The 288,358-nt window shown below is 43.8% G+C and overlaps 2 protein-coding genes, 2 long non-coding RNA genes and 1 other non-coding gene across 7 annotated transcripts; 1 reads left to right on the top strand and 4 right to left on the bottom strand.

Moving 5' to 3' along the window:
- Positions 1-29,515: 29,515 nt before the first annotated feature.
- LOC107975023 (uncharacterized) lies at positions 29,516-31,820 on the bottom strand. The gene is made up of 3 exons (XR_001718185.2): positions 31,305-31,820; positions 31,095-31,192; positions 29,516-29,712 (listed from the first exon to the last, which is right to left on the bottom strand). It is a non-coding gene; the product is annotated as an uncharacterized LOC107975023 (long non-coding RNA).
- Positions 31,821-50,886: 19,066 nt separating this feature from the next.
- On the bottom strand, positions 50,887-53,456 carry FOXQ1 (forkhead box Q1). Its single transcript, XM_016954802.3, has one exon. It carries the CDS (start codon positions 52,926-52,928, stop codon positions 51,717-51,719), a length of 1,212 nt encoding a protein of 403 aa, XP_016810291.1. The 5' UTR covers positions 52,929-53,456; the 3' UTR covers positions 50,887-51,716.
- Positions 53,287-271,950, top strand: LOC104006679 (uncharacterized). Its single transcript, XM_054685881.1, has 3 exons — positions 53,287-53,866; positions 59,619-59,712; positions 269,031-271,950. The coding sequence occupies exons 1-3, from the start codon at positions 53,287-53,289 to the stop codon at positions 269,137-269,139; spliced, it is 783 nt and encodes a 260-aa protein (XP_054541856.1). The 3' UTR covers positions 269,140-271,950.
- Positions 183,187-183,288, bottom strand: LOC112209690 (small nucleolar RNA U13). Its single transcript, XR_002944512.1, has one exon. It is a non-coding gene; the product is annotated as a small nucleolar RNA U13 (small nucleolar RNA).
- Positions 194,522-203,138, bottom strand: LOC107975022 (uncharacterized). Of its 3 annotated transcripts, XR_008548395.1 has the most exons (6): positions 202,865-203,138; positions 201,677-201,847; positions 200,418-201,121; positions 199,352-199,580; positions 199,143-199,240; positions 194,522-195,238 (listed from the first exon to the last, which is right to left on the bottom strand). It is a non-coding gene; the product is annotated as an uncharacterized LOC107975022 (long non-coding RNA). The 3 variants fall into 3 exon arrangements; XR_008548394.1 differs by having other exon boundaries at positions 200,418-201,847; XR_010157871.1 differs by having other exon boundaries at positions 199,352-201,121.
- Positions 271,951-288,358: the final 16,408 nt, after the last annotated feature.

The raw sequence follows: 288,358 nt of genomic DNA, 5'->3' as shown, positions 1-288,358 counted from the left end.
TAAATGAATAAAAGAGAAATAAAATGGAAGATATCTGCCCTAGGGTCCATCCTTTAAGGAGACTGCTGTGAGTGGAGGATCACCCTTTAAGGAGACCTCGGTGAGGTGTGGATGGGTGGTAGGTTACTCAGGACACACTTTCATCAGAAGTGGAAGGGATGGGGATGGGCATTGGAACCTTGGGATGCTCTCTCCCTGCAGTGGATTTGAGCATCTGTGGGTTGGCCTGGGCTGGGCCCTGTCTTGTGCGCCTGGTTTTCCGCCTGGGCTGGGCCCTGTCTTGTGCGCCTGGTCTTCTCAGAGATGAACCTTCTAGGGTGAGGGGTCACTGGTGTTGGGCTGCCACCACCCACGGGACAGCCTGGAGGGGTCTGCTCCCTCTTTTGGTCTTTAGTATTTGGCAACTGATGACACAGCCAATGCTTTTTCATCTAGAGTCATCTCTGTTCTCTGGACACTGTCACTTTTGCTTCAGATCTCTCTCGTGTAAAAAGCTTCTTTAAAAAACTCTTAGGTTTTCCTGTTTTGATTTTGAGAGAACACTGCTTCTTCAGGCTTGTTATTCCAAGGCCTAGATCTGGCTTCCTTACTTTGGTATAGATATTAATACCTTGATGAAAGTTTGCTAATTTCCTTATTTAATTTTATTTATTTTTAGGGACGGTGTCCCTCTATCACCCAGGCTGGAGTGCAGTGGCACGATCCTAGCTCACCTCAGCCTCAACCTCCTAGGCTCAAGTGATTCTCCTGCCTCGGCCTCATGAGTAGCTGGGGACTCCCAGTGTGCACAACCCTGCCCAGATAATCTTTAATTTTTTTTTTGTAGAGATGGGGGCCTTACTATGCTGCCCAGGCTGGTCTTGAATTCCTGGCCTCAAGTGATCCCTCTGTCTTGGCCTCTGAAAGTACTAGGGTTACAGGCGTAAGCCACCATGCTTTGCTATTTTCCTTATTTTAAAAAAATTCCTCTGTCCCTGGGACAAAGAGAGAAGTAAAACAAACAAACAAGTCAAAGTTTTTGTGCTTTTCTAGGTCATCACAATTTGAATGTGGAAACAAAATTCTGAAACACTTTTTGTTTTGAATGAAATTCAGAATGGAGGGGCATCTTGCATCTGCCTTTTCATACAGCCGAAGGAGGGTTCTAGGAAAAGTCCACACATGTTTGATTTTTGCCCCCGTTTTTATCTGGATCTTTGCCTTCTGTGGTCTGCACTATGAGATATGACAGTCTTCTTTCTCTGAGGTGTCTCCTTACTTGGGAAGGGCCTGCAAGCTCCATAATAGTTTTCTTTGCATGATTTCCTACAGTGGTTGAGCATGTAGCAAACAATCTCAATGCTCCCCTATGCTTTTGAGGTGAAATTTAACTCGAGGTTCGTCTGTGTCCTGGAGACCGGTTGCTCTGCGTTAGCTGTGTGTGTGGCATTCCCTGCACTTCAGAGCCACGGTGCTGAGCTGTCTTCCATAGTGACTTACATAGCACAGGTAAATTACCCAACAGGACTTCAGAACCAGAGCAGACCCATGAAGGCAGGGATTTGAAATATCTGGGCTTTTGACTTAGTTCCTGAGATAGGAAAGCCTTCTTTTTCCTTTGCGAGTTTCTTTTCCCTTTTACTTTTTCCAAGTTTCATTGTTGCCGAATAGGTTATCTGTAGGTCAGTGGGTTTACGGGTTGTTTGGATTTCCTAAAATTGTGTTTTTCCCTAAATGTGGCACGAGAGGTTGTTTGCAGGCTGCTGTGTGAATGGGACGGCCCACTGTGGCCGACACAATGCTGCTATTTCTGTTTTTCTCTGTTGCCCCCAGTGAAGGTATTTTAAGGCTCCCGGTATTTAAGAAGACTAAAACCAGCAGAGAAAAATCCTGGACTTCTTCAGTTTCCTGCCAATTCTGCAGAGTTCAGAACAACTTTTATTTATTTATTTTTTAAAGGAATTTTTTCCATGACATTCAAGAAGCCAGCTACATTTTGCAATACTTTTCTTTCTGATGAATAATTTTCCAGATACAGCGTGCGGATGAATTTCGGTTTAGATACGGAGGGCGTATAACTCCAGATGCAAATGCAGATGTTTATGAGTTCATGGAATGGAAGATATAAATGTCCTGACTTTGCTGTATGCCTTGAGAAGCATCCCTTTTTCTATTTAGGGAGGGAGAGAAAAAAAACCAACAACCCAGATTTGCTTAGTTTCCTGCTTTAAACATTTACGCTTTAAAGGAGCTTATTTACATAATAAATGATATTGCTCGAGAGCATATGTGGGGAAATTTTGACCAAAAACTCATTTCCTTTAATCTGCACATGCCGTGGTGTGTGAAAGTGTGTGTTCCCATGCAGAATTACTTCTCAGTATGGAAGGCTTGAGGCCACGGACAGCACAGTTTAAGATAAACTTGACTCAGCAACATGGTAAATTATTATTCATTCTGAAAATCATACTTCAAAAGTTTATTTAGTTCTCTTACCTTAACAGAGGTAAAGACATTAAGTAAATTCGTAGAATTATTTTGAGTTACCACTCAGAAAATAATTTAAAACTTAATAACTGCATCGTGTAACAGTCTTTTTGGATCCAATTATTTGGGATACTTTGTATGAGAATAAATGACTGTTTCTTGCTATAAAATATAGAATGGAGTCACTTGAATAGGATTCTTAGGTTTTAATATTTTTATGTTTGTGATGCTGATGGATCTACAAGTGAACATTCATAAAACTTTCATCTTTTCAACAAATATTTATGGAACCATTGCTACATGCCAGAAATATTTGCCAAGGGCTGTTGATTCATGGGTGAACAAGGCTGACAATGTTTGCTGCCCAGCCTTCCCTGAGAAAATGTAAGAGAACACTGAAGGATACAGGAAAGATGATGTTAGGAGTTGGATTTGGCCTCCCCAGAGCTCATATGTTGAAGCCCTAACCTTCAGGACCTCAGGATGTGACGGTATTTAGAGATAGAGTCTTAAAAGGGGCAATTAAGTTAAAATGAGGCCTTTGGGTGAGCCCTAATCCAATTTAGATGCTGTCCTTATAAGGAGAAGAAATGAGGACACAGACACACTAAGAGGGAAGGTCATTTGAAGACACAGAGAGAAGACGCCATCTGCAAGCCAAGGAGACGAGCACCAGGAGAAACCAACCCTGTCCACCTCTTGGTATCAGACTTCCAGCCTCCAGGACTGTGAGAGGATAAATGCTTGTTGTCTAAGCCCCCAGTGTCTGATATTTGTTACGGAAGCCGGAGCACACGAATCCAGATAGAAAGCTGGCTAATAAGATAGAAAGAGGAATACTGCTTAAGGAGACTGGGTGGAATGACTGCTCACTGTCCTATGCCAATAAATTGCGGAATTTTAAAAAAGTATGTGTAGAGTAAATGCTAATGCTTGATGACTGTGCCTATAATAAGTGACGCAGACATGTTATTACTGCTTTTCTGCTATGCCTGTTAATATTATTATTTGCAGAACTCCCGAAGCATGGGGATGACGCCATCTGCTGGACCGTATCCTGCTCCCACGCGTGAGGGCAGAGGGTAGAGGAGGTGCTTGATATTGATTCTACACTAAATCATTCTTAAAACTGCAGGAGTCTGTCGTGAGCCATGGGAAGTTGTTTTCAAGTAAGGGGAAAGGGAAGTTTTGTATTATGAACACCGTCCACATCATCTCTTTTATCTGGGAAGAAGCTGAGGTTCTGCTTTGCAGTCACATTTTTGTCCATGGTAAGTGGATAAATGTGGTTTGCATCATCCAGTGCCTTGGGAATGTCTTACGGGATATTTCTGGAATGGGCAAAGTTCAGCACAGTCTGGAGCCAAAATGTCCCCATTATTGAGCCAATATAGTTCAAATGTTTATGACCCATCTCCAGAATGGCGTGCACATGTGAAGGGTTGTCAGTGAGGTGGAACATGTCCCCAGGAACGGCGAGAAAGCTGCGGAGAAGCAAGCGTGCCACGTGGCTGCCTCGAATGTCCTTTCTGGTTTGGAAGCCTGCAGCTGCAGAAGGCCTGTGAGTGTGGAGGAGGCTCTTCCTGGTAAAAACGCACCTCCCAACCCTGGTTGGAAGCCCCAGGGCTGTGGGAAAGCCCAGGCTCCCTGGGCCTTGATTTTTTTTTTTTTTTCTCTTCCTGGATTCTGCCTTCAAGATCAAAGGAAGTCATCTAGGGTAGTGTTCTCATGATGTGGTCTGTGGATCCCTGGGGTCTCCATGACCCTCTCAGGGGTCTGTGAGGTTGAAACTATTTCATAATAATACTAAGACAGTATTTCCTCTTTTCACCATCACTCTCACAAGAGAGTGCCCTAGGGTTTTCCAGAGGCTACGATACGTGGCGTGTGAAGATATTGCACAATGGCTGGTGAAACATGGGCTTGTGTGTTCTTATGTCCTCCAGAACCTTCTAAGTTAGTAGGGTTGATGTGTTCGAGGCACATTTTCAGAGATGAACTGAGCTTGTTCTTAGTACCTCCACTGCGTTCTTGCTGTCTGTCTTCCCTGTGTCTACTATCATGTTTATAAATTGTTATATTGAAGTCCCAACAGTTTCTCTGCAACTGTGCAGAAATATGACAAAAAGTAAGTACGGTTTTTGTCTTGTTTCAATAGCATTCTCCTATTTTTTCTGAACCCTTTTATAAATTTTATAATTCTGTCTAAAACTGTTACAATTCTAGAATCTAATATCTTATTCTAAAATAAAATGAAATTTATTTGTAACACATGTTCTGTTATATTTAAGGATGGGTCATGGACTTTCCAAAGGGACATTAGAAGATTTGCTTTCTCAGCGTGCAGCATCTCATGTGTAAAGGCGCCGAAAAGGACAGAATTGCTGTATCAGAGCATTCTCTCAGTCATGAAAGGAGAAGTCTAATCCCAAGAAACTGTGTGAAATCGTAAATAGGCAATGAAAATGTGATGGACATCAGCTCTATAGACGTTAAGAATTTACCTTATGGTGTCTTACGCAACAGAAAAAATTCCAAATTGTATTATGGTGCTAGTTAAGTTTTGACATTATTTTTGGACAAAACATTCAGAGTTTAAGGAAAAAGGGAGTTGAGTATTTTAAACATAGACTTGATGAGCTCCTTAAAAACCCCAAAATTGTTACAGCTTTCCAAACTAGACATGAAAGAACCGCGGAAGCATCTTACGGAGTGTTATCATGTTCATAGGCTGGGTAAGAACACAACAGCTGAGCGAAGAGTGAAGCCCTGTAGAGCTGGCTTTGCTGAATGTCTACTGGCTGCAAAGTCAGCAAAGAAGTCATGGCACTGCCACTGTCCGTCAATACTGTGGCCTGTTGAATGAAAGCCTCAGCTGCAAACATGAAGACTGTATTCCTATCTTGTCTGCACAATTGTACTTTTGGCTTATAAATGGAGGCTGGACTTACTGCTTATCTTTTTTTTTTAGATGGGGTTTCACCATATTGGTCAAGCTGGTCTTGAACTCCTGACCTCAGGTGATCCACCGACTTCGGCATCCCAAAGTGTTGAGATTACAGGTGTGAGTCGCTGCGTCCAGCCAAATTTCCTTCTGTTTTTTTTTTTATTATACTTTTAAGTTCTAGGGTACATGTGCACAACATGCAGGTTTGTTACATATGTATACATGTGCCATGTTGGTGTGCTGCACCCATTAACTCGTCATTGACATTAGGTAGATCTTCTAATGCTATCCCTCCCCCCTCCCCCCACCCCACGACAGGCCCCGGTGTGTGATGTTCCCCACTCTGTGTCCAAGTGTTCTCGTTATTCAATTCCCACCTATGAGTGAGAACATGCGGTGTTTGGTTTTCTGTCCTTGCGGTAGTTTGCTCAGAATAATGGTTTCCAGCTTCATCCATGTCCCTGCAATGGACATGAACTCATCCTTTTTTATGGCTGCATAGTATTCCATAATGTATATGTGCCACATTTTCTTAATCCAGTCTATCATTGATGGACATTTGGGTTGGTCCCAAGTCTTTGCTATTGTGAATAGTGCTGCAATGAACATATGTGTGTGTTTTCTTGTATTCATCTCGTATCAGATAAATGATTCATCAAAGGAGGCTCTTTGATGGGAACGACACACGGTGCTGAAATAGTCCAAGTGATGAATAACTTTTCAGATGTCTTTTATTCTGTGTTGACATTTACACCGCTGTGCACGTGCGGTGGTGGGTCAAACAGCTGTTGTCTCACTGCACATTGAGGCAGTGATACCTAACTGTACTGTACCTGTCACCACTGTGTTCTTTGCTTCTTTGCTGTCACACACTCCCAGTCAAAAAAAGTCGGCTTTCCTGAAGAATGTCTTGGTGAAGAGGTAGAAACCATTAATTTTGTAAAATGTTGGCCCTTGGTTACGTGTCTTTTGAGTACTCTGCGTGATAAGGTGGGAAGTATATATCAATCCCTTCTGCTGCATATTCAATTACAGTGGTTGCTTTGAACAAAGTATGCATATGGTTATTTAAATTGCCAGCTGAATTTATTGCTTGTTTCATAGAACACCATTTTGACTTGAAAGGAGGACTGAAAAACTGGTTGTTCTGACTGAGGTGTTTGGTGGCTTTTTCTTTAAAATAAATGAAGTGAGCTTGTTGCTTCAAGGGAAACAATAGCTGACAGTATTTGTTGCCAAGGTAAAATATGAGCTTTCTAGTAAAAGTTAGAATTTTGGAAAACCTGGACCAGGAGTGGCGGCTCACGCCTGTAACCCCAGTACTTTTGGGAGGCTGAGGTGGAGGATTACTTGAGGCCAGGAATTCAAGACCAGATTGGGCAACATAAGGAGACTTCATTTCTACAAAAAAGAAGAAAGAAATGAGTCAGGAGTGGTCGTTCATACCTTTAGGCTTAGCTACTCCAGAGGCTGAGGCGGGAGGATGCCTTGAGCCCTGGAATTCAAGGTTGCAGTGAGCTATGATGGTGCCTGGGCAACAGAAGGAGACTGCCTCTAAAAGAAAAAAGGAAAAAGAGAACTTGTATCTCCCACTGTGAGCTTGACAGATTCCTAAAATCTTAAAGAATTTTCAGCCAAAATCAGTGCTGATATTAACAAATATTACTGAAAAAAATTTTGTGTTAAATAAAATGTGTTAAATTTAGATAATCTGTATGCTTCAGTGAACCAATTTTTCCAAGACATGCATGTTACAAAATCATGCAAGATTGACAAGTAAATTTTTATGTAACAGAGTTAAAAACTTCATGATATGGTTTCAGATTCCACATGGTAACTAATCTTTAAGAAATTTCCACTTGTCAAGTTTTGATGTAGTATCAAAGAATATCCACAAGTATCTGAAAAGGCAATAGAAACACCCCACTCCACCACCTTTCCAAATACATATCTGTGTGAAGTTGGGTTTTTTTTTAATATACCTGAAGCAAAACAACACATTGCGGCAGGTTAAATGCAATACAGTTATGACAATGTATCTTCCATCAAGCCAGACAGTAAAAAGATTTGCAAAAATATCAAACAATGCCACCTTTCTCACAAATTTGTCTTTAGAAAATGTATTTTCCATAAAATATTGTATTTATGTTAATATGTAATGAATTTATTTTTGTTATTTTAACATAGGCTTATTAATAAATGCTTAAAAACAGTTTTAATTTCAAATACAGTAAAAATGGGTAGGTATAAACCACCTACATAAAAGGTCTCTGAGGTCCTCAGTTTTTCTTTTTTTTTTGAGATGGAGTCTCACTCTATCACCCAGGCTGGAGTCTAGTGGTGTGATCTGCAAACTCTGCCTTTGGGTTCAAGCGATTCTCCTGCCTCAGCCTCCCAAGTAGCTGGGATTACAAGCACACACTACCGTGCCTGGCTAATTTTTGTATTTTTAGTAGAGACAGGGTTTCACCATGTTGGCCAGGCTGGTCTCGAACTCCTGACCTCAAGTGATCCACCCGCCTCAGCCTTGGATTACAGACGTGAGCCACCGCACCTGGTGGCATCCTCAGTTTTTAAGGGTGCAGAGAGGTCTTGAGATTTAAAAAAAAAAATTGTGAGAAACACTGCTCTAGAATTTTGACTAGACCAGACCAAGTCTAGCCATGATAATTTCAGGAAATTGATTTATCTTTGAGCAATCTCTAACTTGTCTTGACCCAAACCGGTCAATTCAATTCAATGAGTGTATGTGATATCTACTAAGTTCCCATCATGGTAACTGATGGTACAAAGCCAGAAGTTTGAATTTAAATTTTAAGGAGCTATGAAAAAGGGAGAGTGGCCCTTGGATCTCAAGAGAGAACAGCTGACCACTTTAAGAATTTCAGGTACAGCACACGTGGGCACACATTCAGGCAGGTCCACGTACTGGTAGTGGTGACAGGAGGACTTCCTTTTTGGAAGGCTTCTATTTTACAATGAGAGTGAAGAGCTGGGTATGGAGGTTTAAGAAAAGAATAGGTATGAAGTGGTCTCATTTCTTGTTTTTTCAAATTACTCAACCCATATTGTGTTGATCTAAATGGACATTTCAAGATACAGATACTGTAAACAAAAAGGGCACAAAATCTGTAATGCATTAGCTAGATAAAGGGTTAATACATCCAGTGTATGAAGAGCTCTCACACATCATTAAGAAAAAGACAAAAACCTAATAGAAAAATAGGCAAAGAATACAATTTGGGAATTCATAGTTGGAGAAATCCAGATTATACATAAATACGAAAAGAAGTGCAATGAAAGAGGGAAATGCAGTTTAAGTAATAATGATATTGTTTTCACCCATATGCTTGGCAAAAATTAAACACTGTGGGACAGACAGAATTCAGAGAAATAAAATTTTCAATAGACTTTTGTTGTGAGTGTGAATTGGAATATCACTTTTGGAAAATAACCTGGCAATATCTAAAATTCAGGGAAAAAAACGCCTTAGAACTTTGACACAGCCATCTCACGTTTGGGAATATATCCTTGAGAAAGAAAATCTCCAATTTATAACAATACATGTACAAAAGCGTTTATTTCTGCATTTTTCCTTTTATTGAGATACAGTTCACATTCCATAGAATTCACCCATTTAGAATATACATTTATATATTATATAAACGTATTTAGAATATACATTTATATATTATATAAACGTATTTAGAATATACATTTATATATTATATAAACGTATTTAGAATATACATTTATATATTATATAAACGTATTTAGAATATACATTTATATAATATATAAACGTATTTAGAATATACATTTATATATTATATAAACGTATTTAGAATATACATTTATATATTATATAAACGTATTTAGAATATACATTTATATATTATATAAACGTATTTAGAATATACATTTATATAATATATAAACGTATTTAGAATATACATTTATATATTATATAAACGTATTTAGAATATACATTTATATATTATAGTCTTACAATAAAGTAAGCTACAGAAAAGAAAGTGTTATTAAGAAAATCATAAGGAAGAGAATGTTTCCTATTCATTACCTGAAAGTGTATCATTATAAAGGTTGTCACTCTCATCATCTTCATGTTGAGTAGGTTGAAAAGGAGGAAGAGGAGGGATTGGTCTTGCTGTCCTGGGGTGACAGAGCTGGAAGTAAGTGAACCTGCTCAGTTCAAACCCGTATTGTTCATGGGCCAACTGTATTCACAAAGGTGTGCAACCACCATTACTATGTAATTCCAGAACATTTTCTTTTTTATTTTATTTTATTTTTATTTTTTGAGACAGATTTTTGCTATTGTTGCCCAGGATGGAGTGCAATGGCTCGATCTTGGCTGACGGCAACCTCCACCTCCCAGGTTCAAGCAATTCTCCTGTCTCAGCCTCCCAAGTAGCTGAGATTACAGGCATGTGCCACCATGCCCAGCTAATTTCTGTATTTTTAGTAGAGATGGGATTTCTCCATGTTAGTCAGGCTGGTCTCAAACTCCCGACCTCAGGTGATCCACCCGCCTTGGCCTCCCAAAGTGCTGGGATTACAGGCATGAGCCACCGCGCCCAGCCCAGAACATTTTCATAACCCCAGAAAGAAACTCTGTACCCATTAGCAATAATTTCTCATTTCCCCCTGCCTCCGGCCTCTGGAAGCCACTAACTGACTTTCTGTCTCTATGGATTTGCCTATACCAGACATTTCATTTAAATGGAATTAAACAATATTTGGCACTTTATGTCTGGCTTCCTTCATGTGGTATAATGTTTTCAGGGTTCATTCATGTTGCAGTGTGTGTTGGTACTTAATTCCTTTTTTTTTTTTTTGAGATGGAGTCTCGCTCTGTCACCCAGGCTGGAGTGCTGTGGCATGACCTTGGCTCACTGCAACCTCTGCCTCCTGGGTTCAAGGGATTCTCCTGCCTTAGCCTCCCACGTAGGTGGGATTACAGGCACACGTCACCACGCCTGGCTAGTTTTTATATTTTTAGTAGAGACAAGGTTTCACCATATTGGCCAGCTGACCTCAGATGATCTGTCTGCCTCGGCCTCCCAAAGTGTTGGGATTACAGGCCTGAGCCACCATGCCTGGCCTTAAACTTCATTCTTTTTTTTTTTTTTGGCGGCGGGGGGATGGAGTCTCGCTCTGTCACCCAGGCTGGAGTGCAGTGGTGCGCTCTCGGCTCACTGCTACCTCTGCCTCCCTGGTTCAAGCAATTCCCATACCTCAGCCTCCTGAGTAGCTGGGATTACAGGCACGCACCACCATGCCTGGCTAATTTTTGTATTTTTAGTAGAGATGGGTTTTCACCATGTTGGCCAGGCTGGTCTCGAACTCTTTACCTCAGGTGATCCGCCCACCTCGGCCTCCCAAAGTACTGGGATTACAGGCATGAGCCACCATGCCTGGCCCTACTTCCTTCTTTTTAATGGCCAAATACTATTCCATTTTATAGAAGTATCACATTTTGTTTGTTGATCAGTTGATGGATATTTGAGTTGTTTCTACCTTTTAGCTATAATAAATAACGCTGCTATGAATACTTGTGTGCAAGCATTTGTGTGGACACGTTTCCAACTCCCTTGGGTATATACTTAGAAGTGGAATTGTTCAGTCACCTGGTAACTCCATGTGTAACATTCTGAGGAACTGTGAAAACTGTTTTCCAAAGTGGCTGTCTCCCCAGCAACGTATGAGTGTTCCATTTCTCCATATCTTATCAACACTTGTTATTGTCTGTCTTTTTTATTCTAGCCTTCCTAGTGGGTATAAAGTGTGGTTTTGATTTGCATCTCTCTAATGACTAGTAATATGGAACATCCTTTTATGTACTTATTTACTATTGTATATATTTGGATAAATGTCTATCCAAATACCTTGCCTATTTTAAAAATGGTTTTTTAAAATTATTGAGTTGTAAGACTTCATTATATATTCTGGGTAGAAGTTCTTTATCAGGTATATCATTTCTGGATATTTTCTTCCATTTTGTGGGCTATCTCCCTTCCCTTCCCTTCCCTTCCCTTCCCTTCCCTTCCCTCCCCTCCCCTCCCCTCCCCTCTCCTCCCCTCTCCTCCCCTCCCCTCCCCTCCCGTTCCCTCCCCCTCCCTTGCCTTCCCTTCCTTTCCCTTCCCTCCTCTCCCCTCCCCTCCCTTCCCCTTCCCTCCCCTCCCTTCCCCTCCCCTCCCCTCCCCTTTCCTACCCTCGCCTCCCCTCCCCTCCCTTCCCTCTCTTCCTTTCCTTTTTCCTTCCTTCCTTCCTTCCCTCCCTCCCTCCCTCCCTCCCTCCCTCCTTCCTTCCTTCCTTCTAATGTGGATTTTGTCAAATGCTTTTTCTGCATCTATTGAGATGATCATATGATTTTTGTTTTTAATTCTGCTTATGTGATGTACTACATTTATTTACCTGTGTATGTTAAACCATACCTGCATCCCTGGTATGAAACCCACTTGATCATGGTGTATTATATTTTTGATATGCTGTTGGATTTGGTTAACTAGTATTTTGTTGAGGATTTTTGCATCCTGGTATGAAACCCACTTCATCATGGTGTATTATCTTTTTGATATGCTGTTGGATTTGGTTAGCTAGTATTTTATTGAGGATTTTTGCATTCTGGTATGAAACCCACTTGATCATGGTGTATTATCTTTTTGATATGCTGTTGGATTTGGTTAGCTAGTATTTTGTTGAGGATTTTTGCATCTATATTCATCAGGGATATTGGTCTGTAGTTTTCTTTTTTGTTTGTTACGTCATTTCATAGTTTTGGTATTAGGGATACCAGCTTCATAGAAGGACTTAGGTAGTATTCCATCTTTCTCTATCTTTTGGGATAGTTTCTGTAAGATGGGTACCAATTTTTCTTTGAATGCCTGATAGAATTCAGCTGTGAATCCATCTGGTCCTGGACTTTTTTTTTGTTGATAATTTTTTTTATTACTGTTTCACTCTTGCTGCTTGTTATTGGTCTGTTCAGAGTTTCTATTTCTTCCCAGTTTTATCTAGGAAGGTTGCATGTTTCCAGAAATTTATCCATCTCCTCTAGATTTTCTAGTTTGTGCACATAAGGGTGTTCATGGTAGCCTGGAATGATCTTTTGTATTTCTATGGTATCGGTTGTAATATCTCCCATTTCATTTCTAATTGAGCTTATTTGGGTCTTCTCTTTTCTTTGCTTGGTTAATCTCACTAATGGTCTATCAATTTAGTTTTTTCAAATAACTAGCTTTTTGTTTCATTTGTCTTTTGTATTTTTGTTGGTTTCAATTTCATTTAGTTCTGCTCTGATCTTTGTTCTTTCTTTTCATCTGCTGGGTTTTGGTTTGGTTTGTTCTTGTTTCTCTAGCTCCTTGAGGTGTGAGCTTAGATTGTCTATTTGTCTTTCAGACTTTTTGATGTAGGCATTTAATGCTGTGAACTTTCCTTTTAGCACGACTTTTGCTGTATCCCAGAGGTTTCGATAAGTTGTTTAACTATTATCATTCAGCTCAAATAATTTTCAACTTTTAATTTTGATTTCATTGTTGACCCAAAGATCATTCAAGAGCAGTTTATTTAACTTTCATGTATTCATATAGTTTTGAGGATTCCTTTTGGAGTTAACTTCCAGTTTTATTCCATTGTGGCCTGAGAGGATACTTGATATAATTTTGATTTTCTTAAATTTGTTGAGACTTGTTTTGTGACCGACTATATAGTCTGTCTTGGAGAATGTTCTGTGTGCTGATGAAAGGAATGTGTATTCTGCAATTGTTGGGTAGAATGTTCTGTAAATATCTGTTAAGTCCATTTGTTCTAGGGTATAGTTTAAGTCCATTTTTTCTTTGTTGACTTTCTCTCTTGATGACCTGTCTAGTGCTGTCAGTGGAGTATTGAAGTCTCCCACTATTATTGTGTTGCCATTTATTTCATTTCTTAGTTCTAGTAGTAATTGTTTTATGAACTTGGGAGCTCCACTGTTAGATGCATATATATTTAGAATTGTGATATTTTCCTGTTGGACTAATCCTTTTATCATTATGTAATATCCCTCTTTGTCTTTTTTAACTGTTGTTGCTTTACTGTCTATTTTGTCTGATACAAGAATAGCTACTTCTGCTCGCTTTTGGTTTCCATTTGCATGGAATATCTTTTTCACCCCTTTACCTTAAGTTTATGTGAGTCCTTATGTGTTAGGAGAGTCTCTTGAAGACAGCAGATACTTGGTGTGTGGATTTTTATCCATTCTACCATTTTGTATCTTTTAAGTGGTGCATTTAGGCCATTTACATTCAACGTTAGTACTGAGATGTGAGGTACTGTTCTATTAATTATGCTAGTTGTTGCCTTTTTCCCATTGTGTGATTATTTTATAGGCCCCGTGAAATTTATGTTTTAAGGAGGTTCTGTTTTGGTGTATTTCAAGGTTTTGATTCAAGATTTAGAACTTCTTTTAGCACTTCTCATAGTGCTGGCTTAATAGTGGTGAATTCTCTCAGCATTTGTTTTTCTGAAAAAGACTTTATGTCTCCTTCATTTATGAAGCTTAGTTTTGCTGGATACAAAATTCTTGGGTGACAATTATTTTGTTTCAGGAGGCTAAAGATGGGACCCCAATCTGCTGAAAAATCTGCTGTTATTCTGATAGATTTCCCTTTATAGGTTATTTGATGCTTTTGTCTTGCAGCTCTTAAGATTTTTTCCTTCATCGTAACTTTAGATAACCTGATGACTATGTGCCTAGGTGATGATCTTTTTGCAATGAATTTCCCAGATGTTCTTTGAGCTTCTTGTATTTGGATGTCTATGGAGTTAATTTTTTTTAATATGGTGTAAGGAAGGGGTCCAGCAGTAATGTCCCCTCTTGCATTCCTAATTTTAATAATTTGAATCTTCTCTCTTTTATATTGGTCAGTCTAGCTAAAGGTTTGTTAATTTTGTTGATCTTTTGAAGAAACAACTTTTTTATTTTGTGAATTTCAGCTATTGTTTTTCTACTTCTTATTTTATTAATTTCCACTGTAGTCTTTGTTATTTCCTTCCTTCTGCTTTGTTTTTAGTTTGTTTTCCTTTTTTATAGTTCTTTAAGATGGAAGTTTAGATGATTAATTTGAGTGAGGGGCTGCCTAGTGGAGCTGTGAGAAGAGGGTCACTGTCCTCTAGACCCAAGAATGGTAGATCCACCAACAGCTTGCACCATGCACCTGGAAAAGCCACAGACACTCAACGCCAGCCCATGAAAGCAGCTGGAGGGAGGCTGTACCCTGCAAAGCCACAGGGGCAGAGCTGCCCAAGATCATGGGAACCCACCTCTTACATCAGTGTGACCTGGATGTGAGATCTGAAGTCAAAGGAGATCATTTTGGAGCTTTAAAATTTGACTGCTCTGCTGGATTTCAGACTTGCATGGGCCCTGTAACCCCTTTGTTTTGGCAAATTTCTCCCACTTGGAATGGCTGTATTTACCCCATACCCGTACCCACATTGCATCTAGGAAGTAACTAGCTTGCTTTTGACTTTACAGGCCCATAGGCAGAAGGGACTTACTTGCCTGCTCTCAGATGAGACTTTGGACTGTGGACTTTTGGGTTAATGCTGAAATGAGTTAAGACTTTGGGGGACTATTGGGAAGGCATGATTGGTTTTGAAATATGAGAACCTGAAATTTGGAAGGGCCAGAGGTGGAATGATATGGTTTGGCTGTGTTCCCATCCAAATCTCAACTTAAATCGTATCTCCAAGAATTCCCACATGTTGTGGGAGGGTCCCAGGGGGAGGTAATTGAATCATGGGGTCCATGATTCCCGTGCTATTCTTGTGATAGTCAATAAGTCTCACGAGACCTGATGGTTTATCAAGGGTTTCTGCTTTTGCTTCTTCCTCATTTTCTCTTGCTGCTGCCATGTAAGCAGTGCCTTTTGCCTCCCATCATGATTCTGAGGCCTCCCCAGCCATGTGTAACTGTAAGTCTAATTAAACCTCTTTTTTCCCCCAGTCTTGGGCATGTCTTTATCAGCAGTGTGAAAACGGACTAATACAGTAATATATAAAAAGTTTGCTGCTATATTGCTCCATTTACTCTCCTCTCCTTTGTCCTGTTATTGTTATACAAATGACATCTTTGTATGTTGTATGCCCGTCAGCACAGATTTATGGCTATTGCTTTATGGAGTGCATTTAAAATTAGGTAGGCAAAAAAAGAGAGTTACAAACAAAATATGCAATTATACTCTCTTTTATAATTTCCTGTGTATTGAGCTTTACTAGTACTTTTATTTTTTCTTGTGGATTTGAGTTACTATCTAGTGTCCTTTTATTTTAGCCCAAAGGGCTTCTTGTAATTTTTATTGTAGGGCAGGTCTGCTAGCTATAGATTCTTGCAGTTTTTGTTTATCTTAATGCCTGCTTCGTTTTTGAATAATAGTTTTGCTGGATGTAGAATTCTTGGTTGACAGTCTTTTCCATTCAGCATTTCAAATGTGTCATTCCATTACCTTATGGCCTCCATTATTTTTGATGAGAAATCAGCTGTTAATGTTATTTATGAGTTCATGTATATGATGAGTTGCTTCTTTCTTGCTGTTTTTAAGATGCTGTCTTGGTCTTTGTCTTTTGACAGTTTGTTTGCAATGTATCTTGGTCTCAGTTTCTTTGTGTTGATCCTCCTTGGAGTTCGCTGAGTTTTCTTGGATGTGTAGATTAATGTTTTGCATCAAATTTTTAGCTATTTGGTCATTATTTCATCAAATATGCTTTTTATATTTTTCTCTACTGTACATTTTAGACTCCCATTATGCATGTAGTTTATATGCCTCATTATGTCCTAGAAGTTTCTGAGAATCTGTTCATTTTTTTGGTCATTCTTTTTCTTTTCTGTTCCTCATACTGGATCACCTCTATTAATGTGTATTTTAGAATCTTGATTTTTAATTTGGCCTGCTCAAATCTGCTGTTGAGTTCCTCCAGTGAATCTTCATTTCAGTTTTTATAATTTTTGTATTCTAGAATTGCTATTTGCTGTTTTTTTTAAAAAAAATTCTATCTTTTTATTGATATTCTGTATTTGGTAAGAAATCATTTTCAGACTTTACTTTTTAAGATATAGTTGCCTTTAGTTTTCTGGAGATATTTAAAATTGCTGATTTAAGTCTTTCTCTGGTAAATATAAAGTCTAGGCTTCCTCAAGTATAGTTTCTTTTGATTGCTTTTTTCCCTGTGTTTAGGCCATAACTTATTGTTTCTTTACATGTATTATAGTTTTTTCTTAAGAACTGGACATTTAAAATTATGTAATGTGGCAGCTCTATAAATCAACTTTTCTCTCCCTCTTCACCCAGGGTTTGTTGTTGTTTGTTTGTTTGTTTAGTGGCTTTTCAGAATTAATTGTGTCAAGTCCAGATTCTTTGTCATGTGTGGCTGCTGAAATCTCTGCTCAGTTAGTTTGGAGATCAGCTAATGATTGGATAGCAAATCCCTTAACTATCTGGAACCAATAAGTTTTCTAGTTTCTGCCAAGGGGCTCTGTGTGTTTTGGGGCATGCCTTTATTAGTCAGTTGTGTGGTTTTCGTGTCCACCTTAGCCATCACTTGCTGCTTGCACAGAGCCTCAAGGTCAGCCAGAGACAAGAATTTGGGAACTTCTCAGGTCTTTTCTGAGAATGCTCACAGCCCTGGACATGCACATAGCCTTACACATGCATGTAGCCTCCTAGAGTCCCAAGAATATGTCAGCCTTCTGTGGACATTTCATTACTCAGCTTTTACTTTTTATTTTTTTAGTTAGCCTGTTTTTCGTTCCACCTGTTGTCACTGCTTCAGGCAGTCACGATGTGAAACAATTGCTACTGATCTGTTTTCTACAAGTGCCTCCCCCTTCATCCCAGAAAAGGTCATTTGCACTGTTTGTATCTTATTTGAATCAGGTCAAATAAGGACAAGCTTTGGGAGTGGGATATTTCAAAGACCCACCTGACAAGTTGCATAATGACAATTCTCTGGGAACAGGGCTTTCAAGGAAGTTTAATCCCTTTCTTCCTTCTTCAGTGGTTCTGGTTTTTACTGTGATTGCTGGCTATTGGTTTTTAAGGCTACTAAAGAGCAAGGGAGGAGGAGATGGAAATAAGCAATTAAAAATGTCACAGAACTCTCTGTTCTTGCCTAGATTCAGCTGTTTACATGAGTAAAGGATCCTTGGATTAATGCAAGGCTTGGTTAATTTCCAGAGGTCAGGAAAAGTTGATTGTGACAGTTTTACCGATGTATTTATTGCTTATATGAAGGGGAGAATTTTTGGAGGTCATTACTGCCATTCACAGTGCTATCTGCATTGTTTTTAACAGTGAAAACCTGATAACAAGAAGAACATTTGTACCATGGAATGTTGTGAAACTACTCAGAAGAAAGAGTTTTAGTTGTCTCTTGACATGGAGGAATGTGGCAATGTTTTAAATGAGAAAAATTATAGAGAGAGAGAGAGAGTGAGCACATAAATGTGGGTATCTATGTCTCTATCTATCCATCTATCTTCAATTTTCCTAAAATTATAACAACTGAAAGCTCCTATGTGTCTATATTTTCCTTTGAGTATGGGGACAGGTGTATAAGGCAAATCCTGGGGTGTCAAGTTGGTTGTAGTGAGATTTTGGGAATAAATGGGGAGAGGATGTGTGGAAAAGCATATTAGCTTTTTCTATATTATCTTTGCATAGTTTCAGAGATTGTGGTGAACATGTGTTACATTTGTTATTTTTGAAGGTGACATCTTAAGAAATATTTATGGGGGACAAAACCATCCATTATTCTACAATTCTCAAGAATTTTACATTTAAAGTTTTCTCTTTCTTCTTTGCTTTCTACAGCCATATAAATATACTTTCATAGTCACAGCAGAGATACATTAGTATTCTTTTTCATGTGAACCAAACTATTTCATAGTTTAAAAAATTAAATGTTGCACTGGCTCTCCATGTTTCCTAGGACTATTTTTTAGACTCAAGAGAGAAGAGTTGTTCAGTGGATGCCAAAACATGCAGCTGTGCTTATGATAAAGCGGTGATGGCTGAAACAATTGGCAGGGCCTCCTACAGCCATTGCTTCCTGCCAAGCACAAGCCTTCAGGATGTGATGAAAGGGCAGGGAGAGCTTTGCAGGCAGGCTCACTGCTGTGTTGTGGAAGTCCTTTTGGATTCTTAAGAGACATTCTATTGTCCTGTGTATTCAGCCTCAAGTGGCCACTCTAAAATGTTTAGTCACCCAAGACTTTGAAGAGCTCTTTACTCTTGAGTGGAGGCATAAGGAGAAGCCCAAAGCCCTATACTATCTGACTCATGCCTTGCTGTTGCTATTTCAGTGTCCTTCCTGTGCTGAATGACCTGCAAATTCAGGGGGAGATCCTAGAGGGCCCTATAGCAGTCTTAGCACGGACACAGCAGGTTTCTGCTGCACCTGGCTGGTGGTCTTTGGTCAACTTCTTGAACTCTCTCTCTGCTTCCCCCTGATTCCCTAGACAGTTAATATGAGTAGTAACACTTCCCGATCATATGGCTGTCTCTAAACCTTCATCCTTAGCAGGTGTGTGTGGGAGCGTGATACACACAGGGGTACCCACTGTCTCCCAAGCTCCAGGACAGGTGTGTGGCCTGGCACTTTTGTTTGGGGATTCTGGGCTATTACTCTTGCATGTTGCTTTTCTTGCCACTCTTTCTTATCTCTTTTTCATCCAAGCTCACCTACCCTCTTCCTTTTGATTACAGCAAATGGTGCTATATTCAGGACAATGATGTTTTTATCATGTTGCCTGGAGCTCATCCCTCATCTCTGATACTGTTGTGATGTTGTGAGAAGGCACGGAGGCACTGTGGGCTGTGGGGCATGGTGGGCACCATACTATCACTGAGAAGACATGAGTGAAGACCACTCACGTCCACAGGCCCACATGAGTGAAGATCCAGCCCTGCTTGGAAGAATGCATGGGCAGCATCACCTATGTGTGTGTGTGTGTGTGTGTGTGTGTGTGTGTGTATGTGTGCAGAATTGAGAAAAGATAAGGATGTCTTGCATTATGCAGTGGAAGTATAGCAGTGCTGGTCTTTCATAAGTTAATGGGCATGATGAGTTAACCTATATTCCTAGAAAAATCAGAACAGAACTCCATGAACATGAATGAATACGTGTGTTTAGGAAAGTCAGAGTTTCAGTATTGATCCGTCAGAGAAAAGACCTAAGCAAAACCGGATAATTATGCAGAGTAATCTGCCATCAGTAATAATAATATATATTTTTTGAGAAGGAGTCTTGCTGTATCGCCCAGGCTGGAGTGCAGTGGCGCAATCTCGGCTCACTGCAACCTCTGCCTCCTGGGTTCCAGCGATTCTCCTGCCTCAGCCTCCTGAGTAACTGGGACGACAGGCACACGCCACCACTCCTGGCTAATTTTTGTATTTTTTAAGAGAGACGAGGTTTCACCATATTGGCCAGGCTGGTCTTGAACTCCTGACCTGGTGATCCACCCACCTTGGCCTCCTAGAGTGCTGGGATTACAGGCTTGAGCCACCATGCCTGGCCAGTAATAATACTTTTTAAAAACACCTTGATTATAAGCTGCGGCTTTAGCAAATGCTTGGCTCCACATGGTGCTGATGATGTGTCTGGCATGTTTCACTTCCTGCTTTGAGCATTTTATGTTAAGAGTCCCTGAAGACATTAGGGGACTGGGTGAGTGGAGGGACAGAAGCGGGAAGTGGTTAGATGAGAAGCTGAGTGTGTGTACAAGTGTGTGTGTTCATCCTTGCCTCAGAACACTAGGTAGGTGTGCTGTGTTATTTACAAGCTAGGGGTGGGGGGCATTGGTTGCAGCCTTTATATTCAAGAGAGGTTTCCACTTTGGACCCTTCTGTGGGTCAAGGGAAGAAGGCAGTGATAAGTGTGTCCTTCCACTTACATTACTTTTGTCAAACATGCTAAGTTGACAGCATTTGCTAAAATACTTAGCTACTCCCTTAAGGGGCATCTTGGCTTCATGTGATGATTGGCGATTAGTAATGACTCATCACTGGTGAGAAGTTAAGAGCACACCCTACAAAGACACAGTTGGATTATACAAGTCTTGCCCTAGTTAGAATGTCCCGCTAATGAGTGCAAGGAGCTGGGGTGAAAGAGTGGCAGATGTGCCACGGATGGTTTCCAGCAGTCCTTTCTTAGTTACTTAGGATGTCAGAGGGGTTTGTACACTCAGTTCCTCCAGAGCCATCCACTTACTTGCACTCTTAGGTAAATAGCTCTTGGTTATGGCAAGCCTGGCTAATTCACTAAGTCTTTCAGTTACTTAGTGACAGATGCTGTGTGATTTGTGGGACACCACAGGGAGCAAGCTGGAAGGCTTGTGGTCCAGCGGTCCTTGCAGGTTTCACAGCAATAGGCTTCATGCCATCCCTGCCCTGAAAAGCTGCTGGAGGCAGCACAGTGTGATGGTTTAACACACAGGCATCGGATTCATAGCAGAGTGGCTGCAAAATTGTATCTGAATGCAGCAAAGCCTCAGCAAAGTTATTTACCTTCCTATGTACCAGCTTCCTTATGTGTAAAAGACCATAGTAGCACTAGGACCCTAGGATTATCCAATTATTACTGGAGAGCTATCTATCTATCTATCTATCTATGTATGTATCTAAAAGGAGATATATTAAAGGAGATATGTGAAAGAACTAAACACTGTGCTTAAGAAATAGCCCTCAATAAACATCAGTTGTTATTATTGGACACAAGTCTGGTGGACAGGGCGGAGATGAATATGCAAAACTCTATCACTACTATTAAAAACAACAGGAACAATACCATGGATAGACAAGCTTTATTATTTTCATGTGCCAAAGACTGAGCCTTTGGGTTCCTATGAATAACTGGCTTTCCTAAATTTTGAGAAAGTTTCACTTACAGTGATGTAAATAAGAGAATTAAGCCCTAAATACAGGATCTCCATTTAAAGATTAACACATGTGTATGAAAACAAAAACCCCTATCTGGCTCTTAACTACCCCTTCTGTTTGAAAGGGATGTGGGGGTCGTTGGCAATCCCCTTCCACTCTTTTAAACTGAAAAGTTGAGAAAGGCATATGGTTAAAAAATGCTGAGTTAAAAATGTGTGAAAAATCTTTCTGGTTCTGGACCTCAGTCCTTCTCCCCAGAAGTAACTATATTGTCAGTTTTTGTCAAATATCTACTTATCCTCCTACTAATTTTTGAAATTTTATTTGTGGTAAGATATACATAACATAAAAGTTGCCATATTAACTTTTTTTTAAAATTTGTTTTTTATTTTTAAGAAACAGGGTCTTGCTCTGTCACCCAGGCTGGAGTGGAGTGGAGTGATCATGGTCCACTGCAGCCTTGACCTCCTGGACTTAAGTGATCCTCCTACCTCAGCCTTCCTTGTAGCTGGAACTGCAGGCATGTACCACCACACGCAGCTATTTTTTATTTTTATTTTGTGGTAGAGATGGGGTCCTTACTATGTTGTTCAGGCTGGTCTTGAACTCCTGGCTTCCAGCGATCCTCCCCTTTCAGCTTCCCAAAGCACTGAGATTACAGGCATATGCCATGACTCCCAGCTCCATATTAACCATTTTTTTTAATGATACAGTTCAGTAGTGTGGGTACATTCACAGTGTTTTGCAACCATGATGACCATCTATCTCCAGAACATTTTCATCTTGCAAAAGCGAAACTCTGTACCCATTAAACAATTTCTAATTTCCTCCTCTCCCAATCCCTGGCAATACTCATTCTACTTTCTGTTGTTATCAATTTGCCTATTCTAGGTACCTCATGTAAGTGGAATTATACAGTATTTGTGCTTTTGTGACTGGCTAATTTCAGTTAGCATAATGTTTTCAAGGTTATCCATGTTGTAGCATATGCCAGAATTTCCTTCCTTTTTCAGGCTGAATAATATTCCATTGTGTGCATAGACCACATTTTGTTTGTCTATCCATCTCTCAGTGGAAGTTACATAAGTGTCCACCAAAAGATGAATAGACAAATTTGTGTGAATGGGTCAATCTTAAAATTTTAGAATCAATTTGTCTATATCCACAAAAAACTTGCAATAATATTGTTTGGGATTATGTTGCACCTAGAGATCAAGTTTGGAAGAACTAACACCTTAACAATATTGAGTCTACCCATCCATGTACATGGAATATCTCTCCATTTATTTAGATCTGTTTTGATTTCTTTTATCAGAGTTTTATAGCTTTCCGCATGTGGATCTTGTACATATTTTGCTGGATTTATACCTAAGTATTTCATGTTTTTTGGGTGCTAATGTAAATGGCATGGTGTTTTCAATTTCAAATTCCAATAGTTTCTTATTGGTATATAGGAAAGCAATTGATTTTTGTGTATTAACCTTGCATCCTGAAACCTTGCTGTAATTGTTTATTAGTTGCAGGAGTGTTGTGTCAGTTCTTCGGGACTTTCTGCATAGACAGTTATGCCATCTGCGAACAAAGACAGTTTTATTTCCTCTCTCTCAATCTGCATACTTTTTATTTCCTTTTCTTGTCTTATTGCATTAGCTAGGACTTCCACTATGATGCTGAATAGGGATGGTAAGAGTGGACATTCTCACCTTTTTCCTGATCTTAGTGGGAAAACCACTAGTTTTTCACTATTAAGCATGGCTTTAGCTATAGATTTTTCTGTGTGTGTGAATTTTTTGATCAATTTGAGGAATTTTTCCTCTATTTCTAGTTTGCTAAGAGTTTAAATCATGAATGGTTGTTGGATTTTGTTAAATGCTTTTTCTTCATTTATTGATTTAATCATATGATTTTGGGCTTTCATTTCTGTTACTCATTTCTAGTTTAATTCCATTGTGGTCCGAGAGCAGATTTTGTATGATTTCTATTCTTTTTAATTTGTTACGGTGTGTTTTATAGCCAAGAACATGGTCCATCTTGGTGAACTCTTTGTGTGAAATTGAGAGAATATGTTCTCTGTTGTTGTTGGATGAAGTATTCTATAAATGTCGGTTCTATCTAGTTGATTCATGGTGCTATTCAGTTCAACTATACCCTTGCTGATTTTCTGCCTGCTGGATCTTCCAACTCCTGATAGAGGGGTGTTGACATCTGCAACTATAATAGTGGATTTACCTATTTATTCTTGCAGATCTATCACCTTTGGTCTCATGTATTTTGACACTATGTAGTTAGTGCATACACATTAAGGATTGTTATGTCTTCATAGAGAATTGACCCATTTATCATTATGGAATGCCCCACTTTATCCCTGATAATTTTCCTTGTCCTGAAGTCTGCTTTTACTGAAATTAACATAGCTATGCCAGTTTTCTTTTGCTTAGTGTTAGTGTGGTATATCTTTCTCCATCCCCTCACTTTTAATCCATCTGTGTCTTTTTATTTAAAGTGGGTTTCTTATAGATGATATATAGTTGGGTCCTGACAGTCTCTCTCTTTTAATTGGTTCATTTAGACCATTCACATTTAAAATGATTACCGACATAGCTGGATGAATACCCACCATATTTGTTACTGTTTTATATTTGTTGCCCTTGTTTATTCTTTCTTTTTTCTTTTCTTTTTTGTCTTTCACTCTTTTTCAGTCTTCTCTGGTTTTAACTGATCATTTTATATGATTCTATTTTCTCCTATTCTCTTAGCATGTCACTTACACTTTTAAAGAACAACTTTTTTTAGTGGTTGCCCTGGGTTTACAAAATATAGGTACTTATTCCAAGGCATTCTTGAGTAACACTATACCACTTCATGGGTAGTGCAAGTACCTTAGAGTATTCCCAATTCTCTTCTCCCATTTTGTATAACATTTCTGTCATTCATTTCACTTTTCCATAAGCTACAATCACAGAATGGCTTTTTGCTATTATTTTTCAAGCAAACTGTTATCTTTTAAATCAATTAAGAATAATAAAAATTAACCCGGGTGCAGTGACTCACACCTGTAATCCCAGCACTTTGAGAGGCTGAGGCAGGAGAATCACTTGAGCTCAGGAGTTTGAGATCAGACTGGGCAACACAGTAAGACCCCATGTTTACAAAAAGTAAACCAAATTAGGTACTTATGGTGGTATGCACCTGTAGTCTTAGCTACCAAGGAGTCTGAGGTGGGAGGATTGCTTGAGCCTGGGAGGTTGCAGTGAGCCTTGAGATTGTGTCACTGCAGTCCAGCATGGGCAACAAAGTGAGACCTAAGAAAAGTTTAAAAAACTAACCTTCACTTAATTGTTCTCTAATGTTCTTCCTTTCTTAATGACTTTCTTCCCTGTATCATTTTCCTTTTCTCTGAAGAACTTCTTTTTAACATTTCTTGCAAGGCAAGCCTACTGGAGATAAATTAATCTTTATTTTTCTGAGAAAGTCTTTATGTTCTTTTACTTTTGAAGAACAATTTTGCAGCGTACAGAATTCTAGTGTGTTGTTATTGTTATTTTTCTGTCAACACTTTAAATATTTCACTACACCTTCCTTGCTTGCAAAGTTTCTGAAGAGAAGTCCTGTGTAATACTTACCCTTGCTCCTCTATTGATAAAGTGTTTCTTTCTCCTTTCAATATTTTTCTCTTTGTTTATGATTTTCTTCTGCTTAAACAGGATATACCTAATTGTACAGTTTTTGGTATTTACTCTGCATGGTATTCTCTGAGCTTCTTGGCTGTAAAGTTTTGTGTCTTTCATTAAATTTGAAGCATTACCAGTCATTCTTGTTTCAAATGTTTCTTCTGTTGCTTTCTCTCTTTTGTCTCTTTCTCGTATTCCCATTATGTGTATGTTACAGCTCTTGTAATTGTCCTACAGTTGTTGGGTATTCTGTTCTATCTTTTAATTGTCTTTTTGATCTTTACATTTCAGTTTTAGAAGTTTCTACTGACATATCTTCAAGTTCACTGATTCTTTCCTTGGCCATGGAGTTTATTGATGGGCTCGTCAAAGGCATTCATTTCAGTTGTAGCATCTTTGATTTCCAGCATTTTCTTTGGAATCTTTCTTAGAGTTTCCATCTCTATGCTTACATTACCCATTTTTTCTTGAATATTGCCTACTTTTTTCATTAGAACCCTTGGCATATTAATTACAGTATTTTTTTAATTCCTTGTCTGATAATTCCAATATATTTGCAATATCCAAGTCTGGTTCTGATGCTCGCTCTGTTTCTTCTGTGTTTTTAGAGTTTTCATATACATCCTAATCTCTTGTTAAAAGCCAGGCATGATGTGCTGGGTAAGAGACACTGGTACTGGTTCCTGAAGCTGTTTTCTTTCTTGGGCCTCTGCTCCAGTACAATGTGAATCTCTGTATTTGCCTATCTGTCTCTCCATTTTGGGGGCAGCAGTTTTCCCTGGGACTGCAATTCTTTGATGGATCTAAGAAGAGTTGTTGATTTTCAGTTTGCTTAACTCTTTTCTTGTTGTGAGGATGGAAGTGATCGCTTCCAAGTTCCCTACATAGTGGGGTGGAAACTGGAAATCACCTACCTATTTCTACTATTGAAACATGAATAAACAAAATTTGTGGCTAACATATGCTTTTACTATCTGAATGTATACTTAGAACATTCTCTTGAATTTGTGTGTCATTTGCTGGTACAGGATCTTATGAGAATAGAGGATGTGACATTGTGAAGCAATGCACAGAAATGAATGGCTTACAAAGAATGACTTGAAGACATGCTAACAGATTGCAAAGAAATAATTTAAACCTAGAGATGAGATCTCCCTTGGCATGCTTCTTGTTCTGAGGAAGAAGGAAAGACAAGAAAGTACCTTTATTATATAAATATCAAATATACTTTTTTGGAAGTATGATGCTCAAATTTGAACATTCTACACATGAGAAAGTCTTGACTAATACATGGTAAAAAATAGGGCAGTCACTTTTTTAGTACTGGCACTGCATGTTGGTTAAATAAAGTAAAACATTATATTTGGTAAGGTAGAAAACCAGTTTTAAATTTATTCATAATTCAGATTTAATTTTTTGACTAGGTAATACTTGCACATGCTGCCAATTCAAAAGGGACAGAGGCAGTGATGGCATGTCCTCTTGGCACTGCTGTCTCCATCACCACACCCCTGGAGTCAGCCAGGCCACCGGCATGTGTGTGCTCAGGGCTGCCCTCCGGGTATGAAAACACACACACCTGAGTGCCTGTAACAGAGTGGGTGCCCTTCCCCCTGTGCAAAGGTACTATGCTGAAATGCCATTCTACATCTCACTTTTTAAATTTTTTTACTTAAAAATACATCTTGAAGTATTAAGGGAGGCAAAGTGATGAAGAGCAGGTACTGTGTGTGGCTGCCGCAAGTGTGGGCAGAATGCAGACTTTCAGTCACTCATCTGCGGGCCGTGTAGAATGGTGCCGTACTGTGTGTGGCTGCAGCAAGTGTGGGCAGAATGCGGACTTTCAATCACTCATCTGCAGACCATGTAGAATGGTGCCAAATGAGTGTGACCTCTAAGGCCCCCAGCAACCTCATGCAAAATGTGAACCTCATCCTTCTGGCCAGTGACTACAGAACATGAACAAAATACCACACCAAGTCCACACTGCACCATCCAAGGGCAAGATCTTACCCATGTCACACCGTGATGCAGCAACAGTAACCTTGAATTTGGAAAGAATTCCTGGGCTGGTTTTGATATCACCCTTGGCCTTGGAGGAAAATACGCAGCTGAGGCTAGGATTGTGCCAGCTGGGCGGAACACTTAGGTGGTAGCTACTGAAAATTACCCTCAGATAGAAGGGACTGCCTGCATCCTGACCTAAGCACGGTGACCAAAGAAGAGTGAATGACTCACAGCTGCAGAAATCCCTTCAGTCGGCAGAGTCTGTTGGGGCAAAATCAGCTGACGTTGGTGTCAGCTCAGCCACGGACTCTTCTGAATGAATCACGGAGGAGGATCCTGCCAAATCCAGTATTCCCTGAGATCCTGGAGAGCCTTTTGGGCATGGACTCAGAACTGTTGGGAATGTTACAAGTTCCCTGGCCTCCAGAACATGAGGGAGGGCTACAAGAAGTGAGGTTGGAGGGAAGGGTCCAGACGGCATGAGGCAGGCTGGGTTAAATTCATTCCCCACAGCAGCATTTCAATATTAAGGTGTATAGCATGATGACTTGACGTACATATACGCTGTAAAATGATTACCACGATCAAATTAGTTAACCCATGCATCACCTCATATAGTTATCATTTTTGTCTCTTTTGTGGTGAGAACAGTTAAGATTGACTCTCTTATCAGCTTTCAAGTGTACAGTTCATTATTATTAACTATAGTCACCATGCTGTACAATAGATCTGCAGAACTTATAAATTGCAAGTTTGTCCCCTCTAACTAACATCTCCCTAGTCTCTCCACCTCACTGTCCCTGGTAACCACCATTCTACTCTCTGCTTCTATGAGTTAGACCTTTAATATAAGTGAGATCATGCGGTACTTGTCTTTCTCTGTCTGAATGATTTCCCTAAGCATCATGTCTTCCAGGTTCATCCATGTTGTCACAAATGACAGGATTTTCTTCTTCTTAAAGGCTGAATAGTGTTACATTGTGTGTGTGTGTGTGTATATGTGTGTGTATATATATGTGTATATATATATGTCACATTATCTTTATCCATTAATTTGTTGATGGACACTTAGGTTGATTTCATATCTTGGCTATTGTGAATAGTGCTGCAATAAACATGGAAGCGAGCTGTCTCTTCAACATACTGATTTCAATTCTTTTGGTTGCGGATTGCTGGATCATGTGACACTTCTATTTTTAATTTTTGGAGAAACCTCTATACTCTTTTTCATAATGGTCATACCAGTTTTATTTGTCATTATACCTACCTCAATGAAGATGGAATAAAAGACAAATAAATCACTTCAGCCAACTCACTAGGCTGTAAACTTCATGTCTTTCTGCTTATCACTGTAGCCCTCTGTGTCCAGAATGATATCTGGATTAGCACAAACACTCAATGGGTATACATTAAATGAATGAATGAATCAACAGATGAGAGATGTACCTTTAAGAACAAACAAGTTTTAAAAGTGTTACAAATTTGTTCTTCCAAGTAGTTCAAAACTACCAATAAAATCTGTGTAAGTTCTGGAGATGGATGGTGTGGTGATAGCTGTGCTACGTTGTGAATGGACTTCATGCCACTGAATTGCATAAATAGTTAAAGTGGCAAATTTTATGTAATGCATAGTTTACCACGATAAAGTAAATTTACTTTTTAAATGGTAAAGTGCATAGGCATCATTTAGGAATCTTATTAACATGCAAATTTTGTTTCAGCAGGTCTGATATGGGTCCTGCCACTTTGCACTTCTAAAAAGCCTTCAGCCTGCCCACGCTAATGGCCAAGGATCAGCCCGAGTAGCAAGGCTCCAGATGAAATCTAAATAAAGCTGGAGATTTGTTTTCTTTTTTGTTAAATCTCTGTCTCCCCTACCTGTTTACCTTAGAGACTGCTCTGAACCAATGCATTAAGAATTTCCTCCTTCTTGTTCTTATTTTTTTGAGCTGGGGTTTTACTCTGTTGCTCAGTCTGGAGTACAGTAGTGCAATCATGGTTCACTGCAGCCTCGACCTCCCTGGGCTCAAGTGATCCTACCACTTCAGCTTCTTGAGTAGCTGGGACTACAGGTGTGCGTCACCATACAAATATTTTGTATTTCATGTTTTTTGTAGAGATGGGGTTCACCATGTTCCCCAGGCTGGTCTTGAACTCCTGGGCTCAAGAGATCCTCCCACCTCGGCCTCCCACAGTGTTGAGATTACAGGCCTGAGCCACCACGCCTGGCTCCTCCTTCTTATTTGAAGGCTGTATTCGCTTTCCCTCATTTATTTCACCAGTTCCCTGTTTACTGATGGACAGTTAGGGGGACTCTCATCTTTGCTCTTACAAACCAGGCTGGAATGAATAAACTTGATCACAGGCATATTGCATGTATCTATGAAAAGATGTGAGTTCAAGTGCAGGAATGCATATGAGCACACTTTTGTGCTGAAAACTATGATTATTTTAATTAGTGATGACAGCAAAGATCACACTTTTTTGAAAGGAGGGTTTTATTTTTGACTCAGACTGAGCTGGCAGTCATCCAAGACCCTGTCATTTCTGCATGTGCTATTATTTAGCCACATTATCTTTCCCATCTTGTTCTTGTGCAATTGTTTTTCTGAAATCTAACTGTGGGATTGATTTACATAGCCTGTTAAATTCCATCTTGCTGGCTTCGGACTGTCGTTCTCACCTGTCAAGATAATTTTGGTTGTTGACTTTGCCATCTAATATTTTCCCCCACCCGCCTGGGTTTATGCTATCTTCACATTCAGCAAGCACGTTATTGCCATCCATTGGTTCATTTGGTGACTATTTATTGAGTGCACTTTGACGTGCCAGACATCTTTTTTTGTTGTTTTTGTTTTTTGAGACGGAGGCTTGCTCTGTCGCCCAGGCTGGAGTGCAGTGGTGCGATCCCGGCTCACTGCAATCTCCGTCTCCCAGGTTCAAGAGATTCTCCTGCCTCAGCCTCTCAAGTAGCTGGGATTACAGGCAAGTGCCACCATGCCTGGCTAATTTTTGTATTTTTAGTAGAGATGAGGTTTCACCATGTTGGCCAGGCTGGTCTTGAACTCCTGACCTCAGGTGATCCACCTGCCTCGGCCTCCCAAAGTGATGGGATTACAGGTGTGAGCCATGGTGCCCAGCCGCCAGGCACCATTCTAAGATCTGGGCATACAGCGGTGAACAAAACAGGAAGAAATCCCTATTTTCCTGGAGCTTTCATTCAAGTGTGAAAGACACATGAAACAAAGATAGGTACATATGGTAAACTCAGTAATGCCAAGTGCTGAGGAGAAAGATAAAGCAGAAGAGAGAGATAAAAGAGGAGAGGACTTTTTTTTTTCTCCAATTTTAGATAGGGTGGCTAGAGAAAACCTCAAAGGAAGTGGTAACATTTGAGCTGAGATCTGAAGATGTTTATCCAGTTCATTGGAAAATATAGTGGAAAAGAATTCTTTGATGTGTCCCTATAGGTCGATGTTAATCCATTAACTGGCACCTTTGGGTTACAACTGATTAATCCACGGAATTTCTCTGTAACTTAATTATCTAACCTACATTTCTCTATACCATCCTTGAAGATATTTTCAGATGTATTAGAACTGGATAGTCAGCATCTGTGGTGTTTCCCTGATGTAGTCTAGTGAAACTCTCACACAGGGAAATGAGATTAATGTGAAAAGACTGTTTTTCTCTTGTCAACTTGGAGTCGCTATTAGTGGTTACTGAGGGCCACAGCTGAGCAGGGCAGGCCGCTGTGGGCAGAGTCAGGAAAGATGACCCATGGGCCATTTTCCATCTTTCTTGACCTCTTCTATAAAGTCCAGGCAAAAAGACCCAATCCTCTTACCAATGCTGTGGGAAAGTAATTCTTTTCCCTAGTACACTTTGGCAAATGTAATTCTGAATAACAAACCACTCCTTTAGCTCACTCATTTCAGCCCAAACTGAAGGTGTGACTCTTCATTGACATCCCTCCTGTCTTGGGCGCAGCTGTCTCTTAGGGGTTGAGACTGTGTGCTGGCAGGTAGCACTCTCCAGCTGTCTTGCTGTTATCTTCACACTTACCTGCAGGCTGCAGTGTTGCCATGATTATCACCCAGCCCATGCACCAGGTTGGGTTTTCCAAGTGTACAAACAGGTTGGGTGGAGGTTTCAGGTAGACACTGAATTCATAGAGCAGACAAAGAAAGCATGGGAGGTTAGCTCTGAGTTCCAAGAATAAAGTAAAGCCAAGTGCCTTCATGAAGCCCCCGTAATATTTGTAATAAAGCTCACCACTGGGCTTTCTGGCCTCAGTTTCTTCATCTGCAGAATCCATGGGCTAGCCGTGATTATACTTAAGGCTAATACTTTTACCCTGAATATTCAGGTTCTAGGTATATGCTTCATTAAAACTATCTAGGGCCTCAGAAGTTTAGAATTCTGATTTCGCAAAATTCTGATAAAAAATAAAATGTGTGAACATGAGGGCAGCAATCTTGGTAATAAGGAAAAGCCTGGGATAGGGCTGGAAACCTCGTAGGCACAGAGGCCCTTCAAGTGGTCCCTTCCCATTGATCAGCCCGGGCTAGGGCAGTCACAGCGTGCTGGTCTGGTGGAGTTTATGCAGCAACACAAACAAGAAACGCAGCAGCAGGGACAGAAAATCCCCATGAAGTCTGCCTTCTGCAACTAACTCTCGGTCCACCCCTCTCCACATCTTGGTCTTCCCTTCCCAACCCCATTCACATCCTTCCAGGGGAGAACGTGCAAGAAATTTCTCTTTTCCTGCAAGCAAAGGAATCCAGTAGTGCCACCTTGGTCAGAATGGCCCTTTGTTCTGCTGTTTAATGACTAATTATGATGCTATGAGAGGCATACACAACTCTGGCAGAGCCAGGCCCTCCTGCTCCAGCCGAGCTGAGCGGCTGGAAGTGTGTAATCTTCGGAAAGCTGTGACTGCGACCTGGAGTTGCGTAAGAAATAATTACAGAATCCAGCCAGGGCTTGCTTCTTGCCACAGGCTCCAGGATTTTACCCCCAGTAGCTTTACATGCTTGTTAATTTTTAAACTGTCGAGTAGTAGCAGAATATTTTGTAAGCTTCAGTAATGGTTGCGGAGTTCAGTTTGGGGCAAGGAGAGGAAAGGGAGGGCGGGGGAGGGAGGTGAAGGAGTGGGTCCCATTTGCTTCCAGAACAGTTTTGTCTTTCTGCAAGCCTTGGCCCTGTGGTAGGCCTAAACTTTCCTCCTCTACCATAGAAAAGGAGTTTAAAAACAAACATACAAGCCTTGTTAAAGTCTCTCAATTTTTAAAAACCAGTTCTTTAAAAAAAAAATCCTTCGCAATACTCATTATCTTATAAAAGAGACCTCATGTATGATTTTAATCTTAAAAAGTAAGTAAAAAAAAATTCATGTAGCTTCTGGTTAGCTACCAGAATCTTAAGGAGAAGAAAGAGAGATTTTTATCTGTGAAAACTCCTGCATGCACTCGCGACAAAGCCTGATGCTCTAATCTGCTCAGACGGCCGAAGCTTCCAGTCTGAATCCGTGGCAGGCAGCCTCTTGACCTCCAAGCATCTGTCTCTTCTGCAAAATCAGGGCGCGTCCTCTGTTGGTCTGTGTACTTTTGTGGCGCCTATCACTGTGGGATCTGGGCTCAGAGACAAAAACATCAGGCAAAATACAAATTTGTGTATTATGGAAGGAAATGCCGTCTGGCTCCCTGGAGTCACCCTTGGCTTACGTGCAGTGAGGACTTTATCCCAGGGTGGTTTGCATAGCCTAAGAAAAAGTGTGGACGAAACCAACCCTAGAGACTTCCTTGTTTTCATTTATAAAAGAAGCAACAAGTTAGTGTCTGTGAAGTTGGGTAAAACTGCTTAAGTTTTAAAATGTGCTGCTAACTGTCTCCATTGAAACATTCTACTCAAAAGAATGAGGAGGTTTCTTCTCTCTTCCTTTCCTTTCCTTTCTCCTTCCCTCCTCCCTCCTTCAAACCTTTATGCTTTCCTTCCCTCCTTTGTTTTCTCCTCCTTTTTCCCTTTTGTATTCTTCCCCAAATAGTAAACTATGTTTGTCTTAATAGTAAAGTAATGCACATTAATGATAAAAATGACTTCTGCCAAGTAGAATACAAGAGTGTAAGGTAAAAGATAAAATGTTTTTCCAAAGATAAAAGACCTCTCCAGCTTTACCAGATACACAGAGGTAACTGCAATTTAAGTCTTTCTTAAAATCTTTCTGAAAATTTCCTCTGCATGTGCAAACTTTCACACAGACGGATATATATCTATTTAACCTTCACTGTAAACGGGGTCACACTCGATGTATTGTCCACAGCACACTTCTCCTCACTCAACCATGTATCTCAGAACCTTTCCACAAGAGCATAAGAATCCACCCATGCTTAATAGTCCATTGTGTGGTTTGTATCATAATGAATTTAACCAGTTTCTTAAATTGATATTAGCGAGTTTTCTCCCCCCATTTGGGGAGATTACAAACAATACAGCAAGACGTGTCCTGGTACCCTTGCACTCTTTGCACAGATGAGAGAACAAACCCTTAGGCTGAATTCCTAGCAATGAAATTGCTGGGTCAAAGGGTATGTAAATTTTACATTTTAATAGATATTGCCAAATTGCCCTGCGAAAAAGTTATATCAATTTACAACCCTATCAACATTATATGAACTGCCTATTTCCTCAAAACCTCACCAACTCCATGTGCTATGAAACTCTTAAATCTTTGCCAATAGGCAATAAATGGCAAATGATTATTGCTGTAATTCATGTTTCAAGTAAGGAAGACAACATTTTTTTTGCATTTTTATGGACTATTTGCATTATTTTCTGGAATCTGGCCTTGACTACTGTTTATTTTTATTGTATTTTTTTTTTTTTAGTTTTAAAAATTGACTTTAAAAGCTTCATCATTACCTTTATTTGTCAGATAGGCCACAAATATGTTTCTCATTTGTCTATTGCTTAAACAAATAGAAGTTTACATTATTTAAAGACTCACACTTACCCACCTTTTCTTAGAAAGCATTTGGGGTTTGTGCCATGCACAGATGAGCCCTGCTTCTACAAAAAAGACTTAGGACTCTTGCATGCTTTCTCCCAGAGTTCTTATGGGCTCGCTTTACACATAGAAATCTTTGCTGTTTTAGACATGTGTTCTGGTGAATGGAGTGAGATGGGGACTGGGTTTGAGAAGATTTTGTTGGCTCCACATGGTTTTGCAAATCAACCTGCTGCTCCAGTGACGACATGCTGCTGAGGGAAGGTTTGGTGGTTCCTGGGAAGTTGAAAGGATCCGGGCAAGCTTTTTGTAAGATCCGGCAGAAGCTTACTCTCTTCTTGGATAGAATAATCTGCTATTGGGCTAGGCATGGTGGTTCACGCCTGTAATCCCATCACTTTGGGAGTCAGAGGCAGGCAGATCATGAGGTCAGGAGTTCAAGACCAGCCTGGCCAACATGGTGAAACCCCGTCTCTATTAAAAATACAAAAATTAGCTGGGCACAGTGACGCACACCTGTAGTCCCAGGTACTCAGGAGGCTGAGACAGGAGAATCACTTGAACCCAGGAGACAGAGGTTGCAGTGAGCCAAGATTGCGCCACTGCACTCCAGCCTGGGCAACAGAGCAAGACTCTGTCTCAAAAAAAAAAAAAATTCTGCTCTTATTCTGGCTGACCTTTGAAGGAGATCTCGCAGAGTACAGGGAAAGATAGCGAGAAGATGGTGAGAGAAAAATGGAGAACTGAGGGCTCGTGGAGGAAAGGGAGAAACACAAACTTAAAATGGGATTAATCACTCATGTGCATAAACCTTAGAGCTAATAGGACCTATTTCTATTTTGACAATGTAAACATAGAAGACAGAGAATCACTGAGCTGAAAAAAACAAATGAGCAGATGAATTATCTTCATCTTTTTCCATCTAGTTATGCTTGAAAAGAAAATAAGGAGATTAAAAACTTTTTTGTTAGTCTCATTTCAATAACATTTTTGCATTGTATTTTTTTGGTTTAACAGATGATTTTTTTTTTTTTTTTTTTTTTGAGATGGAGTTTTGCTCTTGTTGTCCAGACTGGAGTGCAATGGTGTGATCTCAGCTCACTGAAACCTCTGCCTCCCAGATTCAAGCGATTCTCCTGTCTCAGCCTCCCGAGTAGCTGGGACCATAGGCGCATGCCACCACGCTTGGCTAATTTTTGTATTTTTAGTAGAGACAGTGTTTCATCATATTGGTCAGCCTGGTTTTGAACTCCTGACCTCAGGCAATCTGCCCGCCTTGGCCTCCCATAGTGCTGGGATTACAGGTGTGGGCCACCATACCTGGCCAACAGATGAAAATTCTTATGGGAGAGTCAAGGCATCTCATTCGGTATACACCCTAGGTTTTTAGTGTTCCTCCTATAGTTTCTAAATGTGTGGGGTGTTTTCACTTTAAAGACCAAGTAAGTTAATTGCACTAATCAGTAATATCAGAGGTTTATATTTCTTGGCGTGAATGGTATGATATGCATGTTGGCAAAGACCTATATGACTTTGATTTGCAACATAAATAATCCTGTAGATCAAATTCCAGGTAATTTAGTTAAAAGTTACTGAAGGTATTTTCCCCCAAGTGTCTACCTCATGGTAAACTGTGTAATTTGTATAACAATTATAGGTTGATTGATGAGGATTTGACTTCCTCATTAAAGGTTAAGGTGCACTTTTACTATTATTAATGCTGATTACCATTTGTTGAGTATCCACTCTGTACCATATACTAAATATTTACCATACTCAACAAATAGGTTTGGGTGTGCAGTATATATCTATATCTATATATAGATATAGATATATATAAATTAGAATTTCATCCTAGTGTCCTACAAGGCCTGCAAGCCCAGGTCCATTGGATTTACCAGACCATTATATACACTAATTAAGGAAACTCAGAAAGCCAATACCCATTAGTAAGATGGACACCTGAAGCAGAAGCAGCTTTCCAGGCCCTAAAGAAGGCCCTAACCCAAGCCCCAGTGTTAAGCTTGCCAACAGGGCAAGACTCTTCTTTATATATCACAGAAAAAACAGGAATAGTTCTAGGAGTCCTTACACAGGTCCAAGAGACAAGCTTGCAACCCGTGGCATACCTGAGTAAGGAAATTGATGTAGTGGCAAAGGGTTGGCCTCCTTGTTTATGGGTAGTGGCGTCCGTAGCAGTCTTAGTATCTGAAGCAGTTAAAATGATACAGGGAAGAGATCTTACTGTGTGGACATCTCATGATGTGAACAGCGTATTCTCTGCTAAAGGAGACTTGTGGCTACCAGACAATCATTTACTTAAATATCAGTAAAATATTACTTGAAGGGCCAGTGTTGTGACTGTGCACTTGTGCAACTCTTAACCCAGCCACATTTCTTCCAGACAATGAAGAAAAGATAGAACATAACTATCAACAAATAATTGCTCAAACCTACGCCACTTGAGGGGCCTTTTAGAGGTTCCCTTGACTGATCCCGACCTCAACTTGTACACTGATGGAATTTCCTTTGTAGAAAAAGGACTTCAAAAGGTGGGGTATGCAGTAGTCCTTCAAAATTGAAGAGCTTTAGACTTGCTAACCGCCAAAAGAGGGGGAACCTTTTTATTTTTAGGGGAAGAATGCCGTTATTATGTTAATTAATCTGGAATTGTCACTGAGAAAGTTAAAGAAATTCGAGATCGAATACAACGTAGAGCAAAGGAGCTTAAAAAACACTGGACCCTGGGGCCTTCTCAGCCAATGGGTGCCCTGGATTCTCCCCTTCTTAGGACCTCCAGCAGCTATAATATTGCTACTCTTCTTTGGACCCTGTATCTTTAACCTCCTTGTTAAGTTTGTCTCTTCCAGAATCGAAGCTGTAAAACTACTAATCGTTCTTCAAAAGGAGCCCCAGATGCAGTCCATGACTAAGATCTACCACAGACCCCTGGACCGGCCTGCTAGCCCATGCACTGATGTTAATGATATCGAAAGCACCCCCCAAGGAAATTTCAACTGCACAACCCCTACTATGCCCCAGTTCAGCAGGAAGCAGTTAGAGCGGTCGTCGGCCAACCTCCCCAACAGCACTTGGGTTTTCCTGTTGAGAGGAGGGATTGAGAGACAGGACTAGCTGGATTTCCTAGGCTGACTAAGAATCCCTAAGCCTAGCTGGGAAGGTGACTGCTTCCACCTTTAAACATGGGGCTTGCACCTTAGCTCACACCCAACCAATCGGATAGTAAAGAGAGCTCACTAAAATGCTAATTAGGCAAAAACAGGAGGTAAAGAAATAGCCAATCATCTATTGCCTGAGAGCACAGGGGGAGGGACAATGATTGGGATATAAACCCAGGCATTTGAGCCGGCAACAGCAACCCCCTTTGGGTCCCCTCCCTTTGTATGGGAGCTCTGTCTTCACTCTATTAAATCTTGCAACTGCAAAAAAAAAAGAAAAGAAAAGTATGACATCCATTATTGAAATACATAAGGAACTCAAGCAACTCAATAACAAGAAAACAAATAACCCAATTTAAAAATGGGCAAAAGACATGAATAGACATTTCTAAGGAGACTTACAAATGGCCAAGAAATGGCCAACAAGTATATGAAAAAATGCTCAACATCACTAATCATCAGGGAAATGCAAATTAAAACCACAAGGAGATATCATCTCATACCTGTTAGAATGGCTATTATCAAAACCACAAAAGATAAATGCTGATGAGGATATGGAGAAAAAAGAACCCTTGTACACTGTTGATGGGAATGCAAATTAGTACAACCATTATGGAAAACAGTGTAGAAACTCCTCAAAAAATTAGAAATAGAACTATCATAGGATCCAGCAATGCCATCACTGGGTGTATATCCAAAGAAAATGAAATCAGTATGTTGAAGAGATCTCTGCACCCCCATGTTCATTGCAGTACCATTCACAATAGCCCAGACATGGAATCAACCTAACTGTTCATCAGTGGATGAATGGAGAAAGAAAAGGTGGTATAAATACACAACAGAATACTATTCAGCCATAAAGAGAAGGGAATCCTGTCATTTGCAACAGTGTGGGTGAACTTGGAGAACATTTGGCTGAGTGAAATAAGCCAGGCACAGAGACAAATACTGCCTGATTTCACTTATATGTGGAAGGAATCTAAAAAAGTTGAACTCATAGAAACAGAGACTAGATGGTGGTTAACAAAAAACGTGTGTGGGGATGTTGGAGAGATCTTGGTCAAAGGGTGCAAAATTTCAGTTAGGAGAAATACATGCTGGAGATCTGTTATACAGCATGATGACTATAGTAAATTATAATGCATTGTATGCTGGAAAATTGCCAAGAGAGGAGATCTTAAATGTTCTCACCAAAAACAAACAATAAGTATGTGTTGATGGGTATGCTGATTAGCTTGATTTAATCACTCCATAATGCATGCATATCAAATCATCACTTTGTATACAATCATATATAAAATAAAGAACAAATCAATCTTTAACCTGAGCCTGGTGCTGTACAAAACCTCAAATATGGGAGACCTGCCCTTCTATGATCCCTGCTTCATTTATTGTGGCATTAAAAAGTTCCTCTCATAAAGGAGACTATTAATCTCTCTCTATCTCACTCTGTCTACCTCTATCTCCCAGAATTAATTCTAGGTGTAACTTTAGGTGATAGAAATGCAGAGTCTTCAGGATGAACCAGACAACTTTATTATGCTCTTAGAGTTCAGGTTTATCAACTGTTCATTTCCATCCCTAAATAATAACAGCTAAATTTAAGTAGTGCTTACTATGTGTCAGGCACTGTTCCAAGAACTCTGCATATAATCACTCATTTAACCTTTACAAGAATGCTGTGAGGTCATTACTATTATTATCCCCATTTTATGGGAGAGGAAACTGAGGCACAGAGAGGTTACCTGCTCAAGGTTACAACAGATGACACATGGTAGAGCTGGGATCCAAATGTGGGCAGGCTGGCCTCAGAGTCCATGCTCTTAATCACTGAACTACATAGCCTCTTCACTCTCGAATCTTTAACTTTAGAAGTCAACTCTAGGCACGAGAGCTATTACTGGATTGAAGATCCCATGGTAGGATCCCTGGGACCAAAGGCCCCTGTCCCCAGGCAAAGCCAGTGACTCAACACCTGAGCCTCAAGGCAAGGGGATCCCCATCTCAGCCTCTGTGGTGTGCTGGAGCAGGCTCCTACTAGCTCACGGCACAGCAGCCAGGGGTTGCATGTGCAGGAATGTCCCATCCAGTGTTTGGCTGCTGATGGTTTGAGATGGGCCATTGTGAGTACATTTTCACCATGGAATTTAGCAAATGCTACAAGTCAGAGGCCATCTCCTAGATCACTGTCCCTACTGCAGGATCCCAGTCTTGACTGAAAGGGCCTGGTGTGGATGCAGAGAGCCTGCAGGGCTGAACTGTGGTGGGGGTGAGTATTAAATGCTTTCAGCTGCCCTATCTGCTAGAAGGTTCTCTCTGAAGGCACGGGAAGTGCTCAGCTCCAATGCATGGCAGCTGAGACATGCCCCCACCAACCCGGGGACCTCTCAACCAATCACGCCCTTGTCTCTCTGGTCTCTGCTGGGATCATTCCCAGGCAAGTGTATCATACCATTCCCAGAGTTTTCTCATGGCCTTCAGCACTAGTCACTCTCAGCAGTAGCTGGCTGGACAGCTCACCCTGTATCCACTGCTTTCTGTTCACCGGCTCACCTCCCTCCTCCCCTACTTATTTCTGGCACCTACCAAATTAATTTGTGCTCCAACTCTTTTACTGAGAGAGGGGCTGAGCGGACGGGTCCCCCTGCAAGCCACGGCAGGGAGTCCTTTGGCAGCCGAGGGTGCAGCCCGGCTTGATCTCTACTTCAGGGCCAGGAAGCTCTGCTGCCATGAAATCACGTTTGCTGTATGAATTTCATTTGCTTGTGGTGACAGCATTCAAGATCTCCTCTCTTAGCAATTTTGTTATGGCACTGCTTGCTATCACAAGGGTCACAGATTGTTTCATTCATACCTGACACCTCTGCTAGTGAGGTGGGAGGCTGAGGCAGGGGAATTGCTTGAACCAGGGAAGTGGAGGTTGCAGTGAGCCGAGATCGTGCCACTGCACTCCAGCCTGGGCAACAGAGTAGGACTCTGTCTCAAAAAAAAAAAAAAAAAAAAAGATAAAATGCTAAGATCGGCAGCAGGGTTATCTTTTTGCAGACTGTCGTTTGTCTTCTCCCCATGCCGGGGCTGCCCCTGCGCCTCTTGCTCCTTATTTTGAAGACTTGATACTGTGGCTTTGCTGCCCCACTGCTGGGTTTCATGGTACGTGACCCTGCCCGCCCACCATGCCTTCCTTGCCTCTCTGGAGATAACTGCATGACAGGCCAGGGGAGAACCCTTTTCTCCAGGGGAGATGTGGTAAAGTCTAAAAGAGTTCCTAAGGAAAGGAGTGACCTGCACCCATTATCATCATCCTGACACAGCTGAGAGGGCTTGGGCTTTCGGCTCCTAAGCAGGCATCCCCTGAGCCTCCTCCAGGAGGGCAGCGTGAACGTTGCTGGAGATCCAACAGTCAAGGCTTCTCTAGTAGGATGCGTCAGGGAAGCTGTCTGTTTGAACCAGTCTGCTCCCTGGGCCTGGCAGGGAACAGAGAATGGAGCTGATATGTTTGAGGACATGGATCCTGTTTATCCTTTAGATTCCTTCTGACTTAGAGCTAAAGCCTGGCCTTGGCTACTGGGCATGCTTAGCACTAACAAAGTGTTTCCTTCTCCAGTAGGGCAGAGAGAGGAAGTGAGGGGAGGGAGTGAGGAAGCCGACCGGAGGGTTGTGCAGGGGTGCGGGGGGTGGGGGGGTCTCTTCTCCGACTCACTGCAATCCTACCTGTTTGCTCTGCATCGCTCCCGTTCCCCTGGAGCCTGAGTTCTAAACATAGATTGCATATTTTATTAAGCCTGTGTTTGCTTTATAACTTTGGTGAAAAGCTGTAGGCAGCAGCAAAATGATCTGTCAAAGGAATTTAAAAGCACATTTATTTAAGCACAGATGGTCCCCGACTTATGATGATCCAACTTACAATTTTTCAACTTTGCAATGGGTTTATTGGGTGGTGACCCCACTGTAAGTTGTGGAGTGTCTACACACTGGCATTGATTCACATCCTGGGACAAAGGAAGAGGGACCCCCAGAAGGGAAAACTGATTGTGACCTATGGGTGGCAGAACTTAACATCACATTTGCTGTATGAATTGAAGGTACTGCTGGTCACCACAAGTGTCATGGATTGTTTCATTCACACCCAACACCTCTGCTAGTGAGGTGCAGAAAACAATGCTAAGATTGACAGCAGGGTTTTCTTTTTGCAGACTGCCATTTGTTTTTGTCTGTGGACAGCTCTGTTCAGTACACACACTGAGTCCTTCCAAGGCTTACAAGCTGGTCCACTTGGACCTTGCAATTAACAGAGGTGTGAGGAAGGGAACATTGTGTTTGTCATGGATCAATGATTCCCTGTGTCTCTCCGCCCAGTCCCCCTTCCTCCATTTTTTTCCTTTTTGTAGAACTTATGCCCCATTTTTATTATGTAACTCAACAGAATGACTCAAAGGGTGATATTTCAGGCAGCAGAATGAGCTGGGGTGGGGGTTTGGGATCGGTGAGGCAAACAGAAAAGTGTGTGGAGAAAGATCTTATCGGGCAGAGAATTTGGGCTCCCTTCATGAATCACTCTGTGCAAACAGCCAGCCATTGGGCCTGCATGTGGGCTGGGTCTTGATTCTATTGAATCAACTGTGACTAAAAGATACGGTAGTTCTAATTTCCTGTGACTCACGAAAGAGCCTTATTGGGCAGGATTTGTTCTAGGCCCCAATCTTTTAGCTGAAACACTTCAACTTTGCTCATGGAAGAGGGGACTTGGGCCGCCAGACAGCTCTTCTCAGTCACACGTCATCGTGAGGTTGCATTTTAGAAAACATGGGCTCAGATTCATCTTTGCTGGATCCAAATTGGCTGACTTAGCCTACTGATTTCAACCCCCTGAATGAGCTCAACAAATATTTCTGAAGTAGATGCTGAAGTCACACAAGAGTGGAGAAGTTGCTTGTCAAAGTCTTTGCCTTTCTCAACTCCAGGGAGAGGAACTACCTGGGCTTGAGGGTTTGTTTCAGCAAAAATCTAGAATGGGCCACATCATTTTGCACTTAACCATGATGAGGACTTTTATTGCATGTATAAATGTCCCCAGAGGCTATTACTCAAAAGGGCTCAGCTAATAAATAGGAGAACTAATAATTATCTTTTTTCAGATTGCTGACTGTGTGTAACTGCCGCAAGGGGTCAAAAGTGCTTGGTTTGCACAACATCTCCCCGGCATTCTTACACGTGTGGTTATGGAATCAGGGTGCAGGGAAGGGTCATGGAGCAGAGGGAATTGCATGTGCTCGATCTTTTTCACATTGGAGCTGCTTTCTGAAACCCGGCACAGGGAAGGTGAGGGTGCTGGATAGTTTGGGGGGGGCCACAGAGTCCTGTGGGTGTTAAACCTCGGTCCCCCTCTGGGGACTTGTCCTTGCAGGGTGCTCATCCAGGCCTTAAAAGTTGGCAGCGTCCCCCAGGAACTACCCTGTGAACAAATCCAGGCTTCCGGAATCACGTGATTCTGCAGAAATGCCACATTCTCTTCCACATGGGCTGCGGGCTCTGAGTCCCCCTTTGCTTCCTCGGCCCGTGTACCTGCTGAAGAAGACAGTGTGACTGAATGTGGGGAGGGTGGAGGCAGCTTCATGCTGGCGTGGTTCCCCTTTTAGATGTTGGTGCTTGACACATGCCCATATTGAAGTGCAGCAGGCACCAGGGCCATAGATGGCTTTGCCCAGAGTGGGAAGGGGCTGCTACATACTGTGCATGATTTAAGAGGTACTGGGAAGTTTAGCTTTGCCCTGAAAACATGCTCCCCTAACTAGCCCCAGTTAGCTGAAATGCTGCAAATAAAGCTGTATCTCCTTTAACTTAAACTGTTATTGGGAAGGTGCCCTGGTTTGGGCAATTCAGCAAGTGTTACCCTTCACTCTATGAGAATGGGTTTGTGGCGTCAGGGCTGTCGAGGTATAATTCACATGCAGCAAAAACTTCCACTTTCTAGGCACTGAGTTTGGCCAGTGTGTGCAGTCCTGAAGCCACGTCAGGATGTAGAGTATTTGCCTCACCCCAAGGCTCCCTGTGCCCCTTAGAGCTGTGCCCACCATAGCCCTCAGCAACCACGGATCTGATTTCTGTTCCTTCTGCCTTTCTCAGTGTGTCGTGTACATGCAACCTAAGGAGGTAACCTTTTACCCAGCCTGAGACTTCAGAGGGTATTCGTATTGGGGACCAGCAGCCCGTGATGTTTGTCCCCCAGAGACGGGGAGAGAGCTGCTGCCTGCAGAGTGGCTGCTCCTGCTTTGCACGGCCCCTGGCTTCTGCATCCCTCCATCCTCCAGCTGGGCACAGAGGTTGCCAAAAGGGCCAGTAGGAGGAGAAGCCTTCATGGAGGACGGGGGCAAGAGCGGGCCGACCATGCTGGCTTCCTTGCCTTGTGTCTGGCTGACTGCACAGGCCTGAGGAGGTAACCAACAGCAGAAACAGATCTGGACGAATGAGCAAAGGAAGACTCGACTGAGTTTCCCCAGAATGGAGAGGAGCTGAGGAAGCTCCAGGGCCCACAGCGGAAGCTGGTGGACCATTTCACTAGGACCCTGGGAGCAAATCAGTCTGACTTGTGTTTGGCCCCTGAATCCCCCTGCTCAAGGCTCAGAGTCCTGGAGAATTGAGGGCAACCCCCACACTGCATGCCATGGATGGTGGCTTCCCCAGGGGAGTCGGGGTGCTAGGACTAGAGCATGCCTCCTACAAATGTTGACTTCCCCAGAAAAATACCAGCTCTCTTAAGTAAGGGTGGGTCTATCTGCGGGGATGATAGTGTCACCCTTATTATTCATATGTTCCCTGGGCCTGAGAACTTACCTGGAATACAGTTTGTTAAATAGTAATATTTATTCTTATTTGAGTTATTTTTTTCAGGGCTTTTCTCTAGTTGCCGTATTTATCTTCTTTCAGTGTTTCCACATTTAGCATTAGTATTCTCATGTTATATTTGTATGAACACATATACATTTGTTCCCATGCCTTGAGGCCCTTGGTGCTAATTACATTGATATTTTTATGCTTTATTTTTCTTTATATTTTTAGAGGCAGGAGTTTTTTCTCTGTCACCCAGGCTGGAGTGCAGTGGTACCACCATAGCTCACTGCACCTTGAACTCCTAGGCTCAAATGATCCTCCCACCTCAGCCTCTCAAGTAGCTAGGACTGCAAGCACAAGCCGCCATGCCTGGCTAATTTTTTGTTGTTCTTGTTACTTTTTTGTAGAGAAGACATCTCACTATGTTGCCCAGGCTGGTCTCGAACTGCTAGTCTCAAATGATCTTCCTACCTTGGACTCCCAAAGTGCTGGGAGCACCCAGGCTATTGCATTTTTAGGTTATATCAACTCTGCTACCCTGAGAATTGCCTTTAGACTTTGTTCTTAAATAAACAAAGGACTGAGCTGATCCTGTCAGCCCAGAGCAGCGGCCTGGGAGCCACCATGGGACCCAGCCCTAAATGCCTTGCTTATGATGAAATCTCTTGAAAATAGCCCAACTTCTGTCTCCTGCCTGTGAAGTAAGCATGCTCCTCTAATTCTCAAAGCTGGGATTTTGTGAGAAACTTAAGTTGTCAGGAGCACACTGGGGGAAATATAATTGGAAATACATGTTATGACCCATTAGAATGACAAGTTGTATATATCCATTGTACCCTAAGGCATCCAATATATTCTGCTGTGTTTGTAAGTACTTTAATCATGTTGAAGAATGACATACTGAAACTTGTCCCTGAGATTCACACTTGATCTCAAGTTGATTGAGTTTAGGGAAAAGGAAAAAAAAAACACATTAGCATGTTATTTTTGACATTATATGAGGGTTTTCATGGGTGTGAACTGTGAGGGAGGTGTGCAAGACATGTTCCAGCCCAACCCTTGTCCTTATGAGGCTTGCAGGGATGACCCGTTTCCCTAAGGTCACCCAGCTGTGTGAGACACAGCTGGAATTTAGACTAGGGTCTCTTTAGTGTCTTCATTCTGAGTTCTTTTTTTGAATGGGCAACTTCTGTGATTTTGAGCATGACCAGACATTTAACTACAGTGGGTAGAGCCAGCCAAAGGTTGCAAAACTTTTCTACTTCTTTCTTAATGGCTAGAAATTGGTGATCAGAAATAACAAATACATGTCAAAGATGTTGAACTGTATAGCATTTTGGGTTTCAAACAGATATGATACAAAGGTTCAATTATGGCAAGGCTTCAAAGTTAAACTGTTCCTGAAAACAGTGACAAAGAGGGTCCAGGAATGGCAAGGGAAATGTGGTATTATGTTAATGTTTACGTTTGGCTGCAGTTCACCAAAAATGAAGGTTGATACAATTCTCTTTTCCAGGCTGTGTGTAAGTTGGCAAATGACAGGAACAGCATTTGCTTCTAATCACCCACCCGTCTTAATAACGTCGAACAGATACAGTGCAGAAACTATTGCACAAACACCAGCATTTCATTACATCAGAATCCTTGCCAATTTGAAAGAGGTCCTTGAATCCAGGGAGAGTTACATCTTTACATTTTTGATCATGATCCTCTTGGAAGATACTTACTAGGGCCATTTGTTGATGACAATATTAAGAATTAGCAAATATCTTCTTAAATATAACAAAAATTGAATTGTTTCATTAGAGAACTATAAAGTCTGTTATTTAAGAGGAAACTGTTGTGCTGTTCAAAAGCAGGAAAGAATTGTTGAAGGACTCTTCCTGGTCTCCTTTCTAGAACTGAGGCAACTCAGCTATTGTAGTCAAAAGAATTTTTAAAAAATTAGTAAAGAGAAAAGCAGAATCTTTGTACATTGGTTGCCAACCAAGTCTCCTAATACCTAGGAAGTTATCAGTCACGTCAATGCATTGAATTTGCATTTTTTAAGCTAAAAAAGGAAAGTGAATTATTCTAAGAAGTTCTCCTTTCTCCTCAATATGGGAAAAAGGCCATTTTTGTTGTTTGGGGCCTGTTGTGGGAAAACAGGAGGGTTGTTTGATGAGGAGTCCCCACCTGTAAGTGTGTGTCACCAGACAGCAGGAACTTCTGGGTCATCCCAGGTTCCCTGCAGACCCCTCTTTCTTTCTTTCTTTCTTTCTTTCTTTCTTTCTTTCTTTCTTTCTTTCTTTCTTTCTTTCTTTCTCTTTCTTCTTTTCTTTTCTTTTCTGCGACAGTTTCCCTCTTGTTGCCCAGGCTGGAGTGCAATGGCACGATCTCGGCTCACCGCAACCTCTGCCTCCAGAGTTCAAGTGATTCTCCTGCCTCAGCCTCCTGAATAGCTGGGATTACAGGCATGCGCCACCATGCCCGGCTAATTTTGTATTTTTAGTAGTGACGGGGTTTCTCCATGTTGGTCAGGCTAGTCTTGAACTTCCTATCTCAGGTGATCTGCCCGCCTTGGCCTCCCAAAGTGCTGGGATTACAGGCATGAGCCACCGCGCCCGGCCTCTGCAGACCCCTTTCTAAGCATCATTCTGCCTGTGGCCCTTGCGGGGGTTTGTATCTGGCACGCTGCGGAGTGAGAGCAAACAGTGTCACCGTCCCTGTAGGGGGCTGCATCGCCTGATACATGGAAGCTGAAGGGTCTAGATACGCACATGCACGTCTCCCAGGGCGATGTAGTCTCCTCTAGAAAAAGCTAGTCCTGAGTGAAGCAGGACGTACAAGAGACAAATTCTTATAGGGGCGGAAACCATTTATCCCCATGGGGAATCTGACGACCATTGTAATAAAAGTGAATTGAGACGATTATCTGAATGGTTCAACTAAGTTCAGGGCACGGTATGTTTGGCTCTGCACTCTCCGGATCACTGTGTTACAACTGAAAGAATTCTGAGCTGGGAGCTGGAACCTCTGGGTTTCAGACCCACGTCTGCCACTAAGGAATATGTAAAGACACTGTGGGGCCCCATTTTCTCCGGTGCAAAATTAGGGTTTCTTACTGAGCTAGAAAGTATGTGCGTTGATCCAAGACAGTCTAGTTTAGCTTTGTATTTTGTGTGTGAAAACACATTCCCTGAGGCAGAAAAAATACCAGCTTTGTGAAACTGCAACAGGGGAACCAGAATGGGCACAGATGCTTCTCCTTAGGGATGCTTCAGAATGAGCGGGCTACACCCTGGCGGACCCTAGGAACGCATCTTTATCTATTGGGGGTGGGACTTTCCGATTGTTTTTGAGAATTTATGTGGGGTCAAGAATCTGAGGCACAATTCTAGAGGGGACCTAGTTAGGTTCTTTATCCATAGCTAAAAGGCTTAGAGTCCACCCCGGGATGGTCGAAGCTTTCACCCCCCGGGCTCACTCGCAGGCAGGGGAGGCGCAGGGTGACCAGGGCCCTTTGGCCACGCAGCCCCATGCTTCCCGCACTGGCGGGAACCGTGCTCTAAGCAGAAAGGAGGCTTCTAACTGGGGAAGCTGATGGCACCGAGTGCGTCGCTTCCCAGAGATGTTTTCAGTCCCCACAGGCAGCCGACTTGGTCCCTGTCTGCAGAGAGGGCCTGGCCGGGCGGTCCCGAAAGGCCTCAGGCGCTCGCGCGGAGACCAGGCTGGGCGGGGACGGCGGCGCCGCTGTGCGCTTCTCCCCACCCAGCTGCCCACTGCGGCCTGGAGGGGTTTTCGACGGGGTGGAAGGGACTGTGGCAGTTTAAAGGCGCCGACAGGGAGGGTTGGCGGCGGCTGCGGGGGGCCAGCATGGGTTTCTTTGAAAAGGGATCCACCGAGCCCTGGCCCCACAGCTGCAGCTCCAGGCAGGACTGACAGGTGTCAAAGGGCGAGTCCCAAACCAAACACACCCCTCGCCCACACCCCGCATCCCGCGCCCCCCGCGTCGGCCGAGGGTCACTCGGATGCCCCTCAGCCTGGTGTTTGCGCAGCTGGGGCCGGGTGCCTTTGCCCGGGATGGGCGCGCTGGGGCGAGGGGAGGAGAGAGGAGCGGGCACGGGGAGGGGTAGGCTGGAGGGGGGGCGGGAGGAGGGGTGGGCGGGGGGAGGGGTAGGCTGGAGGGGGCGGGGGGAGGGGTGGGCGGGGGGAGGGGTAGGATGGGGGCGGGGGGAGGGGTGGGCGGGGGGAGGGGTAGGCTGGAGGGGGGGCGGGAGGAGGGGTGGGCGGGGGGAGGGGTAGGCTGGAGGGGGGGCGGGAGGAGGGGTGGGCGGGGGGAGGGGTAGGCTGGAGGGGGCGGGGGGAGGGGTGGGCGGGGGGAGGGGTAGGATGGGGGCGGGGGGAGGGGTGGGCGGGGGGAGGGGTAGGCTGGAGGGGGGGCGGGAGGAGGGCTGGGCGGGGGGAGGGGTAGGCTGGAGGGGGCGGGGGGAGGGCTGGGCGGGGGGAGGGGTAGGCTGGAGGGGGCGGGAGGAGGGGTGGGCGGGGGGAGGGGTAGGCTGGAGGGGGCGGGGGGAGGGGTGGGCGGGGGGAGGGGTAGGATGGGGGCGGGGGGAGGGGTGGGCGGGGGGAGGGGTAGGCTGGAGGGGGGGCGGGAGGAGGGCTGGGCGGGGGGAGGGGCGCGAGCCCTGCCCTCGGCGCGGGGGGCCACTTGGGCGCGGCCAGGCCTGGGGGCCTGGGCACACACTGAGCCCCCAACCCTCCTCCCGCGCCTGCGAGGAATGCAGTTTTCTGGGCAGATGCTGGAAGGAGCTGTTGGGCTCGAGAGGTCCCACCGCCGCCGCGAGGCTGCTGCCTGAGTGCAGGGTCCTGCAGCCGCACCGAGCGGCCCCTCCGAAGGCCGGCGTGCCTGCCGCGACGTGCGGCTCCGCGGAATTGCAGCTTCGCCTGAACTAAAAGCAGCTGTGCAGCTTTCTGCCTTCATTGAGAAAACGGGAGCTGTGCCGTCGCCTTTCCTCCTGGGCTGCCTCCGACCCAGCACTGAGAAACCGAAACTCCCCGGGGCTGGGTGTGTGAAGGAGGCACAGGGAGGAGGCGACAGCCCAGGACCCTCCAATGCCCCCGCCCCGCCCGCCCAGTGTGATGTCCTTCTAGTCGTGGGATACTGAGCTTGGAAATGGTCATGAAATAGGGGTGCAAAACTCAAGCGACTCTGACAATTTTTTAGAAACGCTTATAGTCCCTGGGGAAACAAAGAAGGGGACCAGAAGCTAGGAGGGGACAGCATCCTACCAGACTCCAGGGTGTTCATTAGCAAGGAAGGATTTATTTTTTCTTTTGAGGGGAGGGCGGAACAGCCGGGATTTTTGGAACACTACCTTTGTCTTTCACTTTGCTGTTTGTGTGTTAACACGAATAAATCAGAAGCGACTTTAAATCTCCCTTTGCAGGACTGTCTTCACGTATCAGTGCAGACAAGAAAACAGTGGCTTTACAAAAAAGATGTTCAAGTAGGCTGCACTTTGCCTCTGTGGGTGAGGCACACTGTAGGAGAGACAAGGTCCCCTGGAACCAGAGGTGGGAAGGACAGAGCTGGCTGACTCCCTGCTCTCCTGCATTCTCTCCTCCATGTGTTTTGAAGAGGGAAGCAACATGTTGAGGTCTGATCATTTCTACCCAGGGAACCCGTTGTCCCCTGCCCCTAGTTGCTGGTCTGTTTCAGGTTTATTTTGGGGTTGGATTATTGGCCCTGTGGGTGCAAATGTCTACCTCTTGCCGTAATTCCACCCTATTATTATCACTCTTTATGATTACTAAGTAGATGTCATCCAAATCAGTCAAGACTCATCATCTGTTAACCGGATTTAGGGAAGATTGTTTCTCTCCCATTCCTGCCAAAAGAGAGCATCCTGAAATAAACGCCACCCTCCTTCCCCACCTCATTATATGTAGAGCTCAAATCATCCTCCTGTCCTGGGTAAGATGGGATCTACCCAAGAATGGCAGCCATGGCAATGAGGCCTGTTTCTAGTCTCTGCATTTCCCACGGTTTGTATTACTCTCTAAAAGTTTGCAATCCATGCATTGTTAAAACTGTATTGCCTAGGAACCTACTGAAGAACAGGTGTTCACCTTGGTACTCCCACTGATGAAAATCCTCCCTTACATTTATAATATGGGAAACTGTCTCTCCCTCTCTCCAGGAGGCATTTTCTCTTCAGACTGCAACTGAAACATGCAGGACACTGCCACTGCTTCAAGTGAAATCTTTACAGATGAGGGAAGAGTGAAAAAAATACTACCCATTGGTTCACACCCAGTTGAACTTTTGCATTCCTAAAAAGGTGGATGGTTTTGTTTTGACAAAAACACTATGACATTTAAATTGCTTTTGAAATTGCCCTGAAGACACCTTTGATATTTTAAGATAGTCTTATGACAAAAAAGTTGTCAAAAAAAATTGGGGCTCCAACTTTTTGAGCCCCAAATCAGAACCAATTTACCTGAAAAATATCTGTTTGACTCTAGGCTTGTTAAGAGCTCAACTTGCCTGCTAAGGATTCTTGGGGGAGAGAGGGACACTTCCCTCTCATTTGTTCTGGAAGCACTTAGGTGACTAATTAGAGGAGTAATTGGTTTTCAACTTTTAAAAAGCCCATGAATGGAAGTCCTATCTGGAAATCTGTCTAGCAATGTATCTCATAAGGAAATCTGCAAGCCCATTCTATAATACCTTTATCGAATTATTCAGGAAAATATTTTTATCTCCAAAGGAAGTTTCTTGAGACCAAAACCTGAGCCCATTTTTTTGGGAGGGGGGACAGACATAAAAATCTCTCCACTTCCAACCCATCATCACAATGTGTTAAGTCAGTTGTTTTATTAAAAAATAAGCACTATGCTTGGGTTTCATAAAATTTATACATGAATATGTACACAGACACAAATAAAATAATATTAAAAATAAAAATCACACTTGCTTTCAAGTGGCAGTGGTCCTGGCACCCCACATACATAATCAACTTTTCCTTTAAAGAAATTGCTTGGCCCAAGGAGACCACAGTTAGAGAACCACTAATAAAGCTGTAGCCCGTTGCCTGCAACATTTTCAATTCAGGTTTCAAAAATACATAAATAATTTAATTACAAAACCCAACATTTTTTTTCTCTTTTGGCACAGTGAAGCATTGGTCAATAGCAAGAAATCACTGAAGAGCCTCTGACATGTCTCTCACACTCAGTCATACCTGGAAATGCCACATACGTACACGGATGGGGGCCCAGAAACCCCAAACAGTAGTCATATCATTTATAGTGTGGAAAGGTTCCCTGATGTACTTAGGGGGGAGGGAAGGGACATAAATCAATGGAAGTTGCGACAAAAACAGTAGAAGTAAGACGAAGCCTGGGCGTTAAAGAAAGACAAAAAAGGTCCTTATGAAGGGGAGGAGGAGCAGGCTTCGCAAAGAAACTAAAACAAGAATTGCTTTGGTCCTCTGTAAAGTTATAAAAGACAAAGGAAAATATCCTGGACTAAGTTTAAATACTCCTGTCAAAATGCTTTAGCTTTAAGGCACGTTTGATGGAGATTTTAAAAATTCATTTTCCTCTGGATTCAAAGTGCAAAGTCCGCGGGCCCGCGTTCCCGCCTCCCCGACGGCGCGCACTCGGCGTTCCCGGGCCCCGCGGCGCGACTCAGGCTAGGAGCGTCTCCACCGGGTACGGCAGGTGCGGGCCAGGGCGGCGGACTGAGGCCGCCTGCAGGGCTGCGGGCAGCCGCAGGGGGCAGTACAGGTGCGCGCCGCCGGCCGCCGGGCCTCGGAGTGGCTTGGCGGGGGCCGCTGCCGAGAGAGGTGCAAGCAGGAGGGGCGGCGCGGTCGGTGGCACCTCGGCCCCGCGCGCGCCCAGCAGCGCCGGCTCGCCCGCGCCGTACGCGCAGAGCGGCAGCAGGGCCCTGCCGGGCGCCGCGGGGAGCAGCGCGGGGAACGCGGGCAGCGGCGGGCAGGGCGCAGCGCCCCACTGAAGCGTCGTCCCGGGGGCCGTGTCCCTGAGGCGGCGGCTGCGGAAGGGCTTGCTGAGGATGCTGTCGATGGCGAAGGAGCTGGAGAACTTGCCCGCGGGGCTGGCGCGCTCCTCCTGGCGGGCGGGCGAGCGCATGCGGGGCGAGGCCGGGGCGGCAGGCGCGGGCGGCGGGGCGGCGGGGAGGCCCGGGGCCTCCTCGGGCCGCAGCCCGGGCGCGGGGACCGGCGCGCGGTGGCTGAGGCGCTTGCGGCGGCGGCGGAAGACCCCGTCGGCGAAGGTGTACTCGCTGTTGGGGTTGAGCATCCAGTAGTTGTCCTTGCCCCAGGGCCGGGAGGGGTCGCGCAGCACCTTGACGAAGCAGTCGTTGAGCGAAAGGTTGTGGCGCACGGAGTTGCGCCAGCCCGTGTAGCTGCCGCGGAAAAAGGGGAACTTGCCCATGAGGTACTCGTTGATCTCCGCCAGCGTCAAGCGCCCGCCCGCCGAGTCGCGGATGGCCATGGCGATGAGCGCGATGTACGAGTAGGGGGGCTTGGGCCGCCGCGTATACGGCTTGCTGCGTGCACCCTCGCCGCTCCCCGCGCCGCCCGCGCCTGGCCCCGCCGCCCCGGCCTCCGCGCCCTCCGCCACCACCGCTGCAGCAGCTGCTGCCGGGATCGCCTCCTCCGCGCCCGGCCCGCCTCCCGCACTCTGTTCGCCGTCGCCCGGCGGATCTCTGGCGCCGCCGCCCGCGGCCGGGCTGTTGGCCGCGCAGTCCCCATCTGAGCCCAGGGAGTCGTCTCCCGCCGCCGACAGCGGGGACGGCGCGTCGCTGCCGCCCGCGCCCTCCAGGTCACTGCCCTGCTTGTCCCCGTGGGCCGCGCGAGGGACGAACACCTCCAACTTCATGCCCGCGCACCCAGTCCCTCCCCGGCGTCGTACCCTCTTCCTTCGCGCAGCCTAGAGAAGCTGGTGCCAGGGAAGGGGATGGCGATCCGGGGCCGGGGATCTTCGTCTTTTTCTCCCGGGAGCTCTACCCTGGTCTTCCGAGATAGTCACTTTTCCGGAGTCCTCTTCCGCTGGGCTTTTTCTTTGGAGGGGCTGTAAGTGTTGGGTGGACTATGGGGCGGAGAGGGAGGAGTTGGGTGGGTGTCGCCTTCGGTTCGACGTTGAGACTTTGGGGTGAGTGTGTGCAGGGGCCGCGGTTCCACCCTCGGGTGCCCGAGCACGCCGGGCTTAGAAGGCTTTCCTGCCGGAGAGAAGCAGCATGCGCATCTGCTGCTCGTTAAAGAGCCCAGGAGGGATTCTTCACTGGCGGTCCCAGGTCCTGTGCGGGCGTCTTCGGGGCACGGAAATGGTGCCGGATGATGTGCGTGCCACCGTGGGGGAAGGTCCGGCGCCTTCAGCCTTGAGCACCCGCGGAGGCGAGTCCCCGAGGCCGCTGCGCCCGCAGCCGCCTTCCCGCTCCCAGCCTCCGGGGCAGCATCTCCCCACTGGCCTGCCGCGGCTGCGTCTCGCCTCCACCTTCGGGCCGGCCCAATATAACCCTGCGGCGGCTCCGCGGGGGCGGGGCCTGAACGCAGACGGCAAGGGGTGGGGGAACGAGGTGGCCGAGGTGGTGGCGGCTCCCCAGTTCCCCAGCTCCCCAACGGGCGCGCACCAGGCGGAGGCCACACTGCAGCGCGGCGGCAAAGTCGCTGGCGCAGGTTGTTTGTTTTGGGTCTGCTGGCCCCGCCTTCCTCCTCCCGCCAATGGGGAGCGCGCGCGCAGCTGTGGGTTTGCGCGTGTCTGTGAGTGTGCGTGTGTGCGCGCGCGGGGCCGCTCCGCCAGTCGGCTCCTCAGTTCAGGTGAGGGCCCCAGCCCCGAGCAGCCCGCGAGGGCTCCCTGCGTCCTGGAGTTCGGGGACGCAGTTTAGGCGAGTGCGCCTGGTTGGGGGGACACGCCACAGTTCCCCTAGGGGGTCACCTGAAGGGACTGGGTCTAGGGGAGCAGGGACTTTGCTCGGGCCTAAGCTGCACGCGGCCTATGTGCTTCTGTAGTAGTGAAAACGATGCTGCTTACGAAAGCAAACCCCTGTCGTCACTGCAGAGGTGCTGAACAGAAATTGCGCAGGACACTTGCAGTGACCTCTTTCGGGAGCCTTGTGCTGTTGTGCCCCTTCCTATGAGCTCCTTTCAAGGTCCATCTTGTCTTTTCCTCTTGTTTTGATGAATACACTCCTGGGCTTGAAATTGTATGCGCCTTTTTGGATGACCTTTACTCTTGCTCACTAAATGGGCTCCGACTTTCACTTTTCTTTTGTCTTACTTTACCTTTTTCTTTACCTGGCTGGTGACTCCTGCGGGAGGACAGCAGCGTCCTCCTCTTCCCCTGGGGCGGCTGTGTCTGGCGCAGGGTGCTGGGCTGTGCCTGCACTTGTGTCCCTGCGGAAGCCTCAGATGCCGCCGAGCTCCGCCGCTTGGTTCCCGGGATCTGACAGTCAACAGGAACGACGGGGAGGGCGTGTTCCCGGGGGCGGGGGCAAGAACACAACCGGTTCACGGCCATTTCTTTCCAATATTCCTTTGGGACTTTTGCTGTGACCTCACTGGCACCAGTGTCGGACAATCTCGAAAGGGGGGACCGTTCCTCACCCCAGGGCGCCCGGGGCGTGATCCCCACGCGGCGTCATTAGTCCAGGGAGCGGGCGCCTCGGCCCCGGGAAGGTGCACTTCCAGCCCGCTGCCCTGCCACGCCGAGTTTCCTCCTTTTTCCTGCCTTTGTTGCACAAAAAGCGACGGAGCCGCTAGTAGGTGGGAGCTCACCTTTGATGTTTATTTTATTACTTTCCACCATTTGTGTTGAAAACGTACACAATCCTCTCTTATCTTTACTCAGGGAGTTTTGAAGGCATTCACAATGGGGCGGGCAACATGACAGCCCCATCCACAGCTCTGTTATTTTTGTATTTGGGGAAGGATCGCGTTCGGAGATTAGACTGACTTTATTAAGTATGCGCCTCGGGAGCCAGGTGGGGAATGGCTTCTTTTTGGGAGATGAGCCTTTCTGGAGGGGTCTGCTCAGCTCTAGCCTTGGAGTTGATGGTTCCCTAGACCTGGAGAGGGAAGTGGGATGGGACAAATATGTGTATCTATCTATATATATAGCGAGGTAAAGAGGCTTGGATTTGGCCAGGGATAAAAGGCGTTCGTAATGAATGTTTTTCTCTCTTGAACTCTGGGGTTGGGCAGGGCAGGAGGGCACATGACTATTTGATGGGGAAGGTAAACCCAAGGAGGGTTGAGGTGGGACCCGTGGTCGCTACAGAGTCCAAGGGAGGCTTCTTCGAGACTCCAGGGCCAAGGTGTCCTGCCACCAAGGAATGCTGGTCGCCGCCAGGGAAGGTGGCTCACCCCACCTCCATGTCCCACTTTCCCCCTTTCTTACCCAACCTCCTCCCCTCCTCAGCTGCAGGGGACCCTCTCCTTACCCTGATTTCATTTGGGGCAAGGGGGTAAGGACCTGCCCCACCTTTTATGTCTATCCTGTGGGCTGCTGTCTGCGAGTTTGGAGCCTGAAAAGGTTGGGGGGCAAGGGAGTGAGGTGGAGGTGGGTGAATTCTCAGCTGGAAACCCTTTGCTATTTTTAGAGTGACTTAGGGAATGGGCAGGTGAGAGGTTGCTTGCAGCCACCTAAGTGGACTTTGAGAAGGAAGATGGCATGGCAGGCCGTGGACCACCTGGATAGGATTAAAACAAAACAAAAACAAGCAAACAAACAAACAAAAAAACCCTACCTCAGCTAGAATGGAAGCTCCACTAGAGCAGGGTTTTTTCTTTTTTTCTTCATGACTGTATTCCCCTATCCTTGCCACATGAATGTGCCATTTGCTGAGGATAACATGATTGTCTTCTGTTAAAACCAGAAATAACACTGCTTTTTCCATTTGTGGTTGATGTCGGTATCAATTTTAGCTGTTGTTTTACAGCGGGGTAATCATTCACCTTTTGCAGCTATCAGAGAAACCGAGAATGTATGGAGCAGGGCGTGTCTATCCACAACACCCTCAAGGCTGAGTACAGTTGAGGAGACCAGACGCTGCCAGACGTCACATGCATTTTTTTAAAGTTTCCCAGAAGTGCTTGGATATTTCTGCCCCTTAATTCCCATTCCTTGGGGAGTACATTGATGGGTTAATAAAAAATGCCTGCAGGTGGAGCTTGACCAAACACTTGTAGGTAAGAAACACCTATTAGCTTATTTTCCCCCTTGCCCTTTAATTTCCATGGAGATAAGTGAGTAAACTATGGCAAAGGATAAGTTCATATTTCCATGATCTCATGACCTCCCTGAAGTGGTGATTTTAGGAAGATAGTGCATGTATCTCTGGGCACCAAGAATTAACTTAATTAACTGTGGAAACTATCTGCAAATTTAACGCTTTCCATAATTTGATAGTGCTTCACTGACCCAGTTCCTAAACACTAATCTTGGGAAGAAAATAATTTAATTCCTAAAATACCTAAGGCGACTCCCTGTGGAAATATTGATGACTTGCCCTATGCATTAGAAGATCACGCAGGCTCCCAGCCCAAAGGGACTACAGAACAATCTTGATCACATCCACCCAGCAACCTGGAAACAGCTTTGAATTTCTTGTCATGTTAACCTCTGGATCTGAAGAGAGGGTAAACTTAAAATTACCTTCCCATGGGGACCTGGGACTCTGGATAAATCTACAGTACAATGCTGTGAAGAACTGAAGAGCCTCAGGCTTAGAGACCAGGCTAATGTTGAGAGTCCCAGGGCAAAATGCATGGCTCTGAATCCTTGCAGAGTCTCCCTAGGGGCATGGAGAGGGCCTTGACTTGGGGCTCGAGGTCAGGTGGCAGTGAAGGGCCTCTACAGCGATAAAGCCCAGCTGCCTCTTTACCTTTCCTCATGGTGAAAATACATGGGAAGAAAAGGAGTGCTTTGTCAAACTCTGTTCTAGCCCATTTCATGGTCTGGTTGATTCTTTTGGTAGATGCTGAACACTGGAAAAATCCTGCAGAGATTGAAGGTGAATGTGGGAGTAGACAGAGAAAACTTAGGCATTTTTACATATCTGTATTTTTACTTCTTTCCAAAAATGTTTTAATAGGGTCGGGCTCATTTGTTTGTACATTTACCATGTTTGAACAGTCTTCTTTCGGTTTCTTGAGCAATGGGCATGGTTTAATCCAAGAATCTCAGAAGTTGGCTGGGCATTACTGACCAGGTGCAAAACCAAGGGCTGTGCCTGAAGTTTTCTTTTGAGAGCTCAGGGATTATAAGCAGCAAGAAGGCCACTGGGTACCCATTGATTTAAGTAGTTATTGGGTGGTGGGTCCTGGGGAGTGGAGAGAGGCAGGGAGGCAGGCCTGATAATGGTGGAAAAGAGAAAAAGAAGGATAAAAGGAGGAGCAAAGATGTGCAGATACAAAGCTAGATCATGTACAGTACGATGAAGGTTAGGGGTTATTGAGAATGCTGCCTGATTCTGTCACTCAGAGACAAAATCCTGCACACTCTAGCACCATGTGTGAAAATACCAATGTAGGAAGGAAAGGCCTGGGGCTGATTTGTTACAAGGTGACAGCTTAGATAGTGGGATCATGGAGTCCATTCTTCAGAACTGGCTAGATCTTAGGACCCTCATTGTCTAGTTTTAGTCCAGTTTTTCTATTACCTGAAGTTCTTTAAATTTTGAGTTTTACAAGCAGAACAAGGAGATTTAACTTCTGTTTGCAATGAGTGATCCAGTTCTCTCTTTTTAACTTTGAGGCTGTAACCATCCACACTAAATTAGTAGTCAGACCTTTCCTGATATGTATCAAAGAAGGAGACTGTCTTTCTATGAAGAGAACTGACTCACATCCTCGGAGAGAGCTCCATCATCATGCTGTCATACAAATCTGGGCAAAAGAGGGGCAAGTGCCAAATGAGATCCAGTTTGGATACGTGAATATTAAGATGTACAAAAAAAACAAGGTCTTTGCAGGGCTTCCCGTGGAGCTGGGGAAGGGTCTATGTCCCTTGTCTTGGCCAGTAGTCCCTCAAACCTGGATCCACAGTCTAGGTTTATGCATTTGGAGTGGATATGGCGGGGTTAACTCTCCCATTTAATTCCAGAGAAGGCATTACCACTCTAGATAGGTGTGGACTTTGGAGACAGATAACCTTGGGTTTGTGTCTCTGCTCTACCAGGAAAGTTACCACACCTCACCTTTTTTAAATCTGGAAGAATAACAGTTATAGGGATTTTAAAAACTGAACTACTACGTTCTAGGCCCTTATTAAGTATTATTTATGTCTCTCCTTCCATTTCATACTTGGAAACTTATTTTGGAGGGGTATACTATCTTTGTAAGCCCAGATAGGCAAATTCTTCAGAATTAATCAACCAAGTAAACTTTCTGGGTAAAAACTGGAAAAGTGAAAAATAGTTCCTGGAGGAATGAGAAATTTCTTGGGGTCATCTAATCCTAGTCTATGGCCAATACCTAGCCGGTGTTCCAGAAATAAAAAGGAAAGTCAGAACCCCTTGCTTCAATTGTGAACAAGCCCCTTATTCAAAATTTGAGCAGGAGTTGAGTGCACAGTTGGGTTGCTCAGAGTAAAACCCATGCTAGTAAATCATGTAGGAACAATGTGAGGAGAATATCTATCTATCTATCTATCTATCTATCTATCTATCTATCTATCTATTCATCCATCCATCTATATCGTTTTTATTAGGCAAGATTTCAAGTATGTATAAAAGTAAAGAGAAAGGCATAAAAAGTAGTGTTCATTGAGAAAAGTGTTCACTGATCCTGGGGTTGTTTATTGTTTCTAGGACATTTTTTGATTTTACCTGGGTCCCTATGCTGAATATCAGTCACATCAATGTAATTACTTATTTGCTTTGTCATTCCTCTGTGTGTGTGTGTGTGTGTGTATCTCAATCATTCTATTCTTATTTCAGAATCTCAATTCCTGTTTTATTACTAACAATGTGATAACTGAAAACAGTTTGAATTTTACTTGTGGGCTTTGTTTTTGTTTTTTGGCCCTTAGGGTGTATATTCCATCATCTACACAGTCAAATTACCAAATTTTAATGTAACTTGAGATAATTGTTCTCTAGTGATTAAGCCATCAACTTGGTATTCAGTGTTTTAGTCCACTTTTTGCTGCTGTAACAGAATACCTAAGACTGAGTAATTGATAAAGAAAAGACATTTATTTATTATAGTTCTGGAGACTGGGAAGTCCAAGTTCATGACATTAACATCTGGCAACAGTCATTCCATGATGGAAGGGTAGAAGGTGGAAGTGAGCACAAGGAGGGGAGGGAAGAAGGGGGCTAAAATTATCGGGAACCCATTCTCACAATAACAGCATTAATCCATTCATGAAGGCAGAGCCCTCATGGTCTACTTACTTCTTAAAGACCCCACCTCTTAACAGTATTTGCAATGGCAATTAAGTTTTCAAGAGAAAAACTTTGGGAGCACATTCAAACTATAGCCTTTAGTTAGCATCATCTGGTCCATTTCATTTTTTATTTCCTTCATTTGTTTAACAAGTAAGTAATATTGACTTTTTTTTTCTTAGGAGACAGGATCTCTCTATGTTGCCCAGACTGGTCTCAAACTTCTAGGCTCAAGCTATCCTTCTATCTCAGCCTCTTGAGTAGCTGGGACAACAGGTATGTACCACTGTACCTGGCTTGAATATTGACCTGGTTTTAAAGTCAAAGGTATAATATGAAGCATATTCAAGGACATTTAGTTTTTATCCATATTTTTTCCACCTTGCTCCTTCCTCCACCCTATAGGTAACCATTTGATAAAACTTTTAAAATTACCCTTTATATTAGTTTGCTAGGGCTGCCAAACAAAATATCACAGACTGGGTAGCTTAACCAACTGAAATTTATTTTCTTACAGTTCTGGAGGCTGAAAGCCCAAGATCAAGGTGTTGGCAGGGCTAGATTCATCTGGGATCTCTCTCCTTGGCTGGCTGTCCTCACATGGTCTTCCCTCTGTGCATGTGCACCTCTGGTGTCTCTCTGTGCATCCACATTTCCTTTTCTTATAAGGCTAGCAGTCAGATTGGATTGAGGCCCACCCTAAAGACCCCTCATTTTAATTTCATTACTTCTTTAAAGACCTTATCTCCAATCCAATACAGCACTGAGGTACTGGGGGTTAGGACTTCAACATATACATTTTGAGAGGACACAACTCAGCCCATAACATACTTCTATTCAAAATAACTAAGCCAACATAGATGTATTTATATATCCCTCCATGTAGGTAGTGTTAAAATTTTATATACAGTTAGTTCTATCTACTTTATTTTCTTAACTTTTCAAAAAATCCTGGAATTCACTCCATGGCAGTATATAGAGATATTCTTATTTGGAAGATAATATTTTGACTGTTAATTGAGCATGGAATTTTCTGACATTGAAGGAAATGTATTGATTTTTTCATTCAGCTTTATGAGTTCAAAGATGGTAGGAAAGATATATGAGCCATAAAAATGGACAACCATGTATGGTTGGAATGCCCTTGAGGTCCTCATGTATGCTGTCCTCTGACTTCATGACCTTTCTTGTTACATGGCCTATTTCCCCATGTAAACCAGAGACAAGAATATACATAAGAACAGCTTGGCCCAGAGACATGCTGTGCATACATGAGGTAGGACAGTATTCTGACCTTATCAGAGGTCAGTGATGCTATCTGGGCATGGATATCACAATATGAAGACCTTGGCAAGTGGAAATGGAAGCTGTGTAGTGGGTGGTACATGTTGCATGGTACACAGAGGGTCTTTGTAAAATGATATGCCCAGTTGTTCATGAGAACATTTTGTAGTTTTATTTATTTTTTTAAAATTGTATGTTTTTTATTTTTGTAGATTTGGGGATACACGTGCAGTTTTGTTACATGGATGTATTTCGTAGTAGTGCAGTCTGGGCTTTTAGTGTAACCATCACTCAAATAGTGAACATCGTACCCATTAGGTAATTTTTCAGCCCTCATCTACTTCCCTCCCACCTTTCTGAGTTTCCAATGTCTATTAATTTTACTATGTCTGGGCTGGGCGCGGTGGCTCATGCCTGTAATCCCAGTACTTTGGGAGGCCGAGGCAGGCGGATCACGAGGTTGGGCGGATCACGAGGTCGGGCGGATCACGAAGTCAGGCGATCAAGACCATCCTGGCTAACACGGTGAAACCCCGTCTCTACTAAAAATACAAAAAAAAAAAAAAAATTAGCCAGGCGTGGTGGTGGGCGCCTGTAGTCCCAGCTACTCAGGAGGCTGAGGCAGGAGAATGGCATGAACCCAGGAGGTGGAGCTTGCAGTGAGCCGAGATCAGCCCACTGCACTCTAGCCTGGGTGACAGAGCAAGACTCCGTCTCAAAAAAAAAAAAAATTTACTATGTCTGTATGTACATATTAGTTAGCTCCCACTGGTGAGCAAGAACATGTGTTATTTGACTTTCTGCTTCTGAGTTATTTCATTTAAGATAATGGCCTCCAGTTCCATTCATGTTGCTGCAAAAGATGATTTCATTCATTTTTATGGCTAAGTAGTATTCCATGGTATGTATATACCACATTTTCTTTATCCAATCATACATTGGTGGACAATTATACTCTTTATCCCATCATGTATGATTGTCCATCAATGTATGATTGGATAAAGAAAATGTGGTATATATATACCATGGAATATGTATATACCATATATACATATAGGTTAGTTCTGTATCTTTCCTATTGTGAATAGTGCTGTGATAAACATATGAGTGCAGATATCTTTTTATATAATAATTTATTTTCTTTTAGATAGATACCCAGTAGTGAGGTTGCTGGATGAAATGATAATTTGATTTTTAGTTCTTTGAAAAATCTCCTGTTTGCCATATAAGTTGTACCCATTCACATTTCTACTAATAGTATATAAGCATTCCCTTTTTTCTACATCCTCACCATCTGTTATTTTCTGACTTTTTAATAATAGCCATCCTGATTAGTATAAGATGATCTCTCATTGTAGTTTTAATTCATCTTATGTCTGATGATTAGTGATGCTGAGCATTTTTAAAATATGCTTATTGGCTATTTATATGTCTTCTTTTGAAAACTGTTCGTGTCCTTTGTCCACTTTTTAATGAGGTTATTTGTTTTTTACTTGTTGAAATGTTTGAGTTCTCTATGGGTCCTAGATATTAGTCCTTTGTTGGATTCATGGTTAGCCAATATTTTCTCCCATTCTGCAGGTGGTCTACTTACTCTGCTGATTATGTCTTTTCCTGTGCAGAAGCTTTTTAGGTTTAATTAAGTTCTATTTCTCTATTTTTGTTTCTGTTACATTTGCTTTTGAAGTATTAGTCGTGAATTCTTTGCCTAAGCCAATATTCAACAGAGTTTTTTGGCCAGGTGTAGTGGCTCTTGCCTGTAATCCCAGCACTTTGGGAGGCTGAGGTGGGAGGATTGCTTGAGCCCAGGAGTTCAAGAGCAGCCTAGGCAGCATAGTGATACCCTGTATCTACAAAAAAATTTTATAAATTAGCCAGGCATGGTGGTGTGCACCTGTAGTTCTAGCTACTCAAGAGGCTGAGGCAAGATAATCACTTGAGTCCAGGGAGTTGAGGTTGCAGTGAACCATGTTTGTGCCACTGCACTTCAGCCTGGGTGTGAGAGAGAGACTCCATCTCTTTAAAGAAAAAGAGTTTTTCTTAGGTTTTCTTCTATAGTTCTTATAGTTTCAGATCTTACATTTAAGTCTTTAATCCATTTTGAGTTGATTTTTGGATATGGTGAGAGATATAGCTCCTATACTTATGCATATGGCTATGCAAGTTTTCCAGCACCCAGCATCATTTATTAAACAGGATGTCCTTTCCCCATTGTATGTTCTTGCTGCCTTTGTGGAAGATCAGTTGGCTCTAGGTATGTGGCTTCATTTCTGGGTTTTTTATTCCATTCCATTGATCTATATATCTTTTTTTAAACCAGTACCATACTGTTTTGGTCACTATAGCCTTGTAGTATAATTTGAAGTTAGATAATGTGATGCCTCTAGATTTGTTCTTTTTGCTTAGGATTGCTTCGGTTATTCGGGCTCTTTGGTCCCATATGAATTTTAGGATTTTTTTTTCTAATTTTGTAAAAAATGATGTTGATATTTTGATAGGATTTGCATTGACTCTATAGATCGCATTGGGCAGTATGGTCTTCTTAACAATATTGATCCCTCCAATCCATGAGCATGGGATGTAGATGACACAAACATTTGTGTCATCTACAATTTCTTTTATCAATGTTTTATAATTTTCTTCGTAGAGACCTTTTATCTCCTTCATTAAATGTATTCCTAAGTATTTTATTTTATTTTTTTATTATTTTTGTAGCTATCGTAAATGGGGTTGAGTCCTTGATTTGGTTCTCAGCTTGGTCATATAGAAACGCTGCTGATTTTTGTGTGTTGATTTTGTATCCTGAAACTTGACTGAATTCATTTATCAAATCTAGTGGTAGTTGGAGGAGTCTTTAGGGTTTTCTAAGTATAAGATAATATCATCAGCAAAGAGATAATTTGACATCCTCTTTTCCAATTTGGATGCCTTTTATTTCTTTCTAGTGCCTGATTTTCTGGGTAGAACTTCCAATGCTTTGTTGAATAGAAGTGGCGAAAATGGGCATCCTTGTCTCGTTTTAATTCTTAGGGGAAATAGTTTCAACTTTTCCCCATTCAATATGATGTTGGCCATGGGTTTGTCATACATGGCTTTTGTTGTTTTGTTGTTCTATGCCTAGTTTGTTGAGAGTTTTTATCATGAAGGGATTCCGAATTTTATCAAATGCTCTTCTGCATCTATTGAGATGATCATATGGTTTTTGTTTTTAATTCTGTTTATGTGGTGAATCATATTCATTGATTTGAATATATTGAACCATCCTTGCATCCCTGGAATAAATCCACCTTGATCATAGTGCATGCTATGGTTTTAGATGATCTGACCATACATCTCAGTTGCTCAGAACAATGTCCACATGTTTCCTCTGTGCCATTAATAAGATGGTCCCCTTCCCCTTTTAAAAGCATCCTGGGACAATAAATTCTATAGGCACTCTAGTTTTAGAGGTCCAATAAATAAAAAATAAACTTATGGTCTCTGTGTTAAAAATATTAGGGCATGGCTTTCTAAGCATGGCTTGAAATCTGAGTTCTACGCTATTCCTAATTAGTTCTTTGGCAAATTCTGATGCTAAGCCCAAATCTTCCTGTTCTGAGGTCTCCTTTATCCCTTTCGTAAATGATCCTGTGAGCCTTGGACTTTAGGGTTCAAATTTAGCCTGGAGAAGACTTGTGATTGTCTTTCAAGAAGTTGTTAGCTACTTTGTAATTAACTCAACCTTCAAGGATGGAGGTTGTATTACTACCTGAAGTAGACTGTACACCAATCTGTTGGTACACTCTGACTACCTGGAAAGGGTTGACAGAATTATATAAGGCTACATCACTAAATGGGCAGAATTTTAACACTGAGTATAATGCTCAGAATCCATGCTGGCAAGGCAGACTGAATTAGCATTATATTTGCTTGCAAAAATGAAAATAACCTGTCTTACATAATACTGACAATATTTTGCTGTAATTCTGCCTTTTGAGCTTAGTGAAATTCCTATAACTCCTTTGCCAAGTTATTTCCAAGCTATAGGAATGCAGACATCTATCTGTGTTACTATTAATTTCATATACAAATAGAATTGCATCTCAAGTTTACAACCTTAAACTTGAGGTTTCAAAGTCCTTTACATGTAAGTTTTTTTTTTTTTTTTTTTTTTTTTTTTTTTTTTTTACATTGCCTTTACAATTCACTTACAGTCTGTGGGGCCAACTTTGTTGTCAGGCCAGATTATAATCAAGCTATTCTTTGTTGAACCAATATGCCCTCTCAGGGAATGATCGTAATCAATCAATGGTTTTACCATTTAAAAATTCCCTATCAGGGAGTTTGAATTATTTTTCTTCCCTTTCATTTTTGTTTAAGCTCTATTGTTTTTTGAGCTAGATAATTTTCTTTGAGCTGGAAAATTATCCTAATCTTGGTTAATAAATATTAGACTAGTGCTAGTGATACTACATTAATAGAGAAGAATGTGCAAATTATGATATGCAATTGGACTTAATGAAGAATAATGGTGTATTTAAGAGTGTTCAAGAATTCAGAATTTCCACAAAGCCTCTATCTAATTCTTTAATCTTGGTGAAATTAAACTGAGTATTGATAGTGAAGCAATAAGGAAAAATATGAGGATGTTATAATTCTTTTCATGGAAAATGTTTCAGATCCAGCATCAAATCCTCACATTTAGATTTGACCTTGGGCAGTACCTCCTTTACTGGGCTGGCAAAAGGTTAAATGAGTTAATGATTGTGAACTGCATTGTTGCAGGTTGGATTCTGTCAGCTTTGATGGCTCTGACAGTGCTTCCAGTTCTGATGGCCTATTTCCAGATTTTTATCTTAGAGACAAAGAAACCTCGATCTTGTCTAAATCTCTGTTATTGTGGAGTTTAATTCTCTTGGAACCTAGTCCCAACTCATAAAAGGTCTCATCTACTCTTATCATATAATTTTTTTTATTACTTGGCATTTCATAGATCATGAGTTCCATGATGGTAGAGATCATTCTTTTTGCTTGTATATGTCCTGTAGCATCTGTCACTTAAAAAAGTTACTCAGTTTACATTTTTAGTTAAATAATTTACCACATAATAAATGTGTTTAAAGCATGTAAAATAATTTTTTATGTTGGAAAGTTTCAAGTTGTTATAAAAGTAGATAAAATAGTTCAATGGGTTCCCGTGTACTCAATTATCAACTGATGACCAGCATTGCTTTATCTTCTCTTTCCCCTGCTGCCTACATTTTTAAAAGACCAATATCGGACATCGTATAATTTTATCTGTAAATTTTTTTACTATGCACTTCTCACAATAAGAATCAAACATAACCACAATAACATATTCGTACCTATAAAATTAACGGTAATGTTTTAATGTCATCCAATACTCAGTGCATGTTCAAATTGTCACTTATCCCAAAAATGTCCTATGGTTTAAAAATCAATTTTGTTAAGGTATGTCTTACACACAGTGAGATCTACCTATTTTAAGAGTACATTTAAATGAGCTTTGACAAGGGTGTACACTCCTATAACCACCATCATAATCAAAGAGAATATTTTGATTCCACAAAAAGCTGCCTCATCTTCCTGTAGTCAATTCCACCTCCCCGCCCCATCCTTAGCCCCAGGCAACAGTGAATGTGCTTTTTGTTACATAATGTATCACAAATATACATGTATGTGTGTGAGCGTGTACATATATATAAAATATACATGTTATTTTATATTTATATATATAGCCACTTAAAACTTTTCCTGCTTATAAATAATTTTTAGCAATTTGATTATGATGTTATTTGTGTTTATCTATCTTGGGTATCATTGAGCTTCTTGGATCTGTGGGTTTATCGTTTGCATCAGAAATGGCAAATTTTCAGTCAAGATTTCATCAAAAAAATTTTTTTTGCCACCTTCTATCTTCTTGGGCTCCGATTACATGTATGTTTGACTGATGGATATCATGCCACAGGTCGCTGAGTTTCTGTTTTTGTTTTTGTCTTTTCTCCTCTCTGCTCATTAGTTGAATATTTTCTACTATAGTGTCTTTGTGTTCACTGATCTTTCTTTTGTAGCATCTGATCAACTGTTATGATTGTACAATGAATTTTTCCCTGCAGAACTTGTATTTTTCTTTTCTAGAATTTCCATTTTAGGCTGGGCGTGGTGGCTCATGCCTGTAATCCCAGCACTTTGGGAGGCTGAGGTGGGCGGATCACGAGATCAGGAGTTTAAGACCAGCCTGACCAATATGGTGAAATCCCATCTCTACTAAAAATACAAAAATTAGCCAAGTGTGGTGGCACACGCCTGTAATCCTTGCTTCTCAGGAGGCTGAGGCAGAAGAATCGCTTGAACCCAGGAGGTGGAGGTTGCAGTGAGCTGAGATCGCACCACTGCACTCCAGCCTGGGCGACAGAGCGAGACTCCATCTCAAAAAAAAAATAATAATAATAATAAAATCATTTTCTGCTGTTCCCAGCATCTCTGTTATTTATCTCTGTTTCTTTTGACTGATTTTTCCTTTTGCTATGGGTCATAATTTGGTGATTTTTTGCACGTCTAATAATTTTTTGTTGGATGCAGGACATCATGAGTTTCTGCTGTTTAGTATTTAGATACAGTTGCCTTCCTTAAAAAATTTTGAAATTTGTTTTGGCAGACAGGTGAGTTATATGTAAGTTATATGTTCACTGATTAATCTTTACTAGACTTGCTTTAAAGCCTTTTTAGAACAATTCTAGAATAGACTGTTCTTCAGGGCTAAGTCGGCTCTAGTACTAAGGTTTGATCCTTCTGAAATCTCTACATATTGCTCTGAGTGTTCCAGAAGGTGTATCTGCTCTGGCTGGTTAGAATTTGCATGCCTCTCAGCCTTGTGCAAGTCTGGGAATGGTTTTGATTATAGTTCTTCAGTTCTTTATCTAGCCTTGTGGATCTTCCCCCTATGAATGTACAGATTAATATTCAGCCAATGACTCAAGGGGCCACCTGTGTAGATCTCCGTAACTCTTTCTTTGCACAATTCACTTGTCTCTGAACTTGGCTCTACCAATTCCAGCTGGATCAGCCTCTCCAAAGCCTGATCTGTTTCTCTTCAACTCAGGGAGATTGTGGTGCTTTTCCTGGCCTCCCCTGTCCCTTTCATGCTGTTTAAAAGTCGCTGTCAGGCAGAAATCCAGGACAATTGTAAAACTCAGCTCCTTTGCTTTCTTTTGTCAGGATCATAGTCTTACATTGTTTGATATCCTGTGTCTGAAAAAGATGTTTTTAAACATTTTTGTATAATTATATTTTAATTTTGGAGGGGAAGAAAATTCTATACCAGTTTCTTCTTCGTGGTCAAAAATCAAAATCACGCATTTTAAAAACCGTTTATGCATTTTGAATCAGGACTCAAAGTAAGCATGTTTATATTGGTCAGTGTGTCTTCCTACCTTTATTTAATAAGTAATTAAGTCAATCCTTTACCTTTCACTCTCTCTCTCTTTTTCTTTCCATCCTGTTTTGTTGAACAAAACCTGAAATGTTTGTACAGTTTCCAACATTCTGGATTTTACTGATTGCATTCCCATGATGTCTTTTAACATATTCCTCCACACACATTTCCTGTTAAATGGTAATTGGATTTAGAGCCTTGATCATATTCAGATCAGATTTTTTTTATAAAACTACATTAAAGGTATTGTTTGCTTTTCCATCACAAAAGGAGCCCATATTGTCTCTCTTTTTGTAATCTTAGCAGCTGCTGATGCTCCATAACTAGATCAAAGCACTGCTTTTAATTTGCTAGTTTATCAGACACTGGGCTTTAGCTGGGTTCAATTTCTAAACTATGCAAATGGCACTATTATTTCTAGCTATGCACTTGTTTTCAGAATATCAATTACAATGATAAATTGGAGCTAAAATACAAAGTAGATTTTTTTAAACTTGCTCAAGAAAAAATTGGCTAATTTTTACCAATTGGCAGGAGGCCAGCCTCAATTGTATTAATCCGTATGTTACTTTCAACGTTATGCTCCTTTCAAGGTTATGCTCCAGCTAAAGTTGGGCTCAAGTGGTACTGCCATGAGAGAAGGCACCCTTAGATTGCCTTCAGTTAAACAAGAATGGCTTTGCATATTAGTCATAAGACAGGGATGCTTTTGTAGTGCTTAAGGGTATGTACAAGCTGTTTGTAGTCTAAATTTACTTAAGGACTTCCTTTCATGCTAGTTTATGGGGCTGATTTAGGAACACGGGATTTTCCAAGCAAATGTGAGTGTCTGTCCCAGCTCTCGTACTAGTAAGCATGGGATTATTTATTTCTACACAGCACTTTCTCTAATGCCCTTTCACATCTTCTTCCTTAGGATGTTTCTTTGATACTATCAGACTAATTTTGTAAGACATAGAAACTGGGGCTCAGAAGATTCAGGGACTTGGAGACGGTCATTTAGCTAGGTTCCCTCCTTCAGTCTCCTGATGGTGTCACGCCTGTGCCCCATGCCCTGAAACACAGTGGGAAAGGTCTCTTTGGTCTCCGCACTCACCACACCTGTGCAGAAGTACCAGCCTGTATGTTGACATGTCTTCACTGGTCCGCTCAGTAAGTCGTGTGTGTAGGCATACTCCCGAAAGTGGTTCTGAGCTGTGCGGGCAGTCTGTCTGGTTCCTCGTACTAATCTACAGGTATCCCTTGTCCTTCTGGAGTGCGCCCAAGATCTTTTGTCTATTTGGTAAAGCACAATATTGGTTTCTCAAGCTCTGTGTTGTTTGTTTTTGGAGTATTGTGGTATTAGTATTCCCTCCTCCACACGCTCCAGGTACACCTTAGAGGGCAATCTTTTTCTCTCCAAGTTAAAATATTTGTTTAGTGTGGGATTTTTCGTCTCAACTTTCTGGAAACTATGCTTTAAAAGCTACTTCAGCCATCTAAGCTAAGGTGTGGTGACAACCTCTCAGAATTGATGTGGCTAGGCCTTGGCATACTGCCACACGAGACCTGATTTTCTTTACTTCTTTGTCTCACTCTCTTAAGGGAAGTAAAACTCAACTTTATTTTCACCATCATGAAGAAGTACAGCAGCCATCCAGCCCCGATTTCGGGAATAGCCTTACTTCAAATTCTCTAATTACACAAACTAATGAGATGCTCTGGAATTCTGTACAATTCAATGTTCTGTCTAGGTCTTCCCACCTGTCTGCCTCCCTGGAGGAGAAATGGCACAGAAACATCTTTTGTAAGATGCCATGTCCTGTTTGTTGATTCTAAAACTATGGTCATTAAATTTTACTGCATGAAATGATTTGTCTTGGCTGGGGTTTCCCTGAGACACAGCGTGAGAGGGGCTGCTGCAGGTAGTTTATGTGAGAAATGATGCCAGGGAGCAGAAGTCAGGAGCAGGGAGAGGAAGGCAGGGGAGGGAAGCAAGGAGCCCTAAGAAATGGATTTAGGAGCTGTCTGCTTTTCCCTGGAGGGGTGAAGACTTTTCCATGATTCCATCTCCCATTTGGCAAGGGCCCCTGTACTTCCGGATTTCTCCTGTGTGAGCACCTAGAGGTCCTGGCAGACATCAGAGAGGGCTGGGGTCGAGGTGCTGAGGAGCTGTACCTACAAAGAACTGGTCACAGCAGAGGCTGGAATGAGAGTTGGGCTGAGGTTACAACCAGATGCGGAAGATTAGGGTGAGAAGTAGGCTCAGGCTAGAATGAGGTGGGCTGAGGCTAGAATGAGGTGCGCTGAGGCTAGAATGAGGTGGGCTGAGAAGTGAATTGTGGTAGTTCCCACAGAGAGGTTAGATATTTCCTTGGGGGAGGGGAAACAAATGTCAGCATACATCTGTTTAATTGAAAGCATCTCACAGTTTTACCGATTTCAATTTATATTGATAGCTGAGTAAAGAAGAGAGTGTTGGCATTAACAGTGCTGCTTAGCAGCTCCCTCCCTGGCATTCCATTTCCATGTGTTAAGGGTTTAGTGTGGATCTGGCTGTGGCACTGGAAGCAGTGCGGGATCCCATGGGGAATGCACAATTCAGCAGTAATGGGTTTGAGGGCTGCAGGGTTTACCCTGATGCTGATGTCAATTATAGCAAATTGTAGGTCCTTTTCGATATTCTCTTTATCTTTTACTATTTTTAAAAGCCATTTAAGGATTGTATGTAAGTAATGGAATATTATTCAGCCATAAAAAAGAATAAAACCAGTTGAATACAGGTTAACTTGTACAAGTTCCTGTGATACAGTATCACATTTTCTTCATCCATTCATCCACTGAGGAATACCTAGGTTGATTCCAAATCTTGGCTATCGTGAGTAATGCTGCAATGAACACGGAAGTGCAGATAGCTCTTTGACATGCTGATTTCCTTTCCTTTGCATAGGTACCCAGTAGTGGCATTGCCGGATCATATTTTAAATTTTTATTGAAATTTAAAAATTGTTCTATTTTTAATTTTTTGAGGAACCTCCATACTATTTTCCATAAGGGCTGCACTAATTTACATTCCCACTGATGGTGTATGAGAGAGTTCCTTTTTTCTCTGCATCCTTCCCAGCATTTGTTACTTTTTGTCTTTCCGATAATAGCCATTCTAACTGGGGTGAGGCAATATATGGTTGTGGTTTTGATTTGCATTTCCCTGATTAATGATGTTGAGTATTTTGTCATATATCTGCTGGCTACTTGTAAATCTTCTTTGGGGAAATGTCTATTCAGGCCCTTTGCCCATTTTAAAATTGGATGATGATGATGATTATTATTATTTTTGCTGTTGAGTTGTATGAGTTCCTTATGTATTATGAGTATTAATCCCTTGTCAGGTGCATAGTTCGCAAATACTTTCTTCCATTTTGTAGGTTGTCTCTTCACTGTGTTGATTGTTTCCTTTGTTGTATGGAAACTTTTAAGTTTGATGTAATCCCATTTGTCTATTTTTCCTTTTGTTGCCTGTGTTTTTGAAGTATTTTCCAAAAAATCTTTGCCTACTCCAGTGTCATGAATAATTTTCCTTATGTTGTTTTTCTAGTAGTTTCATAGTTTCATGTCTTACATTTCAACTTTTTATCCATTTTGAGTTGACTTTTGTATACGGTCAGAGATAGGCATCTAGTTTCATTGTTCTGCATATAAATATCTAGTTTTTCCAGCATCTTTTATTGAAGAGACTGTCCTTTTCCCAGTAAGTGCTATTGACACCTGTGTTGAAAATCAGTTGGCTGTAAATGCGGAGATTTATTTTTGGGCTATCTACTTTGTTCTATTAGTGTATGAGTCTGTTTTTAATGCCAGTACCTTGCTGTTTTGGTTACTATAGCTTTGTGGTCTCTTTTAAAGTCTTCTATCTCTTTCCAGCAGTGTAATCTTGTCAAGCTACTTCATCTCCCAGTAGCTGTTTCCTCACTGGGAAAATAAGAGTTGCAGGCAGGATTAAATTCAATATGAATTTAATTTCCTGAGAAAGTCTTCTTAGGACCATTGCTCAATAAATAATGAAGATTTTAGAGAATAAGAATGTGATTTATGGGAGCCATATGTTGTTGGGTGCTGAATCCTTGGAAGTTTTCTATATTTTTCCTGTGGGGAGGCTCAACAAGTCAATGAATTGTGACATGCCCTCAACAGAGGCTGCTTCCATGGTGTGTGTGGTTTGAGACTGAAGATGCTCAGTCTAGGCCAAATGTCTGATCTAGCCATTTTGCCATTTCACATCAGCAAAGGGTGTGTGTGTGTGTGTGTGTACAGTGAGGGCGATGGGTGCAGAGCTTTTTCGACACTAACCCTTCCTGGCAGGAACCTTCCCACCTCAGTTGACACGGCTCTTTCTCCTGTCTCTCTACCACTTTAGCTTCTAATATTTTTAGCTCTGAGGGCTGACCATGGCAATGAGCTTTTTCACCAGGCACATGACAAGTGTGTGAGACCCTCAGGGGGTCTGAGTTTGTCCTTGAACCAGGCCATCCTGCGAAGTCTCTGTCTTGTTACTCCTGATGGAATCTGGCCTCATGCACTTGGCCCCTGAAGAGGAGCTCGTGTCCAGAATGTGTGATGTGGGAGGGGGATGATCGTCCCACTCCTCTCCCCAGCATCAAATTGAGCCTCTGGGAAACTGTGACTTCAGCAGAATTCCTTAAAGAATGTTGGGGCCTCACTTCACGGTTAGGGTAGGGTGGAAGGAAAGATATTCTGGCAGCAGGCTCTTGAGTTCCTACTGGGTGGACATGCTGTCTTAGCTGACAAGGGTAATTATTGTTCCCCAGGCCATTGTGATGGAGTTGAGAATAGCAAACCTAGATGAAATGACTTGAGATGCTTAGAAAGGAATTTAGCAACAAGTGGAGAGTAATATAGTGAAGATCAAGTGCTGAGTGTCTACCAGGAAAGAACCCATCCAAGTCAGTTCCAAATCCCTTTGCAGAGACGTCCTGATTAGGTGACTTTTGAAAGGGTTTTGGAGAAACTTTCCTTCTATGGAAGTCCATGGAGCTTTGACTCCAGGCCACAGCCAACACATCCTGGTGCTGCAGGATTACAAAAATCACCCTCAAGGAGAAAACTGTAGACCTGGATTTTTGGAAAAGAAGAGGTAGGCTGGTGTGATTCTCTATGACATGCAAATTGCACCCGGGATTGCCTTTCGGTTCGTGAGCACTTCATATTTGCTGGCAATTGGGCAACCAGTGCCATCACCTCATTCACTCCTGACAACAACTCATGTATACATGGGTGCCACAGCCAAGCAAGGGTGGGCAAGCTGCCCAGAGTTAAGAGCAGAGTAGGGGGCCCGGTCCAGGGTGGTCTGACCACAGAAGCCCTGCTCCTTACACTGCATTTGTTTCCTGCCTTGTAAGAAATGGCACATCCCCATCTAGGACATGAATGAGGATCTGTTAGGCACCAGGCACCATTCAGAGCCCTTGGTCAACATTTTCCCACACAGTCTTTTGGGAAACCTAGTACAGTCCACTAGGTCAGTGCCGTTATTGGCCTGGCTGTCAAGGAACAACAGGTATAAATATAAAGCTAATGGTAAGCAAGGTCCCTCCCGGTGCAGTGTGCCTCTCAGTCAGCTGCATGCTCAGCCACGTTACCCAAGTTATATCCTGCTTGGATGCCCAGAAAGGCTTGATAAAAACATGATGTGTAGAGTCTGAGTGAAGTGTGTATGTGAGTTTATGTGTGTGCATGTATGTATGTGCATGTGTGCTTACATTTGCATCACATATGTAGGTGTCTGTGTGCACATATGCATGTGTATACATGTGCCTGTGTATGTGCACATAAACAGTGTCTTTGAGGGCTTGACAATCTGTGATGATGTTATTGAAGCTCTGCACCTGACTTCTGGTCACTTTTCTGTTACTGACCAGCTAAATAACTTTGAGTAAGTCATTGAACTTATTTGGACACTAGTTCCATCAACTGTTAGATATGAGGATGGGAATGGATTGTCTCAAAGATCCTTTTGAGTTCAAAAAGTCTATGATACCAGTGAGAATGTTCCAAAGCCTTAATGACACCTCACTGAATGCAGCTTAAAATGGCTGCAAGCTGACCAGACTATTGCATTCTCCAAGGTGAGCTGCCCTTCATACCTCATGCCCTTGAATAATGCAGCGTAAGTGTGTTTATTGTGCCAGCTCTTCTTGTAGTTTTATTCTAATCCCTCGTCTCAGGCAACATTTGTTTTGGCTGCAGTTCGATACTTCCTCCTTCAGAGCTATGCTTGGTTTTACCTCTAACTCTGTGGCCCTCAGGGGCTGGTTGTACTGATAAACTTTTACAAGTAAAAGGAGCTGTGGAGATGACCTCCAGCTGGGGCTGAAGGCCTATACAGCAGCACCTTCTTGCTGAAGCTAAGTGGTCCTCTTGGGGAGGAGGGTTGGGGGTCCAGGGCCCCTGAAGTCAGGATTCCCCAGTGAGTTGGTCTATGTGGACTTAGATCTTGTTGAAATATCCAGAAGTATTTCTAAGTAGAATATTTTTGATCACAGAAACAAGGTAAATATTTTTGTCTTCCTTCAGTGGAGGACTTTGGAGCTCTCAGGTGGGTGCTCTCCATCCCAGGCCTGGCTGTAGGAGGCTACCTGGGTGAGGTGCAGGCCCAGGCCTGGGGTCCTGGCTCCAGAGGCACCACATGCCACTCAGTGAGGATAAGAATCCATTCTGCAGCTTCTTTCAGCCCCACATCAATAAATGGAGACAATGGGAAGGGAGCTGTGCTACTTTGAAGGATTTGGGGGCAGACTAAAAAGAAAACACATGTGAAAGTGCTTTGTAAGGATGAGTGCGTGGCGGGGCGACGGGGGGCGTTGGAGGCACATGCAGCTGGGTTGGAGTTGCACTTTGGTCATTGGCCAGTTATGTGGCTTTGGGAACTGTTCCAACTTCTGGATCTTGGCTTCCTTTTTTGTTAAGTAGGTGATGATAGGGATCTCATTGGGCTGCTGTGAGGATGAGGTGTGTTTACAGTGCTTGGCAAAGAGTGGGGCTCCATGCACATAACTCCATTTCCTCTACATCTACGTTGCTCTACAAACGAAGGGTGCTATGACAATAAACCCACCCCAAGGCCAAAGGAGGGGCGTGCTGGGGGTGGAGAGGGATGGCTGGGAACTAACTAGCCGGCATCAGCAAAGAAGGGATTGTTTTGGTCTTTGTAGGAAATTAGGAGGATTGCCTTTCTCATCTATTACTTCCAATGAGTTCTGATGTTCTGGGGAATCTTCTCTGAATGAATCCTGGTATTGCTTCATTTATACTATAACTCTGTAGTATAACTATATCCTGTGTAATCCAAGCCAAAGATAGAGGGTTTGGGGACGACAGATATTTCAACAATAGTCACTGAGGCAAGGAATTGTGGATTCTAGGATGAGGCAGCAGGTGAAGGGCTTTGGTGCCCACACAGAGGAGAAGAGGGCAACTGGAGCGAGGAAATGTCTTGCTGTCCTGCCGTTTAGCTCTGGAAGTGTCTCTTGGGACAATCTTGGAGACACATCAACTGAAGTGCTAGTTTAGTAGCAGGGTAGCTGAGTCCTAGCAGTGTTTCGCATGTCTCCAGTGAAAGCCCTAGAGGACTTGGATGTCCCCATCTCTAAAGACACCGGTGGCAGCAGAGGCCCAGCTTCTAAACACTCAGGGTCACACAGGCATTGGTGCTTGGTAAACATTTTCTTATATAATTTCAAAGCCATCTGTGACATGGCTGTATCATCCCCATTCTACTAGTGAGAAAACCAGCGTCAGGGGATGGAAAAACAACTTCCTTATGGTCACACTGCCAGTCAGTGCCTGGTGGGACCCAAGCTGGGCCCCGATCCCCCATGTCCCCCTTGGCACCTGTCCTGCTTTAGGGAAGATGGTCTGTGGTCAAAGCTTAATCTTTGCTTTGATAAAGGGTTAATTCAAATTTTGGAATGAAAAGAAGAGATTTTGAAGCCCTAAAACTGTACTGTGTGACAAAACTCCTGTTCTTGGGATATGGTGGCAGAAGTAAGGGAAAGTGTCAGAAAAAGTCCTGCAAGGTGAGAAAAACTGAAAAAGAGACCCCTTTCCTATAGAGGCTCACGAAGGGGAAATTGCAACTGTGCGACCCTGTCTGCTAGCTTTCTCTGTCACTTCATCCCCCATTCCCGTTGCTGTGTGCACTTTTATCCAACCCTCTTAATGTCCATGGCTGCGCTACCAGCAAAATCTAACCCCATCTGCTTGGCTAAGCTTCTTGCGCTCACCTATACCTGAGGAGTACGACATCAGGCTTCAGGGCTTATTGAAGTCATTACTCACATCATTGCACTAATCACAAACAGAAGTGAAAGTTGTAAATTGTGTATAATTACATTTCATAGAGAAAAAAGTAGATTTAAAAATGGCAATTAATATTCTTAATAGCCAAAAGTTATTGCTAATTAATAAGAAAAACATAAGCACTCCAATTGAAAAAAAGTGAGCAAAGGTCATAAAGACATAAAACTCGCCTGTGGAAACATACGTAGAGGAAACACAGAATTAGTGAGTGTGTGTATGGAAATAAATGGAAGGATAATGCTTGCTACCCAGTGTGGGCTTTGGGGGTAGGTCTACCTGGACTGAGTTCTGGATTCACTATTTACTAGCTCCATGACCTTCAGCAAAGTAACCTCTCTAAGCCTTTGTTTTTGTCTGTAAAATAGGGATACTTATTTTCCCTGCCTTGAGGGGTTATTGTGAGGATTAAAGAAAATAATTCTGTAAAGTGCCTGGTGCAGAGAAATTTTTCAACGCACATTAGCAATTGTCACTGCTAGTAGTATATTTGCATTGATAACAATGAGTAATTTAACATCTCACTGAAATCAAAGAAATGCAATTAAAACAACAAATACATATTATTTGTGACATCAGATTGGAAAACAGGTGAAAAGATTGACAGTAACCACTGTTGGTTAGATGTGGAGAGATGGGTTCTGTTGTGCAATTCTGGGATGGTAGGACCTGATGCCCCATTTCTGCAGGGCAATTTGGCAATGTGCATTAACGTTTAACATTCTGACAGTTTTTGACCCAGTCATTCTTCTCTCAGAAACTTATTCCTGGGAGATAACTGAACAAATGCACAATAATGAATATATAAGAATGTTTATCCTGGCATTTTTTTATAGAAACAAAAATTCAGAAGCAACTTAAACATCCTTCAGTGAGATTGACTAATAAGTCCTGCTTCATTTTTATGACAGAATGCTACTACTAATAGCAGTGTTCTAGATTTTCATCCACCATCATGGATAAAGCTCTCTGTCATGCGGATGGGTAAGAAAACATGGAGTGGAAAATAACATCTATACTGTGCCCATGTATGTGTATCAATCTTTTAGTTTAGTAAAAGACACAAGTTTGGAAAAATGTGCTTTAAATTGCTTACATTGTCCTCTTCTTGGGATCCAATTTCGTTATTTGATTTTTAGCGTGTCTGTTATCTTTTTACTCAGAAAAAAAGGGAAAAGGAAAGTTTTTTTTTTTTTTTTTTGTCCTTTAGTAGCAAACCCTACACAAAGATCTACACGTTGCTCATATAAACTGACTTGGAGTTATGTTCCAAGAACACATCATCACAGCTTGCTTTCTTTTCTTTTTTCCTTGTTTGTTACTCAGAAGTGTTTCTTCATTCTTTAGTCTATGATTCATGCAAGAAGACAGAACCAATGTTTTGCAAGACCTTTCCATGAAGTAGAAAGAACAGTAGTGTTCACTCCATAAGAGGCGTGCGCTACAACTTGCCTTGCCTCATCGGCAATGAGGAAGTTGCATGGGTTTCCTACGGCTCTGCAGGGGTGGAGTGAGCCAGAAAGAACTGGTCAGCCCTAGACATTCAGGTGCTATCAAATACCAGCCCTAGGGCCAATGACACTTAAAAACAAAACAAACTTGAAACTTCCTTTGCTTGTGTTGCTTAGAATCACTGCAGTAGGAGGATTCCTGAGGCATTACCTGGATAGTCTCATCTGGCTGGACATGCAGGAGAACTGGGAGACTGCTGAGACTGCCACGTGGGGTAACTTGAGGGATCTTTGACACTCTCTGTCTTAATCTGTTTTGTGTTGCTATAACAGAATACACAGACTAAGTAATTTATAAAGAAAAGAAATTTACTTCTCACAGTTTTGGAGGCCGACAAGTCCAAGATTGAGGGGCTGGCATCTGACGAGGGCCTTCTTGCTGCTTCATTCCATGGCAAAATGGCAAAGAGAAGGTGAGAGAGAGCAAGAGGTTGAACTCGCAGGGTCTGGCTTTTTTATAATAGGCATGGATCCATTCATGAGGGTGGAGCTGTCGTGATGCAAGTCCTCCCGTTAGGCCTGACCTCCCACCACCATTGCATTGTGGGTTAAGTTTCCAACTCATGATTTTTGGGGGACACATTCAAACCATAGCACCCTGTGCAACCCACCCTGAACAACGCTATTATCCATCTCTTCTTTTCCTGGTTTGAACTTCCCACTATAAATAAAAATTCCAAAATGCCTTACATAAGCCTTGTCCTGTGATGTGCACCACCTTTAGCAAACACTGTTCCGTTTGAGCCGCACAGCAATCCTTCAAGGCAGGCGAAGTGAGACTGATTATCCTCATTTTACAAATGAGAAGAAAGGCTCAAAGGGACGGTGGGAGTTGACTGAGGACCCAGCACCTCCTGGACCTGAATCAAGGCCCTCTGTCCCGCTGCTTTTGTTGTTGTTTACCCTGCAACTTCACAGCCCTTCAGAAGGCCCTGGACATCATGTGCAAGCTCCATGGATGGCCTGAGATTCATCCTTCCAAGTTGTTTTCTGACTGAGAGGCAACATTTTAAATTGTGATCCCCCCCTTACCCCACCACACACACTGAAACAAAAGTTTCAAGAAGTCATTACCACACAATGACTCAGATATGTTCTAGTCTAGTCTGTCTATTCCATTCCATTCCATTCTCTTTCAAAACGAAAATAAAAGAAAGGAAATGCTGCATGCGACTTGGTAAGTTAATTTCAGGACACCTTGGGACCACTTCCTGCTGCATGAGGCATCAGCACACAGCAGGGGATATTTTGCATTCCTGTGTGCACCGTGGGTTAGACAGGCTGCTTGGCCCTAAGTGGAGAATGGAACTCCAGTAGAAAGGCTGAGATGCACTGCAAGTAACCTCTGCAGAAAGGAGAGGATGCCCACAGGCAGGCTGAAGTGGGCCTGTGTGGAAGGAACACTTCAAGACCACTGGCCAAGAGACTTCCTTCATTTTTATCCCTTCCTGTTTTTCACCGGTGCTGAGGATTCACCACCAGTGTGGGGAGCCTCTGACTGTAAAAGGAAAGCTGACTTTGGCTCCTTCGTGTTTTCTGGTAAGTTGGGGCCTAAGTTTTTCTGCCAGCCTTTGAGGAGGAAATGTAGCTTCCCTGGCACACTGCCCGGTCAAGGGACGTTGAATCCATTGCAATCAGCAGTTGAAGATCCACACTACAGGCCACGTTCTTAAAGTAAGTGGCTCCAGGACTTCCAAGAGGCAGAAGGAGCTTCAGCTGGCCATGGGCAGGATCCAAGTGGAGCTTCATCCCTGCAGAGCAATGCCTGGCCCTCAGCAGAGGCAGTCTGGAGCAGGGCTTCTACCCTTTTCAGCTCACAGATTACTTTGGAATCTGATGAACACTGGGAGCCTTCTCCTTATAAGAACATACACATGCACGAGAATGAGACAATTACATAACATTCCTTGGGTTTCACAGATGCTGAAGCCAATGACTTGCTTGAAGCCTGGAAGAGGGTGTTGACCTGGAGAATTCTAAAGGCCAAAATTTAGAGAAAATGGTGCCAGTAAATGAATTCACAAGGAGAAATGCTTCCTTGCCAACTCACTTCTCCAGATTATTGAGTGCATCTATCTGTTTGCTTTTGGCTTCACGCAATTGGCCCTCTTCAGTTCCGTACTCTTTCCTAAATACCTTGCAAGTTTTCCTCTTCTCTCATGCCATTTATAATATGCTGACACCTGATTAGAGGAAGGAAGGACTCAGCTGCACTTGCACTGTGGGAAGGGCCACTTACAGGAAGCCTACCTGGGGCTGAGCTGGGTCTCACTGCCTCCTAGACCTAAGGGCTCCAGCTTTTCCCTCATCTCTTGTTGCAGCCACCACTTGTTCTAGATCTGCATCCATATCTGTAAAATGGGGGTGATAATACCTTCCCATAAAGTCACTGTGAGGATTAAATGTCCAGCACAATATTTGATGCATAGTGGTGCTGAATAATATTTATTGTCATTACTATCATTATTATTGGCTGCTACCTTCATTTTGAAATTCTATCCATGAGCTATATTAATTAACCTGCATTCAGTGTCAGGATGTATTTCTTAATTTAGATTTTTAAATTTTTAGAGTATGTGGCTAACCATGAATGTTGCATTTTCTCAGTACCTATTTATTCATATGAAACTATAGGTCTGGGCTTAGAGTTCATCAATAATTATAGAGAAGGCTCTACCTGTTGAGCACTGTGCTAGGCATCCCCAGAGATGCTGGCCCACTTCATGCCTTAGGCAGCCCCACACGTGAGCGTTACTAACCCATTGCTGCTATGAGAGCATTCAGAAAGAAAGCTGTTTAAGTTGCTTGACTAAACTGGTAGAGTTGAAATTAAACTCTGTCTCTTCATGTTACTGGACTGCTTGGATATCTACTTTCAGAAAGACTACAGTTTGATATAAACATTGTAGTTTTGCTCATGGAAAACTTACAGTAAATCTGGGCTGTTTCAACACAACTGTCAAACTGTTCACTTACAGCTGTATTTTCCCTTGCAATGGGTGAATAAGGTACAATGATGGTTGTACAGACCATTACTATTATTACCTGTTAATTTACATTTAAACAGATTTATAATTTCTGGCCCTGATTTCCAGTCCAGTATACAGCAAAAATCCATATTTTAAACTAAAAATAATGTGCTTTTCATAAAATCATGAAGAAACCCACCTGGCTATTGTCTGGGGACTTGCGAGAAGGATCCTTTGTAGTTTTCTTCCATGTCTTCTAAGGAATAGTTTGGAACACATAGTAAATAGTCAATTAATACCAAAGGGCATTTGCAAAACTATCAACTCCCAGTTTATATAAAGGACCAGCCACCGGAATTATACATGAATTAAAAAGATAGCACACCACAGTCAGAGAAGGACAACTTGGGAATAGTTTGTGTAACAGCCGTGAGGGTAAGCGAAGGGTCTGTCTACCTGTGCCTTCCCAGAATACTGCCTCTCTTCTGGTCTGCTTTGGGAACAGTCAACAGGAAAGAAAAAGTAGACAGAGTCAGTGCACTGAATAAAAGAAGATTCTAGATCACTACAAGGGGCTTGTCATTTGAGGCAAAGTGTCTGAGAGAGGAAGGTTTTTATGGCCTCAATGGGGAGACTGGTCACTGATAAAGCGTTCTGGATCTTTTGTGGGCCAGAAGATAAGTTGAGTTTTGGTTAATGTTTAATGATGCAGAACAAAAGTCATAAATAGTCCATGAGAAATACGAGCACAAATGATTAGGATTGGACAGTTTGCTTATTCAGCTGCAAAATGTGCTGTGTTCTATTCTTGTCATCCCCCCATGGTATAACAAAATGCAGTGTGACAAGGAATATAAATGTCCCCTAATGCATGGGCAGCTTTTTCTGTTCTAAGAGAGTCAGCATGAGTCACTCAGCAGGTGAAAAATGTTTAATTTAGAGAAAATAGGAGAAATAGCAATAGCTTCCACACAGCATCATTGCCTGTATCAGGTAGGAATAAGATTACTGCCAGAAAACCTGAATGAACAGTGGCTCAAACACAAGGTGTTTGATGCACCCCATAAGAGGTTGGAAAGCGGGCAGTCCAGCCTGCTATGGCTGTTCCCCAAAGACCCAGGCTCGGGCTGCTTGAGCTCCAGCCATGGCTTCCACACTCCATCCATCAGGATGGAGGAAGGGGTAAGAAAGGGTTGACTCCCTTCTTCGTATGCAGTAGTTTCTGGGATTTGCGTGTAACACTTCTGCTTGAACCCCATTGGCCAGAATTTAGTCACATGGCCACACCCAGGCCGAAGGAGGCTAAGAAATGTAGTCTTTATACAGGACCGGGATGATGAAGAACTGGGGGTTCTAAACTGACACTCGGGAGCCAGCCTCAGTTTCTGCCACACAGTTCCCAGGATTTGATTGTCCTCAGCCAGAAGTGGTGCCTGGAGGGCGTCATGTGAAGCCCTGGGAGGGCAGACGCCCGGAGCCTGGACTCCAGGCCACAGAGCCAAACACGGCAATGGCTGCCCAGGTGGGTGGGTGCAGCCTTTGCTGCTCTGTGGCTCTGACCAAGGCCAAGGGTAGGAGTGATGAATCTGGTGAGAGAGAGGAAGAGGACCCAGGGAGACAACATTTGGTGAAGTGGCCTACTGTGGTGGTCCAAAGGCCTTAGATTACTCTGAACTTGGATCTGCTGTGTGGTACTGGCCAGTTACTGGAAGCCGCCATGTTCTCATTCACCTAAGGGTTTTGGGCAGCATTGGGTGGGGTAATATATAATACATTATATACATATATATAATGTATATAAAATCTAATTATAATTACACATGAGAATTGGATGGGGTGATGTATATAATACATTATAGACATATATTGTATATATACTAAGTTTAATTATAAGAATTGGGTGAGGTGATATATATAATACATTATGTGTTCATAACGTATATATAACATAATTATAATTATGCAATATAATGCATATATGTATGTTTTATATTATAATTATATAATTGAGTGAAATGATGTATATGAAGCATTTAACCCAGAGCTTGGCAAGATGTAGTTGTTCAAGAAACGTCCATTTTTACACCTAGTGACTTGGGAGCAAAGATGGGGCAGTGAGCTGGAAGCCTTCTGCAGAAGGGCAGGCATCTGCTGGTCGGGGGTGGGCGTGGGGGCCGTCACAGAAGCACCCATCATTGCCTGTTTTATCTGCTGTGCAGCTCCAGGCGCTCCTGATGGAAAGTCACAGACATGCTGCCGTTCTCTGCTCGCTGTTTCCCAACCACTCCTCACCACCAGTCCTTCCCCAGTGAAAATAGCCCTCATGTCACTGCCCTCGAGGATTAGGGTTTTAAGTTTGTCCCTGATAACTAAAAGTGTGAGAGACAACAGGGAGATCGATATCAGCATCATGAGGGCAATCACAGGAAACCGGTAATTTCTGAGGTGACGGTGGGCTGTGGCTGAGACAGAGGTAAGGAGGATAGTACAACAGTCAGGAAGTCTGCAGTCACATTGTCTTTACTGGCAGTTTTAAATTCTCCCCAGGCTCAAGGCAATTTTCTCAGCCTGCATGATTTCGAGGTGAATACCTTCTAGGGTGTGAAAAATGCACGTGGAGGGATTTTCAGCTTCCAGCCCTCTCCTGGGACTGCACAGCCCACAGCCTACACGAGTGGGATGTTCCAGTGAGAGCTGCAGGTCCAGACTGACCTCATTATCCCCCAGCCTGGCTTCTCCCAGCTTTCCTCTCTCCACGATGCCCTCCACCCATCCAGACAACCCAGCCAGGAAACTGGGCGTCATCTCACACTCATGCCTCCCATTCCCACCCAAGCTGACAGTCCTTTAAATATGTACTTTAAAAATCCAACCCAGTCCTCCTGGACCCCCAGCAGCAGGCCTCTTTGAGAGCCTCATCATTTCTCCAGGAATTATTGCCACAGCCTCAGACTGCAGACCTCTCATCCTCAGCCACCTGCTGATCACAGCCATCTTGCTCCCCTGGCTCCCCATCACCTCCAGGAAAGATTCCCAAATCCACTGCTGGCTGTTCATGTTCTGTGGCTTCAGAGACACATCCAGCCTCCCCCTCAGCCCCTCTCCCCAACTCGTTCCCTGCTTTAGAAAAATCAAATATTTCCAGAACTCGCCATGCTCTCCCATGCTGCTAGGCAGATGGTTCCACTCCTGGACAACTGCCCCTGGTCCCGGTTCCAGCAGTTCTCCCCTGGAGGGCCCTCTTGGGGTTCTGCAGAGCCTAGATGGGGGCCCCCACAATCTCTTAGCGCCTAACAAAGAGTCCCTCCTTGACCAGACTCCAGCCAGACTCTTGATCCATAAAGACTTGAACAAACACTAGCATGACCTCTATCAGCTTAAGGCCACATCCCTGGAATGACCCTAGCCCCTTACAGTGCCTGCCTGAGAAAACTCAAGGCTGCTAAAAGAATCTACTGTTTGTTTCAGCCAACAAGTGGAAGACACGGGCTCTGACTCCCAGCCTCTGCGGGTGGTGGGAGTCTGACTTCATAAGCTCAGTCAGCAAACCCAGATGGGTTCACACAGACCATGTCCCCTTCCTGCTTTCTGGAAATGTTAACTTCTCTGACTCTACTGGGCCCCCACTCACCCCTCTCCCTCCTCCCTCATTCCCCCTTTAAACACCCGGTCCTCTCTGCACAAATCAAAGCGGAGTCCAGCTCGCGTGGGGCCCTCCTCCCTACAGCAATGGTGCATTATTGATTAACATGTATCCTGACCACTCTTGCTAGTGCCCACGTTTGTTTCTTTTTGACCTGCCTTGGGCAAACCCTCTTATAGTTATTTCCATTGTTTGCATACCTTTCACATCAGTCCTCTGTGGATTCCTTCATTCATTTATCCATTCATTCAATTAATTTAGAGTGAATTTTCTTCCTTGTGTTAGCTGTAAGAGGTACAATTCAGATGTCTTCTCCTGCCTTAGCTGCTTTAGCAAAGTACCAAAGACCAGATAGCTTATAAACGACTGGCATGATTTCTCACAGCTCTGGAGGCTGCAAGCCGAGACCAGGGTGCCAGCAGGGTGAGTGCTGGTGAGGGGCCCTATGGAGTTGCAGACGACTGACTTTGTGCCTCCTCACATGGTAGAAGGAGGGCAACAGAGCTCTGTAGGTCCTTTTTATAAGGGCGCTAATCCCATTCATATTACCTTAGAAGGCCCCACCTCCTAATACCACCACATTAGGGGTGAGGATTTCAACAGAAGAATTGTAGGGAAACACACACGTTCAGTCCTGTGCACCCTCCTTGGGAAACTTCTTCTAGGTTGGGTTCAGTGTCTCTCCTCTGCACTTCCATAGGACTCGTGCTGGCGTATGTGCTTATTACACTGTAATAGCAGATATTTGCCTGCTTTCCTTACTGGACAGTGACCTCTTTAAGGATAAACTGAGCACTTTGTGTCTGTGAGAGAGTGTGTGTGAATACACAATTCTGTATGTGTGTGTGTGTGAGCCACACAGGGTCTGACTCCATGAAAGATTTTTGAATGAATAAATGAATGAAAAGTGTTACGAGATTGATCTACTCGAAGTAGCCTAACTACTTCGTGATTCACTCTGCATCACTATAACTTGAAATACGAAGTCATTTGGGAACATGCTTAAAGCTAAGACATATTATTTAGTCACAAGGGATTCTGAGAAAAGAGGGTTCCTACAGCTATGGAGGAACTATATTCAGCAAGCCTGTTGATCTGTTGTTGAAGGATCAGGTTTCTTTTTGGTAATGAACGTGTTCAGTGCAATATCTGTCTTAAGAGCAACCATGTAATGATTAAAATGAATAACCTTCATGCTTCTGGAGCTGTGCTCAACCAGTTCTGTCAAAATACAACCAGTGAGTCTGCTGGTTAAATTTAGAGTGGAACGTGAGGAATAAGTCAAGAGAGAGGGAAACGTCTCCAAATTAATTGTTGGGGTAAGTTCCCGGCAGACAGAAACTGGAGGCTTATTTTGCTTAGCAAGCCTCACAGCGAAAGGGATTAATTCTGTGAAGCACCGGGTCACTGTGAGAGTTTAGTCCTCACAGCAAGGAGAGGCCTGGGTACGTGGATGGTGTTTGTCTATGTGGACACGCCGTCATCCTAACTAACGGGCTGTCTAGGCAGGCTGGTGTTGGGTCAGGACAGTGGGTTCTTCTGTGGGTGCTGATCAAATTTGATTACTTAAATAGTTTCATTAAATATGGAACAGGGTTACAGGGTGTAGTTACAAGGACCAGGAAATGGAGGGTCCTTACCCTCCGTTGGGGGTAGGGTGAGGGGGGCTTGTAAATTATACATTGAAGCATTTTAAGGAGCTTTTTCAGACCTATGGTAGAGCAGGGAACTCTGAACAAAAGGATTGAGGTGAATGTTCTAGAATTACTCTAGGAATATCCTAGTAATGCTCTGGGAGGTAACATTCTAGCATAGAGTTTTGGGCAGTGTATCTTGCTAGTTGTGGAGCTTGGGTTCAAACTCGGTAGATCAAGGCTCAAATATCAGCTCTGCCACTTGCAAGCTGGGTGACTTGGGCACGTTGACATGTCTGTAAGCCTCCGTTAGCTAACCTGCAGAACGGAGGCAATAACAGTAATGCTCTCGGAGGAGGATGGCAAAGAATGGTAGTTGCCATTTGCATTAAAAGGATCTGGGTAGGAGAGCATTTAAGTGGCTCAGTGCAAAACTTCACAGTTTCAACTTTAAAATTAAACTGCGTAAAGAACAGTGCAAACCCTTGTTTTCCTCAGTAATTCAGTAGTGCCCTCCTCCTCCACTGTGGCAGGTCTGGGCTGGGAGGTGGGAAACTGCTCAGGTCTCAGCTCTAGCATTAATCAGTTCCCCTTGGGCAAGCCCCTCAGGCCCCTGCGCTCCATCTGCATCATGAGGTCATTGGCATATGATGTTCAAGGTCTCTTCAAGTCACAAAATTCTATAGCTCTCCAACTGACTGCTGGTCAGCCCAATATCGTGGCAGAAGGTAGTTTTTCTGATGTGTACACAATTCAGTTATTCTTAAAATAGTTTCCGTAAGCAGAGAGAAAACAAACTACTTTTTATTTACTTTTTCAGCATGAGTAGATTCTGCCAAATGCTCGAAGGTAAATTTTGGTGATGGAGTCAACCATGCGTGCAAACTGTACAAGTCTACAGAAAGGATACAAACACGGTAGCCGTGCTTTCCAGAGCAGAGTGGCTGCAAGGCAGAGTGGGGAGTGGAGACACAGAGGATGTATGAATCCTCTCCACCTGGAGAGCACGTGCTTCTAGGAGAAAATTGCTAAAGAAATGTCCACAAAATGTTTTAAGAGCAATTTAAAAATCATCAACAGCACCAATTTTGTATTAATATACTTGACCAAGGATTTATATCCAATTAGGAGAGAGGAATTCTGATTTTCTACTCATTTTTGTTACCAGTATATGCCTGTGGAGAAAAATGGAAGGGAAAGAAGACCAAAACAGGAGTCATGTCTTGTTGGACTAAACTGAGTTCTCAATCCAGATTACACATTTGAATCATCAGGTGCTCTAACACACAGTCAACGCCTGGGCCCTGCCTCCAGGACTCAGATCCCCTTGATCTGGGAGGGAGTGTGGACACCCCTAAAGGATTCTCAGGTGCAGCCAGCATTGAGAACTGCCAGGTTTAACAGTCACCACCTCCTCCACCCTAAGCTACTGAGGATCAGCTGTTTTTTGTTTGCCTGTTTGTTTTATAAAAAGCAGAAATTTTATTTTCTCATAGTTCTGGATACTTGGGAAGTCCAGGATCCAGGCACCAGCAGATTTGATGTCTGGTGAGAGCCGCTCTCTGCTTCTGAAATGGTGCCTTCTTGCTGTGTCCTCACATGGCAGAAGGCAGAAGGGCAAATTGGACCTAGGTAGTTCGGTAGTTCCCTTGAGTGCGTTTATAAGGGTCTAACCCCATTCATGAGGGCAGAGACCTTATGGCCTAATCATCTCCTAAGAGCTCCACCACTTAATACTCTCATGTTGGGTCTTAGCTTTCTGTTCTTTCTTTTTTCTTTTTTTCTTTTTAAGGTTGGATAAATGTGTTATTAATGACCTTGTTTACATCATAATATGTGTATTTATGTGTATATACACATACTCACATGCTCACAGATATATATTTTTCTATAAAGAACAATATTGAACATCAGCAGACAATTTCCAAAATATTTCTTAAAAACCAGAAGAGTGCAACCCGATGAGGTTTCTCTACGTTACTCACAGAGCTTCAAACCATCGTTTAAAAAAATTATGTATTTATTTCTTTATTTTGACTTTTAAGTTCAGGGGTACGTGCGCAGGTTTGTTCCATAGGTGAACTTGTGTCATGGGGGTTTGTTGTACAGATTATTTCATCGAGGGTCAGTTGATGAGCCAGTCCCTCCAGGTTCCCACTTCATTCCAGAGTAGGTCTAGAGCCCTTGGACTTTCTGAATCCTTTTATGTAGTGGCGCCTTATCTCGGAGGAGTTTCTCAAACAGAATCCCTTTGTCCCTGGCCTGCTGTGGTCACGCCCTCCTTCCCCAGAAAGGGGCTGCTCGGGAACTCTTCTTCTGATGAACTCTTTACTAGCCTGCCTTGAAGAGGGGTAGATAGGAGGAGGCACCACCGAGGAAAAGGGCTGCTCGGGAACTCTTCTTCTGATGAACTCTTTACTAGCCTGCCTTGAAGAGGGGTAGATAGGAGGAGGCACCACCGAGGAAAAGCCTGGAACAGCTTCTTGCTCCTCCTCCAGGTATGTCGAAAGTGGTGTTGTCCAGTAGGACCTCCTGCAGTTACAGAATGTTCTAGACCTGGGCTATCCAATATGGTAGCCAAGACATAGGTGGCTCTTGGCACTTGAAATGTAGGTAGACAACTGACCCTTCTTAATTTCATTTAATGATAGATGGTTGGTTCGAATTTATTATTATTTTTGAGATGAGTTCTTGCTATATTGCACAACCTGGTCTTGAATTCCTGGGCTCAACCAATCCTCCTGTCTCAGCCTCTCAAGTATCTGGGACTGCAGATGCACACCACCATGCCTGGCTCAAGTTTAAATATAAATAGCCCATCTGTCTAGTGGCTGCTGTATTGGATTTCACTGTTCTTTGTGATGTAGGGCTCTGAATTACTGTGTTGTTCCTCAGCAGATATTTTCCCTGGGGTTTTCTCTGATCATATTAACACCTGACTTGCAGTCTTCCTATAATCACCTTGAGTGACGTCAGTGTCCCTCTGAGTGACCCACCCAAATCTTGGCCTGTTGGTTCCTTGACATCCTCTGTAATAGTAATTGTCCCCTCTGCCCTACTCAAGCTACCATTTTCTGGGGCCATTGCAAGTCCCTGTCCTTACCTGGAATTGTTCTACCTTTGAAATTTTAAAGAAAATGTACCACAGTGCTATTCTCAGACCTGTCACCCATTGCGCTCCTCAGACTTGTCACTCACCCACTGCACGACTGAGGCCTCTTTTCCCTGGACCTTCCACTCTCTCCTTCTCGCTTTCATGACCAAGATTATTGTTCTAAGACTCCCTTAACTTTTAAAATGCTGTCTACTTGTTTCTAAACCAGTGGATATTTTTTAGGCCAAATAATATCACTTAGCTTTTCAGAGAGCTTGGTGGTCTGGGGTCGCTCAGTCCTTCTTCAAATGTTTTCTCCCCATGGCTTAACTGATCCACTTCACCAACTCTTGCTGGGGCATCTGGATGATACTGTAAGTGGCAGGCAGTGTACCAGATACTGGGTGTGAGAGTCAGCAAGACAGGCATGTCCCAGCCTTCTAGAATTTACAGTATAATGAGGAAAATGGACATTAATGGTTGCACTAAAAAATATGAGAGGACAAGTGGGAAAAGCCTGCAAAGGAATGTAGTGTGAAAACCCCGCATGGGGGAATTCTGTCAATCCTATTCAGCCCCAAATGCTTCTGATTCTATCTCTTGAATAACTCTTTTAAAAAAACTGTGGTAAAATATACATAACATAAAATGGACCATCTTACCTATTTTAAGTGTACAGATGAATGGCATGAAGAGCATTCCCATCATTAGGCAACCATCTCCAACACCCGTCTCCAGAACTTTTGCATCTTCCCAAGTGTCAACTCTGTGCTCTTTCAACAGCACTTCCCATTCTCCAGACTCCTAGCCCCTGGAAACTACCATTCTGCTTCCTGTCTCTATGCATTTAACTACTCTAGGAGCCTCATGTGAGTGGAATCACACAGTAGTTGTCCTTCTGTGATTGGCTTATTTCACTTAGCACAGTGTCCTCCAGGTTCACCCACATTGTAGCATGTGTTAGGATTTCTTTCCCTTTTACCGCTGAATCATATTCCATTGAATGGGGAGAACCGCGTTTTGATCATCCATGCATCCACTGATGGATACTTGGGTTGCTCCCACCTTTTGGCTATTGTCAATAATGCTGCTATGAACATGTGTGTACAAGTAGCTCTTTCATTCCCTGATTTCAATTCTTGTGGGTGAATGTAGCTAGAAGCAAAATTGCTGGATTATGTAATAATTCTACTTTTAATTTTTGAGGCACCACCACACTGTATTCCATAGCAGCTGTACCATGTTACATTTGCACTGATACTGCTCAGGGGGTCAATTTCTTCACATTCTTGCCCACACTAGTTAATTTCTCTGCTGTCTTTTATTTATTTATTTTTGACAATAGGCACCCTAATGATGTGAGATAGTGTATCTTTGTTTGTTAATGGGAGAATTTATTTTGATACATGTATGTTCTGGTGATGAATATTTCCAAGAACTTCTTCTCTCACTAAACAATTCTTAAGTCTTAGAAATCGCCGGAGGTCTCCCAAGGGGGGCTTTCCCTAGAAAGGACGGTCCCATGGGGAAATGTTGAAGCTGACACCTCGTGGGTGGCTTGGCCTCCTTAGGTGTCTGGACGCACACTTGTACCACTGCACCGTAACGAGGCACAGGAGGTGAGAAGAAACACAGCCTGTTGGACAAATGCCTGCTCTCTCTTCGGGTGCACCTTGGAGGAGGCTTCTCTTGGGGGAAGGCAGGAGACACAATGAGAGAGATAGGCAGAGTGGATTATGGCCTTTGAATGCCAGATCTGGGTTTTGGACTTCATTTCGTGTGAAATGGGGGCCAGCTGAGGCTTTTGGATTTAGTTCAAGGAGCTTTTTTTGAGACAGAGTCTCGCTCTGTTGCCCAGGCTGGAGTGCAGTGGCGCGATCTCCGCTCACTGCAAGCTCCGCCTCCTGGGTTCACGCCATTCTCCTGCCTCAGCCTCCCGAGTAGTTGGGACTATGGGCGCCCGCCACCACGCCCAGCTATTTTTGTATATTTAGTAGAGATGGGGTTTCACTTTGTTAGCCAGGATGGTCTCGATCTCCTGACCTTGTGATCCGCCCACCTTGGCCTCCCAAAGTGCTGGGATTACAGGCGTGAGCCACCGCGCCCAGCCTAAGTTCAAGGAGCTTTAATGCGATGAGGAGGTAAGTGGAGGTGGCTGTGGTGGCTCCGGGAAGTGATGAGGGACGCCTGTCCTGAGGTGTGCCGACGGGGACACAGAGGAGGTGACAGATATGGGAGGAATTCAGGAGGTCATGGAGTTCAGGCTTTGAGGCCAGCCTGATGCTGAGATGGGGGTGGCTGGGAGGAGTCCACACTGGCTTGGGCAATTGGGTCATGGCGGTACTTTGAGTCAGGATAGAAAATTTCAAAATGCAAACTGATTTTGTGGAAAATATATCAAACTACTTTTGGAAAGAAATGTAATATTTAGTGGGCAGATATTTTACTCCCATAGGTGGAGATAACGTAGAAGGCCTTCCAGGATATGGAATCGCTCCTCTCCCAGCCCATATGGTGGGGAGGGCTCCTCTCGACTCTCCCAAAGGGAGGCTCCCTCTCCCTTACGCAGCTGTCCTCTGGGCCTGGGGAACAGTGCCCAGCCAGCCCAGGGGTGTTCCACCCACAGGAGACCTGAGACATCCTCCCAGCTGCTCCAGTGCCTCAGTCAAAGGGACCAGAACTGAATACCTGTAGCCATCCTTAGACAGGCCAAGTTCAGTTTTTCATCTTGCAGACAGTTTTACAAAACCATTTTGATACATAATATTTGTACATATTTATGGGGTACATGTGATATTTTGTTACATGCATAGAATGTGTAATGATCAAGTCAGAGTATTTAGGAAATCCATCACCTTGTGGATTTATGTGTTGGGAACACTTCAAGTCCTGCCTTGTAGCTATTCTGGAATAGTCAATACATTGTTGTTAACTATAGACACCCTACTCTGCTATTGAAAATCAGAATTTAGTTCTTCTATGGAACTGAGTGTTTGAAGCCATTCACCAACCTCTCTTCATTTCCACCCCTCACCTACACACCATTCCCAGCCTCTGGTAACCATCAATCTACTCTCTGCTTCTGTGAGATCAACTTTTTAAGCTCCCATTTATGAATGGTGGACGCAATATTTGTCTTTCTGTGCCTGGTTTATTTCACTTAACTAATGACCTCCAGTTCCATGTTGTGGCAAATGACGGGATTTCATTCTCATTTATGACTGAGTAGTACTCCATTGTGTATATATACCATGTTTTCTTTATCCACTCATCCCTTGATGGACACTTATATTGATTCCATATCTTTGCTATTGCAATGCCCACAGGCAGTTTTGAGCACATACCTGGTTTTCAGAGGCAGGGGAAGATACAAAGATGAGTGAGAAACCATTTCCACGTTAGATCAGTTCATAGTCTAATTGCAAAGATGAACATATAAGGAATAACCCAATAATAATATACAGTCATCCTTCAGTGTCTGTGGGGTGTCAGGTCCATGACTACACCAAATGTCACCCTTGGGGTCAGGTTTCAGCCCATGCTGAGGTCCGGAGGGAGTGAGTTGATGAGTAGATAGCTGAAAGAACACTTGGGGGGCTGTAGGCAAGTGCAATGTGGTTTTATTCAGCAGCAGCTCTCATAAACAGCTGACTTATATTAGCTCTTTTACATTGTCCTCTCATCAGCAGCTTTCCTACACTGTTCACCCTGTCTTGGCTGCTTAGTCCAGTGGCTCCCACCCACAACTGTGTGGCTGGCTCTCCCCTGCCTTCGGGTTCAGCAGCTTCACTCTTTCTCTCTCTGGGCACAAGCAAGCCGAGCTGTGTCCTGGCTCCCTCCTGTCCGTCTGCAAGATGGACACCTTTGGCTCTCTTCCTTTCTCTGGGCGTGAGCATCTGTACAGTGTCAGCGGGACAATTATACTTTTTACAGGCAATAGTGGCTTAGAGTCAAATGATGAGCCTTCCCATGTTATGGCTACATGGCTGTGATAGCAAGTGGAGTTATGCACCTGCACTCTAAACTCGTGGAGTCATTCTGGATGTTTATCTCTGCCTATCCTTGACCAAAGTACAGCCATGTTCCTTACAGGGGGATTGGTTCCAGGAACCTGTTTGGATGCCAAAATCCATGGATGCTCAAGTCCCTGATATAAAATGGCATGGTATTTGCATATAACCTACACACACCCTCCTGTGTACTTTAAATCATCTCTAGATTATTTATAGTACCTAATACATGTAAAGGCTAGGTAAACAGTTGTTGTATTGTTCAGTGAATAATGACAAGAAATAAAGGTCTGTACAAGTTCAATACAGAAGCAACCAAAAAATATTTTCTGTCCGTGGATGGTTGAATCCATAGGTGCAGAACCCATGGATATGGAGGGCCAACTGTAATATGGGAGACAATTTTGCCTTGCTGTACCTTAATTGTAGTGACCAACTTTACCTGAAGACCTGAGGGGAGATCATTCTGGAGTCATGACAGCTGAGCTCAGTTAAGTGGATGTTTTCAAAATGAGGAAGGAGGAGGGCGTCTGGCCAAGGGCCACCTGCAAAACTTGGTGGTGCATTTGAGTAAGTTTTATACAGGGAATAGCATAGAGTTGTGTGGCTGGAGCCCAGTGCTTTTAGGAAAATGGGAAAGAGTGGGAAATGAGACAAGTGAAGTAGATTTTGCATCTGATGAGGAACTGCTCATATGTCTTGCTAAAGAATTTGGGCTTCATCTAATGGACAGCAGGGGCTGCTGCTGGCTTTCAGCCCAGGAGGGATATGGTGCTATATGCTTGAGGTCACACAGTTCTCCCCAGTCCCACGGCAGGTGGAGACCTTAAGGTCACACAGTTCTCCCCAGTCCCGTGGCAGGTGGAGACCTTCACTAGACAGCCTCTGCTTTCAGCCCAGGAGTGCTATGGTGCTATATGCCTGAGGTCACACCGTTCTCCCCAGTCCCGTGGCAGGTGGAGACCTTGAGGCCACACCGTTCTCCCCAGTCCCGCGGCAGGTGGGGACCTTGACTAGACAGCCTCCGCTTTGGCTCAGTGCTCTCTTCCTTCCATTCATCATCTGTAAAAAGGGCGTGGTGTGTGAGGTTATTGAAAAGAATAAATACATGCTGCCTGTAACCTACCTGAAAAACTCTAAGTGCGATGTAAAATGGTCATTGTTCTTAGTAAAGGAATTACAATGGCAATTGCCTAATTCCAAGCACGGCTGGATCCTCGCCCTTCCAGTTAGCCAATAACAGAGGCAGTGAGTTTGGATGAACAACTTTGTGCCCAGGTGCAAGTTTTCTGAATGTATCAGACAGAGCACATAGAAAAATGAGGCCAAGTTAACTGTCGTTAAAGTTTGTCTTAAATATTTGATAATGCCCAGCCTGAGGGAATGTTTTCCTTCCCATTATTTATATATTACTTGCTTAAGATGTATTCCTATTCATTTCATAATTTCAGAGGCATCTCACTGTTGGGAAATTCTCAAATTCCAAAGCCTGTGAGCAGAGAAGGCAGCAGTTGATGGTACCCACAAGAGATCTTCAGGGGCCCCATTTGCTTCTTGAAATGCCAGGTTTAATCTTATGCCTAGAGGTTGGGTCTGTGGCCAGGGGAAGGGTCAGCTCTGGGCATGCATGCTGAGGAGGGCTGGCCCCACAGGAGTGAAATGAACAATGCCATCCTTCCCCAAGGAATTCTGCCCTAGGACCCAAAGGCAACAGATGCAGTGGCGTAAATGGTTACCAAATGTCTCCCAGCACGTGGTTCCTGTGTGAATGTTGGTTGATATTTTGTTTATTGTTAGCAAGTGAGATGAAGGTGAAACAATGAAGACATGATGTGAACAGCCTCTTTGCAGAATTCAACAGTGGCTTTCAAATTCTGGAGGAATATCTCCTTAGCTATTTTGTGCTATTCACAATGTGATGTCTCCAGACAAGATACATTTTAAAATTCAGTCTCCAATCTATTATTTTAATAGCTTAATCTATTAACACTTTATCACTATCTTATGTCTAGACAATTGACAAAACAACAAACCAGGCCCTGATTTGTAGCATGTGACATTTTTCATGGTGTAAATGTTCCCATGCATGCACGGGTGATCTCAAGTAACTGATTGTCTCACAACCAGTGCACAGATTCTTGAAAATGTAACAGTTGGCTCTCCTGAGCCCACAGGAGCTGGTTGCAGACTACCACCCATGCAGGTAGAAATTAAAACTTTTTGAGAGCTAGTGACAGACAGGATCTTGGTTTCCATGATTTGAAAGAATCATGGACATTTGGAACAGCAGAGGAATACTGTGGGGAGCTGAGGGGAAGAAAATAACTCATACACGATGGGGTTTAGCAGGAAAACCACCCCACTCTGTAAGGGATAATCAAATACATAACAATAGAAAAGAGAAAAGTGCAGAACTGCATAGACCTCAGAAGTAGCAAGATGCAGAGGGAGTCAGCCTGTTTAGGCTCTTTTTTAAAAATAAAATACTTGCTAAAGCTCTTCGCGGGCCATAGGTCCCAAGGTTTCCAGTATTTTTGACAGATGCTAATCCTTCTAATGCCCTGGGAGGCACTGGCATCATTTATATGTTGAAGATGAGAAAATTGAGAAGGGTCTTGTGATTTGTGCTGAGGTTAAGGAGTCAAAGTCAGAGATGAGAAAAGATTTTATTATTTTAGGCTATTTGAGTCACTTTTTGTTAATAGAAACAAAACAAAACCCCACTTAGTAATCAAAGCACCACAGGCTTAGGGAAAAACGTTTAATTTGTGGGAACTCCCATTGGATATGTTGGTGAGCTAGGTAGGAACGCATTAAACATGGTCAGGAATGAGGGGAGGAGAGCCTGGACCACGCTGGCTTGAGCTCCCTACCCTCAGTGGGGCAAGGGGAATACCTCCCAGGGTTTCCTGTTTCTTCCCCGTCATGTTGAAGTTCATCTGCCAATTTTTGAAGCCCTTCATAATCCAGGTCCATCACACTTCTTGGTGGACACCAATGCTCAAAAAGCCCTGATGACTGTCCCACAGATAGGCTGGGCTCATCCCCTCTTGGCGCATACTACCAGCTAGTAAGGAAGAGAGCTCTGTCCACAGCGCATGCTAAGGGTGCCTGTGCAGTGTCCCATTTCATTCTCATACAAACAAATTGAGGTTGTTACTATCATTGTCCCACTTTATAGAGGAAATGGAGGCAGGGAGCCTCCACCCAGCTTACCTAAGCTCATGTAGTTAGTAAAACCTTTTACTAATAAGTAAACAAGCTTTCTACTAGCAAGCCTTTTAACACAGGACTAAATGTTCAAAATTAGGCTCACAACGCTGCATTCCATGTCCTGCAGTTCATGGAGTTCCTTTCCCCATTACCTTCCCTCTCAATCCAAGCCTGTCCCTCTTTTGGGCTCCCACATGCTCAAGATCCTCATCAGTGTTCCATACAGCTACCTTCAGGAAAAGAGCTCCCATCCCATCTCTTCTGGGTTACTTGAGAAATTTGTCTATAGTGTGCAACTGTCATCCAAATGTGTCCTCTCTTGCCTGATATAGTATCCTATGCAGTGCTTCTCCAACAAAGCTATAAGCTCTTTAGGGAAAACAAGCATGTCTTCGTTTCCCATAGCAGGGCTGTAGATAGACACTCAACACATACTCAGTGATGGATCGATTCAGGTCCAAGTCCAGCACCGTTTATTTACTTAGCATCTATAGCACCAGGCGTCAGACTGCGGATACAGAGATGAAAGACATTCCCTCTATCAAAGAACTTCAAATTCCAGTGGAGCAAGCCGATTAGCCAACAGTTACAATGCAATGTGATTAGCATGACCAAGGAAGGCCCAGATGAGGAGAGTCCTCTGGGAAGGGCTCGGTGAGAAGCTCACTTTTAAACCAGCCCAGCCTTTTGTTCTTTTTTTCTAGAGACATGGTCTTGCTCTGTTGTCCAGGCTGAAGTGCAGTGGCATTATCATAGCTCACTGCAGCCTTGAACTCCTGGACTCAAGTGATCCTCTTGCCTCAGCTTCCCAAGTAGCTGGGACAATAGGTGTGCACCACCACACCCAGCTAATTTTTAATTTTTTTTTTTTTTTTTGTAGAGACAGGGTTTCACTATGTTGCCCAGGCTAGTCTCGAACTTCTGGGCTCAAGCGATCCTCCCACCTTGGCCTCCCAAAGCTCTGGGGTTATAGGCATGAGCCACCGTGCCCGGCCCAGCTAAGCCTTGAAGGATGAGAGGAAACCAGAGTTCATCAGGAGGAGTCTGGGGAGGGCTAGGGCCCGGCACACAGTGCACGTTCTGAAGCTCAATGCATCTCCTGGGGTATTTCACCACATCTTCCTCGATGTGACTTTCAACTACATTTAAGACCGAATTCTGCTTTCTTTCTATTATATTCATGAAAGTGTGGGGCCTGTTACTCAAGGGCCAGCAGTGATGTGAGGGATGCCAGGGCCGAGCTCACAGAGGAAGAGAGGCGGCGGAGCTCTGTGCTCCACCTCCAGGGTCTCAGTGCCTTTTTTCCTGTGCAAAGTCGATATCCACTGAGAGACTTCAGCGTTTGCCCCTAAGGCTCAGATAGGCCACAGTGATTTTTTTTTTCCCTATGAAATTTAAAAACAATCAATGTCCAGGGTGGACTTGGGGAAATCCTGTTTCATATTTCATCCTGAATGACTTCAAAACAAACCTGCTTTTATCTCTAAAACATTCCTTTCAGTTAAACACCTTGTGAGGCGCTTTATTGCTCAGTCTATTCACATTGGCAGTTTTTATAGAGACCCTTATTTTCAAAGAAGTGCACACTGCCTGTTTACCTAATGGGCCAGACAATGACTAAGGGGCAAATTACATAAAGATCATTACGCGGACTTAGCATGTGCTCTCGTCCTGTGACTCACAGGGCAACTTGTTTGTGTTGCATTTATGGGCAGAGGTGCTTTAAAAAACATTTGATAGAGCAAGAATGGTGAAAGAATGCCAGTCATCGAAAACTTCTGCCAAAAGAGGGATGCTTTGACGGCTAGAGACAATGCTGTTGAAATCAAAAGGTGTGCTGGGGTGCCACAGAGCTTTCCACAGCCCGACTGCCTCAACATGGTCCTTGACCCTCTGGGAGAGCAAATTCCAGGCTTACACAGAAACCACCACTTTAGAAGTAGCCCAACTTCTCTCAAAGCACCAGCATTTACAGTGGTTATCCATGGCTGGGAGACCAGGATGGGGAAGAAACACCTTTTGTGATGCTGAGGAACAGCGAATAAAAGTGTTCCTGACTTCCATGGGGGATTTTAAAAAAATAGCTGGTGCTATTTTTTTTTTCCTTTGAGACAGGGTCTTCTTGCTTTGTTGCCCAGGTTGGAGTGCAGTGGCTCACTGTAGCCTCAACTTCCTGGGCTTAGATGATCCTCCTATCTCAGCCTCCCGAGTAGCTTGTACTACAGGCACATGCCACCATGCCCAGCTGATTTTCTGTAGAGACAGGGCCTCGCCATGTTGCCCGGGCTGGTCTCTAACCTCTGGGCTTAAGCAATCCTTCTGCCTTGACCTCCCAAAGTGCTGGGATTACAAGTGTGAGCCATTGTGCTGGCCCTACTGATGCTATTCTTTTTAATTATGGTAATATATATATAATATAAAATTAACCATTTAATCATTTTAGGCACACAGTCCAGTGGTGTTAAGCACATTTACACTGTGGGAAACCGTCACCACCATCCATCTCTGGGCTTTTTCGTCTTGTGAATGGAAACTCTACCCATTGAACAATAACTCCTCCTCTCGTGACCCTGGCAGCCCCCACTGTACTTTCTGTCTCTATGGATTTGCCTACTTTAGTGCCTTCTGTAAGAGGAATCACACAGCACTCATCCTTTTGTGACTGGCTTATTTCACTGAGCACTATGTCTTCAAGGTTTATCCAGTGGTAACCCATGTCAGCGTTTCCTTCCTTTTAAAGGCTGAATCATATTCTGTTGTGTGGATGGACCACAGTTTGTTTGTATCTGTTAATGAACACTCGGGTTGCCCAGGGGGTAGATTTCCATTCCGTATCTTTTCTCAACAGTTGAATGAGCGTGTAGGGCCATGAGTGTCAGGTGTGCCTGGCAATTTGCAACCCCGCCACCAGCTTTTTGCTGCCGAGCCTCCATGGTGTTTGAGTAGCATGGCCTTTAGGAATCACACCTGCAGCTTATGTCGAGTCCATCCCACTCCTGGATGGATCTCTCCTACCTGCAAGACGATTGGCATCACAGGTGTTTGCTGGCGGTGCTCGTTCCAGTGTAAGGTCAGTGGCCTGCGAGGAAAGGAAGCTCTTTCCACCTTGGCCTCGGGTGTTGCTCTGTTCTTTCAGCTGTGCTCAACAGCTAGGAAGAGTCCAGGCTGGGACCGCTGGGACCCGTACCCTTGCTCCTTCTTCCCCTTCATCCCATGGAGTGCTTTCCCTCTGCAAAGATCGCATTTACAAGACTTCTGTGCAAATGAAGTGACTTGATTTGGAATTTCTTTGTGATTAGGAAGATATTTCAATGTTGTTTTAACTCTTGACCTCAGGCTAACGTGTAGGAGCCAGGATTCAGTTAATCCATTAATGCCTATAAGAGAAAGTTCTAATTTGCTTTTGAAATACATTGCAAATGTGCCTTGTACTAACCTTCCTAATTATTATTTTTTCCTTATAGACTAAGAGTGAAATTAGCATTTGCATTTTCTAAATGAGTTGGTGGACAGAGAAAGGAAGTCAGTGACATCCTTGGGTATGAGAAAAGTCAGCCCAGAGTTGGGGGGGCTTATAAAATTGGGAATGGCTGGAATGGAAAACCCGTTGGGTTCCGCCTAGCGCCCTCCCCCTCCCCGCAGACTTCCCCTACCCAGAGAGCGGCTGGAACACACCAGACCCTCCACGACAGCATTTTTAAGGTAGCTTTCAGGTATTCAGAGAAAGACGGACTCTGCGATGCAAGTTGTGGAAATTTGGTTCCACAAAGTTAGTTTTTCTTTTTTCTTTCCTGGAGCAGGACGCCTCATAATTGCTCATTCAGCAGTTTTCACTGGGTGTGGACTGTGTGCAGGCTTTGTATAAGAAACACCAGTATGTTCCTGCCTTCCTGGAGACTGAAGTCTGGTGCAGCTCATAAGATGCTAATTTCAAAGGGGGTGATAAAGTAGGCAAGGTCCCCAAAATGCTTAACAATGAAAGGAGACTCTCTTGGGAAAACATTTCCTTTCACACTTGACTCGTGGGGTGCACTTTGTATTTGTGTTTTGTTTTAGAGACAGGATCTCTGTCACCCAGGCTAGAGTGCAGTATCACGATCATGGCTTACCTCAGCCTTGAACTCCTGGGCTCAAGTGATCCTCCCACCTCAGCCTCCAGAGCAGCTGGGACTACAGGTACATGCCACCACACCAAGCTAACTTTAAAAAATGTGTTTGGTAGAGATAAGGTCTCATTATGTTGCCTGGGCTGGTCTCAAACTCCTGGGCTCAAGCTATCCCATCACCTCAGCCTTCCAAAGTGCTGGGATTACAGGTGTGAGACACTGCGCCTGCCGGTGCCCTTCGGATGGCACTGTGGTGCAGTGAGGAGAACGTTAAGTAGAAACTCGGTGCCATTATGGTAATAACTAGCACATGTCAAGCAGGCTGCATGTGCCATTTCTCACCATCATCCTGATGGTTGGAAATACTTTTCATTTTACAGCTAAGGGGACTAGAATTCAGAGCACTTAGGTAACTAGTCCTGGGCTATCTGTTTTGTTTGGTAACAAGGAAAGCCATGATTGGCATCCAAGTCTGTTTGGGTCCGACACCATTGTTCTTCCATTTTCTTTCCCTAATTCTCTCCCTGAAAAGTTTACGTCTTGGGTTAAAGAAACCTCAATTCTAGTCCTGACCTGTCTGCTAATTAGCCCAGCAACCTTGACCCCTTCAAATTCTCAGAGTTTGAATCCTTAACTCTAAACACAAAGAGTTGAGAGGTCTGTGCTTACAGTATGTTGTTAGGACAGATTAAGTAAGGTGTGCTCTGCCACTTCGAAACATACACAATATGTACAGTGCTATCTGCATTCCAAGCGTCAAATATTATTTGCTGAAGCAGTTCAAAGGGTTGGCTGTGTTCGATTCAGCTGGATCCAACATGTGGATGGTATGTGTAGCCTCCTTGAGGCCAGCTGTGCTGCTCATGTCCTGGAGCACTGAAGTGGACAGTGTTCCTTCAAGATCCCCACCGAGGAGGCTCTCCTTCTCTCAGGCTGCACCTGACAATGACCTCAGCCTTCAGAACCACTCGTTAAAGGATTTTTTTAAAGAGTGGCAACACCCGAAAGCTCGTTTATCACTGTCTCTGCCTCCTGGCGATGATGCCACCTACACACTGAAGAATGATGGCAAAAATAACACACAACAAACTGTGGAAAAAATGTAAAAGGACCCCTCTGTGCTGAAGGCAGAGATTACTGACCTATTTGTAATAATTTTAGATGGCACTCTGATCAGGAAGATTGTGGTTTTGCAAACACAGAGGGCTCTTACATCACTATTATATGGGGAGCTCTTCTTTCCTCTGGAATCCAAACTGATAAGCGGCACATTTGTTGGTCTACGGGAGGATTATGGGCTCCGTAGTTTTTTTCCTTTGGTTTGATTGGAATGCTTTACTGGATTGGAATGAACAGACTGGAATTCTGTGGCTGTAGTGGAGTCCTTCAGCACCATAAATTCATAAAGCTGACCCCAAGAGACCTGAGAGCCGGTGCTTCCTGTTAGCTTTGGTGGAAACTAGGGAGAGGTGGCAACAGCCCTGCAGGGAGCCAAGAGGGGAAGAAAAGGTAGGCGAGGGCCTACCTCCCTGTTTCAGGGAGCGGGCAAGGAGTGCCGAAGATGAGAAAGGGCTGGGGACTGTGCTTGCAGTAGAGTGGACAGGTTCCTCCTTGGGGACCGTGTAAGGGCAGCAGCTCTGGAGTGCCCCCTGCCTTCCGCCTTGACCTCCCAAAGTGCTGGGATTACAGGTGTGAGCCACTGGAGGATAGAGGCCTCTGTCCTCCATAAGCCCAGGAAGCAAAGGGCAGGCTAGCTCCCATAGATCATGCCCAGATGAGTCTTGGGGTGTCAGAGCCTAGGGGCCTCATCAGGGACCATCCCCTGCTTTAAATCGGTCTTTCATGTGGCAGGGTTGACCAGCAGGGCATGGGCATATTCATCAATATTTGATAGAGCGGCGGGGCCATTGTGACACACGCACAACACCAGGTTCACAGGCACAAATCATGTGAAAGCAAATTCATCTTTCTTCTGACGGGGCCACTAGACTGGTAGGTCAAGGAAATGCTAGAGCCACAGTGGTTGCACCTGGCACAGTCTCTCGTGATGATATCCTTGTGTACAAAATAAAGGCATGTGGGCCAGAGGTGGTTGGGGTGGCCGTTCCCTGGCAGGTCCAGGGAATACACCCAACAAAGGCTGGTCTAAGCTATGACCAGCAGCGGCTTGCACAGACACTTCTGGTGCTGAGCTGCGAGCCTTAACTGTGTCCTGCTCAATGGTAAACCACACGTTTTGAAGGACAGTCAGGATCAAGAGCCGAAAGGGCCTCACAGCACAGGTTAGAAGAAAAGGCTGAACAAGACAGAAGGCCATTTAGTTTTCTAATTTTTATTTATTTTTCATTGTATATTTTTAAGGCATGCAACATGATGTTTTGATATATGTATGCATAGTGAAGTGAAGGCCACAGTCCAGCCAGTTAACATATCTGCTATCTCATGTCATCACCATCTTTTGCAATAAAAGTACCTAAAATCGACTCTCTTGCCAAATATCCAGAGTATATAATACAATATTCTTATCTATTAATATCTACAATATTATTATCATATTGTATTAGAATGACATTTTAAAAGGTTAAATAAAAAGGCTCTTCACTTGGGCTCAAAGAATTAACTGCACTAGTACCCCAAGGGTGCCATGGCGCTTAGCAGCAGTGAGGATGACAAGAATCCAGGGCTTGGGGCAGGAGGTGGTTTTCATATGTTTGTTCCGTCCATCTTTGGCTACATTATGGTGGAATATTTCCTAGAATTCTGCACTGCCTCGCCTTCTCTGGGCTAGGGTAACCACTTTTGGAGTACTGGCATTCAGTTTTAGGCATCATATTTAAGAAGACAAAGACAGAATAGACCCAAAGCACAGGGACCAGATTGCAAAAGGCCCTGACACTGCCTCCAGAAGAATGACAGAGAACCTAGAGGGTTCACAGCTACTATCGACTCTGAGGACCATGAAAACAGGGCAAAGCTTGTGTTGTAAGACTACAAGGGCAGAAGTGGGGTGGAAACTAAGAAGTTCTCCAGCATTCAGAGCTGTCCAAAGGCAGAATGGGCTGTCCTGGGAAGCAATGAGATCTCATCACTCAGAAGCTTGGAAGTAAACTGGGCCTGCACCTGCTGCATGTGGAAACAGTGCTTTAAGTATTTCAGGGCGGTTTGTCTGGGCCATTCCTCCAGACCCTGGGATTCTATGAGTCCATGACGAGTCAGGAAACTGAGGATCTAACCTCAGCTTTGCCACAAACTATCTTAGTGACCTTAAGCAGAACATTTCAATCCTCTCCATCTCATTTTTATCCTCTGCTAACATAGGAAGTTGGATAGGATTCCCTACAATGCTTCATTAATTCATATATTCTACCACCTTTATCACCATGTGCTGCAATCTCTGCAAAGTGCTGATAGTTTGCGATCTGCTCCTTCTTTCATGTACACCAAGAAAGGGGTTTAGGAGATAATGTCTTAACTGCCATTGTAAGACCTGCACCCAAGGTCCCGCCATTTCTTTTGGACGTTGGCCTCTTTCTATTTGGATTTCTCTTCTTCTGTATTTTGAGATCAGTTGCAGCAGACTGGGAGGACAACCACATTAGGAGCACCCCCTTCTCCTTGGGGGATACATCCCAAGACCCCCAGTGGATGCTTGAAACCATGGATAACACGGAACCCTATATATTTTATATTCTCTGTTGTTTCCTATACATACATAAAGTTCGATTGATAAATTAGGCACAATAAGAGGTTAACAACAATAACTAGTAATAAAATAAAATAATTATAACAATAAATTGTAATAGCTATTACATATTATTACACATGTGATTGTGGTCTCCCTCTCCAAATACAGGCAGACCTCAGTTATATTGCTGGGTCTCCCTCTCCAAATACAGGCATACCTCAGTTATATTGCTGGGTCTACCTCTCCAAATACAGGCAGACCTCAGTTACATTGCTGGGTCAGTTTGAGATCACTGCAGCACAGTGAGCATCACAGTAAAGCGAGTCATACAAACTTTTGGTTTCTCCGTGCATATAAAAGTCATGTTTACACTGTACTGTAGTCTATTAAGTGTGCAACAAATAGCAGTATGTCTAAAAATGTACTTAAGTTAATTAAAAATACAAAAATTAGCAGGGCGTGGTGGTGGGTGCCTGTAGTTACTCAGGAGGCTGAGACAGGAGACTGGCGTGAACCCGGGAAGCGGAGCTTGCAGTGAGCCAAGTTTGCGCCACTGCACTCCAGCCTGGGCAAGAGAGCGAGACTCCGTCTCAAAAAAAGAAAAGAAAAGAAATAACCCACCAAATAGAGTAGAAGCTACAACCCTTCACATAAACCATCGCTAATGCCTTCAAAGGGAAGAAAAACAACAGGAAAGAAGAATTAAACACTCAAACAAATTAGAATAACTTCTTAAAATATTCTTAGAATCATTTTTACTTATTTTCTCTGTTGACATAAGCCTTACCATCGCTTTCTAGAACCACGGGCTCTCCACTATAGTAAAAATTACAGTAGCAGCCAGGTGCGGTGGCTCACACCTGTTGCTCACACTTTATTGCTAAAAAATGCTGATTATCTAAGCCTTCAGTGAGTCACAGTCTTTTTGCTGGTGGAGGGTCTTGTCTCGCTGTTGATGGCTGCTGACTGATCAGGGTAGTGACTGGGGTGGCTGTAGCAATTTCTTAAAATAAGACAACAAAGAAGTTTGCCTCAGCGATGGACTCTTCCTTACATTAAAGATTCCTCTGTCGCACGTGATGCTGTTTGATAGCATTTTGTCCACAGTAGAACTTCTTTCAAAACTGGAGTCAATTCTTTCAAACGCTGCCACTGCTTTCTCAACTGAATTGATCTAATATTCTAAATCCTTTGTTGTCATTTCAACAATGTTCACAGCATCTTCACCAAGAGTAGATTGTGCTTCAAGAAACCATGTTCTTTGCTCATCTATAGAAGCAACTCCTCATCCATTCACATTTGTTCATGAGATTGTGGCAATTCAGTCACATCTTCAGGCTCCACTTCAAATTTGAGTTATCTTGCTATTTCCATCACATCTGCAGTTCCTTCCCCCACTGGAGTCTTGAACCCCTCAAAGTCATCCATCAAGGTTGGAATCAACTTCTTCCAAACTCGTGTTAATGTTGATATTTGGACCTCCTCCCATGAATCATGAATATTCTAAATGGCATTTACAATAGTGAATCCTTTCCAGAAGGTTCTTAATTTACTTTTCCCACATCCATGAAAGGAATCACTATCTATGGTAGCTACAGCCTTATGAAATGTATTTCTTAAATAATAAGGCTTAAAAGAAGAAGTTATTACTTGATCCATGGGCTGCAGAATGGATGTTGTGTTAGCAGGCATGAAAACAATGTATTAATCTTCTTGTACATCTACATCAGAGCTCTTGAGTGAATAGGTGCCTTGTGAATGAGCAGTAATATTTTGAAAGAAATCTTTTTTTTCTGAGCAGTAGTTCTCAACCATGAGCTTAAAATACTTACAATACCATCCTATAAACAAATGTGCTGTCATTCAGTCTTTATTTTTCCATCGATAGAACACAGGCAGAATAGATACAGCACAATTCTTAAGGGTCCTAGGATTTTCAAAATGGTAAATGAGCATTGGCTTCAACTTCGGGTCTCCAGCTGCATTAGCTCCTGGCAAGAGAGTCAGCCTGCCCTTTGAAGCTTTGAAGCCAAGCATTGACTTCCTCTATTCTAGCTAGGAAAGTCCTAGATGGCATCGTCTTCCAACAGGAGGCTGTTTCATCTATACTGAAAATGTATTGTTTAGTGTAGCCTCCTTCATCAGTGCTCTTAGCTAGACCTTCTGAACAATTTGCTGCAGCTTCTCCATCAGCACTTGCTACTTCACCTTGCACTTTTATGTTATGGAGATGGCTTCTTTCCTTAAACCTCATGAAACAACCTCTGCTAGCTTCTAACTTTTTTTCTGCAGTTTCCTCACCTCTCTCAGCCTGCACAGGATTGCAGACAGTTAGGGCCTTGCCCTGGATTAGGCTTTGGCTTAAGGGAATGTTATTAATGGTTTGAACTTCTATACAGACCATTCCGAATTCCTCCATATCAGCAATAAGGATGTTTCACTTTCTTATAATTCGTGTGTTCACTGAGTAGCATTTAATTTTTTAAAAGAGTTTCTCTTTGAATTCACAGTTTGGCTAACTGGTGCAAGGGATCAAGCTTTTGGCCTGTCTTGGCTTTTGACATGCCTTCCTTACTAAACTTCATCATTTATAGCTTTTTATTTAAAGTGAGAGACATGGGACTCTTCCTTTCCCTTGAATACTTAGAGGTCATTGAAGGGTTACGAATTATCCTAATTTCAAAATTGTTGTGTTTCAGGGAAGAGGGAGGCCTGAGAGGTGGGAGAGAAATGGAGAAAGAGATGGTTGCTGGAGCAATCAGAATGCACACATCCCTGTCTTCTATAGTTGCGGTTTGTGGTGCCCCAAAACAATTACAATAGTAACATCAAAAATCACTTGATCGCAGATCACCCTATCAGATATAATGAAAAAGCTTGAAATATTGCAGGAGTTACCAAACTGTGACACGGAGACACGAAGTGAGCACATCCTGCTGGAAACATGGTGCAGAGAGACTTGCCTGACTCAGGGTTCCCACAAATCTTCAATCTGTAAAAAATACAATAGCTGCAAAGTGTGATAATGTGAAGCACAAGGAAACAGGGTGTGCCTTTGCTGTGATATTTTCAGATAGCGACGACCTCAGGTGGCTGAAACCTCAGAAAGTGAAACCGTGGATGAGGGGTTACTGTTGTTTTTTTTGTTTTTTGAGATGGAGTCTCGCTCTGTTGCCCAGGCTGGAGTGCAGTGGTTCCATCTGAGCTCACTGCACCCTCCTCTGCCTCTGGGGTTCAAATGATTCTCCTGCCTCAGCCTCTGAAGTAGGTGGGATTACAGGTGCCCACCACCATGCACGTCCAATTTTTGTAATTTTTAGGAGAGATGGGGTTTCACCATGTTGGCCAGGCTGGTCTCAAACTCCTGAGCTCAAATGATCTGCCCGCCTTGGCCTCCCAAATTGCTGAGATTACAGGTGTGAGCTACCACACCTGGCTGCTACTGTAATTTTTACTGTAGTGGAGAGGCCGTGGTTCTAGAAAGCAATGGTAAGGCTTATGTCAGCAGAGAAAATAAGTAAAAATGATTCTAAGAATATTTTAAGAAGTTATTCTAATTTGTTTGAGTGTTTAATTCTTCTTTCCTGTTGTTTTTCTTCCCTGTGAAGGCATTAACGATGGTTTATGTGAAGGGTTGTAGTTTCTACTCTATTTGGTGGGTTATTTCTTTCTTTTTTTTTTTCTGAGACAGAGTCTCGCTCTGTTGCCTGGGCTGGAGTGCAGTGGCGTGAACTCGGCTCACTGCAAGCTCCGCTTCCCGGGTTCACGCCATTCTCCTGTCTCAGCCTCCCGAGTAGCTGGGACTACAGGCGCCTGCCACCACTCCCGGCCAATTTTTGTATTTTTAGTAGAGACAGGGTTTCACCGTGTTAGCCAGGATGGTCTCGATCTCCTGACCTCGTGATCTGCCCACCTCGGCCTCCCGAAATGCTGGGATTACAGGGTGAGCCACCATGCCCGGCCTTGGTGGGTTATTTCAATGCTCATATCTGAATTCCACCCATTCCCTTATGCTGATTGCTCTCTTGCAAAGGAAGCTGGTGGCCACTAGTGCTGGCCAGCCTGTCCCTTGGGGCCATTTCCTTTTGGTGGGCAGTGCTAAATTGAGTCCTATATCTCGGTAAAAGTAATCAGGGCCAATGTCCAAGTGATTTAAAGTCCAATGGAGGTCAAAGAAGAAGCACAATTTGGAATGAGGCCCAGCTCATTGGGATGGGCAGTGGGAGGCAGTCTGAATGTGTGTGTCCATGGGTCCATGCATGTGCACATGTGTGTATGCATGTGTGTGTGTCTTGGGGGTGGCACTCCTGTGGTAGTTTTTATGTGTTCCCAGAGTACTGCTTGGGTGAGCTGCCTTCTTTTAGAGAGTCTGGGCCAGGTCCGCCCCCAGGTGGATGTTGGTTCATCTGGTGACGGCATTGTGTGAATAAGGCTGAAGATACACACATCCGCCCTGCAGAGCCCCTGCCATCGATTCGCTGCAAAACTCAGCTTCTTTCTAAGAATGCCAGCTCCATGAGAATTAGGAATGAAATAAGCAATTGCGAAAGACACTTTATATGCAACCCCCCAGGCAAGCCAAACACTCAGAAGCAACTGTACAAGGTTGTCCTCTTTGATCAAACACAAAACATTACAAAAGCTGATGAAACTGGTAACAGAATTGAAAGTTATCTTGACTTGTGAGAAGTCACATTCATTTTTTTTTTGATTGCTGACCTCAACACCAGAGATATCATGAAGAATACTTTAAACAAGACCCTTGGGTGAAGGAAGAGATGCATATCCAGCCATATACATTTACATTCTTTCCCTGATAACCTGGCATCCTCCTGGTCCTGAGTGTTCTATAAAAGCCACTTTCGAAGGCTGTCATCCTGACAGAAGGGCCATCTGAGATAACACCAGTTTCCAGCAGCTCCTGGGACGCTGCTGAGAGGGTGCCCAAAGAAAGCAGGTGGCTTCCATCAGCATGGAGCCCCGAAGCAGAGGGGTTCACATATGGTGTCTCAACTGTTAGTGCTTTTTGTACTCCATGATTTACGCTTAGAAATGGGAAAAAAACAAAAAAAACAAAACAAAAAAAAACACGTCTTCCTCCCGAGGCATCTGTGATTGGCAGCTCCTCTTAGGACCTCTTAAGACCAGACTTCATGGGAAGGCGCAGCACATCTGACAAGGAGAGGATGTAACTGTTTCTTCACTGCTTCCAGCAGCTTGTGACGATGTCATAGCTAAATTATTTGGGGAGCTCTTCAGTTTGTCAAATGTATCAGCTTCTGGTTCAGGCTTCGCTTGGCAAGAATTTGTGGAGGCTTTTAAAGAGAATGTTGCCCATTGGCTATGATCCCCAGCAAAAATAAGAAAACATAATGATGACGTATCAGCATGGGCATTCCCAAATGCACTCGACAGCCAGCCATCAGATTACCTGCAGCAGCAAAATGTACAAATGAATACCTTAACAATTGATCAGAGCAGAGTGGGCTGTCTCACAAACATTGATTTACACAGAGAAACAGCACAATACCTTTAGAAGTTTGTGTAGGGAGTCTTGTTATAATTGATTGTTTCACATAATTTGACCAATTTCATGTACAGAATGGTGGTGGGGTTGCATAAATGAGTCAGCGGATGCCACATCTGCACACTAGGATGGGACTCCTGTCCCTAAACCATCTTTACAGATATACTTGCCTTGCTGGGTTGTTGTGAAGATTCAATGCGATCCTGTGTGTTAATGTGCTTTGTAAATTGCAGCGCATGGTGCCAACATCAGTTACTATTATTATCCTCAGACAGGAAAACTGACCCTGGAGAAAAGGTGAGACAGAGCTTCCGGAAAGATCACTTCTTTGCCTGGATGTAGCACTGGCCCACCGTTTACGGGAAGATATTTACCTGCCACGGATCTCCCTAGGGACAAAATAGCCTGTCCTTTGGGATGTAATCAGTACTGGAAAGAGCAAGGGAGTGGAAAGATGCAGCAGAGAAAGGCTGCTGTGAAGGGAGACCCAAGCATAGTTTTAGAAGGTGAAGTTGAGGGATGGGGAGCAGGGGAGCTGCAGCTCCAGGGAAGCAGGAAGAAGCTCTGACCGCAGACAGGCTTTTTGGGTAGAAAGACCCCATGCTGGAGAAGTGAAGTGCTCAGGCTCCTGTAAGCTTAGCTCACACGCTGAATGGAGAAGTGAAGTGCTCAGGCTCCTGTAAGCTTAGCTCACACGCTGAATGGAGAAGTGAAGTGCTCAGGCTCCTGTAAGCTTAGCTCACATGCTGAATGGAGAAGTGAAGTGCTCAGGCTCCTGTAAGCTTAGCTCACACGCTGAATGGAGAAGTGAAGTGCTCAGGCTCCTGTAAGCTTAGCTCACACGCTGAATGGAGAAGTGAAGTGCTCAGGCTCCTGTAAGCTTAGCTCACACGCTGAATGGAGAAGTGAAGTGCTCAGGCTCCTGTAAGCTTAGCTCACACGCTGAACACACATTTATTAAGCATCCATGCTGCGGCCTCCCTCGTTCTGGTGTCATGGTGGAAAGCCACCTTACAAACAATCTCACTGTCTTCACTCTGACTTTGACTCAGGAGGCCAGCCCCTGAGTAGCAATTCAGTTTCCATTCTAGGCCCTGTCACCGTGAGGGTGGTTCTGGGGCAAAAGTCCCTCCAGATTTCAGGAGAGTAGCAGATGAGTCCACTGATGAATGAATAGTGATAACCCAGTTGGCAGCAGCTCTCCTGGATCCTTCCAAATGTCCTCCTGTAGCTCATCTTCAAATGCCCACCAAGACAATTATTTGATAAGCGGATTGTCTGCTAGGGCTGCCATAACCAAGTCCTAGAGACTGGGGGCTTAGACCACAGACATGTACTTTCTCACAGTTCTGGAGGCCGGAAGTCCAAGATCCAGGTGCCACAGGGTTGGTTTCTCCTGAGGCCTCTCCATGGCCTGCAGATGCTGCCTTCTCCCTGTGGCCTCACAGGGACTTCCCTCTGTGTGTATCTGTGTCTTCACCTCCTCTTCTTATAGGGACATGCATCATATTGGATCAGGGCCCACCCTTATGAATTCATTTAACCTTAATTACCTCTTTAAAGACCCCGTCTCTAAATACAACCACATTCTGAGGCACCGTGTGCTGCAGCTTCAATATAGGAATTTTCGGGGAAGATAATCCAGCCTGGAACACTGTGTAAAAATTCCAGCTATTAATCTGTTGTCTATGTCAAACTGCTTATGTGACGGGACTTCAGCCCCCCTCCCCACTGCCTTCATTTTCCGGTTTCCCTGTGCCAATCTGGCTGCTGGTTAGTGCCCTGGGGCCGCACGGGGGTAGACAGCATGGTGGGAGGAGGCGAACTGGGCAGGGGGTTGACCCCGACAGGTGGAGGAGTGTCAAACAGATTAGGTCGCGGATGAAAGGAGGACAGAGCCACTCTTTAGGCCAGCAGAGATTCCTTCAAGTGTGTGCAAATGGATTGCAGCTCCCATAGCAGGAAACGACACTGTGGTTGCATCATGGCAAGTGCCACCCTTGGCCTCAGATGGGAGTTCCTTCTGTGCGTGGTATTTTTGTTAATAGCCTGAAACATTTCTTGAAAGGGCTGTCAGAATCCTAAGATGATCAGGACAGGATCTCAAGGGCCAGGAAAAGGGCTACAAAGCTCCCAAACCTGGAGCCTTAAATGGACTTGTGCTTGCCAAAGCCAGACAAGAGAAAGTTTTCTGAGATTATCCACAATGTGGCTGAAGGAACAAGTGAACAGTGTATAGTTTTGTGTCTCCATCAGATATATTCCCACACATTCAATGTTGAAATAAAAGGCAAACAAAAAGTAACTAACGTTGATAAACATGTAAATGACAGTATATTCACATGTCTCCAAGTGGCTGTGGAGGCCGGCTAGTAGAACTGCCTCTTTTAGAGATTGGAAAATACAAGTCCGGGTAGTTCAAGGCCGAAGCTGCACTTGGAGTTGGTGGGAGACAAGGAACTGGAACTGGAGTCTCTTGGAGTCCAACACGATTTCTGAAACCCATGTGGGGCTGGACGTGGTGGCTCACGCCTGTAATCCCAGCACTTAGGGAGGCCAAGGCGGGCGGATCACGAGGTCAGGAGATTGAGACTATCCTGGCTAACACGGTGAAATCCAGTCTCTACTAAAACAAAACAAAAAATTAGCCAGGCATGGTGGCACGCACCTGTAGTCCCAGCTACTCAGGAGGCTGAGGCAGGAGAATCGCTTGAACCCGGGAGGTGGAGGTTGCAGTGAGCTGAGATAGCGCCACTGCACTGCAGCCTGGGGACAGAACAAGACTCTGTCTCAAAAACAAACAAACAAACAACAACAACAACAACAAAACCACATGGGTCATGACTTTTGTCATTGGGGGGAGTTTTATTCTTCATAGCAAACTACCTCTAGGAAGTTGGGTTTTCTAATTCTCCTTGGGTCTAAACTGTGTACTAGTCACTTAAAAATTAGGCACTTTAATTATATAAAAAAGCATATGACTTGTAAACAAATTTTAAAATGAACTTAAAAATTAGCATCAGAAATCAATTCCTTTAATTCATCAGCCACTAGGTTAATTTTAGCAGAAAAATGCTTTAGTATACTCCAAATATCATACTAATTTGAGAAAGTTTCCATTATTTCTACTGCATGTTTCTTTTTATCCTTCTTTTATTTTTTATCTCCTCACAAAAATACAGAGTGCCTTCTTTCTGTACGCCTGTTGGTGAGCATTCTAGAGAATGTGCATTAAGAAGTGCAGGACCGCCGGGCGCGGTGGCTCACGCCTGTAATCCCAGCACTTTGGGAGGCCAAGGCAGGTGGATCATCTGAGGTCAGGAATTGGAGGCCAACCTGACCAAAACCCCGTCTTTACTAAAAATACAAAAGTGAGTGTGATGTGGTGGGAGGCTGAGGCAGGAGAATCACTTGAACCCGGGAGGCGGAAGTTGCAGTGAGCCAAAATCGTGCCACAGGACTTTAGCATGGGCAACAAAAGTGAAACTCCATCTCAAAAAAAAAAAAAAAAAAAAAGTGCGGGATCAACTTTACAATTCAGTTTTGAAGTAATGTTCCTTTCTTCTTCATTTCTATTTCCTACTGACCTACCTGACAACTTTGTCTGAAACTACCTAACTCCACTAACATCTTTTTTTATTTAAAGTTCTTGTGTTTAGTTTTCCCTTAGCACATTTTCTTTTGTAAATAAGAAAAGATACAATAAAATACAAAACATAAAATAATTACCTTAATCTTAACTGCTCTAACATAACTTTGCAGTTCTCAAAGAAAAAACATGACTTCATCCATATCTAACACTCTCTTGACAATCAGCGAAAAGAAAATTTACACATCCCAAAATAAAATTACTTAAACAGATTACTGAAGAAGCCAGAATTTCCAGTTTATGCACAAAATTTTCCACAGATATTAGACTCTACCCTTGTACACTAAGTAAACAGCAAAAGATAAGGAATAGAAACAGTTCCTGTTTCCTTGTTGAGCAACCAAGCAACACAGAAGAAATCATTTTTGTTTAGAAAGAAAATAAAAGAAAGCAACGTTTCACAGACAGGCAGAGATGTTACCACCAAACTAAAGGCCTCTCTAAATTCTAACTTTATTCCACATTTTGGCTCCAGATCCAACTGGGCAAGGCTTCTGGGGTGGGGCTTCTCTGAGCCTCTGTTTGACAGGCGGCCCCATTGTCAAGGGTAGAGAACCTGGAACCATCGAAATCATTCGGCAAACCGCAAGCTTCTGGGGGCCACACCCAAAGAAACAGGGCAGGAGGCTCACCAGCATAACAGGAGGTCTGAAGCCCTAGCAGTGTAATAACATAATGCACAGTGTAATTAAGCAATTACTATGAACTCAAACGAAGGGCGTTTTGTTATTGTTTTGCCGTTCCTCACCGAGTGTCAACTGTAAGCCTGGCCACAGCTGTACTGAAGCCAAACTCTACATAAACATCTACCTCTCACCCTTACCTCCCGTTCCTCGTAGACAGCCAGGGGCCTGGCGAACATTCTCTCAGTCAGTTTGGGTCATAAGGTGGAGCACTGGCTTTTCCAACGACATTAGGAGGTGGTGTCCAGCCTTGGTTGTTGTAAGAGATACAAGGTCCACACCTCTCGTGCTGTGAGGAAGGCTTCTCCTTGACCGAGGAAATAGACACTTGTGTCTGAAAGCCAGAGCTACTGTGATCCCCTTCCAGTTCTCGCACTCTCTTCCATTTCATGTCAAGTCTCGAGCAAGGGTCCTGGGCCCAAGAGTGCTGGCTGCCACCTCCTCTTCCATTGCCTCTGACTCTACTCCGTGCACAAAGGCTGAGCAGCCTGGAGCACGGTGGGCTGAGCACAGGCTGCAGGGTGGGTGCTTGGATTTACACCCAGCTCCGACACCCAGGAAGCCAAGAGACGGAGGACCCACACTCCATCCTGCCCCACGGTTCCCCAGCCGTATGATCTCAGGCTCTTCTAGAATGTAGAAATCATATTAAGCCCTGCTCAGCTCACAGCGATTTTATGGGAGTCAAGAGTAAACATCTGAAAGCACTTAGAAAATTGCATAGTGCTGCATAATATAAGGAAACTTGTCAGTGTGTCTAAATCCTACTTTCCTCCTGGTCATTTCACCCTGCTGAGGTGAGGTTTCCTGTCTTACAGAGCTCTCTCTGCACCACTCTCTCACAGGTCAACACCTCAATGTTCCCTAGTTGGTGTGTAGGAGTTAGTTTCTTTTCTATTACCACATTGTTTATTTGCAAAGGAAATCAGACTTTTTACTGCCTCTGTAACCTTTACTGGGCTAGCATACTTAGAAGTATTTTTTTTATGGTTGTTTAAACATTTTATTTGTTAAGTTGGATTTGTGGTAAGTTTTGCAGGTTGCCTCAAATATTCATAATTTAACCTGAATTAAAACTTAGCATGTACAGGTTGAGTATCTCTTATCCGAAGTGCTGGGGACCAGAAGTGTTTCAGATTCTTGATATTTTTGGATTTGGGAATATTTATTTGCATATACATAATGATATATCTTGGGGGTGGGACCGAAGTCTGAGCATGCAATTCGTTTGTTTCATACACACCTTATATGCATAGCCTGAAGGTAATTTTATAAAGTATTTTCAATAATTTTCGGCATGAACCAAAGCTTTGACTGCATTTTGACTGCATAATATAAGGAAATTTGTCAGTGTGTCTAAATCCTACTTTCCTCCTGGTCATTTCGCCCTGCTGAGGCGAGGTTTCCTGTCTTACAGAGCTCTCTCTGCACCACTCTCTCACAGGTCAACACCTCAATGTTCCCTAGTTGGTGTGTAGGAGTTAGTTTCTTTCCTATTACCACATTATTGATTTGCAAAGGAAATCAGACTTTTTACTGCCTCTATAACCTTTAAAAGAATATCAAAAGTTTGATGAAGTCTAGTTTTCTTAAAAAACTTATGATAATTTTATTGTTTTCCACATCTCATCAGATAAATCTTTATTTCCCCAAAGTCACAAATATACTTCTATGCTCTCCTTTCAAAGCTTCATGAGATGAATGTCCCTAAAATGTTCATACTGGCCAAAGCAATTTCCAGATTCAATGCTATTTCTACCAAACTACTAATGACATTCTTCACAGGACTAGAAAAAAATACTTTAAAATTCATATGGATCCAAAAAAGAGTCTGGATAGCCAAGGCAATCCTAAGCAAAAAGAACAAAGCTGGAGGCATCACACTACCCAACTTCAGACTACCACAGGGCTATAGTAACCAGAACAACATGGCATTGGTACAAAAACAGACACATAGACCAATGGAACAGATTAGAGAGCCCAGAAATAAAGCTGCACACCTGCAACCATCTGATTGTCAACAAAGCTGACAAAAACAAGCAACGGGAAAGGACTCACTGTATTCAACAAATGGTGCAGGAGTAACTGGCTAGTCATATGGAGAAGATTAAAACTGGACCCCTTCCTTATACTATATACAAAAATTAACTCAAGATGGATGAAAGATTTAAATGTAAAACCCAAAACTATAAAAATTCTGGAAGATAACCTAGAAAATGCCATCTGGACATAGGAAAGGGCAAAGATTTCATGATGAAGATGCCAAAAGCAATTAAAACAAAAACAGAAGTTGAAAAATGGGATCAAATTAAACTAAAAAGCTTCTGTACAGCAAAAGTAACTATCAACAGGGTAAACAGGTGACCTATAGAATGGGAAAAAATATTTGCAAATTATGCATCTGACAAAGGTCTAATATTCAGCATCTGTAAGAAACGTAAACAAATTCACAAGCAAAAACCAAACAATCCCATTAAAAAGTGGGCAAAGAACATGAACAGACACTTTTCTAAAGAAGACATATATGGGGCCAAGAAGCACATAGATGAAAAAAATCTCAATATCACTGATCATTAGAGATCTGTAAGTCAAAAACACAATTACCAGTTAGAATGGCTATAATCAAACAGTGAAAAAAATAACAGATGCTGACGAAGTTGTGGAGAAAAAGGAACACTTATACACTGTTGGTGGGAGTGCAAATCAGTTCAACCATTTTGGAAAGCTGTATGGTGATTCCTCAAAGAGCTAAAAACAGAGCTGCCATTCGACCAGCAATCTTATTACTGGATATATACCCAAAGGAATAGAATTCTTTCTACCATAAACACAAATGCACACATATGTTCATTGCAGCACTATTCACAATAGCAAAGATATGGAATCAACCTAAATGTCCATCAGTGGTAGATTGGATAAAGAAAATGTGGTACATATACACCATGGAATACTATGCAGCCATAAAAAATGAGATCATGTCTGTTGCAGGAACACAGATGAAGCCGGAGGCCATCAGCCTTAGCAAACTAATGCAGGAACAGAAAAACAAATACCACATATTCTCACTTATAAGTGGAAGCTAAATGACGAGAACACATGGACACAAAGAGGGGAACAATAGACTCTGGGGGCTACTTGAGGGTGGAGGGTGGGAGAAGGGAGAAGATCAGAAAAAATAACTATTGCATACTAGTTTTGGTACCTGGATGATGAAATAATCTGCATACCAAACCCCCGTGACATGAGTTTACCTATATAACAAACCTGCACATATACCCCTGAACCTAAAATTTAAAAAAATAAATAAAAGCTTCATGGTTTCAGCTTTTACAGTTTGTTCTGTCCATCTCAAATAAATCTTTGTGGGTTGTGTAAGAAGGGGGTCAAGTGAATTTTTTTCCCACACAAATGTCCAGTCATTGCAGCACCATTTGTTAACAACGTGATTCTTTCTGCATTGGATTGCTTTGGCCCCTTCGGAAAATTAAATGATTTTCCCATCTATTGTTAGTCCTTGTGCCAATCCCACATTGTCTTGATACTGAACATGTTGGAGTTAGATAGTTATAAAGCCTTCAAATTTGTTCTTCTTTTTCAAGATTGCTTTGGATTTCTAGGTCGTGTGAATTTTTATAGAAATTTTATAGTAATCTTGTTAATTTCTGTAAAAAGTCTGCTGGGGTTATTGCATTGAATCTGTGTCTCAAGTTGGGAAGAATTGGCATCTTAACAGTATTGAGTCTTCCAATTCATCAACATTGTATATGTTTCTTCATTTATTTAGTTTTTCTTTCATTTTTTTCTCACTAGCATTTTATAGTTTTCAATGTAGAGATCGTGTACTTTGTTAATTTTTTTCCTAAGTTTTTTTTGGTGTTATTGCAAATTAAAGGTAAAACAATTTCTTTTTCAAATTGTTTGTGCTAGTATTAAAAATGCATTTGACTTTTGTATATTCATCTCGTATCTTGAGACCTTGATGAATCTTCACATAAGCTTTTGTGGTTGTTTTATGCATGTCATAGGATTTTCTACTAAATCATGACATCATTGGCAAACAGGGACAGTTTATTCCTTTCTGATCTTTATGCCTTTTATTTCTTTTTCTTACCTTACTACAATAACTAAGACTTTCATTACAATTTTGAGTAGAGTGGCAAAAGTAGATATCTTTGCCTTATTCTCCATCTTAGGGGGAAGGCAAAGCATGTAATATTTCACTTTAGGTTTTGTCTGTAGATTCCTCTTATCAATTTTCCTTTCTATTCCAAGTTTGCTAAGAGGTTTTTGGCTTTTAAAAATCATTAATGGCTGTTAAATTTTATTTTCTGCAGAATAAGAGCAGTTATCTGGTACTTGGTTGGTTTGATGGCATTTGGACATTTTTCTTTTCAGAGTCCAAAGACCAATGCCACATTTCTTTATATCCACTCGTTCTTCTTCTCAAAAGCCTATGGGCAGCTCTTCTATTTCTGAATAGCATTATCGTGAAGATTTCCATTATGTAATAGCATGAAGTCCAGAATAAAGAATGACAAACTTGTTTGAAAACAGTTTGACTAACTCAAATTGCAGACCACCTCTCCAAAACTAAAAGTTATGGTACACCTACATATTCTACTTTTTGTCTCATTTTCCTATACTCATTTCTAATGTTTTTAGTTAATATCATTATTATTCATATTTAGAGCACTGTATTTCATTACAGCATTACTCAGTTATTGGATTTTGTAGTTTGAATCAGAAATAAAGTTTTATTTTATGAGTCATTTTATATAAATGGACAAATCATTTTGTTGCGCAAGGGTGTTTCATTTCACGGTAATGGTAAAGAATTTGGGGATTAACTAGATGACAGATGTAGAAGTTAATAGGTCGTGACAGATCTGAGACATAATCTTTTTAATCTTTTATGAATGTACTTATATACTGGGTGCTACATAAATATGGAGTAGCCATTATCTTTGGATACTTAGGAAATCTCCCAGATGTTTAAAAGCACAGGAATTCATATATGCATAACCCATCCATTTATTTTTGTTCTTTGATTTATTTTTGATAAGAAGCAATATTATGCTTCAGAAGAATCTCTTCGACTAACAGACAGGACACCACACACTTATTGAACCAGTTATTAGGCAGCCTGCTTGGCAGATTATCCACAGGGCATAAAATGTGAATTCCCTTTCTATCCAATGAGGCCTTTTCTCTTTAGCAAAAGCAAATACTTTTCATTACACTTGTCCTTCCCTAATAAAGATACAGGATTCAAGAGGGTTTCTTGTCTTCTACCTGTAATATACTCTTTGACATATGATGGAATTTTATGTGAGTTGAGTACATCTTGGACATAAGGAACTAAAGTCTCATCATGATAGGATGAAGCTTCTTGTATGGACAACTTTAAGGCACAACTCCAGAATGCACTGTATTTATCAGGTTGAAAGAGTATGCCAAAGATTTCTTACCAAATGTGTGTGTGTGCACATATATGTATGTGTGTGATTGTGTGTGTTGATTAATGTATTAGTTACCTACTGCTGAGTAACAAAGGACCCCGAACTCAGCAGCTTAAGGTAATAAATACTTATTCTATCACTGTTTCTGTGGCCCAGGAATCTGGGAGCGCTTAGCTGGGTGGTTCCAGCTCAAGTTGCTGTCAGCCATGGCTGGCGTCACATAGAAGTTGAACTGAAGGAGAGTTCCTGCCATATGGTGGCTTGAGCATCCTCAGGACGAGCGGCAGCTTCCCTAGTGCAAGTGACTTGAGACAGAGAGCTCATGGCAGACACAATCTTTTTTTTTTTTTTTTTTCTGAGACGGTGTCTCACACTGTCACCCAGGCTGGAGTGCAGTGGCGTGATCTCGGCTCACTGCAACCTCCGCCTCCTGGGTTCAAGTGATTCTCCTGCCTCAGCCTCCCAAGCAGCTGGGATTACAGGCACGCACCACCATGCTCGGCTAATTTTTGTATTTTTAGTAGAGATGGGGGCTTCACCATCTTGGCCAGGCTGGTCTTGATCTCTTGACCTTGTGATCTGCCCTCCTCGGCCTCCCAAAGTGCTGGGGTTACAGGCGTGAGCCACTACACCCAGCCAGACACAGTCTTTTACCATGGCTTCTGCTATCTTCTACTGCTTATTCAGATAATCTCTGGTACAGTGTGGGAGTGGGCACCAAGGGTGTGTCTTGTAGGTGTGGGTCCCTGGGGCCATCTTGGAGGCTGTTACCACAGGTATGTTCCTGCGATAGAATTGGGAGCTTTGATAATTTTTCCTAATGTAGAAACAGATGTGTCTCTATTTCACTAGCTTTATTTTTATTTTTTAGTCTCTTAAAACATTTTTTTAAATCATCAAATAAAGATTTTATGTATTTATGGTGCACAACATGATGTTCTGAAGTATGTATACGTTGTGGAATGGCTAATTTGAGCCAATTAACATATGCATGACCTCACATACTAATCATTTTTTTGTGATGAGAACACTTAAAATGTTATCAATTTTCAAATTCATTAGCTTTAAGTAGCAATTCTCTATTGAGCAACATGGCTGTAAAGATGTGATATTATTCCAACCAGGTAATTATAGGTAGAATAATAAGACTTTATTAGTTTTTTGAAGAAAATCACCTGCTTCTAACATAACTCATCACTCTGAGAAGATAAACATTTAGAAATTACAGAACAGCCTCACGGCCTGTGTTCACTGCATCTCTGGGAAGAACAGAAGCAGCAGCTGTTACTGATACTCATTTTAAAAACACAAAATAGTTAGATGAGACTGAGTGATTTGGTTGAATTTCAAGTAAGGAGGAGGGAGGAAACTCACATTCACCATGCGTCACTTTACATAAAAATCCTCACGGCAACCTCGTGAGGACAGCACACTGGGATACCATGTTTTACAGATGAGTAAATTGAGGCTGAGAAACTTGCCAAAGGTCATAAAGGTATTATTTAGGCAGAGCTGACAACTCAGCTCAGGGCTTCCGGCTCGCAAGCCCATTAATTTCCCAAGCAGGGCCACGTGACCCTGCCCTCCTCCCACAAGTGGAAGCACCGCTGTCAGTCAGCAGCAGCTCTTCAGGCCATACCCGGCTTCATTCACGCTTAGGTCTTTCCAATGTGATGGAGTCCGCGCTTTGGAGGCATGGGGCAGTATTCACGTTTGATGCAGAGAAAGTCACTTGTCAGCACCCCGGTATGGCCTGACACCCGGACCATCTGATCCCCCTGAATCCTCATGACTGTGTTTTGGGGCGAATAAGGCTGCACTCGTCTCTTCTGGCCATTGGGCGTCTGCAGTGTGTAGAGTGGCTTGTGAGTTGGAGGTCGTAGAACAGGGTTATGCTGGTACCTCTTCCACTTTGCCATCCCATACTCCTCCTGAAGATTCCTGGGTCCCCTGCCCTGTCCCTCACCGGGCCACAGCCCCCATCTCCATCCCACCCCCAACCCTCTCCCCCAGCATAAAACACTGAAATGAAGGCAGTGTGAAAGTCAGACGGTCACTGCAGCTGTGAAGTGGGGACAGTGGGTGGTGGTTGCTCGTTAGCACCCACAGCGGACACGTCACAGGCTTAGTGTCTGTAGCCATTCGGGAGTTCCTCGCTTTTCCACCCTTCCTGCTCCAAGTTTATTCCTTTAGTCAGCAGAATTGTCATTTTGTGGGCTTTTTTTTTTTTTTTTATCAGGAGAGATGGTCAGGGGGATCATTTATTCTGATTAGACTTTTCCTGTTGCATCATTCCTAATTCATATTTTCTTAATATTTAGACATTATATATTACAGAGTATGAAGCTTTTCTTACCTTTATATATCATCTGTGTAATTTACCCTTATGACCTATTTATTCCATACATTGTGTTTCTCCAAAGCCGTCCCATGTGCAGATGGAGATGAAGGCTAGTGCTGGGGAACCCTTATGACCTATTTATTCCATACATTGTGTTTCTCCAAAGCCGTCCCATGTGCAGATGGAGATGAAGGCTAGTGCTGGGGAAGGAGGGAGAGGATACCGGGTAGGTGGAGGTGAGCCCACCTGGCTGTGCTAAACTAATGTAACCTCAGAGTTTTAAGCTATGAACGGATAAGCATAAGAACAGGACCAGAGGAGGCGGAACACACAAGAACAAGGCGTGGTATTGTAATGAAATAAAACTTACAACAAATCCGAGGTGACACATACTGTCATACCTAATAGCTGTCGTGCTCAGGATAATTATCCGTAAGAGACAATCAATTCTCTCATGAGACTACAATTAATCTGTACTTTACAGAGTATGTAGGAGAGACAAGATTATAGTTCTTCTCTTCCCTTCACAGGCTTATGTCAACAGAAGGAAAGATTTGTTTCCCTGATAACCTCCATACTGTATTCTATTACCACAACTTCTTTCTCACAGACACACTGACTTTCATAGTCATTAAAAGACCTGGTTCCCTGTGTGGTGGGGGCTGGTTCCCCTTCCCACTCCTCATTTCCGACGTTCCTTGACCTTGATCAGACCTGGTTCCCTCTAAGTTTGACGGACACTCTAGGATTCTGCATCGTGGGCAGGAGAAGCCGAGGGCTCTGGAAGAATGGGATTCTGGCAATGTTTGGGCAGAAGGATGGGGGAGGGTAAATAGAACTCACGAGGCAAATCAGGTGGGCCACAGGCCTCCAGGGGCCTGGCTCTGATATGCATCTGCACGAATGTAGTGTAGGAAAGAGAACACTTGTTGGGAACCCGCTATGGGATCAGTGGAGGGTGTGGGGAGCCCATTGGGACCTGCAGCATGGGGCGTGATGCCTTGCTGTGCATTCCAGGGACAGTGGGGTTGTGTGCATGCTACTACCCACTCTGGCAGGACAGAATTCCCACCCTCCAGCTCTGCTTCTTCCCAGGCATGGGCAGGCAGAAGGGCTTTCTCCTTCCTGGGACTCTGTTCTTTCAGGAAATGGAGGCAGGCTTGACTGGGATGAATGCAAAGCCCTTCCCACAGCTGACCTTACCTGGGAGAAGCAGCACAGCCCTGAGTTCACTCTCCAAGGCTGCATCCATTCTCTCCAAGCAAAGTTCTCAGTCGCAACAGAAAACAACTTGGGCTAATTTTAGAAGAAAAGGAATGTATTAACAAATAAAAGCGAGCTCACAGACCCTCTGGGAGGGCTGGAGCATTAGCCTTAGAGACTGCAGGGCTGGGAACAGTTTCCAAAATGACATCACAGACTGGAAACAGGGTCTCATGACCACACCATTGTGCCTGTGATGGAGGCCACAAGAATGCCACCTCTGCAAACCAGAGGGAGCTACCGCCAAAGAGCTCCAGGCTTCTCTTGCTTCTTTGCACAGCCAGCTGCTGAGCCAGGCCAGAGAGGACATGGACTGGCAGAGCCCAAGTCCCCTTCCTGTGCCCTAGTTGCAAGGGAGGCAGGGATCAACTTCCCACAGTGGGAACAGTCCTGGCTTCCATCACAACTCGTGAGGTAAGACTTCCCTAAACTGAGAAAAAAGGCTAACATGGGAAGTGGCCAGACAAGAACTCCAGGTGTCCATGCAGCTCTGCCCAGTCCTCTGCTTGCCCTCTCCACCCTTTCTGCCACGGCTGAGAGGATCTGCAAGGGGAAAGCCTCAGCCCATTCTGGTTCCAGCCTTAGCCCATGCTAAGATGTCATTTACACACTGTACTCATTTCTGGCCTAAGTCAGAGATCACTGTGGGCTGCCCTAGTTTTTGCCCATGCCAGGAGGCTGCCTGCAGGAGATTCTTTGGAAAGTAGTCCTAATTATTCCCACCTTTGGTAACACCGATTCTCCTATTTAGACTCTTACCTTCCCAGCCTTTCCCTGAAGCCTTTTCAGATTTCTCCCAGCTCAGCCCTTTTTCTGGCCTCCATTATGTCAAGATCAACACAGCCCTCATTATTTTGTAGATATTTACCTGCTGGTTTCCTGGGGGCAGTGACATGCCTTATTCACTTCCCTAAAACGCTAGCATCTATTGCTTGCATGGAGGAAGCCCAGGGCACAATGGGAGCATGAAGGAGGCCATCTGACCTCAACTTGGGTCCTCAACAATGACTTTCTGGAGGAGGTGATGTCTAAGACATAAATTTTAGAGAAGCTAAAATTAAATACATTTTAGTGAGCTAGGCTGAGAGTTAGGGAGACTGTGCATCTTCCCTAGTCTATCTATTTTTCATTCACTTTCACTCCCCTACTCTGGTGAAGGGCTTGCTGACCTACATCAAGAACTCAGGCAAACATCTGTGATAAATGCTTCAAATGCAGAAAGCACTTTGAAAGTAAATTTACTTGTTTTTTTGTGTGTGTGCGTTGTGTGTGTCCTGGGCGGTATTTTAAAGCAATTGTCTATCAAACCTTAGACAACTTCAGTTGCAATGTATTGTTGATCCTAATAACTTCATAAGATTTCAAAAAGGATCAGAAATGCATATGAATAGGACCAGGTACTGTAATTATTCTTGCAACAGTCTCTCAATGGACACTTAGCGGATTAGCCATTTCATTTGATCAAATGTTCAGGCCATTTACATACTATACTTAACAGACCTAAGAATAGATCCATTTGTCTTAATGTAATAGTCATCCTTAGAAGAATCACTCAGCTAAGTGATTTACCACCATTAATTAAACTGAAAGCACTACCACTCTGAATAACACTGCAAAACTTAATGGTTTTTATGTCTGCAACATCACAGAGAATTTCATCCCTTCTTAGAATTTCACAATCATATGTTGCTCGTCCTGTGTGGATGGGTGCTCCAGATCAAAGACCATGCGGATATACACATGTTTTATATACAATCTAGATAATTCTTATGTAAGAAAAATGGTATGACTAATGGCTAATTGTAGAACTACAAGGAATAACACTGTGAATATTATTAAGTCTGAGCAATGAATAGATGTTCTCTTGTTAGGAACAAGCTTCCTGCTTCTTAATAAGTGAATCACTCACATTAAAGTGATAGCTTTCTTTATATGTGAATTCAGATTTTCGCAATCAAGGTTCCAGCTTAAAGCTCGGTATCTGCTATTTCCTTTATGTAAAAGGTTTGCTTTGAAAATAGAGACTTTTTACAATGACTATATATATGTGTACATATATGTATATGTATACACGTATACATATATGTACACATATATATATTGATGCCCTAAGGACTGAATTTAAAACAATAGCTATCTTTTAGAAGTTACTTATATTTTAGAATATAGTTATGAGAGCTGTAGCTATTTATGCTGGCTGTTCTCATATACTTCCCCTTTCTCATTTAAAAAGAGGGGCTATGTTGGGATTTGAGGGTGTAGTATGGAATGAATGTGGTTGATTCTGGCATTGTTTACAGTACCTTTATCTTATGGATAATGTTGGGACCACATGTACTCATGAAGTATAGGTGACTTGTAGCATGTGATGGGGCAAGAGTGGTGGCAGAACAGAAGCCCTCAAGAAAGTTGAGTCTGTTTCTGCAAAGACATCTCCTTGGAGAGTGGGCTGGAGGAGGCGATCCTGTCTCACAAATCCCTGCCCTAACTGGCCTCGCCAGGGTTTTGGTGTCCTCTCTGTGGAGTGACCAGCCTTGCTTTGTACAGTAGTAGGACTCCACTGTCACCTTACACGTGCAGACTCTTCACTTGGGGAAGGAGGAGAAGCCCCACACAGCTTCTTGTATCTCCCACTTAGGGTCTGTGTTTTGACACAGCTGTGGCTGTGTGTGCTCTGTGCAGAGCGACACGCCCCAGGTTTGCCCACTAGGCTCATCTGAAGAGGGAGGGTGAATTTGGGATCAGGGGGCTGTCCAAGTCTTTTCTTTCGGTTATCTGCTGGAAGGAAGTCAAGAGTGAAACTCGGAGCCAGACTGCGCAGGGCTCTGATTCTGCTCCGTTTGCTGGCTGTGCAACCTCGGGCAAGGTATTCGGTTTCTGTTAGCCTCAGTTTTTTCATTGTAAGTGCAGGTAATAACTAACCTACCTTGCAAGGTTGTAGTGAAGTTTAAATTCAACATTGCTTCCAAAAGTATATTTAATTCAACAATTATTTCTTTGTTGCCTGTGTAAATATAACCCAGTGGATTCAGTTGTATGATTTACATAATTTATATTATAACTTAACATTGACTGGCTTCAATTAAAACTGCAAATACAAATGATAAAGCACAGTCAATCCCGTTTTGCTGAAACTGTGAAGACATCTGATCACAAAATGCAAAAACATTTAGGACAATACTGAGAACATTGCAGTCATTCGTAAATGCTACTTGAATAAGATCCTTCAAGGAAAAAAAGGAGGAATTTTTTTAAATTCAGTATGATGGGAGAATATTAAAAGTTACGAAACAATGAAAATCCTTCAGTAAGTGTCATTATATTTTCACAACAAGCTTAGAACACGGATGCTTATGATACATAATCTCTAGGAGCTGCTATTTGTCGGATCAAGTTCGGCTTGTTTTCTAGCAAGTTAGAGAACTAGAAATCCTAGTACTTATAGAGATTATCTGTGGAAAAGGTCCACGAGCTAGACTCTCCCTCTTGCAGGCATCACTTCCCAGCAGGGAGCTGGAAGCTCAGAAAGCCATGTTCACTCACGGGAGAACCTGGTTGGCCAATAGTGACCCTAGTGTCAGTGGGAAGCATGGAGTCCATTGCCAACATTATTATGCACCCACTGTGCTCATTAGTGGAGGAGAAGCTTCAATGCAGAATAAAGTCTCTATCTTTCAGGGGCTTACTGTCTAGCTGGTCAATAGGATCTAAATGGAAAGCTGATAAATAACACTACATAAAAGTATATGCCGAGGGTCCAAGTCATGGAGCCAAAAGTAAGAGCTCTAAGTATTCAGGGGAGGGAGGGAGAAGTCGTACCAAGAGGGTGGCACCGGGCTGGGCCTCAGGACTATGCAGAGAGAGGGCACAGCACCCTGGGCAAGAGGTGTGGGGGCCCCAGTGTCCACGTGGGCAGATTGGACAATCGTGAGAAGATCGACTTGGCTGGACTCAAAGATGTATATGGCGATGGGGACACAGACCTAAAGGCCACATCAGTTGGAAAGTGAGTTACTTGGGTTGGAGGGAGGAGATGGTGCCCAGGGGGACTGTGAGGATAGTTGGGTGTGCCAGGGGCTGGACCAGGGTGGGGCACAGGGAGGGCACAGTAGGGACAGAAGCAAAGGGTGTTATGGAGGAAGAGTTAACAGGACTTGGTGAGGGAGGAGGCAGAACAGTCCTAAGGCTCTTGGCCAGGAGACTAGAACAATCACGGTGGGAACTGGGAACAACAGAGGGGAGAGTTGTTGGGTGAAAAGAGGATGATTTTGAATAAACAAACAGTTTGAGGCCAGAGGGGAGGTATCCTGCTCAGGCAGCCCAGGGCAGTGGTACTGGCTCCCCCATAGGCATCCCCGGGGTCCCTCCTCTCCCCCCATCTGTGAGCTCCCAGGACCCCTGATCTGAATCACCACCTGGCTCCTGACTGATTCATCACACGGCTCTCTGCCTGCCCAGTGGCCAGAGTGATCTTTTTATGCTGTGCACTGGTTCACTTCCCCAGTGTGAATGGCCCTCACCAAAGGCTGCTGCGCGCCCTCCCAAGGACACAGCCTGGTGAGGCCCTGCCCAGCTTGTGTCTCGGAGCCCTGTCTTTCCTCTTGACCTCCAGCCTGGGACTCCTGCGATGTCCACCTGGCCCCTGGGCCCACAGACCCACTGCTCCCTCTGTTTCCTTACAACTCCATCAGCCCCACTTCTCACGGGGTCTCCCTGGCCCCCCAGGTGGCTGGCACCTCTCTCTTCCCCATGCTCTGGGCAGCTACGGCTCTTCATCCTTCCTTGTCTCCTCATTCTGTCCCACATACTGTTTTCTTGCCCTGACTCCCTGTCCAGGCTGGGAACTCACAGGGAAACCGTGTTATTCCTCCTTCTATCCCTAATCCTAGGGGTGCAGGGCTCGTCACACCAAGAAGAATGAATGGGGTGAGGGGCCTGAGGTGCGTTGTGGGGAGCAAGCGAATGCTGCCGAGCGACGGCGCACCAGGGTCCGATTTCTTAGGGTGAAAAGTAGACGGCGAAGATGAAATGTGGGAGACAGAATATTTAGAGGATACGGGAGGACATAAAGCCATTGGAGGGGAGGGCACCTGCCCGTGGGAGGAGAGAACGTCGCAAAGGGTGCAGTGTATGGGTGTCACTGGCTGTTTCCAGCTAGTTAAGCATTGTGGGTCCTCAGAGAGCTCATAGTGCAGTAGGAGGCGCTTACGAAGGGACAAGACAGACCCCGAAAAACAGGCAGCATGAGACCAAGGGAATGCCAGGGGAGGCTTTCTCCAAACTGCGTTCCAAGGAGTGCTCTTTGCAATGTTAATAGGTGTTCTGCTTAAAAAGGACTCTCTTGGCTGGGTGCGGTGGTTCATGCCTGTAATCCCAGCACTTTGGGAAGCCGAGGCGGGTGAATCACGTGAGCTCGGGAGTTCGAGACCAGCCTCACCAACATGGAGAAACCCCATCTCTACTAAAAATACAAAATTAGCCGGGCGTGGTGGCACATGCCTGTAATCCCAGCTACTCGGGAGGCTGAGGCAGGAGAATCACGTGAACCCGGGAAGCGGAGGTTGCAGCGAGCCGAGATCGTGCCATTGCACTCCAGCCTGGGCAACAAGAGCGAAACTCTGTCTCAAAAAAAAAAAAAAAAAAATACTGTCTTGTAGAAAGGTGGTTGCCAAGGGCTGAGAGATGGAGAAATGGGGAGAGGTTGGTCAAAGGGTGCAAACTTTCAGTGATGAGATGAGCACGTTCTGGGGCTCTTACGTATGGCATGGGTGGTAAAGGATGTGTTAATCAATTTGATTGTGATAATCGTACACAATTTACATGGGTCTCAAACCATTCCATGTATTCCTTAGATATATGTAATCTTTATTTGTCAGTTATTAATCAATATTTAAAAACAAACATTTTGGGTGACTGCTTGACTGTTGTGTGTGGATTGTTGGGATGGTATTGTAATCAGTGATCTGTTTTATCTCGGTGAAGATGATGGTGATGATGATGATGATAATGATTATTTTATTGCTGCATTTTACTTTGTGAGCATTTTTTTTTTTTTGCCCTCTACAGGATGGCAGTCAGATGGCTCTTAGTAGCTGTAGCAAGTTGCTTTTAGACACTTATCTTTCAATCCACCAACTGTGACATTTAGAGTTTTACATATGGTTGAGATCCACTCTTACGTGTCATATATTTGTACTTTAGGATGTTTGCAATAAATGTGTGTCTACCTCCCCCAAATAAAATAAAATAATATAATAAAATAAAATAAGCTATCTAGGTATCATAAAGACTAAAATAGCGTGTCCTACTAGGTTAACAAAAAACTCTCTTGTCAAATAAGCTAGGAAAATGCTGAGTTTTTACTGTGGAACTTTTCAAAGCCCTTGATGTACAAATGGAAACAACTCTCTCAGAAAAGTGTGTGCAGGGATTTTGAAATTTACCTGCCAAAAGAGTCTTTAAAGGGTGCACAGTGAGGCTGAGGAAGACCTGTTAACATGCCACAGGGTACTTGTGCTTCTCACAGTGTCGCTTGGGAAACAGTACATCATGATTCTAAGGAGGCAGACACCACATTGTGTTGGAGGCTCAGGGCCTCCCTTCCTTTCGTATCCTTGCCTGCACAGGCAATGGTGTGGATGCTGTTCACTTTCTAGGTTTTGACTCCGTAGTGCCTGACCCAGTGCTGGACAAGGCAGGGAGAAGGTGTGTAGACTCAGAACCCCCGGTGCAGCTGGAGGCTGATGCGTGCTCTAAGAAAGCCCCAGGCTGCTTCCCCAGTGCCTGCAGCATGAGCCAGCTTCTGCCAGTATTCCCCAGAAGTGGATGTGTGTGACTGTGCAGCTGTGTGCTTTCTTTGCACATGTGCCCATTTCTGCGTGCAAAAGAGCTCATGGGACATAGGGAGCAGAGAGGGAGCAGGCAGACGGCACTGCTTAGCCTGACTTCTCCAGGTGACCCATGGAAACGTTCCTAATGTTTTCTAAGAGTGTAGGTTCTGGTCTAAACACTTTCGTTTTTGGAATGGAGGAAGGTGCTGCATTTTCAGTTAAGGCTGCTGAGGTGACTGAGCCTCATTCAGGGATATGCAGGGACTACAGACTTAGGCATCTCTGGGACCAAACTGTCTCAGGAAGTCAGAAGGATATTAAAGGATATTGGGAGCGCCTTTCCCTGTTAGTGTCAGCTAGCTAGTTGTTTTCTCTTCTTTATTAATAATAAGATCTAAGACAGCTGATTGAAACTCCAGGCCTGGAGTCCTACCTAGAAACTCAGTCTGCTTGGCTAGGACCCCCACAAATGATAACTTTTGCTCTCTTCATTGGTCCCTCCCCATGGGACACAGAGATGCTCCTCAGTGGGTCCTAAGACCACCCTCCACACTGAGGGGGATTGCAGTGGTGTCATTTCCTAGAACCATTTCCTAGAACTACAGAATGCTGTGGCCGCCTCTCTCCTGCCCACTGCCCCTCCTTGGGCATTGATGCTGGATTGAACTATGTCCAGGCATCACTGGGTGCTGAGTACCTCCCTCACTGCCCGTCCTGGCATCACTGGGTGCTGGGTACCTCCCTCACTCCCCATCCGGGCATCACTGGGTGCTGGGTGCCTCCCTCACTCCCCATCCGGGCATCACTGGGTGCTGGGTACCTCCCTCACTCCCCATCCGGGCGTCACTGGGTGCTGGGTGCCTCCCTCACTCCCCATCTGGGCGTCACTGGGTGCTGGGTGCCTCCCTCACTCCCCATCTGGGCGTCACTGGGTGCTGGGTACCTCCCTCACTCCCCATCCGGGCGTCACTGGGTGCTGGGTACCTCCCTCACTCCCCATCTGGGCGTCACTGGGTGATGGGTGCCTCCCTCACTCCCCATCCGGGCGTCACTGGGTGCTGGGTACCTCCCTCACTCCCCATCCAGGCATCACTGGGTGCTGGGTACCTCCCTCACTCTCCATCCAGGCGTCACTGGGTGCTGGGTACCTCCCTCACTCTCCATCTGGGCGTCACTGGGTGCTGGGTACCTCCCTCACTCCCCATCCAGGCATCACTGGGTGCTGGGTACCTCCCTCCCCATCCGGGCGTCACTGGGTGCTGGGTGCCTCCCTCACTCCCCATCCGGGTGTCACTGGGTGCTGGGTACCTCCCTCACTCCCAACCCTGGTTCCTCTGTAGCTTGTGCACCTCCTTTTTTTCCTGGATTCTCCTTCCCCTCTGGTCATTGAGGTTCCAGATGCCTCAAAGAAGACACTGCAAATGGAAGGAAGTATATGGCTTTTGAGATGGATGGTGATGGCTGGCTGGGGCCTTGTCAGGTGTAGATTTTGACCATCAGACCTTCAAGTAGGCGGGGAGGTGTTGGGGTGAAGAGCTGGGGAGGAGTTCAGAGGCTAGAAGCCATGTCCCTTGGCTAAATGACCAAGGACCTGTGCTCTAAGAGGTGCAAAGAAGCCCAAGGGGGCAGACTGGGAACTTTCTGATGGGCTTTGATAGAAAAAGAACCTGTAATGTGCACATCACCAGAGACGGAGCCTGGAGAGGCACAGGCTGCAGGGGAGTGCCGGGAAGGCTAAGTTTCCCAGGCAGCGAGGCTGCTGAAAGAGGCACGGCTGGGTATAAAGGGGTTTTCCAAATCTACCGGTGGAGCAACGAGAAGAATGAGGATGGGCCAGGCCTCTGACATCACAGAGGGTGTGATGCTAACAGGAGACGAGAGAAAGCCTGCTCTCTATCAGGGAGAACTATCTTCATGTCCCAAAGGGATTAAGAGGTGACCAAATCACACCAGCGTGATTAAGAGGCGACAGAAGCTTAGACTGATGAAGAAAGTTAGAAAGCCCCAGGTGGCTTTGGGTGAGTCTGCGACATGAATCCTGATGCGTTGATTGCATTTTGTGTTGGTGGAAGAAGCTGATGAGTCCACAGAGCCACAGTCAGCACACTTAGAAGAAAGACTGAGAATGAGGACTATTCAAAAGAACAGGCAGATGTGCCTGGGTCAGGGAGATGCCGGCAGGCGAGGTCCTCCCGGTCCCCCGACAGCCTCCTCCGGCTTCTTCCTGCCCACACATGGACGTGCCTGGAGTTCTCCTGCTTCCAGGGTGTGGAACGCTTTTGGTCCTTGAACCTTTCCATATACTTCTACCTAGAGTCCATTCTCCAACCTCACCCTAGGGATGCATTACTTTTACAATTACCATTGTACATTGTAATGGTATAATTGTAAATTTATACAATTATACTTTTTTTTTTTTTTTGAGATGGAGTCTTCCTCTGTCACCCAGATTGGAGTGCAGTGGCGCGATCTGGGCTCACTGCAACCTCTGCCTCCTGGGTTCAAGCGATTCTCCTGCCCCAGCCTCCCAAGTAGCTGGGATTAAAGTGTGCACCACCACATCCAGCTAATTTTTTTGTGTTTTCAGTAGAGACAGGGTTCAGGGTTTCGCCATGTTAGCCAGGCTGCTCTCAAACTCCTGACCTCAGGTGATCCCACTGCCTCAGCCTCCCAAAGTGCTAGGATTACACTGCGCCTGGCTCAATTATACTTTTAAATTAGAACATTGAAGACCCAGTGCTCAGACAAGACCCTAACCTTAGACATGACTTCCTGTGTGCAGAAAGAACCCATCAGTGTACACAGTTACTGCCTTTTATTTCATATTTTTTGGCCCCAAGGAAACTTAGTGTGCCCCTTTCAGAATTTAAAATAGTACTCGGATTTCATAAGATCCCGAAGGTAGGTGTCCTTCAATCACCAACGTTTTTCTCATTCACATCTTCAATAGTCTTTCCTAAGAGAAAGGCCAATGCCATGCTTCTGTTGGAAAGTTGGCCCTGAATCCAGGCAGACTTTGGAGTAAAATCCAGCTACCTAGAACCATCAACGCCCTGCATGGACCCAGAGAATCTTCCCAGCCTGGTGTCCTCTCCTTTCATATCCCCAGGCAGCCAAGGGTCTCCTCTCTCCCAAGGTGGGAGGCAAATCCTATATCCATGAACAACATGGACTCTCTCAGGGTAGGTGGACGCTGTGAATGCAGCCTACAACTGCCCCCAGTTTTTGAGCAGTTACACAGTGTGGTTCATAACAGCCATACATGTAAGTCAGAGTTTACCAATGTCCACACTGGTGACATCGGGGCAGGCTGCATGTTTACAGTGTGGACTGTCCTGTGCACTGTAGGATGTTTAGAACATCCCTATCCTCTATCCACCGAGTGCCAGGAGCACCCCTTCCTTCAACTGTGATGACCCAAAATGTCTGTAGACATTGCCAGATGTCCCCTTGATGGGGTTCTTTCTGGGAGGCAAAATTGCACTACCTATTGAAAACCACTGGTATACCTAGAACAACCAGGGTATTTTTTGTAAGGGAGAGGGGGGTGGGTGACATGCAGGTAAGACATGATGAATCCTGACAGTCTAAATGCTGCCTGTTGGAAATAGAGTTCATTTTTATGTATCCCAAAAACTGTATGAGAGGAAAGAAATGTGTTCTGGTGTGTATCAGGTAGATCTTAAAATAAAATACAGTTGTGAATCTCTTGGGGCCAAATTAATTAATGATTTAGCACTTTCAAAAAATAGGTGTATCTGTCCTAATGTATCCAAGCAGCCTCCAGCATTCAAATGCCACAAGCAGCCTTTTGTGGTATTTCTTCCATCCCATTTTGAAGAAGTCATCTGAGCATGAAGAATCTTTTGAGTCAAAATGTGAGTAATTGTGCTGACTTGTTCTAAACAGCTAACGAGAATCTCTCACTCGAGTGTAAATTTGGGGTGTGTAGGTTTGAGTAAGGCAGTTTATGTAAGATGGGTGTGTTGGTTTGTTAACCAAGGCATTAAGGAGAGGGGTGGTGTGCATCAGCGAATCAAGTGTTGTTGATAGGAGACAGGAAGAAATCGCCTTCTATTGTTCTGTTGTACAATGTGCCTGGGGTTTTACCTTGCTGGCACTTTCTAACTCTGGCTTCCTGACTCCAGAACTGTTTCAAAAACCATTTTCACACCACATTCCTACAATCCTACTGTGTTTTCCATTGGAAATGCCATTTCTGCAATTTTTCACGTCTGTTTAGTTATTTTAGGACCTTGGAATGGGAAGCGCCTCAAGATCAAAACAAAATTAAACTGATAAAAAATAACACACTTTTCTCCAACCATAACATGTACCTAATTTGTGCAGTGACAGGCTCAGGGAGGAAAGAAGTGTGGGGCCCGTGGAGGACCTGGGGAAGCCACTGTCTGTGCGAGCTCCCATTGCCCTGGTCTTTTCACTGGTGAAGCATAAGAAATACAGGTGCCCGATCTTGACTCCTATGGAAAGCTTTAAGTGCCTCAGAGGTTCAGACAATCTCTTAACTTGTATTGAGCTACAAAGTTTGCTGTGCGCTGGGAACCAAATTATAGCACTTTGGGAATTCTCCCCCAAATCAACAGGAAATAGATCTTTAAAGGTCTCTCAGCTGGGGCTCGGGTACAATGTTATTGGAAGGAATACCACTATCAAGACCTTGGTGTTCAAGCCCTCCTCATCAGTGAATCCAAGTAAAAGTGACTATTACGTGCTTTATGTTCACTGCTAAATCAAATGCTATGGATTTCGTTTCTTTTGGCGTGTTTTGGAACCCTGGAACGGCTCTGGCTTTGGTGTTAAGTGCTTCCTGGGACGTAGCCAATGTGGACACTGCTGGCTCTGCAACCTGACTGGATGTGATGCAACGTAGGACTGCATTGCCAAATATCCCACCTGAGTGTGGCTTAGTGAATTTCTCATTGCCAGTCCTGGAGTATCACCCTTCCGTGGCGAAAGCCTGGCTCACTCACCCCCCCAAAGAGTGAGGCAGTGCATAAGCAGGGAATTCTGCACCTAGATGCAATGGGTTTAAGTTTTCTTCCCCCGATTTGTGGCATCAGAGGAAGACAGCCACAGAATTTTGGGCAAGGCACTCTAGATTATGGGGATTTAGTTTCCTTAGCAGTAAAAGGAAGGCGTTAACTTAGACCTCTTTGTTTCTAGCACTCTATTACTTTGAGTTTATGAGAGCAAGTGAGTACCTCTATCTGTAAGAGCAGACAAATAACATGAACTTAGGACCAAGAGGCTGTCTTCCCAGTGTTTGTTGGGGATGTTTACTTTGGGATAAATACTCTGAATAACGTCTCCTCTTTAACTCATTGAGAACACGTTTGTCTGCAACAGAAGCTGGCAAACTACGATCTTCTGGTCAAATGCAGCCTGCCTCCTCTTTTTATAAATAAATTTCTACAGGAGTACGGCCACACTCATTCATTTAGACATAGACTGTGACTGCAGTTGCACTAGGAGGGCACGGTTGAGTGGGTGGGGCACAGACCACCTGACCTACAAAGGCAAAAGTATTTGTGATCTGGCCCTTTACAAAAAAGTCTGTTGACCCCTGGTCTGGAACATCATTCATCCCATAACACTCACCCAGGTTCTGCAACGTGCCACGCTCCCTACCAGCTGTTGGGCACAGAGATGAGCCAGACCCAGTGCCCGACTTGGAAAGATTCCCAGCCTGGTGAATGTTCAATGAAGAAATTAGAGGTTTCTTTATTTAAAACAATAATACAGACAGCAATATTATTCATAAGAAGAATTGCACACTGTTTTTTATAAACACCAGTAGTGACGATTCTTCCCTGTTCTCTTTATTGTATCTGTAAGAGATGTGGCTACCTGTTTGGTAACATTTCCTGTGTGTCTTTTTTTTTTTTATGCTAGATTTCAGTGTTCCTTAGATCAAGGCAATATCTTTTTCTCAGTGAAATGAAAAAGTAAAAATGATTCTTCACATCAGGTCCTGCTGAAAACATCCCGTGTTCCCATCTTTTACAAAGAGAGGCCAAATCCTTTTGTGCGGGTGCCGAGGCCTCGGTGTCCTGGCTGCCGCTCCCCTCCTGGCTCCCTCGTCCACTCGCCTTCTCTCATGCTGTCAGCTTGGATCTTGCTCAAGTGCTTGCAGTTTCCTGCAGTTTTGGGTCTTCTCGCTTTTCTGCACACCACTTTTCCACCTGATGTCACCCCTGCCCTTTCTTGTGTACCCCTTGAGTCCCCACTCTTTCCCTCAAGGCTCTGTTCAAGTCTCACATCCTCTGATCCCTTCCTAGGCAAAGATGTTTACATTGTCTTTTGTGCAGCAACCACAGTTTGTATATAACTCCACTACTATACGTATTACACTATATTGTACATATTTGTCTATATCAGTGTTTCTCAGTACAGGGGAGAGTAGCGATTTTGTTCTTCAGAAAACATTTGGCAACATCTGTAGACATTTTTGGTTGTCACAACTTGGGGAGAGGTGGGTGCCGTGCTCCCATGGGTGCGTGTAAAGGATGCTGAAGACATCTTACCACGCACAGGACAGCCCCACACACAGGCCCATCTGGCCCCAGGTGCCAACAGAGCCGAGGCTGGGAAACCTTGGTCTACATACATGCCTTTCCCATTAGGCTGAGCTCCTCATCTGCAGGGGTTGAGACTGGTTCATCTTTGCGTGTTCAGTGCCCACTGCACATAGTGGGCAGTCCATCTTATTGAAAGAATCAATGTCTTCCATGTATTTTGCCACCTGAAATCCATAGCACAGGGCTAGAGTTATAGCAGGTGCCAATAAACACATGTTGATGAATTGTTAACTGATGAAATGAGAGAAAGGAGAAACACCCTTGCTTGTAATCTGGTGACAAATTGGAACCCACTGCTCTCCAGTGAAGTTAGCCTCCTTCAGATCAATCACAGCTTCAGAGGAAAAGGTCCTCTCTCTGCTCAGAATTGTTTGGCATAGAAAACATTTTCGCCATTCCAACCTCCTCGTTCTCACGAAGTGATAGAAAGGAAGAGAGGATGGGTGCTCAGGTAAGGAGAACTGGCTGGGGCAGAGGGGGTACGCCGTCCTGCCCTGAGAGCCCTGTGAGAGAGTGAGGAGTTTGGATAGGCGTCGGCGTTGAGTGCACTTGGAAAAAACATGTCTCTTGAAACTTCACTGAGAGGTGATGCAAAAAATTCTGCTCCATGCCCTGCAATTGTTGCCTCTGGGGCTCTACTATCCTCAAGAAAGTTGGGGAATTCCAGGCTGGAAATATTCAGAAAACCATTAGCTTGCTGTCATAATGGGGAGGTGGAGGGCAAGCTACGCAGAGGTCACAGATCATCTGAGGCATTGCTTCGGCGTATAAGCTTGCTTCCCACACACCTCTTTGAAGAGTGGTTCATTAACCGGGCAGGAGACCACTGGTTTTGAAGCCTCTCTTTCTCTTGCTCAACCTTGGAAAGAGCTGGGTTCCAATGGGACCATCCAACTCACCAGCAGGTAAAGGTGTGAGACAGGGAAAGGGTGCATTTGCTGAATATCTAAATCCACTCGATAATAGTGTCTGCAGGCTTTGATCCTCAGTGCCAGAATTGTGAGTTCAAATGAAATCTGAGGATGGAATTAACTCCAGGCATTAAGCAGGGCAGAAGTGCAGTTTCTTTGTGGAAGGAGGCCATCCACTCGTAAGTTTACCTTGCTAGCCTGCAGCGCTCCAGGCAATCTGTCCTTTTTGAGCAGGCGCTGAGGAGTACTATCTCCTAGATAAACCCGCGATTCTGGGCTTTGAGTTCTGGCGACCCATGTTTAAAGGGATCACGCCAGCCCATCAATGGTTAACCGTGGAGAAATGAACCTTCCCAGGGGAGGTTATTTGTTCTAGATGTTGCCGTTCTGGTGACTTCAAGGAAATGGTGTGTGATCGTGTTTGTATGTGTGTGGCTTCTCCTTTCTTAAACACATAGATTACAGTGTGATTACATTGTGATTTGGAAATCGGTGATTCTAGATTGTGCTGGTGTGCTGACAGAGGGAGGACTGGATTACACAATGATGATATTGTAGGTGGTGCAACCCTCAGGCGCTCGGCCAGCCTGCGGCCCAGGTGCATGCTGTTTGGAAAGATCTGCGTGCTTGTCCTATTGTCATTTATTCACACCAGTGCACAGCTGTGATAATGAGGCACCTCGCCCCATGCAAATCTATAGAGTAAGTTTCATGATAAGGCTAGCTCTTTTTAGGAAATCGGTGGCAGGTTTTGATAGAACCCCTTAGAGGCCTGTATGTTTGTTTCTAGGGCTTAAATTTTGCATCCTGGAAGTTTTAGCTATAAATACTGCATAGACTGGTGAGGTCTACAGTAAGCCAGTTCTGCCAGTGTTTAGGCCACGGCACAGTGATTTCCTTATGCAACTTTCTTTAGGTTGTTGCTGAAACAGGGAGAATACTGGCCCCCACCTTGATGTTTGTTTCAAGGAAAACCTTGTCTTTCATGCGAGTGTGTTATTGCTTCTCCCAAGGGACACTTTCCGTGGTAAAGAGGAACAGCACCGTGGTTGTTAGGGCAGGTCTGAGATGCCCAACTAGGGTGCTGTGGCCCCCAGGGACATTTGGCAATATCTGGAGACCTTTTTGTTGCTACAATCACTAGGGAATGCTACTGACATTAGTGGGTTGAGGCCTGGGATGCTAAGTGTCCTGCACTGCACAGGACAGCCTCCAACACGGAAATATCTGGCCCCCAGTGTCAGTAGCGCAGAGCTTGAGAAACCTTGGGGTATACAAGTTGGAAACATCCCTTCCCTCTAAAACCACTGGCTCCATTATTATTTAATGTTACTCTGCTTGTAACCTGGAAGGCCCATGGGGACCTTGCTTAGCATCCAATGCCTTTTCTCCCAAACCCCAGGACCCTTGTTCCCGGAGTTAGAAATAGATGCTCACCTGCTCCTTCTAGCAGCTTCCCCACCATTTTCCCTGTTTGCCCTGAAAAATCCCATCTTTGAATTGCACCCCCTCAGACTATATGCCCTTCTCCTGTAGTGAATGTTACCATTCCCTACAGTTTCCTACCGAAGGCCTGGCCCCCCTTGCAGTCACCATAGATTCCCATGGTCAGCTTCTTCGCCTCTTCTCCTGGCATCATTCCGGGCAACTGCAAGACCTCTCCACACACGGACAATTCTGCACTTACAGGCGTTTCCACCCACCTTCTGTCAGTCCTTGCTTTGCACGGTGACTCCTTAGACTTGCCATCACCAGTGATTTTATCATTGTCCATTCCTGGCCCCCATGGCCCACCCCGGCAGCCTACTTACTGCCCCTGCTCCTCCTGACTCCTGCACACTGACACCCCCACACCCACACGGCGTAGAGTGCAAGGCGCCGCACTCTCAGCATGCCTTTGCACACACCCTCAAGGCTCCTGGAAAAACCCAGAGCTTAGCTTAGCCCCAAGCTTTCCCTGCTCTAGCCCCTCATCTGCCTGGGAGACAGCTCTGCTCCAAGTTACACCCAAGGCTTTCAACTGGGCACTTCTGGGACCTCCACCTCATGCCGTTCCCCCCTTTCAATGACAGAGTCCCTCCTTATCCCCACTCCCAGCTGATGATCTGGTTTCTTATTTGGCTGAGAGAACAGAAGCCATGGACACAGAGCCAGCTCATCCCTGCATCTGCTTCGAGTACCGAAGCCCCTCCTTGCCCTCCTTGTTGGGTGAGCCGCCTCTGCTCCTCTGGCAGGAGGCTCCCTCCAGCTGTGTGCCGGGCAGTCCACTCTCCCCTCCAGAACAAGGGCCGCCCTCGCTGACAAGGTCTGCCCTCTTGCCGCAGCATTGGTTTCACCTCCTGTTTTGGATCTTTTCAAACAGCACACGAACATTCGGACTCTCTCCTACTTAGGAAAAGTCCCCCCCTTGGCCGACCTTCCATGCCAGTTACTGCTTTATTTCCATCTTCCTTTTCACAGCAAGGCTCTTTAAAACAGTTAGGGGAACGTCACACACCGGGGCCTGTTGTGGGGTGGGTGGAGGGGGGAGGGATAGCATTAGGAGACCTACCTAAGGTTAAATGACGACTTACTGGGTGCAGGACACCAACATGGCACATGTCTACACATGTAACTAACCTGCACGTTGTGCACATGTACCCTAAAACTTAAAGTATAATAATAATAATAAATTAAACGGGTAATCTAAAAAAAAAAAATCTAACCATTTTCTCAATTAAAATAAAAAACAGTTCTCTAGATAGTTTCTACTTCCTCCGTTCTTACCGTATTCACCAGTGAGTTTCACACGGTCGGATGAAATGTCATTCCCTAGTTCCCATCCTTCGCCTGGCTGGATGGTAATAGACATCGTCAGTACAGGTCACTCACTCTTGCTTGCTTGGCTTCCAGGGCATCCGAACTTGGTTTGTTGTTGTTGTCATTTGCTTTAATTTTAATTTAATTTTATTTTTGCCTCAGGGGTAGCTTCCTGTCAGTCTCTTTTCCTGGTACCCCTTCCTTTTCCTAATCTTTCGACGCTCGAGCTCCAGGACACAGGCCTAGGCCCTGGTCTCTGCTTTACCTTCCTCTTCTCCCTGGATACTTTACATCCTATGGCTTAAATGCCCTCCTCTGCTGATTCCCACGTTGCTCTTTCTCCCCCGAGTTCTAGGTTTGCATGCCAAACTTTCTGTGTGACCTCGCTACCTAGAGGCCGTCCTCACTAGAGTGTCAGGTCCACAGCACAGGGACTCCATCTCTGCTTGCTACAGCATCTCCCAGGTGTCTGGAACAGTGACAGGGACAGAGTGGGTGCTTATCAGATACACGTGGGGTCTAGAATTTCTGTCCTTTCCCCTCAGACATACGAAGAGAAAAACTGAGCCCAAGGGCTTCAATTTCAACCATCCTGAGAATCACGCTGTCTTGGAGCCTTCTGGGGTCAGTCTTAAAAGTAGGCGGGGTGGAGACTTTGAGGAATTCCTCTTTTTCTCTAAAATATGTAGAAGGAGGGTGTCCTAAAATCTGGTAAACTGGCTCAGCCATATGCTCAGCCCATAACCTTCCCAAATTGTGAGAACAACTTGCCCTCGAAACAAACACAACAATAAAATAAAATAACTGACAAATCATCTTTATTAAATAAGCAAATAGTCTACATAGATACAGTCACTTGTCTGTCACTTGTAGAGTATTTGATGTGTGTCTGCTGCTGCCTCTACTGAGTTGTGTGATCTTGGTCCAACAGCTTTAGCTCTCTGGTCCTCAGTATCATTTGGTGTCATATTAGATCATCCTTTGTGTTCCCTTTAGCTTAAAGTCTCTGCATTCTTGGGCCAGGCACAGCGGCTCACTCCTGTAATCCCAGTGCTTTGAGACGCTGAGGTAGGAGGATCACTTGAGCCCAGGAGTTTGAGACCAGCCTGGGCAACACAGCAAGATCCCATTTCTACAAAATAATAATAATAAGAAGAAGAAGAAGAAGAAGAAAATCTCTATATTCTTTAAGTAGGAATTGATGTAATTGTTCCTTTTAAAAAGCAAATACCATTAGGAAAGATAACATTTAAAGCTTCCTTGGACAATTGAGTCATAGTGAGATTTCTATGTTAGATTCTTCTTGAAAGCAGATTTGGCCAGGGAAGTGAGCAGGCATGGTCCACCTAGATGTTTCAAGTAGAAGAAGGAGATGGTGTTGAGGTGTAGAGAATGACGAAGGAGTGAAGAAGGGGAGAGAGCATGAAGTCCAGCTTCAGAAAGTGCAAGCCCTTGCCAGTGACCAGGTGTGGGTGTTTGGCTGTGTCTCAGTCGGGGATGGGCAGGTAACAAAGGCAGTGAGGTGTGTTTGGAGATAAATGTGCCACTATGGGCGTATGTGCCATTTCTGTGGTGGCTTATGTACCTCATGAAACCCTCCTTGGTTCGGGCCCTAAGACATTGGCCAAAGTTTGCTTTAGGATTATGTATGAGGAAATACTTTATCAATTAAACCGCCAGTGAAAACAAAACACAAGTAGACTCTTTAAACCACTTAAAGGAGTGAAATGTTCTAGAGACTTCAGAATAATGCTTCACAACTGGTGTCCAGGGAAACCAAGGCCCACTGGAGTCTTAGGAAAAATTTCAGGGAAATGGAGTTCTGTGGTCAAATCATCCCTTGATACGTCAATGCATCTTAGAAATCTCCAAGAGGGAGAATATCAAACAGAATGCTCCATCTGACCGCGAAAGCCTTGTTTCCCATTAAGCACCTATAAACATCTCTAGCTTTCCTTTTGACACAATTTGGAAAGGATGCTTTGGAAGTAACCATTTGCTTGAGTGCAATTTCTAAAGTGATCATAACATTCATCAAAACATCTTTACCGCCTAGGTCTATCAATAAAGCACTGATAGAATTGGTATAACTCAAGTTAACACATTTTCTTGAACCTAGGAAGCAGCTTTGTCATTAAACGTAGTTGATAATTCAGCATGTTCCACTTCTTTTCCTAAATGCTGCCCTTTCTTTAATAAAAATTGATCTGTATTAAGGGCCTAAAATCAAGTAATGAGGAGTGTCAGATTGGTAAGACATAACTTATTTTTGTGTTATTAAATGTCAGAGGTCTAAAGTTGAAATGCAGTGTGATTTGCATATTTTGTAGGATTGCTTTTTTTTTTTTTTTTTTTTAAGAACCATTTTCTGCATGGCAGATTCTTGCCAAACACCCAATGTCGTACAATTGCTGGACAGAGGCCAGTCTTAGAGCAATTGCTAGTAGTCACTGTAACAAAAGTTGTTTTATAATTTTTCTAAGATGTTAAGAGAATTCGAATATAGTGAAGAACACCATTCATCTTTTCATTACTTGGCTGAACAAAAAAAGAGAAGGTCATTCTACGTGATGAAAGTCATTGTCATTTGATATTCAAGCCTCAAAAAGAAGAAACTTGGGGGAAAGGAAATAAAATGTCTGTGTTTTTAGGGGACTATCCAGTGGTGACGTCTTATGTCAGTGGCATTCAGAGCTCCACTGTGTTGGGCGTCTTGTGGGTGCCGGTCTCTAGGCAGCTGATTCGGCTGGCATTGCTTAGTGCAGATGCATGTGCCACTGATAGCTCTCTTACAGCACCGTGGAAAACTGCCAGGCCTCTGTAATGGGACTGTATGCCACTTCCTTCGCCCTGACACTTTCCTGGTAGGGTCCTCCCTGAGCTGCCTGATATCTAGGCTCAGTGAAGAGCCCACGTAAGGCTGAGACGTCTCCTCTCTGGGCCTATGCTGACCCCCGCGGTTGGTGTCACTCCCCACACACCTTCTCCTTCAGATTCTATGTGATGACCAGCATGCTTGGGATTTCAACTGAATGGAGCCCTGCACGCCTGTATTCCCAGCTCGCTGTGCTCTGCAGGCACCTGGGAAGGGGCTTACTACCGGCTGTCTGTCATCTCCAGCCTGTCCTCCAGCGGAGCACTAGGGAACCAGAACGCTCTGCTCTCCACTCCCACTCACAGGGGGGAGTGTGGAAAATGAGCTTGCTCCTACTCTCATGAGAGAAATCAACAGTTTTGATAATTGCTACAAAAGTAGTAACAATCCTCCCAAAATGACTTTAGACAAACAAGAGCAACAAAACCAAGATTTAACATTATCATTATGATTAACGAAATCTATGCAACCCATAAGGCTAACTCTCAGGTGGAAAGAAAATTCTATTGAAAACTAACAACTCTGGTCTCAGTTCTTTTTAAAATCACAGTTAAAGAGCATAATTGGATTGTTTGCAACTCACTTGATAAATGCTTGAGGAGGGAAATACCCGGTTCTTCATGATGTGCTTATTTCACAGTGCACTCCTGTATCAAACATCTCATGTACCCCATAAATATATATACCTACTATGTACCCACAAAAATGAAAATAAAAATAAAAAAACAAAAGAAAAATAAAATTGGAGTTAAAGGAATATTTTAGGCAACTCACTTCACCAATACTGGCCTCAGATTGCTAATCTTGTACAAATTGGGGGTGGTGATTGGAAAAGGTGATCACTAGGGTCACGTCTTGCTCTCAGACATGAATTCTACCTTCCACAGATGCTTCTTTCCAAAGGAGGCTATGCCTTTGAAAATTCAAATGTTCTTTATTTATGCCGTGCCTACTCATGTTTCAGTCATATTTGATGCATGAATTTTAAGGCAGGCTATATATTTACAAAGAAAATAAATTTGCCACTAAATCCTTTTTGAAACAAGGTGGGTATAAACAAATGGTTAGATACAAAGTTTTATTTCAGGTAGACATCATAAATTTGGATGATGGTCATCCTTGACCCAGATTTCTGGATTTTGTTAAAAATGTGGAAAATACTTCTGCAATTACAGTGGTTGGATTTTGGTTTCCTGAGAATGTAACAAGTTTTACAAAGCATGTTTATGTGATTGGACTCAGGGCCAGGCCTTGCCAAAGCAGCAAGCAAGTGACTCTGCTGGTCTTAGCACTAAGAGTCATTATAACTCTGAATAGCATCACTTTTCTTTTATACAGATTATCAGCCACCGGAAGCATTTCAGGTCAATGTTACCATTTTCCCCTTTGGCATAAAAATAAATTTACTAAGCTAATACATTCCTCTTACTTTTAAAATATAAGCACGGATTGGCAAGTTCATGCCAAACACCTTGCGTAAGTTTCTCCTGGAAGCTGTAAAATCTAATCTGACTACGAAAGTAGGAGCAACTTTTACAGATGTTGATACAAGGCACATGAAGAGAGTTTTCTTTGGTGACATCCAGTTAGCTTCCTAGCATTTTGTTTTTTCAACTGGAAATAGATCCAAAAGACTCTGATCGTTTCAGGCAAGTTAGAAAATAAATTTCAGTATTTGATCCTTCTTGGCAAAGGCACACTGGTAAAGTAAAATTTCCTTGTTACTTGAGAATTTCAAATGATTATAACCATTCTTTCCTTTTTCCTTCTATTCATAAGAGCAGTTGATTCTGTTATCATTACTTTTTCTTTATCAACTATTCCTCCCATCTTTTTTTTTTCCAGAACATATTTACATAGCTCTCATTGTAGGGAAAAAATGTTTTTGCTTAACCAGCCAATGCCTAGATGCTCCCCAAGTCTGTTCTTCTTCATTGTTCTTCTCTAACAAGTGGTCTACCTAGAGTATCTCCATTTTATTCTAGGATCTATTCCCAACTCTCTGCATCTGTGCAAGTATGAAGCCTGCTGGTCATTTTGCAAATCATGGTGACCTTAACCATGGTGATTTTTGTCTGGCTCTCCTTGTAGCACTTCTGATGACCACACCTTGTCTGTAAACTCTCTCCTCCCGGGCCCCTCATGCCATTCCTGGTCCTCCCCTATCTCTTTGCAGATTCCCCCTTCTCCTGGCTCTTCCCTGGGGTGCCCTCTGAAGCCCAGTGCCCTGTCAGTGTTATCACTCCAGTGTGACCACTTTCTTGCTCTTAGGGAACCTTCATCTCCAGGCTTGAGCCAAGACTTTAAAACCAAATGCTCATCTCCAGATCTATTCGGTGTCCAGCCCTGCATTCTGATGGCTCTCCAATTACCTTAGCATGAATGTATCACAGCCATTTCAAACTCAGCACATCCAAAGTGGCATAACACAACTGGACTCTTTTATTCCCACACAGTTCTGTTCCTTTTCCAATGCCTTTATTTCCATGAATGGTGTCATTATTTTTCTAACCGAGTAGTTTTAGAACCTTGAAACAATATTCTGTATTTTTTCCTCTCTCTTCTCGTATATTGGATGATGGCGATTCCTTGCTGTGTCTGTAAGACTTCACATCAGTCATCAATATACTGATAAGTTTCTCCTAAACAGGACTGATAATGCTGATATGCTTAGAAGGGCATATCAAGTTGGAACGATTTGACCAGGAGCCCCAAGACAAGACCACATCAAAACTAGAATAACTGTAATACTTTAAATCAGCCTTTGCCTCAAAAGTAACTTCCGGGGCCTATTCTTGTCCATCTGTCTTACCATCCATCCATCCATCCATCCATGCATCCATCCATCTGTCCATGCATCCACCTCCCTACCTTCATACCTACAGACTGACCCATCTATGTCTCAACATTGTGGACGTTTGGACTGGATACATCTGTGTTGGGAGGGCTGTGCTGTGCATGGTAAGATGCTTCACAGTATCCGTGACCTCTGCACACCATGAGCCAGCGGCACCCCCTCCTCAGTTGTGGCAACACGAAATGCCTCCAGACATTGCCACATATCCCACGGGGGCTGAATCTGTCCCCTGCTTGAGAACCACTGCTCTATCCTATCTCCAGTGCCACTCTACAAATTCCATAAAACTGTTGAAAATATGTATCATTTTATTCTAAAATATGCTAGTAATGTCTTTTCAAATTCAGTCTTCTGGAGTCAGTGATATAATATTCAGCATGAATTTACCATCTCTATTTATTTACTTACTTTAAAAGGCCAAGTGGAGAAATTTTTGGATGACCCTTATCTGTAGCTTCTGGTTAGAGAATTTAACATAATAAGGTTTTAAATGGCATCAAATAAAGAGTTTTGCCCAATGGGAATTGGAAGGCATTTTATGTATAAATGTCTTGGGTAAATCACCCACGTCTGCCACTGTGCTTGTTCTGAGAAGCACATTTCAAAGGTTCTCTAAGATTTAAATTTTTCAGTTTTAAAATGAGAAGAATAATTGTGTCTATCTCATAGGATTGCGGTAAGCACTAAATGAATACTTCTAAAGCCCTAAAGCCCTGGACAGAGGCCTGGCATATTGTGACGACATGATGATGTCCACTCTCAGCTGGAAATAGAAATGGCTGGCTTGCTGTGGTTGAAGTGGGGTGGGGGGTCTGGACCCACCCACAAAGACCTCCCCTTCGCATGAGGCCCAGCTGCACTTTGGCATGGACCCAGCTACCAGCTATGCTTGTCATCCCGTGGCTGCCCTCAGCTACTCCTGTGCAGAAGTCAGTGAGTGTGCACCTATATCATGGCTACGAGACACTCAGTGTGAAACTGCACATGCTCACGGCATCTGAAGCAGTGGATTTGCTTGGGTGGCAGCACCCATGTTTGTACAACCCCGTGTTTCTTAGATGAAAATGGAGCAATCCTCCTGCACGTGTGTGCTCCCGTCTAGGGGTGTAGGATTCAGCACTGCGAGTCATACTTTCCACTGGAATTGCTTTGCTGGACTCTGGTGATCTCTGATTAATGTCCACTTGACCCTTGAAGGACACAAGTTTGAGCCGCACCACTCACTTACATGTGGGTTTTCTTCCACCTCTGCCACCCCCGAGGCAAGGCCAAGCCCTCCTCCTCCTCCTCCTCTTCCTTATGATTTCTAAATGACATTGTCTTAGTATACAACACATGTAACATACAAAATACGTATTAGTCAACTGTTTATGTTGTCAGTAAGGCTTCTGGTCAACAGTGGGCTATGAATAGTTGTGTTTTTGGGGAATCAAAACTTATACGTGGGTTTTCAACAGCCCGGGGGGTGGAGTTGGTACCCTTAAGGTCAAATATATTAGTCAATTAACATGCATTGATTAGGCCTACTTTACAGTCAAAACTAGACTGGCCATTACCAGGACTGCTCTTCTGTTTTAGACACAATCCTGCCCTCTGGGAGATTAAAATGTAAGTGGAAAGAGACATGTGTCATGTTCAGAAATGGTTGAATTCAGAGTGTGTCTGTCACAAAAAACATGAATGTTGGAGTCATTGACGAGCTGAGTTTGAGTTTCCAGTTCTTTATTTGTACACTCCTGTCTCTGAGTATTTGCAGGGATTGAATAAAGCTGTGCTACAAACAGTGCAGCACAAGGGATACTCGAATGTTGTAAATCATTTCAATGAAAATCATTGTCTTTCTCTGTTAATTCATTAGGCAAAAATGGTCGGGTATGTTTTCATCAAATGTATTGGGAGTGTTTGGAATTTCTGACTTAAAATACGGGTGAAGTCGACACTCTGTGACTCGAGGTCACGTCACCCTGGAGTTGGCAGATGTAACTTTATATTCCAGTTCTGGTGGGCAGACCTTCACCTTGGTTCCACCGAGTCCCAGTTCTAATGACAGGACTGCGACTTGGGCCCTGTGACTGAATCCACCTTTAGAAACTTCCAAGGACCCAGCCGGTTTTAGGATTGAGGCTTTACTCTTACTAATCTCCCTTTCAGATGTGAGATTCCAGGCCCTGAAGCCCAGCCCCACAGCCTGCCGATGGGACAGGTGTACACCTCCACTTGAGGCAGGATGTACCTCTCCCTGGACACCTCTCCCCAAACCACTAACATGGGTGTGCTCCAAGTCCTGGCCCTTGGAGGACTTCCCCGCCCTGCTTTGCAAGAGTATGACAATACCCTTGTTTAGAACATTCTATCAGAGAACATTATGTGATCCATAAAAATGGTTTAGCCCCTTATGCTAGTTTCTCTTGAAGGCAGATGGTAAAGTCAGTCCCTGAAGTGTGAGAAGCTGATGGGGATGTTTTGCATGCGGAGAGAGTGTGGTCTCAGGCTGAGCATTCCAGATGGCTGCAAAGGAATAAATCAAGAGCAGTTACTGATCAGAAAATAACAAGGAGGTTGTAATTTAAAATTTACAAACATTTACTGGATCAGAAACCCTGTAGGCTTTGGAGATACAGAATGGAGTCCGGTTCAGCTCCCACTGGGACGGAGAATTCAACATAGCCGCAAAGAGAAGCAGGCTGGACAGACAGGCCCAGTCTTCAGCAACCAGGGGTCCATAGGGTCCAGGTTCAAAGGCAAGCAAATGTTTAAATGAGTGGAGCAGTTAATTAGTGACAAGGCTATGAGACTCAGGTTTAGGAAGTTTTTAAGAAAATTCTCACACAACTGGTACAGGAAAACAAAAAACTAAGTTGCTATAAATATCATTTTTCGTGTTAAGAAATGATACTTTCTTTAGAAACACCATGGATGAGTGTGTTGTTATATATATGTATTTTTTTCTTGTCTGTTAATCATAGCAGAAAACATCCCATCCAATAAGCCAAAGTTAGTTTAAACAGGACTTTCATTCTCCTGGCAGTAATTAATTGGAATGCAAACGTATTATCTAGATAGCCAGTTTACATTTTTAAAAAATTACAAAAATATCTTTTAAAAAAATCATGCAATAATAGCAACAATAAAATCGCTGACACTGGTTGATTCTCATGTGCCAGGCATTATTTACATTATCTCATTTAAACCTCTCAATTACCCTCCTAGGCCAACTCCGTTGTTATCTCCATTTTAAAGATGAGGTTGAGGTTCAGATCAGTTAAGTCACTGGTCCAAGGTCACACAGCCAGTGGCATCGAGCAATTGCCTCCTGACCAGGTTCTTCACTCCTCTACTACACACAATAGCAGGAAGAACAGCTTCAATTCTCCAGGCTGTTTCTTAGATACTCGAAATGGGAAGTGTTTCTGGCTGCACTTCCATTTCAAGGGAAAGATATGAATGGCATTTGAGACATTTGTTTTAAATTACTGAGCTTGTTCAGCTCAGATCAACTGGCACTCAGGTTGCCCAGGTGAGGCAGCTTTTTATAGAGAGGTGCTGAAAAAAAAACGCCACTTCATTGTCAGCTGTCACAGTGACATACACGTCAGGATGTCACCTGGCATAAGAGCGGTTGTTTACAGACTGAGCTTACTGTATACCCAAATAGTGTGTTGGTGTATTTATGTCTTGCTCTTGGACAGGGCCAGGGCCAGAGTGAGGCAGGCAAGGTACAGAGGGGAAGTTGCTCCCCCTTTGTGCTGCCCTGAGAATTCGTCGTCCTCGGACTTTGCTGTTGGCCTCATTCTTCTCACTCTAACCCACTGGGCCGCTTCAGAAGAGCTAGGCATTCACAAAGAGGCAGGAGAGCAGGAAAGCAAGGTGCATTCTTCTGACTCAAGATCCATGCGTGTTTCTGTGGATTACTTTGACTTCCCTGTGTGTCTCTTGGGTTTGGGAAGGAAGAGGGAGCAGTTGCTCAACTGGTTAGAATCTCACTCCACATTGCAGGAGGATGCAAGCAGGACCTGGGTAGGCTGCTACCGCTGCTGCTGGTGTAGATCCTAGAAGCCTGCAGCACTGGAAGCCTTCCTTGGCCTCTCCAGTTTTCGCTCCAGCCTTCCCCACTGCGCTCTGTGCCAGTGTGAGTTTGGCCAAGTAGGAGCTGGGGCGGGTGATGGTGCTGAACAAGGAGGTCAGGCTGGGGTTAAACGGACCCTGCTGTCTCCCAGAGGGGCCTGGGTGGGCAGCTTCCCTCAGAGCCCGGTCTCAGCTCTGGTTGGGGAAGGTCCCTCCTGGAGCCCTCCATCCCCAGGCATGGGAACGGCTGCCTGCCCTTGCCCTTTGGCCCAGGAGTGGTAGAAGAGCTCTGCTCTGTGCCCACACGTCAGCACCGTTCCATGCCCCATAACCCTTATAGGCTCCTTTCGGGATCAGTCCCTTGTCAAAAGGCCTCCTTGCACCCTCTTCTTTTTAAAATTGAGACAAGGTCTTGTTCTGTTGCCCAGGTTGGAGTACACTGGTGCCCTCACAGCTCACTGCAGCCTCAACTTCCTGGGCTCAAGTCATCTTCCCACCTCAGCCTCCCAAGTAGCTGGGAATACAGGTGCAAGCCATCATGCCAAGCTATTTTTTTTTTCTTTTTGTAGAGACAGGGTCTCACCATGTTCCCAGGCTGGTCTCGAACTGCTGGCTCAGGCCGTCCTCTGCCTCTGCCTCCCAAAGTTTTGGGATTTCAGTTGTGAGCCACCATGCCTGGCCCCTGCACTCTCTTTTATGCTCTGTCTTTCACTTGCACTGACCTGAGGGATACAGCTGGGGACAGTCACACCATGAGCTGTGCAGCAGCCTGCCTGATGAGCTCTTCAAGAAACCGAGTCTAAGAGTAAGATGGCCTCAGGCCAGGCCTGCAGGATGAGCTCCTCAGACTGTAGCTGTAAATTCTATTGAACCTCCAGGCTTGCAAATGTCCTTGGGTGGCTGACAAAGCTGGCTGTCTACAGCCTTCTTAGTTGTTCCAGTTCTGGCTCATTGGACAGCATGGAAAGCAAACCTTGGTGGTGAATGTATCTGTTTCCAGAGTGGAATTCATGCCCGTTGCAGCATGGAGCTCAGAAGACAAGAAACTTCTCTAGGTCTTGTGGGCAGGAGTGGTTCCCGGTTTTCTGGGGTCCTGATGATTTCCCAGGTCCCTTTAAGAACAAGAATATAAAATTCTCTTTTGTTTGTTTTATGTTGATCCAAATTAAAAATAGCTCTTTTTTTCATTTTATGAGAGTGTTTTATTGTTGCCGTGTTTTATCATATTTGAAGAGAAACAAAAAGTTAATTTTATGGCAATCCCAGGCTTTGATAAACAACTATTTCTGTTCTCACAGCATGTGTAGCAGTAGATAATAGGCCTGCCACCATTCAATTGAATAAACACATCAGTTGACAGTAAGATCAATAAGAGATATTAAACCCTTTTCCCAAATACACACACACACACCACACACACACACACACACACACTCATACTCATATTCCACAAAGGCATATAAACTAAAATAATAAAAATAAATTTTTGATTACATAAATGATAAATGATTATTGTAGAAAGACCTTTTAAACAGTATAGAAAATTGTAAAGAAATTACAGTGATCTGGAACTGTGCTAGCCCTGGCTGTTGATGCTGTGTTGAGGCCCATGCTTCTTGCATCTCTTTGTGTGCATGAGTATATTCACCCTCACCTTTCACCTCGCGCTTCTCCACCTCCATCCCCCAGGCTCTTTATATAATTATCTTCATGATCATAGAACTATATGGGGTTATTTGGGTGGCTACCCACACACATACATGATTGTATTTTTGTCATTGTTTATTCTAAAAAAATAGAATCCTTATTCCATGCACTTTTGCTAGGACTTGCATGTCTCATTACAGATACTCCTTGAGCCTTTTGGCATAGATCTAGCAGATTCTTTTTCTGTTAGGTCTATGCCAAATGAAGCATAGATGATGCATGTTAAACATACAGAAAAGAAGACATTTTACAGAAAACACCCTTATGCCCACTACCTCGATTCTACCATTAACCTATTTCTTATACTTATTTTCCATCTATCCATCTCTGTAACCATCCGATCCATCTTATTTTGGGGGAATGTATTTCAAGGAAAGTTGCAGACTTGTCAGCATACTTCCCCTAAACACTTTGCACACATGCCATTAGCTAGTGTTCAATATTTTTTTCCTTCAAGGTAAATTTTATTTACATTCTAAAGCACGAATATTGAGCAAATTATTTGATGAGTTTGGATGATGGCATACATTTGTGTAACCGAAATCCCTATTGAGATACAGAGCAACACTATAACCCCAAAAGGTACCCTTGTGCCCCCCCACCCAATGAATTCCCAATTCCCCCACCCGGGGACAAACTGTATTCTGATTTTTCCTACCATAGATTAGTTTTGCTGTGTCTAAAACTTCATATATATCATATATGAAGTCATGATATATATGAAGTCCTTACAATATCAGGGGTTTGTTCTTCCCAGCTTTTTCTCCCCTTGAGCAGTATTCCATTTTATGAATATACCACACTTAGTTTGTTCATTCTCTCATTGATAGACACCTGGGCTGTTTTCAGATTGGTGCTTTTATAGAGAAAGCTGCTATACAACTCACTCTTTTTAATGACTATATAATATTTCAATGTACACATTTATAAAATTTATTCAAGTATCTCTTTTGATATTTAGTCCTCTCTTTTTCTTTTAAAACTTTTTGGCTACTATGCGATTGCTATAATGTGAAAATCTTTGACCCATGATGCTTTTATTTTCATAGACTAGATTTTTGGCAGTGGACTTGCTAGGTTGAACAGCATGTATTTCTCTAGGCTTGTTTGAATAGATGTTGTCATGCTTTTGCAGCAAGGCAGCCGCTGCTGACATTTCCAGCAGAAGTCTGTGAGTGCTCCTAACCAGCTTCCCTGCTGGTGCAGTGTCACCAAGCTCAAATGTTTTTCCTTGTTGAGAGTTACTCATTTTCATTTTCCTAAGTACCAGTGGAGCTGAGCATTTTTTTATATGTCTGCTGACCATTTGGGTATGTTCTGCAAATCACTTCATTTCTTTTGCCCATTTTACTTTTAGGTTGTATGTCTTTAACAATCTGTGAAAGCTCTGTGTATATTATGGACAATTGCCTTTATCTACAGATAATTCCCTTTAAAATGTGCAGTACAGATATTTGTACCCAGTGTATCATTTTTCTTTTGATTTTATTAGCACTATATTTTTATCTTAGATATTTAATTTTTTTCTGTAGGCAATCAAGTATATATATAATTATACTCTATATATAAATACATCCTCTATAAATAAATATATGTGTATTTCTGTATACCTTCTGAGCTCCTACCACCTTTTTTTCTTTTCTTCTGTTTTGCTTGCTTGTTTGTTAAAAGATCTACCTATTCTCTAGGTCATATGTATATTCTCCTAAAATTTACTCTAAATTACTGTTATTGTTAATTACTTTTTTTTAATACTTAAACCTTTACTTCCTTTAGTGTTAGTTTTCTGTGTAGTGTGGGTGGTGCTTCAATTCTCTTTTCTTCCAGATGGAGAGCCATTTGTGCCAACATCATTCATTTGATAAACTCTACCCACCAAACTAAAATACCAACTGTACCATTTATTACACTCTCATGTAAATCTAGATCTGTTTCTGGATTTTCTGTTTTGTTTCATTGGCCTGTTTGCCTTTCTCTAGATCCGTTTCTGGATTTCCTGTTTTGTCTCATTGGCCTGTTTGCCTTTCTCTAGATCCGTTTCTGGATTTCCTGTTTTGTCTCATTGGCCTGTTTGCCTTTCTCTAGATCCGTTTCTGGATTTCCTGTTTTGTCTCATTGGCCTGTTTGCCTTTCTCTAGATCTGTTTCTGGATTTTCTGTTTTGTCTCATTGGCCTGTTTGCCTTTCTCTAGATTTGTTTCTGGATTTTCTGTTTTGTCTCATTGGCCTGTTTGCCTTTCTCTATGTCAATATCATTTATAGTGACTTTCTTGTATGTCTTAGTAGCTGGCAAGGCAACCCCTTCACCCCCCAAGTCCTAAAACCTTTTATCTTTTTTATCTTTGGGCACTTACTTTTCCATACGAACTTTAAGATAACTGTATTCAACTCACATTTCCCCTGAATCCACTAGGATTAAATTGAAATTATATATTAATTTTTAGAAATATTGACATTTTATAATATTAAGCCTTCTTCCTTCAATAAGATTTTACAGTTTTCTACACATACCCTGAACAACATTTCCTATCAGATTTTGTCTTCTTTTATAGACTTATTCCCTGTTATGAATTAGCATTTCCCTAATATCAATTTTTAGATCTTTAATATCAGTATAGAAAAAATGTTAATGATTTTCGTATGTTTATTGTGTACATAGATCCTTACCAAATTCTTCAATGAATTCTAATGACATTCCCCACCCCCCCTTTAAGTGCTGAATTTTATGTGTATAAAATCGTATTACTAGCGAAAAAAAAGGTATCTATACTCTTCCAATGCTTAAATGTACTGTTTTCTTTCCTTATGTCATTTTCCAGACTGCTAAAACTATGCTGAATAGCACTGGTGATGGGGGGACCCCTGCCTGTTCCTGATTTTAGTGGAAATGACTTTAGCTTTTAGCATTTTTCCACTTACAATCTTGGTAGTGGTTGGATTTGGGTAAGGATCCTCTATTATATATAAAATATTCCGTTTCTATTTCCATTTAACTGAGGCTTTGGTAGAAGCAGCTGTTTCAGTTTTATAAAAGTTCTTCTGGTCTCAGTTGGTATGTTTATATGATTCTTCTTCTTGTGGATATAATAAATTATGTTTATATGTTTTCTCATAGTGAGCACCGGGCCATTCTTGGTGTAAAGCTGACTTGATGAAACTCTGTTCTTTTTAGATGCTGAATTTCATGTTAATTTTTTATTCAGAATTTTAGCACAGTTTTTACTCATAAAAGATATTTATTTATAGGGTTATCTTAGGTACTACACTAATTTTTTTATCAAGTTTTGTTATTAAGAACACATTAATTTTAGAGAATGAGTTGGGGAAATTCTCATACACAAATACGTATTATGTTAAAATTAACCGTAAAGAAATATTAGTAGGACTTAGCTTTGAAGCCAACTGACTCTGGGATCTTTTTCAATGGTAGGTCTTTAATCACTCTTTAAATGTCTCCTATGGTAGTAATATATTAAAATTTTTTCTTCATTCATGGGGAAATGTTGGCATTTTGTATTTGCTAGAAAATTACAATTTTTTTGTAGATTTCAACTTCATTGCCTCAGAGCTACACATGCTACTGAATTATTATTCTTATAATCCCTTCCATATTCGTATTTTTTCTTCCCTGTATGCTCCCTCTGTTTATGCTCCCCCTGTTTATGCTCCCCCTGTTTTTTTTAATCACACCCATGGAGACCTATTTTAATTGTCTTTCCAAATAATCACCTTTAAAATTTATATTTTCTACTACTTTTTTCTTATTTTCATTAATTTCAGCAAATGTCTTTATTGATTCTCTCTACTTTTAAAAAATTTTGGCTTTATTTTCATAGCCTTTTTTCCTAATATCTTAAGATCAAGTAGTTAGTACTGCTTTAGCTATATCTCTACATATAAATATATCTAGAGAGCAATTATTGGATTGCTTTCTACGTATATTTAATTTTAAGTTCAAGTTCTAATTTTATTAACATGATTATGTAGAAAGATATATTTTGGTTCCTAAGTAATGAAACTATTTTTGCTGTTCTTTTTATTGTATTTTTCTAATTTTATTGCATTATGATGAGATACTATCTTGTCCTTTTAAAATTGATGTCTAATTCTCTGAGGAGTGTGTTAAATTCTTCTATAATTTTTTTTGGGGGGGAAACACATGTTTGTGACTGTTATATAGTCTTAATCTTGCTTAATGTTTTAAAAAGCCCTTTAAATACCTTTAAACTACTTCTTTCTTGAAATTAATGTTGCGATTCCTGCTTTCATCTTGTTGCCTTTGTCTGAAATCTCTGCCTGCCCCCTGCTACCTCTCTGCTCATGTGTTCTGTCCATGTTTAAAGGCTAGCCTTGTGCATCAACATTATAACAAGGTAACATACAGATATGCATCATAAATTCTTCCCAGAACAAGGAGGAGAGTGAATGTGAAAGGAAGAAAGAGAGGAAGAGTGAACAAAGCAATCAGCCAATAATGGAGGGAAAGGTAGAGATTTAAGCATGAGGCCAGGCAAAGCATATAATAGGGAAGATAACTGAATATGCTCTGAAGTAAGCATCTTTTATTGATTTGTCCTGGTTCTCACTTCAAACCAGGCCTTTGTTCTTCTATAAAATAGTTATTAATTTCCAATATATGTTCATACACACATATACACAATACATCTGTCATCCGTATGTATTGTATATAATTTATACATATTTTGAAAGAAGTAGAATAAGTGCTATCTCAATTTAGTAGTCAGTCCCTATAAAGGATCCCATGAAGAGGAAGACCAATTCAAGATGGGTTCCAGTTTGTGGTTTGAACTTGTACAGTTCAGTTGGACCAAACTGAACATCCAATAAGGTGTGCTGGAAATGTTTAACAACCAGCTCTGGGGCATGGGTGGAGGTGAAACACCCTGAGTTGTGGTGTTCGTGGATTTCTATGGTGTAAATGCTGGTCAACTTCAAGCTATCTATGTGATGTCACTGGACATGGAGTTGGGGACACAGCATTAAATCCAGTGGAAGTTTAGATGTTTTATTCCCCAGGATAAGTTTCAGGGGGAGTCCCTGACGCCTGTTTCCACCAGCAGCCAGACCTTACTAGACTAGTGGGCATTACTAGATGTGGGCATGAAAATAACATGAACTACCTGATGGACAAGCTTCCAGACACATTCCTGTGGTTCTCCAGTTGTTTTGAGCAATTTAGTCACCACTTTAAGTTTCTAATTACAGAGTTTTGTTTTTATTTTTAAAAACAATGTGGTCTCGATGGAGGTAATCTCTTTAGTGTACATTCTCTGCATTACTCACAATCTTTTCTTAACAAATGCAGAGTAGTTATAGTCTGCCTATCCTGACACTTCAGAGAATTTAATTTTAATGCTGGAAAGAGTTGCAAAGGTGATTTCTTATTGCATATACTTAAGGAGAGTGCTAAGGAAATGAAGCAGGTTGTGTGAGGACCCAAGGCTGGTTATTATCAGAGTTGAGACCTAGAACATATGTATTTGAATCTCAGTTTGTTCTCTTTCACTCTATTCACCCAATTTTAATACGATTTAATTTATATGGCTGTAGGGGCAATTAGGCTACTAATTTATGCTAGGAAAAACACCTATCACCTCAATAGGAAAATATCGGCCTAGAAAAATTAACTTTAAATGTCTTTTCATAAAGTTTGAGTTACATAATGAAGAAAGCAGGATTGGAATGAGATTATTCTGATAAAAAAAAAAGATGGACATTCATTAAGCACCTCATCTGCCAGGCATCACTCCAAGTGTTCTGTGTATCTTCTTTCTTTGAATCCTCACTTCTGTCTTAATGGCCTTATTTCATCCAATGAGGGGACCAGGCACAATTACGTAATTTGCCCAAGGTTGGTGTATTAGTTCGTTTTCACACTGCTGTAAAGAACATCCCTGAGACTGGGTAATTTATAAAGGAAAGAGGTTTGATTGACTCATAGTGCTGCATGTTTGGGGAGGCCTCAGGAAACTTACAGTCATGGTGGAAGGGGAAGCAGTCACCTTCTTCACAAGGTGACAGGAGAGAGGAAAACGAAGGAGGAGCTTCTGAACACTTATGAAGCCATTAGATCTCATGAGAACTCACTCACTATTATGAGAATGGCATGGGTGGGGGGGAGCTGCCCCCATGATCCAATCACCTCCCTCCCTTGACACATGGGGATTACAGGTCCCTCCCTCCACATGTGGGAATTCCAATTCGAGATGAGATTTGTGTGGGGACACAGAGCCAAACCATTCAGTTTTTCACACAGCCAGGAAGTGGCTGAGCTGTCGTTTGACCCCACATGTCCTCTTAAACCACCACACTGTCCAGTGTTAAAAGGTTTCATTGAAGGTGTCAGCGTTGGTACTTAGAGCTTCAGTAACATATTAGGATAAAGGAAAAAAGCCCTGGATATAGGATGTTTCGGGGCAGGAATCACATTCTCTACACAAGTGACTTTTGAACAGGCCGCAGAAGGCAGTGCCTGCCCCAGAACAACCCAGCCCCATGTTTCCATCAAACAGTTACTGAAACTCCAGAGTTACATAGAGGTCGGAGGATGAGAGAGACATACAATCTTGTGTGAGATTTGCTTTATTCACTGCCACCCTGTTTTTTAAAAATGGTGCTTAATTTTTTTTTTTTTTGAGATGGAGTCTCGCTCTGCCACCCAGGCTGGAGTGCAGTGGTGTGATCTCGGCTCACGGCAACCTCTGCCTCCCGGGTTCAAGTGATTCTCCTGCCTCAGCCTCCCAAGTAGCTGGGACTACAGGCATGTGCCACCACACTGGGCTAATTTTTTTGTGTGTTTTTTTAGTAGAGACGGGATTTCACCATGTTAGCCAGCATGATCTCGATCTCCTGACCTTGTGATCCGTCCACCTCAGTCTCCCCAAGTGCTGGGATTACAGGGGTGAGCCACAGCTCCTGGCCAGTACTTAAAAATGTAAAAGACAGTCTTAATCAACAACAAGTTGAGTGAAAGGTTAGGTTGTCTATTTTGTGGCTGAAAGTGTTTCTCCTATTCTTGCATCAAATAGAATCTGAGAAATGAAGCACTGTTTTTCTCAAGCCAGTTTCTTCTCAGACACAGGAAGTTCAGCAACCATTTGATAATAGAAGCAAAGATGCCTTCGGATGGGATGGCAAATAAATCACAAAAGTCTTGGACTTACAAGTATGTTTCTGGCTTGTGTATTTGTTCTAATTAATTTTCACGAATAAGAGTAAAAGAGCACATATAATATATTTAACATACAGAATAAAGGATGATAATAAAACAAATGCCTGCAGGAATTCTAATAGAGAAAAGGTAAGAAAGAAGGTTTCATGATAATAAGAACAGGCAAAAGCTTAGGGACTGATATAAAAAGGTGATTAAAATGGAAAGTAGGAAGAAATAAACCAGCAAACAAATAACTCCTATTAGGTGATACCACTACTCTCTAGGGCAAAGGTATTTCCAGACATTTTCAGGTGGCTCCAAGGGAATGTGACACTCATGTCAGAATTATAGGGCGGGTGGGTTGGTAAAGGTGATTGGCAGTCAGTCACAGGAACAGGGACGAGGCCATGGGGTGGCACTTCTAAGAGCCAAGGGAGGAAGAAAGTGCCTTAGTTTCCAGGGGAAATGAAATTCCCTTAGAACTGTACTTGGTCCTGCAGCTGGCCAACCGCAGGGTTTTGGATGTCTCTGGAGGCTCAGGCAGGGAAGAAGGTGCCATTTGTATGTCAGTAGCTGTCTGAGGAACTGAACATGCATACCTCTTTGGCCTGTGTACTTCAGCGTGGTACTGTGATTGATCAAATAGTAGGAGATTTAGCAAATGAAGAAGCCCAGCTAAACTTGAATTTCTGATGAAATAGAGATGTTTTTATTTTTAGTATAAGTTCCATGTGATATTTAGAACATACTTATACTAAAAAGTATTTATTGTTGATCTGAAATTCATATATAACTGAAGGTTCTGTGTTTTATCTGGCAACTCAAGTGTGTACAGCAAAAAACACTGACATTTGGATGAGGCCAGAAATATTCTGGGCAAGTTAAGCTCTCAGAGGCTCGTTTTTCTGTAGAGTGATCCGAAGGTGATCTAAGTGGTAAGGCTGTGGTGGAGACTGAATGACAGGTCAAAGCATGATTGTGGGGCTGGTACATAGTCCACGCTTAGTAGGGCCACCTCCAGTGGATGGGCACATCAGGGTGCAAATGAGATGAGAGGCCTGGAAAGATTCCGGCTCCGCTCACTGGTGCGCGTCCACACGGGCAGCCTGGGCCGGGCTCACTGCTGCTGTTTGCTCCTCCAGAGACTGGAACAGATGCAGAGCGCTGTCTTCCTTCTCTTCCCTTTGTCTCTTGACCTCTTTCCTTCCTCCCTTCTTCCTTCCACAAGTGTCTATGTATCAGGGGCTGGGATAGAGCGGGTGCTGGGATAGAGTGGGTGCTGGGATGCAGTGGGTGCTGGGATACAGCGGGTGCTGGGATAGAGCGGGTGCTGGGATGCAGTGGGTGCTGGGATAGAGTGGATGCTGGGATAGAGTGGATGCTGGGATAGAGTGGATGCTGGGATGGAGTGGATGCTGGGATGGAGTGGATGCTGGGATAGAGTGGATGCTGGGATAGAGTGGATGCTGGGATAGAGCGGGTGCTGGGATGCAGTGGGTGCTGGGATAGAGCGGATGCTGGGATAGAGCGGGTGCTGGGATAGAGCGGGTGCTGGGATGCAGTGGGTGCTGGGATAGAGTGGATGCTGGGATGGAGTGGATGCTGGGATAGAGTGGATGCTGGGATAGAGTGGATGCTGGGATGGAGTGGATGCTGGGATGGAGTGGATGCTGGGATGGAGTGGATGCTGGGATAGAGTGGATGCTGGGATAGAGTGGGTGCTGGGATAGAGTGGGTGCTGGGATGCAGTGGGTGCTGGGATGCAGTGGGTGCTGGGATAGAGCGGGTGCTGGGATAGAGCGGGTGCTGGGATACAGCGGGTGCTGGGATACAGCGGGTGCTGGGATAGAGCGGGTGCTGGGATACAGAGGGTGCTGGGATAGAGTGGGTGCTGGGATAGAGTGGGTGCTGGGATGGAGTGGGTGCTGGGATGGAGTGGGTGCTGGGATGGAGTGGATGCTGGGATGCAGTGGATGCTGGGATAGAGCGGGTGCTGGGATAGAGCGGGTGCTGGGATAGAGCGGGTGCTGGGATAGAGCGGGTGCTGGGATACAGAGGGTGCTGGGATAGAGCGGGTGCTGGGATAGAGCGGGTGCTGGGATAGAGTGGGTGCTGGGATAGAGCGGGTGCTGGGATACAGCGGGTGCTGGGATACAGCGGGTGCTGGGATACAGCGGGTGCTGGGATAGAGCGGGTGCTGGGATAGAGCGGGTGCTGGGATACAGCGGGTGCTGGGATAGAGCGGGTGCTGGGATAGAGCGGGTGCTGGGATACAGTCGGTGCTGGGATAGAGCGGGTGCTGGGATAGAGCGGGTGCTGGGATAGAGCGGGTGCTGGGATAGAGCGGGTGCTGGGATACAGCGGGTGCTGGGATACAGCGGGTGCTGGGATAGAGCGGGTGCTGGGATACAGCGGGTGCTGGGATACAGCGGGTGCTGGGATACAGCGGGTGCTGGGATACAGCGGGTGCTGGGATAGAGCGGGTGCTGGGATACAGTCGGTGCTGGGATAGAGCGGGTGCCGGGATAGAGCGGGTGCCGGGATAGAGCGGGTGCCGGGATAGAGCGGGTGCCGGGATAGAGCGGGTGCCGGGATAGAGTGGGTGCCGGGATAGAGCGGGTGCTGGGATGAAGTGGATGCTGGGATAGAGTGGGTGCTGGGATAGAGTGGGTGCTGGGATAGAGTGGGTGCTGGGATACAGCGGGTGCTGGGATAGAGCGGGTGCTGGGATAGAGTGGGTGCTGGGATGGAGCGGGTGCTGGGATGGAGCGGGTGCTGGGATACAGAGGGTGCTGGGATACAGCGGGTGCTGGGATAGAGCGGGTGCTGGGATAGAGTGGGTGCTGGGATAGAGTGGGTGCTGGGATACAGTGGGTGCTGGGATACAGTGGGTGCTGGGATGGAGCGGGTGCTGGGATGGAGCGGGTGCTGGGATGGAGCGGGTGCTGGGATACAGAGGGTGCTGGGATAGAGTGGGTGCTGGGATACAGCGGGTGCTGGGATAGAGCGGGTGCTGGGATAGAGCGGGTGCTGGGATAGAGCGGGTGCTGGGATAGAGCGGGTGCTGGGATACAGTGGGTGCTGGGATACAGTGGGTGCTGGGATGGAGCGGGTGCTGGGATGGAGCGGGTGCTGGGATGGAGCGGGTGCTGGGATGGAGCGGGTGCTAGGATACAGAGGGTGCTGGGATAGAGTGGGTGCTGGGATACAGCGGGTGCTGGGATAGAGCGGGTGCTGGGATGGAGCGGGTGCTGGGATGGAGCGGGTGCTGGGATACAGAGGGTGCTGGGATAGAGTGGGTGCTGGGATAGAGCGGGTGCTGGGATACAGCGGGTGCTGGGATAGAGCGGGTGCTGGGATGGAGCGGGTGCTGGGATGGAGCGGGTGCTGGGATACAGAGGGTGCTGGGATAGAGTGGGTGCTGGGATAGAGCGGGTGCCGGGATAGAGCGGGTGCTGGGATAGAGCGGGTGCCGGGATAGAGCGGGTGCCGGGATAGAGCGGGTGCCGGGATAGAGTAGATGCCGGGATAGAGCGGGTGCTGGGATGAAGTGGATGCTGGGATAGAGTGGGTGCTGGGATAGAGTGGGTGCTGGGATAGAGTGGGTGCTGGGATACAGCGGGTGCTGGGATAGAGCGGGTGCTGGGATAGAGTGGGTGCTGGGATGGAGCGGGTGCTGGGATGAAGTGGATGCTGGGATAGAGTGGGTGCTGGGATACAGAGGGTGCTGGGATAGAGTGGGTGCTGGGATAGAGTGGGTGCTGGGATGGAGCGGGTGCTGGGATACAGAGGGTGCTGGGATAGAGTGGGTGCTGGGATAGAGCGGGTGCTGGGATACAGCGGGTGCTGGGATAGAGCGGGTGCTGGGATGGAGCGGGTGCTGGGATGGAGCGGGTGCTGGGATACAGAGGGTGCTGGGATAGAGTGGGTGCTGGGATAGAGCGGGTGCTGGGATAGAGCGGGTGCTGGGATAGAGCGGGTGCCGGGATAGAGCGGGTGCCGGGATAGAGCGGGTGCCGGGATAGAGTAGATGCCGGGATAGAGCGGGTGCTGGGATGAAGTGGATGCTGGGATAGAGTGGGTGCTGGGATAGAGTGGGTGCTGGGATAGAGTGGGTGCTGGGATACAGCGGGTGCTGGGATAGAGCGGGTGCTGGGATAGAGTAGATGCTGGGATAGAGCGGGTGCTGGGATGAAGTGGATGCTGGGATAGAGTGGGTGCTGGGATACAGAGGGTGCTGGGATAGAGTGGGTGCTGGGATAGAGCGGGTGCTGGGATGGAGCGGGTGCTGGGATGGAGCGGGTGCTGGGATGGAGCGGGTGCTGGGATACAGAGGGTGCTGGGATAGAGTGGGTGCTGGGATAGAGCGGGTGCTGGGATAGAGTGGGTGCTGGGATAGAGTGGGTGCTGGGATACAGTGGGTGCTGGGATACAGTGGGTGCTGGGATGGAGCGGGTGCTGGGATGGAGCGGGTGCTGGGATGGAGCGGGTGCTGGGATGGAGCGGGTGCTGGGATACAGAGGGTGCTGGGATAGAGTGGGTGCTGGGATACAGCGGGTGCTGGGATAGAGTGGGTGCTGGGATACAGCGGGTGCTGGGATAGAGCGGGTGCTGGGATACAGTGGGTGCTGGGATGGAGCGGGTGCTGGGATGGAGCGGGTGCTGGGATACAGAGGGTGCCGGGATAGAGCGGGTGCAGGGATAGAGCGGGTGCCGGGATAGAGTAGATGCTGGGATAGAGCGGGTGCTGGGATGAAGTGGATGCTGGGATAGAGTGGGTGCTGGGATACAGTGGGTGCTGGGATGGAGCGGGTGCTGGGATGGAGCGGGTGCTGGGATGGAGCGGGTGCTGGGATACAGTGGGTGCTGGGATAGAGCGGGTGCTGGGATGGAGCGGGTGCTGGGATGGAGCGGGTGCTGGGATAGAGCGGGTGCTGGGATACAGTGGGTGCTGGGATGGAGCGGGTGCTGGGATGGAGCGGGTGCTGGGATAGAGTGGGTGCTGGGATACAGAGGGTGCTGGGATAGAGCGGGTGCTGGGATAGAGTGGGTGCTGGGATAGAGCGGGTGCTGGGATGGAGCGGGTGCTGGGATGGAGCGGGTGCTGGGATGGAGCGGGTGCTGGGATAGAGTGGGTGCTGGGATACAGCGGGTGCTGGGATAGAGCGGGTGCTGGGATAGAGCGGGTGCTGGGATAGAGCGGGTGCTGGGATACAGAGGGTGCTGGGATAGAGTGGGTGCTGGGATAGAGTGGGTGCTGGGATAGAGTGGGTGCTGGGATACAGCGGGTGCTGGGATAGAGCGGGTGCTGGGATAGAGCGGGTGCTGGGATAGAGCGGGTGCTGGGATACAGAGGGTGCTGGGATAGAGCGGGTGCTGGGATAGAGCGGGTGCTGGGATGGAGCGGGTGCTGGGATGGAGCGGGTGCTGGGATGGAGCGGGTGCTGGGATGGAGCGGGTGCTGGGATGGAGCGGGTGCTGGGATGGAGCGGGTGCTGGGATGGAGCGGGTGCTGGGATGGAGCGGGTGCTGGGATGGAGCGGGTGCTGGGATGGAGCGGATGCTGGGATAGAGCGGATGCCAACGGACAGGGCTGTTGTTTTCCAGCTCCCCTTTCCAGCCTGGCGAGGGGAGAGGGGGCAGAGAATAAACACACGGCTAATTAATTACCAAATGGCTCGATCTTCTCTTGAAAAAGTTCGGTGGGCTGTGGGATGGTGTAGCTGACAGATCCCTAACCTGGTGGAGGTGGCTGTAACCTGATTGGAGTTGAAGGAACAGGAGCCATCCGGGGAAGCCTTAATTGCCCATTTGCCGAGATCTGCGGAAACAGTGCAGCGGCTGTGTAACCAAGCCAAGTGCAGACTAGCCGGGACTTTACATCACTCCTGCCTTTCTGGCAGCCCAGCCTGGCTGACCCTCACTCCCCTTGGAGACCCTGGGCAGGGCCTTCCCAGGTCGGAGAATTGCCCTCCTCAGACTCCTGGGACAGAGATTCTTGGCTTGGCCAAGCTTTAGCCGGGCTCCCGGGCCTTCCCCTAAGCCCATCTGTGCACTTCCTCATAAAATCCAGCTTTAGCAAAGAACATGGCTAGGCTGGCTTAGCCAGAACCTTCCTCCTTTGATACATCATCACCCTCCATACCCGATTGGGCTTCTCATTTTTCACCATCCCCAGGGGCTGTCTGATCACCCTGACCTGCCTTTAGCAAGAATCCTGTGAGGTCAGTTTAGTCAGAATTCCCCTGACCCTTGATGTCTCCTCAGCCATTTTCCATCCAGTGACCCAAACCTGCTCCTTTACTATAAATCCCCACTTGCCCAGGCTGTATGAAGAGTTGAGTCCAGTCTCTCTCCCGCGCTGCAAGACCCTGTTACAGCAGTCCCTAACCCTATCGAGATGGCCCAGAATAGTCTTCCTCACTGAGCTGCAGAAAGCGTCACGGAGCAATTTCTTTCTGAACACCTGTTCCTGCGACATTGGCATTCCCTCAGCTGTACCCTCGGCTTCCTTCTTTCTCCCCTCCCCTCTCCCTGGGGTGTCATATCCTCTCGTGTGTCTCCAGGACACCCCATAGGTCATGGCTCCCAGATCTAAACCCAAACCCACAACCTAGCCCTGAGCTCTAGACCTGTGGCACTGACTTGCCTCTGGTGTCTGCGGCCGGATGTCCCACGGGCATGAAAGGTGAACCACTCCCCAGGTTCTGCTTGTCCTCCAGCCCGTCGCCCTCAGTGAATGCCTTCATCGTCTAGAGAGCTGACCAGGCCAAAAGACTGGAAGCCGACAGTCTCCCTGCTCTTGACCAATGCAAGCATGTCCTGAGAATCAGCTTGCTTCTGTTTCTGGGCCACTCTCCCTGTTCAGGTCAATTGACTTCCACGTGGATGCCTACAACAGCTTCCTCGCTGCTCCCCAGCTGTCAATATCATTCTCTGGGTGTTCCTTGAGGACTCTCCTGAGATTCATAACTGAGCCTCCTTCCACAGCTCCAGAGGGGCTTGAAAATAAAGGCCGGAATCCCTAAAGTGGCGCCAAGCCCTCCATGGTCTCATCTCTGCTTACAGCAAACTGTATCTCTTCCACTCACACACACTCCTCCAGATCACCAAGCTCTTCCAGGTCTGTCAGGCTTTCCACATTTACCCTCAGACACACCTCAGCAAGTGTTCTAATTTGGGAGATCACTATTGCTGTGCATTGCACTGTATGCTTATGCAGAGGAAACACATTCAGTGATCACCTCGATGGAAATGAAGCTTGGCAATGCTTTTAACTGACACCTGAAAGGAGGCAGTGGATGGGAAATAAGCCCTGCTGATCATGTTAGGGAGCCACCCCTGCAGTGTGCAGATGGATCCAGTCTCCATGCTTGACTGCACAGAAGTTTCGGGGACCTGCCCCTGGCTGCAACCTGTGCTCGAGTCACAGGTACGGAGGTGAAAGCAAGCCCCTGCCTGAAAGGTTGCAGTCCAGCTGCAGGAATCTGACAAAACCCAGACAGAGTCTGAGATTGACCATGGGAAGGTGAGAAGGAGCTAGCACAGCTGTGTCCATGGGCCAAGAAGGCCCAAATTACACGGGACTGTAGGGCAGTGGTTGAAGCTCCGGGAAGGCTCAGTGGAGAAAGAGTGCCCGGAAGTGCCTCTGAAGGGCTTCTAGCAGTAGGTCTCCACTGCTGAGCCTAAGATCACCAGGGAAAGTTTTTATGAATCTCAATTCTGTCCCCCACCCCTGACCAGAGGTATTGCTTCAGCAGGACAGACTTGATGTGGGGCATGCACCTGTTTAAAAAATGCCCTAGCTGCTTCAAGTGCTTATGCAGGGCTAAAGAACCACAGGATCCTTAACAAGGAGAGCCAAGGAAAGAGCACTAAATGCAGAGGCACGGAGGGAGCAAAGGCTCAGTAGCCATGTCGGGGGAAGGGTGAGCAGCCCATCTGGCTGGGGGAAACTGGGGTGGAGTAGTGCTGGAAGGCAGCAAGGAGCTGTGTGCTCCATGGTTCTGGGGTGCTGATGAGGAACCTGCACTTCTGTAGCTGGGTAGAGATGGATTGGTGTTAAGGGATCAGAGCTCTAATGGAGGGGCAGCCCCCGGCCTGGTGATTGCCATGGCTGGGGTGAGGAGGGAGAGCGGCCACAGCACTGAAGTCCAGGTGAGCAAGGCGAGAGAGCCTCACCTGGGAGAATGCCAGCGTGGGAAGCTGGGGAGATACCCTGACATCAGCAGGCTTCTAATCTTAACCCTGGCTGCAAATTAAGCCCACAATTAAGAGATAACACAGAAGATGTGTTGAGAATGAGCAGCTAATCACGTGGGAGATGTGAAGAGAGCATGAGATCAAAAGAGCCTCAGAGGAAGGTAAAAGCCTCACTGACCACAGGGCTTCAGGGGCAGGGAATGCAGCTTTGACCTTCAGCACATTGTTATTCAGACTATCATTATTACTAAGAAACGATCACTCATCCTTAAATGCGTGATTTGAAAAATATTGTTTTCCTTTTATTCTTAAAAATCTTGTATAGGGACAACTCTATTTTGCCAAAGCCCATTGCACGCTGTAGTTTAGATTAGGCCCCCAAATTTGAACAGGTGGAAAAGCTCTGCACGTGGCCACTCTTTCATGTGGGATTTGAGATGCAGGGTAGGGCTGGGGGCGGGGGCTGTACCTTCTGATGCATGGGGGCCAGTTCTGCTCGTCACCTGTCTGGGTCTCTGAGGTCAAGATGGGAATTTAACTACTCCGATGACTCAGAGATTTTGAGCTTGTGTTTTTTCCACTGGAAACATGAAGTTCCAGAAAAAGAAAGTCCCTCTAATAACAAAAGCTTCCCGGAGCCTCACCCACTCCCTACAGTCCAGTGTGATTTGGGCCTTCTGGGCTCGTGGACAATTGCTCCAGAGTATAGGAACTGGTCTGCAAGAGATAAGAAACACCAGGAGAGCCAGGCTTCTGGCCGGGGCGTCATGCTGGTCTGGGGTTTGGAGATGCTCAGGTGGAAACTTACAGAGGCAGAGAGGAGGACGTGGAGGCCATAACATGGGGGCACAGGCACTGGCCCTCTGCCTGGTCCACGGCTGTCTCTGCTTTCCCTGGAGAGCCAGGCTTCTGGCCAGGCATCGTGCTGGTCTAGGGTTTGGAGATGCTCAGGTGGAAACTTACAGAGGCAGAGAGGACGTGCAGGCCATGGCATGGGGGCACAGGCACTGGCCCTCTGCCTGGTCCCTGGCTGTCTTTGCTTTCCCCGCTCCCCTTAGTTACCTGGTAGCACGGGCTTGAGGAGGGGCTGGCTGGAGCGGTGGGGGGTCTGCCGTGCTCTGGGTGCTGCTCCTCCCCTCAGTGGCACCATTTTGGCCTCTCATGGTCATTCTGGCCAACACCAGGCAGCACAGCACAGCAGTTCTGCACATTGGCACCCACCATATCTGGGCCTGCCCTTCTCCTCTGCCGCCCACTATCTGGTACGACCCTGAGCAAGTTACACAGCTTCCCGAGAGAGCCTCAGCTTCTCTGTCTCCCTTTGTGAAGAGTACAAGAGAAATATATATGAGGTGCATGTCACTTTGTAGACACTTGATGGATTGTAGCTTTGTTAGTAGCGGCATGTTCTTTTTCTGGAACTTGATGTTTCAAGTGGAAAAAACACAAAAGCTCAAAATCTCTGAGTCATCGGAGTAGTTAAATCCCCATCCCTGGGCCCAGCCACTTCCTTTCCTCTCCTCTTTCACATTCCACAAAGTGGCAGATCAAAGTGAAGTTGCACCCAGGGACATAGGGATTAGGGAACCCATTAGTGAAAAACTGAGATTGCAGCCATACGATCCTGATGGCCGTAGGACAGCGAAGGCGAGCCCGTTGGGAACAGGCCTTGCGTGTGGTCATTGGCGTGGAGTGTGAGCCGTCATCACTGCGGTATTCTGTGGGCTTACTTAGCGGTCACCACACCCAGACATTGTGCCATATGAGGACAGATCAAAGTCACAGGGAAGCTAGGCACAGTTTACAAAAACACAGAGCTGATGGGATTTAACTTTCCTGTGGATCCTGAGGCAGGAGGTATTGATCATAAAACAACCAAAACTAGTAAAGAGCTGGAGCTGCTCCAGATTTGTATGTGGTGCAATTCCAAATGCTTGGTGGCGAGGCTCCAAGGACAGGAGTAAGGACTTGGTGAGTTTTATGGCAAAGAGGGCTCTGGAGAAAACAGCACCATGACTTGTTCCACAAGGCTGGGCCTGACTTTGCTAACCCCCCGAGAGAGGACAGAGGATGTTTCCCAATCCAACAGGGGACAGCTGGGGAACTCAGCTCCCCTCCCTTCCTCGGGGCTGGTCATGCTTCTCCAGGTCTTCATAACTCCCAACTGCGCCTTGTAGCTCAGCAGCAGGGGTATGAACAGTGAACAGGTCCCACCAACTCTCAACCACTGCATGTGGTGAGAGAAAAAGGCTGGGCAGGAACCCTCCTTTGATGTAGTGTTAAGGAGAAAGGAGATTTAAGACTGTTCATTGTTGAAATAACTGCAGCTCTGCTCACAAGCAGTGTAATTATTAACGTATATTTACAGGCCTATGCCTGGGAGGTATATTCATGAAGCAGGGATGCATTTCACACCATCACAGTCTACAACAAAATTCAGAATGTTTTCCCGATCAAAATCTACCTGACAGTGAGTCGCATTTAGCCAGGGTGATGAGAAGTTCACTCTGCATCTTTCCCGGTAGGTTCACTCCCCTGCTCTGCAGTCGGGTGAGGCCCAGCATCCGTCTTCAGAGGCTTTGTTGGCATCAGCCATATCTGGGCTCGCACCCCTCCCCTGCCGCTTGCTAACTGCTCCTGGGAGAGCCCTGGACTTTCGTGCACATTGGGTCACACCCTGTGGTCATCTGAAGGCGAGTTCTGATGCTTACTGGCCAAGTTGTGCTCCCTGGCTGGGCTGGGGGCCCTTGACCCAGGACACAGCCTCCTGGGTGGTCCTTGCAGGTTCTTCCCCCTCCGTGGGGCTCTGCAGATGATACGCTCCAAGTCCTTACTCCCCATGGAACATAAGCCACTGTCTTCTTCTCCAGTCTTGTCTCTTCTCCCCAAGTGCTTGCCCCTCTACCCTTCCTTTAAGGGAGGGTCCCACTCATCTCCCTTCCCTGGGTCTCTCTCCACTGGAGGGTAGGGGGACAAAGACCAGCCAGACATCCATCACTGGTTTTCTCATCCACTCATTCACCTGCCTATCTTTGCGCTCACACCTGGGGAACAGAGCAGAAGACAGGCCCTTTTAGTGGAGAAAAATATGTCTCTGCCCTCTGGTCTTTCCCTCCTCCCCTCTGCCATCTCTTCTCATGAGATCCTATTGCCCTGATGGGACAGCCACCATGACCCTAGCTTTAAGGAGGAAAATAAAAATGAAATGATAAAGCCAAGGCTCTCTTACAATGCCACTTCACAATTTGACAAATATCAGAGGATTCTGAGTGCGAACTCCACCTGCTCCCCACCTTGTACAAACGGAGCAGGGGAAAAATGGAAGGAGGGAGGCTGACTATGAGGGGAGACCTAACTCTAACTCTAACTCCAACTCTCTCCAGAAGTCTCTGTCTTTCACCTCTGAGGCTTGTTCGCTAATCAACCATCCTTTAACTCAGGTTGCCAGTAATTTTTGTTCAAATGGCTCTGACCATGCAGAAACAAGAAAACATTCAAGTGGCATTGTCTCTTAGTGCTGCATGAAATAGGAGAGTTGTCCCAATAGTTAGACATGACATGGGTGAAAGCTTGGAATCCAGGCTAGGAGTCACAGTTAGGAGAAGGTCGACTTGGCTGAAGAGTTTTAAAAAAATATCTGGGTTGGATAAGAGACCATCTGCATTCAAATGATTAGAAGTAAACATGCTGAAATTCCAAACTTTCTAGATCAAATATGTAAAATCTGTTTGATGAGTTGGGTTTAGAAGACTGCTCCTCCCCCACCAAGGAAACAATAATAAAAATGGAGGAAAGTGTATGCTTTCAGAAACTCCATGGAATGATACCATTTGGTAGTAAGAGGATGGAACCAGTTCATGGTTGACTATGGTTTCAAGTGCAGGTACGGCTGTATATTAACACTGAGTGCTTTGTATGCGGCAAGAATTGTTCTAAGTGTAAGTTACCTTGGTTAACATAATTTAATTATCTAACCACCCTTATAAGGTAGGTTCTATCATTATTCCCATTTTGTAGGTTAGGAAATAAAAGCACAGGAAAGTTAAGTAACTTGACAAAGATCACACACCTGGGTAAGTGGCGGAGCTGTGATTTGGACCCAGGCAATCAGAAGCCTTGCTTTTAACCACCAACCGTTGCTCTCCTGAATAGCTGGGCATCCTATTTGACTATTTTCAAACACCAGCAGGACTCCACAGAGGTGCGACGTGGAAGTGCTGAAGATCATAGATACTGTTTTTTTCCTTTTATATGTATTAAATTCCATATACTTCCCTATAATCCCTTAAGCCTTATCCAATAACAGCTTGGTTATTATCTGGAATAGGTCAGCCTTAGTGATCTTTCTCTCTGAGTGTAAACATCAAATCTTGTGCTTCATCTGGTGTTCTCAAGGGAAGCAGTGCTTCAGGAGAGAACTTGCTGAGAAAGAGAATGCGAGATTCAGGAGCTGTTGTTACCCTTGTGGGAATCCCACTGTCATTGTTAGAGGCCTCGGTATTGCAATTCCTTATTCAGCTCTCCCAGGTATGAAAACACAAGGCAGCCATTAATAGATGCCTGGCCACTGCCTGGAGGCCCCACGTGAACATTCAGGACCCGTTTCTTGACCCATCTCCTTGCCCCCCACATCCTGAGCTCTGTACCCCTCAGAAAGGAGTCTAAGCACACTAAAGCTACATCTTCAGCTCTGGTGGCTTCTCCCTAAATCTGTAGGAAGCCTTTGAGGTTGAATGTTTGTTTTGCTCTTTTGAATCCTAAGAATAGTAAGTGGAAGAAGTCAGCAAGATATCTAAAGAATGCTCATTTATTTAAGTTAGCTTAATTACCTCCATTAAACTTAATTGTCATAATTGTTGCTTCACTGTCATTATTGTTTTTCCTTTATAGGAAAGGCATTGTGAGCTTTGTGCAGCTGTTTACATGGTGTTTGATCCTATTTATTTTCTCATTGCTTACTTCCTGCTCTTCAGGGATTGCATAGTTTGCTCAGGACCCTGCCCTGTCTCCAGGCTCTTTGAGGATGGGACAAGTAATTGTGCCCATCCTCAGCCTATGATGGCATGACGAAATTAACCCTGCAGACACAGTAAATCATGTAAATACACAAATATTCCCCGGAAACGTTCTCATTACTGCTAGAAGTAGCTAACATTTATTGAGACCGTAAGTCAGGTACTTTACCTATTGCCTCTGATTTAATCTTCTCAGTGACTCTTAAGTGGTAGAAATTATTATCATGATTTTGCAGATGAGGAAACTGAGGCACAATAAAACAAAGGGCCAAGGTCACAGAGTTAGGAAGTGGCAGTGCTAGGATAAAAACCTAGGTGTATTTTAAGCTTGGAGACATCCTGTTAATTTATTTACTATAGAAAGTAGGGTGCTAGGCTTTTGTTCTTTGATTTCAGGAATATGATGTAGGAGAGGAAACTATCTATATCGTTCCTGATAGCTTCACCCTTAGAAGTCCTTCTTTTTCTTTTAAAATTGTCATTATTCTAGACAGACTTTTCCCCCCTATTTTTCTGTATAATTTTTTCTGCTATCATGCTTTTCTTTTTTAGGTTTTTGTTTACAACAGAAAAATATTGGTGCAAATAAAACTTTAAAAAATCAGTTATCATTGGGAATCCCCAATAAGCCAAATTAATTTCATTTAATATGCCCTTTTAACAAGGCCCCTTTTGAAATGCCCATGGATACTTGGGGGCGATAACACCTGGTTATGTTGCCTAAGTCACTTATCCAGTTATTTCATTTCCACTAAGAATGGCATTGTGAAGGCGTGAGTTTTGATGGAGGTGCAAGGTCCAGGTGTGTTCAGTGTTCCTTAGTAGGTGCCACTGGGTAGAATGAAAGTAGTTGGTACAAATGTGGGGAAAGAAGCATTTGATCATGTCCCAAAGGATATTCGTTATCTTTTTTTCCTGCAGAGATTTCTACTTTCCTTATTTCATGGATTTGCTCACCATTTCCTCTGTTGCCTGATTGGAATAATTGGGAGTCAACCTTGATTTCCCTCTCCTTGACGGCACCTACTCCCCAATCCAACCTGTGACCAGATTCTATTTACTCCATTGGTATGTCTTAATCAAACCACCTTCTTCTCCTTTCCACGTTTCCTGCTTTCCTCCAATCTATTGTCCACAGACTGTCAGAATCAGCTTTCTAGAATACAGATGTACTCAGGCTACTCCTTTCTTAAAATTTTTCAGACTCTGCAGGCCTACTGGATGAAGCCCAAACTTCTTACCATGGCAAAGAAGACCATCTGTGATCCAGCTTCTGTGCCTGGTCTGTGTCTTCTCTTATTCTTCCCTTCCCGTATCCCATGCTCTAGCCATGCCCAAGCACTGACAGATTCCCAAATGGGCCATTCTTTCTTATGCTTCTTTACCTTTCCTTATGTTGTTTCCTCTAATGAGATTCTTTTCTATTCCCCATGCCACTTACTTGCATATATCTATTTTAAGGGCAATTAACTATCACTTGTTGAATAAAATCTTTCTTTTTGACTACCCATTTCAAACAGCTGAAAAAGGCTACCTCTCCATTTTGTCTTGTTTTCTCTTATACATATTCGCTCATCATTATCATCATCATCTCAGCTCTCACCGTTGAGCAATTACTCTCCTGTAATTGATTTACCAAGTATTTATTGGGTGCCTACTATATGAAGAAAGCTCTCATACATGCTGGGTGTACAGTGCTGAGAAAACCAGATATCATTCCTGCCCTACTGGACTCATATAAAAGAGACAAATCCTAAACCAACCAACAACTACAAAATGATGAATTAAAATATAACATAAAATGAAAGAATGGGGAAATAGAGGGAGAATAAGCGTAGGAGGAAGCCTACTTTAAGTGTTAGGGGAAACATTTACTGAGGAAGAGACACTTTCCTTATTTCATTGATTTACACACCATGTCCTCTGAGACCTTATTGATGAATGTCTCAAAATTACAAGCTTTTATTTCATTGATTTTACCTACTGTTCTCTGTTTTCTATTTTATTGACTCCCTCTTTAATCCTTATTATTTCATTTCTTATACTTATTTTGAGTTTCATTTACTTGTTTTTTCTTATGTAGGAAACAGATCTTTGATTTCAGACCTTTCGTCTTTCTAATATAGATACTTTAGTGCTATAAATGTTCCTTTAAATACTTCTTTAGCTGCATCTCACAATTTCTAAAATGTATTTTTATTTTCACTTAGTTCAAAATCTTTTCTTCTTTGATCCATGGATTATTTAAAAGTATGTTATTTAATTTATAAATATTTGGAGACTTTCCAGATATCTTTTCAATATTCATTTTTAATTTAATTTCACTATGTGCTGAGAATATACTTCGAGACTTATTTTATGGCTCAGAATATAGTTTATCATGGTAAATGTTCGGCGTCCACTTGAAAAAAGTATATTCTGCTAAAATTGGGTTGACTGTTCTATAACTATTAGGTCAAGTTGATTGAGTTATTCATGTCTTCTATGCCGTTACTTATTTTTTTGTCTACCTGTTTTATTAATTATTGAGAGCACTATTGAAATCTCTGAATATAATTGTGGGTTTGTCTCTTTCTCCTTGCAATACTGTCAGTTTTTACTTCACGTATTTTGAAGCTCTCTTATTAGGGGCATTTATGTTTAGGATTATTATGCAGTGCTGGTGATCTTAAGGGGTTAAACTATTTCTTCTACTGCATACACAATCTCCTTCTGATATGATTATATTCAGGACTTCAATTATAATCAGTATTTTATATTTCCAATTGCTTTATGAGTAAATTGAGTGGGATATTGTATGGGTGTCTCAAATATAAAATAATACAAACAACACAATATCCCAGTCAATTTGCACACAACTAAATTCTCCCTACTTCCTGTGTTCCTCATGTTAGTTAATGATGACTAAATTAGCACTTAACAGAGCCCAAATAAAGTTGGTTCAATCAGGTAGAGATTTATTTTTAATATGAAAGACATTTGGATAAAGGAAGTCCAGGGCTAGTACAAAGGCTTAGTGGTCTTTGGGACCCCAGGATACCTCTATTTTTTCTATTTCATCACCCCTAAAATATGAATTCCATCCACGATATTATCTATTGATGGAAGGTGGTTTTTGGAGCTCTGGCCCTTGCATCCAGTTTCCAGTTAGGATGTAGAAGAAAGGTGTAGAAGGGCAGCAAATATGCACACCATTTTCTTTTTAAGGAACTTTCCTAGACGTCCCATCTAGCAACCTCTATTCCTATCTGATTGACACCCCCAAGTTGCAGGAGAGGCTGAGAAATGTGTTGCTGCCCTGAAAGAAACTGAGGTCCTGTAACTACAAAGGAGAAGTAAACATGGTGAGTATAACTAACTGACAACACCATTGTTGCTAACAATGTATTGTATTCTTAAAAATTGCTGCGTTACTTTTAAGTGTTCTCACCACAAAAATAAGTGTGTGAGATAATGTATAAATTAATTAGCTTGATGTCATTCCACAATCTATACATATATCAAAACATAATCTACATGACAGGTATGTACAATTTTTATTTGTCAATTAAAAATAAATTGAAGAAGTAAGTAAATCAAAAAAGAAAGAAGATAGGTGAGTGGATACTGGGTTGGCAGTGCTTGAATCCCAATAATTCCCTTAGCAAAGAAATCCAGGACTTCTCACTAGTTCCTCTCTCTCTCCTTTCACATTTGAGCACATACACACAGGCATGCGCTCATGCATGAAACCAGTATCTCCACTTCGGTCATGGTATCTTGGATCCATTCCTCATCCTCTTTGCTGAACTTTTCAGGAGTTACCAGTGTCCTCCTCTCATTTGTCTTTCTTCAATACTGCTGCTAGAGATACTTCACTAAGCGACACTTTGCTAAGGTCATATTGCTCTTCTGATTTAAAAGTTTCCATTATTTCCCGCTCGTGAAAGAAGAAAATCCAAATGCCCTAGATTGTCTACATCACAAACCCTTTTCTTGCATGTAAACTCTCAGAGTTCTTCTCAAGCCCATGCTCCATTTACAACACTGAGCCCAAGGTCAAGGAAGACACAGAGCTGGGGTTCTAGCTCAGGATTGTGAGCCTCCAAATCCCAAACTCTATGCAGAGGCATCTACTCCCTGAAAAGGAGGGGAAGGAGAAGAAAGTGGAGGAGGTAGTCAGCATGATCATGTGGGTTAAACAACAACTTAACACCAGAGAGAGACTCTCCGGAGAGGCACTTGGGCCTTAGGTAGGGTGCATATAAGACCCTCAACTGGGTGATTTACTGGCCTTCTTGATTTCCAACTTGAGATAAAAGTAATAGCTTGGAAGGTAATATGAGATAAGGAGGAAAGTGACATCGGGGTCTATTAAAATAGTATTTGTTGTATTTTTTTCTAATTAAGAGTGATACACATAAATAGTAAGAATTTCAGAAAATAAAGACAAGCACAAAGAAAATATTAAATCATTAGCATTTCTACCACCTAGATATAAAAGTGTATTTGTTTCGTATACATACATGAGTACATGGGTATGTATGTATATTTATTTATATGGATCTTTTTCTGTATTGTAAAATTCATTTTTAAAATAAAACTGAGATAAAATATAGAAGAGATATTTAGCTTCCTTTTTTCATTGAACAAATATGGTAAACATGTTCCCATGCTTCTGAATATTTTTTGCAACTTGATTTTCAACGGCTAGATACAAGTCCGTTGCATGGATGAAATAAACATTCCTTTGTTGAGCCTTGCTTCTGGTGTTTGCTATTATAATGAATCATCTTGATATACCTTTTTATTTGGTGTATATCTGATTGTTTCCTTAGATAAAGAAGTAGAATTATTAGGTCAAATGGTATAAACATTGTTTTATACCAACTGCCCTCCAGGAAGATTATACTAAAGTGTACTTATACCAATAAGGTATGAGAAGTTTCTCTATACTCCGTATGTTGTCATTTAAAAATATTATTGTTTTAAAAACACACCTGTTTTGACAGCTGATGACCAGGTCCCATTTCATTTGTTTGCCATTTGTATTCTTCTGGTTTGAATTGCCTTTCCAAGTTTTTGTTTCTAATTCCCTTGTGGTATTTAATAATAAATTTATTTATTATATATAAATATAAATATCATGTATTCTTTTATTCTACTAATGAATAATGATATAATAATACTTTTGATAATAATGGCAGCCAATATTTAGTAAGCCTTTACTGTGCTAGTTTTCATGTATTTTCTTTTATAATCCTTGCAATCCTCTGAAATGTATTTGATTATCCCTATTAATATAATAGAAGTCTGTGAAATTAAATGACCCCCCAAAGTTACGTAGCTAGTGATAGGCAGACAGACTTGTTAGAAGCCCCGTATGTAGAATTTTAATCACTTGCCTGTCAAGTTGTTCTAACTTCTCTCCTCCTGGTTTATTGTTCATCTTTTAATTTAGTTAGTGCTTCTTTCTATAGAGAGAATTGCTTTTTTAAAAATTTTATTATTATTATATTTTAAGTTTTAGAGAGAATTTCTAATTTTCTTACAGTTCTACATAGTGTCCTTTCCTTTATTATATCTTCTTTTGTGCATATGCTTAGAAACACTCCCTTGACAGGGATTGGATAGGTATTTAGTTATATTGCTTTCAATTCTTTCATTGGTAATTTTCAGTATGCCACTCTGTAATCTATTTGAAATTTATTTTGGTATATGATGTGAGTTAGGAATAGAGCCCTATACTAAAGAATCTATTTTCCTTTCTAATGTTAAAATCAAACTTTTATTATATGTGTAGCTATCATTTGTATAGAAACACATTTGTTTAGAAATGTATACATTTGTATACATTTGTATAGAAATGTGTATAGAAATATGGGTCTGATCTTCCACTTTATTCTGTTCAATTGATTGATTATTTATTCTTACTCCAGGAGCACGCCATCCTGACCTCTGCACCTTTCTAACATGTGCTGGTGTCTTAGCCGCATGCCTTCTCTTTCTTCCTTCATCAGAGTGCTCTTAGCTGCTCTTCCAGATGGTCTATAATCTGGGCTCACTTCAGAGTGGATTTCTCCCAAGGCCCCGCCTCATCCACTTATACGTATTCTCGTGCCCCATAAAGAAACCACTTGGTGCTTGGTTGGCCGACCAGAATCCTTTGAGGTGTCTTTGGAGAGTTTTCTGACTTCTCATTCCTTGCCGATGCACTGTCCTGTGTAGGCTCCTCCCCGGCCCTAGATGGCAGCCTGGCACCCAGGCCCTCTCAGTGTCTCTGGACACTGGCAGGCATGGCCGGGCTGAGCATCTTCAAGAGTGTTGTGGACAGGTTGTGTCGCACTTTCTTGGCATCTGCCATCAGCACTCAGCCTCAGCTTCTTCCCCAATTGTGGTTTTGGTTAATCCACCTGAGAGTCACCTTGGCCAGCATTTGGAATGGGAGGTAGCGACCTCCACACCAGCACAGATGGTATCCAGGCTATCTCAGAAATCCTCAGAGATGCCTGGAGCAACATTAAATTAGAGCTGAAAGGACCTTGGAGATAATAAATTCCAACCCCATCATTTTCCACATGAGGAAAATAAAACTTCCCTCAGAATCCCCACACCTGCCTCCTGCCCAAAGCTTTGATCCTCCTAACAGCCCCAGGTATTTATCGTGGAAGCCAGCACTGGCACCCAGGTGTTCTGGTTTCTAGCCCACAGTTGTGTCCTCAAGCCTTGCTTCCATCCTGACCTAAAGCTGTCACTGTCAATGGCAAGGGTTAAATGCATCCCATCCGCACATGGAAGAGATCGCTCCTGTGACTCCTGAAGCGTTTCCCCAGTTCAAGCACACAGCTTCAGTCTTACCCTGATTGAATCTTGGCCAGCTCACTCGCAACTAAGCCCCTGGTTCAGCCAGGCAGGAAATGACCTCATCAGGAGTGGATGAAAGGGAGCGTGACTGCTGAGCAGAGGAAATTGCTATGTGGCTGATGGAGCAAGACAGAGGCTTCCCAACAGGACAAAAAGTTATTGGCTCTGGGAAACGATGTCAAATTCCCAATGACTCAAAGAGGGACAGATGTCTATATATCCATCCACAAACACTGAAAACCTTGGTTACTTTTTTCCTTCAAATTAGTTACTCACACTCCCCTTTCCTTATAGCATACCTTTCATTCCTTCTGAATGTAGAATGGTACAAGAGACAACTGATTTTCATCTAACTAGCCATTTGGGAAGATAATTAGAAAATAATGTTGAGGAAGTAGCATATAGAATTAATTTTCGACATATGTTTACAGAGCATGAACTGTTTTATGTGCTTGGTGGATAAGTTCATGAGCAAAATAAAGACCTCTACCCTTATGGATATATATTTTTTAAGAGATAGAGTCTCCCTCTATCACCCAGGTTGGAGTGCAGTGGTATGATCATAACTCACTGCAGCTTCAAATCCTAGGGATCAAGTGATTCTCCTGCCTCAGCCTCCTGAGTAGCTGGGATTGCAGGTGGGAGTCACTGTGCCTGGCTCCTCATGGAGTCATGATTTTTCTGATTTGATCTTGCTTGAGACATCTCCGTACCATTTCTGTGAGACCTGGTGGTATGAAATCGATAAGATTGTGCAGTTGGGCACTTCTCATCCATAACTGGTCATTGTATTCATATGTTCTCATGCTGCTATGAAGAAATACCCAAGTCTGGTAATTTAAAAAGAAAAGAAGTTAATTGACACAGTTCTGCCTGAGTAGAGAGGCCTCAGGAAACTTACAATCATGATAGGAGGCACCTCTTCACAGAGCAGCAGGAGAGAAAGAGTGCCAGCAGGGGAAATGCCAGACGCTTATAAAACCATCAGGTCTCGTGAGAACTCTGTCACTATCACGAGAAAAGCATAGGGGAAACCACCCCCATGATTCAATTACCTCCCAGCAGGTCTCTCCCACGACTCAGGGGGATTATGGGGATTACAATTCAAGATGAGATTTGGGTGGGGACACAGCCAAACCATATCAGTCACTGTTGGTGATGCTTGGTTCTCTCCGGTGTCTCTGAGATTTATGATGAGCAATGGACAAATTGAACCAGGAGCAAGTGCAAGGCACATGTTCTTCAGAGCTTCACAGTCTACCTAGGACATCGTGGACCAGACTTCTCGACTGAAATGGAAAGGTTGTGCTGGTATTGCAGAAAGATTACAGATGAGGACCCCAAAAGCCCATCATAAAGTAAAATACCAAGAAGTCTTGTGTTTTATATTCCAATTTCCTGCAAATTAGGCATAGTCCTGTAAGTCATCCATACTTCAATATTAAAAACACTGGACTTGCTCTTAAAGTGAAAGAACATTTCTTAACACCCCTTCCCCTAAATCTTCAGGTGAAACTTGCTCTAAAAAGATGTTCTAGGTATATTGTATAGATTCTAATCTCCTGGTTTACCTGTGCTTATCTATAGAAGTAAAGCCTATTCTAATTAGAGAAGCATGGATGTCTGAATCTTTTACAAGACCAAATTCTGGGCACCAAAGTGAAGGGAGGTCTGGGTGAGAGTCATTATTCAACTTCGTCTGCTAGTTGTGTTGTCCCTGGTTCTGCCTGGGCCTGCGTTCTCAGGATGTGTTCATCCTGTAGGCAAAGGTAGAAGAAGCAAAAATTTAGAGCATTGAAGATAAATGAAATCCAATTCTTTATCTTCTCAATATTCCAGCCTTCACTTACAACTTTTAGCTGTTATTAGATATTTTACAAAAGTCTGTTTATTTTAAAGGCCCAAATGTTTGAAGACTATAAGGTCACTGTCAGTATATTTCTGGAGAAGAAATGTTTGTCTCTTGTCTTCAAGTTGATGTTTATTAGTTTTCCCATCTAAAGACTAGGTCTGATGCCAACAAATCAGACTTTTTTTTCCTGCATCTATGATCAAGCACTTGAACATTTCCCCACGAATGTGGATGCGCCCTGGGTTAGAATTGTTTTCTGCTGTGAGCCAAGGCTGAGTTCCAGCTCTCATTTACCCGCAAGGAGGAGAGGGATGCAAAGGATCGTCAGTGGTGGAGAAGATGCCACTTTTTTGGCTGTTTTCCACAGCATTCAGATTCATATCTGAGTTCAACATGCTTTGTATGTTTTCCCCACATGCTGGGACAGGCCTGTTTTTAAAGACAAGGTTGAAGAGTGGAGAGAAGAGGCTTGTTTATGCACATGGTCATCAGTACAGCACAATCTGTCTCCAAAATGGGAAAGGTCCCCTCACTAGGGATGAGCTTCAGTTTTGGTCTGTCTCTGGATTCTCACCTACCTGATTTTCCACTCTTATCCCCCAATCTTGGGCCTGTCCTTTAACTGAAAGAAAGACACCCTTTTCCACCCTTTTGATGTTTCATCTGAATCCTTGGCAAAAGTATAGCTTATAATTTTTTAATTAAGATGCCTGTGTTTGAGAAGGTGGTGACAACTGAACTCCAGGCTCATCTGGTTTATCACATGCTCCAGGACAGGTTTGGGTCTGGGTTTCAATCAGGTCATAACATGAAGTCAGGATCTATGATCATTGCATTATTCACAGGAGCAGAGGCTTGTGGAAATAAAGGGAGGCACTCCAGTCCCCAACACACCCAGTGTCTTTTCACTCTGTCATTGGACGGAAATTTCTCCCCACTGGATCGGGACTTGAAGATTTCGTGAGACTTGTTGCTTACCTTGCAAGAGATCATCTTTCTCTTTGGCACCCTGAATATTTTGACTCACTTGGACAAATAATTCAGAGTATTTACAGATACCACTTGACAGGGGATTTGCCGATACTTAGGCAAACTTTGGTTTGGTGTAACTGGTGGGTTGTCGTGCAAAGCCAGGAGGCTAGCGGTAGCTTTACTATAAGTTCTCTACCAAGGGGCAGTAACTCATTAAGTCTTTCACAACTTTTTCATTTTAGCTCCTGTTGAGTGGTAGGCAGCATGGTCCTGTGGGGTTGAGACTAGAGTCAGCTAAGTTTGATTGGGACAAGGATTGTGAAATCTGAGCCTGAGGCTCTCAGTGGAAGAGTCAGGCACAACACAGTAGAGAGAGGTCAAAGTCAGCCACGGGACAAATGGAGAGGACTGCAAAGGACAAACTTATTTTGGAGAGATATGTGGTGTGCATTAGTAGGCATGGCTGAGAGTTCCCAGAGGCTGAGGCCATCCCTTTAAGGACTGAAACCATAATGTCAGCTGTTGTTGATGTTCATGTCCTACACACTGTTAAATATTGCTAAGCTTTGGGAGGAAATGTTGGCCCCATCATATGTCACAGTCAACCCGGGGCAGTCTCTGTTTATGCTGATGGTCCCAAGCTCATTATTAACAGCACTCCTTTCATTCTCAAAAGTCTACTTGTTTGGAAAGTGCCTGGTATGATCACACCAGATAAGGAAAATGGATGTTGCTGCTTTCTTTTAACATATCAGAGATAACTCAAGCTTTGAGGTGCTCCTCTCCCAACTTTAAGGCTCTCTTAAAATATCCTTTTATATCTTTAATATGCTCACATTTTTCTCCACCTTCTTGAACATATGGAATGTAGTTATAACTGTTTTGATGTCCTTGTCTACTAACTCCTGCATCTATGTTATTTCTGGGTCTGTTTATGTTGATCAGTTTCCCTCCCGCTCATTGTCCATTATGTTCCCTTGCTACTTTGCATGTCTGGTAATTTTTGAGTGGATGGCCAGATGTAATTTTTATCTTGTTGGATGTCAGATATTTTTGTATTCTTTTAAGTATTCTTGGTCTGTTCTGGGACATACTTAAGTTGCTTGGAAACAGTTAATCTTTTTGAAGTTTGCTTTCGAGCATGGTTAGATGGAACCAGAACAGCCTTTGGTGCAGGGATTTTTTTTTTCCAAGTCAGATGGGTGATGTGCCGACATCATAACGAGGTTTGAGGAGGCACATCTCACACATGAGCAAAAAACCCAATCATCACACTTATGAACCACAAAAGAAACTGGTCTAGGGGTACTTTTTTCCTTTTGAGGGCACGACCATGTATTACAAGATTTCTCCACTCTGCTATGGGGACATCAAAGTTCCTTGCCCCCTAGCTCAGGGATGATTCCACCCACTCATTCCTGATGGGTGCAGCTTCTTCACATCCACACCCTGACCAGTACTCAGCTGAAGAGTAGAGGAACCCCCTTTCCATCTCCAGACTCTCCTTCTGTGCAGGTCTCTCTGTGCAGCTCTCTTCCCTGTGAAGCTCTCTTTCCTCCATTACTCTCCTCTATGGGGTTAGCCAGAGTGTCATCCCTGAATTCTCACTTGTGTCCATAAACCAGTAGGCTTTGTTTAGGTTCCATCTTTTTGCACCATCACTTAACTGAAAACGCTGTCCACCTGGTAAGCCGGGCATCTCAGGGCTCACCTTGCTTGTTCCCCCTTTTCTCAGGAATCTCTGTCCTCTGCTGCCTCTTGTCCAGTGTCTGAAATTATTTAAAATTATTTCCATTTGTTGTTGTTGTTTAAGGTAAGAGGGTGAATCTGATCCATGTTACTCCATCATGGCCAGAGGTGCAAGTCCTGAGTAATGGGCTGTTTCAGCTTCTGTATCTGTGGGACTAATGCATTCTCTTCTCTAATTTCAGTGTCAATGTATCTTTTCCCTCTGCACTGGTTTTGCTAATGGTCAACACCTTAGCTGCTATTGCCTTAGATCCTCTTCTTTACCATCTTCTGTTGTTCTCTTCACTTGTTTAGTTCTTGTCTAGTTTCTCCTCTCATTCTTCCCAGCTTTTGCACAAGGTAGCTGGTCCTCCACAGATATCACGATCTGTGGGATCAGACCATAAATTTCTTTTTAGCAGATCCCACTGACAGTCCATTGGCTTCCACCTTCCAAATGTCCACATTTTTTGCCTGCATTTATTTTTGCAACAGTGTTCTGCCACTGCAGCTTCACCAGCAAAACAGCTATGGCCAGCCTGTCTGTCTGTCTGTCTGTCTATCTATCTATCCATCTATCTTTCTATCATCTATGTATTGCCTATCTATTTAATCTATTATCTATCATCTATCACCTATCATTTATCTATCCATCGTCTATTTATCAATCATCTATTTATTCTATTTTATCTCTGTATCTATCATCTATTATCTATCATTTATCTGTCCATCATCTATTTATCAATCATGTATCTATTCAATTTCATCTATCATCTATCCATCATCTACTTATCAATCATCTATTTATTCTATCTTATCTATCCATCCACTGCCTATCTTTTCATCCATCCATTTATCCATTATGTATTTATCTTTCATGATTATTATTTTTACCACTGCTTCTCCCTGGCTGAAATTGTTGTGCATGGAGGAAAGCTCCAGCAGGCTGGTGTCACTTTTTGTTAAGGGTTATCACCAGAGTGCAGTGCAGGGTGTGCCCATTTTCCCCAAGGCTTTATGCCAGACACTGTTAGACCTGGGATATTTACGGATTAGTTTACCCTTCAGCTGATGAATCCATTTGTCCCTTTAGGCAATTAAATATTTCAGTTATGATCTTTATGTTATTTAAATCGTTGAGATCCGGCTTCGTTTTATTCCTCTTAGTTCCCTGGTGAAGTCCCAAACTCTGAAAACATAATAGATCATCTGTCTCTCACAATTGTTAACATAATAGATCATCTGTGTCTCACAACTGTTAAATGTGCCTATAAACAAACTCTCCCCGACGTATGGTGTCCCTTTTTGCTTTCCTTTCTGCTTTTCTAGATTAATTCATTCCACAAACTTTTATTGAACACCTATTATTGCATGGACTCTACTAGGTGATAGATACAAAGATGAGTAATCCATGTCTGTCTTTTGGGATGCTAGCTTTGAAGATGATCACAACCCAATATGGTAAGTACCACGACAGAGGGGCAGAGGTGAGCACAGGGTGCCACGAGAGGAAGGAGATGGGGGCCGAGTCCACATTTTCTAGAATTGACCTTACCTTATATAGGAATGTGGAGGGGTTAGCAGGGAAAGAGTGTGACAGATATGGGAGGATAAGCACAAAGATGAGCGTGAAGGCCATTTGAGATAAAGTACGGAGTTTGCTTTGACTAGATTGTGGAGGCACAGGGTAGGAAGGACAAGGGTCAAAAATGGAGAGGTGGGCAGGTAACAGATCATGAAGGATCTTATATGGCATGTGAAGACTTTTGGACTTTATACAGAAGTGTCTAGAGTCAGTGAGGTGAAAGGACCAGATTAGAGTGGAAAATGGATTATGTTGGAACAAGACTAGAGAAAGAATAACTGAGGGACTTGGTGTACTTGGTTTAATTCAGATGAGAAACAATGATGAACTAAAGGCACCACTGCTGGGTGGAGAGAGAGAGGGAGAGAGAAAGGGAGAAATGGAGAAAGATGAAATCAGGAAATATGCAAAGGCAAACCTGAGAGAACTCAGTTGTAGAGGGAAGAAGATAGAGAGGAGTCCAAGTCCGAGGTGACCCTTGGGTCTCCAGCATGAATGGTTGTAAGAATACCTGGGCTATTCACTGGAATAGTGGATATTAAAGAAAGAACGTATTTGGACTACAAGATTATGAGCTAAATTTTGGATATTTTTGATATATTGAATTTGAACTGTTTGTGACATGTAGCTGGAGCCATCTGAAAGCTAATTGGATATATGGTTTAGCAGCTCAGTAGAGACTTTGGGAGTGATATAGCAGTCTTCAGCTTATAAACGATAAGTCCAAAGGATGGTGGAGACTGGGGGTGGAGGCAGGTCACTCTCATGCAACAAAATTGCACTTGCAGCCTGTAATTACGTGCTTTCCAGATCTTTACTGTCTTATTTTCTTTTCTAAAGAGTTGTGAAAACATGACTTCTGGCATTGTCTGTCTTTGTCATTACATCTGATAGCTATAAGAATATTTAACAATGAATTAAACAATTTTTACATTTATACTTTCAACCTGCATATCTGCATTTTTTTCTGCTGGCTAGGGAGAAAGAAGGGTGTGCCAACTACATTCCTGCGTAAGACTGCGTGAGGTGCTGCACCACACCCCTGCACACTCGGCTCCTCCAGTGGAAACGTGGAGCCTCAGTTATACAAGTGGCCCTCACTGGCTTGTTGGGTGTTTTCGTTTTTACCCCGTAACGTTGAACTTTGTTACACAGAATGTCCTGTGATTTCCCAACACAGTAGGTATCTTCCTGAGTTTCTCGACCGGTAGTTTCACATTGGTCAGAATTCGTCTGTTGGCCAAGCTTAATCTTACACATTGATTGTTTTAGTGACCTATTGATGTGAAGGTGGAGTTTTGGGACTTTACTCAGGTTTCTCAGTGCGGTGGTAGAAAATGACCTTGAAAGTCAGACAGATCTGGGGTTGATCCCAGCTCTGTGACTGACTGGCTCTGTGATGAAAGAAAGTCTTTAACCTCTCTGAGACTGAATTTCTATAGCTAAGAATCAAGGAAGAAATAAGGTTGTCACAGGGTTGTTGCAGGATCTGGTGATACACGTGAAGTGCTCAGTGCAGAGACTGAAACCTGCAGAAGAGCTTAATGAGCTGGTCATTGTCGATGTCATTTCTGTCATACTTACTCTGTGCTCTGGGGGTCAGTTTTGCTCAGTTCAACTAGCACTTAGTGAGAACCTTGTGCTTTGCACAGGCCTTGCATTGGTGTTCCTCCTGGGGGGTGGGGGAAGCACATTCTAAGTTTTAAGAAATGAATTAATATCCTCAAAGAATTTACCCTAAAGTTAAGTTAAATCGCCGTTATTTCCTACTTTACATTTCCTGTGGTACCCACTCCCTTCCTCCATCCAAAGGAAATATTTTAAAAGGATTTCCCAATCTTCTTTGGACTTTAGGAGACTTTTGGTCTATGGTGATGAGGCTTTCCCACTCCATGTTGCCATCTGGAATTCTTTGTTCAGGCTTTGGCCAGAAAAAACACTGCCACCACCACCAACACACTAACTTAGGAAAATAACATTTGGCAGGAACTTGGCAACAATAACCCTTTGTTGCCAGAATCCTTGTTCACAGTGTGGGTGGCTCAGATGGCACTTAATTAAATGTATTTCCCTATAAATTCTCACAGTGTGCTTATTTTCACTGATGTCTAATAACCACCCTATCTCTAAAGCAACCAAATTTCACAGCCTGCAAAACAGGGAAATCAGCCTGTGTAAATAACATATTGCTTTTGTTAGTACTCAGCCATATTCCTCATCATTCTGAGTGACAATGGACTTATCTGTTATTATTTCCCACTGAATGCTTTGTCATTCAGTATTTTCCTACTACCTGGAGTGACTATATAATAAAAATAATACCTACTATTTTCAGTGTCAACTATGAGTCATGCACTGTACTGGGCATGTATTCATTATCTCAATTAATCTTCACCAGTCTTTGTGATAGGTACCAGTATTCTCATCTAAAAGATGGAAAAAAATACAGTGACTCCATCTCCACAAAAAATTTTTTAAAAATTTAGCCACGTGTGTGGCACACACTTATAGTTCCTGCTACTTTGGAGGCTGAAGCTGGAGGATCACTTAAACCCAGGAGGTCGAGGCTGCAATGAGCTGTGATCGCACCACTGCACTCCAGCCTGGGAAACAGAGCAACGCCCTGTCTCACACACAAAAAAAGGAAAAAATGAGGAAAAGAAGCCTGAAAAAGGTTAAATATTTTGCCCAAGAACGTACCACTGGACTGGGAGTGATGGGCCTGGCCAACACGGCAAAAACACGTCTCTACTAAAAAATACAAAAATTAGCCGGGTGTGGTAGCAGACACCTGTTATCCCAGCTACTTGGGAGGCTAAGGCAGGGAGAATTGCTTGAACCTGTGAGGTGGAGATTGCAGTGAGCCGAGATCGTGCCACTGCACTCCAGCCTGGGTGACAGAACAAGACTCCATCTCAAAAAAAACAAACAAAAAAAAGAACAGACAACTGGGAACTGATGGATTTGAAGAGTGATCTGAAAAATCTATTTGATGCCCAAACCCACGATGGTTTTTTACACTCTACAAACTTTATTAAGAAAGGTGCTGATTACGTTTTTAGATGCAGTCTCAACTTACTCCCTTGGAGCGTCTCTGTCCTGCACAGGATTCAGGAGTGGAATCAGGAATGTAATTAGGAACACAATGCGGAGGGAAGGGCAAGGCCTCTCCCTTTCTTCTTCAGCTGCTGCGCGGTGCCAGGTAAAATATTTAAATTAGTTTTTCTCATGTTTTCAAATTAGCCACAAAGTTTACTTATGTAGAGACATTTCTTAGGCACAGCATTTTATATTTTGATGACAAAGGTAAAGTTGGCTGAAAGCTGTGAATTGGAGCAAGGAAAAACTGATAGGCATTGGTCGATTGTTCTTAAAAATAATTTATTCTTTCTTGTGTATTTCCTTGCAGGTCTGTAACCTAGTGGGAAAGGGCATATACATTCGCAGAAAAATGTATGACACAAATAATGTTTTCAATGTATGTTTACAATTTTGTCTGCTATACTCTCTGTCAATAAATTTAACTAAAATGCGTTATTTGGCCTTTGCTTTATAAGATATTTTTCCAGATCTAGAATTTGGCACCAGCCTGGCCAACCTGGCAAAACCCCGTCTCTACTAAAAATACAAAAATTAGCCGGGCATGGTGGTGCACACCTGTAATTCCAGCTACTCGGGAGGCTGAGGCAGGAGAATCGCTTGAACCTGGGAGGCGGAGTTTGCAGTGAACCAAGATTGTGCCACTGCACTCCAGCCTGGGTGGCAGAGCAAGACTCTGTCTCATTAAAAAAAAAAAGAATTTGGCAATTATTTTCAGCATTTTAAAGACGCCATCCCATTGTCTTCTGGATTCCACTGTTTCTTCTGGAAGATCAGCTATCAGCATAATTGTTACTCCTTTGAGTATGATGTGTGCTTCTCTCTGGCTGCCTCCAGCCCTCACCCTCGGCTGTTTTGAAGATTCTCCTGTGTTTTTTATTTTCAGCATGTGTGCCCATGAGGTTTTCAGCAAGATGTCACTGTGATGTATCTCAATGCTTATTTTTTGCCTTCTGAATTTATTCTGCTTTAATCTTGTAGAGCTTCTTAAATCTGCAGATTAATGTCTTTAGCATTTTGGGAACATTTCTGGCCAGTGCCTCTGTAAATATTGTTTGTGTCCCTTTATTCCTCAGCCCCTTTTCCTAGAATTCTAATGACCTGTACATTAGACCTTATCACTGTGGCTTATGTTTTTCAATCTGTGTATTCACTTATTTGCAGTTTCTTTTTCTCCAAATTCTTTGCTTCTCCAGTTCCGAGGCCTCAGTAGTCCCGGATTCCAGGTTTTGGAGTGAAGCCTCCTGAACACTGAGTCTCTGCCTTTGTGTTAGTGTTGCTTGGGAAATAGCAGATGCTCGAAGGGGAGAAGCAAGGAATGACATTGGACTCACCTGTGGGGGGCTTTTTCTCTGGCATCGTTGCCCCTCCAGTACTGGCTGACTTGGTTATTCTCTGTTGTCTTTCAACAACGTGTTTTTTATTTTGTGCAGCTTTTGTAGTTAGGATGTAGTGCAGGATGGTCGGATTGATGCACGTCACTCCATCAGCCAGAAATGGAAGTTCTGTGTTAATAAGTTTGAGTTAGAAGTTCCGTTTCTTTTCTTTGGTCTCATTTTTCCTAGTCAGGTAATGAAATACGTATTACAGAGGCCATAGTACTGAAATTAAAATTTTAAAAACTGGATTTTCATTCTAGAATCAATGGAAAATCGCTTTGCGATGATGAGCCTTCTGGTTTCAATTTCTTTGTCTGTAAAATGGACACGATCTCATCTACATCATTAGCAGGCTATTGTTTTTTTTAAAAAAAAAGTAGAGGAAGAGTGTTTTTTTTTTTCCTGATAGAATGCTCTCATTCTTCCTCATTCTTTTGTAAGTTAGCTCCACGGGGAATTGAGAAATGAATTCTTAACTAAAAACCTTACAGTAAGAGCCGGCGGCAGCAGTCATGCTTACATTGTGTCATGCCCGTGTTTACCACCTCCCCACCCTCAAAGAACATGGGGCAGAAGGGCGAGCAGATGCTAACTCAGTGTGCAGCCAGTGGGAGTGCAGCGGGGGTTCAGTTTGTAATACCCGTACAGGCCGGAGTCTGCACAGCATTCGGAAGAGATTTCAGGTATTTTCTAACAGGAAAGAGAAATGCGTGTGTTCACAGAGGTGACTCTTAACCTACGTGGAACACCTGCGCCCATTTCAGAAAACCACAGCGGTGTGAGAGTGGATACGTGCCTGTTAATTTGAGCACTGCTAAGTACATAAATAGATGAGCCGCTAATGTACACAGCTTGGTCGTCTCAGTAAGCCAAAATTGAGTCAACCTTTTTCCAGGTTAACCTAATCTAAAAATAACACTTTCATCTCTTATTAATAGGCTAGTTGTTATCTAATGTTTTGCTGTGGGTTCAGGGTTCCAGAATAAATCATGCTTTGATTATAGGGTGGATCAAGTTAATGTTGACTCATTCAGGATGAGGCTGGGCAGAGCTGTGTCCTGTCCCAAGTCTCATCTAAGACAGAACTCATCAAATCCTAGGTCTTGTTTATGTCATGCAGGAGAAGGTACAGAAATGCTTGTATTTTATCTGGCAAGAGGCACAGTGTGGCTGGAGCAGGGGAGGGAACAAAGCATCTAAAAAATATTCTTTCTTGCTTTCAGTCCTAGTAAGAGATTTTGTCCCATTATTAATCCAAGTTATGAACTAGAAGGATTAACCCCAGGGGCAGGTACACATCTTAGGTTCACTGGTCCTCCATTCACTTAAAAACCTCTCCAGGTTCAAGGTCTCTACTTTATTTCCATCTTGACAAGGTCTTGTGGACTTTTTTTTTTTTTGAGACAGAGCCTCACTCTATTGCCCAGGTTGGAGTGCAATGGTGCGATCTCAGCTCACTGCAACCTCTGCTGCCCAGGTTCGAGCAATTCTCCTGCCTCAGCCTCCCGAGTAGCTGGGATTACAGGTGCCTGCCACCGTGCCCAGCTAATTTTTGTATTTTCAGTAGAGACGGGGTTTCACCATCTTGGCCAGGCTGGTCTTGAACTTCTGACCTTGTGATCCACCCGCCTCGGCCTCCCAAAGTACTGGGATTACAGGCATGAGCCACCACTCCCAGCCCTTTTTTGGGGTTTTAAGAGACATTTCAGAGTATCTAAGTTACTGTCATTTTATTTTGAAATTACACAGGTAAGAAAGAGAGCAGGAAGCAGCCCCAACAGTGGCCTGGCTTGGCCTCAGGCAGGGAGGCCTGCTATATAGGACATGAGACATCTAGGGATCAGGTGATCTTGTCATCCACTCAGCAGTGGGTGACACTTTCTACACTGAGCTCCAACATCATGGTCAAGAGCTCCCTGATGTCTCTCCTTCTTAATCTCCTGCTACTGCTTCCAGACATCTCCCTATTCTTAAATCATTCTCTAAACGCAGATTAACTGCACACCTACCCATGAGCCCACGATGGCTCCTGGTAGCTGGGATTCACAGGCACACATCCAAGTTGGTGTTCTTTCTGCAGTGTGCTTCTGCTTGCTGTTATCCTCTGAGGTTCATGGGTTCTGTCCGCTGCCTTTGCTGTGTTTCGCAACTGTCTGCCTCTACAGGTAGCACAAACACCGCAACCCAGAGCATGTGGTGGTTCCTGCCAGTCTGTCATCTGTATTAAGCACTCACATTGAGTGGAGCTCTTATTCCAGGCTCTCTTCTGGATCATACTTGGGCCAGACACCAATATTTGGTCTAGTTCACTGTGGCCAGGATAGCAAGGTCTTCAAAGTAATTATGGTGACTTATACCTCAGGAGACCCTGACCAGGAGGCTCTGAGGGTGAGATGTGACGGGTGCTCTCCAGAAAGTGTCCATTTACACCATACATAGCTTGTCCAGCATGGTAGTGATCATTATCCAGACAACATGGAGCCAAGCGTGTATCGTAATATGGAACCATCCCACCTATGTATCTGAACTGAGCAAACAAATTTAAAAAGTTAAATATCCAACTCTCTTTTAGGTTCCCTTCTGACAACAGCAAGGGCTTCTAATGTGAATGGGGCTCAGGGGAATCTGCTAGCTATCTCTGGCTTCCCTGGCACCATGCAAAGACATGCTCCTGTAGAAGAGAATATTGAAAGCCATCCAGACCCCAGCTGTAGCAGCACTGAATGCCAGAATGGTTTTCTCATGGAGAATTCCTGAAGGACCTCCTATTGAGCTCACCTGAGTGACATGTGAGGATGACATGCGGGACAATCGGAGTGAACCTGGGGTGGTGAGAACACTGCAGGCAGCCAGTGGATTCCTTTAAAGCAGGTTGCTCAACTGTGGTCCTGTTGACCGTTTGGGCTGGGTGATTCTCCACTGCGGGGCCTAACCTGGATGTTGTAGGATGGTTGGGGGCATCTCTGGCCCCCACCCACCAGGTGCCAGGAACATCCAGTGCTCATCCCCAATGTCTCCAGACACTGCCCAGGGTCCGAGTGCCATAACTTTCAACTGAGAATCACTGCTTAGAGGGAAGCAATTTGTGGATGAGAAGCAGGCAGGCTGTGACTCACAATTTCAAACCAATGAAGTTCAACCTCAGACTGTTGCAAAAAAAAGTACTCCGCACTCACCAACAGTCAACAAACAACAAGAAGAATGACCAAAAAGTATCATCGAAAAGCCTCCACCAGGTGCAGAGAGTTTATTACCTACCTGTGTTAGTTTACTATGATTCTTAAAGTCAGGACAATTATGGGGGTCTTGAATAAGGATTGTCAGTTGAGGTTGAATATATTTTAACATAACTACTGAGTCATTCTTTGAGGGGACACTTTTTTTTTTATTATACTTTAAGTTCTAGGGTACATGTGCACAACGTGCAGGTTTGTTACATACGTATACATGTGCCATGTTGGTGTGCTGCACCCATTAACTCGTCATTTACATGCTATCCCTCCCCCACCCACCCCATGTCAGGCCCCAGTGTGTGATGTTCCACTTCCTGTGTCCATGTGTTCTCATTTTTCAATTCCCACCTATGAGTGAGAACATGCGGTGTTTGGTTTTCTGTCCTTGAGATCGTTTGCTGAGAATGATGGTTTCCAGCCTCATCCATGTCCCTACAAAGGACAAGAACTCATCCTTTTTTATGGCTGCATAGTATTCCATGGTGTATATGTGCCACATTTTCTTAATCCAGTCTATCATTGATGGACATTTGGGTTGGTTCCAAGTCTTTGCTATTGTGAATAGTGCCGCAATAAACATACATGTGCATGTGTCTTTATAGCAGCATGATTTATAATCCTTCGGGTATATGCCCAGTAATGGGATGGCTGGGTCAAACGGCATTTCTAGTTCTAGAGGGGACACTTTTCTACCTTTTGTTTCCTCATTCACTGTTTTAATTTACTTAATTTCATTCAGCCAAATCTTGTGTATTTGCTAGTAAACTGTGTACCGAGTGAATTATTTGCAGCATTATTTAAGACCCTGAATTAACATTATCTAACATGTTTGGAAGCAGGGCAGCCCTCAAATCTCTGGTTAATGTGATTTCAGGAAAACATAAATAGGTTCATAGTGTTTTACAGACCAGAGTGGGTCAAAATTGAGGAAGAAAATCTGCTACCAGAAATCTATGCAATTAAGGAAGCTACCTGTGACTGACTGCAGAAAAGCTCTCACCACGTGGGACAGGGAACATATGAGCTGGAAGCAAACCTAGGGAAAACAGATTCTGGATTTCTCATGTGTGTGGGGCTGAGCAGGAGGGAGACTTGGGCTTGTAGGGAGCCAGGAGCTCTGGAGAGGGGATGGAGGCAGAAAGAGCAACCCTCGGATGTGGAATTTGGGTGGGCTGTGGCTGTGAGTGAGCAGGTGGAGCCTGGAACAGAGGTTCCTATAACCAGTCTCCCTTGCAAGAGAGCTGGGTTTGTCGGAGGAAACCAAGGTCTATTTCCCTTCATCTACCTCTCCCACGCCAGGAAGCAGAGCAAAATCACACATGTAACCCTGCAACTAGACCCCCGGGCTGTGTCTTACCCATTTTTCATTCTCTGTACCTAGCACGGTGCCTGGCACAGAGGAGGCACTCAGGGGGCACTGGACTGAACCCAGTGGCTTCAGAATAGCTCCCAGGAGAAGCTGGAGTGACTCCATTCAAAGGGCACTGGAAAGATGCCTGGAGGCCTTTTCTACCCAGGCACAAGCCTTTTCTTTATTACCCAACTCTGATGCCTGAGGTAAAGCAATAGCATGACTGAATGTCTTTCACATTAGAGTGTAATTTATCCACATCAGCCACAGCCTTTGATCTCACCAAGCTGCGAGAGGGGAGAAGTGATGAGGCATACAATGTGTACGAGGTGAGTGAGGTGTATGTGGGCTGCAGCCGCTGAAGGGAGGGAAGGGCCAGGAGGCTGCGGGTGTAGATAGAACGTTCCCGTTGGGACTTGGAGGCCCTTGGCCAGCACATACAACCCAGGAGGAGAGATCTGAGACTTGGTCTTGCCATGGTGGGCCATGTTTTAGTATTGTCTGCGTTATCTGCTGGGGATAACAGAGCTTCCTACAGGCTCCTTGAGAAGTGCTTGTGAACCTCTCTATAGTCGAGGCTTGTGGGCCGTCTTGTTATGCCCTAAGCCTGGATCCGCTTGCAGGTTGCTCTCAGATGAACTTGAGTGATGGCCTGTCTTTTGTGGGTCTGCTTTTCGGGACATGAACGCCAAGAAATGATTGTTCTGGACTGCATTTGTTTTGTTCGACGAACACAGACTTGGACCTTGTTTTTCTTGACTGTCGCTGTCTCAAAGGTTTTAATCAAAGGCTATTTGGAAATCATGCCAGCTAATTAATGTTGATGAGGCAACAAGGGTGACTCTTCCTTAGTGCCTTAAACCTTTCACCTGAAACACAAACATGCCACATTGGAGCTTTAATTGTCAAGGAAGATGAAAAGTATACCAAACCATTTGCTGGGCAAAGGCCTCCTGTTGATATAGGCAGCAGGAACCCACAGGCTTGTGCAATGCAGGCTTGTAGCTGCAGATCCATTTCTCCCCAAGCACGCTGCCCCATTGAAAGTGGGTAAGTGATGCGTCTGATCTCTAGCAAGCTCCACCAGGAGAGCACTAAAATCTTAGCCAAGTAGCCCTGTCTCTCCGTTGTTTTCATGGAAAGCCCTACTAAAAATCAGACTGCACAGAGTTCCTCTCTTGAATCAAAACTTGCAAGAGAAAGATGAAATAAGATTCAAACGTGTGTTGTTTCCTACACTTGGGTACTTATTTGTTTGTGGATTTATAAAGGGCCCGTCTTTCATTTAGCCAACGACATTTATTTAGAAGCTAACATGTGCCAGAGACTGCAGATAAGAAGATGTGAATCCTGCAAAAAAGGGGCATGCAGTCCAGGATTAGAAGCAAATAGCAGATGATCACAAAACAGCATTACAAGTGCACTGTTAGTACCACTTTGTGAGGCACTTAACTCAAAGGGGTGAGGATGAGAAGTAAGAATTAAGGAAGAGGTTTGCTTGCGTCGATCAATATTCCAATATATATGTCTTGAAATATGGGTCATGGCTCAGATCAAAACTAGCAGGTTGATATTAGTGTCAGCCATATTCATTTGCTAAGAACCTGGATGTGTTCGGGCGGCAGTAAGTCTACCTCTAATCCAGTTCCTGTGCTCCGCTAACAATGTTTTCTTTCTAATCTTTATAATGCATCTTTTTCCCTTATCATTTTGTGGATGATGAGATTATCCAATGCTGATGTTAACTAGTTTCAACATAAGCCATTTTCTGGTTTGGTACATGAGTGTCTTGTTAACTATCTGTGTTTATGTAATATAAATCAATTGATTTTGAGTCTTGTAGTTGGCCTATGAGGTAATTTAGATAGAAGTTGAACTGATACAACCTGAGCTATCAGCAAAAGAAAGGATTTGGTAAGTAAATTAATAGCTAAATAAAATTACTGGAATTCTGAAAGTTTATAACTTTTAAACAGAATCCATTGTTTAAAGTCTTTTTAAACTTGACAAGTATCCATTTACTTTCAAAAGAATTAAATAAAAGAGATATTTTCCTAAAGAGATATTAATATTAGACATAAATATGGTCATGCATCACTTAATGATAGGGATACACCTGAGATATGTGTCGTTAGGTGATTTCATCATTGTGGGAACATCATTGAGTGAACTTACACAAACCTAGGAAGTAGAGTCTATTACATGCCTAGACTCAATGGTAGAGCCTATTGTTCCCAGGCTACAAAGCTGTACAGCATGTTACTGTACTGAATACTGTAGGCAATTGTAACACAGTGGTATTTGTGTATCTCAACATAGAAAAGGTATTTTAATCTTATAGGGCCACCATCCTAAATGTGGTCTGTGGTTTACCAAAACATTGTTATGCTGTGTGTGACTGTATTAAATCTAGTTCTATAGGAATTTCTTGAATGTAGTAAAGTTGAATATCTTAAAACAATTCTGTAATTAAGACGAGTTGCCAAATCATATATAATAGTGTAAATTAAGGCCATTTTAACTTTTTTGTTGAGATGTTAATGTCAACAAAATGGTTCAAATGAAGGTCTTGAGTTGGTTGATGTAACGGGATCGTTCTGAAACTTTCTAAGGACATGAACCCTTTTGAAAATCTGATGAAAGATGTGAGTAGACTTCTCAAAAAATACATGTATTACAGATCTTACCACACTGTTTTTAATAGTTTCTGACTTCCCAGGAGCCTCTCATGATGTTAAAGCAAGTCCTCTTGACCTAATGCAATAGTGCAGTTCACGTCAGATAGAGCAGTTTCTCATCTCTCTGTTATTTTCACGGAAAGCCTTACTAAAAATCAAACTGCTCTTCAGTTTAATTAGATCCCATTTGTCAATTTTGGCTTTTGTTGCCATTGCTTTGGTGTTTTATTCATGAAGTCTTTGCCCATGTCTATGTCCTGAATGGTATTGCCTAGGTTTTCTTCTAGGGTTTTTATGGTTTTAGGTTATATATTAAGCCTTTAATCCATCTTGAGTTAATTTTTGTATAAGATGTAAAGAGGGGGTCCAGTTTCAGTTTTCTGCATATGGCTAGCCAGTTTTCCCAACACCATTTATTAAATAGGTAATCCTTTCCCTATTGCTTGTTTTTGTCTAATTAAACTAAAGAGCTTCTGCACAGCAAAAGAAACTATCATCAGAGTGAACAGGCAATCACAGAATGGGAGAATTTTTTTGCAATCTATCCATCTGACAAAGTGCTAATATCCAGAATCTACAAGGAACTAAAACAAACTTACAAGAAAAAAAAAACAACCCCATCAAAAAGTGGGCAAATGACATGAACAGACACTTCTCAAAAGACATTTATGCAGCCAACAAACATATGAAAAAAAGCTCATCATCACGGCTCATTAGAGAAATGCAAATCAAAACCACAATGAGATACAATCTCATGCCAGTTAGAATGGCGATTATTAAAAAGTCAGGAAACAACAAGTGCTGGAGAGGATGTGGAGAAATAGGAACACTTTTACACTGTTGGTGGGAGTGTAAATTAGTTCAACCATTCTGGAAGACAGTATGGCAATTCCTCAAGGATTTAGAACCAGAAATACCATTTGACCCAGCAATCCCATTAATGGGTATATACCCAAAGGACTATAAATCATTCTAATGTAAAGATACATGTACATGTATGTTTATTGCAGCACTCTTCACAATAGCAAAGACTTTGAACCAATCCAAATGCCCATCAATGATAAACTGTATAAAGAAAATGTGGCACATATACACCATGGAATACTATGCAGCCATAAAAAAGGATGAGTTCCTGTCCTTTGCAGGTACATGGATGAAGCTGGAAGCCATCATTCTCAGCAAACTAACACAGGAACAGAAAACCAAACACTGCATGTTCTCACACATAAGTAGGAGTTGAACAATGAGAACACGTGGACACAGGGAGGGGACCATCACACATTGGAGCTTTTGTGGGGTGGGAGGCTAGGGGAGGGGTAGCATTAGGAGATATACCTAATGTAAATTATGGGTTGATGGGTGCATCAACACATACATACCATGGCACATGTATACCTATGTGTAAAACCTGCATGTTCTGCACATGTATCCCAGAATTTAAAGTATAAAAAGAAAAAATCAGACTGCACAGGGTTCCTTTCCTGGATCGAAACTTGCAAAAGAAAGATGAAATAAGATTCAAAGGTGTGTTTTGTTTCCTACACTTTGATATTTGTTCGTGGATTTATAAAGGACCCCTCTTTCATGTAGCCAACATTTAATTAGAAGCTAACATTTAGAAGCTATGAAATTAAAAGAATTCTTCCACACATGGCTCAGGCAAGGAGCCAGTTTATGAAAAATCCAACAAACAAAGGCATTTTGTAAACTTAAAATATAGAAAAATAAATCTAATTAGCCATCTCAAAAGAAGTTTTGATACATCAGCTCTTTTGTCATATGTACATGGAGTATACATGGAATCTACATGTGGGATGCATATGGGGTGTATATATGGAATATACACATGTACATTTCCAAAGTATAGTTTATGTTTTTCCTGTACTCTCATAATCAAAATGGCTTAAAAATTATATACCTGATCAAATATGCAAATACCAGGCTGGGAGCAGTGGTTCATGCCTGTAATCCCAGCACTTTGGGAGGCCGAGGCGGCGGATCCTGAGATCAGGAGATTGAGACCATCCTGGCCAACATGGTGAAACCCCGTCTCTACTAAAATACAAAAAAATTAGCTGGGTGTGGTGGCACGCACCTGTAGTCCCAGCTACTTGGGAGGCTGATGCAGGAGAATTACTTGAACCCAGGAAGCGGAGGTTGCAGTGAGCCGAGATTGAGCTGCTGTATTCCAGCCTGGCAACAGAGCAAGACTCTGTCTCAAAATATATATATATATATATATATATATATATATGCAAATACCAAAACATGTCTCATAATCAATATGGCTTAAAAATTTTGTACCTGATCAAATCTGCAAATACCAGAATGTACATCAAATATGTCTGTCTATGGCCCAATCTTTGTCATTTTGTAAAACTTATCAAACAACAACTTGAGTGTGGACTCAGCAACTTTCTAGGCACTTTCCCTCCCATCTGGGAATGGTTCCTGCTTATGCTGAGGACTTCAGTTTTCACTTCGGGCTTTGACATTTGTACAGGCTATTCTTTTTCCTTAGTGAAGTTCAAACCTGTATGGGTAGAGGCAGAAAGAAATGTCAAAGTGTGATCACCTACATGGCAGGTAGGACGTCTTTGCTTTTGAGTGATTTCTGTTATCTGATTATTGGGACCAGACTTCACCCAATGGTGGGATACCTTACCTTAGAAAGTTGTAGGCCAGGTGCAGTGGCTCACACCTGTAATCCCAGCACTTTGGGAGGCCGAGGTGGGCAGATCACCTGAGGTCGGAAGTTCGAGACCAGCCTGACTAACATGGAGAAACCCTGTCTCTACTAAAAATACAAAATTAGCCAGGCGTGGTGGCACATGCCTGTAATCCCAGTTACTCGGGAGGCTGAGGCCGGAGAATCGCTTGAACCTAGGAGGCAGAGGTTGCGGTGAGCTGAGATCGCACCATTGCACTCCAGCCTGGGCAATAAGGGCGAAACTCCATCTCAAAAAAAAATAAAAATAAAAATAAAGTTGTAAAGTTGGGATGGGCCATGAATGCAGTAGATGAGAGATGGAAGCAGGGGTGACTTTCCTCCTTTCTTTAGTGCGTGTGTTGGATTATTAGGTAAAAGCAAATGGTGCCAGGGATGCTGCCCCCGGATGGACCTGGGCAGCAAATTGAACCACGGTCCAGAAGCCCTGATCTGCCTCAAGTCTCCCTGTCTCCTCAGTTCAAACATAGGGTGCACTATTGCTCACTGAGGAGTATGTGGAAGGTCCCAGGATGGTGCCCCTTACCTTCAGACAACTGTGTACTCCCTCCTCTTATCTAAACCTCTGGCAGAAGTAGCACATGAACAGTGGATTTTCAGGCAGGAAGGGGGACGTGAGAGGCCTTGGCAATGTGCCAGTACCTGGAAAGTACTCGAGGCCGTCTTCCATTCTTCATAGAGTCAGCGGCTTCTGGCTGCATGAAGATGCTGTCACTGCTGGTGGCATGATCCATGTTGATGTCGCTGATGAGACCCAGATTCTCAGCCCAGACCCCAACCCAGCACCTGTGATACTGCCTAGGGCTGGCACTGTTGTCCCTGCATGAGAATCGGTCCCTCCTAGCTACCGTGTTCTTGCATTTTCGGCTCTCTGTGCCTCTGCCGTTGAACACAGACAAGTGAGGTAATTGGGATCCCTGGTTTCATTTGTTTTTACCCTGCCTACTTCAGGATGGAAAGACGCCACTCATAATAGAAGCACAGATGCAGTAAGAACGAGGTTTGGTAATGTAGACGAAGGGCCAAAAGTCAACAGTATGATGGGGAGGGATTTCTCTTTATGGACAGAGATAAGTACATCAGAGCTAGAAGGAAAGCAGTCCCCCAGCACACAGAGATTTTTCTCTGTTCTTTTTTCCCCTCCTCTCTTCACCTCTTCTCTGCTTTCTTTGCCTTTCCCTTTTTAAAAATTTCAGACCACACATGTTATAGTTAGAAGGAGTTCAGAGATGGTTTTGTCTGACTCCCCCTTTTGACAAATGAGGTATCTGAGGCCTGGAAGAGGTATCCAGCTGCCCCAGCGTTCTTGGGCGAGAGCTCAGGTCTCCTGAGGGGCCATCCTGAACCTATGGAGAGAGGGCTTTAGGCTGCTTGACCAGTAGCTCTCTAGCTGCCCTGTATTTTCAGCTGAGCAGCCCGTAGGGACCGAGATGGCATGAGGCTCTGACCCTGGAGCCCTGCCCATGGAGCACCCTGGAGCCGCAGGGACTGTCAGAGCTTGGGGGCCTCCAGGCTCGTGCGGGGCTCCTCTCTCTGGCCCCATCCAGCCACTCTGCATTTGCTGTTCCCGCTGCCACCCTGCTGGCTTTTTTCATAGGCCCCACAGCGATTTTTCTGGCCTCCATGGTCCTCAGAGGCGAATGGCAGCTCTCTGTGCCACTGCCACTGCCAGACCCAAGGTGGTGTTCTTCCTGTAGCCCACCCATAGTCAGCCATCTCCCCCCAGGCCCCCCCCCAGGCCAGGGGCTGAAGCCTGCTGGGTACAGACAGGTTGGGGTGAGCTCCACACCCCATCAGCAACTGTCTCGGAATGAACCTTACCTTCCGTCACCATCAGCAACTGTCTCGGAATGAACCTTACCTTCCGTCACCATCAGCAACTGTCTCGGAATGAACCTTACCTTCCGTCACCCCGGCTGTGCTTCCAAGACCATTAGTCCCACGCGTCTCCCTTCTCCTGAGCCTTTCTCTGGGGCTCCGTGTGCCACGGGCCTGAGTAGGAAAGTCACGGCCGCTTCCCAGCTGTGTGACCCAGGGCTGGTTTCCGTGTCTCTGTGTGTCTGTCCTCTCATCTGTAAAGTGGGGCGATCACAGTACCACCTCATGGGTTGTCCTGAGGATTAAATGGGTGAGTTGATCTGGAGCACTCTCAGCAGTGTCTGGCAGTGGCAGTCACGACACATTCGCTAGGATCTCTGTGTTCAAATGGTGTGCGTGGGGGTGTGTCTTGGAGGAGACTGTCAGTAAGTGGGTGTGTTATAGGAAGACATCTAGCCTCTGTTTGCGTCAGTTTCCTCATCTGTAAACTGAGAATAAAAATTCTGCCCTCCCCATGGTGTTATTACATGTTTCTTCACGTGAAGCCTACAGAACAGCCCTTAGCATGTAGGGTTTAATAAATGTTTGCTGTCATTGTTTTGCTTGTAATTCATTAATTACTCAGTTATCGTTAGAAACCTGATCTTGTGTGCATGAGGCTTTCTTGCTCATAGGGAATCCATGGATGCAGATACATTTATAAGGTGGAGTTATAGTTAAAGCTTTGCATCTAAGACCTAAATACAAAAGGATATTTTGTTGAAGGAGTGAAAGTTTAACTCCAGGGCAGAATCCAAGCCCTAGACTCTTGCCCAGATTCATTCGGAAAAGTGTGGATTTAAAACATTTGTTATTCTGGGCTGGGCATGGTGGTGCATATGCCTGTGATCCCAGCGCTTTGGGAGGCCGAGGTGGGAGGATTGCTTGAGCCCGGGAGGTCCAGGCTTCAGGCAGCTGTGAGCATGCCAGATCCACAGAGCGAGACCTTGTCTCTAAAAACAAAAAACAAAACCCCCAACATTTTTTATTTGGATACAGTACTGTATCAGTTTCAGTATTGTATTCAATATTGCTATCGTATCAAGTTACCACACATTTAGTGGGTTAAAGCAAGACGAATTTGTTCTCTTACGGTTCTGGAGGACAAAAGTCTGAAATCAAGGTGTGGGCAGGGCTGGTTCCCTCTAGAGGCTCCCAGAGAGAACCCGTTCCCTTGCCGTGTCCAGCTTCTAGAGATGCCTGCACCCCTTGGCTCGCAGCCCCTTCCTCACCTCACCCTGACCCCGCTTTGTCCTTGCCGCTCCTTCTCTGATTTTCTCCCTCCTGCCTTCTTCTCGTAAGGACCTTGTGGTAACCTGTGGGGTTCCCTGGATCATCCGGGATCATCTCCCCATCTCCAGACCCTTCACTCCATCCCATGTGTGAAGTTCCTTTTGTCATAGAAGGTGACATGCATGGGTTCTGAAGATTAGAACATGGGCATCCTTGGGTGGGGAGGGCATTATTCAGCCTCCACAGACACTGAGGGTGCACCTTGACGATGTCTCTTCCAGATTGTCCCTGAAAACATAAATATTCCTGCAATGGGTAAAACTCTTCTGTTCCTTGGTCAGTGTAAGATTTTCATTCTGGTTTGCTCAGGAGAGTTCTAAATCATGCCTGTTGTCCTGGCATAATTGCCTTATTTATTTAATTCATTAAAAAATAAAAACCGTATATTATTATGGTGTACAACATGACATTTTGATATATGTGTACATTGTAGAATGGCTAAACCAACTTAATTAACATATGCATTACTTTACCTATCACTTGTTCGTGATGAGAACACTTGAAATCTATTCTCTCACAATTTTCAAGAATCCTATGTGTTACTATACACTAGAGTCACCATGATGTACAATAGATCTCTTGAACTCTGGTATAATGATCTTAAAAGGTATCATGATTGTAATTAATAATAATTAAAATGATCAAAAGCATCCTCCCCCTTTCCCTTTCAAAAGGTTCCAGGTCTGGGCAATAACTAGAGGGTCATGAATATTCAAAGTGGGGAAACTAAGAGGCCCTCCTTCTGCAGGGCTTGGTGGGAGAGCCCCAGCGGCGGGAAGGGATGAAAGTGTGCAGAAGCTCTCCGATGGCTGAAGCCTCTGCAGACGTTCTCTCTGTAATGTTAAGTCACTCTACCGGGTCATCCCTTGGGCCCTGGACCCTCAGCCTCACCCACGGCAGCTGGTACACCTCGGACTTCCATGCTGGAGGATGTTCCAGAAAAGGGTCCTGCTGCTCATACAAAGCCAGCCGAGCGGAGACCTGGGAGCCCTTTCGCCGGCCGCCTTTCTATCGCGCTGTCCTAGAAAAGACATAGAAAGACTTGCCTTGAGCAAGTCCCTAAACTCCCCTTTAAAATGGGGGCAAATGATGAGTATTTGGCAGAGCTTTGGTGAGTACTAGAAAAAGTATGAGTAAAAAGCTAACAAAGTGGACATATGTAGGTGCTAAAAAATAGGTTGTTATTGAGATGTGAGATTTTGGGGAGTCAAGGGGATCAGTAACTTATTATCCTAATGCTGTTCTTATGCTGTTGAGGAAAAGAAAATATAATTTCAGAGACTGAATGAATAGTGTGACAACTTTTGTGCTTCAGGTGCACAAAAAGGAACTAACTTCTGGGCCTCTTCGCCGGGGCCCTTGGGGATAGATCCTAAAATCAGATTCCCCTGTAGTGTTTCAGGAAACCCAAGATGCAGGTGTGCTTTCCTGGACTGAGAGAAAACCAAGGGAAACAATGGCTCGGTCTTGGGATTCTCTGCTGTCTCTGCTCCACTCTCCCCAGCTGCTGGGTGGGTCCAGCCTGCCTGGAGTTGCTCTCATGACCTCTTTCCGCTCTTCCCCTGCACACAAGGATGGCACAGGCTTCCGCAGAGCCCTGGGTGTTAGCCCTTGCGATGTGTGCCTTTCCCCTCGAGTTGGGTCCATTCCCAGTGAGGCCCCACCAGAGAAACTCTCATTCCATCAATCTGCCAATCAGGCACACGCAGGGGCTGGTTTTGTTTGCCCAAGGCTGGATTGCAGTCACACAGTTGTTGAGACCAGTGTTCCTCTCTGGATACACTTTTCTTGTCAGAGAGCACCTTTATTAACTTTCAAAGCAGAGTTACCATTTCCCAAGATGAATTCAGTCCAGACAGAGTATCACGGGAAACAGTAACTGTCTGGCCTCTCCTTTTCGAGGGCAGGGGAGGGGAGAGCTGGGGCAGCTTTCGGGATTACAGAGACCGAGAATTGGTTCATTTTATGGCAAGTGTCGAATGGAGATCATACCCCCTTAAATATTTGAGGGCATGGCTGGCGCACATTGCCTTCAAGGCTGCTAGATCTAAGATATTGGGTTCTATACCAGCTTGCTCTGCTCTCAGAGATGTCAGCCGACCACGGAGATAGGCTGTGGGGAAGTCTGCACAGTTGGCCTCCACCAAAGACTCCTCTCCCTGCTCATGCACCCCACTCCTTACATCAAGAGGAATAGTCTGATTCCCCTCCCCTTGCTTCCAGCCTGGCCTTAGCAATGTGCTTGGCTGATGGAAAGTAGTGGCATTAATACATTCTGGGACTTCAAGGCCGTGGCATAGCACTGCCTAGATTCACTGGAATGCTTGCTCTTGGGAGCTCTGTCTCAGAACCCAGAGGCCTACTGGTGCAAGGTTTCTGGTCAGCAGCCCCAGCTGAGCTCCCAGCCAAGCATGTGAATGAGCCAGCCCAGCTCTATGGAGACTTGAGATGGCTGAAGCCCCAGCTGACCTGTGTCTGCCTCCACATGAGAGATCCCAACAGAGAAATGCCTGGGTGAGCCCAGTCCACGCACAAAGCCACGAGAGACACACAAGCTGCCCCCTGGGTTGTTATGCAGCAGCAGATGGCAAGAATGAACAGTGATGGGGCAGGCAGGTGCTGTTGTCTGGCTATTTGTCTGCAAGTTTACAGAATGGACCACAGCTCTACCGCACTGGTGGTTCCATTTCCAGACATGACACAGTCCAGAGGGGAGGGCCTCCTGACTCAGTGGTCTCAGACAACTTGAGAAACCTCTAGGTGTCTGAAACCACAGGCTGAATTTTGGAAGGGCTGACTTGGCCTCTTAGCTACCTCCGTCCCGTCGGCTGTTTTGATTCATTAGGCTTTTCCGAGCTCTAGTAATGAAGAAGGATTGCCAGGTAGCGCTTGGTTCAGGGGAAGGAGATTTGCAACCTGATGGCCAAAAATAGTAAGTAGAGACCTGGCTCATGAAGGCTGGGAGGCTTTAGAAAATGATATGCTGACAATACAGTCTTTTTCCTGTATTTTTTTTTTTCAGCTTTACCTGAGATGCCTTACCTATTAGTAGATACTCTATAAATATCACTTAGAGTAATTAAGTAATAGAGATTGCAAACATTTAAACAGTGTAATGATAGCCTCTGCATGCATAATATTTGCACACAGTATCCGCAGCATTTCAGGGGAGAAAACAAATTAATCTGTTGGCTTTAAGCATTTAACAAATCACATAATACATATGTGGATTAGTTGACTCCATTAATGCTTGAATTTAAAACCTCAGCTCCCACCTCTTTAAATGCTTACAATTGAAAGCTGCATATAACTTGAAAGGGAAATTGACCCTGTAGTCACTGAAGTAAATTTTGAAAGGTAAATCATTCAAGACATGGCAGCTGCATGTTAAGGAAAAGAACAGAAAAAGAACAGAAGAGTATGTAAAATTATGTAGGGCTCATCAGGAAGGGAATGTTCTCGTTTGCTGTGAGCTGGCCCCATGGAAGGGAGTGACAGCTGTCAGTCACATCCACCTGGCCACAGGAGAGGGACATTTGCAGGAGGTGAGCTCAGCTCCCTTCTACTAGGGTCCGAAGCTCCCTGTCATGTGGGGTGGGTCCCGTTACTCCCACTGCTTCAGAATATGGGGCGTGGCTCCTGGTTTCTCCTTTTTTTCCTGGGGCCAGAATGTGGGGCCTTCTGACTGAGGCCCATCTGCCTTCCCTCCACACTAAGGGCCTTGTTGGCATTAACTGAGATCATATGACTGTCCAGTGAGTTCTGACAATGGACTCTTGTTCTGGGTGCCATATTAGTAGGCAATCTAAATTTGTGATTCGAGCTTGAAGAATGCACTGCGAATTCAGGATGGTAAGCCAGACTTGTGGGAGATCATGTCTTCGTAAAGCAAAGCTGTCCAGATGAAAGCGTCATGGCAAGAGGGCTTGCTCTCTGTGCCCAACCTCTGTGATTTCACTGCTCCCGCACACAGCAGGAAGCCCGAGCCATCCCTCTGCCTTGGGCTCTCCTTGGAGGAGTTCACCCATTCACAGTCTTAAAGGGACAGAGAACTTCTCAGAGCTTGGGTTTTACTCTTGGCTTGGGCACTACGTTGACTATAAGATCTCGGGACAATCTCAAAAGTTTTCTGATCTCAGTTTCGTCAGTTGGAAAATAAGTTCTTACTAGATAATTTCTAGCTTCTTCCAACCCTGATATCCTTTTTTTGTTTGGTTTTGCTTTGTTTTTTAGATTGTGAGAACATCTATTAAAATGTAATTAATTGGTAATATAAGCTGCAGGTTTATTTATTTATCTTTATTAAGGCATAATTGACTAATACAAATTATATATATTTACAGTGTACAGTGTGATGTTTTGAAATATGCATATATTGTGAAAGGATTAAGTCAAGCCAATTAATATATCCATCACCTCACATATTTACCAATTTTTTTGCTGGTGGGAACTTTTAGGATCTACTCTCTTCTTAACATTTCATAAAAAAGCAGTAAGCCGGTGAGGTGATGGGTTAATTATCTTGTTTTAATCTTTCTACAATGTATACGTAGATCAAACATCACATTGTTATACCCCCATAAATATACACATTTATTATTTGTCTCTTAAAAACAAATAAATTTGTCATAAAAGATCTACTCTCAGCAATTTTCGAGTATATGATATAGTATTATTAACTATAGTTGTCTTGCTGTATAATAGATCCCCAGAATTTATTCACCGTATGTAACTGCAAGTGTGTACCCTTTGACAACATCCCCTAGACCCGATCCCCCAGCCCCTGGAAAACATCCTACTGTCTGCTTCCATGAGTTCAACATTTTTAGATTCCACATATAAGTTTCTCTGGCCATGGCCAGAGAAAATGCTCTGATATTTTATGCTTCTATCAGCATTTCCCATTTCGTCCATCCTCTCATTCGCCTTTCCTTTTGTTTAGCTTGGTGAGTTTAGGAGGGATATCATCCCCCTCGCCTTTTCATCTATCCCTTCTGCTTCTTTCTTCAGACCACATTCATCGTTCCTCCCTATCCCTGTGGGTCAGATTATTCCCTTGTAAGGTTTTTCCTTATGTTTTCTTGAGCTTCTCCTTCCTTCTTCATGAACCAGTCCCCAAGCAAAAGGAACTAAGTTTTGACCCTTTCCTAATCCCAAGAGATTGCACCATGTACTCTAATGCTCTCTGAACACATTGCTCTTCATCCTTTGTTTTGGAAAATTAGCTTAGGTTTTATTAAGTGCTTAAGAGCTCATGATGTGCGTATCTGCATGTCAAACCTTAATAAGGCTTCTGAGAAAGCTGAGAGTATTTGTCTTTTTTGCCCCAGGCACTGTTGAAAAATTTAGTAAGAGTGAACTCTAAAAAGTGCAATATTCTTTTGCCAAAAATTTAATTTACAAAACTTTGGTCTTACTAAGCAAAATGTATCGAGCTTACCTGAACACAGTTAGAGTTCTCAAAATAGGAGGGTGGCTAAGCAAAGTAAATAGTGTAACAAGCCTCAGTGTGATTTCATAGCAGGTTTTTCTTCATCTTATGGTGAATTCCAGAGACTCAGTTTTCTTCAAGTCGTTCTGTCTCAGTCAAACAGGGAAAATAAATGCAGTTGAATGAATGCAGCTCCAGCCTCATTTTAAACTATTCATTTGTTTCCATTTCTTCCACCCCAAAAGTCTCAGCATTTCTAGCGAGTAGGCAAAGTGAGAGATGCCAGTTTCACTTTTTCTTTGTTCTTGTCTCTTCCTTGCTGATAAGCAAGGACCTGTGGTAACAGGAGCCCTCAAGGGGAAGAAAATGATAATCCCGTTGTCTGGAGAATGAGAGGGACTTAATGGTAGTAAATGCTCAAAACGACCTTGTGACTATATACTGCTCAGGTCACCATAAGTTTGGTGGCTGTGCATGAGGAATGTGTGTTCAATGATGAAAACGAAAATGGAAGTTTTCCTGGAGTCTGTGGCAGGGGCTGGTTGTTGTCTGCATTGTACTCATTCCCACACTGTTGCTAACACAACTCCAGTCATTCTGGAAGAAGATAAGCCCAGATACTTACTTTTCTAGCTTCCCTTATAAGTAGGGATGACACATTTGTCACAGCGACAAATACATCATGGTTCAAGCCAATTACACATAAGCATAAATCTACTGGATCTCAGAATGCTGCCTCTCTCCCAGTAGAGGGACAGATATGGCTGGTGTGGTCTTTTCTTCTTCTTTCTGCCTTGAATGTGAATGTATTGATCAGAGCTGCAGCAACCTGGCATTATTAAGCTGCTGAACCAACACTAGCAATTGCTTAGATCAAAACTTCTTACTTACATTGTTGAAAAATAAGCCTTCTTTTTAAGCCGCTGTAGTTGAGTTTTTTGTCACTTGGAGCCAAGAGCTTTCCTAACTGATAGATTCTCTCCCACATATTTTATTATAAATTAATAAATTCCCACCCTCTGTTCTTCCTCCTGTTGTAGACACAAACGTGCTTCTATTCATTTGTTGTGAACACCATTTCTGGAGATCTGTGTGACTGTCAAGGGTCCACCCAAATATACATAAATTAGAACATGTTTAGAGAAGAGGGTGATTATCTGTGTGGGAAAAGGTTCATCAGGGATGAATCGCATGTTCCCACGGTGAGAAGGCTGGGAGCACTTGCCTCTCCACTCACGCCAGCCCTTCTTCTCCTTCCTGCTCACTGCCTACTACTTTGGAAATTAGGTTCACCCATATAATCGTCATAGTTTGACATGGTTGGACTTGAAAATCTTGGCTTTTTCCTTGTCCCAGACAAGAACCAATCATCCTTGATCTTTTATCTGCCACTCCTGCTAATAAGTTAGCAGAGTTTACATAACCCACAGTCTGGTAGTTTATACTGGGCATCATTAAACACTATTATGCAGCTCTATTTCTTGGCATCAGCACATATTTTTCCAGGTGGAATTTTCCTTCTGTTTGTTAGTGTGGGGAGGTGGAAAATGTGAAATCCTCTTCTGCATAACGTTAGAAAAAAATGTAGGAAGTTGGTAAAAGTTGCTTTAATAAATGCCCAGTAATAGCTAACAATGAAAGGGCACTCCCTAAGTGGCAAGTATCGTTCTAAGCATTTGTCATGCATTATCCCATTTAATCATTATAGTATTCCTAGGACATAGGTATTGTTAGTTTTCTCACTTGATAGATGGGAGAAAAGAGGCTATGAAGCATTAGATTGGTCCCTTATTGACTGAGTTAGGGGCCGGTCTGTGCTGTAAACAGCATCTGTGTTGCAAAATGTGCAGTAAGAGGTAGACTACAGTCCTTAGTCTAAACTTTCTCAGCTTTTAAGAGTGCCTTGGAGTCTAAAATACCCAAGCAGAGCAGAAATATATGGCCTGCTGGTTAGTGTACTTGAGCTTTAAGATTCTCAAATCACACATGGACACAGGAAGGGGAACATCACACACCGGGGCCTGTTGTGGGGTGAGGGGAGGGGGGAGGGATAGCACTGGAGATATACCTAATGTTAAATGACAAGTTAATGGGTGCAGCACACCAACATGGCACATATATACATATGTAACTAACCTGCACGTTGCGCACATGTACCCTAAAACTTAAAGCATAATAAGAAAAAAAAAAAAGAAAAGAAAAATTAAATGTAAAAAAAAAAAAATTCTCAAATCATTGAATTTTCACCATGGTAGTTTGAAGGCAAGGGTTCATGACCTGCAAGATGAATTTGTTCCAGTTTTCTTGCGTCCTACCTGAGTTAAGTGGTATATCTAGGTTTAATTGCCAGCCATCACTGAGGCCTCCCGACCTCCCTTGCAGCACAGGTTCTACCGTGGGGCTGAGTATTCATTCCTGTTTCTGTTTTCTCACCAAAACCACTCTGGGCTTTGCCTGTGTGGCTGTGGTTCTCAAAATGTGGTCTGCAGACTCCAGCAACACTCTGTCCTTTTTGCCATCACACTGATGGTGCCAACGCAGAGTGTGCAAAACTGTGGGCATCTTGGCAGGAACCAAACTGGCAGCAGCGACAGCCTGCGTGGTCTCTGTATCTCCCCACACATGCCCCTTGGGAAACCAATGAGCAAATAGAAATGAGTTTCACTAAAGAATGTCCCTGATGAAGGAGCAAAAATAATCGATGGCATTTCCTCTCAGCCCTGGAGGACAGATGCTCTTCCAATTTGTGTGAGGGAAGCAGAGGCAGTGCCAAGCATGTCTGTTGCCCACCTGGGTGCAATGGGCACCCCCAGGAAAAGTTCTCATGGGACCCAGTTGAGAGCAAGACTCTTGCTGTTTGAATGGCATGACATTTTTACATGCGAGAACAAAGATGTATGCATGCATGTGTCTTTATAGTAGTGTCTTTACAGTAGAATTATTTATATTCCTTTGAGTATATACCCAATAATGGGATGGGTGGGTCAAATGGTAATTCTGCTTTGAGTTCTTTGAGAAATCAGCAAACTGCTTTCCACAATGGCTGGACCAATTTACATTCCTACTAGCAGTGTAGAAGCATTCCCTTTTCTCCACAACCTCACAGCATCTGTTATTTTTTGACTTTTTAAATAATGGGTAGACTGGATAAAGAAAATGTGGTACATATACACCATGGAATACTATGCAGCCACTAAAAAGAACAAGATTATGTTCTTTGCAGCAACATGGATGGAGCTGGAGGTCATTATCCCAAGCAAACTAACACAGTAACAGAAAACCAAATACGTTTTCACTTATAAGTGGGAGCTAAACATTGAGTACATATGGATGCAAAGAAGGGAACAACAGACTCTAGGGAGTACTTAAGGGTAGAGGCTGGGAGGAGGGTGAGGATCTGAAAACTGTGGGTACTATGCCTATTACCTTATGCTTATATTATTATTTTGGTGACAAAATAATCTGTACCAAACCCCTGCTACATGAAATTTACCTATATAACAAACCTGCACATGTACTCCTGAACCTAAAATAAAAGTTTAAAAAAAGAACAACATACAAAATCCTTGATTACTTGAACTTGAGGATGTGACAGATATTTTCTTGAAAATGAAGGAAATGAGTCTGTTAGTTTAAGGAGGAGAACTATCTTTATTGCCAGTGATAAACTTAGAGTTTTGAAGAAAAGGCTAGAATTTTGGAAAGCTTTTATCCATCACTGTTAGCTTTATAGCTTCCCAATACATAAAGATTTTTCTGACGAGATCAGTAATAATGTTAATGAAAGTCATTTTTACAGTATTGTACAACGGCATTTTTCATCATTTGAAAGATCTATATAGTGCAGGGGACCCATATTTTTTAGATGAACCATATTACAAAATTATACAAGAGAGACCAACAGATTTTAAGGTAACAGAATATGAAAAGTTCCTTAGTTGCTTTCAGATTCCACCTTGCAACTAATCTTTAAGAAACTACCACTTGTTAAGTTTTAAAATAGTATCAAAGAAGAATATCCACAATTATCCTGAAAGGCCTTGAAAATACTTCCCCTTTTACAACTGTATATTTATATACATGTGAGGTGAGATTTTTTTTTCCGTATACTTGAACCAAAACAATGCAAACTTCGCAAAATGCTGGATGTAAAGCTGATATGAAAATCCCATACTAAGCCAGATAAGAAAGATTTATAAAAATGTAAAACAATGCCACTTGCCTTGTTAAATTTTTGTTTTGGCGATTGTGATGAATTTATTTTATTTCATATATATGCACACTCAGGCACATGCATGCACACACACACAAGCCTTTGTGAGGCCCTTAAGGATTTTTAAGACTGTAAGAAAAGTCCTGAGTCCAAGAAGTTTGAAAGTGATTGAGAGAATTGGTGGAGGACCCCACAAGGGTGCCTAGTTCTGTTTTCTCACCCAAACCACGGTAGCTGAGGGGTAGGAATGGATAGACTTCAAAATATTATTTTTGCTATGTTGCTCACGTGGAGTTTTGATTCCTTTGGGCACTAGTATGAGAGGGTCTAAAATTTCCTCTTGGGGTTGTTAACCAAAAAATATCTGAGACAGGTCTCAGTCAATTTAGAGGTTTATTTTGCCAAGGTTAAGGACCACGGCCTGTGACAAAGCCTCAGGTCCTGAGAACATGTGCCCAAGGTGGCTGAGTTACAGCTTGGTTTTATACACTTTAGGGAGATAGTAGTTACAGGCAAAGACATAAATCAGTATGTGTAAGGTGTACATTGGTTCAGTCCAGAGAGGCAGGACATCTTGAAGCAGGGGCTTCCAGGTCATAGGGAATTTCAAAGATTTCCTGATTGACAATTTGTTAAAAGAGTTAAACTGGAGCTTAAGAATGTTAGTCCGTTCTTATGCTGCTATAAGGACATTCTCAAGACTGGCTAATTTATAAAGGAAAGAGGTTTGATTGACTCACAGTTTTGCATGGCTAGGGAGGTCTCAGGAAACTTCCAATCACGGCAGAATGGGAAGCAAATACTCCTTCTTCATATGACGGCAGGAAAGAGAACTGCCAGGTAAAAGAGGGAAGAGCCCCTTTAAAAACCATCAGATCTTGTGAGAACTCACTCACTATCATGAGAACAGCAGCATGGAGGTAATACCACCATGATTCAGTTCTTCCCACCAGGTCCCTCCCTTGACAGGTGGGGATTATGGGAACTACAATTTCAGATGAGATTTAGGTGCGGACACAGCCAAACCATATCATTCTGACCAGGGGCTGCCCCTGGTTCCTCCCAAATCTCATGTCCTCACATTTCAAAACACAATCATGACTTCCCAACAGTCCCCCAAAGTCTTACCTCATTCCAGCATTAACCCAAAAGTCCAAGTCCAAAGTCTCATCTGAGACAAAGCAAGTTCTTTCTGCCTACTAGCCAGTAAAATTAAAAACAGTTAGTTAGTTACTTCCTAGATATAATGGGGTTACAGGCATTGGATAAATGCTCCCATTCCAAATGGGAGAAATTGGCCAAAACTAAGGGGCCACAGGCCCCATGCAAGTCCAACATCCAATAGGGAAGTCATTAAACCTTAGAGTTCCAAAATGATCTCCTTTGATGCCATGTCTCACATCCAGGTCACACTGATGCAGGAGGTGGGCTCTGATGGCCTTGGGCAGCTCTGCCCCTGTGGCTTTGCAGGGTATAGCCCCCTTCCTGGCTGCTTTCACAGGCTGGCATTGAGTGTCTGCAGTTTTTCCAGATGCATGGTGCAAGCTGTCAGTGGATCTACCATTCTGGGATCTGGAGGATGGTGGCCCTCTTCTCGCCACTACACTAGGCAGTGCCCCAGTGGGGACTCTGTGGGGGGGGCTCTAACCCCTTCCATACTGCCCTAGAAGAGGTTATTTCCCTTCCATACTGCCCTAGAAGAGGTTATTTCCCTTCCATACTGCCCTAGAAGAGGTTCTCCATAAGGGCTCTGCCACTGCAGCAAACTTTTGCCTGGACATCCAGGTGTTTCCATACATCCTCTGAAATCTAGGTGGAGGTTCCTAAACCTCAATTCTTGACTTCTGTGTACCCACAAGCCCAAGACCACATGTAAGCTGCCAAGGCTTGGGGCTTAAACCTTCTGGAGCAACAGCTTGAGCTGTACCTTGGCCCCTTTTAGCCACAGCTGGAGCTGAAGCAGCTGAGATGCAGGGTACCATGTCCTGAGACTGCATAGAGTAGGGGGGTTCTGGTCCCAGCCCACAAAACCATTTTTCCCTCCTAGGCCTCCAGGCCTGTGATGGGAGGGGCTGCTGTGAAGGTCTCTGACATGCCCTGGAGACATTTCACCCATTGTCTTGGTGATTAACATTTGGCTCCTCATTACTTATGCAAATGTCTGCAGCTGGTTTGAATTTCTTCCCAGAAAATGGGTTTTTCTTTTCTATCACATCATCGGGCTGCAAATTTTCCAAACTTTTGTGCTCTGTTCCATGCTTTGCTGCTTAGAAATTTCTTTTGCCAGATAACCTAAATCATCTCTCTCAAGTTCAAAGTTCCACGGATCCCTAGGGAAGGGGCAAAATGCCACCAGTCTCTTTGCCAAACCTTTTCTCCAGTTCCCAAGAAGTTTCTCATTTCCATCTGAGACCACCTTAGCCTGGATTTCATTGTCCATATCACTATTAGCATTTTGGTCAAAGCCATTCAACAAGTCTCTAGGAAGTTACAAATTTTCCCGCATCTTTCTGTGTTCTTCTGAGCCCTTCAAACTGTTTCAACCTCTGCCTGTTACCCATTTGCAAAGTTGCTTCCACATTTTGGGGTATCTTTATAGCAGCACCCCAGTACCTGGTACCAATTTACTGTATTAGTCCATTCTCACACTTTTATAAAGAACTGCTCAAGACTAGGTAATTTATAAATGAAAGAGGTTTAACTGACTCAGTTCCACATGGCTGGGGAGGCCTCAGGAAGCTTACAATCACAGTGAAAGGGGAAACAAACGTGTCCTTATTCACACGATGGCAGGAAGCCGAAGTGCCAAGTAAAGGGAGGAAAAGCCCCTTATAAAACCATCAGATCTCATGAGAACTCACTTACTATCACAAGAATAGCAGCATGGGGGTAACCGCCCCCATGATTTGATTATCTCCCACTGGGTCCCTCCCATGACACGTGGGGATTTATGGGAAGTAGAATTCAAGATGAGATTTGGGTGGGGACACAGCCACATCATATCATAAGGCAAGATTCTTGTCATGTAGATGAAGCCTTCAGGTAGCAGGCTTAAGAGAGAATAGATTATGAATGTCTCTGATCTAACCCTAAAAGATGTCAGACTCTCTAGAAAAGACGTAGTAAGAGAAGATTATCTACAGCATGCAAATTTCCCTCAAAAGAGTCAAGTTTGCAGAGCTAAATGTCAAAGAAATAGATTTTGGGGTAGAACACTTATTTTCCTCAGTGCCTGTTATCTGTCATGTGATGCTCTACAAGAGTCAGGTTGGAATTTGGTGTCTTATTGCTACAAAGAAGCTGTTCTGTGTGTCTTAAGGTCTCTGTTTGAATTATAATGCCGATCAGTTTTGTTTAAACTCCAAAGGGAGGAGGGTATGTACAATAAGGGATGTCTGATTCCCCAACTCCCATTATGGCCTGAGCTAGTTTTTCAGGTTTCTTTGGGGTCCCCTTGGCCAAGAGGGTGTCCATTTAGTTGCTGGGGGCCTATTCAGTCGTTTAGACTTCTATTTTTGGTTCATAGGGTCCAAACCCTCTCCACAGGATATGTCAATTAGCCAAGAATACAAACACACATGTTGAGCCCTGGTTCTCTTTGTCCTTGAGCTAATGTGGTGGACCCCAGCAGAGTTATTTACCTGGGGGAACATCAGAACCACCAGCAGAATTGGTGGAGTCAAAATGCTCATGTCCAGGTTTTACTGCTGGAGAATTCTGACTCAGAAGGTCTGGAATTTCTTAGTGCTTTTTCTTCATCAGTAGAAAGCCAGTTGTGGGTATCTCTTTTCTACTCTGGTTCAGTAATGTTCCATTCTTAGCTTCAAATATTCTATAGCAGGAGTATTGACACCACAGAAATTGGCAAATGCTAGGAATAAGGGACTTGGGGTTTTTAGAGCCAATTATTAAGTATTTACCAACTCATCACCACAGCTTAGCTCTTATTATGTGGCAGAGAAATTAAAATAATGAACTTTAAGCAGTACTTTTCAATAGATTAAGTGCTCAGCAAAAGCTAGATGCTGTTATTATGGTTACTATTTTGCAGATGCATAGGTAATTTTGATGTATACCCACATTTGAGAATCATTATTTTGGTAGAAAAGGATCTGTTAGTTTTTGTCAAGAGCATGTAATTCCTCAATAATTGAAACACAATGGTGAGGCATCCTGATATCAGCATTCTTCACAGTCCTGGACTTCTGGAATGAGGGGAGTCACATCCAAATGGTACTGGTATATCTAGACTCAACTAGCTTTTCTTCTGGACAAAGCGTTCCTGTTTCTACTCAAGAAAGGACTCCCAGCCTGCAGGAGCCCAAGGACCATTTTGGATTTTCCTTGCCACCAGGTTATTATAATCATGGTAAGGCCATGAAAAGGACCTAGGAATTCATCAAACCCATTCTCCATAGGACAATGCCAATTTTTCCCCAGGGTTAATCCACTTCCAGAAATATCTCAAGCAGGGAAGCTCCCACTACTTTCTTTTGGAGGCAATTGTAATATCCTCAGAGTTGCAGCATGACAAATCTTGGCTTGAAATCAGCCTAGATATTTTCTTCCCATTTGGTTGTTGAGTCAGAAGAATTGGTCTTTTGAAAATGTTCAAGTCTCTGAACTTTGCGCATAGTATTACAATTAACAGGGCTTCACTTTGTTTTTTAATGGCAAAATGAAGTTTTCTGGAATTCATACTTTGATGTGGTTGGCTCAAGAGTCTGAAGACATTCTTCTTGGCTTGTAGAGTCACAGAGCCATAGAGCTCCAGACACTCCTAGGTTTTATCTAGGTCAGAACTTTGCCTCCAAGCACAAAAAGCTTCTGAGACAAATGGTTATCTTATCCATCAGACTTTCCTAGGAACCAGTGCAGAAATTTGTTAAGTGGTTTGTTGCCAAGGTTTACAAACTTGTTTAAGTTTTACTTCTGACTGATCTTAGGTAGATTTGATTTAAAGCCTTTTGAATGAGTTAAATCAATTTTCATTTAAGAAGAAGGAGGAATAGAAGGAAGAGGAAGAGTGAGACGAAGAAGAAGGAAAGCACACCACACGTTTAAATATAGTGCTTATTTGATTACATTTTTCAGATTAATTTTGCACTTAAAGGAGGAAGCAGAATATTAATTTGGTTTATGAGTGCATGGTTACTAATTGAAGTGAATACTTGTCAAGTCATTACAAGGAGAAATGTCTCTAATTAAACATATTAATCATAAATTTAGAGAGGATATTTTTGCACACTGTGCTATAAGTATTCAAGAAGGATAGCCACTGTCACATTTAGACAGTACACGTTTAAATTATTTTACTTAAGGAAAAAATACTAAGCTTGTATATTCCGTATAGTTTCCTCATGTTTATTTTTTATAAAAACAGCATATGGACTTTTAATCTGTTTCACATTTCTAAACGTTAAATATAATCCTTTAAAATGAAATTCAAATGGGCTTTCTTCCAGGTCAACAAATAAATATATGATGATGAATTATGTAGTTAATTCCGCCTTTTCCCTTCTCTTCCTCTCCTGTCTTTGGACAAAGACAAAAGGAAAGCAAAGAAAGACAAATTTGCTTATCTTTCAAATCACTAAATATTTTTTTACAATTTTACCTAAATTAATTCAAAAGAAGAATATGTTTCTACAGCTGTAGAAGAAGTTTCTGAGGTTAAAATTATCATCACTTCAATAAGTGTTGATGGTTACAGGTGCTTAAACATCTTTCAGTGGGTTACTTGGGACTTTTTTTTTTTTTAACTCAAACACCCAACTCTGTTTGAAATAATTTTCCTTTGGTGCTAAACGTTCTTAAACTTGGACACCACGTGAGCCATTGACATCGTCCAGTATAATTGTTTTTTCTTCACCACAGTTAAGGACACTGACACTAGAATTAAATATTTGGAAGATGTTCAAGAGACGCTCTGGAAACAAGACACACAGGCCTATATTTTTGTCAATTTTGCTTTGAATGTCCACATAACTGTATCATGTTCTATTACAAATAAAAGTTCCTGTGACATGATGATGAATGTCAGCTTTAACATATCCTTAGCAAAAACTGTCTTTGAATACATTTATCAAACAAACATTTTGACTTTTTTGTTAAAAATTTTTATGTGTTTTCTGACACACTGTAAAGTTCCGCTCCTATTTTTTTGTTTGGCTATCGGCAGAAAATGTTCCCCAGACTGATCTGACAGCAGGGTTTCCCAGAGGCTCTCACCAAGCCAACGTTCTTCTCCCTAGTGAGCCCTGTCCTCAGCAGATGTTTCTTCTGCTCCAAATCTTTACTGAGTCTCTGTCCTCTCATGCTGCATGGGACCCTCTTGAACTCCCACGGCTCCTGCAGGCTGATCTTCAGCCATCTTACTCAGCACCACTCCCTGGAAAACCCCACTACCCAGGGCAGCAATTTACCTCTGATTCTCACACACACAACTTTCCTTCTTTGCCAGTGACTGATGCACCAACCTTGCTTCTCTAAACTGCCACCCTGTCTTCCTTATTCAAACACACTTAGACTTTATAGCAGATTCGTATTTTGCATGTTTGTGTGCACCTGTAGGGGTGAGCATCGCCCTAGGGAATGTGATGGAAGCTGTCAACCCTCCTCTCTGAGCACTGCTCACAGAAACACAAATGCATGCACATTCAGAGGGCTTGTAGACATGCTGAGTGTCTGTGAACTATGGATTATCAACCCCTGTGCCAGAACTTGCACTTCAGAAAGGCTGAGGGCTTGATAAAATAAGCCAACATCAAGCCAGTCCTTGGAGGGAGGTAGACTGCTGCACATGTCTTTCATTTTACCCTATCCCCTGGTGCTTTCCAAGTACTCCCTGCTTTCTCAAATGTTTTACCTTAGTTTTGCCTCTTCAATTAGATTTTAAGTTCCTTAAAGGAAGAGACAAATGACCTTAGATGATAATACAAATCCCTTTTGTAAACAGGATACAGTCAATATAGCTGAACATTCATCAGTCAGAGCACATTAAGATGAAACAGCAGGACATGTTAAAAATAGAACTACCATTCCATCAAGCAGTCCCACTACTGGGTATCTACCCAAAGGAAAGAAATCATTATATCAGAAATATACCTGCACTTGTATATTTATGGCAGCATTATTGTCAATAGCAAAGACATGAAATCAACCTAAGTGTCTGTCAATGGATGATTGAATAAAGAAAATGTGGTTCATACACACCATGGATTACTACTCAGACATGGAAAAGAATGCAATCATGTCTTCTGCAGCAATATGGATGATACTGGAAGCCATTGTCTTAAGTAAAATAACTCAGAAACAAAGTCAAATACCGCATGTTCTCACTTCCAAGTGGGAGCTAAATAATGTGTACACATGGATATACAGCATGGGATAGTAGACACTGGAGACTCGGAAAGGAGGGAGATGGGATGGGAGTGAAGGATAAGAAATTACATAATGGGTGCAACGTTCACTATTCTGGTGATGGATACACTAAAAGCCCAGACTTCACCACTACACAACATATCCATGTAACACAATTTTACTTGTCCCCCCTAAATTTATATAATAAATACATAAATTTTTTGAAAAAGCAGGACATATTGTGTTGTGTAAAGGGATAAGTTTTAGGTACCTTAGAGCACGTGTTCCCTGAGGAAGCTGGATAGCTGCAGTGATGTCACACACTGTGTTCTCCACGGAGGCAGAGGAGAGATCCTCCCCCATCCTACTCACACCTCCACGATGCCCTGTTGAGCTCCTGCTCTGCCAAGATGAGGGGGATCCACAGTCTACAGCAAGCACAGATGTGGCAGGTAAGAGAGGAGTCAGAAAGAAAGAAAGAAAAGAAAAGAGAAGGAGAAGAGAGTGCTTGGGGAGGGCAGAGGGAGACTGAGTGGAGGTGTCTGGAGGGAGTGAGGACTGGAGGGGTGCAGTTGAAAAAGGGGTCACATTTGTGCCATGGCTTTCCAAATTCAAGTTGTTTGAAATTTTTTGAGCAATTATTTATTCCTCCCTTTTGAGAATTTACTGTTGTCTACTTCTTCTGTGATCGACAGACATGGGAACTGCCCAAGTAGGAAGAAACACATTGACAAGTTCAGGTTGTGTGCTGCTGGCTGCTAAGGGAAGCTGGTCATCAATTTGCTCAGCCTCAGAAAGGGCGAGATTTGCTTCTTGGTTTCTATTCATCCTTACATTCTGTTATTACACCAAACTCCAAATAATATCCTATGCATTTTATTTCACCATCAACTAATATTTTCATGTTTTAGACCAACGCTAACACCTCTAATCAAGATGTCTTTTTGGTGCGGGCTTACAACGATCTCACCTTTACTGGCTTCTTCCAAAGAGCCCCACCCTTAAAACAGTGATCTGATACATTTTAAAAGGTTAGAAGATAAAAAATATTGTGGCATTTAATGAATATTTGCATATGCGTTTAATTTACTTGGAGAGAGATAAAGAATTGCTATTACCAAAGCAAATATAATAATTGCCCTAATTAGTTGATAAAGCTGGAATAAGTACTTTGAGAGAGTTCGTGTCAATATGCCAAGTACCTAAGGTACCTATTTGTCTAAGATGGAACTCTTGATGAGTACCTGCTTGAGCTGTCTTAATTGACTTCATTTTGAATTATTAGATCCATGTTTGTTTTTCTTCTGGGACTTTTATGTTTGTAAACATACACAGACTGTCGGTCCTTTATTAAATATATTGCCGGAGAGATAGGGCCCACAACCATGTCCTAGGACAGGCTTTACTAAATCTGCTCCTCAGAATGATAGTCTAAGACAGAGGAGGCAAACATTTTCTCTAAAAGGCCAAGTAGCAAATATTTAAGGCTCTGCAAGCCATGGGGTCTTTGTTCGAGTCACCCAGCTTTGCTAGCTTTTCCTGTAGCAGGAAAGTGGCCACACACAATACAATAGGTAAACAATGGGCATGGCTGTGCCAATAAAACTTTCTTTATAAAAGCAGGTAGAACAACAACACGCAGCCTATAACAACATTTAAAAGGTGTCAGTTGGTTGGGACTATGGCCTTCAGACTATGCTAGTCTATGTGTCAAGTGTGGAAGTTCGGCTTTACAAACCTGTTGGTTTCTACTGTGACTGCTGAGATGTTTATATTGTCTTCCTCCTCTTCTTTCTAGATTTGTAGTTCAATAGCTCAGGTTGCTGAAGGAGCAACCTGATGTTTCTATAGCTCAGGGGTGAGCGAAAATCTAGCCTACTGCCTCTTTTTGTTCAATAATTTTCATGGCTGCCTTTGGGCTACATGGGAGGAGGTCAGCAATTGATATGGAGACCTCAGGGCCCCAGAGGCCTAAAATATTTCCTATTGGGCCCTTTACAGAAAGCGTCTGTCAACCCCTGACACGTATATAATTAACTAGCATCTTAACTAAAAGCCAAAATACAACAAGGTAGTCTGTTGCAGGTCATAGATTCTCAATAAGTATCTGTCTCAGGAATGTTCACCATTCACAGACAAACCTCATAAACAGGTGAATGGAAAAGTACTAATTTTTGTACCACCAAAAATAATTCTCACCTCATGCTCTGAACTCCCTGAAGCCACCTTTCTGGGCCACGCTGTCACTGCCAGGGAACAGTGGCTTTGCCTCTGGCCAGGAGCCTCCTCTATGATCAGAACTGAGGCCAGGAGAAACTGAAGAAAAGAACGACCAATGGAGGGATGAGAACTTAGTCACAGATCCTATGTACACATTTTATGGTAAAAAGTAGGCTTCTAAAAGTTTAAACAAACTTTTTATTGAGAGTTTTAAAATGTTGGTATTTGCAATGCGGGTGACTGTCATCTCCCTGCCTGCGCCGAGGAAGGTTGGGAGCTGCAGAGGGGTCACTCCACTGTTTAGATCTGCTGTCACTCTTCTTCTAGTTGACATGGTTTGAATCTGTGTCCCCACCCAAATCTCATGTTGAAATGCAGTCCCCAGTGCTGGAGGTGAGGTCCGGTGGGAGGTGACTGGATGATGGGCGCAGTTTTTCATGGTGCCTGGTTGCAATCCTGAGTTCTCATGAGATCCGGTTGTTTTAAAGTGTGTGGCATCTCCCCACCTCCCTCTTGGTCCTATTCCTGTCATGTGAGACATCTGCTCCTGCTTTGCCTTCTGCCATGGGTCAAAGCTCCCTGAGGCTCCCCAGAAGCAGAAGCGTCCATGCTTCCTGTACAGCCTGCAGAGCCATGAGCCAATTATAAACCTCTTTTCTTTACAAATTACCCAGTCTCAGGAATTTCTCTGCAGCAATGCGAGAATCAACTAATACGCTAGTTTTTTGGGCTTTGATGGAGGCTGATCCATTGTCTTACTAATATTCCCTGAAAATGTGAGCCTCCTGGAATCAGCAGGGACAGAGACATGTATGGACTCGAACTTTTAGAGATGCTGCCCATTGCTATCTCCCTCAAATGCAGAAACAGATGGGATACTGAATTGGTCACACTCATCTCCTGCCCCTGGGGTCACTTTGAGAGTTTGCCTGCTATTTTTTTTTTCTGTGGTATTAATTACCTCCTGAATATGAACCTCTTAAATTAAAGTACACCAGCCGATGGACCCTAGAAGAGGGTCCTGCCACGCGGAAGTTGTGCTGCATCACCTGGGGCAGGTGGTGCCCTATGGAGGTTGGCATCCAGCACCTTGGACACTTTAGGTGCTTTCATAAAAGTTCGAAGGAGGACGGAGATGGCCCCTGGGATAAAGTTCCATGTTCCTGCGGAGGCCTCTTCGGCTCATTAAGGCAAAAAGTATTAGCTGCACCTTGCTGCTGTCCCGGGTCCGAGTGGGGTACACTGTGGTGAGCAGGCCCTGGCCCCACCCAGAGGAGCTTTCCCGATGGCCAGGGCACTGCTGGCGACCTTCATCTATTGGTACATTTGGGGAGTTTTTCTTCACCATGAAATTGTACCCCTTGGTCTCACCTAGCTGCTCAGCCAACCCTGACAGCCTCCCCTGGAGTTATTCTTTGCTAATGAAAATGCGGGTAGTGACAGGGACAGCCCAGGTGTCTTACTGCCTTTCCTGCCTGTCAGCACAGAGGTACCCTGGCTTGAAAGGGCCCTGCGGGGCCATGGCAGGGGAGGGACTCCAGAGGGGGTCACTCCACGGCTGGAGTGGCTGGGGTGGCTGACTTGCTTCTTTGTCATCAAGGCTTTCAGTGTGGCCGGGGCTCCTGAGGAAGGACAAGAGGATGAGACCATTTATAATCACCCCGTGTTGGAAGAATCCTTGTCACCATGTCTCAGTCCCCGACGTGCTGTGTGAGGACGCAGGAGCTGTGAGGAAGTGTGGAGCCCTGGCGGGGATGGGGGAGGCCTGCTCTGTGAGTGGCCTCGGGGGCCCTTGTCACAGGCAAACGTGCAGCCCCTGCAGGGCCCAGCAGCAGGGCCATGGGCGAGAGTACACGGGCCCTGCCACGTCAGAGGCACCATCCCCCGCCAGGACCGCCGTTCTGTTCTGTTTTCTGATCCTGAGTGCAACTTCACCAACAAAAGCCGCACCGCCTTTCCTTTCCAGTCAGGAGAAACGGGTGGTCCCATCCGTGAAGAGGAGGTTGACGGGCCTGTGGGATGTGAGGAGAGATCACCATTTTAGAGAAGAAAAGGGCTGTGCGGGGGCAGAGATGGCTGGAAAGAACCCACACCTCCCCTGCTCTGTCTGTCTCTCCCCCTCTCTCTCCATCTCTTTCTGTTTCTGTCCCGCTTTGTCTTTTTCTTCTCTCTCTCTGTCTTTCCCTGTCTGTCTTTTCTCTCTCTGTCTCTCTCTTCTCTCTCTCCCCATTTCACTGTCTCTGTTTACCTAGTTGTCTCTGTCACTCTCTATCTCTCTTTCCATCTCTCTGTGTCTTTGTTCCTATGTCTCTGTCTTTCTCTGCTCCTCTCTGTCTCTTTCTATCTCTATCTCTATCCCTCTCTGTCTCTCTGCATCTCTCTGTCTCTGTCCCTCTCTGTCTCTTTCTATCTCTGTCTCTGTCCCTCTCTGTCTCTTTCTATCTCTGTCTCTGTCTGTCTCTCTGTCTCTGTCTCTCTGTGTCCCTCTCTCTGTCTCTGCCTATCTCTGGCTCTGGGTCTCTCTCTCTGTCCCTCTGTCTCTTTCTATCTCTGTCTCTGTCTGTCTCTCTGTCTCTGCCTGTCTCTCTGGCTCTCTCTCTCTAGCTAGGGGATGCCAGTGGACTGGACACCTGCTGTTCCCTCTCCCAGCCCGTGGCTGAGGGTGGACCTGCCCGTTCTCTTCTGCCCTCGTGGGGAGACGCCCAGCTACTCCTCTGGTCTGTGGCTCCTGTTTTTTGGCTTCTGCCTCCAGGGTACCTGGCTGCTTCTTTCTAGGCATGGCAAGCAAGAAGGAACCCATTTTGCACACATCTGCGGGGCTTTCAGTCTCCTCCTCTGATGTACTCAATCGGCCTTGAGAGGGAAGGGTCCCTGCAGAAAAGAAGAGACTTTGCCTGCAGCAGCCGTGGGCCGTGGATCTGCTGTCCCCTGAAGTCTGTAAGGTTTTGCTACCTTAGAGGAAGCTGAACTGCTCTTCCACAGCTTCCATCAAGCCCCCGGGAGCCTGGGGCTCTGCCGGGCCACTTCTGGAATGCTGGCAGGGAGATGTGGGGCAGAACAACAAAAAAACATTAGTTATCTTTACAAGGCTCTTAATGATGGGGTAAGCATGTTCAGGCTGCAATGTAATATGTAAGGATAATTACACTGAGTTATGCCCCACCTCCATGGCACCCCTCACGTTAACTCTTTCCAGCCCTAGTGGGTAGCCAGTAATGTTAGGGAGGCTCCAACCGGGACTTCCTGGGGAAGAGGACGGAAAAGCAGTCTTGAAAACACTTTTATGAGTCAACGTGAGGCTCTGCTGTATCTGAAGAGGTCACTCGACCCTGATTTTAGGAGAAAACCACTCTTTTTCTTCCCAGAATGGCACTTGACGGCAAGCTGCCTCTGAGAGGACCTCACTTCAAGGGCTAGATTGCAGTGTCAGGAAACAGGAGTTTTGTTGTGGTGCCTCCTGAATTTCCTCTGGGAACTTGGAACAAAAGCAAACAAACATAAAAGCCCCCAAAGGTCAGGAGACCTGTCAGGCCGTCAGTGCCGCCTCCTTCTGGGCGTCCAGAAATGCAGCCAGGTTCACCACTGTTTTCTTGTCTGGGGGACACACGCTGGGAAGCAACTGTTTTCCTTCCTTCCTTTTAGCAATGCGTGATTTAACAGCAGCACCGCTCCCCTCACTTCCAGGAGCCCTCTGGTTGGACCACCCGGTTCACAGTCACTTTTGCCACAAAGAGCTGTTTATTGGAAGATCATTAAAAATCATACTTTGGGAATTCATTGTCTCTTTGTGTGTTTTCCTTAAGATAATTTTGATGTGTAAAGAAATCCTTTTTTACAGTGGCCCTCGCTTAGTCTAAGTTCAGTTGAGGAAAAAAAAATGGTTTAATTTTTTTCATGAGAATGACCACGTGCCTAGTTTCACTTCATGGGGGAGTGTGATGATGACGTTGCTCACAAAATAAAGAACCAAACAAAACAAAGATGAAAGAAGCGTGACACATGTCTTTGGTCAGGAAATATTTGTACTGGTAGTATAGTTTGCTACATGTGGGTTTCAGTGGTAATATCTAAAATATTCCCACAGATTGAAAACACATTGGTATTCTCCCTTGTTAAAGTTAACTTCCAGTAGGAGGAATGCATAACATTTTATATAGTGGGAAATATAATGAGGAATATTGGTTCTTTGAGCAAAAAAAGAAACTTAGAGGAAAAAAACCTAGTTTGATGGTTTTCAAAATTATTTAGTCAATGGACCTCTAATACACACAGCAGAACAGAGGAGAGCTGATGTGTGGTGGCTGGGAGCCCCCTGCTCCAGGAGCTACCATTTACCCCGGCCAGGACAGACTTAGGGGTCTGGCTTGAGCCTGGGACTCCATGGAACAGGCAAAGGTGTTAAGGGGCATGTGGGAAGAAAGCGAGAAAGTCTACCTATTTGTATCTCATCTTTAAAGAAAACATTTTTGTGACTTTTTACAATGTATATAACGTATTGACGTGGTAGAACAGATACATACACAGTCATGCCTCGCTTAACCACTGGGTTATGTTCTGAGACATGCGTGATCAGGGCTGGACACAGTGGCTCATGCCTGTAATCCCAGCACTTTGGGAGGCCGAAATGGGCAGATCACAAGATCAGGAGATCGAGACCATCCTGGCCAACATGGTGAAACCCCGTCTCTACTAAAAATACAAAAAATTAGGCCAGGTGAGGTGGCTCACGCCTGTGATCTCAGCACTTTGGGAGGCCGAGGAGGGTGGATCACGAGGTCAGGAGATCGAGACCATCCTGGCTAACATGGTGAAACCCCATCTCTACTAAAAATACAAAAAATTAGCGGGGCGTGGTGGCAGGCACCTGTAGTCCCAGCTACTCGGGAGGCTGAGGCAGGAGAATCGCTCGAACCCGGCAGGTGGAGGTTGCAGTGAGCCGAGATCGTGCCACTGCACTCCAGCCTGGGTGACAGAGGGAGGCTCTGTCTCAAAAAAAAAAAAAAAAAAGAAATGTGTGATCAGGTGATTTCATTGTTGTGCAAACATCATAGCGTGCACCTACACAAACCTGGATGGTAGAGTCTGCTACACACCTAGGCTTTGTGGTACAGCGCATTGCTCCTAGGCTACAAACCTGGACAGCAGGCTGCTGTACTGAATACTGGAGGCAATCGGAACACAACAGTAAGGCTTTGTGTATGAGAACATAGGAAATGTTTAAAAGACTTAAAATATGATACCAGGTCAGGGCCCTTACCGTGAGTGGAGCTTGCTGGACTGGAGGTTGCTCTGGGTGAGTGAGTGGTGAGTGAATGTGAAGGCCTAGGGCGTGACTGTGCACTACTGCAGACTTTATAAACACTGCACACTTAGGCTACACTACATTTATTTTTTTAAATTGTCTTTAATAATAAATTAGCCTCGGGAGGCTGAGGCAGGAGAATTGCTTGAACCTGGGAGGCAGAGGTTGCAGTGAGCTGAGATCGCGCCATTGCATTCCAGCCTGGACAACAAGAGTGAAACTACGTCTCAAAAGAAAATAAATAAATAAATACGTAAGCCTTAGCTTACTGTAACTTTTTTACTTTATACACTTTTTTTAACTTTTTGACTCATTTATAATAGTGCTTAGTTTAAAATGCACACACATTGTACACTTGTAGAAAAGTATTTTCTTTCTTTAGATCCTGATTCTATAAGCTATTTTTCTATTTGAAATTTTTTTAGTTTTTTGCTTTTTAAAATTGTTTGTTAGAAACTAAGCCACAAACACACACATTAGTCTGGGCCTACACAGGGTCAGCATCATCAACATCAGGATCTTCCACTTCCACGTCTTGTCCCACTAGATGGTCTTTGGGGACAATCACATGCAGGGAGCTGTCATCTGCTCTAATAACAGTGCCTTCTTCTGGAACCCCTCCTGAAGGACCTGCCTGAGGCTGTTTTACAGTCAACTTTTTTTTTTAATAAGCAGAAGTATACTGTCAAGTAATGATAAAACATATAGTATAGCAAATACGTAAACCAGAAATATAGTTATTATCATTATCTAGTATGATGTAGTGTACATGATTGTATGTGCTATACTGTTACGTGACTGGCAGGGCAGTGGGTTTGTTTACACCATCATTAGCCCAACCATGTGAGTGATGCATTGAGCTGCAATGTTACGATGGCTGTGGCTAGGCGATAGGAACTTTTCAGCTCCATTATAATCTTATGGGACCCCCATCCCTCCCTGACCAAAATGTCATGCAGCGAATGACTGTATGTCGTTTATAAACACATAAATATACATCTCCTGGGAGTAGCTTCTGAAAACTTTTACTGTAGGGATGTACAATTTAAACAGTTAGGAGACAAATGCGTTAATGGATGTAGCTTGAAAAACACCAGTCTAAGGCGTCTCTGGTCTAATGCATCTGTCCTCTTTGTGCTGTGAGCAAGGTGGGAGATGACGTGCCTTGTTAAGTGCAGATACGAAGCTACCCTCAAGGACCAGATGGGAGCCCAGGCTCCTGACTTGCTTACCCGTGCCCTCAGCGTCACAGCTGGTGTCTGCCAGGCTCCCAAGCTCCGCAGGGATGGTGATTGAATACTTAGCGCCTTCAATTGGCACAATCCCCACCTGATTAACCCTCACCCACCAAGTCCTTTGAATTTTTCTTTCTACTCCTTCCCTTATAAACATCTTCCTATAACAAACAAATTTTCTTTTTTTCTCCCCCCAGATAGATTCATGGAAATAAAAAGTTTTTAAAAAGGACTAATCACTGACACATGCAAAAGGAAAGAATGAGCACACACAGGATTTAGGTGTGTCCTATGTCAGGAATTAGGCTTTCTTGATTGTGAGTTTAGTCTTCAATGCTGACGGAAGCTGGATGCAGCTGCTTTGTGAAGAAAGGCTTTAACAGAGGGCCATATACCTATGTATGGGCCATATGCCTACGCCTTAAGTTCCGCTGTGGCAGCACTGTGCAAATTCAGACATGCTGTGTTTCCATTATAACTTACTTTGTAATTCAACACATTTTGTAATTCCCCTTTTAATTTCCTCTTTGACCCATGTGTCATTTAGTTTTTAAATGTTTGAAAATTTTCCAGATATCTTTTATTACTGATTTTTAATTTAATTGCATGAGGGTAAGAGAACACACTTTGTTTAACTTGAAATGCATTAAGATCTGTATTGTGGCCCAAAATATGGCTTATCTTGGTAAATGTGCTGTATGTATCAGGTTGGTGCAAAAGTAATTGAGGTTTTGCTATTACTTTCTTTTTTTTGGCAGGGACGGAGTTTTGCTCTCGTTGCCCAGGCTGGAGTGCAATGGCGTGATCTTGGCTCACTGCAACCTCTGCTTCCTGGGTTCAAGCAATCTCCTGCCTCATCCTCCCAAGTAGCTGGGATTACAGGTGTGTGCCACCACGCCTGGCTAATTTTGTATTTTAGTAGAGACGGGGCTTCTCCGTGTTGGCCAGGCTGATCTCAAACTCCTGCCCTCAGGTGATTCACCCACCTTGGCCTCCCAAAGTGCTGGGATTACAGGCATGAGCCACTGCACCCAGCCCATGCCATTACTCTCAATGGCAATAACCACAATTACTTTTGCACGAAACTAATACTTGAGAAGAATGTGTATTCTGCTATTGTTGGATGGAATGACTTGTTAATTTAGACTAGGTCAGGTTGGTTGATAGTGTTGCTGAAATATTCTATATTTTTGATGCTATCCGATTTTTTTTTGCCAATTATGAAGAGAAGGTTTTTGAAATCTCCAACTGTAATTATAAATTTCCCTGTTTTTCATCTCAGTTTCATTTTTTTTTTGCTTCATGTAGTTTTGCTTCATGTATTTATTAAGGGGGTACATCTTTAAGATTAAGTCCTCCTGACTGATCAACCCCTCTATCATTACAAAATGACCTTAATTCTACCTGGAAATAGTCTTAGCTTTAAAATCTACTTTGTCTATTATTAAAATAGTAATTCTAGCTTTTTTGGCTAATGTTAGCATGGCACATCTTTTTCTATCTTTTTACTTTTAACCCACTTTTGTCTTCATTTTAAAGTATAGTTCTTATAGCCTGCATAAAGTTTTGCCTTGTTCTCTTTTCTAGTCTGACAATATCTGCCTTTTAATAGGGATACATAGAGACTTACTTTTAATGTAATTAATTTGGTTAGATTTACATCTATCATCTTGCTATTTGTTTCCTACTGATCTTTCTTCACTTTCCCTTCTTTTTCTGCCTTTTTTAGATTATTATTTATGTTTCATTTTTATCGTTGTTTTTGGTTTACTAGTTCTAACTGCTTTGTTATTTTAGTGGTTGCTTTAGGATTCACAGCATGCATCTTAACTTATCGTAGTTTACCTTCGAGTGATATTATATCACTTCATGTGTGGTCTAAGAACCTAACAACAATTTACTTCCATTACTTCTCTCCTGGCTTTTATTTTGCCATTGTTTCACATATATTATAAATCCAAAATATAGTGGAATTATTTTCATTTAGATTGTCAATTATCTTTTACACGACTTAAATAATGAAAAGATCTCATCCATTAGCCCATGTAGCTACCATTTCCAGTGCTCTGTGCTTCGTTTTGCAGGTCCCTGTTTTGATCTGGTGCCATTTTCCTTCTGTCTGAAGGACTTTGGCGAACATTTCTTCTGGTAAGGAAGTCTTTCAGCTTCTGTATGTCTGAAAACATCTTTATTTCACCTTGACTTCTAAAATATGTTTTTTTGGCTAGGTGTAGAATTCTAGATTGACTATTGTTTTCTTTCAGTACTTTAAAGTGTTCCTTCGCTATCTTCTTGCTTGCATTTTTTCAATGAGAATTCTGATATTATCCTTATCTGTGTTCCTCTGTATGTAATGTGTCTGTTTCGCTGGCTGCTCTTAAGACATTTTCTTTAGCACTGGCTTGAGCATTTTGATTACAATATGCCCTGGTGTGGTTTTCTTTATATTTCTTGTGGCTAGTGTTGATTGAGTTCCTTAGATCTGTGGATTTATAGCTCTCACCAAATTTGGAAACGTTTTAACCATGTTTTCCTCAAATATTTTTCTGTCTAGAGTCTCCAAGTATACATATCTTAGGCCACTTGAAGTGGTCCCAAAGCCCAGTGATACTCTTTTCAATTTCTTTTGTTTCTGTTTTCTCTGTGCCTATCATCTGAACAATTTATATCACTACATCATCAATTAACTAATCTTTTATCTTGCCGTGTCTCATGTGTCATTACATTATAGTTAGCAAAACTATACTTTTTGTCTGTAGAAGTTCAATCTGGACTTTTTTATACCTTTCATTGATTTTTAAAATTAATTTTGGAACATTTAGAACATGATTATAATAACCGTCTTAATATCTTTGCCAATTCTAATATATGTCAGTTCTGGGTTGGTTTCAATTAATTGATTATTTACTCTATTAATAATTATGTTTTCCTGCTTTTGCATAGGTCTGTTAATCTTTGTTGGAAACTTTACTTTGTTGGGTGCTAAATATTCTTGTATTTACTTTTACTATTAGCAATTGGAAATAAGGCCCATCCACAATCTTCATCATTCACCTGTCCAAACTGCAGCATCAGCTCTAAGCATTTCTCATTATAGGTGGAGCCGATGGAAGCAACTGGTTAAGGAAAGAGCTTCTGTTGGTTTGGTGTTCTGTGTCTTTAAGAGATGTCATTCATTTCTTCAAAAAATACTTACCGTGCAAGGTGGGATATGTTGGTGAAGAATGCAGACACGGGCCCTGCCCGCATGAAGCTCTAGGAATGCAAGATCTGCATTTAGTACAGAATCACAGGCGGGAGCTATATACAAAAAGGACAGAAATTCAGGGCATGATGAGACCACCTAACAGAATAATGTAGTTTAGGAAGGTGGACAGTTAAGCAGTGGGGAAGACCTGACAACATTTTTTATTTTAGGTCATCATCCAATCTATGGTGTAAAAAAAGTGCAGCTTGGCGGCATTTTGGAATTTATAATACAACAGAAGAACAATGGCGATTTAGCTGTTCAGTGTTTTGAAAAATATATTTTCTGATTCCAAATACCTCCTTCCTTCCTTCCTTTTCTTTCTTTTTTTTTTTTTTCCTCAGAGTTTTGCTCTTGTTGCCCAGGCTGAAGTGCAATGGTGTAACCTCGGCTCGCCACAACCTCCGCCTCCCAGGTTCAAGCGATTCTCCTGCCTCAGCCTCCCGAGTAGCTGGGATTACAGGCATGCGCCACCACACCCAGCTAATTTTGTATTTTTAGTAGAGACGGAGTTTGTCCATGTTGGTCAGGCTGGTCTCGAACTCCCGACCTCAGGTGAACCCCCTGCCTCGTCCTCCCAAAGTGCTGGGATTACAGGTGTGAGCCACTGAGCCCGGCCCACCTCCTTTCTAACTTGGGTCATTTCTGACTCCTTCAAATAACAAGAATATTCTTTTCAAATCTGGGGATGTATTCAGTCCACATGGTCATAGATCTTAAAGAAGTCGTTTTATCCTTCACTTCCCCTTTTGCTGGGTGTTTCCAAAGTCTCCTAGAACTGAGCTAAAACAGTACACTTGACTACTAGAGCTGAAGTTTACACACAATTCTGCAATGTAAAACTTTTGTTTCCAGTTCTGTATCCTTTAGACGAATTATTCTCCTGTGTTACACATTCTATAATCTCGAATTTCTGAATATACTGAGAACGAGTGACACCAGGATTTAAAGCGGACCACTGGGGGGTTCATTAGAGTTGAAGATGCTGCAATTAGGTAATATCCTTCTGAAGGATTTTTGCAATTCACTTGATTATATACAGCCATAAGCTAGTTTTTAAAATCCTGTTTGCTGGCCGGGCGCAGTGGCTCACGCCTGTAATCCCAGCACTTTGGGAGGCCGAGGCGGGCGGATCACGAGGTCAGGAGATTGAGACCATCCTGGCTAACACAGTGAAACCCGTGTCTACTAAAAATACAAAAATTAGCCGGGTGTGGTGGTGTGCGCCTGTAGTCCCAGCTACTCGGGAGGCTGAGGCAGGAAAATGGCGTGAACCCGGGAGGGGGAGCTTGCAGTGAGCAGAGATCATGCCACTGCACTCCAGCCTGGGTGACAGAGCAGGACTCCATCTCAAAATGAATAAATACATAAATAAATAAATAAATAAATAAATAAAATCCTGTTTGCTGTAGATAAAGAAAGTCATATTATTTAAGGTAATCACAAAATGCCACACTGCACTGCAGACAAAACTTAGTGTCTCGCTCAGCCAGGTTCTGAGTTGCTTTGTGTTTATCAAACAGGAGGGCATTCGGTGCTCCTGCTCATATACCTGCTTGTAAACGTCTCCACAGACCCAGTTCATGCCCCCGTCTCAAGGCATGTTTGTGTCCTGTTAAAGTGGTGACCTTATCTTTGTTAAGTGTATGCATATGGCTTGAAACACATTAATGACTTTTCAAAATCATTCAGGTATTTGTGTGGTAATTTCAATTAACTAGATTTCAAAGCAGGGGGGCATGCCGCCAACAGACGGACCAACCCAGGGGTGGAATTCTGGCATTTTCTGTCGCATACCCCATGCCATTAAGGGAAAGTGTTTCAAACAAAAAGGGGGAGTCCAATTATGCCAAGTTGTAAAAGGGGTTTTTTTTTAATGTTCTGTTTTTACAGTAACTTAAGGTTTTGTGCCAAGCCATAAATATTTCTAATTTTAGCTCAGATCATTAATCGCAAACACTGTATGCATCTTTGTCTATTCAGTTCCTAAACTCTACATTTTGGAAAAGCCTGGAGAGAAGGGGCAGGTCCTCTAATTATCTGACTCTGCACTTGTTCACCAACAGTGCTTCTGACCACTCACAGTTAATCCGCGGCAGCACAGCCAGGCGCCTGTCAACTCTAATGGATTCATCACTATTAATAAGTTAGGCGCCTAATTTCCTACGAGCTGGCACTAGCAGTGACGCTGAGAACAGATCACATGTCTCAGCTGACGTGCTGATTCTTCCCTGCTGAAACAGACCTTTCTGCCAAAGTCAATGAGAAAAACTGACAGTGCTGGATGAGTAACCCTCCATCTCATGCAGGGCATTTGGCAGCTTGCACCCTTTTGCAAAACACAGCACGTTTTAAAAATTCCTCCAAATAACGATGATAATAATAGAGATACTTATCGAGAGGGACAAGACTGGTTTTCATATTTTCTACCAGGAGCCCACAAAAGTGGAACTGATGTTGGCAGCAGCAATTTAGGATCACTTGTCAGTGTAGATCGATCCTCAAGAGCCTGCACCACACTCCACTGCCTGCGTTGTTGGCCAAACAAATGTGTGTCATTGACCCAAGTTGAAAGGCTAGTTTCTGGTCTGCTGGAAAGGATCGAGCACCTGAGAATGAAGCCCTTCAGCAAGGCTCTTAGCCTCTTGGTTATGGAGAAATGTCTGGAGAGCTGTATACTGGTTTCTATTTGCTCAGTAGCCAGACATGCCTCCTCAAAGTAATGATGTCCAGAGAAGTGATGTGATTTTGCAATTTTACTCTCTAGATGACCTGGGCATGCTCTGGGCATTAAGTGCTAATTCAGAAGATGTGTACTCCCAGGAGAGACAGAAGGGTGATGCTGAGACAGGAGACCATCTCTGGCACCCAAGACAAAGCACTGGGAGACACAGCTCTCCTTTGTGTTACATCAGAGGCATGGACAAATAGGCCACAAAAATTCAATGACCCAGCTTCGCCGGTTGCAAAATTCAGATGTCGCTTTTATAGGGAGGAGTCACTGAAGTTTCAGGGCTCATTCTACTTATTAATTTGTGGAATAAACTGAAGGCTAAAGAAAAGAAAAAAGATACGAGGTTTTTTTTTAAATACCATCTTGAATTCTTACTTTTTTTGCTTACAAATCCATGTTATGTCTTTAAGTTCAATAACATTTCAAATTCAAATGTTTGTTTTAGAGTTTAGAAATGCATTAGAAATTTGTATACTACCCAGAATGATCTACAAATTTCCTATCAAAATACCAATGGCATTCTTCACAGGAAAAGAAAAAACAATTCTAAAATTTGTATGGAACCACAAAGACCCTGCATAGCCAAAACAATCCTGGGCAAAAAGAACAAAGCTGGAGGCATTGCACTACCTGACTTCAAAGTCTGCTGCAAATCTAAGTAACCAAAACAACATGGTACTGGCGTAAAAACAGACACATGGACCAGTGGAACAGAAGACAGAACCCAGAAATAAATCCACGTATTTATATCCAGCTGTTTTTCAACAAAGAGTCCAAGAACATACACTGGGGAAACAATAGTCTTGTCTTTGTTAAGGCCTCAAAAGCACAGGCAACAAAAGTAAAAATAGACAAATGGGATTATATCAAACTAAGAAGCTTCTGCACAGCAAAGGAAAAATCAAAAGAGAAGAGACAGCTGGAGAATGGGAGAAAATATTTGTAAACTATTTAATAAGGGATTAATACTCAAAACATACAAAAACTCAAACGACTCAACAGCAAATAATAATAATAATCTGCTTAAAATATGGGCAAAGGAGCCACATAGACACTTCTCAGAAGAAGATGTACAAATAGCCAATAAGTATATGAAAAAATACTCAACATCACTAATCATCAAGGAAATTCAAATTAAAACCACAGTAAAATATCATCTCACCCCAGTTAGGATAACAAAAAGACAAAAAGTAACAAATGCTGGTGAAGATGTAGAGAAAAAGGAAAACATTATGAGAAACAGTATGGAGGTCCCTTCAAAAGCTATAAATAGGACTACCAGATGATCCAGCAATCCCTCTACTGGGTATATGCCCAGTATGGATTTGGATTTCTTTTCAATCCAAGGGAAAGGAAATCACCATGTTGAGGAGACATTTGCACTTATGTGTTTATTGCAGCAGTATTCACAATAGCCAACACATGAAATCAACCTAAATGACTGTAACAGATGAATAAAGAAAATGTGGTACATGGTACATATATACAATGGAATACTATTCACCAAAAAACACAAATCCAGTCATTTATGCCAAAATGGATGAGCTTGGAGGACATTATGTTAAGTAAAATAGGGCGGACACAGAAAGACAAATACAGCATGTTCTCATTCATATGTGGAAGCTTAAAAATTTGAAAGTAGGCCGGGCACAGTGGCTCATGCCTGTAATCCCAGCACTTTGGGAGACCGAGGCAGGTGGATCATGAGTCAGGAGTTCGAGACCAGCCTGACCAATATGGGGAAACCCTGTCTCTACTAAAAATACAAAAATTAGCCGGGCATGGTGGTGTGTGCCTGTAATCCCAGCTACTCAGGAGGCGGAGGCAGGATAATTGCTTGAACCCGGGAGGCGGAGGTTGCAGTGAGCCAAGATCGCGCCACCACACTCCAGTCTGGTGACAGAGTAAGACTGTCTCAAAAAAAAAAAAAAAAAAAACAACAAAAATGTCTAGGAGCAGAGAGTAGACTAGTGGTTACTGGAGGCTAGGACGGGTAGCAGGGGAGACTGGATAGGGAGAAGTTGGTTAATTAATACAAAATTACAGCTAGGGAGGAGGAATAAGTTCTAGTGTTCTGCAGCACTGTAGGGTAACTATAGTAAACAACCATTTATTGTATTTTTTCAAATAGCTAGAAGAGAGGATTTCGAATGTTACAAACACAAATAAATGATAAAGATTTGAGGTGACAAACTGCTAATTACCCCGATTTGATCATTATACATTGTATACATGTATCAAAATATCACATTGTACCCCAAAAATATGTACAATTATGATGTATCAATTAAAAATATAGACTTAAACATTCTTATATGTTAAATGAAAATAATTTAGGAACAGCTATACTCTAAAAGAAAGTGTTCTGATCATATTCTATAAGAACAAGAAAAAGGATGAGAATGTGAGGGAAAGTTGGTTTCTGTGATAACCTCAAGTCTAATTAGAAGCAGTAATACATTGAGGCAGTCACAGAATCGTCTGTTCTAGTGATACACAAAGCAAGAAAGAAGTATTAATAAGTATTTAATATGGGTGTTCTATAAATTATCCCTCTAAAGTTTTTGTACTCTTTTGAGCTTCTTGAATATGTGAATTTCTTTCTCATCAAATTTGGAAAATATTTGGCCACGACTTTTCAAACATTCTTCTAGAACCCTAATCGCACTCACTGCATCTATTTGAGAGCTTTTGGTTTGGTTGCTGAGGCTTCTTCGCTTGCTTTCTTTTTATCCCTTTTTCTCTTTGCTCTTCAAATTGGTTAATTTCTATAGATTGAAGTCCAAGTTCACTGAATCTTTCTTTTGACCTCTGCACTCTCCCATTATGCCCATTTAGTAAAATTTTCATTTTAGATATTGTATTTTCAGATCTAGAATTTCCATTTGGCTGTGCTTTCCTAGTTGTTCATTAATTACAAGTATAATTTCCTTTATGTCCCAGAGCTGAGCTTAAAAATCCTTATCTGTTCATTACAACATCTAGTGATTCTGGGTCAATCTTCATTGAAACTCTCCTTGAGTTCTTTGAATATCTGATTTTGGATCCTGTTCTGGATGTTGCAAATGATTTGCTGTAGAGGTTCTGAATTATGGTATATTTCTCTGCAGAGTATTGAATTTCCATTTTAGCAGACAGTTAACTAAACTGGATGGAAACTCCAAACACTGTCTCTCTAGTGTGGTGCCTTCCTCCAAGTGTGGACTCCCCTTACTTCTGCCTGCTTCTCTCCAGTGCCTCCAGATAGTTGTTTTTTAAAAATATTTTGACTAGTGTTTATAGCTGTTACTTGCAAGAGATTTAGTCTGATAGGAGCTGCTGTTCTGCTACCAGAACCTGGAAGTCCTTTGCACTCTTTTGAACTATCAAATTTTAGTGATATTCCTACCTCAGGAATCTACTTCTAGGCATTATCGTTTATAAATTGTATCTTTTCTATGGCATGTTTTGATTGAGCTATCAAATCCACGTGCAATGTGCTATGATGGAAAATGCCTGCTGGGGGTGTCGGGAGACCTGCTTCCCCTAAACCTGCTGGCCTTGGACTGGCCAATCCCCCTCATGGAGCCTGTTGTCTCACGCATGAAGTGTGCAGGCCAGACTGCTGACATTCCTGGAAAAAGCAAATCTCAGTAAAAGATCAGGGGGATGCTTTTATTCTGAAAAAGAAGCGTTTGATGAAATAGGAGTATTTACATCTTGGTGGGAGACAGGCCGTCCTTGCCCCCCACCCACGCCCTTACCTTTAATTTTTAAGCCCAAGTGATGAACTTCTAATTGTAGAAGCAGGTGCACATTTAGGGTTGAGGTGAGAACATTTCAGAGGCCAGGTAGGTCCTCTAGGTCTCTGTGAACATGCACGCATGCCCCTGCCCTAGACACATCTCTCATAAGTCTCAATCTAAGTCAACACTGAAAATAGATCTTAAGGCAAGAATTTTTGTCCCTTCTGTATTCTAAATGTAAACTAAACTGTAAGTCCGTGTGTAATTATTCTGGCCTGGAGGCTGCAGTGCTATATACACACTGCGGCACTGTGAACACTTCCCAAGTTTATTTAGTGCTGAGTGTTATGCCGTGCATGTCAGAGCTGAGAATAATCCTGTCTGTGGTCTCCACTCCTCTGGGGCATTCTTAGTGCTCTGTGACTAACATGCAGGACCTGTCATGTGAGCCCCAGGAAGGGCTGTTGAATCATGCCAATCTGAGAGGCCAACAACACGTCAATTAACTGGAAACATTAACTAGGAGCAGGGTGGGGGAGGGGAGAAACGTGAGTGGGGGTGAGAGAGACGTACACACACGGACAGAGACGGGAGAGGAGAGAGAGATGAAGAGATAGAGAGGAGGAGAGGGAAGGGAGGATAGGCAGGAGAGAGCCAAAAAGACAGAGAGTGAAAGAAGAGAGAGATAAGAGAAAAGGAAAGATGAGAGGGAGAAAGATGGAGAAAGTAGAAGAGCAGGAAACAACAGTTGGAGAGAGAGAAAGAAGGAGAGAGAGAGAGACACTGAGCCCTGGGGACAGAGGGAAGGACAGCTGGGCTGGAGGCAGGGGGCCTGGGAGCCTGGTCAAGTCAGTCCATGAGGCTGCTCTGAGACGTCACTGGGGGCAGGGAGAGAGTTACCCAGAACTTTAGTACAGTCTTCTTTCTAGAAAACAGTGCTACCAGAAAGGGCTTATGTCCAGATCTGAGGTGCACTTACTTGTTCCCAAAGATCCAAATCTAAGTTGCTTGTAGATTCTACTCTGTGCTTCCACGGAGTCTACTCTAATGACCTTGGCCAGGTCTCTTGCCTCCATCAAGGAACGATCAGAATTCCTGGGTCTGGCCACAGGTTTTGGCCCCGCCTCAGAGGGTTAGGTGACGGGGCTTAGCGGGTGTAGGAGAGCTTGCTCCGGGCAGTAGCTGTGGGCCTTACTTCTGTATTTGCCGCAGTATCTGATTTGCCCTGTAGAGCATTTTGTCACTAGGTTTTTACAAAAGTTGCTTTTTGGCTTATTGCCTTAGTGACGAGTTGTCAGGTTTTTCTCTGTTTAAGTGGCTACAGGCGAATAGCTCAGGCCAAACTTAAAGCTCACACTTGAGACTTGACTGCTCAGCTCCTGCTAAAGAGGCTCCAGGGCAGCGCCTGCCTTTCCGGGAAGCTCCCCTGAGGGTCACCGAGGCTGCAGAGAACACGTGGTGATGACTGCATGGATCTCCTTCATCTGCTGGGATTCAAGCTGTGTTGCTGGTGAGGCAGAGGGCCCCTTCTCTCCAGGTTCCAGCACGGCCTCACCACCAGGAGCTCCTTCCAGAAACGATGGTGCTGGCAGCTCTGACTAAACAGTTAGGCCCATAGGGAACTAGAGGAGCTGGGTTCAAACCTCGTTTCCAGTATCTTGTTGGGCTGAGAGCCCTCGGAGGAAGGGTTTCAGTGTGAGTCTGGAGAAAAACAGATCCAAACTCAGCATCATAAAAACATGTGGTTGGAACACCTGTCCTTCATCCTGGCTTCAGGAGAGGGCTCCAGGCTTGAAGATGCTTCTCCACACCTCCGGAGAAAGCAGCATTTGCCTTTTGTTTCTTTGGGAGCTGGCAGGGCATGTCTTAGAAGAAATCCCTACTTCCACAGCTGACCCACCACATATGATGTGTGTGTCAAAGAAGACCGTCAATAGTTAGGACGTCAGCTGAGCCTGTGGCCTCCATCGGGTGGGAGGTGGTCCTGGTGAAAAACAATAGTCAGGTGGCCTCAACCATTCCCTCTCTCCTCTGGAAAGCTGTGATGATGGGGGAGTAAAGGGGAGATGCCTTTCCAGGCCCCATGCAGTTGGTGTTTCTGTTCTTCATGTCGCCAGCTGCATTTCCATTTTGGAAAGGCTGGGCTCCTCAGGTCACTCCTAGGTCCCCATGTTTCAGTGAATTCCTGGACGTGAACACTCAATGCTGAAGGCAATCTGTGCATGCCATTCTCTGGCATTTTTTGGTTATTTTATTATTATATATATTTTTGGAGGCAAGGCCTTGCTCTGTTGTGCAGGCTGGAGTGCAGTGTGATCAGGGCTCACCACAGCCTTGAACTCCTGGGCTCAAGCAATCCTCCCACCTTAGCCTCTCAAGTAGCTGGAACCACAGGCGTGTACCACCACACTTGGCTAATTTTTTCTTTTAATTTTGTTTTTGTAGAGACAGGGTCTCACTATATTGCCCAGGATGGTCTTGAACTCCTGAGCTCAAGCAATCCTCCTGCCTTGACCTCCCAAGGTGCTGGGATTACAGGCGTGAGACTCTGTACCTGGCCAGGAATCCTATTTTGAAATAAAAAATTGAGAAAAGAAGAAGGAAACTGGGCGTCTCGGCCAGGACTGTGAGCTTCAGGAGCCAGGGGTGCACCTAAAGTGGCATCTTCATATCCTCTCTGGAGGCTGAGCTCAAGGCCTCCAAGGGGGCAAAGGCCCCACGGTGCTCATCAATCAAAACATCAGTTGTGTGTTGGGATAGACCTTCTAGAATGTCAAGGAGTAATTTGAAAGGACTGCATTTCTCACCACGTCCCACCCCCCCACCCCCCGCCCCCGCCTGTCCTGTGTGTTGCTGCTGAGCTCCATTCTTAGATGTGAAATATCACACGATGACACTGTTTGTATCCCTGTCTGTCTGTGTGTCTCTCTGCAGCTAGTTTTCAACAATACGCTCTTTCATTTGAGTGGAATGTCAAGATTCCTGAGCCAGACCAAGTTCACTTGGGAGAACAGGCTTTCCAGATGTGTGGATGAGAGGCTGGGAAGGGAGGGACGAGGCTTAGCGAGCCGGATGGGAATACTTGGCCATGAAGGGCCAGCTCTCTTGGTAGCAAGGCTATGGGGAAGGTCTTAGTGGCTTTTATCTTGAATTTAAGTCACCCTCTCCCCTGTGTTTGGACTGCATTTGGAACGCTTCCAAGACATTTCTATAAAATTACTTTTATGTGTTATAAAATGAAATATGTAGTACCAAGGACAAAGAAGTAACGATAATCACAATTACAGCTGCCACAAAAGTAACATCCAGACATCAGGTTGTGGTTTCCAGTCCTGTCTTCCCTCTGCTGTGTGATGTCAAATGAGCCATGTGGCTTCTCAACACCTACGTTTTCTGTAATACTTATTGATGATCCATCAGCAAATGGCGCTTAATTTCTTATTCACATATTGGAGGAGAATTTGTGACTAATTGTGCACTTTCATTCTTTCTCAGCTTCTAACTACTTGACACAAGCTGGGCCAAACTGGTTCACAAAATGGATGGCCATTGGATAACTCCCAAAATGTATGTTACAAAAGGATGCATAAATGTATAATAAAAACAGCTCTGCGATTGGGATGAGTAAAATATGGCTGCTTAATCTTCATATCACGAAAGGCCATCCCAGGGATCTCCTCTGGTAGAATTTACAAGATTTCAACTGCAGTAGTCTTCAAAAGTAGGAAAGATACGATAGATGTGAAATGATATCCAGAAGTGGATGGACATTAGGGCTTCACATTTTTCGAAATGTGTCTAAAATTTTTGAAATTTGTTTACAGTTATGCCCTGAAGCCCACAGCCCTGCCCTGTAGCAGACGTGCAGTTCGTGGTCACACCACCCTTTCCCGCAAGATGTGACCATAGTGCAATGAGAGTGGTCAGTGATGTCTCTACTCCTTATGATCCAGTGCGCTGTCCATTCACAGTTTTGAGGATATTTGCTGCATGTTCTCAACTCCCTAATCTGAAAAACATCACATATGGTACATGGAAAGTTTAGAATGACAGCATTGGTCTCTGACTTTCATTTTCTCTTTTTCTCCTTTTTCTTTGTCTCTCCCTCCCTGCTCCTCCTACCCCAGTATTCTGCTCTACTGGCACTCCCCCAGCTCCATCCCCAAACCACACACACACACACACACACACGCACATGTGCGCGCACACACACACACATGCACGCGAACGCACACACGCACACACACACACTTCATTGGTTCTTCCTGCAGTGGACAACTGTTAGGTTTTGTCATTACTGCTGCCGATGGTATTGCTTCACTGGCCAGCGTCTGGAGTTCCATTCTGCATGTTGCATGTAGGGAGAGGGGGATCTCCTCAATGTATGAATCTTAGTGGTGGGCAGGGTGCTGTGTCCATTTGTAAAACCCTGAAGGGGCCAGGCATGGCCTCTTCCTTCCCCTGGCGTGTTGATGGGGGGCCAGCTTTGGGCAGCTGGATGGCTCGTGCGAGATTCTGAACACAGAAGGAGGTGCAAAGATGCAGAGCTGGCTGGAGGCCGTCTGTGAGAGGGACTGGTTCTGTGGACGGGTCCTTGGCCTCTCCTCGGCCACCCAGATGGTCCTGCTTCCTGCGAATGTCACAAGCTTGCTTCTTGGCCTTCCCGGTGATTTCATAGATACCTAATAGCCTTCCAGGAAACCTTTTTTTCTTACTACTTTAGCCAGAATCCATTTCTGTTATTTGCCACCAAGAACTATGACTAGTACATAGGGGTTCAGACGGTCTTCATTTTCCTCCATTTCTATTTGCCATGAGAATAATTTGGCTCATGGTCATTATGGTTTTGGTTGTAGAAAATGCACAGTCAGTACGTGGAGGAAGCATAATTCACTTGATTTAGAAACACAGACCCAGTCTGCCTGAGGCTGGCATCACAGTGGGACTACTAAAGCCACAGAGGCCCGTGAGTGCAGACGCAGGGGCGGCTTCTTGTTCACGTAGGCAGTTGTGCTGTTCTCTGCCTAGGCTTAGTTGGTAGAATTCCTACAGCCAGGCTTGTTATTCAGATGTGTTCATCTTTTCGTCCTGGAGCTGGCGAGCTTCAGTCCTTCTTCCTCATGTGATTCATTCATTCTTTTCTTTCTTTCTTTCTCTTTCTATCCTTCCTTCCTTCCTTCTTTCCTTCCCTCCTTCCTTCCTTCTTTCCTTCCCTCCTTCCTTCCTTCCTTCCTTTCTTTCTTTCCTTCCTTCCTTCCCTCCTTCCTTCCTTTCTTTTTTTTCTTCTCTTTCTCTCTTTCCTTTTTTTTTTTTCCTGGAGTCTCTGTGGCCCAGGCTGGAGTGCAATGGTGTGATATCGGCTCACTGCAACCTCCACCTCCTGGGTTCAAGTGATTCCCCTGCCTCAGCCTCCCGGAGTGGCTGAAATTACAGGCAGGGACCACCACACCCAGCTAACTTTTGTATTTTTAGTAGAGACGGGGTTTCACCATGTTGGCCAGGCTGGTCTTGAACTCCTGACCCCAGGTGATCTGCCCACCTCAGCGTCCCAAAGTGCTGGGATTATAGGCTTGAGCTACCGCACCCAGCCTGTTTGTTCTTTATGCTGTAGTTTGATTTCTAAGTCTGCGTGAGTTGCATATAAAGCATAGTAGTAAGTCTGTGTCTGCATACCTGTGTGTGCATGCAGTGATGCCAGTACCTGTGCATGGAGATGTCACCAGTGCGTGGCACCACCTGAACCCCACCAGGTCCCGTGTGGCTCCCCCAGTGATGCCCCATGTCCTCAGGGTGGAAATGAGGTCTCTCTTAGTGCAGCTATAAATAAGAGCCAAGGGGCCGCCCCCACTGTAGCTCCTACGCTTTCCTCTTTTTACACGGTATCCAGAGCTGAGTTGGAAGAAAAAAGTATGTTTCTGAACAGAGTATGAATCTGTGTGACCATTTTGAATTTTTGTCCAAGTTAACACTTTTATATATACCATGTGCCAGACATTGAGACAGAACCCTCTGGTTTGGGCATTTGCATAAAAGACAAGGCTGAATAATATTGGAGACAGGTGCAGGAAGGGAAAGTCAATAGATATGAACTTAAAGTGACTGTTTGGGTCCCTTAAAGTCGCCAAACTAAGCAGCAACTTCTCTGGGCCTTTCCCCCTTATACACAGGCTGTGAGGACCCAGATTTGGTGAGAATGATGGTTCTTTGTGTTTTTAAATCAGCAACTTCTCTGGGCCTTTCCCCCTTATACGCAGGCTGTGAGGACCCAGATTTGGTGAGAATGATGGTTCTTTGTGTTTTTAAATCAGAAAAAATCAACAGATAATGGGCATTTTACTCTATTGCTAACTTCCCAGCCAGCAACCAACCAGAGTGTCCTGTGGTCACTGAAGTCACCACCTGCTCACCCGCCATTGTGGCATATCCCTGGATTCTTTGGAGAGGTCGCCCTCACCTCCTGACTTCCCATCCCTACCCCTCGTCTGGCCAATTCCGACATGCTCAGACCTCCAGCCTTGGTGAAGCCCACAGCGTGGCACCACCCATACTTGTGCAAACTTGGGTCACTCCCTTGGTTTTCCAGGACCCGCTTCTACAACTATAGAATGACTGACTGATCTGGGTCAAAACCAGGTGTATTGGGTCCCTTACATTCTATATGACAATGATTACCCTTCTGGACTGAGGGTAGGTGGCAGCTGTGAAGCCTTGGAATGCATTAAAATCCCATTAGGTGGCACAGGGTGTAAACATGAGCCTAAATCTGTTGGGCTTCAACAGGTAAATACTCGACTCCTGGGCGGCAGCTGGAACGTGTTTTCACCTGCCCTTCATCCTGAAAGCTCCCCAAGGACTTTACACCCACCAGAGGCAGTGCAGGCTGGTCCACGGGAGCCCCCGGGGGGAGCGATTTGTTTACCTCCCTGTCTTGGAATTTACCTCTAAGAGAGACTTGAGAACAGGGGTGTGTGGGTTTGTTTGCTAAAATGCTGAGGCTACTAACATCTGTGGAATCATGAACTGTGAACGCAGGTAAATCCCTTTCAAGACATTTCTGCGGTATTCAGTGCTGAAAGCTTGTTAATGTGGAATACTTTAAAGAGGGAGGTGAAAAATTTCAACAGTGGAATTAATACCCCAATTAATCTGTGTTGAATTAGGGGAGCTGTGCACTGTCATCATTCTTTTCACAGGTGACTCCTTCCCAAGTGCCATCCACACGTCCCCAACCTCCTCCTGGCCTGTGCAATCCCCGTGACACTGTCATCTTTCTTTCTTGCCAACTGGAAGGACTTCAGTCTATTTCTATCAATAGAATGGGGAGGGAAAAAAAGCAAACACAGAATTTTAGTTGCTTTTCAAAAGTACCAAGCCTACTGCTCCAGAAAGGGTGGTAAAAGGAGGTGATTAAAAAATCACCAGTGTTTACTTCCTGTATAGACAAAAGAGGAGCAAATGATGAGGAAAAAGCCTTGAGAAACACCTTTCTCACCCAACACAATGGAGCATAGAACACCAAACGTGCCCAAGCCTACAGACTCAGCTGGTTCAGATGGATCCTGGATCGGGTCCATATAGAAAAAGTCTTGGCAGGGGTTGCCAAAAGGGTTATTGAAAATCAGGGGGGACAACCTGAGAAGGACGTTCAAGTTATCTATTTCCAAGTGAACCATCCATCATAGTTTGCTCAGAAAGTCCCACTTCATGCCTGGTTCCAGCGTAATTATTAACAGCACCCAAGTATGTGCCAGTTTGGATGATAAATAATGTGGCTGCCCTCTCTATAACCCTAGTCTTCAGAATTTTTTTGCCTAGTTTTTTAAATGTTTTTCAGAACTCCCATCCCATTGCACATGACCTGTGCCAATCAGAACTCCCATCCCATTGCACATGACCCCTCTGCCAATCAGAACTCCCATCCCATTGCACATGACCTGTGCCAATCAGAACTCCCATCCCATTGCACATGACCTGTGCCAATCAGAACTCCCATCCCATTGCACATGACCCCTCTGCCAATCAGAACTCCCATCCCATTGCACATGACCCCTCTGCCAATCAGAACTCCCATCCCATTGCGCATGACCCCTCTGCCAATCAGAACTCCCATCCCATTGCACATGACCTCTGCCAATCAGAACTCCCATCCCATTGCACATGACCCCTCTGCCAAGTTGATTTTCCTTAAGCACTACTTTCACCATGCCACCAGCTGCTTTACACCTGCCTGTAGGATGGTGTCCTGCGTGCTTGGGTGATCATGTGAGCCCCACATGGGCCTCACTCAGATATTTGCTGGCCTATAGGACTGTGTCCTGCGTGCTTGGGTGATCATGTGAGCCCCACATGGGCCTCACTCAGATATTTGCTCGGTGCCTACTATGTGCATTGTACTGTGTTCATTATCGGTCCACACATCCTTCTAGGATTCCCCTCTTGTTAACCCCTTTAGAAGAGCTCACAGAGCCCCTGAGTTCTACCTATCAGCCCCTTTTGGGTCTTGCCCACCCTTCTAGTCTGAGCTTAGCAGCACCTTTCATGGATCACTTGTGCCCATGCTGCTCCCTGTCTACCCATCATTAATTCCTGACCTTTTACTCATCCCTTCTACCTCCCACACCAGGGTATTGCTATTAGGAAATTGTGTCTTTTAACTAGTTTGGTTATAATCTAAGCTGCTGTTAGGAAAGACTCTAAATGTAGTGAATTAATTAGGATGGAGTTTCTTTCTGGTGGTCACAGTCCAGGGGTGAGTGGTCTAGGGCTGGTGCGGTGGCTCTGTCATGCTCAACCTGTGACCTCCCAGATGGCGGTATCATTGCCATTTCTAACCAAGGGGAAGGGGCCAGGAGAGAATCCACAGGAAGGAACTTTCTCTTCTGGGAGACCGTGCACTGTTTTACACTTCACTCCTACTCACAGCCCATTGCCCTTCATTTAACGCATCTGGCCATATCTAGTTGCAAAGGAGGCTGGTTAATGTATTTTTATTATTGTTTTGACCTGGCAGCCATATGCATGGCTAAAACTTAGGGGGTTTTATTACAGAGAGGAAGACAAAAGTACTGGGGGGATGGGGCAGTTTCTGCTGCAGTATTCATTAAAAGTGTGTATCTCCAGCTAGAATCTGAGCATCTCAACCACAGAAATCTTTCTCCTTCTTTTCGTAGAGCCTGTACAAACTTTCACAAATAGCTTGTGCTAAAAAAAAATTCCATTGATAGATACTGCTGTCCATTCACTTTCACATCCTGCATATAAAAAATAGAAGGCTTTAACTTCTTATTTACATTTAACTAGTGATTGCATTATTTGAATGTTTATGCTGATTTAAGTCAGGCACTGGGTCCACTTTGACACATTGCAGTGAAACATCAGTGTGTACCTTGAATCTGTTTTGACTTTTCCTGCTTATCGTTGGCAGACTCAATCCCATTTTTAGGGACAGAGTGACACGTTTGTCCTTCCTCAACTGTCTTACTGGCCTTACCATGTTTCGTATCCAGTCTGATCACTATTTTCCAGGCTCATGGTACAGTTTTCAAATACTCTGCACAGAAAGAAGGATTTGGTTTTGAAAGAAACTGAGATGCCTCTCATATTCTTAAAACACAGACCTGGGACAAGAGAGCATCCATATCAGGTTTGTGATGTGGTCATCCTAGGATGACAGTTGAGTGTGACAGCGTTGCTCTTTGGGACACGGGCACTCTGATGTTTCTGGGCCACATATGAGCCTTACTCTGGCGTGACATTCTTCTTTAGTTTGTTTCAGAAGATCGTGGATATCTTAGAGTTCTGTCTCCCTGTTCTCTGCCTTCTGCTGTGTGCTTGGATCTGGGTCAAAGAATTGAGGTAGAGGCACCCACTGTGCTTGAAAAGCATAGCGTGAAACAGGAGAGTGTGGGTACTGGATGTCTCCGAGACCAGGGCCACAGGTACCAGTGGGCAGTTCCAGGAGTTAAGTCCAGCTTTGTCTGTTGAGGTTAGTTGATTGAAGGTCAGCATTAGGGCCGAATCCAAGAAAAAGATAGTACCCCACCTCGTCTCAGGCATCCTTTATGTCTAGGAGAAGCCCAGATTTTCACCTTGCCAGAGGTGGAATCCTTGCTGACCTACAGACAGGGATAGTCCTGGGCCATTCCTTTGAACTCCCAGAGCCCTTGACACCTAAAAGCCCTTGGTCAGGACTGATGGTCATGTAAGATGATCTGGTTTGAGTTTGGGTGTGCCCGGGTATGTACCCGTGTGTATTTGGAGATGTGGTCGGGTCCCTAGCTAGTTTCAAGGGGCATGAGCTGCCGTGGCTTTTCCCTTTTGTTGGATACTGTGAGACCGGAGTTGGTTAGTGGCTCTCACGTGTGACAGCAGCATACGATTTCTCATCTGTTTCTGATTCTGGAGGGTCTTAGAAGGCCAGGCGGGTCCCATCTGTAAAAATGGAGAACCCTGTGAAAATGCCTCAAGGGCTGGCTTTTAAGGTGTCTCAGGGAGGTCTCAGCTAGTGACAAGCCAATCAAAGCCACCATTTCTTATTGGACATCTGTTTGTCCTCAGAGGGGCTTATTCGGATTCTTCCCACTTAGGTCCCTGGGAAACCATTTGATACTCCTGCAGCCAACGTGGGACAGGAAGAGCATAAGCAATCGGGAGATGCTTCCTTATTGGGAGCAGCACTGGCACTCCACGCAGTCGTTACCTGACGCTCACAGCACTGTAGATCCGTCTGTGTCATGGGTGCCCTTGGGCAACGTCTAGCTTGTTGACTCCCCGGATTCATGCTTAATTGAAGACCTAAAAATAAAGCTTTTCTGTCCCTGGTTTAGAATCAATGCATACTTATACAATGCAAAAAAAGAGAAAACAGCAAGTAATTAATTTCACCACCTAGCGATTATTAATGGCTAATACTTCGCTGTGTGGATAGACCATGCTTCCCTCATCATTCCTAGGGTCTATGGGTCCCTGATGGCATATCAGGTTATTTTAGCTAGTGTGAAGATAAATATCGTGTGTTTTTTTGAGACAGGGTCTTGTTCTGTTGCTCAGGCTGGAGTACAGTGGTGCCGTCATAGCTTATGGCAGCCTCAAACTCCTGGGCTCAAGCAATCCTTCCTCCTCAGCCTTCCAAGTAGCTAGGACTACAGGCATGTGCTACCACACCCAGCTAATTTTTTTATTTTTTATTTTTATTTTTATTTTCTTTTTTTTAAAGTATACTTTAAGTTCTAGGGGTATATACCCAAAGGATTATAAATCATGCTGCTATAAAGACACATGCACACGTATGTTTATCATGGCACTATTCACAATAGCAAAGACCTGGAACCAACCCAAATGTCCAACAATGATAGACTGGATTATTTTTATTTTTAATAGAGATGTGGTCTTACTACATTGACCAGGGTGGTCTCAAACTCCTGGGTTCAGTGATCTTTCCCCCTTTACCTCCCAAAGTGCTAGGATTTCAGGCAGAACCCACTGTTTCCAGCCCAGATAAATATCTTTAATTTAATAGTTTAGTATTCATTTTAATGTATATCAGAAAAAAATATCTAGCTACTCTATGTATATGTTATGTCATGGACATTATTGCTTAGAATGAGGCTAAATGAAAAAGAGTCAATTTGTTTAAAGCAGATTTAAAAAAGAGTGTTAAGTAAATGTAGAAAAATTGTAGGTGACTAAAATCTGAGAAGCAATGTTCTTAACGCTTGTCCTTTTGTTGGACAGTTAGGTAGTTTCCAATGTTTTGCTATAATAAACAATGCTGGATGAACAGCTCTGTGAATAGCTCTTTGTTTACATATGTGATTATTTCTTTAGCATGGACGCCTAGAAGTAGGGTTCTTAGGTTAAAAGTTGATATTATGAATAGTAGCACTGGTTTTGGCTCCACAACAGTGAAATCTTGGAAAAATTATTTTGTCTCAGTTTCCTAGTGCTTTTGTGAATGAAAAATAAAAAACGTACACTTTAATTCATAGGATCAATATAGTAATGCAGATCAATTAAATATATACCCAAAGATCTTTGAGCTCTCCAAGCTTCTCTTCAGTTATGTATCCAACTCCAGCAGCTACGTGCTTGTCAGAAGGAACGGTGCTTTGAGAGCTCCTGACAGAGGTAATGGATGCTTCTGGCTCATCGCTTCCTTCTTACTCATTTCACCAGAAGAACTGGAGGGGAAAATTCAGGTCACAGGGACAGGACACAATGGCCCAACCAAGGCTACACTACACAGGGCAAGTAGGGCAGGTACTAGAAGCTGGAGACTCCAGAGGGTGAAGCATGGTGTCCAAGGGGTGCCTCCTTCTTTGTTCTGATTCACCAATGGATAACTTTGGGTGATACCAAATAGGACATAAAAGGGGCAAATGATAGTCAGTACAGATTACCAAGAAATTACTAACAATTGATGCTCTAGGCAGAAGGCAATTACCTTAAAACTGTATGGGCAGCACACAAGTTCAACTGCTTGAAGTGTGAACTAATTTATGAATTTACAGGTAGATTCATTAAGGAAGCCGTAAGTGATAACTGGGGTTGACTTAGGTGGGAGAAATTGGTATGAGGTAGCAGGGCAACCTGCCAACACAGAATAGAGTAAAATTAACTAGCATACCTGGCTGACAGTTCAAATGACTCCTGAGTGTAGCCTTATTATGTGCTGATCTCCAGCCGAGCCAGCCAGCTGTAGACAGCCCATGTGACAGAGGTGGCTTACTGTTCTCCAGTATCCACTCTCCCATGGTGCCTTCTGGAACCCCTCTAGCTATTGGAAACATGATCACCCATCTGCAGACCACATTTTCTTGTCTACCTTGCAGCTCTTTGTGACCAGGGGTTAAGTTTGATCCAATGGGAGGTGAGTAGAAATGAAGATACATTCGATGTCTCTTCTCTGTTTTTTTCCTGTTAGTTGGAAAAACTTGTAAGCCAGGTGCTGTCAAGACTCTCTCACCTTGGACCATTCATCACTGTCTTGCTACCTAACTGTCTCAGTCTGTTGAATAGCACTGACTGGGTAATTTACAATAAAAGGAACTTATTTGGCTCATGCTTCTGGGGGCTGGGAAGTTCAAGATTGAGGGGCCTTCTTGTTTACATCATCTCATGGCAGAAGGTGGGAGGGCGAGAGAGGGCAAGAGAGAGACAAAAGGGCCAAACTCATCCTTTCATAAGGAACCCACTCCTGCAATAACAAACCTATTCCCATGATAATGGCATCAATCCATGCATGAGGACAGTGCCCCCGTGACACAAACATCTCCAATTAGATCTTACCTCCCAACATGGCCATACGGGGGATCAAATTTCCCACAGATGAACTTTGGGGGACACATTCAAGCCACAGCATTAAGAGAAAAAACTGTGTCTTATCTGGGAGATCACGTTACAGCATTATTATTGCATTTTACCTAACTAATACAATGTAATAACTGCAATAGCTACTTGTCTGGCACAAAGGCCTGCTCATTAGCAGTAGGTTATGTGTAAAATGTCCCCCCTGCCCTCTGAAGCATCGTTTTGCACAAGAGGTCAACAACACAATTCTAGATGAGGGAATTTTAGTGGCTGTGAAACTGGGAAGAGAAAGCAGTTGTTCAAGTCTGATGTTATCAAGGGAAAAATTGTGCCCTCCATATCCTCAGAATAAAACAAAAACCTTTCATTATGCTTTTTTTATCTGGATGAATGACAGGGGCAGGTGGGAGGTTTATTTAGTTATCTTTCCTCTACTCAACTGCAGAGAGAGATGTCAAGAAGGCAAAGGTCACACTGCAGGGTAAGCAGTGTAGAACATCCTGTCCATTCGAAAACCCACTCTGTAACAGAAAAAAATGCACTTTTGAGTTTCTACTCTTGTTTTTTTCGTGATTTTATCACTGAAACAGCAAGAGAGTAGAAACCTAAAAATATCTACTTGGACTCAGATATTCAGAAAAGCAAATTGATAGGTTGGTAATAATAGCAGGATTCTGGGATCTCGGAGCAACAGTGTGGCCATTCTCTCCGCTTCCTTGCTTAGAGGCAGTCGCTCGCTGCCTTCCCTCCCTGCACCCGTTTTGCCTTCTCTCCTGGCTTGGACGTAGCCCCTCACTCTATGTAGTGCCATGTCCTTGGATTGGAAAAGGGTAGTGGCCCAATGTTCCAACAGAGATGCACCAGGTTCCGAAGTGGGGAAATGACTATTTCATACTCTCATTTAAAATTCCAGTTCTATTAATAATTGATTATTGTAACAATTACAATTAATTGTTACAGTTTCTATAATCAACATTTCTTATTTTGTTTGTAGAAAATGACAAAATGATTTAAAGTGCTCTTTTGGAAAAAGTTGATAGACTCATATTTTATTGACAATTGGACCACTGAAACTTCCTCATCCTACTAGGTCTCTTTCCAGAGACAGAAAGAACTTCTAGCTGTATGTGAACTTTGTTCACTCTGGTATCGCAAACTTTGATAGATTCAACAAGATAAGGTATACCAGGAGAAAAAAGAGTAGGCTGAACATAAGATTGAAAGACAGAAGACACAGGTTCAAATCTATTAGCCATGTGACCATGGCAAGTTAAACATGAAATGTATACTACCTCTCTTATGGACTGTGAAAGAATCAAACCTGATCATATGTCAAGAATGAAATAACCCACAAATGCTATGTGATATTAATTACTCCTATTGCTGGGGCTTAGCCTCTGCCCTGCCTGCTATTCCATGCATCTGTAGGGCAGTCATTTCCAAGAATTGAAAGTGGGCCTCTTAGTTAGGAAAAGCTTTGTCTCCATCTCACCACTTCGCTCTTTTTTTTTTTAAGCTACACTATTTGGTCTGTTTTGCAATTAACATTAAGAGCATATGAGATTTTTACATTTCCCAAATGTGGATTATTTTCTAAAAAGGTTGTGCAGCATGATTCTAAGATAGAGTTCTGCATATGGCTTTATGATCTGTGAAGTCACTCAAAATTGCTTGTAAAAATGTGTGCTTGGATGTAAATTTTTCTGGAGAGAGGAGGTCTTAGTCCTTTTTCTCTTGCTATAACTGAACACCTGAGACTGGGTAATTAATTTTAAAAAAGAATTTATTTCTTACAGTTCTGGAGGCTGGAAAGTCCAAGGTCAAGAAGCTGCATCTGGCGAGGGTCTTCTTGTGGTGGGGACTCACTGCACCATCCCGAGGTGGCACAGGGCATTACCTGATAGGGGGCTGAGCATGCCAGCTCGGGTCTCTCTTTTTTCTCTTTTAAACCACTAATGCCTCACCCTCATGATCTTATCTAATCCTGATTACCTCCCAAAAGTCTCACCTCTCAAATACCAGATATAGTTGGATTTTCTACCCACTTAATATCACTACAATGGGGATTCAGTTTTAACATGAGATTCCAAGGGGACTAATACTCAAGTTTTGAGGTTCAGCTGAGTGCTGTAGCAATGACTAGAGTTCACACATTGCTCTATGTATGGGTCTGAGCTCATTGGTTGGATTCCTTCATATAAGTGAGGGCTGGCATTACATACTATAAATCATTTGGATGATGGACTAACATATTCACACTCTTTTATCAAATGTGGAAAGATTCTGACTATGGAATGTCTGACTTTCATGTGTCACTTCTACAAATGGTGGCCAGACTCAGGACGCTTTCCTCTCTGCACACTATTGCCTCTTGGTATTGTCTTCATCTTTACTTTCTCCTTCCTCCTTGTTGGTACAGACACCACACTGATGCCCAGCACCTTCCTCTCCCAGCCCCCGCCTGGGACTTGGCACCCTGATTGGTCCCAGCACCAGCCCGTGACTAGACTGTGGTCCAGGCTGGTGAGTCCAGGATGAGAGCGTACTTGTCTCCAAACCAGCATCTCCTAATGAAAAGAAGCAGCAGCTTAAAATCATCTGATCAAGGGCTGATCCTTCATGTTCCCAGGCTCTGGGTGAAGCAGGGAGATGCTCATTTGTGCCTCTGTGCAATACTGGGGATCTCTGGACTCCATGAATAGAGTGGCTGCCATCATCATGGAGAGATTTGTCTTTTCATGGGTTTGGACCACAATGACTCAAAACCACTCTGTTTGACAGAAAGACATTCTTCTTTTTAAAGTTGAGCTTGCGACATGGCTAAGCAACGTAGTATCTTTTGATGTTGCTGTTTTAGTTTAAATTTAGTTGGGTTTCAGCCAAAACATAAACTAAGAGATATTGGGAAAGACCTTGGTTTGAAGGACCTACCCTCCTCTTCACTGGACTAGATCTGATGCTCCCCATTGGTGTGGGAGGAGAGGTTAAACCTAGAGAGTTCACTTCCTACGTGGCTGGGGCCTAGGACTAGTTAACATTTGCATCTCAGCTGTGGGGCATTGATGGGGTGTGGCAGGAAAAAAATTCAAGGAGGGAGACATATTTCCACAAGAAAAGATGTTCTTCTCCATCTCTTTTGGGAAAGATATGATATTTCCGATGGGGATACAGAGAAGGAGATGCTTGGGGTGATGGGGCCAACCTGCCAATAGGATAGCTAGGTTAAAAGTCCAGGGATCCCACTTCTGAAGGGTGGATATCTTGTGAGACACAAGGAAAAGTCCAAATTCACTAGAAATATGCCACTTTGCCAACTAGAGACTTCCTTTTGAAATCGGCCTATTCCAAGAGTAAAGAAATTTACATACACTATGCCAATACTGGGAGAACAAAAGAATTGGATGACCTCAAGGACGGGGTCAATTCTAGTACCTCTCCTCCAGCAGATGAGAGGCATCAAATATTTAAGGAACTATACCTTAGAGTTCTAAGCCACGACAGGTAGTCACCACAGGGCCAACCACACTGAAAGAGGGGAATTAGAAAATGACTCTTGATGCTGGGGGAACTTGCTAGAGAGACAGTGAAGCCATCACTTCTCACAGCCCTAGGCAGCTCTTTTTGCTCCCAGGGATAAAAAGGGATGCATCTAAGTTATCTATAAATCCCTTTCTGATACACCTGCCTCGCTCCCTCAGAGAACTCACCTTGTGAGCTGTGGTTGGGATTGCACACAGGATGTCTGCCCAGCAGGAATATCACCGTTTTGACTCCATACCAGGAATTATAGGGGTGGGAACAAGGAAGAAGACACTGGTGGAGGTGGGAAAGGAAGGACATTACTGCAGCTGGGGGCAAGGGAGGAAGAAAAAGGAAGGAACATGTCACTGACTTTCACGCCAGGAGGAAATCTCTTGAGTTTAAACAGCTCTTTTCCATTACTTTGAGGCCTATGAAAGATGAAAGTCCTGGTCGGATTCGGTCTTGGTGTCTGGCCACATCACTTTACTCTGAGTCAGAAAAGACTTTCTGAAAAAGTACACCAGAGATGTCCAGAGACAGAGAGGAAAAGAAGCCCCCTGCACCCAGCTCAAGGTTAGGGTTAGGGTTAGGGTTAGTGTTAGGGTTAGGGTGTAGGAAGCGTAAACGGTTGCTGGTTGCTGGAGGCAAACCAACAGCCTTGTTCATTCAGTGATAGAGTAGAAGTAGCTTTTTAAACAAAAAAATAGAGTAAGAGAGTGATCAGAGACTCTCAAAACACTCTCAGAAAGACAGTGTTCAGGAGGGTGGCAGGAAAACGCGATTCAGCTGTTCATGGGGTTGGGAGGAGCCAGGTGAAAGCGAGAGTTTGGGAAAGGAGAAAGGGGTGCTGGTGGACCAGAGGGAGAACTTCTCAAGGGGCCTTCTTCCTGGGCTGTGATGGAAAGCCCTACTAGATACATAAAAATCACAAGAACTCGCCCTGAGCGATATATATAAATACACTCGCTAATTATTACTGGAAGAGAGCATGACTAATGCAGGAGCAGATGTTTTAAAAAATAAAAGGTCACAAACATTTTCAGACTATTAAAGCATTTATTTATGTAGTAAATTTGCATCTGGATTTTGTTGTTCCTGCTTTGATCTCTTTCTCTCACACACGCAGCAAGAGGCTGGTGTTGGAAAGGTAGAATACCCAGGCACCATAGCTGTGATAGAAACAGTCAGAATGGGGCAAAGTCTCCTGAATATGCTTGTTTCAAATCAGAGGAGAACGGAAACCCCCAGGATTATAAATCACTCAAAACCATCGAATGACATTGGTTATCTACACAATAACTTCAAATAAATGCCTTTTCCCCAGAACGGGGCCAAGTTGCAATGATTAATCTGAAGTTACTCTTGGGCTATTAAATAACAATCTCAAGATCTTTTTTGAAAAGCAAATGTCTTTTTCATATAAGCGAGATCCTGTAGTATTTGTTCTTCTGTGTCTGCCCTATTTCACTTAGCGTAATATCTTCTAGGATCATTGGTGTTGTCACAAATGGCAAATTCTTCTTCTTTTTTTAAAACTGGATAATATTCCATTATATTTAAATACTACATTTTCTTTATCCGTTCATCCATCAAAAGACATTCCATCAAAAGACATGATTCCATATCTTGGCTGTTGTGAATAATCTGCGATAAACACAGGAGAGCAGGTATCTCTTCAACATGCTGACTTCAATTCCTTTGCATATATACCCAGTAGTGGGATTGCTGGGTCACATGGCAGTTCTATTTTTAATTTTCTGAGGAAACTCCATGCTGTTTTCCATAATGCTTGTACCATTTTCCATTCCTACCAACAGTGTACAAGAGTTCCAAATTCTCCACATCTTTGCCAACATTTTTTTACTTATGTATATATGTGTGTATATAGATATATATACACACACCTATATATATGCACACAAACACACGCACACATATGAAATAGTCACTCTAAGGGATGTGAAATAAATTTCATCATGGTTCTGAGTTCTGATTTGTATTTCCCTGATGATGAGTGTGATATCAACTGTTTCATATACACGCTGGCCATTTGTATGTCTTCTTTGGAGAAATGCGTATTCCGTTTCTTTGCCCAGTTTCCAATCTGGTTATTTTGTTTTTCTGCTATTGAGTTGTAAAAGTTCCTCAGATACTATGAATATTAATCTTCTATCAAGTATATGATTTTCAAATATCTTCTCCTGTTCTGTAGGTTGCATTTTCCTTTTGTTGGTTGTTTCCTTTGCTGTACAGAGGTTTTATAGTTGGATGAAATCCAATTTGCCTATCTTTGCTTTTGTTGCCTGTGCTTTCATGGTCGTACTTAGAAAATTATTGCCAAGGCCAAAGTCAGGAAGCTTTTTCTCTTTTTTTTTTTCCTAGGAGTCTTAGTGTCAGGTATAACTCATAGAAGCAGATAGTAGAATCATGGTAACCAGGTGCTGGGGACAGGAGGAGAGGGGGAGGTATTGGTCAAAAGGTTCAAAGTGTCAGTTCTGCAGGATGAGTAAGTGCTGGAGATCTAGGGTACAGCATGGCGCCTATAGTAACAATCCTGCCTTATATGCTTAACTATTTCCCAAGAGTGTAGATGCCAAGTGTTCTTATCAAAATCAGTGAATAGGGCAAGAGGAAGCTTGTGGAGGTGATGGATATATTTACGGCGTTTACTGCAGTGATGGCTTCATGGCTGCATGTGTATCTCCAAACTCATCAAATTGTGCACATTAAATATGTACAACTCTGTGTTTGTCAATTATGCCTCAATTAAGTATTTTGTAAGCTAGTAGCAAATTTACATACTTTCAATGGTGGAGCCAATTTAGAAAACAGCTTGGCAGTTTCTTAAAATGTTAAACATAGATTTACTATATGACCCAGCAATTCCACTCTTAAGTATCTATCTACACAAGAGAAATGAAAATATGTGACACATATGTCTACACAAAGACCTGTATACAAAGGTGCATAGCAATATTATTTGTAATAACGAAAGCATGGAAACAACCCAAATGTCCATCAACCAGCAACTGGATCAACAAAATATGCTATATCTACACAATGGAAGAATGCTCAGCCACAGAAAGGAATGAAGTGCTGTTGGGTGCCGTGGCTCACGCCTGTAATCCCAGCACTTTGGGAGGCTGAGGTGGGAGGGTCGCTTGAACTCAGGAGTTCGAGCCCAGCCTGCGCAACATAGCAAGACCTTGTCTCTACTAAAAATAAACAAATAATTAATGATCATAAAAAGAATAAATCAGCCAGGCATGGTGGCACTTGTCTGTAGTCCCAGCTACTTGAGAGAATGAGGTAGAAGGATGGCTTGAGGTTGGAGATTGAGGCCACAGTGAGCTATGATGGCACCACTGCACTCCAGCCTAAGCAACAAAGTGAGATTCTGTCTCAAAAAAAAAAAAAATAGTTAACATAGATGATGCTGAGTGAATGAAACCAGCTTCAAAATACCACATATTGCATGATTCCATGTTATGTAATTTCCAGAAAAGGCAAATATGTAGAGAAGAAAGTAGATGGGTGGTGGTGGTTGTGCTCAGAGTGGGAGTGGGCAGTGGCTGCTCATGGCAGGAGGCTTCTTTTGGGGTGATGGAAATGTTGTATAATGAGCTTGTGATGATGGTGCACAACTCTAAAAACTTACTGCAAATGAGCCAGTTGTATATTTAAAAGGAAATTCTGTGGTATATGAATTATACCTCAACGAAATTTTATACACACACACACACACACACACACACACACACACGCACACACACGAACTTCCCCATTCCAAACCATGTCACCAACCTACGTTTTCCTCTTTTCCTCCTGGCTTGCGTTTGTTCTGCAGAGCCTGCTTAGTAAGGAGCGTCCTGGGTTCTGTTCATGCAGACACGTTCAGACATCTTTGATTCTGGAGGAATTCCCTCAAGTCACACTTTCCTAGATAACATCACAGATGCCACATGACCAGTTTGGCTTATTTTAAAACGCATTTCAGAAGCATTAAGACCAAAAAACACTCAGCAGAAGAACCTCGGCTGGCAAGCCCCTCCCAGTCGCCTTTTGGGATTTGCCTTTTTGTGAAACACCAACGTGTCTGTAGGTGTGGCAGTAATGGAATGTGAGGCGCACAACTGAACAAGTCACCAAACGTCAATGAACCAGCTCACTGCTGCTTCTGGAGAACAGCCCGTGACATTTTCCAAGGTAAAAACATCGGGTTTAACTGGCAGGCTGTAAAGAAGACTCAGCGTGTGAGGGAGCCTGAGGCTGTTCAGTGAGAATGAGGGGGTTCCATGTGCGCCGACGAGGATGGAGAGCCTCATTAGGTCACCACACAGAGTGCTGGGAAACAGCTCAAAACACATGACAATGGCACAGACACATACGTGGTGTCTGTGCGTGTGGGTGTGTGTTTACACAGGGCACGCTAAGCTGCCCACAGTAATTTTTTGTGAGGGAGGGGAATGAAATTGGTTGAGGAAGGGGCAGGGCAGCATCTTTTGTTTATTTAGCATGGACATTTCTGGATTGACTTTTAAAAATGAGCATGTATGAATGTGGTAAATGAAAGAACAGAGAGCAGGTGTGATGGAGGGGTGACCAAGTTGTCTGGTTGTGTCCTGCACTCTTTAACGCCTTAAGAAATGGTACAGATGTAGGTCCCAGTACGAGGGTGGAGAACATCACCTAGGTCTGCCCAAGTACTTAGCACCACATTTTTTTTAGACACTTTGTCAGCCAGGCTGGAGTGCAGTGGCATGATCATGGCTCACTACAACCTGAAACTCCTGGGCTCAAACGACCCTCCCACTTCAGCCTCCCAAGTAGCTGGAACTACAGGCATGTACCACCATGCCTGGCCAAGTTTAAATTAAAAAAAAATTTTTTTGTAGTGACAAGATCTCACTATGTTGCCCAGGCTGGTCTTGAACTCCTGGCCTCAAGTGATCCTCCCACCTTGGCCTCCTAAAGTGCTGGGATTTTAGTTGTTAGCCACCGTGCCTGGCCAGCGCCACACTCTGGTACACCAGCCACACAGTAATGAGCCTGGTCTGGGCAGCTGCTCATTGGACATTGGAGGTTAATCAGGACCCATCTGGCTAATGAAACACTTCATTGCACTTGCTGCCCCCTGGCTTATGAACATTTTCCATCATAGCTAAGACTGGATTAATACAATGTGAAACAAGGTGACAGTTTATCCTGGAAAGACACGCAATATTAAAAATCCACATGATGGGCCGAGCCTGCCTGATTGCTTTAAAAGGTGGATTTATTTCTTTTATCCCAAAAGGAGTTGTGCCCACAAGCACTAGTGCCAGCCCTCCCATTTGTAACTTCTCCTTGTTTTTTAGAAAACTATAGTAGTTTTAAGATGGTTTTGCCCCAGGCGAAAACCTCTTCATCAACACTGTATTCACCACATGACTTTTCTGTGGTATATACATCAAGAGAAAACTATCGATGGCTTCTTCTGTTTGTCTGTGTTCCAGAGTCTAATGCGGCCGAAGGTGGCACATCTCAGCTCCTGGTGGATATGAAATATTTTCCATCCTGGAAGGTCTGATTGGCTTGGAACAGAGCTAAGTAGGCTACGGTTCCTGAAGCCAAATCCAGCTCCAGCCTGTTTTTGTGTGGCCTGTGAGCTAAGCATGGTTTTTACATTCTTAAATATTGAAAAGAAAATCAAAAGAAGAATAAATATTTTATGACATGTGAAAATGATATGAAATTCCAGTTTCAATGTCCACAGATGAAGTTTTATGGGAACACAGCCACACTTGTTCTTTGTGTATTCGTGCCCCAAGAACAGAATTCAGCATCTGTGATGGAGACCATATGACCTGCAGAGTCTAAGTATTTGTTGTCTGGAACTTTCCAGTAAAAGTTTGTTCACCTTGGCCTGGTAGAGTAATATTGGCATCAAGGTCTTTGGTAGTGCTCACTTGGTAGGAGTCCAAATTGAAGTTCTCCTTGAAGATTCCTGTAAATGGTGATTGGTAGAGGGAGTCACCCTCTAGCCATCTGGGAGGCACAGGTGACTTGTCCTGAGATGAGCTGAGTGGTCCACCTGGGGCATTCAGAGTGGGAGCCCTAGGCAAGCTAGTTAGATGAAGACTGCCATCCTTAGAGCATGGCACCACACTGTGTGTCCTCATTTCTGAGATACTGTTCATTGTAACACACACCGTTGATTTAGTAACAGCTTTTCTAGGAATAAAAGACACATTGCTTGCATAATGCGTATTAATTTTGAAAATGCTAATGAGAAAATATGTTATGATTTTTAGTGTGATTGCTTCCCCACCCCCACCTGACTCCCAAGTGAGCTTCCTGGGGGCTAGGACTGCACCCTTATTTGTTTTTGCAACCCAGGATTTCCCCCACAGAGCTCCAAGATGTCAGGAAACTTTGCAGAACAAAGTTTTGCAATCATTGGTGGGTTGTGGCATCAATTTAGCGAATACACTGCTGGCATTTAAGAAATAAAATAGGAAAGACGAACTAGACAGATTAGAACAGAAAGATCAGAGTAGACTAGAACACAAAACAAAAAAACAGAAAATGCACATCCCATAGCATAAGGTTCATCTGCGATGCCCTTGTTTCCGTTACATATGTGTGTGATGGGAGGTCATGTCAACGTATTTCTCACCGTGGATCATAGTAAAACAAGTGTGCAAGTCCCTGCTGTGGTGCATGTATTTGAGCTGCGCTTGGTCACGAGATGAGATTGCACAAATTGGCATGTGTCACAGAAGCATAGAGCAGTGGGTGTCAGGTGTGGCCTTTGGGTCCCCACCAGGCTGGTGAGGATGGCCAGCCCACCAGCAAACGCTTCCCCACAGCACCTCCCAAGGCTCTATGCTGAGCTGAGTGTGATGAAGGTCACAAACCTCTAGGTGACATGATTCCTGTCCTCGGGGAGCTGACGGTCTATCAGGGAACAAAATCACACCCCAAAGCAGGAAGAAACACAGTGAGATTTGGGGATAGATGTTGAAGGTGTTGGGTGCAGAGGAGGCGGAGACCCTGACAGCTCTGCTCTGCCACAGCTGTGTTGCTCAGCCAGATCCAGACACCTGATCTCCAGGGTGTTCACCAGCCACGTGGCATCCTCCCAGTTTCCTGAGGCAAAGATGCAGACCAAAGCGCCGTGTCAGTTCACACATGGAACACGGTCATCTCCAGGTAGGTAGACTGGACCACACAGTGCCATTGGCCTCTTTCTCTAGAGAGGGAGGCTCGAAGGTGGGGAACACAAACAGGCTGTGGACTGCCTTGGCCCCACAAGAGTCTCAGGCCCCAGGCCCTAGAACTTCAACAGGAGAGGCGAGTTGAAGAAAACCACCCCAAAGGAAAGGAGGAGCAGAGCAAATATCTCCCTGAGCTGCCAGGACCCATCTAAGCAGCCTGCTGGATCGAAGCAGGGGACGGCAATGTGAGGAATGGGGAGGAGAGCAAGCTGTGCACGAGATGCCACCCCACAAGGAAACACCAAGGGACTGCCAGCATTGTGCTCCGGTAAATGCCCTTCATCCTGATCCAGCCACCATGTGAGAAGGAGGGAGCCCTCACCTCCAACCCACCTCCCAATTCATTAGGGTTTCCCATAACTGGCAACATGGCTGGAAATCCTGCTGAGGAAGATGAGGTGGGGCCTGTGCTGGTCCATGGGACATACTGGGGGCAGAGGATACAGGTGTCTACAGGATGGTTAGCAGGCGAGTGTGGCAGAGTCAGCAAGGTTCAGCACACTGAACCTTGCATCAAGTGGAGAATGGGAGGAGGAAATTGAGATTCGGGGTGAAGAACAGGCCAATCAGAGAGGATGCAGGAACAAGCACAGGATGCTTATTCTTCTGGGCTCCTCTAAAATGAGAAGCCTTCCTTGTCATCCATCCCCACCCCCCAGCAGCCTTGGGGATGGGCGGTGGCTCCCTCTTCTCCAATGCTGCCCCCTCTGCAAGTATTTGCATGTTTACTTTCCTTTGCTATCATTACTGACTTCTGAAGGGGAAGGATCAGGTCTCCCCTACTCTCATGTGCCCAGAGCCTCTGGGCCACAGCCCCTGGTGCAGAGAAGCAGCACTGAGATCAATTTTGATGAATAAATGAATGAATGAGGAAACGTGGTGGGTAATTATTCATTCATTGCTACTGTCTGAATGTTTGTGTCTCTTCAAAATTCATAAGTTGAAATTCTCACTTCCAGGGCAATGGTATTAGGAGATGGGACCTTCAGGAGGTGAGGAGGTCACAGGGGTGGAGCCCTCATGGATGGGATTAGTGCCCTCATAAAAGAGCCCTAGAGAGACCCCTGGCCCTCCTGCCACACGAGGACGCCACTAGAAGCTGCCATCTATGAAGCAGGGAACCTCACCAGACACCATATCTGCAGATACCTTGATCTTGGACTTCCCAGGCTCTAGAGTTGCAGGACAGTGAACAATACATTTCTGTTGTTTATAAGCCACAAACGCTTATAAACAACAGCCCAAACAGACTAGGAAAATCATCTTCCGAAGGTATGAATGGTGAGCTTCAAAACATCCCCTTAGGGTTGAGAAGGGAAATTAGCTTAATCTGAACCTTTGGCATCTGGTGCAGCTACAGCAGAGAATTTCCTGTTTCAAGTGATTTCAAAGGTGAACAGGTTCCTAAGAAACGTAAGGTTACCTAAGTCCGATCACAGAGGCCCATGGAAGCACGGTGGTCTAAGTACGATTACTACAGAAGAGATCTGCCAACAAATGACTTAGAAAAGAACCTCAGGATATCTGTCAGCTCAAAGACATTAGGATTTTAGGCAAACTAAGAGTTTGAATCTTATGCTGGTTGCTTTCATCCAAATCCAAATTTTTGGCATTGTGTTTTAGGGACTGTATCTTCTTCACGTCCGTGTTCTTTGAACCACTTAGCAGAGGGTCCTGGCCGTTATAGGTGCTCTAGGCATACATTTGTTTAAATCCACCTGGTTTAATTTCATTCCATTTTATGGCAATTAAATATAGGTCTGAGTTTTGTTTGTTAAAATGATTAGGTTTTTTTTTCAAGTGTGATTAATTGGTATGAGTCAGCAGCTATTTAAACTCTTACTAAACAGATACATAAGAAACGAGGGATACTGTTTTCTTCCACAAAAGAACATTTATTTCAGCTGGAATTTCAGTGACTTGAATGCAGAATGAATCCCGTGGCTCACTTCCTAGACTATTTGCCAAAGAAGATGTTGCCCTGGCCATGATCAAGCTGACACAAACGGTGGCCTTTTGCAGGGAGAACCGCCCTGGAGGCCTGTGTCTGTGGCACTGGTAGCTTCTCTCTGCAGGCAAAGACCCCATGGTTTAGTTCTTCATCACAGTGAGAATTCATCTTCCACCTTGAGTGGAACAGAATGTCAAGGAGTGCATGAAACCCTAGGTTTGAATTGATGAACCACAGGTCTCAATTTTCCCTTTTCCAAAGATAATGACTTCAAAGAACCAAAGACTACGATGACAATGTATTGCAGGATTTTGCATTTCAGAAAGCATGCCTACACAATTACCTTGTTTGCCTCATGCCTTCTTTGCTGGCATGGGCGGGGCAACTATTACTATTAAGAGATGAAAATATGGAAGGTCAGAGAGGTTAAGAGAACAATTCAAGGTCAGGCAACCAGGGATTGAGCCCCTGGAGCCAATGATTTCACACGGACCTCCTCTCTGTGCAGCATTCTTTGCCAGCCATCCTTCCCTTCTGCTAATGGACCAGGGCTAAGACCATCACGATCTAGGTGTGAGGTCATTGGCAGAAGATGCAGGCAAGGACAGGTCTGTGTAGAGAGATTTCCCAGTGTTGGAGGCTTTCCTCGCCTTGCTGTTTCTGTTCTGAAGGACGTTCTGGAGGCTTTGATGCAGTGTGAATGAGGCCTTGTTCACAGTTTATTTTCATTTGTAGATGTGTAATCACCTAAAGTAGTTATGTTATGGCTACCTCAGGAACGCAGGTTGTAGTATCTGAGCTTGTGCATGTTCCCACAGGCAGTCCCAGTGGTCATAAGTCCCAATGCCACATGGAGTTTGTTTATACCCAAATGTAGAGTAATTTCACTTCACTGGAATCCACACCCCCACCTGCTAGAGGCACCTCTCCGGAAGGTGTCCAGACAAAACCAAAGGGCTTGTCGTCTGCTTTCCTGCTGTTTCTAGAATATACTCAGCTCTCAATTAACATAAACCTCATTTGGTTTAGAAAACATCCATTTGGTTTAGAAGTCAGTGTTGTTTTCGAATTGCATCTCTAGCAAACGATTTTTTTTGAGGTCTAATAAGCACTGAATAGATTGTATTAGGTTAAAAGCAATTGATTCCCAATAAATAAATTCTGCCAAGTTATGCTCGGGAGTGTGAAGCAACAGTGTTTATTGGTTCTTATCTACAATCATCAAAACCTGTTCCTCTCCTCTCCTTCCCTCTTTCCCTGCCTTCCTTTTTCTTTCCTTCTGTCCTCATACTTGAGTTTGCCTACTTGCTATTATGAGGAAAATATTAATTCCCTTTCTAATGTCTATATTCTAGCATGTCGCCTCATTAAATTCCCCTGGGTGTGCCCTTTTACAATTAGTGCTACCAAGTAAATAAACTTCAAAGGGACGTGTGTACATACACAGACACATGCACTCAGAGACACACACGTTCATTTGCATGCCAAGAAGAGCTCCCATTAAAGTCTATTAGCCCCCAAATGAGGAAATTCAGAGCTCTGAGCTCTGCACTAATTTTATCTCATGGTGTGGAGACAGTTTACAAATAACTCTTAAGGTAAAATGCCATTTTTTCCCCTGTACGTGAAGTTAATATTAATGTTGTGTAAAAGGAATGCGGCTCTGTTTCTTTTCGAGTGGCATTTTCTCATTGTCACTCTCCAACCCTATTCTTAGAGACCCTTAGGTGGTATTGTACATATTCTTTTGTAGAATAATGAAATGTTTATATTACACAGTCCCATTGTAAGATCAATCCACCCCTGCTGGAGGATTCATAAACATCGTCTGCAGGTGGTCCTGGTGTGTCATCCCCCAGAAGAGGAGCTTTCATTTCAGGAAACAACCTTGCTGAGGTCCCACACAGCCCAGGACACCAGACCCAGTGCTGCAGCCCACGGCTTCCCGAAGCCCAAACAGCACCTGATGGTGTTGTCACCAATCTTGGCTCTGAAACTAGCATGTTTTAAATTCCTGCTTCTCCAAGCCTGCTGGGCATGTGCTCTGTAGCCAAAAAGAGCTGGTAATTACACGTGGCTTCTGAGGAACGAGGGTCCAGGCGCTTATCTGGGAAGGGAGATTGGTCCAGACCTTCAGCCTCTGGGCCCCATTCCTCTTCTCATTCTTCGGCGTAGCAACTTGTTCTTAAAGCAGAGGCTGATTTCTGTCTGCATCTCTCAAGCGGCACCTTTGTTTAGCCACTAAGTTTTCTCAAACTGGAAATCCAAATGACGAAGTATAATTTTATGGTCTCCTATCATATTTGGGTTTTCTAGAAACATTCAAGAGCTTGTTCCTTCTCACTTAGACAATATTACTGTCATCAAGGTGTGTCTTCTCCTAGTTCCAGAACCACTTCCTGAATTTAAAATGCTCTTCTGGACATTTTTTTTTCCAGATAATGGCAAAGAAAATTGAAAAGTCCAAAGAAAGTGGAAAATTGTCAGAGGGCAGTCACCACAATTTTTTTTTCTTCTGTTTTCACATCTGTTCAATCAATATCAGCTCCTGGCCTCAAGGCAGTGTGACCTAGAGGCAAGAGCCCTAGGAAGCTGGGGATCAGAGGACAGCATCTCATGCTGCCTTTAACCAGGGGCACCGTCTCACAGCAAAGCCTTAACCTCTCTGGGTCAGGGAGCTCCTTTTTCAACAAAACAGGTTGGTCTAGATGGGTTCTCCTGTGCTTTCCAACTCTCTACTTTCTATTATTCTGAACTTCATGCCTCTTTGTATCTGTGCGCCTCTGGTAGAGTTGGCAGAAACCCAAGCATATGTTATTGGCTTAGAGAAAGCAAACATTTCTGGGTCTGTGAAATCATAGGCTTTGCTTGACGAAGCTTCGAGGTGTGCGGGCTCTCTTAGTGCAGCGCAACAAGCCATCAGCCGGCAGAAAGCTATTTCTGTAGCGGAGTGTTAAAAGACTGGTATTCTTCAGTGAAGAATAATCTGCTGAGGGCAATGTGTTTTTATTCCCTCTGGGATTTATCTGTCAACGGGCAGATGGGAGAAGAAGCAATAAACTATGAGCTTGCATATGTCAAGGCTTTGATTCTAGGGGGTGACTTCCAGGCCCTGTTTGAGTAGGAGACATTGTCAGGGAAGAAAATTTTGGACTCTCACTGTTACTTCCTGATCTCAGAACACAAAGCCTAGTTTTTGCTGAGTCTTTGAGGAAACTCCATGAGCACTCGGCTTCTCTCTCATATTTTCTGAAACCAGAAGTAGAGAGAAAGAGGCAGCTGAGCCCTACAGAACCAACCAACTGTGGAGACCAGCAGTGAACCCAGCGTGTTTGTGATTGGTTTATGAATCTTATACGCTGTTCTCTTTGGGATACCTATTTCTCCTGGGTCTTTACGTGGTCCTGGATCAAGAACCACCTTTTAACAACTCCCTTCAGACCCTGCACTCCTGTGCATTCAGAGGCCTCCTTGGCTTAGCGTGGTGGCAACCCCAGGGTCCAGGTGATTCTGTTGAAGATCTGAGACCAGAGCTTGCTTCTTCCTGCCACCCAGTTTGATTGGACCTTCTCCAGACTTCCGGGTGCATTTCCAGAGCATTTACACAAGGAATTATGTAGGGGTCGTTGTGACAATGGTTGTTTGTGGCTTCTTTGTATAAACCTTCTGTATAGAAATTCCAGTTGATCAAACAGATAAACGGAGAGGTGATCAGTCACATTGCTAGATGACTTTTCTCCACCTAGGAAAGGATTCTTTATATATTTAAATAGGAACTCCTGTCCCCATTTCTTCCTGGCTCTGCCTTGCTCTTGTCCTGACTGGTCCAGACATTTTCTGGCATCCAGGGCATCAGGGAGGCTGTAAGTTTGTGTTTGATGGTAGCTGTCCTTCTTCAAACTGCTGGCTGGAAGGCAGCGGTCCCTGCTGGGTCCCAGAGAGCTAGGAGTGCAGTTTGGAGAAGTCGGCTCTCTCATCGTGAGTCTTCCAGAAGAGAATAGTAGAGGACAGCAAGGACAAAGGGCGTGACCAGGAGACACATGGCTTGGGGGAAAGAGCACTGGCATGTGCATCCGGAGGCTGGACATGAATCTGCTTCTGCCACCAGCTCTCAGGGCAACTGTAGGCTAATGAGGTCACCTCTAGGGGCTTTCTGTTTCTTCCCCCGTGAACTGAATACCGAATGATTTCTAAGGCAACTCTCAGCACAAATATATTATGATGCTTTAGCGTGAGAGAGGTGGGATTTGATGTGGGGAGGGCAGAGCTGAAACAAGCATTTGAAACTGACACTTCGGGCCGTGGTCGTTTAGAGATCTATTAGAAGGGAAGACAGACATCTTTAGAAGTAGATATCAATGAAGGGGAACTCTACTTGATCTATTAAACATCATGAATGTCCATCTGGCCCACTACTGGATCTTGAGGTTTTTGAGGGCAGGGACTCAGCCTGGCTTACTCACTGCTAGGTCACTACCACTAAGAACTGCACCTGACATGATACCCTCAATAAACAATTATTAAATGAATGAATGAGATGACAGTGGTTGCTGTTGCTTCTGCTGTCAAACACAGACTCCATTTCCTGTTTTCCAGGGTCCTGCCTACCCATCTGAGGACACGTCTGCCCATCACCCATGTGCATTCTGTCACAGTGGGACCTGTGTGTGTTCCCTGCTCATTGTCATTTCCATGGTTTTGCTGATTCTATGCGATTCTTCCAGGCCACTCCAAGTTCCACCTCTTCCACGAAGCCCTCCTTGATTGCTGGGCCCTGGTTGAACTCCTTATTAGTAACACCCAGGTTAGTCCTACTTAATTCTTACCTGCAGCCAAAGTGGACTTAGCATCTCCTTGCATGCCTGGTAAAGTCAAGGTTTTCAGCCAGGGCCTGTGTATAAAGCAGAAGCAGCACAGAGTCTGGTTTGAAGCTTAGTGCTTGGGTTCAGACAGTTGTGGGTTACAATCCCTTCTACACATGTTCTCTGTGGAAACCATTTGGTTCTCTGTGCTTGGAACTCGCCTGCAACGGGGCAAAGCCATCTCACCTAGACTGTCGTTATGAAGATCGAATTAGGTCATTCTGAGAGGCATTTATGCGCCCTCCCTGAGTAACAATCCATGAAAAGTGGGCGTCATTGCTGAAGCTCAAGGAAGAAATATGAAATTTGATTATATCCTTATTCACGGCATTGGGTCACCAACTCAGCACTTTTTATGAAAGTAGCATCTGACCTGGCAAAGGCTGTGTCATCTTATTATCTCAGAAAGACAAATTTACGGGGTCAGACGATGGATGGCTTGTAGATTTCTCAATGGGCTGGAAGGAAGGAGAGAAAAAGAGAGACAGGAGAGAGTACACATTTAATTCTATTTCCCCTAGGGTGATATTTCCTTCCTCCCCTTCCAGGGTTCTCAAAAAGGCATTCTAGGAAGTCCTGTAAAATACATGCTCATAAAAATCTCATAATTTCCAGAAATTGTTGAGAATTTAAAACTCGGTTGGGAGTTTGCTGTTTCAGCCTGAGACACCGGGGTCACGTTTCAGTGCTTGCAGTCTTGAGACAGTACGAGGCATCCGGGATGAAGCTGGGGAAAGAAGATGTGGGGGCCCTGCTGACCTGCTCCTTCTCTCGAAAGACGCTTACCGGCTGCTGGTGTGTCACAGGGCTTTAGGATTTGGAAAAACAGAGAGATTTAAAAGAAGATAGAATGGTCAGAATTTCGAGAACCGTGTGCTGAAGTGCCATCTTTAGGGTACTCATAACACGACCCTACAACATTAGAGGTGCTGGAATCATGGAAGAGGCATCCGGACTCTGTAATGTCCTTCCCCCTGGAAAGTCTGCTCCAGAAGTGGGAGATTGGGAGCTGTCAACATATGAGCCATCTTTTGCTCTGTTCAAGATGGTAGGGGCATTCTCAACATGCCCCTCACTCTGATTCTGCCTCACTTTTATTTTAGAATTTTCCACTGCCTTTTCTGGAATGTGCTTTTTCAACCCTCAAAATCTGTAGAGAAGAAATAAGCAGAAACCGAAATGGCTTTCTGGTGTTCTCCATGCTCTCAGCTTACTGGAAAATCAAGCCACAGGCTCGAGGCTGGACTTTAAGGGAGAGCACTGCAATCATAGTGCTATGGCCTTGGCTTCCTTTCTCATCACCCAGGTACAGTCCTGCAGTCCTCAGAGGATGCCAGTCCCACACAGGGGGATCCTTCTCCATAGGAAAACCGAGGAACAACACAGGTTCGAGGTGCACAGTGGCTAAGCACACTCAGTCCTCAAGATCTTTCCTCTCAAATGCTAATGCTACCTTCAGATGGGCTGCTGCCTGCTACCATTTCAACATCGAGTCCTTTAAGATGCCATCAGAGAGAGAGGGGAAGCAAGAGGCCAAGAAAAATGAAAGGTAAACACAAGACCAGTGGAATGAGTGGGGAGATCTGTCTGTCTGTCTGTCTGTCTGTTTGTTTGTTTGTTTGTGTGAAGTGTCTTCTGCTTGACTGCAGTTACTGTTCTTCAAGTGAGGGTGAAGCACTTCTCTTCTCCTCTCTGATAGCTCCGCAGCTGTCTAAGTAAACTCTGACAAACGCGTCGCAGCAGCGAGTGGAAACATGTCTGAGACGCTGCAGCATAGCCCGGCTGGTTCTGTTCTTAGCAGTATTTGCTAAGTTGCATCCATTAGAATGTTTTTAAACAATGGGACGCATGTCATCTTGATTTGACAGGATAATCCTGAGTTTATAGAATTTCATCACAGTGTGTGAAACTGGTTTTTAACTTCACTATACTGGCCCTCAGCGGTGGAGTCAACTGGGCACTGAATAGAAAAATCTCCCTCCTCCGTGTTGTCCCCAGCCCACCACATTTCGCCCTAAGCTCTGCCCTGCACCAACACCAGCCTTCTTCTGGAGTTTGGCAGCTGTGGCAACTGCTGGCTGTCTCTCAACCACTTCACAATATGTATCAATGTATTCTACAAATCATTGTATTTGCCAAGCATTCTACTACTACACAGTTCTGATTCAACTGACCTGTATCTTAGAGGTCAATATATTTTCTTTTTTCCTTAGCTTGGCTAGGACTCCATAGGAAACAGCTATTTGAGTGATGATATATAGGAGAAGGATAGTACTGTATTTAACTGTCTGTTAATATCAGAGAAGATGAATATTTTTCACCTCCCTGTACATAGCTATGCATAAGCTTGGTATTCATTTATGAACAATGTAGCATTTTCAAAGGCACAACTGATTTACTTACATTAAGTCAATATAAATAAATTATGTTAGTAGATTGCGAATTTTGAAAGTTGTAATCAACATCAAAAATGAAATGTCTTGGTTGTCCAACTTAAATTATATAATGCAATTTCAACACAGTAAAAAAAAAAAAATCACCTAGCATAATAGTGAGAGTTTGAATCATTATTAGTTAGATTCTTGTTTGTATTAATTAAGAATTTCACAGACATTGTTTGTAAGTGAAAAAGATATTTTAAATAAATATTTAGAACAATTTTTGTTTTGTGATCCTTCATGCTGCCTGTTGAATGAGTTAAGCAAAAAAGAATTACAAATGGTTTAAACAGAAAAGGATTGGCAAATAAATAAACTAGAGTTGTGCTGGAGAAAAGTGCAAAACCCTTGACTCATTTTAAAGATAATTTAAATAAAATATTAGTGATCATTTAAATTAATAAACAGTTCTAAGTTTAAAAAAATCAGGAAAACTTTAATTACATTGAAAATTACCAAGGTGTCCTGTGTTCTACCAAAGTTTAGAAAATTCTATTTACAATTAGATGACCTTGGAGATTGAGATTAAAAAGGTGAGTTAGTTCCCAGTCCATATTTAACATTTTTTTTTGTACAGAATCTCATTATTATTTTCTCCCTTAGAAAAAAATGAAGCTAAGTTATGCTATGTTTAGGACAGATATGACTCTGTTTTGGTAGGTAATGGATGTCAGGAATGATTTTCTAATGGCTAGTACAATGTTTTGGGGTTTTTTATTTTTTAATATTATTTTGTAATTGACAAATAACAATTGTACAACAGCACAATGTTTGGTTGTGATTTCTACTACTGTCAAATGTTGTCTTCTGGTGACTAGACCTTTCGCTTTTTGACTGTGTTTAAGCTGGAAGCCCTAAAGCCACTGCAGGGTCAAGCGTCCCCAATGCAGTGATCGTCATGGGGCCGTCACTACCCACTGAAAGCTGGGAGAGGACAGCCCTGGCGGGGTCAAGCCCCCCCAATGCAGTGATGGTCACAGGGCCGTCACTACCCACTGAAAGCTGGGAGAGGACAGCCCTGGTGGGGTCAAGCCCCCCCGATGCAGTGATGGTCACGGGGCCGTCACTACCCACCAAAAGCTGGGAGAAGACAGCCCTGGCGGGGTCAAGGAGCTTGCAGTGTCCCATCCACCCTCCTGGAGAGATGCCTGAGACCCGGTTTTACCTATGAGTCTGGCCTCAGGACAGGAAAGATGGGGACACGCACAGCTGAGGCAAGAGCCATGACGGGGCATCTGCTGTCAGCCACATCCACCCCAGAGGGAAGCATGCCCTTACCCCAGAGGTGAGGACACGGAGATCCAGAGGCGGCGCTGGTGCCCTTCACTGGGGCCACACCACAGGGCCTTTCCTTCCTTTGTCAACCTTGCTCTGTGGGCCAGGGGAGCTCACTCAACCTCACTCTCTTTAAACCCTTCATGCCAACCCAGAATCTGGCTCTGCTCATCCTTGCTACGCTAGAGTGGGCTTTACTGTTACTCAGAGGCTGATAAAAATACTTGAGAAGAGTCACTTCCAGCATGACAGAAGGAGGAGGCTGACAAATCATCTTACCTAAAAGCAACTATTATGCCGGACAAAAGTGTCAAAATAATCCTTATGGCACTCCTGAAAATGGCCAAGTCTCTGGCTCAGCTCTGGCACTGAAGGTGGTCAGCCCAGACGAGGCAGGCACTGCGGAGGGGCTTACTGATTCTGAGTGTGGCCGGTGAAAGTGGTGGTCCTGGGGGCAAGCAGACAGGGAAGGTGGCAGCTCCACCACCTGGGGCCGTGGTCAGTCACATTCAGGCAAGCAGCAGGCTGACGGGCCCTTCCTTCCTGCCTGCCTTCCTTCCTTCCTTTTTTCTTTCCTTCCTTGTTTCCTTCCTTCCTTCCTTTTTTCCCTCCTTCCTTCCTTCCTTCCTCCCTTCCTTCCTTCCTCCTTTCTTCCTTCCTCCCTCCCTTTACATTACAGGAGTTAAGAGTAAACCATACTCCGGGCAACCATCACCCCAAAAGGGAGACAACCAGACCTTCTGTGCCTCCCAGTGAAAGTCCACATTCAACACCACCTACGAAGGATTCTTACCAAAGACACCGAAACTGAACTCAGGCAACCCTCCAGACATAACTACCAATTTGCAGAAAATAAAAGGGATAGAAGAACACAAAGATGCTATCAGCAAAATTCAGACAGGACAAGCAATATTTTCTTCAAGAAGAAGAAGAAAATTGAGGGAGTCTGGAAGAAACGTAGAGTAAACCAGTAGAGTGAGACACTTAAGGGATGCATGAGTTCAGAGCAAAGTGTAGACCTCGTTGGGATCCCAGTTCAGGCAAGCAAATCTTAAAATGTTCATGAGACTGTTGGAGGAAGGCAAACACAGATAGCATAGGTGCTGACATTAAAGAAATCTTAATTTTCTGTGTGTGGTGACGGTATTGCGGTTATTTTTAAAAGGGAGTCGTCCATGCCTTTTGATGTTGTATATTTTTTTAATTACAGATTAACATGATTTTCCAAATGTGCTTCAAAATAATTCACGGAAGTAAGTGAGCTCAGGAATACAAAATAATAAATTTAGCTACAAGGCGTGTATTGTTGAAGGCAGGCGATGGGCATGTGCAAATTTTTAATATAATTCTCTGCACTTTTGTTCCTGTTAGGAACTTTCCATAATAGAAATTAAAAGAAGAAATGAGGTAGGACAACTGGAATAAGCAGAAGACAAGGGTGGACCCACAGCCTGTCCTCCACAGATTCTGCAGGGCCAGGGCGAGCGTCAGTGCCCTCAGTGCCTGCTCTGAGGCTGGCGCAGCTGGCTTCACTGCCTTCCTGTCTGGCTTCACTGCCTTCCTGCCTGGCTTCACTGCCTTCCTGTCTGGCTTCACCGCCTTCCTGCCTGGCTTCACTGCCTTCCTGTCTGGCTTCACTGCCTTCCTGTCTGAGTGCAGCAAGAGGTGGAGGGAGGACTGGGGCGCACCTTCTGCAGGGGACAATGTTTTGGACACAGCAGTGGTGCAGAGCCCAGTGGGCCGTGTGGGGACAGAGGAGTGTGGGTGTCAAAAAAGGAGACCACCTTTCCATTCTCTTGGGATCCTTCTTCACTGGAAGATTTGGGGCAATGTGCACCGCCTAACCTCCCTCCACTTTCATGTCCTCATGGAGAAAAGGGTTCCTTCCCCCATTCACAGGTTTGTGGTGGTGATCACGGTGGTTTAATGCACTAGTTTGCTTTCCTGATAGGAGGACATAACGGTAGAAGGTGAGAAGGGCAATTCTACCATTTGGTAAGAAAAAATGAGGAAAGGGGGCAACAGAGGCAGTTGTATGAAAAATCAGAACTACTAAATAATCCACAACCAATTTGCTGTGGTATCCAACTGCTATCTCCAAGACAAGCACCCAAAAGCCACCAGGAGGCCAAACCCCTGATTTGCTTTCATTGGAATTTTTTTTTTTTTTTTTTGAGACAGAGTCTCCCTCTGTCGCCCAGGCTGGAGTGCAGTGGTGTGATCTTGGCTCACTGCAACCTCTGCCTCCCGAGTTCAAGTGATTCTCCTGCCTCAGCCTCCCAAGTAGCTGGGATTACAGGTGTGTGCCACCACGCCTGGCTAATTTTTTGTATTTGTAGTAGAGACAGGGTTTCACCATGTTGGTTGGCCAGGCTGGTCTCAAACTCCTGACCCCAGGTGATCTGTCTGCCTCGGCCTCCCAAAGTGCTGGGATTACAGGCGTGAGCCACCTTGCCCAGCCTTTCATTAGAATTTGTCTAAGAACTGACATTACTTTCAAGTCTTCCGTAATCAAAACTAAAATAACTTTTAGAATAAGGGCAAATTGCCTCCAATAGGGCCTGGATGAGATGATGGAATGGGGTAGGGAAAGAAGAGAGAAGCTGGGCCTCCAGGAGACCCTCGGCTCAGGACTGAGGAGTGTCAGGCCCCAGTGTGTGTGTGGTGTGTGTGCCAGGGTGTGGAGGGTTGCGTATGTGAGGGTGGGGATTGCAGGTACAGTGTGTGTTCTATGTGTGTCGCATATGCAGGTGTTGCATGTGTGTGTTGGGTTGTTTGTGAGAATTGGGTGTGGGTGCATGTTGGGTGTGTGGAGGGGTTACTTTTGGGTGCTGTGTGCTTGTTGGGTGTGTGTAGGATTGTTTTGGATGGTGTGTGTGTGAAAAATTTCTCTCTTTAAACTCAGACTTTGAAGCCTGGAGGTTTTGCTCATAGGTCCCTGGGATTCTAGGGCAATAAGGAGAAAGGGTATTTTCTTAGGAGAAGCCACATCACTGGACTCTTGAATTGCAATCCAGTACAGCCAGATTCTATTAGGCTTTAGGATAGAATGTGAAACTTCTCATTTATCTTAAGCACTGAGCCAAATAGATTTTAAAAAAAGAAAGAAAAAATCAACACAGATGTTCAGAAATGGGCCATGAGACAGGGCCAAATGAGAAGCCTCTCAGATCTTGGGAACTATGAGTCACTTAAAAGGACTCTAGTCCTGGGAGAAATGATACCTACCCTTAAAAAGATTCCCAGTTCACTTTCTGTGGGCTGGAGCATTTTTCAGGCATCCCAGAATTGTTGTTCTTTGTTTTTTGTTTTTTGGGGGACAGAATCTCGCTCTCTCACCCAGGCTGGAGTGCAGTGGTGCAATCTCAGCTCATTGCAACCTCTGCCTCCCAGGTTCAAGAGATTCTCCTGCCTCCTGAATAGCTGGGATTACAGGCGGCTGCCATCACACCTGGCTAATTTTTGTATTTTTAGTAGAGACGGGGTTTCACCATGTTGGCCAGGCTGGTCTCGAACTCCTGACCTCAGGTGATCCTCCCGCCTTGGCCTCCCAAAGGGCTGGGATTACAGCCATGAGCCACCACGCCTAGCCCGAGAATTGTTTTTTTGGCCATAAAATTTCTAAGAAACTATGTGGGGGAAAAACACTTGAATAGAACTTAAATGATAATAATATTTATGATTTATAGTGAGTATTTTAATGCTAAATTGTGTTGATGTGAACAGTTTTTTTTTTTTTTAACAACTCATTGATTCATCCATTCATTCACTCGGCAAACATTTCTTTAGCATTTACACTGGGCAGACGGCGTGGCACAGACAGTAAGACACAGCCCATGTCAGGGTCACACTCATAATTCTCTCACCGGACATTTGCTCCCTTCTCTGTGCTAGCTGCCGGGGATGTGGCAGGGATAAGACAAAGTCTGTCTCTGCCCTCATAGAGCTGGCATTCTAGCAGGGAATTCAGACACCAAGTTATTAAGTCCCACGAGGAGAAATCGGGGGGTCAAGGAAGGATTCTTGGAGAAAGTGACAAGCCATCTGCAATCCTGTGGATGTTAGCCAGGCAAAGCAAAGGCTCCTGGGAGGGGAGAGAGAGGGAGGAGGCGATCGTCAATTCAGCAACATCCTGCGGTGGTGCCGAGGTGGCTGTGAGTGGGAGAAGTGGGGTGTGTTTGCAGAACTGAAGGAAGGCTCTTGTGTCTGGACCCCAGAGGTGTTGGGGAGAGTTGGGTGGGAGAGGCTGGGGAGGTAGGTGGAGCAAGGTCAGGCGGAGTGTTGGACGTCATCTTTTGTATTCCATCTATGCTGTGATCAAAAAGATATGGTGATGTGCTTTTGTTTCAGGCCATCTGGATAAATGGTATGGAAGGACATCCGCAAGTCTACTGTCTCCATAGCACTGGGCAACAAGCCTGCCTTTGGTTGGGCCTCCAGGTCACAGCTCAATGTGGGAGTCATTCTGAAATGAAATGAAATCTCTTAAAGCCTGTGTTTGCATTTTGGGTTGAAAGGGAAGAATCAGCTACTAAAGTACAATGTAAAAAGGAGGAAATATGCCGGGCGTGGTGGCTCATGCCTGTAATCCCAGCACTTTGGGAGGCCAAGGCAGGTGTCTCACGAGATCAGGAGTTCGAGACCAGCCTGGCCAACATGATGAAATCCCGTCTCTACTAAAAGTACAAAAAAATTAACTGGGTTTAGTGGCGGGTGCCTGTAATCCCAGCTACTCCAGAGGCTGAGGCAGGAGAATCACTTGAACTCAGGAGGCGGAGGTTGCAGTGAGCCGAAATAGTGCTACTGCACTCCAGCCTGGTGGCAACAAGACTCTGTCTCAAAAAAAAAAAAAAAAAAAAAAGGAGGAAATACTGTTTGTGGTTTTGTTGTGTTGGTCATGATGGTAGTCATCGTTAGTGGACAACATTAGTGGTTTCATATGTTATCTAGTGAATTATAACAGCACGTGGCTAATAGTGTTCATTTTTCATTCATTACAAACAATTTCTGCATCTGAAATAGAATGAACCTGACTACAGGTTTTTATTGAATCTTGCAGGACTTGACTGTGTGGGTTATACAATACATGAACCTAGTCCTGCATGTGTGTGCATAGATGTGGGATCCATTTTGGATTGCAGAGGGTGTGCAAACTGCTTCTTAATTCTCAAAGGGGTTAGAAAGGCTCAAGTGCATTTAAAAAATATACAGGCATACCTTATTTTACTGCAGTTCGCTTTATTGTGCTTTGCAGATATTGCGGGTTTTTTCACACTATTGTGTTTTTAAGCATAATGCTATTACACACTTAAAGGACTACAGTATAGCATAAACATAACTCTTATATGCACTGGGAAACCCCAAAATTTGTGTGACTTGCTTTATTGCAATATTTGCTTTATTGTGATGGTCTAGAACTGAACCCACAATATCTCCAAGGTGTGCTTGTAATAGAATTATAGGCCTTTGCATTGAAAAAGACATTCTGTGGCCATGCTGTATTAGGCAATAAACTCAAAGGGCAGTAAACTCCAGTCATAAATAAGGAAGTGTCACGCCACTTATGTCAGCAGTTGTGCATAAAAGGGAATCTTCTACTCAAATCCAGCTCTGACTGGATTTACTGGAGGCTCTGAGCATCTGGTAGGCATTTGATCTTGACCCATGGGAGGGTTCTGTGGACTTCAGAGTTTCTCTCCAAAGTCTTATGCCCATACACATGCCCTGTCTCCTGTAAGCATTTGGTTCATACTGCATTTAGTATGTATATGTAAATGTGTATTAAGTATGTTTATTCATACAAAATATAAACGACTTCACATATTAGGCTCTATGTGTATCTTTTTCAGAGAGGTCTCCTGGCTTTGCTGGCTCTTTATAACCAAATAACCACAGAGGCAGCAAACACCTTGACCTGACAGATGGTCCTATGCCATTACTGTATGTCTGAGCTCACAAAGGCCCTGGGATCAGCTCTGGAACCAGCCTCTACCTTTCCCCAGACCAGGGAAAAGGGGAAAGGTTAGAAACTTACACATTGTAAAGATATACCTGGCCGGGCACAGTGGCTCATACCTGTAATCCCAGCACTTTGGGAGGCTGAGGCGGGCGGATCACAAGGTCAGGAGTTTGAGACCAGTCTGGCCAACATGGTGAAACCCCATCTCTACTAAAAATACGAAAAATTAGCCGGGCGTGATGGCAGGCTCCTGTAATCCCAGCTACTCTGGAGGTTGTGGCAGGAGAATTGGTTGAACCCGGGAGGCGGAGGTTGCGGTGAGCCACAACCACGCCACTGCACTCCAACCTGGGCAACAGAGCGAGACTCCATCTCAAAAAAAAAAAAAAAAAGATACACTAAGGAGTGGAAATTAAAAATGTTTTGTACAGATTTGAGCACTTACAGTCCAAGACAACCAGTTGCCTAAAATCTGGGTGTTGCAGATAGAAATACTCTAAAGGGTTAGGATGGTTTCTGTGGGTACCTCCTGAGCCTATGTTTCTAAGGAGATGATCTGTTGATTGTTAATGAGTCCTGTGAGTGCTTTAAAAAAGAAAAATGGCATCGTATTTGAGAGATCTAGACTAAAACTAATTGGCACACACTTCAGGAAATATGACAGAAGAAAAGGCTTTTAATTTTTTTAATTTTCTCATTATTGAAAAGGTCACTGATCAGTTGAGTACAGATGAAAGGTTCTTAGAGTAGATCAATGATCTGTTGTTAGTGAAATTCTTGGGGTCTGAATCTTAGCTATTTAGAGTTTTACATTATCATCTCTAAATGTTTTGTCTATTATAATAATGAATAACCAGCTGGGCGCGGTGGCTCACGCCTGTAATCCCAGCACTTTGGGAGGCCGAGGCGGGCGGATCACGAGGTCAGGAGATCGAGACCATCCTGGCTAACACGGTGAAACCCTGTCTCTACTAAAAATACAAAAAAATTAGCCAGGCGTGGTGGCAGGCACCTGTAGTCCCGGCTACTCAGGAGTCTGAGGCAGGAGAATGGCGTGAACCCGGGAGGCAGTGCTTGCAGTGAGCTGAGATTGAGCCACTGGACTCCAGCCTGGGTGACAGAGGGAGACTCCATCTCAAAAAATAAAAATAATAATAATAATAATAATGAATAACTAACAGACTAGAGTTTGTAGAACTTTTGATATACATTATTTCATTTGATAAATAGAGTTTAAAGTCAAAAGTAACCAGAGAAGTCTTTTAACTTGTACCTAAAACAATTTTGATAACCTATTGTGTTTATGGCAATTTCCTTTATTAATGTCTTCACTCTTTCTTGGGAATCACTACTGCAAAATAGTTAAAAGAATATCTCTAGTTTCACTAAGTAAAAAACCAACAAACCAATTGAAAAATTGTCAAAGGGTAGAATAGCTTATTTATAAAATACGATAAACAAGCCCTAAATGTATGAGAAGGTGTTCAACCCCATTCATAATAAGATAAATGTGAATTCAATGAGAATATCTTTTATCACCTATAAAATGAGCAAAAATTCAAAGTGTGACAGCACATTCTGCAGATGAGTCCATAAGAATAAATAGATGTTTACACAATCTGCAGGAAAATGTGCTAATTGAAGGGAAATCCAGGAATGTTACGAAATCATAAAAGCTGAAAAATCAAGAATCTTTCAACCTAGAAGTACCACCTCTGGAAATTTACCCAACAGATACACTTACACATAGGAAAAGATGAACATCAAGATTATTCATGACTGTACTGTGTGAGTAGACAAGAACTGAAAGTGTCCATCAATCCTGAACTGGTTAAATCATGACACAGTCATATGACAGAATATGCAGCATAAAAGAATGAGAAGGATTTTTATCCTGCTATGGAAAGAGCTATGAGATATACAAATAACAGAGAAAAAAAGGTGTGTAGAGCATACTACATTTTGTGGAAGGAAGGTAGAAGAAACAAAAAGCATATATCTGCATGTGCTTGCATTTTCATTAAAACCTCCAAAGGTATATTCCAGAAACTACTAAAAGTTGTCAACTGCGTATTAGAGTTGGGGTCAGGAGTGGGCAAAGAGAAAACAGGCAGGACCAGAGCAGAAGCAAGACTCCTCACAGCATGCCTTCTAGAGTTTTTGTTTTTAACCAGGTGATGTGTTACCTATGTTGAAAATAAACTAAAGTCATTCAAAAATAAAAATGTGGGCTCCAGAATGAGCTTTCCTGGGTTCAGATCGAGTCCCTGTCACTTAGCGGATGTGTGGCCTCTTAGGCATCTTATGCCTCTTGTCATTTATTTCCTAATCTTCGAAATGGGAATAATAATAGCACCTAAATTACGAATTTGGAATTCAAAGAGGATAGCACTTGAACAGTATTTACAAGGGTGCCTGGCCCCTATTAAGCATGTAATATAGGTTTGCCATCATTATTTCTAAGCCAGTGATTCACTGGGAGATGCGACACATTGGATTTGAGGAGAAGTGCATTCTAAGAAGATTAGCATTTAGAACACCAGTTATTAGGTTAGAAAAAAATTAGAAATGAGTTTTATTAAGCAGAATAAATCTTGATCTTGAGAATTAAACTTGAACTATGATTTTAAGAGGAGGTATGTAAATATATTTTTCATTCAGAGTAAAACTACAGTGCTTAAGACAAAGTGAGCAGTTACCGGATGAAGCTTTGCTAGCTAAAAGGCCTGGGGCTTGCTTAAACAACAGTAATAATACTATCTTTTGTTTTCACATTACTCCGTATCATCTTTTATTGTATATCATCTTACATGTATACACTGTCTCATTTACTTTCCTTAAGATATTCCACCCAGCTGTGCGAGTTGGCATTTTAAGTGCTTATTGGCAAATATGACAGTAAAATGAGAACAAGTCAGGGAAAGAAGTTTCCAATCTCTGTTTGTACAACCTTAAGCCAATCTCCACCACCTCAACGGGCGGTGTCCCTGCAGATGGTACAGAAGTAGAGATGGCAATAAATCTAAAAGCTGAGTCAGCACTATATAAGGAACATTCATTTAGCAATTCAGGATCTGCTTATTTTAATTTGATCTTGTATTGTGCCAAACACTGATGAAACCACGATGAGTAGAATATGGTCTGTACCTTCAGTAGCTCAGAGAGGGACTGATGTGTCCACAGGTTACCATGAGAAGCTCAGAACTGCAGTGCAGATGTGTGGGAGGTACAGGGGTGGAGGAGGGAGGGTAAGGGTTTCACAGGTCAGCAAGACACTTGTTTGGTTCAGGTGAAAGATTTCTACCTTGGCAGGAAAGGAGCAAAGACTTTGGAATGTAGCTTTGAATCACTTTTGGGGCTTTATTAATTTTTGTGAGACTCAACTTCTTCATCTGTTAGATGGGCTGATAATTCAACTTTCAGAGAAGTTATGCAAATTAGAAATAATGTATAGGTAAAGCAGCTAGAACCGAGCCTGGTATACAGCAGATACTCAATGGATGGTAGCAGTAATGATGACTAGCCACTGGAATATAGGGTCCTTAGGGATGGGGATTTTTTTTTTTTTTTGAGACGGAGTCTCCCTCTGTCTCCCAGGCTGGAGTGCAGTGGCACAATCTCAGCTCACGGCAACCTCCGCCTCCTGGGTTCAAGAGATTCTCCTGTCTCAGCCTCCTGAGTAACTGGGATTACAGGTGCCCACCACCACACACGGCTAATTTTTGGTATTTTTAGTAGAAACGGGGTTTTGCCATGTTAGCCAGGTTGGTCGTGAGCTCCCGATCTCAGGTGGTCCGCCCGCCTCGGCTTCCCAAAGTGCTGGGATTACAGGCATGAGCCACCACGCTTGGCCGAGGATGGGGATTTATTTGCTGGTTTTATTCACTTTTATATGCCTCAATGTTTCTAGAACAATGGCATTTAGTAAACATATGTTAAAATAAAAGGATGATGGAAGGAGACAATAGCAGAGAAAACAGCACATGTAAAGGAAATGCCCGCTTAGTCTGGAGGTAGCAGGGAATTCACGTGGTTGGGCACACACCTGTGCGTGTGTGCGCATGGGCTGGCACTCATCGGGAGAGAGGCAAGGGCGGGGCAGCGAGGAGGTGCCTCTAAAGAAATTTGAACAGCAGGTCCTGCCATGAAGTTGATCTGATATTTTAAGAGACATCATCCATAACATCACTTTTTATAATCCCCAAATACTTGCTTCTGGAAGGAGAGAAGATCTGACAGGAGGTATTGGGATTTGGTTCTGTGATCTAAAAGAGCCGTAAATCTTAGGTTCTTTTTAACTAGTGCAGCCCAGGATATAAACACTGTAACTGTATTTGGATTTAAGTTCCGCCTCTTCCTGTGAAGCAAGGAGCTGCTTTGCAGGGAAGTATGAAATGCACACAGGCAATCTGCATGTTCGGCGTTTTCAAGGTTCAGAGTTACCTGATAAACCAAAATACCTCAGGCCTCAGCTTCCTCAAGCTGCTAAACTCTGCCTGCCACAGCAAGTGTGGACAAGGTGATTTGAAGCCCCCTTTAACCAGGTCCCAAATGACCTAGGACATTTGGATGTGGAGGGTTGATCCTGAGTCTAGCTTTGACTAAACTTAGAAGAGAGAGACTGAAGGTAAGAAAAGTTAAGTTGTTCCTGCTTTTACAAACGCTTCTCAGGAAAGCCCTCTGGTTCCAGAAATGCTGTGGATAAGTAATCTGAAACCTCTCCAAATCCAGATATCTCTAAGCGCTAGGAAAATGTTAGCAAACATCCTTTTAAAACAATAACAGTTAATATATAGTGAGCACTTATTAGATACTATACTGAATACTTTATGTGCTTTATTTTGCTTAATTCTCCATGGGCCAACAAGCAGAACTATTCAAAAAATGATCCTGAGATCTCGGTCTACATGATCTAGGAAATGAGCTGGCTGGAACTGGAGTTTCCCCTCTCCTGGAAGGAGGGTGTGCACCTAAACTCAGTTTCCCACAGGACCAGCCGCAAACATTCCCCAAGAGGAGTGCTGCCCCTCTCCCCAGGACCCATGTTCCCCGGGTGCCAGGCAGCTGGCCTTCCTCAGATGCCTTCTCAGCTCTGCTGGCATCTAGACCCCGCGGCCTGGCAATCGAGTGGTCCCCCTGTCTCCTTACTGGAAAGTGGTGTTCATGTTTATCCTTCGAGGAGATAGGACACTCAGGTCAGGACTGCAGCCCACTGCATGGCAAAGAGCTTTGTCTTTGCATTGGTTCAGTTTTCCATAGGATTATGAGAAGATGGAGACCCCTATGCCTTTGGGGCCTGACTCCTAGTTTCTAAATTTCCCCAGTAAATGCCATTCCTTAGTTTGCACTATGTGGTGTTGTAGAATCTATCCCAGTGCCCATTGAGCCCCATCCTTGCAGCAAATGTATAACTTAGGAATTACTATGTTTAGTTAGAGATGAGGAAGATGAAGACACAGACAAGTTAGCTAGTAAGTGGTAAGATTTGAAACCCAGTCATCTGATTCCTGAGCCTGTGATCTCAGAGCGGCTGGTAAACTCAATGGATCTGGCAATTTATAAAGGTCCGAATGAGTGCTCAACTCTTCAAGGAAGCACCCATGTGGAAGTTCACATCTAAGCACAGGTTCCAATCTCAGCTGCAGCACGTAGCCTAGATTTAGTCTTCAGTGGTGCCTTTTACTTTCTCCTAAGTCTCAGGCTCATGGCACCTTGGGGCCAGCTCCATGGAGAAAATAAGCTGAGAAAAGGAAGGAAGCAACATGGCTGGGTCTACAGAGAAGACGCAAGCTTCACTCTCACTCACTGCATGTCCAGGACAAAGCATGGGAGACGGAAGCAAACATCTTTTTAAATGTGGAGCTGAGCTTGCAAAAAAGTATGGGCTGCTTCCGGGATCAGAATAGAAAAAGGAGCCCATAGGCTGAGGCAGGCTGGGGGTGGGTGGGTGGCATCCCAGGGACGTAGAGCTTGGGCTTGCAGCCACTCAGCGTAAGCGAGGTGGGCGCTGAGAACCGTGCTTGAATCCTGCCTCTCACCAGGGCCATTAGGGATTGCTGTCTCAGTGAGCGAGCAGCATAAAGGAAACGCCTCCCATCAAACAGCTATGGTAACACTGGGCCTTTCTGCCTTTTCTGGACTGGGAGTGGACAAAAGTCTCCCCTGGGAATTCTCATCAATGGCCCTGCAGCACATGGAGATGAACTATGCAGATTCAGAAGAGCTGGGAAGCTATATTCATAACAAGTTTAACATTATGGTAAAACATCATTATTAAGAATTTTTAAGGCACTAAATAAAAAGAAAATAGGCAATTCTATTTTCTTTCAACCCTAGTAACATCATCTCAATGTATTTAAAGCAAAACTTGACAGGCTTACAAGGAGAAAATGGAAAAACTACTAACTTAGTTATCCCTAAATTATAATAAACTCCGTGAGGGAAGGCACCTCAAAGCTTTGCTCACTGTTTACTCCAAGGGGCTAGAACAGCAGGTGCTTGGTTAATATTTGTTAAAGGAATTGGCAAATAATGCCAGCAAAAAAAAAGTCAAGGATTTTGTCCTGGCCCTTCTGGAGCCACTTTAGGTGGTTTGAAAGATGGCAGAGTAAGTTCCCATTCCCAGGGGACGTGTCACCACAGGCCAAGTGCCCCATCACTGGAGGGTATCAATGGAGGCTGTGCAGTCCAGCCCTGGAGGGATTCATGTTGCCTCCTGGGATCTCTATAGAGGAAATTCAACCACCCAAAGGAACAAATTAGTTCTATGATCATGTGGCTTATTTGGATATGGAGTAATTCTTTCTTGGCGATGTCCCATGCTCAAGAGAGGGACAGTCAGTGACAATTTGGGCCTTCTGGGGTGTGTATGATCTGGCACACAGCACACTCCTAAGTGTGATGTTATACAATCTATCCCCTTCATTCATTAGCAATGAAAGGTTTCAGAGCACAGCAAGAGCATTTCTATGCTGTTTCTAGCTATGCAGTTTACAAAGTTGACGCTATTAACTGTATATAGGCAATTCTGCATTCCCCTAGTAGAATACACACATTCTAGTCAAGCCCCCACGGGACGTTGCCTAAAATTGACCAAGAACTAGCCTGAATGTAAATCCCAATAAAAAACAAGAATTAGGGCCAAGCGTGGTGGCTCACACCCGTAATCCCAGCACTTTGGGAGGCTGAGGCGGGTGGATCACGAGGTCAGGAGATCGAGATCATCCTGGCTAACACGGTGAAACCCCACCTCTACTAAAAACACAAAAAATTAGCCGGGCGTGGTGGTGGGCACCTGTAGTTCCAGCTACTCAGGAGACTGAGGCAGGAGAATTGCTTGAACCTAGGAGGCAGAGATTGCGGTGAGCCGAGATTGCACCACTGCACTCCAGCCTGGGCAACAGAGTGAGATTCCATCCCCAGAAAAACAAAACAAGACAAAATACAAGAATTCGTACGCATTAGGTTCCCCAGCTAACATCCAGTTAAATCGGAAGTTAACAACGAAACCCACCACCACCCCGGATGGAATGATGACAGTTCCATAGTTTCCTTTGGGATCCTTGCCCTATTCGTTTTCTCATCTTTGTCAGGTCCCCCAAGTCCAGTCCCTGCACACAGGAGGCAAGGTGGGCATGTCTGTCTTGTTTTCAGCTTTAAAGGATATGACACACGAAGGGTGTGGTTAATTGTGGAATTTTCTTTTTTTTTTTTTTTCTGAGACGGAGTTTCACTTTTGTTGCCCAGGCTGGAGTGCAATGGCATGATCTCGGCTCACTGCAACCTCTGCCTCCCGGGTTCAACCGGTTCTCCTGCCTCAGCCTCCCAAATAGCTGGGATTACAGGCATGTGCCACCATGCCTGGCTAATTTTTTTGTATTTTTAGTAGAAATGGGGTTTCATCATGTTGGCCAAGCTGGTCTTGAGCTCCTGACCTCAGGTGATCCGCCCGCCTCAGCCTCCCAAAGTGCTGGGATTACAGGCGTGAGCCACCACGCTGGGCCCAATTGTGGAATTTTTGTAGCTGCGTTTTCCAGGTTAAGGAATTTCCCCTCTATTCTTTTTCCCTGTGTTTCAGTGAAACAACATTGAAATGTATCAAATGTTACGGTTTGACAATGCTGAGTGGGAAGTATATGTGAGTGCATTACTGTATTTTCTACCTTTTTCTATACACTTTCAATATTTCACAATTAACTAACAAACAAACAAACACACATGCTTTTCACCAGCAAAACGCCTGCTCAAATGTCCTTCTTAACAATAGCAGCCAGTATGGAGCACCAGCCACACACAGTATTTTTAGATGATGCCTGTTGAGTAAGAAATTTATTCAGAAAAAGGAAATGAGCTCCAATTTTCTTGTACAGTAGTATGTTATGATACTATGGGTCATACATTGTATAAAGCGCCTCTCAGTTATTGGACAGAAAACTCCTGAAAATTAGTTTGGGGCCACCTTGATGCTCAATTGGCATCTATTTTCATGTGTTTTGCTTACTTTATAGTAAGATGAGGCTTTTGGGAAGTAATGGTCATAGTACATCTACTCTATGTGATACAGATAATAACTCATCTATTTAAGTGAAGTGATAATATTAACAGTATTTATTATATGTCAACTATATGTGTAAAATAAGAGTTCAAAGCACAGACCCTGAAGTCAAATCATCTGGGGTGAAATGCCATCTTGGTTGGTTGCTTCCTGGTTATGTAGCCTCTAACAAGGTACTTTGCATCCCCGGGCCTCTGTTTCCTCATTTGTAAAGTGGGCATAATGACAGCACCTAGGTTTTAACACCGTGTGAGGATTATAAGCCAACAAAATATGTGAGTGCCAATGCATAACTCACAGTGAGTGAGAGAGCCCGGTGCTTCCCAAGCCCTTGCTAACTGCCAGGATCTGCGCCCAGTGCTTTGCCCACGTTGTCTGCATTAATCCTTCAGTGTCTTGAGAGATATCCCTCTATTATGCCTACTTTACACATGAGGTCATTGAGGTTTGTGGTTGCTTAATCCCTGCCTTATGACTGGTGTTGCTCATGTATAGGATCTGTTTGATGCTGCCTCCTTGATTAGAAATAAATCCCTGATTTTTATCATTGTTCCCATGAGAAAATATTATCCACTTTGCAATGATTTACTTACGGTGTTGTTTTGGGGAAGGCATTCAAGCAAACCATGAAATGAAATGAACAATTCACTAAATCAAATAAAGGAAAAGGAATTACAAAGCCAGCAGGGCAGAGTGGAATGGAAACAGCATCAACCTGAGAACCAGGACGCCTGGGTCCTGCTCCTGGTTCTGCCTCAGATTACCGTCTGTGAAATGACAGGCCTCGTGCACATGGTAACCAGCTTCCCTTCTATCTGTGTAAGCAGTGGCTTGAG

Source organism: Pan troglodytes, chromosome 5, assembly GCF_028858775.2.
Source record: "Pan troglodytes isolate AG18354 chromosome 5, NHGRI_mPanTro3-v2.0_pri, whole genome shotgun sequence".
NCBI lineage: Eukaryota > Metazoa > Chordata > Mammalia > Primates > Hominidae > Pan > Pan troglodytes.
This window is presented reverse-complemented; position numbering and strand designations above follow the sequence as displayed.

What these genes read in the sequence shown, in the direction of transcription:
- LOC104006679 (XM_054685881.1), top strand. Translation starts at nt 53,287, where the DNA reads ATGCGCATCTGCTGCTCGTTAAAGAGCCCAGGAGGGATTCTTCACTGG. An exon ending in CAGTCGGCTCCTCAGTTCAG is followed by an intron (nt 53,867 to 59,618) that starts GTGAGGGCCCCA and finishes TTTTTTTCTTAG; the next exon opens with GAGACAGGATCTCTCTATGT. An exon ending in TTGAGTAGCTGGGACAACAG is followed by an intron (nt 59,713 to 269,030) that starts GTATGTACCACT and finishes CCTGTTTTCCAG; the next exon opens with GGTCCTGCCTACCCATCTGA.
- FOXQ1 (XM_016954802.3), bottom strand. Translation starts at nt 52,928, where the DNA reads ATGAAGTTGGAGGTGTTCGTCCCTCGCGCGGCCCACGGGGACAAGCAG.